General features: G+C 43.4%; 2 protein-coding genes across 3 annotated transcripts; one reads left to right on the top strand and one right to left on the bottom strand.

Moving 5' to 3' along the window:
• Positions 1-6,592: 6,592 nt before the first annotated feature.
• On the top strand, positions 6,593-17,809 carry zgc:85843 (uncharacterized protein LOC405880 homolog). The gene is made up of 8 exons (XM_034183992.1): positions 6,593-6,703; positions 6,829-6,932; positions 7,869-7,951; positions 8,038-8,162; positions 13,403-13,504; positions 16,016-16,108; positions 16,201-16,320; positions 16,402-17,809. Exons 1-8 carry the CDS (start codon positions 6,632-6,634, stop codon positions 16,609-16,611), a joined length of 909 nt encoding a protein of 302 aa, XP_034039883.1. The 5' UTR covers positions 6,593-6,631; the 3' UTR covers positions 16,612-17,809.
• A 2,678-nt stretch (positions 17,810-20,487) lies between these two features.
• LOC117522553 (neurocan core protein-like) lies at positions 20,488-147,342 on the bottom strand. Of its 2 annotated transcripts, none has more exons than XM_034183990.1 (20): positions 146,995-147,342; positions 126,074-126,153; positions 106,941-107,147; positions 103,988-104,170; positions 102,954-103,128; positions 101,272-101,399; positions 100,774-101,058; positions 94,192-94,335; positions 94,001-94,090; positions 93,752-93,909; positions 91,585-91,753; positions 83,935-85,134; positions 71,215-71,331; positions 51,956-52,069; positions 33,094-33,145; positions 32,767-32,873; positions 32,570-32,652; positions 30,514-30,658; positions 24,861-25,043; positions 20,488-20,880 (listed from the first exon to the last, which is right to left on the bottom strand). In XM_034183990.1, the coding sequence occupies exons 2-20, from the start codon at positions 126,144-126,146 to the stop codon at positions 20,762-20,764; spliced, it is 3,732 nt and encodes a 1,243-aa protein (XP_034039881.1). In that variant the 5' UTR covers positions 126,147-126,153; positions 146,995-147,342; the 3' UTR covers positions 20,488-20,761. The 2 variants fall into 2 exon arrangements, with proteins under 2 accessions (XP_034039881.1, XP_034039882.1); XM_034183991.1 differs by having other exon boundaries at positions 91,585-91,741.
• Positions 147,343-232,498: the final 85,156 nt, after the last annotated feature.

Below are 232,498 nucleotides of genomic sequence, written 5' to 3'. Positions count from 1 at the left end.
TATGGGTTTTTTTTTAAGTTAGCAGGTTTATATGATGAAATAAATGGAACATGGAAACTAATTTTGACGGAATATGCAAACAAATGGAGGTTTTGTAGGACAGAGACGGCACGGAGGGTGCCATCTTGGAAGTAATGTTACAATGTCAAAATAAAAGTTTAATATCAAAATAAAGGGTTTGAAAATTAATCCCCCAAATTTTCATAATAAAGGATGCACAAGACATGCGCAAGCCATATCCGGAAGCTGAGTTTGATCAGACAAACAGAGAGATATGCCAGCCACATACCCACAGACAGATGTTTTGTGCATAGATAGTGTGAAAGAACCCTTTCAGTGATTATTCTGAAAGGATAACTTTTCTTTTTACAACCCTCATTATATTAAATTATCTGATCATTTATAACTTATATTATTTGATAACTGCATTGTTTGCCGGAAATTTTTAAAAGTTATGAGAGTGAATGCGACAGGGGCCATAGAGTTACAAAAATCCACATTATGCTCAAAATCTCAATGAAATAACAGTGGCATATTAGTGGTACAATAATGCATTTTTTCCATTACAATTACAATATTTGTAATACACTGGTTTATAACAACCCTGCACCAGTCTGAGTGGCTAGCTCCAGAAACCTTGATTACTGCTGGTGCCTCTCGAGTCCCTTTATAAAATAATCCATCCATCCATCCATCCATTTTCTTCCGCTTTATCCGGATATTATAAATATTATTATTTATATTATAAATATTATAAAATAATATTTTCACTTATACTGAATGCACAGTACAGCAAACAATAGATACAACAGGCAACAGAAATCAGGCAATATAAATAACAGATGTGACATAAATTACATAGTGTTACATACATAAGTGTTTACCTGGTTAGCTAGCTAAGCTGAAAGTAAGACTTGTGTTTACTGTTAGCCAAACCAGCCTGTAACATATATAGCACAACTGGAGACCCATTAGTAGAGAACAACACAAGTACCATGAAAAAAAAAAAAACAGACACAGAGAGATGAGTCCGCATGGACAAAGTGTCCATGAGGGAGGAAACAGAGGAGCATAGGTAAAAACATAGGCAGAGGCTCAGTTCATAAATAATCTTCATACCAAGCAAACGTATTTCAGGATGACAGACAATCCCAGTAATGTGGTAAAGGCAGCAATGGTTGGTAACAGGATAATAATAACAATAATAACAAACTATTACACCAGTTTTCATGAATTTTATCACCACCTTTAAGTAAAAGTGACTTTAAAATACAGCAATAACAGCAACCTGTACTTTGTACATGTACGTTATGCATTTCTTCTTAACGAAACAAGCACAATGTAAACTATTCATTCTTTAAATATGTTCAGTGTTTACAATGAATCATTTTTTATTCTGTCTACCAGAATGCGTCTTGGCTGCTGAAACAGCAGTCTGTCAAGTACGATAAACTAACACCCAAGTTAATTTGTGATATACAGACACAGTCAACACCTGCTAAATCTCACCTGTTTGCATGCTCAACAGGTTCAACGCCCACAATTTTGCGCACTTGGGTAGACACCCCCAAATTGTATATTAATGAAGGCAAATGTGAAATGAACAATGTGCTTTATTTTGTGCATGGGAAAGACACAGTCCTCCATGCTCACCCTTACTAAAACAGCATGCACATTTTTAGGTTGGTGTTACACACACAGACCTTTAGTTAATCAGGCCCATAATCTTAGCTGTGAACTTTGTGCTTTCACTCTCAGATATAATCCAGGATCTAATAAAGATTGTAGACATCAAATGGAGACATTCTTAATCTTTTACCAGTCAGAGCAGGTGGCTTCTTTATGAGCCACAGGGGCCACCAGAGTGGAGCCAACATTTAAATATGTGCTTGTTTTTTTTTTGTTTGTTTGTTTTAACCATGTTGATAGAATCTATATCACACTGAATAAAAATGCCAAGCTATAATTTATCATTCTTCACCTTATCAGATCTCTTAATTTGCTGTTGCATGTGCCACAAAGGAGGTTTTGGATGATATTAAACAGGAGTTGAAATACTTTTACAAACAACTTCAGTGTTTGAAACTGGATTTAACCAGAATTTACTGCCTTTAAATTGCTCTAAACAGTCCAGTGTCTTAAACGTGCTTCAAGATGGATAAATTACCAAATAAATAAATAAATAAAATAATTAAAGTTAACTTTTTAACATGATATTTGAAATATTTTACAACAGCTGTAAACCAAGGATGAAGTGGTTTAAACTGGGGTTAAACTGAATTTAAATTGGCTGTCAAGAAATCTACTGGAAATGTTTAGATTCTGGACTCTGCCAAAAGAAATAATTTGAAGATGTCTCTTTGAATTCTAACAAATTTTGATGCACATTGTGCTAAAAAATAAATAAATAAATAAATAAATAAATAATCAGTTTGTGTCTCATACATTCATACATGTGATCAAGTTTTAATCACTTTAATCACTAAGTGATAAACTCACTTTGGTGTTTGAAGACGTGTTAAAGTGCAAGAAGGACAGCTGGTCTAACGGGTAGTAAAGCTCCTTAAAGACTATTATAGTTGATATAAAACACGCAAACCAACGCTAAACATGGATTAAACAGAATATAAATGTATAAATTTGATAGAAACTAGTTTTGAACTGAATATCAAGAAACCAATTTAATATCTTTAGATTTTGAACTGCTTATAAAATAAATATCTTTAAAGGGGCTCTTTATGTTCTAACAAAATATGTTTATATATATTTATTTGACATTTTTTTAATGTCTTGCATTTACACTGAATTTTACAAATAGCAAATAAGACAGTACCTCTTGTTATCACCAGGTGTCAGTATAAAATCACTTCATAGTTTCTGATTAGTCAGTAAATCATGAAGGGTCATATTTCAGTGTAATTTTAATTAACAGCATTAAATTAATACTTGTGTCTCAAGTATTCAGAAGTGCTCATAATGATCAGTTTAATATGTTCACTAAACTTTACTCTCACTTTAAATTTTCAGCCATTTGGCCTTTGAAATGAACTTTGAACCTTACAGTCAGTACAGGCCACAGGCGCTGAGATGACTGTGGTGTCTGACTGAGACGAGAAGCTTCAGCTGTGATTGTTTGAGAGGTCAGTGTGCACGGTGAAGGATGAGGCCGCCTGCTGAGATCTCTGTGTTTTTTCTGTCACTCCTCACTCCCGGAGTTTTATACATCATCAACAACATCCCCAGGCTTCAGGAGTAAGTTGTTGATTTCACTCTCACGTTGCATTTTATTTATTTATTTAGTAAAGTTGTTAATTGTGTCCTGATGATGGTTTGGGAGGATATCTTGTATTCTGTAAGCAAATTCAAATATTAAATTCCAAAGTTGAAACTGTACTCTCATTACTCTTGACAATAAAATTACATCAGTTTAAGGGCAATATCATAACACTCGTAAAGGTGATACATTTTTGTCAAATGTGTCAAGGACTGATGTATAAATCTTCATCAGTGCCGCACCCAATCTAAACTGAACCTTTGAATGTCACCAAAGAAACCATGACTATCCTGCTTTTACATCTAAATGAGTGTTGGGGACTGACCCAATAGTTGGTGGTCATGAATTAACATCAAACAACAGTTTTTAAAAGAGAGAAACTAGGCTGAGGAAATGTCAGTATTTTAAGGCAACCAGCTACGCAGCCCTTTTGAGTTGATTCAACTTATGCACATTATTTTGCTCAAATTAGGTTAACGAGTTAGCACAAACCAGAATGTTTGGCCAACATAAAATTGGTTATTCAAATAGTCATAATTCAAAGTTCAGTTTTCTTCAAAATAGTAACTTTATTAAACCTGAAATAACATATTTTGTTTGATTAGCAGGTCATGCACAGGCATAATGGAGTCATTGAGTATGTGACTCAGTGAGTCAGTGAGTTAATGAGTGTGTGACCTAGTGAGTCAGTAAGTCAATGAGTGTGTGATTTACTGAGTCAGTAAGTCAATGAGTGAGTGACCCACTGAGTCAATGTCTGTGACCCAGTCAGACAACAAGTGCATGTGACCCAGAGAGTAAGTCAGTGAGTGAGTGACCTAATGAGTCAGTGACCCAGTGAGTCAGTGTGTTAATAACTGTGTAACCTAGTGAGTCAGTAAGTCAATCAATCAGTGTGTGACTCACTGAGTCAGTAAGTCAATGAGTCAGTGACCCAGTGAGTCAGTGAATTTGTGACCCAGTGAGTTAATACGTGTGTGACCTGGAGAGTCAGTAAGTCAATGAGTGTGTGACTTACTGAGTCAGTAAGTCAATGAGTGAGTGACCCACTGAGTCACTGTCTGTGACCCAGTCAGACAACAAGTGCATGTGACCCAGAGAGTAAGTCAGTGAGTGAGTGACCTAATGAGTCAGTGACCCAGTGAGTCAGTGTGTTAATGACTGTGTAACCTAGTGAGTCAGTAAGTCAATCAATCAGTGTGTGACTCACTGAGTCAGTAAGTCAATGAGTCAGTGACCCAGTGAGTCAGTGAATTTGTGACCCAGTGAGTTAATACATGTGTGACCTGGAGAGTCAGTAAGTCAATGAGTGTGTGACCCATTGAGTAAATGTATGTGACCCAGTCTGTCAACGAGTGCATGTGACCCAGCGAGTCAGTAAGTCAGTGAGTGAGTAACCTAATGAGTCAGTGACCCAGTGAGTCAGTGTGTTAATGACTGTGTAACCTAGTGAGTCAGTAAGTTAATCAATCAGTGTGTGACTCACTGAGTCAGTAAGTCAATGAGTCAGTGACCCAGTGAGTCAGTGAATTTGTGACCCAGTGAGTTAATACGTGTGTGACCTGGAGAGTCAGTAAGTCAATGAGTGTGTGACTTACTGAGTCAGTAAGTCAATGAGTGAGTGACCCATTGAGTAAATGTATGTAACCCAGTCAGTCAACGAGTGCATGTGACCCAGCGAGTCAGTAAGTCAGTGAGTGAGTGACCTAATGAGTCAGTGACCCAGTGAGTCAGTGAGTTAATACGTGTGTGACCTAGTGAGTCAGTAAGTCAATGAGTGTGTGAACCATGGAGTCACTGTATGTGACCCAGTCAGACGAGTGCATATGACCTGACCCAGTGAGTCAGTAAGTCAATGAGTGAGTGACCTAATGAGTCAGTGAGTTTGTGACCCAGTGAGTCAGTAAGTCAATGAATGAGTGATGACCCACTGAGTCAGTGAGTGTGCAACCCAGTCAGTGAGTGAGTGTGTGTGACCCAGTCAGTCAGTGAGTGTGTGAGCCCCATCGAATCAGTAAATCAATGAGTGAGTGACCCAGTGAGTCAATGAGTTTGTGGTCCAGTGAGTCAATGAGTGTGTGACACAGTGAGTGAGTTTGTGAGCCCATGAATGAGTCATGGAGTCAGTGAATCAATCAGTGAGTCACCGGGTCAGTGAGTAAGTGAGTGAATCCAAGAATGAGTCAGAATGGTTCAGTGTTTTGCTCAATAGATGAGAATGGAAGTTTATTTTTCAAACAAATGTAATTTGAAGTACAAATGTATTATTTGAAGTATATTCATTTAACAATTTTAAGATAACATATAATTTTGAATGAACTTCTTAATCTAAGAAGACAAAACTAAAGCTTTGACCAGCTGGTTTCCTTACATTTTGAAAATGACTAAACCTTTTCTGCTTTTGCAGTGATGAGCTATTCAGACTCAAGATGTTAGTTTGCAAAGTTAGGATGTGCAGCATGTCATTCCTGGGGTTAATTGCAAGCAAAATACATCCTTTATATTAAAACATAGATGATTTTCTGAAGGAATGAATGTAGTCAATCTCTTTGAGTGGTTGAGCTGATGTGCACACTGATCCTCAGGCCTCTGCCCATGCTGGGAATGGGAATGATCATCCTGGGGTCTGTTCTTCTTCTCCTCACCCTCACTGTGCAGCACAAAACCCGTGCGGACCCCCTATTCTACGGTACACATACAGAAACACAGATCCTATCAGTGAATCAGATTTTTACATATTAACATGATTACTCCAGATCTTTTTAGCCAAACACAGGAAAATCGAACAAAATGATGAATCTTGTCAGGAACAACACTTTAAAGATTTGGTGATCATGACTCAGAGGAGAATTATAGAAAAGTGTTAATTTATTTATTTAATCATGTTAATAGTAAAATAGAAATGTTTAAAACATTTTATCCATTTTTTTTAAAGACAGAAGCTTTTCAGCCAGTTCACTAAGATCCAAATGAAGTGGCGCTGAACAGGACACAGGTGTATTTTCTTCATTATGTTTGTGCTTTTTCTGTCTCTAAATGACAACCTGACATTTTAATCAGTTTTGTTTCTGTAGTTTCTGCATCATTTCTTTCTTTTACATACACAGATTTAAATGAACTCCTCAAAATATAACCCAGTGATCTTGTTGGATGATATCAGCCAAACACATTGAGCTCGACACATTCAGTTTGAGATGAACTTTTCTTCCTGTTTTCATTGTGTGTGTGTGTGTGTGTGTGTGTGTGTGTGTGTGTGTGTGTGTGTGTGTGTGTGTGTGTGTGTGTGTGTGTGTGTGTGTGTGTGTGTGTGTGTGTGTGTGTGCTTGCACAGTGTTTGCAGTGTGTTCCTTCACCAGCATGATGAGTCTAACCAATGCTTTAGAGCAGGATGGCTTCATCTCTGGATACATGGGCTTCTATCTGAAAATGGTATGACGGTGCCCCACAAATCTTACTTACATTATCATTACCCTGGTTTACAGAAATAAATCGTTTTTATTTCTGAAGTTTGTCTGTAAGTCTTGATATTGATTTGTGTGGCGTTGTCTCTTCAGGGTGAACCTCATCTCAGTTCTGCCTACGCTGTGATGATGTGCTACTGGGAAGGTGTTGTTCACGTTGTCCTCTTCCTCTTTATGATCCACAGCATGTTCAAAGGGTAACTAAGCCGTGGCATTAAGACTTAAAGGTGTCATCCTTTTTGAGCTTTTTTTTTCAGTAAAAAAAAAAAGTTAATAAAAAGGTTTTCTTCTGCACCACGATTATTTTGTTCCTTAGTATTGAAAGTGGGGCTAGTGCACTTGTTTCCACAGTAGAAGGGTCCTTGGTCCATGTAATGTGGAGTTGCAGGTCCTGCTGTGGTGACCCTGGGGAGAAACTGAAAGAACTTACAGTATTTAAATAAATAAATGGACTGCATTTATATAGCACTTTTTAATCTGCATCAGGTGCTTAAAGCACTTTGAGGGTGCTGCCATACAAGGTACTCACTACACACTGGGAGCAACTAGGGGATTAAGGACCTTGCCCAAGGGCCCTTAGTGATTTTCCGGTCAAGCTGGGATTTGAACCAAGGATCCTCTGGTCTCAAGCCCAACGCTTTAACAACTAGACCATCACCTCCCCTTAAATGACAGAATCAGTAATATGATCAAAATTCACCTTATCTGGGGAAAACATACATGGGTTAAAATACTCGTACAGTTGCAAGATGCCTTGACAGACTTTCTGTGGTGATATATGATATATGTTCTGTGGTTATAGATGAAGCACACGGGTTTTCCAACTCTTCAGTGGCAATGCTATGCTACATATGCTCATACTGTTACCATCATGGAGCTGAAGAAATTAAGTAGACGTTTCTTCTGCAAGTCATCCACCAATGAATCCTCCCAAAATATATACTTCACGAGCAATAAAATTAGCTCTAACAGAATTAATGGTACTTTATAAGAACTAGATTTCCACAAAAAGTAAATGTCAATTTTGTGGAAAATGAAGGACGACACCTTTAATTATTTTAGGTGGGACTGGCAACATCATTGTGTCTGCTTTATGTTTTCAAAGACCGTTGATATTCTCTTCTGTCCTGCAGAAAGTCATATCGTAGTTTGGGGTTGTTATGGACAGGGTCCTCCATCGCTCACCAAATCGTTCTCATCCCTGGAGTGGTCATTGGTGAGACTGACAGCACAGTACCGATCATGACATCATCTGTATTTGCTCGAGGCTGCTTGCTGTTCATCATCTTCTTATTTGTCCAGGCAAACATGGCTCAAACATTCACTGGGCCTTTTGGAGGAACGTCCCTTTCTTTCTGTTGCCTTTCTGGGTGGCCTCCGGGCTCTTTAAAAGAACCAGACAGGTGCCAATTCTGACAGCAGACAAGGTGATTTTCATCTGTGAAGACATGTGTCTGTGTGTGTGTATTCAAGATGTTATCAAACTAATCTGAGCTCAAACTTGAATGATCACAAATTATAGTGATGGTGCTTGATTTTTTTTAGTGATGGTTTCACTTATTTCCTCATGGGTAGTTGAGGGAAGACTCCTGAGTATCACATAATAAAGACAAGAGCAATCAGAGATTTCTGACATCCGCCAATCCAGACCCGGATCACCTCCAAAGTTTAATGGAGTGTTCCATGCCCTAATATCTATCTGTGGAGCGAATTTGATGAGAAGTAGTTTTAACATAATCATTCTAAGACGATATAAAGTTAAACTTGATCCCGATCACCTCCAAAATTTAATGGTCTTCCATGGCCGAATATGTATATGTGTTGAAAATTTCATCAAAATCCTTGCAGTAGTTTTGAAGTAATCCTGCTAACACACAGACAGACAGACAGACAATAAATGCAGGTGATTTTATTACGTCCTTGGCTGTTAAAGCTAAAGCTGTTAAAACTACTGAAAATTTTATTTTAAAGACATCACATTAACATGTGTCTTAATTTTATTTATTTTCCATTTGTAATCTAAAATAGTACTTGGACACTGAGGAGATGCACTGTAATAATAATGATGATGATAATAATTCATTAATTCATTTTCTACTGCTTATCCGGGTCCAGGTCCGGATCTGGGTCTGGGCCAAGGTTGCAGCAGAACAAGCAGTTGACCTCATACTTCCTTATCCTCTGCCAAGTCCTGTAACTCTTCCCATGGCATCCCAAGGTGTTCCCAAACCAGCTGGGAAATATAATCCCCCCAGCATCTCCTGGTTCTACCCAGGGGCCTCCTCAATGTTGGCCATGCCTGGAAGACCTCCCTAGGGAGATGGCCAGGAGCATTCTTACCAGATGACTGTACCACCTCAGCTGGAACCATTCGATGCGAAGTCACAGCAGCTCTACTCCAAGTCCCTCTTGGACAGTCAAGCTTCTCACCCTGTCCAGGAGTGTAAGCCCAGATATCTGATAGAGGAATCTCATTTCTGCCGCTGGTATCCCTGACCTTATTCTTTCAGTCATTACCCAAAGTTTATGGCCACAGGTGAGGATAGGAGCGTAAATCAGCGGGTAAATTGAGAGTCTCACCTTCTGGCTCAGCTCTTTCTTCACCACAATGGTCCTGTACAACGTCCATAAAACATCAGACACCACTGCAATCCATCTATCGATCTCACGCTCCAACGTACCCCCCCGCTGAACAAAATCCAGATATGCTTAAACTCCTCCACTTGGGGAAATAACTCTCCCCTGACCTAGAGGGGGACAGTCCACCCTTTCTGACACAGAAAGATTATCTCAGATTTGGAGACACTGATTCTCATCCCACTCACTTCACACTCTGCCTCAAACCCGCTCAGTGCGCATTGGAGGTCAATAATAATAATAATAATAATAATAATAATAATAATAATAATAATAATAACGGTGATGATGATAAAAATGACAATTATAGGTCTCTCAAAAATGTGGTTGTGCATGTCAAATTAAATATTCGCACCATTGAAAGAATGTAAAAACACTCATTATTTGTTTTATATAATGGCTAAAATAGACCCTTGTCATTTTATATTATATTAATTTACAAACAACAGAAAAGGGACTTACATTTTGGTACCTCCTCAGTGCAGTGAAAAAAGTAACATCAGAAACGAATCCAGCTTTGGTGCATAACTGCTGCTTTGACATCATCAGTCCAACACGAACTTTAAATAGGAGTCCAAAAATAATGAAGTCGATGAAGTCCGCCATGCCGTGCATCAAACTGTCGTCCATCAGCAAAACAAACTCCGCCATGTTTGTTTTAAAGCTAAGCTCCGCCCAGCTTGTGTGAGCATGTGTACGGGAAGGTGTTTGTGCGCATGTGTACTACCAAAAAAACACTGTATTTCCTACAATGAAAAAAAATCATGTCAGACGGCTCACAGCGCAGTGGACTTGTTTTGTGTGTGCGTGCGCATTGTGTGCGTGTGTGTGTGCGCATGCATGTGTATGTGTGCGTGTGTAAGTGTGTGTGCAGAGTGCAATGGTACCGACACTTTTATTTTTTTTTTAACTATATGGATTTGAATGACATGCGATTACACCAATCATGCTTGAACCCTTGTGCGCATGCGTGAGTTTTTTCACGCGTGTCAGTGACGTCATTTCCCTGTGGGCAGACCTTGAGTGAGATGTGGTTCAGCCCTCTCGGCTGAATTCCTTTGTTTCACACGCTGCTTGAGACGCCGCGCGTTGCTTTATCAAAATTTTTTCTGGACCTGTGAGGAATATCCGAGTGGACACTATTCAAGAAATTAAGCTGGTTTTCGGTGAAAAGTTTAACGGCTGATGAGAGATTATGGGGTGTTTCTGTCGGTGTAAGGACTTCCCACGGAGCGGGACGTCGCATAGCGCTTCCAGGCGCCGTTGTCGGCCTGTTTTGAGCTGAAAACATTCTAATTTAAGGCTTAATTCACCCAGGACGTCGTGAGAGAACAGAGAAGATTCAGAAGAGGCCGGCATGAGGACTTTATGCAGACATTCCACTGTTTAAGGACATTTTTTAATGAAAGATGTGCGCGCAAATTCGCCGAGTCGTTTCCGTGACGACTTGGCGAATGTGTGCGCCGCGACAGGAAAAACACCTCCGTGTTGAAAACCATTTGTAAAATTCAGGTGGCTTTTGATGGCTTTCAACAAGTGAGTAACTGAGAAATTGTTTAACAGCTTGGGCATGTTCCAACTTGCCCGTTAAGGTTTCCAACGGAGGTGTTTTTCCTGTCGCGACCCCCTGCGGTCAGGTCCAGCCCGACATGCGACTCTGTCTGCACGTTCTTTCATTACAAAATGTCCGTTAACAATGGAATGTCCGAATAAACTACTCATGCCGACTTCTTCTGAAAGTTCTCTGTTCTCTGACGACTTACTGCGTCAACAGAGCCTGAAATGTGGAAGTTTTCAACTTGAAACGGCGAGACGCTGCCGCCTCGAAGCGCAGATCGCCGTCAGGCACCGTGGGCCGTCCTTACGGCGACACTACCAGACCAAAATCTCTCATCAGCCGTTAAAATTGTTACCGAAAACCAGCTGAATTTATCGAATGGTGTCCACTCAGTTGTGCCTTACAGTTTTGAAAAAATTTTGATCAAACAAAGCAGCAGTCTCTGAGCCATTCCTAAACAATGAAAAAAATCGACGAGAGGGTGGGCGACTCCTCACTCAAAGACTGCCCACAGGCGAATGACGTAACTGACAGGCGTGAAAAAACTCTCGCATGCCCACGAGGGTTCAAGCATGTCTGATGTAATCACACGTGATTCAAATCCATATGGTTTTTGAAAAAAATAATAAGGTCGGATACTTTTCTAATAGACCTCGTATAAGGGAGAAGCATCTTCCACTTGTACGAACTGTGTGGTTTTCAGGCTGTGTAACATGCAACATGAAACCACTAAAGGTTGTGGTACTTATGCATTATATTATTTTAGTTTTGATATTTCTTTTTACTTTATATCACATTGTAAAGGTTTGTTTCCTGTATGCCTTTAAAGGGATAAATTTAAGAAATTTCATAGTGGAAAAGGCTGAAATCGTTTTTTTTTTTTTTTTTTAACAATTTGATATCATAAAAAATTTATATGTGTAAAAGTCCCATGTGTTTTCATGCCACTGTCCCACTGATAAACTGCTCAATTTGTCATTTCCATTAACCTCTTCATAATTAAGCACAAAACAGTCTTTCCGAATTTTTATTTACAAGTCCATGTGGGCACAATCTGTTTTAAAAAGAAAAGGAATACGAGGGCTGTCAATAAAGTATAGGTCCTTTTTATTTTTTTCAAAAACTATATGGATTTCATTCATATATTTTTACGTCAGACATGCTTGAACCCTCGTGCGCATGCGTGAGTTTTTCCACGCCTGTCGGTGACGTCATTCGCCTGTGAGCACTCCTTGTGGGAGGAGTCGTCCAGCCCCTCGTCGGAATTCTTTTGTCTGAGAAGTTGCTGAGAGACTGGCGCTTTGTTTGATCAAAATTTTTTCTAAACCTGTGAGGCACATCGAAGTGGACATGGTTCGAAAAATTAAGCTGGTTTTCGGTGAAAATTTTAACGGCTGATGAGAGATTTTGAGGTGATACTGTCGCTTTAAGGACTTCCCACGGAGCGAGACGTCGTGCAGCGCTCTCAGGCGCCATCGTCAGCCTGTTTCAAGATGAAAACCTCCACATTTCAGGCTCTATTGATCCAGGACGTCGTGAGAGAACAGAGAAGTTTCAGAAGAAGTTGGTTTCAGCATTTTATCCGGATATTCCACTGTTAAAGGAGATTTTTTTAATGAAAGACGTGTGGACGGATTGCAGCGTCGGCTCGCAGCTGCCGCGATGCTCTGCCACAGGAAAAACACCTCCGTTGGAAGCCTTAAGGACAAGTTGGAACATGTCCAGCTGTTAAACAATTTCTCAGATACTCACTCCACTGAAAGCCATCAAAAGCCGCCTGGATTTTACAAATGGTTATCAACACGGAGGTGTTTTTCCTGTGCCGCCGCACCGCACCGGCTGCGTCCCGACGCGTGGACCCGTCCGCACGTCTTTCATTAAAAAAATCTCCTTTAACAGTGGAATATCCGGATAAAATGCTGAAACCGACTTCTTCTGAAACTTCTCTGTTCTCTCACGACGTCCTGGATCAATAGAGCCTGAAATGTGGAGGTTTTCAGCTTGAAACAGGCTGACGACGGCGCCTGGGAGCGCTGCGCAACGTCTCGCTCCGTGGGAAGTCCTTAAAGCGACAGTATCACCTCAAAATCTCTCATCAGCCGTTAAAATTTTCACCAAAAACCAGCTTAATTTTTCGAACCATGTCCACTTCGATGTGTCTCACAGGTTTAGAAAAAATTTTGATCAAACAAAGCGCCAGTCTCTCAGCAACTTCTCAGACAAAGGAATTCCGACGAGGGGCTGGACGACTCCTCCCACAAGGAGTGCTCACAGGCGGATGACGTCACCGACAGGCGTGGAAAAACTCACGCATGCGCATGAGGGTTCAAGCATGTCTGACGTAAAAACATATGAATGAAATCCATATAGTTTTTGAAAAAAATAAAAAGGACCTATACTTTATTGACAGCCCTCGTATTCCATGAATTCCACTCACAGGGATTACAATGAGAATTTGTCTGTGCTGACCAGATTTCTGCAGAGCAGAGGAGAGGTTTGTTGTCTCGTCCCATCGACCTGCTTTTGTCACTTCTGCTGCTGGCGGCGATGGCCTTCTCCATTTTTAGAGGCTTTGTGAGTAGCACTACCTGCATCACCATGACACTGTTACCGAAACTTTCAAAGGACAGCGTCACTATTTGCAACCTTAGTTATAGTAAAGCAGCAACTCTCACGGTCTCGTAGCTTTTTTTTTATTCTGATGTAGCAGGTAGTAGGATTGTACCAAGACAGATTAAACACATGCTTGTAAATCCAGATAATTGTGTAAATTATGAGTGTAAACTTTATAAACCCTACCTGTACACAAAACAGTGTGCGTTTATGAGAAAAGTGACTTACCATACACTGAAAAAAGAACCAACTTAAAAAGTTGTTTCAGTCGGTAACACCTGAATTAATTAAGTTGTTTGAGCGTATGTTAGTAAGTTAGATCAACTCTAACTTACAAATTTAAATTCAAACAGTTGAATTCATTTAGATGTTACCAATTTAAACAATTAATTTAAGTTGGTTCAACTATTCTCTTTTATAGTGTAAGTAATGCCTGAAAAAATACAAAATAAGGCTACATGTCCCACCCATATGTGTCAGAGATGTCCAATCAGGACATTGGGATTGCCAGCACTGAAGAGGAACTTTTTTAACACAAACTTCAGCAATCAGTTGGCTTTCCGCTATCAGAGGAACAGAATAAAGACTGTAGTTGTTCACAGGGTAAAAATAAAAAAAGAATTTATGGACATGCTAAATGCAGCCCAGTCTCACACTTTTTTCATGCCCTGTCACAAAATGAGTTACATTTTCATGACCAGTTTTTCATTTTTTTAATATAATTTTGCTATTTCTAACCCTCCCCCTTCTCCTAACTCTAACCATAACCATAACATGAGTGTCTCTCTTCCCCTAACCCTAACCCCTAGACCCCCCCAACTTGTTTAATCCGAATTTCGTGCCCCTGTCACAAAATTAATTTGTGCCATCATGAACTAATGTATTAATTTACTTTTCGTGATGCCGCCAGGAATTGCCGTGAGATTGGGTTGGCTAAATGCCTGCTCATGTGTGTGTGTGTGTGTGTGTGTGTGTGTGTGTGTGTGTGTGTGCGCGCGTGTGTGTGTGGGGTCTCAGAATTAATCCATGTGTGAATAAATCGTAACTGAGAAGTGTTAACTTCTAAGACTGATGCAGTTACTATGAACTACTTGCCGACCATAATTCTTTCCATGCTGTTGCACTGCTCACATGCCAGTGGTTATCGGTGACAAGTGCTATTTAACTATTTTTAGCATACAATGAATTCTTGTGACAGCTGTCTTGTTCACGCTTATTTTTCAAAAACTGCTTTATTATCAGCTGTTGAATCGGGCCTCTGAATGTTGGTCGCTAAAAATTGTTTAATATAGCTCAGGTTCAAAAACCAACCCAGTCGTGGTGGCAATGCGAAAAGTACATTAATTTATGGGTTCGTGACGCAAGCATGAAAATGTGAAGCTTTTTGTTATGGGAGCACGATTTCATTTCGTGACGGACTCACGAAATGTGGGGTGATGGTGGGTATGTTGGGGTGATGGTTAGGTTTTAGGGCTAGCGACCGGCAATCACCTTAGTATTTCTTCTGTTTTTCTTGTTCCTTAATGCTGACAAATCATACTTTATTTGTTGTGTTTCTTCCACCTGATTCTGTTTTTTCTGTCTCTCTCTCTGTCCGAGGTGCAGCTCCATCCAGATGTGGGAGTTGGTGTCTTCTTCTGCAAGCCTCCTGTCCTGTACACCAGCATGAACTCCCAAAAATTTCCTTTATATTTGTATTGTCAGCTAAGTCGGTAGCATGTCTAAAATGTAAATAAAGACAGAATACAATGATTTGCAAATCCTCTTCAATCTATAGTCAATTGAATACACCACAAAGACAAGATATTTAATGTTTAAACTGATAAACTTTATTGTTCTTATGCAAATATTTGTTCATTTTGAAATGGATCCCTGCAACATGTTTCAAAAAAGCTGGGACAGTGGTATGTTTACCACTGTGTTACATCACCTTTCCTTCTAACAACACTCAGTAAGTGTTTGGGAACTGAGGACACTAATTACTGAAGCTTTGTAGGTGGAATTCTTTCCCATTCTTGCTTGATGTACGTCTTCAGTTGTTCAACAGTCCGGGGTCTCCGTTATTGTATTTTGTGCTTCATAATGCACCACACATTTTCAATTGGCGACAGGTCTGGACTGCAGGCAGGCCAGTCTAGTACCCGCACTCTTTTACTACGAAGCCACGCTGTTGTAACACGTGCAGAATGTGGCTTGGCATTGTCTTACTGAAATAAGCAGGGATGTCCCTGAAAAAGACGTTGCTTGGATGGCAGCACTTTAAGTGACCTGTCCTGGGTTCCGTAGATTATAAATAGCAAAATTAAAAAAAAATAAATAAATAAAAAACGTGTCACAAAAATGGGCTGCTTTTCGTGACGGGGGAACACAAAAACAAAACAAAAAACATGAGACTGGGCTGCAAAAATAGTGAACTTATCCTTTAAGGCTGAAAACACTAAATTGTTTGCATGAACCACTGATGTGCTCCAGGTGGTGTTGGACTGTCCTTTTGATGTCTGTTTCACCTACACGTATCAGTATGAGCCCTACCTCAAAGACCCAGTGGGCTTTCCCAGGGTGATGGTGAGTCTGCAGGAAAATATGTCATCAGAGTCGACTGAATTACACAGATCAAGTGTCTGACTGACCTTCCTGACTGTGCACCATGACCGCAGATGCTGGTATATTTGTTCTATGCTCTGCCCCTGTTGACCGTCTTTCTCTATGGTCTAACAATGCCTGGATGCAGCTGGATGCTGGACTGGTCCCTCTTCTTTGCTGGGGCTGTTGCCCAGGTAACTACGGTTGTCATGCTGCGAAAGTTATTCCTGATCCTTACAAATACTCTGCACAGTCATTCTCTATTTTCTCCACAGACCCAGTGGTGCCATATGGGGGCATCTCTGCACTCCCGCACTCCCTTCACATATCGAGCCCCGGCAGACAAATGGTGGCCCGTCATCACCCTCAATGTGCTGTTTGCTGCTGTGCCTGCTCTGCTGGCGCTACGCTGCCACATCAGCCCCGCTTATTTTATGAAATCTGTTCCTAAGGGCCAGGCGAACAGTGAGAAGAAGACAAACTAGATCACACACCAGAATGTGGGTTGTCAAGGAATCCATCCATTTGTAACAAAGCAAATATTTTGGGGCACTCTCTGGTGCACAAACTGCATTAAACTCATTTTCAGCTCAGAAATCTAGAGGAAATCTTGAAGTGTTGCTTTCTCAGTTGCACAACACTCCCTGCATGGACTATTGTACCGTGATAAGACGGCTGGTGGTTAAGTTGAGAACTGTGATGAGCTCTTGCAGCTTTCAAAGTGACTCATGCAGATCTTTTCAAACTGAGACTGTCAGGTTGCATCATAAAGATCAGCAATACTCTGCTGTAGAATCCCAGTAGTGATCAGTCTGTAGGAAACACTAAAACTCAGAGTCAATCCCAACATCAGCATGAAGCTGACAGGGTGAGGAAACACTTCCACAGCTTCGACACGATGAATGCCAAAGATTAACAGTCAAGCTGAAATGAATGAATTAGTTGAACCACAGAAACGTAATTGTGTATCATTCTGATAATCTATTAATTATTTAATTACTTTAGCAAAAAAAAATTTAAATGTTCTTTGGCTGCAACATTTCAAATGTGAGACTTTCCGGCTTTTTGGTCTTCTGCATATCACTGCAAATTGAATATTAGGCCGGTTGTGGTTCAGACTAAATGCAGTAGTATTGTAAGAAAGTGAAATGATATTTCAAATGGTAGCACAAGCACCAAATTTGGTTAAAAATATCCTGAAACATTGCGCTTTTGAAAAAGCCCACAAGATGGCATTCTGACCTATTAAAATGCACAGAATCCCACCATGTGGACCAATTTGGATGATCATGGTGTCCAAAAGTCGGTTTTTGACCATAAAGTAGTGCGTCCTGTACAGGCTGTGACTGAGGCCCGTTGGATATGTTGGTGTGAAGCAGATGTGAGTGTTCCCCACAATGAGATGCCAGTATATTATTGGTGACTTTTCCATCCAAGGCTGGTTCCCATTTACAGCTCACTGGACTGCATTGATGCAGATGAAGTGTCTCATCCAAGGACCTAGATTGGTAAAAAGTTGAGATGGGATCACAAATTTAACAGTTTGTTCATTTAATTGGGTATCAAACCTATGTCTACATATTGGTAGTTGTACTCCCATAGACCCATCTACTCTCCTGTCACCTGGTCCCATGTGAAAACATTATTATTATTATTATTATTATTATTATGGCTAAATTTGATGCTGGTTTATTTACTACACTAAAGCATGTGAAGACATCTCAGCCTTTGTGGAAGTTTTTTTTTTTTTGCCATTGTTGCACTATATTTTGACTTATTTTAATTTAATTTTACAATTTTTTGAGTAGCTTTCAAAGTTGATATAAAGAAAATGCTTAAATTTCTGAAATAGAGAATATATTGAAGGGAATACTCAGGTGTTGGCAAACATTTTCATATGTTTTGTATTTTTGTGTTGTTATTTCATTGTCAAGGTGCATGTTACTGTTTTCAATTAAAAAAAAAGACTTGTTGCAGTATCTTCGGGTCTCATACCTGATGGATTTTTTTTTTTTTTTTTCAGCTGTAGAAAAGCTCAGTTGTGATCACCAATATCACAGTTTGTTGCTTTACTTGAACTTTTTCTTTTCTTGTGCTGGTGATGTCATTGTGACCTTTGTCCAGCCTGGTTAACTCTGCTATGGTTGTCACACTGATAAGAAATGAACCCTGGATTTAGATGAGGCGTCATATACATAGCAGCAGCCATGTAAAGTAATATTGGTGTTGCAGAATCAAAAGTGATCTTATCTTAGTTTTTCATACTGATATGCTACATTGTCTTGCACAATGTAGTACTTTAAAACTGCTGTACTGACTTAAATCGTTATAAACGGAGGCTGAAATAGGAAAGTGGGAGGGGGGACTCTTGTGCTATGATTCTGTCTTTGGGCTTTTTGTGTGCTTTACCTTTAATTATTCAAAATTAATTAATTATAAGCATAATTCTAGGTGTATACTTTTGTAAAACTTGCAAGCAGTTAGTAGGTGTTAGTAGGTGCATATGAGAAATAAAACAAGAGCCTTAACAGCAACTTTGCCAAAAATAAATAAATAAATTCTGTCAGACTTTGGCATTATTCATTACAAAAGTAAGGTTCTTGGCAAATTATAGGCGTGTTTCTAATTCATCATTTTTTGTTTTTCAAAGATTCCTGAAAAACAGGTCTGTAAACAACTTCTTGCATATTTGGTAGAGCAAGGTTTCTTTGAGTGCTGTTGAAGTTGGCATTTAGGGCACAGAGAGCGTGAAAGTCAACAATTTGTTACTGGCTATAGACAGATTCCACCCCAGTGTTGATGTTAATGGAGAACTGAAAATTATTTTGACATCTTTGGCCAGGTGTCTTCATGGATAATATCTTACCTGTCAGGTTGATCACAGCGATTTTTATTTGTTTATTTGAAATAACAGCACACCATCTGAATTTTCCACAGAAAAGTATGGAATACCTCAGGCTTCTGTTCTAGGACCACTGTTAATCTCCCTTTTTTGTACATAATTCATATATACTCTTAGATTATAATGTACATAGCCCTTGTATTATCTTTCGCTGTTATGCTGATGACATGCAGATGTACATTCCAGGGCCATCTTTATGATCAGTAAACAGTGTTACTGGGTGACTGTGTGATTCATTACAGTGTAAATAAAATCTGCAGGGGATTTTAGATCCATCATTGTCTTTTGGCCTGCATATTAGAGAGGTGGTTCAACTGCCCTTTAAAAAAAATGTCTAACATTGTAATGATTAGATCTTTTCCATTTATTGCCTATGTATGTTGAAACACTAATTCATGGTTTTGTAACCACAGTATTGAGCATTACACAACAATGATATTTCTTTGTATTACAAACATAATGAATCTATTGCTCATTTGATTGTCAAGAAAGCAGCAAAGCTGAGAAAATCTCACAAAAAATAAACAAAAAGATGTCAAATCTGTAATGTCAAACCTGATGAGTAAGTTCAACTCAAACAGTATTTTTTGTATTTTGTATTCAGTCAGTCATGATGTTTGTGAAGTAATTCAATCATGTTTTGACAGTGTGAACATGTTCATCCTTCACTGGTTTGAAAGATTAAGCTCATGACCAGTGCTCATTTTTAAAAAATTTATTAAGAATGGAATACAACAGCAGGACAAAAAAGTCATAAGAACACCAAAAAAGTGATGACCAATCGAATATCAAAGAGCCCAAAGACAAAAAAGTGACATTCTACCCATCAAGTAAATATAGCCGTGCAAAGATCGAGAGTATTTAGCAGTTCAGATACAATCAAGTAGTTTGTTATCTTGAGAAAAGTACTGTATGGTCCCATCTGCACTGTCAATAAGACATATTCATCAACACTAAACGAGGGTCTGCTTGTATGGACAAAGTCCAGCTACTGATCAACAATCAGCCAATATCAAACACAGCAATATTTACAATACAATGATTAGAGGCAATCAAATGATTAATTTTGTTACTGATTGTTGAAATTGTACAATGGTATAAAAATGATGTTACAATGACTCTGAAATGAGTGAAAAAAAATCAAATAAAAGCATATTCACTAGCAAATAATCAATAATAAATAGTGACATTACAAAAAAACAGAGCAAAAATTAGATAAAAAAAAAAAAGGTGCTCTAAATTAACAGCTACAAGACACGTACGTATGATATCAGTTATGTTGCAGCTGTTGTGCTCTGTAAACAAAATACTAAAATGAATCATTTTCAATGAAGAAGCAAACTTTCAGCAAAAAAACAAACAAACAAAAAAAAAAACAGAAAAAAGAAATAAAAAACACTTGACTACATGCATACACACAGTCACATGTCTGCCAGACCGACAGACTGAAAGGGCCAAAGGTCACAGACAGATGACGGGTTAATACTGAGATTTGTGAGACTGAAGTAGTTTAAAAACCCAAATTAGTGTTTACGTGGGCCTATGCAGGATCAAACTGCAGGTTAGAGCAAAAATAAAAGAGTTTTAGAAATGATTTTGTTTCAGCTGAATAAATTTAAAGTAAACGTGGACAGAAGCAGACATGAAGTTGGGTATGGGTGTGCTGGGGACTACTGTCTTTCTCTGTAGGCCACGGTTAGCACCTAGGCATAGCAGATGTTATATTATTTGGTTCAGTAGTAACTGTGTGCGTCCTCTCTGGCCCTGTGCCCATCTCCGCCGCGTCTCCTGTGGGCGTGGCGCTCACGGCGCTGGTTGTGGTGGTGGCGCCGGTACCGGTGCAATCTCCGAGCTGAGAGCAGAGGATGAAAAAAACAGGGCTTTATTTGTCTTCATGAATAATGATATCAAGTATTCTACAAAGCCGCTGGGTCACCACAATAACTTCGGTGTTAAAAGACTGAGGAGGAGGAATTGGACAGAAAATAAAGCTGTAATCACACAATTATCAAAGGAACATTTGCTTGTTTGTTTCATTCCCACAAATCCAGACAGCTAAAGTTACCACAAAGATCCTATAAGGTCAAAGGTCAACTTCACAGAGACCAGGGTCACACAAGTGCCAATTCAAAGTTTCTGCAGTTTTTTTTTTTTGTATTTTGTCATTTCATTTCCTGTTTGGAATTCTCTCTTCTGCATGTCAGTATTCAGTTTCTCTATTTGTTCCACTGATCTTTTCAAATGACCCTAGACTGACCACTTCATTTGTTTTCTGAAAGGTCAAGGTCACAGTGTGCAAATTCAGCCACAACAGGCCTCTCAACCAGACTGACTAGAACAGAAAACTCTTTTGGATGTAAACAGTTTGTCCGTTCATCCATCCATTTTCTATCCCTGCTTACACCAATCAAGGGTGGTCATAGGACATGACGCGGGGTACACACTGGACAGGACACCAGTCTATCTATTAAGACACCAGTTGTTTGTGAGCAAGATATCCCCCCAAAAATACTTCAAGAAATGTCAGTGAAATTTGGAGGAATTCTGGTGGATTTTTTTTCTCTATTTCTTTTCAGGGTAATTTTTTAAAATACTTTGGTGTTGCAGACCAGGCTAGTCAGTGGTAACAGAAATGGACTGTCACCTCAAAAGTCTGCTAAAGCTGACTGTCTGTGTCCTTAGACATTTGTTCTGCAGTCTGTCCAATCTGTCCAGCTGTAAATGGGGACTGTACGACCCCAATTACAATCCCAGTGGTAGTCACAGACTATCATGTGCTTCATGCTGTGGTATCTGTGGATAAGCACCCGCCAGATGCACCTTGTGGCCTATATCCACTCCTTAAGTGGTGACATCACACTGCCTGTAAATTCACCTTCCAGGACCAAACAAACACACCCGAAATTCGATCACAGCAATGAGTAAGCAGGAATTTTGTTTATTCTCACAGCATTCTTCTCTTCAAACTCCTTTGAGTTGAACAGGGTTTTGTCTCCTGACATCTATCTTAATGAAATCATCAGGGGGACGGTGCGTCCTGAGAAAGTGGCAGGTAACGTGTGGATCAAAGAGCTTCAATCAGGTTTCTGTTTTTTGAGGACCCTTGGTTTAAACGCCCTCACTGAGGGACCTTGGGCAAAGTCCTTAATCCCCCAGTTCCTCCCTGAGTGGAGTTGAGCGCATCACCCTAACAACGGTGCGTGTGAATGTGAGACATCATTGTAGAGCTTTTTGAACTTCTGATTCACATGGAAAAGTGCTACTGTATATAAACGCAGTCTGTTTCCCCATTGAGAAACAGTGAATTTTTTTTTTTCTTTTCAGAGTATAGTGAAATGCTACAGGCAGCAGGGGTGGTGGCCAAGTGGTTAATGCGCTTGGTTTCATTTCGGAAGGTTCTGGGTTCAAATCCCACCCCTGCCACATTTCTCCATGTAATGTGGAGTTGCGTCAGGAAGGGCATCCGGCGTAAAACCTGTGCCAAATCAACATGCAGATCCACCTTGTATTTGCTGTGGCGACCCCGAGTGCAAACAAGGGAGCAGCCGAAGGGACTTACTAGTGAAATGCTACAGGCCTTCTTTTGTCTGTCCTTTTCTAACCTCTTTCCTTTAAAGTTTAGCTGGAACCTACCTGCAGTCATTATGCAAATTTTAGAGTCCCATGATGCCCAGAAAATGAGAAACAGACTAGAAACAGGCTTCAAATTATTATATCAATCTTTGTAACGCCTCTCACTTCTTTCCTTTTTATTTGTACTTTGGTCAAACGGCGCCCCCTACCTGTGCTTTGGAGAAAACAATGCCCTTAGCTGTTCTCCACCTCATTTAAGGACAGCAAAATTGATGACTGTGTCCTCTTAGAGGTGGTGTGTGCTCTCTGAGTGATGCAGACGGCCTCTTGACTATAAAGCTGCAGGTCCAATGCCCTGCCTGGACTAAAAGTGCAGACGAAGAAGAGAATAACAGTATTTTTCTCACCCTCATTACCACCACTGCTCTCGAGCCCCAGGTTGCTCCTGGTGTGCTCTGTCCAGCAGCTCCTGACATGTGGTTGAATGTGAGGAATTGTATTAAAGCACTGAGCATTTGCTCTCAGACAGAAAGCCGAAATGCAGCTTGTTGTCACCTTATTTACAATCCCAATTCCAATGAAGTTGGGACGTTGTGTAAAATGTAAATAAAAGCAGAATACAATGATTTACAAATCCTCTTCAACCTATATTCAATTGAATACACTACAAAGACAAGATATTTAATGTTCAACCTGATAAACTTTATTGTTTTCGTGCAAATATTTGCTCATTTAGAAATGGATGCCTGAAACACATTTCAAAAAAGCTGGGTTACCACTGAGTTACATCACCTTTCCTTCTAACACTCAATAAATGTTTGGGAACTTAGGACACTAATTGTTGAAGCTTTGTAGGTGGAATTCCTTCCCATTCTTGCTTGATGTATGACTTCAGTTGTTCAACAGTCTATTGTTGTATTTTGTGCTTCATAATGTGCCACACATTTTCAATGGGTGACAGGTCTGGACTGCAGGCAGGCCAGTCTAGTACCTGCACTCTTTTATTACAAAGCCACACTGTTGTAACACGTGCAGAATGTGGCTTGGCATTGTCTTGCTGAAATAAGCAGGGACGTCCCTGAAAAAGACATTGGTTGGATGGCAGCATGTGTTGCTCCAAAACCTGGATGTACCTTTCAGCATTGATGGTGCCATCACAATGTGTAAGTTGCCCATGCCATGGGCACTAACACACCCCCCTACCATCACAGATGCTGGCTTTTGAACTTTGCACTGGTAACAACCTGGATGGTCTTTTTCCTCTTTTGTCCAGAGGACACGATGTCCATGATTTCCAAAAACAATTTGAAATGTGGAGTCATCAGACCACAGCACACTTTTCCACTTTGCATCTGTCCATTTCAAATGAGCTCAGGCCCAGAGAAGGCGGCGACGTTTCTGGATGTTGTTGATGTATGGCTTTCGTGTTACGGCTACACCAGACTACCACATTTTCGCTTTGCATGGTAGAGTTTTAACTTGCACTTGTAGATGTAGCAACGAACTGTGTTAACTGCCAATGGTTTTCTGAAGTGTTCCTGAGCCCACGCGTTAAGATCCTTTACACAATAATGTCAGTTTTTAATGCAGTGGCGCCCGAGGGCTCAAAGGCCATGGGCATTCAATGTAGGTTTCTGGCCTTGCCGCTTACATGTAGAAAGTTCTCCAGATTCTCTGAATCTTCTGATTATATTATGGACTGTAGATGATGGAATCCCTAAATTCCTTTCAATTGAACATTGAGAAACATTATTCTTAAACTGTTGGACTATTTTTTCACGAAGTTGTTCACAAAGTGGTGATCCTCGCCTCATCTTTGCTTGTGAATGGCTGAGACTTTTATACCCAATCATGACACTCACAATTAGAGTCCTCAGCTCCCAAATACTTATTGAGTGTGGTGAACATACCACTGTCCCAGCTTTTTTGAAATGTGTTGCAGGTATCCATTTCAAAATGAGCAAATATTTGCACAAAAACAATAAAGTTTATCAGTTTGAACATTAAATATCTTGTCTTTGTGGTGTATTCAATTAAATATAGGTTCAAGAGGATTTGCAAATCATTGTATTCTGTTTTTATTTACATTTTACACAACATCCCAACTTCATTGGAATTGGGGTTGTATGACAGGACGAGTGTGGGAGCATGCACTGGTGTTGCATGTCACCACATCTACTGTACAAAGGGACCAGGTTACAATCCTACTTGAAAATGATATTAAATCAGCAATAAGGGCTTATCGTCATAAACACTTACACTTTGTGCAGATGATTCTGGGTCGCTCCCAGCTTCCATCAGCCCTGCAGCGGGTGGTGGGGATGTGGCGTTGATAGAAGCCTTCAGTGCACTGGTAGCGCACCACTGCATGGATGTCATAGTGTGACCTCCGACGACCTACCAGAAGGGCGTTTTCCACTGCAGGCGGGGTCCCACACAGCACTGCAAAGAACCATTAAAACACTCAAAAGAGCAGCAAATCCAAACTCCGCTACTGAGAAAGATTTACAACAAAAGAGCCAAATAATTGTTGATTTTGGTGGAAAACTGAATTGCTATGTTGCTGTACTCGTGTATGGCCTCTAGATGGCAGTGTTTCTGTAAATGTCAGCTTTGAGAAGAGTTTTAGACAGGAAAGTAATGCAGCTATTCAAAGGGACCACAGCCAAACCACAGAGACAAGAGACAACTTGGCTAAAGAAGTTAAAGTGCTTAATCCTTTCTTCCCTCATTCACTTCCATCTGTCTCCCTCTCTCTGCGCGCCTGATCGTCCTCCGTATCTTCATTTTGACAATGTCTTTGTTTGCAGCCTGCGATGTGCTTTCATACTCAGGTTGCTTGAGTCTGCTCACAGTGTGATGTTGTGGGTGCGTAACATAACCCAGGCAAAACAATTCAGATGAATTTCAGATCATATCTGTGAAAAATGTATTTAACTGGAAACAACTGTGACTAGAGTAGCTTCAAAGTGAGACCAGCGAGAGAGAAATAAGAAAGACGACTGAGATTGATATTGCCTTCTGAAATCAATATTGCTTTGAGAGGGAATCATAATCTTCACTTACTTTGGGTTTGTTGTCCTTCTTTACAGCATCTACTGCGATAGAGAAATCTGAGCACCTCCTGACCAGCTTTGTGTGCAATTACAGGAGTTTTGAAAGCCTTTAAACAGGTATTGATGACTATCACTAGCTGGTCAACGATACTACAAAGAAAAAGTTCTCTGCTCATTAATCATCTTCTTTCGGATGCATTGGTGGTCACCACAGCAGATCATCCGTGTCCATCTCACCTTGTCATCTGCATCTGTGTCTGTCACGTCAAACATGTCCTCATTCATAAACCTCCTCTTTGACAAATCACTCCTGCCACTCTTTGTCACCCGCTCCACCTCACCTTCACCACTCTACCATGTTCTCAATTATTTTGAACAGACAGGTTTTTAAACTCATCTACCACCACTCCTGCTCCTTGAGACCACACCATTTAATTTAACCTTTATTTAACCAGTTAGTCCCATTGAGATTGAGACCTCTTTTGCAAGGACTGTATTTATATAGCGCTTTTCCATCTGCATCAGATGCTTTACACATCAGCCTCACATTCACCCCGATGTCAGGCTGCTATCATGTAAGGCGCCCCCTACACACTGGGAGCAACTAGGGGATTAAGGACCTTGCCCAAGGGCCCTTAGTGATTTTCTGGTCAGGCTGGGATTTGAACAGAGGATCCTATGGTGTCAAGCCCAATGCTTTAACTACTAGACCATCACCTCCCCTGGACAATAATAAAGTTTCCAGTCCACCTAACCTGCATGACGTTAAATGTGGGAGGAAGCCGGAGCACCATCATGTGGAGAACATGAAAGGCCACACAGAAAGGCCACAGGTGGGAATTGAACCCATGACCTTCTTGCTGTGCGACAACAGTGCAAACCACTAATCCACTGTGCTGCCTGCCAATAACTATGAACCTTTATCCATATTCACAAAATCTCAGTCACATGTATTGCCTGTAAACACTGTGCTGCCCAAAACACAACACACCATTCCTCCACCTTCCCTTTCACTCACACACATGAAGTCTGTCTTGCTCAGACTGAATTTCATTCCACTTCTCTTCAGTGCACATCTCCACCTGTCCATGCTCGTCTACCATTTTCCTTAACCTTTATTTAACCAGATAATAAAAACTCATTGAGATCAAGACCTCTTTCACAATGGCGACCTGGCCAAGAAAGGCAGCAGCACAGGATGTACAAGACAAACCAAATAACAAAACAAAACAAAACAACACATCACAAACACCATAACATACAAATACAAGCAGCTGAACAATGAACACGAGTTATTTTTTGCAATAATAATGTAATCTCCAGCAGCAACTCATGGTTTAAGATACACACACTGCTCAAACAATTTTCTTTGTCGATTTTCCAGCAACGAACGAAAAGCTGTCAGTGAAACCAGCCAAGATAGTTTCAGTTGCGGTTCAGTTCGGTAGTGTTCGTTCCTGGCCACATTGCTGCTCAAGATCTTACCTCTCTTTTCAACCCAGCTTCCAGTGCTCGAAAAACTAAATAACCTGATTAAAAGCTCAACTGCAATCTGTACTAAACATCTCTATGCCCACATTTGTATGTCATCTGGACCAACTGCCTTTATACTTATCCTCTTAGAGCTGTCCTCACTTCAACCTTAATAAGTGCACATCCTGATTCACAGTCTCCACATCATCCAGCCTTATCTCCTGCTCATTTTCTTCATTCATCAGCTCCTCAAAGAACTCCCTCCACCTTTTCACCAAACTCACTTCGCTTGTCAGCAGATTTCCATCTGTATCCTCTATCATCCTCATCTGCAGCACATCTTTTCCAACTCAGTTCCCCTGTATGGCCAATCAGTGCAACTTGCAGTCCTTCCAGAAATTTATGATGCCACGAGTTCAACAATCATTTATGCATTCGGTACTTGGTTGGGGCTTTTTTTTTTTGCACAAATGACTGCATCAGTGTGGTGTGGCATGGAGGCAATCAGCCTGTGGCACTGCTGAGGTGTTATCAAAGCCCAGGTTGCTTTGATACCGATCTTCAGCTCATTTGCATTGTTGGGTCTAGTTTTGCATCTTCCTCTTGTCAGTATCCATTAGATTCTCCATGGGGTTCAGTTCAGATAAGTTGGTTGGCCAATCAAGTACAGTAATACCATGGTCAGTAAACACATTATTAGTAGTTTTGGCACTGAGGGTAGGTGCCACATCCTGCTGGAAATCAGCACCTCCATAAAGCTTATCAACATATAAAAGCATAAACTGCTCTAGAATCTCCTGGTAGACAACAGCTGCGGCAATGGACTTGATATCCAGTGGACCAACATGGACCCGGCGCCACGAGGGGGCGTTTGGGGGCGATGCCACCTCACGTCATCAACCTCGCCCCCTCGGATATGAAAGTTATCAAAAATAAAAATAAAAAAGAAAGAAAAAGAAATACTGGAAAATATAGCGCCTCGCAGTTTCGCTGATTTTTTTAGTCCAATTTTGCATTTTTTTTTTTTTTTAAACAGCGCATTGTGCTCTGCGTCCTCATCAAGCAGGCCGGTGTTCTGTCGAGATGACAGGACACCTGTTGCGGCACTTTAAGGGAGAGTACGCGCATTGTGTTCTGTGTGTCTGTTTATAAGAATCTTCTCGCCCAGAAGAAAAAAGAGCGCCAACAACTACCCATAACTGTGTTCTTCACTCGGAAAAAGACACCTGCACCGAGGTGTGAGTGGAAAAAGGCGTGACAGTGGTGCGGCACCAGGACGAAGAAGTGCGATCAGAGGAACTGTGAAATACTGGTCAGTCACTATTAATAATTTCTTACGTGTCCAACCTCGTAGGCTGATCGTTAAAATTAAATTTGTTACTTCTAAAAGCCATCATAATTATTTATAGGAAAACGTTCTATTTTTATTTCTCAAACAAATGTTTGGGCCTGAAAACAGGTTGGTCTTATTTTTCTACTAAGGTTTGAACTTTGAGAGTGTTTACACACGAGAGAAAAGTGAGAAAATGTTAATGCCTGTTTGAGAAAAGTGTATAAAGTGTGTAGTGAGGAGTTTTACAGCTTTAAAATGTCTATAATAATTGTAAAAAAAAATAACGCTGGCTACTTCATGGATTTCACCTATTGCGGGTTATTTTTAGAACGTAACTCTCGCGATAAACAAGGGACCACTGTATATCTACATGAAAGGTTTATGTGGGGTTAATCTACTGTCTCGTGTCATTTCTCAGATCAGTTGTTGGTTTGCTTTTATGGTATGCAGGAGATCACTTGACCGAGGGTCTATACGTTCAAATAATAATTAAAAAATACTGTCATCACTCTTTACTCTTACTCAGTCAGTCTCTTACAACGGTGTAGCCTAAATACACGAGCTTTCCAGGAGCGCACCCAATTCATTACGCACACTCAGAGGCACGTACCCTCCGGTGAGCACTTTTTTTTGTGGGGGAGGGGCGACCCCGCCCCCTGTGATAAACTCATCGCCCCCTTAATATTTTTTTTCTGGCGCCGGGCCTGGACCAACACCAGCAGATGACATGGCACCCCAAATCATCACTGATTGTGGAAACTTCCCACTAAACTTCAAGCAACTTGGATTATGTGCCACTCCACTCTTTCTCCAGAGTCTGGGACCTTGATTTCTAAAATGAAATGCTAAATTTACTTTTATCTGAAAAGAGAATGTTGGATCACTGCACAATGGTCCAGCCCTTAGCCCAGGTAAGATGCTTCTGACATTCTTTCCTGTTCAGGAGTGATGACATGAGTAATGCATCACTTGCATCCCATTCCCTGGACATGTCTGTGCGTGGTGGCTCTTGATGCACTGACTCCAGCCTCAGTCCACTCCTTGTGAAGCTCCCTCAAGTTATTCAATCAGCTTTGATTGACAGTCTTCTCAAGGCTGCAGCCATCCCTGTTGGCTGTGCATCTTTTCCTCACACACATCAACATTCTGTGATGTAGCACCGTGCAAAGCCATCCCTTTCAGCAAAGACCTTCTGTGGCCTATCCTCCTTGTAGAGGGAGTCAATGTGTCAGTGTGTTTTGCTGTAGGCTGAAATTATCAAAAGAATTTTAGTTTATATTTAATGAGCCTAAACTATATTAAAATATCACTTTCTGAAATAAACACCAAAACACAATTTTTTTCAAGATATTCAATTTTTTGGAGATGCACCTGTAAGCACACAGGCTGATGACATCATCGCCTCTTCAATTTCCAGCTTCACAATCATCACTTTCTCAGACACTCGCTTCACCTCCAGCACACTCTTAATATACTCTTCCTTTGAGATCACTCCTACTTCATTTCTCCGATGCTCCTGGCCTTACTTGCCTTTCATGTGTACTTTTGTGACACTTTTCTGTTACACCATATCAGCTACCTCTCTCTCCTTTTACTTGTCATACTGCCAACATTCAAAGTACTGACTCTCACGTCCATATTTCTACTCTTCCTCCTTACCCTCCTCCACTGCCTGTGGACAAACCTTCACCCTCTCCAGCTTCTCCTTTGATCAACAGCAGCATATGTTCCACTGGCACCCTGCTGGCCAACAGGACCATTGGCGGTTGTTGTTAATGAACGTCGGCAAACACTTTGTATTTATGAATATGCTCTGATTATTGTGGTTTAATAACAAAGGAAATCCTCTCACTCACTCATATAATCACCTGCCACATCAATAGCAACAGGACTCAAATTTGTAAAATGTATTAAAAATACATATATTGTCATATATCAAAAAAAAACAAAAACTTGAATTTTGTATTCGCAGGGGAATACAAACCATCAGTGGTTACACCTGTGAATTTTTAGTAAGTAACCACAGATGATTCCAGTTGCGTTCCTGTACCTGTGCCTTTCTTGCAGATATAAGGCAGGTTGTAGTTGCATGGCACATCATTCCACTTGCCATCCTCATGGGCAATGGTCACCACACAGTCCTCACCACCTGCAAAGAAGTTATCCGGCTGGCTCTCCCTCCAGTTCTCATAGATCTGCGTGACAACAAAACAGCAGACCTCATCTATGATTGAACAGTGCAGTCAGGTGAAACTAGAAATCTGAAATTGCACAACCCATGTACTGACTCAACTCACCTACTGACCCTAGAAAACAAACGCTTGCTGGTCTTTCATCTCTTTTTCCATCCAGAAGGGAGGAAAAAGAGATTTGGTTGACAGTCTGCCATTCATGTTTTCGCAATACACAGCAAATACTGGAGTGTTAAACTTTTACAAATCAAACTTTTCAGATTTGATTTTAATTTCTTTGTGTTATTTTAACACCCTTGCCAAAGCCTTCACAGTAAAATCACCAGTGTTAAATTAACACTGACAGTGTACATATGGTCCCACTCTGAGCAGAGTGGGACCATATGTACTCTGGCAGTGTTAATTTAACACTGTCAGTGTTAGTTTTACACTGGTGATCATACTGTGTTGGGTTTTTCAGAGAGGATCATATCCATGTGGCGTAAACTCTCTAAAATTCTTATTTAGCTCCCCTTAGAGAGCTAAATAAGGTGATGGTCTAGTGGTTAAGCGTTGGACTTCAGACCAGAGGATCCTTGGCTCAAAACCCAGCCAGACACGAAAATCACTAAGGGCCCTTGGGCAAGGTCGTTAATCCCCTGGTTGCTCCCGGTGTGTACTGAGTGCCTTGCATGGCAGCACCATGACATCGGTGTGTGAATGTGAGACATAACTGTGAAGCACTTTGAGTTTCTAATGCAGATGGAAAAGGGCTGTATAAATGCAGTCCACTTATCACTTAAAGGTGTAATTTTTACTCCATCCATGAGTTAATTAGAAAAAAAGAGTGTGGGGGAGGATTCCCTGTGGCAAATGCTAGCAACCCTCAATAGCAGTGCTCTTACAGTGCTGCTGACTAGTAAGTAGAAGGTTGATGGTTCAAATCCAACCTGATACATTTGTATGTGATGTTACCATACAATTACTATTTTTATCCAAAGTGTTAAATAATCTCTGTTGTCTTGAAAATTTCACTGCTGGGACTTAAAATAATGAAACTGGCAGAGTGCTGAATGGACTGTGTTAAATTAACTCAGGAAAATGCAGAGTTATGTTAACACTAGTGTGTTGCCCGTGGGGATCCATGGGCTCTAGATGGGGTAGTGTTTATAAAATAGGTAGCTGACATTTTTCAAAAGTGGCAATAAATTAAGCAAAGCTTGTATAATGAGTTGGAATGGTTTGTGATTCCAGAATGTTTTTACAACTTTAGACCTCAACAGTTTTTAGAAGAGGAAGTCAGCCCTTTTATTTCCTGTTAATTATGTAATTTTTTAATGTTAATTTACTATCTTAATGTATTTAGAAATTGTTTAAGTAAATTGCTTAAAATAAAATGTTATCAATACCCATCCGTAAACATGAGACAACTCCCTCATGGTAAGAGCAACACAACACTTAACTAAACCAATTGAACTGCAAAAACATAATAAATCAATAACACTAACAACACTGCTAAACTAACATGAACCACAATAACAGCATTTAAAACCTCAAAACCCCCATGGTGCATTGCAGCACAATGTCCATTGTTTACTGGTTAGCTAAAATGACTAATTGCTCCCAAAATATTTGTTCTATCAACTTTCCGTTTTCGCAGCATTCATCCTTCATCCCAAAATACATAAGCATTCCAAACAGTAAATGCCAGCTGTCCCCAGTTTTTGCATGATCGAAGCCATGGACATGCACACACGCACGCACGCACGCACGCACGCACACACACACACACACACACACACACACACACACACACACACACACTGTGCATGAATGAAGATGCAATTTGTTTTTTTTTTTGTTTTTTTTCCAAGTTGAAAAATGAAACATTAGATGTGGATTTATAGTATGGAATTGTCAAAACTGATCACTAACCAGATCACTGCTGTCAGTCCACTGAAAGTCTTCCTCTACTGTGCGGTCATTCAGACCCATCCAAGCATTGTCGTGACCCAGACCTGGAAAAAAACAAACAGCAGCACCAATTACTCACTGCTGATAGCCATGAAACGTTGTTGTGCTCCAGCTCTATTCTAACGTTTCAAAGCAGACATGTGCATGCTCACACTTACCATTAATGAATTCCTGTTCATTAGTGGAGGTGATGCTACTGAGGTGTGCACTGTGCTCTCTGCAGTCTTTCTCTGCATCCTCCCAGGTGTGTCTGTGAGGGAAATACCTGTGGGATAGCACGAAGAAAGTGCATATGAAAGTGTGTATTTCATTTATGACACAGCAAGACAAGTTCAAATGGTGCAGCGCACTGCAGCAAGTGTGTCATGGGTAATCCAAGGGTATAAAAGAGGCTAATACAGACAGATGAGGTACGTGTGGCTGCTGGTAAATTACATTTTAGCCCCATTTATTTTCAAGTGCACACAATTTTTCATCAGTCCCACCTGTAGCAGTGGCCATGGAACTTCCTCCACCCGTGTTCACAACCTTCAATATCTGCAAATATGAATGCAAAACACCATACAGTGAAAATTATTGCATAAAAAGTAAGACAAATCATAATCACAGTTTAATAAAAGAGAGAGAGAGAGAGAGAAATAAAAAACAAGCTATATAAGATAGAAGAACTTTTCTTTTTTTTTTTCCTTTTTTTTTTTTTAGCTGAGTGTTCCATCCCATTTGGCAGACTTGGAAGATTAGGAAGAATAAAATATACGACTGTAGCATCCTGAGAGGATAAATGCATGAACGCAGTCATTTTCAATTCACAGCACATGTGGCCCACTCTGTGCACGATTAGTATTCATTAATAACACCAAGGTCTGCACAATCATTTATAACGACAAAGGTTAGATATTCATTAATCCTCGTTACTACTAATGCACACATGCACGCATGCGCGCACACACACACACACACACACACACACCTTCAATACCAGATTTGTTGGTTTGTGTGTGTGTGCATGTGTGCACACCCTTGTACTATGGTGTGTATTTTATGAGGTTATTAGCTCTTCAAAACCATTGACATTTTGTGTGCCTATGTGCACGTAAAGGCACGTTATGAGAATCAAGTTTTCAAAGGCAGCTTTGTGAGTTCACTGCCCCAGTTTATGCTCACACAGGGATCAAACTGTCCTTGTGTGTGCAGATTTCCACATCAGTTGAACTTCTGGCATCAAACCCCAGTGCAACCTTATGATCGTTGATGTTTTTAAATACGACCTGTCTGCTTGTGTTTTGTTGCACCAAGTGGTGTATTCCATCCTGTTCCATCATCGGCTGTTTGAAAAGTATTGAGGTAAATCATGAAAAATCATCATTTACATTGACCTTTGCAGAATGTTCCCATTTTGTAAGGAATTACTTTGGAAAAACTGCATCCCATCTCTGTAACGATCTGTTTGAGCTTCTGAAATCAAGCAAATGATTCAGCAGAGTATTGGCTTAAACAAAAAGACTTAAGAGGACTTTCAATGCACAAGCTGTTACAATCCTAAACTTGAGCATGCCATGCCTGTTGCTTACAAATTGTTCAATGTACCCTGCACTTTAAGTGATGTGGCAGACATTTGGCAGCATGGTGGCTTAGTGGTTAACACTGTTGCCTCACAGAAAGAAGGTAATGGGTTCAATTCCCACCTGTGACTTTTCTGTGTGGAGTTTGCATAGGTTTCCTGTGGGTGCTCCAGTTTCCTCCCATCTTTAAAGACATGCAGGTTAGGTGAACTGGAAACTTTATAATTGTCCAGGTCTCCCTTGAAAAAGAGGTCTCAATGGGACTAACTGTTGTGTGGGCCGCCAGAAGAGGAGGTACTGCTGGCCCACCACCAGAGGGCGCCCTGCCTGAAGGCGGGCTTCAGGCACCAGAGGGCGCAGTCGCCCCCCAGGAGCACCAGGAGCCCGGAGCTGACAGCTGTCATCAATCATCCATCATCACCATCTTCCATAAAAGCCTGGCAGTGACATCACATCCCTGCCGAGAAATCAGCTTACCCAACAGGTAACCATTCTCAGCCGTTTTCTGTGCCGTACACACATAATTGCTTCTGAACGTTTTGCAGTCGTAACCTTCTGTCACTTACAGCTTGGAGCTGGTTTGTAGGAATTTGGAGGAGTTGGCGATTCCACTCCTAAATTTCTTAAGTGTTACAGTAGGCACTGCACAAACTGTGTTTTCCTGCTACCTGGCAGTGGAGGACTTTTCCCTCAGGAAGGAACTGTGAGTTTGCTGACTGTTGCTGGGTGTTCACACACCCACATAACCTGTTTGTGCTTCCTGCCAGCAGTACCCTATCCGACAGCTGGAGGCAGTGGCCACCTGGGGACTCAGGACTTGGCGGCTCCAGTGTGTTGCGGGTCTCCGTTGGCAGTGGAAATCATGTGGAGCTCGGCTCTTCTCTGGACAGGCGTCTCCTATCCGCGAGCCTGCCCACACGTCACCTGTTGTTCAATTGACTGTTACCTAAAGTTGTATCTGTATTCCGTTGTGCACATTTTCACAACATTAAATTGTTATCTTTTGGCATTTTCATTGTCCGTTCATTTACGCCCCCTGTTGTGGGTCCATGTCACTACACTTTCCCAACAGGATTTCTTGGCCACACGTCATGGATCCCGAGGGGCATCAACCATCGAGTGAACCACCAATGGAAACGCAAGGTGCACAGGCGCCAGCAGGAGGCGTGTTAGGTGAGCTGCAGCAGATCTTAACCACCTTAACTGCTCGGTTGGATTTAGTAACTGAGCAGAACGTTATACTCAATCGGAGGATGGAGGCTCTCACCGCTCAGGTGGAAGCGCACGCGCAGGGCGCAGCTGCAGCACCTCCTCCTGCTGACCTGGTGCCGAATACAGACATTCCAGTGGTCGTTCAACGAACCCCCCCCCCCCCCCCCCCCCGTCCCCTGAAGCATACATAAGCCCTCCGGAGCCGTACGGAGGTTGTGTCGAGATGTGCGCAGACTTCCTGATGTAGTGTTCCCTCGTCTTTGCACAGCGTCCCGTCATGTACGCGTCAGATGCCAGCCGGGTGGCTTATGTTATAAATTTGCTTCGAGGAGAGGCACGCACCTGGGCTACGGCGCTCTGGGAGCAGAATTCACGGCTCCTAACAACATATGCTGGGTTTGTGCAGGAGTTCAAACAAGTGTTCGATCACCCCAATAGAGGCGAGTCCGCTTCGAATGTGCTGCTGTCAATGAGACAGGGGCGTCAGAGTGCGGCCGAGTATGCAGTCAACTTCCACATAGCAGCAGCGAGAGCCGGCTGGTATACTGTCGCACTCCACGCCGCCTTCATAAACGGACTGTCTCCAGTCCTGAAGGAGCATCTGCTGGCTAAGGACAAGCTGCGGGATTTTGACGGGCTTATCGACCTGGTTATACGGTTAGACAACCGATTAGAAGAACATCGTCGGGAGCGGGGCGAAGGGCGTGGCTGGGCACGAGCCGTCCCTCTTCCTTCTGGGTCCGAAAGGGTGCCGCCGTCCCCACGCTCCACAGCCAGAGAGCTCCGTGTGGCAACAGCTCCCCCTGCTGACGAAGCTATGGACACGAGCAGGGCCAAAGTAAAATCACATAACAGACAACGGAGGCTGGCCTGCGGGGAGTGTTTTTTCTGTGGCTCAAGTGAGCACATACAAAAGAACTGCCCCAAGTGGTTAAACTACAAACGCCCGCCCTTAGAGACTGGGCTAAGGGTGGGCCATAACACTCACGCGGGGAAACCCCGTAAATCCGCACACATCCCAGTCACGATCCTGAGCAGGGATCTAATCCTTCATGCCCCAGCACTGGTGGACACGGGGTCGGAAGGGAATCTGCTGGACAGCAGATGGGCAAAGGAAGTTGGGCTCCCTCTAGTGGCCCTACTTTCACCATTTAAGGTAGGGGCACTAGATGGCACCCTTCTCCCATTAATCACACACCAGACACAGCCCGTGACATTGGTTGTGTCTGGGAATCACAGGGAGGAGATTGTGTTTTATGTAACACCTTCTACCTCCGGAGTGATTTTGGGTTTTCCATGGATGGTAAAGCACAATCCCCGGATAGATTGGCCGTCTGGGGTTGTGACGCAGTGGAGCGAAACCTGCCACCGGGAGTGCTTAGGATCCTCGTTTCCACCCGGCGTGACAGCTAAAGAGGAGGTTCAAATTCCTCCCAATCTGGCGGCGGTGCCAGCCGAGTACCACGACCTCGCTGACGTCTTCAGCAAGGATCTGGCACTCATGCTGCCCCCGCACCGTCCGTACAATTATGTAATTGATTTGATCCCGGGCGTCGAGTACCCGTCCAGCAGGCTGTACAACCTCTCACGTCCGGAGTGCGAATCAATGGAGACCTACATACGGGACTCTTTAGCTGCCGGCTTGATCCGGAACTCCACCTCCCCGATGGGTGCTGGTTTCTTTTTTGTGGGCAAAAAAGACGGCGGACTCCGTCCATGCATTGACTACAGAGGGCTGAACGACATTATGGTTCGCAACAGATACCCGCTGCCTCTGCTAGATTCAGTGTTCACGCCCTTGCATGAAGCCTAAATTTTCACCAAATTGGATCTTAGGAATGCATATCACCTGGTTCGGATCCGGAAGGGAGACGAGTGGAAAACGGCATTTAACACCCCGTTAGGTCACTTTGAGTACCTGGTCATGCCGTTCGGCCTCACCAATGCGCCCGCGACGTTCCAAGCTTTGGTTAATGACATCTTGCGGCACTTCCTGCATTGGTTCGTCTTCGTATACCTAAACGATATTCTCATCTTCTCCCCGGATCCTGAGACTCATGTGAAGCATGTACGTCAGGTCCTGCAGCGGTTGTTGGAGAACCGGTTGTTTGTGAAGGGCGAGAAGTGCGAGTTCCACCGCACTTCTTTGTCCTTCCTGGGGTTCATAATCTCCTCCAACTCCGTCGCCCCTGATCCAGCCAAGGTTGCGGCGGTGAGAGATTGGCCCCAACCGACAAGCCGTAGGAAATTGCAGCAGTTCCTCGGCTTTGCAAATTTCTACCAGAGGTTCATAAAGGGCTATAGCCAGGTTGTTAGCCCCCTGATGGCCATAACCTCCACTAAAGTCCCCTTCACCTGGTCGGATCGGTGCGAAGCCGCGTTTAAGGAGTTGAAACGTCGGTTCTCGACTGCACCAGTTCTGGCGCAGCCCGATCCCAATCGCCAAGTTTATAGTTGAAGTGGATGCCTCTGACTCAGGGATAGGAGCCATGCTGTCCCAGAGTGGGGAGTCCGACAAGGTCCTCCATCCTTGTGCCTATTTTTCCCGCAGGTTGACCCCGGCTGAAAGGAACTATGACGTCGGCAATCGGGAACTTCTGGCGGTGAAAGAGGCCCTTGAGGAGTGGAGACACCTGTTGGAGGGAGCTGCGGTGCCTTTAACGGTTTTCACGGACCATCGGAACCTGGAATACATCCGGACCACTAAGCGTCTGAACCCCAGGCAAGCCGTTGGTCATTGTTCTTCGGTCGGTTTGACTTCCAAATCACATATCGCCCCGGGACCAAGAACCAATGGTCTGATGCACTGTCCCGGGTGCATGAAGAGGAGGTCAAGCCAGAGCTGTCGTATCCACCTGACACCATCATCCCCGAGTCCACTGTCGTCACAACCTTCACCTGGGACGTGGAGAAGATCGTCCGGGAGGCCCTGACATGACACCCGGACCCCGGCGATGGACCTAAGAACAAGCTGTACATCCCACCAGAGGCCAGAGCTGCAGTCTTGGACTTCTGTCACGGTTCCAAGCTCTCCTGCCACCCAGGGGTGCGAAGAACCGTGGCAGTGGTCCGGCAGCGCTTCTGGTGGGCGTCGATGGAAGCCAACGTCCAGGAATACGTCCAGGCCTGCACCACCTGCGCCAGGGGCAAGGCAGTACACAGAAAGGAACAAGGACTCCTCCAGCTGCTGCCCGTGCCTTGTCGCCCCTGGTCCCACATAGGCCTGGACTTTGTCACGGGTCTCCGTGCGTCCCAGGGTAGGACCACCATCTTGACGATAGTGGACCGGTTCTCCAAGGCGGCCCAATTCGTGACCCTCCCGAAGCTCCCGACGGCCCAGGAGACTGCAGACCTCCTGGTCCACCACATCGTGCATCTGCATGGTATCCCGACAAACATTGTATCGGATCGTGGTCCCCAGTTCTCCTCGCAAGTCTGGAGGAGTTTCTGTAGGGAACTGGGGGCCACCGTGAGCCTTTCGTCTGGGTACCACCCACAAACCAATGGACAGGCAGAGCGGGCCAACCAAGAACTGGAACAGGCCCTCCGCTGTGTAACCTCTGCGCACCCGACGGCCTGGAGTAGCCATCTGGCCTGGATCGAGTACGCACACAACAGCCAGATATCATCAGCGACCGGCCTCTCCCCGTTCGAGGTGTGTTTGGGGTACCAGTCCCCATTGTTCCCAGTTGTGGAGGGAGAGGACCACATTTATTTAAATGCAGGTCTACTTTAAGTGTTACAGTAGGCACTGCACGAACTGTGTTTTCCTGCTACCTGGGAGTGGAGGACTTTTCCCTCAGGAAGGAACTGTGAGATTGCTGACTGTTGCTGGGTGTTCACACACCCACATAACCTGTTTGTGTTATATGGCTGGGGGGGCCTGGCTGCCGGTTTGTTTGTCTTTTTGTTTTCCTCCCAGGTGGCGTGCATTTGGGACTGAGTGGCTGTGTTGCTGAGGCTGTCAGGACCTCACCCTGATCACCTGCGACTCGTCAGGACTCACAGCTGAGGTGCATCTGGATGGATTGGAGCATGTTGGCATTTAAGACTGGAGTGCACAGTGTGTATTTGCCAGAGACTCGACCTTGTGACCAGACGGGTGAGATCGTCGTCTTGGGAGCCATCTCATCAGCAGCGGACGCTGAGAATGTCCAGGTTTGATGCACGGTCTGTGAAAGAGGAGGGGGTGAGGTCTCACGCTCGTCAGCACACTTCCTGAGGTACGTTGGATTTTGTGACTAACAGTTATACAGTCAGTAAATGTGGTGTCCCTCACACCTTATTGTATTGAGCTGTATGTTAGTCATGTATCAGCTTCCACTGCGGTGGAGTTTTGTGAACGGGATGTTCCATGCCTGCAGGTTGGGAAGCTGATCAGTAATCAAGCCAGGAAGTGTTTGCTGTTTGTACACCTTTAAGTGTTCTGTGTGTAGAGTGTGGACTCACATAACGGTTCCTTCTTTCACAGACTCGGTTGTTGCGGCCACCTGGGGGGTGTCGGCGGGGTCCTTGGGTCCGAAACAGCTTCTGGCTCTGGACCGTTAGCGCTGCTGGGAGCGCACCACGCCAGGCCGCACCTTTCTGTTATTACATTTCCACTGTTATGTATTAAATTCAGTTAGCCTTTGTACCGTGCTCTGCTTATTTCATACTGGGTCCTTCAAACGCTGGTCGGTTCTCCGAGCTGCGTCCAACACATAACAGTTTGTGCTTGCTGCCAGCAGTACCCGATCCGACAGCTGGAGGCAGTGGCCACCTGGGGACTCAGGACTTGGCGGCTCCGGTGTATTGCGGGTCTCCGTTGGCAGTGGAAATCGTGTGGAGCCCGGCTCTTCTCTGGACAGGTGTCTCCTATCCTCGAGCCTGCCCACACGTCACCTGTTGTTCAAATGACTGTTACCTAAAGTTGTATCTGTATTCTGTTGTGCACATTTTCACAGCATTAAATTGTTATATTTTGGCATTTTCATTGTCCGTTCATTTACGCCCCCTGTTGTGGGTCCGTGTCACTACACTTTCCCAACACTAACCTGGTTAATTAAATGTACCTATTTTTATTTTCTGTACTTTTTGTAGTATAAGGCCTTTTATTTAGCTTTTGTTACACACACACACACACACACACACACACACACACACACACACACACATACATCTATCTATAAAGCTGGAAGCGTCTGTGTGGCACGATGATGTGCATCCTTTATTATGAAAGTTTTGGCAATTAATTTTCAAAACCTTGATTTTGAAACCTTTATTTTTATTACTGTAACATTTGAACATTCGTACTTCCAAGATGGCGTGGCTCGCTAATCATAGACATTATCTACGTAGACTCCTCAGACTGCAGCGTAATCCAGCGTTGCCACCATGTTGGATGGGTCTCTTCACAATAGGCTCACACCAGAGTCAACCAGAGTCAATAGAGAGTGAGCAAATTTATCGGTATTTTGTGCTGCTTACGGTTGCAATAACCGGCGCAGTATAGAAACCAGATCGCGTGGTAAATAATTTTGGTTATTTTACCATTTGTAATATTATGTCATAGTAACAACCGGTACTTACGTGTAATGTTATTACATCAGGAACTGGTCCTCTCTCTCATTAGCTGTGTTTCCATCTAACTCGTTTCGCAACTCAAGCGAATTTTCGTTAATGCGGAAAAAGGAAGAGTGCATTTGTGCGCATTTCCATCCACTTGCTATGCGCTTTTTTCACAATTCTTTGGAATTGAGTGATGTCTGTATTTCACAAAGTAAGGCTGCACCACATCGCAAACTTAACTCCACTGGCGTTACAGAGTGCCAGCACACGCAAGAAGCTGTGCGACACAGTTCTTTTTCAAGGCTTTTAGCTCTCCAGCCCCAATCAAAAGTCTAACAAGGTAGTTTAAGACCCTGGAATGGCCTGGAACTTTCTTTTCCTGGCCTTGAAAAAAATGTTCATTGTAACAAATAAAGTAAAAAATCCACACAGCTCTCATGCAAAAAAACAAACAAACAAACAAAAACCATTATTTTTTTATTATGTTATTAGGGTGTTGTGTGTTGGGGGGTTTGGCTGGATGTTTTTGTGTTGTTTTCTTTTCTTTGCTCTCCAGGTGGTATGCAAACTGGTTTTTGTCTGTGGAGAAGGTGCTGGCAGAAGAGTCCTTCACCCTCATCAGCATTATTAGCTGCACCTGTGGAGGATGTTTCACGTGCAGGCCTACTGACTCGCAGCACCTGTGGATGATGCTCACGTGTAAACTTAAAGATGTTGGGAAAGTGTCAGTACACGGACCCACAACAGGGGGCGCAAATGAACGGACAATGGAGAAAGTCAAATAACAAGGCTTTACTGTTGTGAACGTGCACAACGAATACAACCAATCACGAAATGGACAACAGTCAATTCACAAAAGTGTCGTGTGGGCAGGCTCGAAGATAGGAGATGCCTCTCCAAGGTAAGACCCGAACCACACGGCTTCCTCCGCCACAAGACCCCGGAAATACTGGAGCCGCCAAGTCCCAAACTCCCAGGTGGCCACTGCCTCCGCGTGTCGGACCTGGTACTGCTGGCGAGGAACAAAGAACAGTTAGATGGGGGCGCGTTTGCACCCAAGACTCCGAACAGCAGGGAAGTTACCTCCACCTCTCGTTGGAACAGTAATCCACAAGCTATACACTAATCCAAAAGGATACACTCCGTCAGCTTTGATACGTTACCTCGTAGGTAGAAACGATATCTCGGCAATGAGGTGGAGGTGCCGTCCTGCTGATATACCCCACAGATGATTGCCGTCAGCTGTCTCAGGTGATGGGTGACAGCTGTCACCGTAGCTGCTCACGTGAGGCGGCGGCGCCCTCTGGTGCCTGGAGCCCGCACTCCAGGCAGGGCGCCCTCTGGTGGTGGTGGACCAGCAGTACCTCCTCTTCAGCGGCCCACACAACAAAAGACTTTCAGCTGAAGCAGATAATGAGATGGCATTCTGTATTTAAGCCATGAGTGGTTCAAGTAGAATTGCCGGGAACTCGACCTTGTGATGTTCGTTTGTGAGACGCTGAGGACCGCGCCAGGGTTTGACACATCGTGCCTATGAAGGAGGACGGGTGAGGGACACATGCTGTCAGCACACCTCAGAGGTGATTATTGTCTGAATGATCGTTAATAGTAATTTGGCATTTTGTTACGCAGTATATTTGAACATTGATGAGAATTGTGCAGTTTGCTTCTCACTGCCGTGGCGTACGGACTGATGATCCTCCACCTGTTGTGAGAAGCTGCTCATTTACATAAAGCTTAAATTCAGACCTGAATGTGTTGCTGATAGTGTGTGCCTCTGAAAGATATTTGCTGTAGCTCTGTTGACTTACCTCACCTTTTCCATCCTTCACAGAGTCAGTTTGTCGTGTCCACCTGGGGGGTGTTTGGCGGTGAATCTGAGTCCAGAAGCGCCGAGGCTTCGATCCTTTTGGGCGCTGGAGAGCGCGCCGTCCTTCACTCCGCCAGACAAACTAAATATTTATGTTGTACACTAATTATTGCACTGGAGGGGAAATAAAATCGTTTTGTTTGTGGAACCGCTTTCTGGTTATTTAGCGCTGGGTTCGGTCAGACGTTGGTCCGCTCCTCAACCTGCGTCTGCACATAACATTAGGGGCGTCTAATAAAATTTTTTTTTTTTTTTTTTTGCATGGGAGCACTTAGGCTGTGTGAATTTTTGCTTTAATATTTGTCTCACCTGTTGTGTGTTGGGGGGGGTTTGGCTGGCCAAGATACTGTTTGGGTGTTTTGTGTATACTTCGGGTGGTTTGTGGGGGGCGTGTCTGAGGCTGTGATGATGGATGAAGCATCTCTCACCCTCCACTGTCATCATGCCAACCCCATGCACCTGATGAGCAGTTCATGTGCAGATCTAGAGGACTACCAGCTGAAGAGGATGTACCTGATGAGCAGTTCACGTGTAGAGCTAAAGGACTACCAGCTGAAGTGGATGCACCTGATGAGCAGTTCATGTGCAGATCTAGAGGACTACCAGCTGAAGAGGATGTACCTGATGAGCAGTTCACGTGTAGAGCTAAAGGACTACCAGCTGAAGTGGATGCACCTGATGAGCAGTTCACGTGCAGAGTTAAAGGACTACCAGCTGAAGTGGATATCCTGATCAGCAGTTCACGTGCAGTTCCAAAGGACTTCCAGCTGAAGTAGATATCCTAATGATGTACTACATTTAAGCCATGACTGCTCTGTGTAAGGTGCTGGGGACTCAACCTTGTTGCTGCTGTGTGACGATCGTTTGTCTAACATTGTGACGCTGAGGATCGCTCCAGGTTTGACGCACCGTGCCTGTTAAGGAGATGGGTGAGGGACATGCTCCATCAGCACACTTCAGAGGTAACTAAAGCTGTGAATGACTTTGAGTAATTAACAATAGTAATTTGGCGTTTTGTACGCAGCTATATTTGAGCTACTCTGATAATTGTGTAAAGTCGCTCTTCACAGCCGTGGCGTGCAGATTGATGGTCCTCCACGGGCTGTGAGAGCTGTTTCTGTAATTTGAGTCTGAATTAAAACCTGAATGTGTTTGCTGATGGTGTGAACCCTAAACAGTATTTGTGTGAACAGTGTTGACTTATCTCGCCTCTCATCCTTAACAGGCGCTGTCCGATTCATTAACCACCTGGGGGGTGCCAGCGGGAATTTCTGGGTCCAGAACTGTCGGGCTCCAATCCCTTGGGCGCTAGGAAAAGCACGTCGTCCTCCACCCCACCAGGCTGTTAATTCACTTTTTGTTTATATTTGCACTTGAAACAAATCTGTTATGTTCTTTGGAACCGCTCTCTGTTTCTTTAGCGCTGGGTCCTTGTCAGACGCTGGTTCGCTCCTCTAACCTGCGTCCCAACATAACATCACCTTGATCCAGCACACCGTTTTACACATCTTGGATGTGTTCGCCTTTTTGATTCATCTTTGTAACAAAACCAGGTGAGCAAAGCAGAGGAAATTAAAGTGATGTCCCGTGTGTGTGTGTGAGAGAGAGACAGAGAGAGAGAGACAATCCAATCTAGTTTCTTTACTAAATTATAAAATTAATGTATACATTTATCTATATGCCATACCATATGTCTTTGTTAAAGAGCATAAGACAAAGTCTTTCAGCATGAAAGCACATATTTGTAATGTGTGACAGCATCCTGTATCATAACTGAATCTGAATATAACTGAATCTCTGCTGTTTCTAACAAATCAATCCCCGAGAAAATCGGTTAAATTTTGGGGAGTTACGGATTATTGTAGTTGGGGATACACCTTCCTCAATACAAATAAATGCACATTACCTCCAATAGGCAGTGGCAGTCCATGAGGCGTCTACGTATATAATGTCTATGTCGCTGATGTTACTGGTAGCAAAGTTAAACAACATCAGATAATTCATGTTGCTTGCACCATTTCACAATAAAACATTTAATGCCAGCATCCCAGCAAATACTTTTACTGTGAAATGCATGTTGTCAGTGTTCGTTGCGACTGAGTTTAACTTGACAACACTAAGGAGATGTTAGTTAAAATACGTTTTTTGCTAACACCAATAAATTTCTCACTATTTGTACAACATTTCAGTAAGTACATAAGCTGAATAAAATCTTATATTTGCTGTGAGTTTAAGTTCAAATAAACTTCAGGAGGTGGAGTACTGTGTTTCAAATATTCTTAATGTTCTGTTTAATTTTGTTTGAGTCTCTTCCAATAACCTGTTTATTTCCATATAAGTGATAATAAAACAATTTTTTTAAAACAATATGAAATACTATGTTCAAATCTGAATGGGGCACACGTGTGCGTGCCACTGGACACCTTTGCTGAAAGTTTGCTGGTCGTGGGCCAAGAAGTCACACCATGCGTCAGACGCAGCCTTTCCGGCAAACTTTAATTTCTTTTTCTTTTTTGCTCATTTCAGGAGCACAACGCAACTCTGTACACCATGATGTTGGATGGATTATCACATGGGATTTACAGTATTTTGCTGTGGTTATTTGCAGCACACAGCAGCTGGGTGAGAGGCTTTTCACCACAGGCTGTTGTTTGGATCCTGTGCTATCTGCTCTGTCCTGATTCTGTATTGGAGGTGAGTTTCTTTTTTATTAATGTGGCCATGGCCTGGCATGTCATATCTTCCTTTATATAGCACCCCTTTGGCACATATTGCGGCATTTTGGGATTACCTTTCACTGCTGTGCTGATGATACATGCCGATAACTGCTGGTAATCTCATCCACATTCCACATAAAATCCTTAGAAGATTGCCTTGCATCAGTGAGAATTGTGTGTCATACATCACACTGACAACGTGTGGAACATTGGGGTAATTTTTGAACCTACGTTGTCCTTTGACCTCCACATTAGAGATATTACTTTCTTCTACCTGCGAAATATAGCGAAGATTCATACTATCCTGTCTATGGCTGATGCTGAGACCCTGATCCATGCACTTGTCTCTTATAGATTGGACTACTGCAGTATTCTACTTTCTGGTTTAGTCCAGCATTAGGGCTCTCCAATTAGTTCAAAATACTGCTGCCAGACTTTTGACACAAAGCAGAAAGTTTGACCACATTACACCCATTTTGGCATCTCTTCACTGGCTTCCTGTCCCAGTGAGATCAGATTTTAATGTTCTGCTACTAACCTATAAAACTGTTCACGGACTGGCACCTCCCTACCTAGCTGACCTAATTAAACCCTATGAACCGGCCTGGGCGTTGCGTTCTCAGGTTGCAGGACTACTTTGTGTCCCTAAGGTGAATAAAAAGTCTGTGGGTCACAGAGCTTTCTCTTCCCAAAGCACAACATACAACATAAGTTGCCCCAAGTTGATCTAAATTCTGGGTCTTTTAGTGAAGCTTAGGACTAGTAGCCACCGATCACCTTAGAATTTCTTTTGTTCTTGTTGTTGCTTAATGCTGACAAATTATACTGTATTTGTTGTCTTTCTGATGCCTGATTCTGTTTTTTTTTTTCTCTGTTTGAGGTGCAGCTCCATCCAATGATGGGTGTGGTGTATGTTTCTGAAACCCTCCTGTCCTGTGCACCGGCAACATTTTCTGTATATTCGTTTTGTGAATTGTTTTGTAATTTGAGTCAGTAGCATGGTCCAAGCAGAGGGTCACCACTTTGAGTCTGGTCTGCTTGAGGTTTCTTCCTCAGAGGGAGTTTTTCCTTACCATTGTTGTGTGCTTGCTCTGGGGGTTGGTAAGGTTAGACCTTACTTGTGTGAAGTGCCTTGAGGCAACTTTGTTGTGATTTGGCAGTATATAAATGAAATGAAATGAAATTAAATCTCCTACAGAGTTAGAAGGTGATCAGGTAATAATATGTATATTACAGCGGTGAGATCCATTCAGCTCCGTGTGTGACGTGCACTATGATGCATTACTGCGCATGAGACCACGGAGAGGCGCAGTGGCACACGGTACTTTCAGTTGGATTGTGCGCAGTTCACACCCACTGTACATGATGAATGCATGTCACATACATTTCATTACATATTAACATTTCCTTTGCCCTCCCTGGCCGGGGTCCAGTGGAGGTGGACATCCCACAACATGCCGGCAAGCTTTGCTGTGGCCGATCGATCTCAGAGCTCAATCAACCGTGATCAGATCGTTTCAGATGCTGTTTTGATGCCGTCAGAATATGTAGACTGCAATCAGATGACGCAAAAACTGCACATAGACGGCCGTCAGATGTGCATCCCATCTCGTCAAAAGTAAAAAAAACTCCTACGGGCACTGCTCTAGTTTTTTAAGTAATTTATTACTTGTGTGACAGCATAGTTTTGGAGTGAAGTCAAGAGTATATTTCACTGCATGTTGTAGGAGTGTACCTATGCATGTGACAAACAAAGAATCTTGATCTTGAAGACAACACTACTATACATATATACCACCATAATACATATGGCACTCAAACATATGAATCATCTGAATTGGATTTTCCACTTCAAGTTTTGCCAGGCACTGTATTGGTGGGTAAGACAATTATGGAACTGGTGTGCAGGAACTCAAGGCTCTTCTTTGGACACTGCACAGAAATGTCCCTTTTTTAATGGTAGTATTTAACACAATTATAACATGGTACAAAAGGCCACTCAACCATAGTAACCCTAATGATCCATCTCTTGAACGAGGTTGGTTCTCCAGCTGCACTAAGGCTGACCAGCAGGCTCTCCAGCGAGTGGTGAGGACAGTGGGGAAGATCATCGGGACTACCCTCCTGGAGATCAGGACACTCTACACAAGCCGCTGCCTTAGATGAGTGTACAACATCCTTCAGGACAGTTACCATCCTGCACATGACCTATTCCACCTGTTACCTTCAGGGAGAAGATACAGGTCCACACGTGCTAGAACCTCTAGAATGACCCGCAGTCTGTATTCCCAGGCCGTGAGGCTGCTAAACTTGCAGTCTCTCCCTCCCCTTCCTTCTCTGTCATCGCCCGCCATCACTACACGTCACATCCCACCATTACAATAACTGTGAATTGGTCTTTGCATTGCTGCTGCAGCCACTCGACACTCCCCAACATCCCTGTTTACTGGGACCCCCCCCATTAAGATGCTGCACTGTCTCTCTGTGCCTTACTTAATAATGAAGGTTTATAAACATATTCATACCCACGAATGAGTTATTATGTCATGAATAAGCTACTATGCTGTTGTTTGAGGCTCCATCGAAATTTCGTGTCATTTATAACTGTTGTTATTAGGGCAATGACAATAAAGTATTGAATTGAATTGAAAGTGAATGAAACATAAGCAGTAATTTGTTCCAGGTATATTGCTTTCTGACAATCTGAACCTCTTTTGTCTGTGTCAAGGAGGTCATAGGGCAGATTACAATTCACTGAGTAGAGGGAATTGTCCTCCAGCCAGCAGCCCAGATTTTAGTTTCTTCTGTCTGTGGATGAATGTGTTCTTGAGTAAGACAGTGAGTTCTAATTGGTTCTGTCATTAATTGAATATGGGTCTGGAGGCCATCCAAAGCTTGTAGAAATCTCTCCTTCGGGTTTGTTGCAGGATTAGCACTCCAGTTACTGTCAAAACATTTATTGGTTTGTTTGTCAGCTTGATGTCTCATGAAACATGAATATATATCAATTAAACTGGAAGGGGGAGCCTTCAATTAAAGAAGACCTGATTAAATTTTGAGCAAAATATGAATCCAGGATCATTATGAATAATATTTTAATAATAAATTGTATGTTATTTCTGCCCAGTCCCGCAATTCAGCTTAGTTATGGACAGGTAAACAATGGATGGTTAATGGGTTAATGGGTTCTTTCTTGGCCAAGATCCTGCCTCTGCCACACTGAAAAATGCAGAAGATGAAGTAATTGTGTTTTTTTTGGGGGGGGGGGGGGGGTATTGTATCAACATGGTGGTGCATCATGGCAGCCTCCATGAGGAGGCCTGTTCCCATGTGTGTGTGAAGGACTCATTCAAAGCTTATGAAAACACACTGATTTGTTATTGTAGGTAGTTCTACACTAATGAAAAGATTGTTATGAATGCTGTTTTCCAGTTGTGTGAATAAATGTTTAAATTCTACAAACTGCAGCTTTAAGTGAGCTTTAATAAATAAATTCATTCATTCATTCAAGTGAGTGACAGACCTTTACTGAAATAAGTGGTTCCTTGGAACTTAGTAAAGATGATAAAGTCTTTATGATGGCTTAAGGTGATGATACTTGACTAGGGATGGTGACCAAGTGGTTAGTGCTCTTGGTTTCAGTGCAGAAGGTTCCCAGTTCAAACCCCATGTGGCATTGCGTAAGGAAGAAAACTTGTTCCAAATCAACATGCAGGTCTGCCTTGGATCTGCTGCGGCAACCCCGAGTGAAAACAAGGGAGTAGCCGAAAGGACTTACTAAGGACCCTGTCCCACTGGCGTTTAGGAGGATTTGCGTATGGATTGCACACAAAATTGGCTCATATTCGCTTAACATCCGCAATATGCGTGAAATATGCTTGTATGAGTCGACTGACACCCGCACACGTCCGCAGTTATCCGCAGAGGCACATTTTTCTGTGCCTCTGCGGGCCCTACGGTGATGATACTTGAAGGAATTATTGTCTGGGAAGGGATAACAATGGCAGGTTAAGAAAAAGGGAAAAAAAGATTTGGATTCGCAGAGAAGAAGTTTCAATGTTTAATTAAGATAAAAGATGGTCAATGAAACCGTTGGCCACAGCAATGATGAATCAAATAATCATTTAGACTTTGGACTTGGGGTATGCAGTGTATTTGTTATACTGAATACTAAAACATTACTAAGCAAAGAAGATTGGAATACACTGCCAGCTTTAAGCACAAGCAAAGACAAATCAAGTAAAAGTTTGAACCTTCATGTGGGCAAAAAAAACACTTAATTTCTTAATACCTCTCGACTGAGAGGCGTATGGAGGATATATGACTGTCCTTCTGACTTAAAGCAACAGAACATTTTACAAAGTGGTAAATCCAGCTGGTGACAGATATGCCTATGGGCTATTAGGGTAAAAAAAACGGTTTTCACCAGATGCAACAGAGTTTGTCCTCATTATATGTTCCATTAATTTGGTGAAATACTAAAGGATTATTAACCTCGCTTGCTCGGTCTCTACGGGAAAATATCAGACCGAGCAAGTGAGGTTAATAATTTGTTTATTATATGGTTTTTCAAAGCTGTGTTTTGATCTCGTTGGTCTTCATTTTGCATGTCCACTTCAAGCTTGTTTGCTGTTAATTCTTCCAAATCACAAATCTGATATGCAATCTGGACTGATTGTCATGGTAACGGTCTGATATGGGAAAATATTACACTGGAAATCAGCCAATCAGAGCGCACGTATCGTCGTAGCCATATAATAAAAGATGATAACATTTGCTGTTTTCTGAAATATTGCATAAAAAATTTGGCTGGGCTGGACTAATCCACCCACCCACTCACTGTTTGCTATCTAACGCTGTTACAAATGTGCAGGGAAATAAAGAAAACTGATTACAGTTAGCTTAGGTAGTTTTGCACCCATGAGCAATATTTTAATTCTTTTAATGGATTTCTTGAATCACAAGGAAGAAGGACAACATTTATTTTGTACTTTTTCTTCTAGAAGATGCTCAAAGTGCTTTACAATGACGCCTCACATTTACTTTGCCAACAAAGGCCGGCATCCATTTTTGCAATACAGATGCCCACTCCATGTTCACTGAGCTACAGCTAAGCACAAGCTACTGGCTTAGCCAATTTGATGACATTGCCAAGTAAATTAAAAGCAAATATATGACAAAATATGTGTTTTATGAAAGCCATTATGAAAATGTTACTGTTGACACAAATGACAACACTAATTTTCAGTTTGCCCATGTTCGTAACGTGCCAAACATACATTATAATATAATCTAGCAAACCTTTGAATGAAAAAACATGGTGAACTTGACTATATAGTCCTGCAGACAACCTATGTCGGTCCATCACACAAGGAGGCAGAAAGACCTCACATAAGGTAGTGGTGGGGGGGGGGGGTCCTCATTTTTCTCAATTTTTCGGATCTATTTATAATTTTGCTGATGCTGCACCTCCATCTGAAGTGGAGTGGAAAAACTGCAGTCTGACAGCAGCACATAGATAAACGATCAGCACATAAAACTGGCATAGCTGTCAAAACTGTCACAATTATTTTTTTCGGCAGGGTGCTGGGGAGGGAGGGGGGGTTAGCCTCCTCTTTGTATAGTGTTTCAGAAAGAGCCCATGGGGGATGGAGAAGAAGCAGTTCTATTCACCAAAAGCAACATATTACATGATGAAATGGGAGTCAAATTCAGGATTCTCCTCATCCTTATGATCTAGTTATATTTTTTGCTGACACAACTGACTAATCAGCACATAAAACAGGCACAAAGTTGTGGCAGAGTTACAAATTTTATGAGGTGTATGTACTCCCTAAACAGCATGGAAAGTGAAGGGTTTTATTAGGGGTTTTGTCACAGTTCGAAAGACAGCGCATCTGTCAGTCATTGTATGCAATAACTAGTTACCTTCCAGTTTCTGGTATCATCTCCTGCATCTATTGCTGAGTGTGACTCACAATCTCCACTTTCTGTAAGGTCAGACAGCAGTTATATTCTCTGCCTGTTTCTTACGCAGCCTTTGCCAGTGTGCCTTGTGCAGAGATGACGCTGAAGCCATAACTGATGTTTATTAAATGTGGGAATGTGTTTGTGTGCGCGTAAGAGACTCTGTTGCTGTCTGTCACCTGGCAGCTCCGTGGCACATGCAGATAACACCGTCTGATAGATGTGAAAAGATGTGATCTCGTGATACTGGCTCACAACATATACCTGCTACAACCTCAGCACACTGATCATGATTATTTCCAATAACACAGAAAGCTTTTTACACTGAACCTCAGTTTCACCGCTCAGGCTGCAGATACAGTAAGTAAATGATCAAATCTGCTGGTAGCACACAGTCCATCAATGCATCACGTGAATGAAGAATGCATTATTCTGAGAAATTACATTTTTTATCCATTTGTCTTTGCCTCACCTTTCTCGCACATGTCTCCTCCGTAGCTGGGCAGACAGAGGCAGAGAAATGAATCAATCTTGTCAATGCAAGTGCCTCCGTTTTCGCAGGGTTCAGACTGGCAGTCGTCAATGTCTGCAAGGAAAAAAGCAGCACGAACAGATCTCATTAGGGTTATAATTAAAAGCATGAATTCAGCCTAAGAGGTGCTGTTTGTGCCAGAAAAACTGTGTGGGCTTTCGCTGCCAATCAAGTACTGACAACAGACGAGGCATCAGCTGCAGGTTTAAACAAAGACTGTGTCCTTGTTGGACAATAATTTCAACTGGCTGTGAGGAGAATACTGACACCCTAATATCCTTTACCTTCCTTTGTCTCACACACACACACACACACACACACACACACACACACACACACACACACACACACACACACACACACACACACACACACACACACACACACACACACACACACACACACACAGAGAGAAGACACTCAAAAGCCGTTAAAGTATTATTACCTCTTACTTTAGGCATTTATGGAATGTCAGGTTAAATGAATGCATGCATAATCACTTCTCCACTCCACCACTTCTCTTTTCTTTCAAAGCATTTAAAAGTACTATATATATATATATATATATATATATATATATATATATATATATATATATATATATATATATATAAACATGATTGGGATTGAAAAAGAGATAGGAGCATCTTATTTACAATATGTGAAGTGGAATTTAGATGTGATAAGGTGACATTAGTGCAGGGATTTGTAAAGGAGTTGTTATTGCACATGATTTGTGGACATATTAATATTGCACGTGATTTGTGGACATATTAATATTGCACATGATTTGTGGACATATTATTGCATGTGGTTATTTCACAGTGTTATTGTACAGTCTGACAGCAGCAGGGAGGAATGACCTGCGGTATCGTTCCTTCTTGCACTGAGAGTGCCTCAGCCTGTCACTGAACGAGCTGCTCAGCTCCACTACAGTCCGGTGCAGAGGGTGAGAGGAGTTGTTCATGATGGATTTGAACTTGGTTAACACCCTCCTCTCAGCCACCTCCTCCAGAGACTCCAGAGGACAGCCCAGGACAGAGCTGGACTTCCTGACCAGCTTATTCAGTCTCTTTCTCTCCTGCTTTGTGCTGCCCGGGGCCCAACAGATGACAGCATAGAGGAGAGCAGAGGCTACAAGTCATAGAGGGTCTTAAGCAGAAGCCTGCTCGCTCCAAAGGATCTCAGTCTCCTCAGGAGGTGGAGGCGACTCTGCCCCTTCTTGTACAGCGCGTCAGTGTTGTGAGTCCAGTCCAGTTTGTTGTTGAGGTGAACACCCAGGTATTTGAAACTGTCCACAGTCTCTATGTCCTCCCCCTCGATGTTCACCGGTGGGTGAGGTGGTGGCTTCCTCCTGAAGTCGATCACCATCTCCTTTGTCTTACTAGTGTTGACACACAAGTGGTTGCGCTCACACCAGTCCGTGAAGTCTGTGATGACCGACCGGTACTCCAGCTCGTTCCCCACAGACACACGACCCACAATGGTGGAGTCATCAGAGAACTTAGGAGATGGCAGCTGTCCGTGTAGTAGGTGAAGTCAGAGGTGTAGAGGGTGCATGTACTGCGGGCGGTCAGTGAGGTAGTCGGTGGTCCAGGTGGCGAGATGTCCATCCACACCTGCGTCCTCAAGCTTCCCCCGCAGCAGCGCCAGTCTGATGGTGTTGAAAGCGCTGGAGAAATCAAAGAACATGACTCTCACAGCGCTCCCGCCGGTCTCCAGGTGGGTGAGCACTCGCTGCAGTAGGTAGATGATGGTGTCATCTACCCCAATGTTGGGCCTGTAGGCGAACTGCAGTGGGTCCAGGATGTCGCTCACCACGGTGCAGAGGTGAGACAGGACAAGCCGTTCCATGGTCTTCATGAGGTGGGAGGTCAGGGCAACTGGCCTGTAGTGGGCTGATTCCTTTGTGTGCAGTGTTTTGGGAACCGGGACCACACAGGAGGTCTTCCACAGGGTGGGGACCACCCCCAGGCTGAGGCTCTTGTTGAAGATGTGGCTGAGGACCTCACAGAGCTGATCTGCACAGGTCCTCAGCAGCCTTGGGGAGATCCCATCAGGTCCTGCTGCTTTCCTCTGCTTCAGCTGCAGGAGCTGGCCTCTCACCTCGGACGGAGTTCCAGTGAGGGGGGAGGGAGGGGGGAGCTGAGGTGTGAGCTGAGGTGGGCTGGTGCTAGATACAGTCCGGGGGGAGGAGGGACAAAGTACGGGGTGCAGTGGACATGACCGGGGGGAAGAAGGTGGTGGTGGGGGGGTCAGGGGTACTGGAGGGGTGGCTGCTGGAGATGTGTGGAGAGCTGGGAGCAGGCAGGGGGGCAGGTGTGGAGGAGCCAAAATGGATGAAGTAGCTGTTTAGCTCCTCTGCAAACCAAGAATCTCCATCTGCAGTCCTGCTAGCACCCTGCCCAAATCCGGAGGTGGTCTTGAGGCCTCTCCACACGTCCCTGACGTTGTTCCGGGCCAGCTGCTCCTCCATCTTCCTTCCATACTCCTTCTTGGCTGCACGGATCTTCCACTGGAGTTCCTGTTGGGCTCTACGCTGCTCCTCTCTGTCTCCCGAGTTGAAAGCCCTCTTCTTCTGGTTCATCAGTACCTTCAGCTTGGGGGTCACCCAGGGGTGGTTGTTGGGAAAGCACCGTACCCTCCAGGTGGACACAGTGCTCTCCATACAGAAGTTCATGTAGTCAGTGACACACTGGGTCAGGCCGTTGATGTCATCACCGTGAGAGTTTTGAAACATGCTCCAGTCTGTGGTTCTGAAACAGTCCCTCAGCCTCTCAGCGGCCTCTTCAGTCCAAAGTTTCAATGATTTTTTTTTTGCACCGATTCTCTTCTCACCCTGGGTGTATATTGGGGGAGCAGATAGACGAGATTGTGATCCGAGCGTCCCAGCGGGGGGAGGGGGTGGAGGTGTAAGCGTCCTCCACATTAGCGTAAAAAAGGTCCAGTATTCTATTGTCCCTGGTTTTACACGTGATGTACTGGGTGAACGTGGGCAGGGTGGCGGAGAGGGAGGCGTGGTTAAAGTCCCCTGTGATGAGGAGGAGGGCGCGGGGGTGTTGTGTGTGCAGCCACGTGACTGTACTATGGATCCGCTCGCAGGCTGCGGCGGCGTCTGCAGAGGGAAGAATACATGCGCAGAGCGTAATCACACTTCCAAACTCCCGTGGGAGATGGTACGGCCTCATGCTCACCGCAAGTAGCTCCACATCTGAGGAGCAGATCTGGTCTTTCACATGAACATGAGCTGCGCTGCACCATCTCTTACTCACATAAACGGCAAGCCCCCTTCCTCTTTTTTTTCCGCTCTCTGCCAACGTCCTGTCCACGCAGATGAGTGTAAAGCTGTTCATGTTCATCCAACCACGTCTCCGTGAAGCCTCTGGAAATGGTTTAGCGCTGCTAGCTCCTCGATCTTGTTGCAGAGAAATCTTACATTCCCCATGACCACAGATGAAATATAAGTCCTTCTCCGCTTCGTCCGTTCACCCCTGCAGCCTCTCCGTCTCCTCCGTATGACTGCAGGTATGTCCAGGTGCTCAGCATAGCGGGGACCCGGCTCACTGTACATAGCATCTCTTAGTCCAAACAGCTGATCTCGGCTATAAACAAGGTGATGTCTGGAGCTGGAGACAAAGGGATTTCCCCGCGCTGCCTCAAATAGTGCCGAAAGGAGCATAAAACTAATCACAAGAGTAACAAAAGTGGGTTTCCCATGTGCATACTTGCACAGGGTACCACCCACTGCAAATAAAGACAAATAAGCACTATTAAAAAGTATTAAAAATAGCGAAAGTAGGAAAAGAGGGGGCAGAGCTGAAATAACAGGCAGCTGCATCGGCAGTGACATCTTGAAAAAAAAGAAGAAGCAGAAACCAGAAGAAAATCCATGAACAAAAAATGAAAGGGGAACCGTGAAACATTCCACCTGCTGTCGGACACGTGGTCGGACAGGCGAGTGGCACCGAGCGGCGCACCAGAGGACAGCACGTCATGTGGACCAGAGTTGATGTGGGTGACGTGGCATTCAGATTTTCAGCTGAGTGTACAAATGATCTAGTGGTCCTTTTCATCTGGCACAGCCTGCTGATGTACGTGCTGTGCAGCCGCTCCAGCCCGTGGCAAAGGCAATATATGTTTTTATGTAATTCCATGCCAGGACAACAAGCACGCGCCTCACGGTTGACAGTTGTCAGGTCATGTCCTTCAAAACACGGTACATGTTCTCCAGCTGAGACCTCCAGGTCCAGAGATCTCAACAGCAGCGCTTCGCGCAGACATGCCCAGCTGTTCATTCAGCCCACAAAATAAAGTGCCACTCTCCTTTTCTTTGCTCTGTGATTATTTATTTTTGTTATTTGTTATGTACTTGTCTATGAAGTTATTGTAGTATTTATTTATATACCTGACTTGGCTGTGCTCTCTGTGTTTTTAATTTAACACGTTGTGTGCCCTGAGCCATCCTTTCCAGCTGTCAGTGAGTGGCTGGCCGCCGATCAGCTGAGAGGCGCCATGCCGTGCTGTGTGCGCTCAGACGTGGCTGGCTGGTCCCCATGTGATCTTGTCTGTCCATAATTATCAGCATGCCATGCAAGTGTGTGTCCCCCGTACGCCACGTGTGTTGCGGGGAGGATACACAAGCATGCCACATGTGTTGAGGGGAGAGCCAACACACTGGCAGGCCACATGTGTTGGGGGGGGGGGGGGGGGTGTTCAGCACAGTCTTACCCATGTGTGTTGCTTGGTAACACACATTCGTGTTGCACTTAGACAATTTTCACAGACAGCTCAAATGTGGTCAACTGCGCTCTACTATCATGCCAGGTATGCAAATGGCCACGCCTTTTCTAAGTATCCAATGAGCGGTGTTAGATGTTCATGTGTGGCACCTGGAATTTGGCTGACACCTGTTGAGAGAGGGGTCGAATGGGCACTCGCAGGGCACTAGATGTCTTTCGGCCGCCGATGTGCATGAATGGTTGTGGCGACAGCTGTATGAGGCATTTGAGGCAGCTCCGATTTTTCACGAATGGCATGCAATTCCTCCTTCATGTGCTAGTTTGCTTCAATCGTGTTATGACCCCAATAATTCTGATCCCAATGACTGATTTTTGGGAAATCTAACTACACCAGGGCAACTCCATATAAACAAAAAATTTGACCTTTGACCCCAATGAATGACCTTTGTTTTTCATTTCTTTTTTGTGTATTTGAAAGGGACGGAGCATATAATCAAGATCTGTACAAAATATGCATGTAAATATGCCAGAGTTAGTAGAAATGCTAATTTAAGTTCATAGTCCTTCAGCAATTGACAGACAGTGCAATTCATTCAATCGTTAATATTGCTGTAGTAACATTTTTTCAGCCATTTGCAATAATACTACACATTCTGTGCAATAATACACTCGTGTACAACATCCCTTGAACCGTGTTTTGGCAGTTATTTTCCCTCTACCTTATTTTTGCATACTTGCACTGTTGTTCTGGGACTGTCCCTGTGCTCCTGTAACATCGTAAATTTCCCCATCGTGGGAATATAGATTATCTTATCTTATCCAGTTTATACTTATTAAATACAGACACATAATACTACACAAAGTACATGAAATGCATTGTGCAATGTAAATTTCTTTTTTCAGGGGCATTTCCAGAACCTACCTACATATGTCTGCCAAGTTTGGTGAACATCAGAATGTAGGAATAAATAAATAAAATCTAAAACCCTGTCAGCTTCAGAGCTTGTCCTCCCCAGTGAGCTGAGCTCTGTGACCTCTGTGCAAGGAAAAGGCCAGCAAAAGAAAAATTTATCTGCAGGGATCGATAAAGTACCACTTTATCATTTTAAATGGAGGGCATGTAATGTTATTCCACCACGATGGGATTTTTCTGGGGTGGGATCCAGAATGCCAAATGCACTCCAGGACAGCAGAAATCTATTAAAACTCACAGCGAGAGAGCAAGTAATAAAAGCTACTTTAGATTTCAAAAGTACTTCAAAGTATTTCCTCAGATCTTAACAGTTACTTAGTTTCAGGAAAGAAGCTCAGCACTGAAAAAGATCAGTGGATCAAAAGAGATAAATTTCAATTTATTAAATTTATATAGTGCCAGTAGGGGTGGTGACCAAGTGGTTAATACACTTGGCTTCAGTGTGGAAGGTTCCCGGTTCGAATCACATTTCTCCATTTAATGTGGAGTTGCGTCAGGAAGAGCATCCGGCGTAAAATTTGTGCCAATTCAACATGCAGATCCACCTTGGATTTGCTGTGGCGACCCTGAGTACAAAACAAGGGAGCAGCCGAAGGGACTTACTTTCATTTATACACTCAGCAAAAATATAAACGCAACACTTTTGGTTTTGCTCCCATTTTGTATGAGATGAACTCAAAGATCTAAAACTTTTTCCACATACACAATATCACCATTTCCCTCAAATATTGTCCACAAACCAGTATAAATCTGTGATGGTGAGCACTTCTCCTTTGCTGAGATAATCCATCCCACCTCACAGGTGTGCCATATCAAGATGCTGATTAGACACCATGATTAGTGCACAGGTGTGCCTTAGACTGTCCACAATAAAAGGCCACTCTGAAAGGTGCAGTTTTGTTTTATTGGGGGGGGATACCAGTCAGTATCTGGTGTGACCACCATTTGCCTCATGCAGTGCAACACATCTCTTTCACATAGAGTTGATCAAGTTGTCAATTGTGGCCTGTGGAATGTTGGTCCACTCCTCTTCAATGGCTGTGCAAAGTTGCTGGATATTGGCAGGAACTGGTACACGCTGTCGTATACGCCGGTCCAGAGCATCCCAAACATGCTCAATGGGTGACATGTCCGGTGAGTATGCCGGCCATGCAAGAACTGGGACATTTTCAGCTTCCAAGAATTGTGTACAGATCCTTGCAACATGGGGCCGTGCATTATCCTGCTGCAACATGAGGTGATGTTCTTGGATGTATGGCACAACAATGGGCCTCATCTCGTCACGGTATCTCTGTGCATTCAAAATGACATCAATAAAATGCACCTGTGTTCTTCGTCCATAACAGACGCCTGGCCATACCATAACCCCACCACCACCATGGGCCACTTGATCCACAACACTGACATCAGAAAACCGCTCACCCACACGACGCCACACACGCTGTCTGCCATCTGCCCTGGACAGTGTGAACCGGGATTCATCCGTGAAGAGAACACCTCTCCAACGTGCCAAACGCCAGTGAATGTGAGCATTTGCCGACTCAAGTCGGTTACGACGATGAACTGGAATCAGGTCGAGAACCCGATGAGGACGACGAGCATTCAGATGAGCTTCCCTGAGACGGTTTCTGACAGTTTGTGCAGAAATTCTTTGGTTATGGAAACCAATTGTTTCAGCAGCTGTCCGAGTGGCTGGTCTCAGACGATCTTGGAGGTGAACATGCTGGATGCGGAGGTCCTGGGCTGGTGTGGTTACACGTGGTCTGCGGTTGTGAGGCTGGTTGGATGTACTGCCAAATTCTCTGAAACGCCTTTGGAGATGGCTTGTGGTAGAGAAATGAACATTCAATACACGAGCAACAGCTCTGGTTGACATTCCTGCTGTCAGCATGCCAATTGCACGCTCCCTCAAATCTTGCGACATCTGTGGCATTGTGTTGTGTGATAAAACTGCACCTTTCAGAGTGGCCTTTTATTGTGGGCAGTCTAAGGCACACCTGTGCACTAATCATGGTGTCTAATCAGCATCTTGATATGGCACACCTGTGAGGTGGGATGGATTATCTCAGCAAAGGAGAAGTGCTCACTATCACAGATTTAGACTGGTTTGTGAACAATATTTGAGGGAAATGGTGATATTGTGTATGTGGAGAAAGATTTAGATCTTTGAGTTCATCTCATACAAAATGGGAGCAAAACCAAAAGTGTTACGTTTATATTTTTGCTGAGTGTAAATCACAACAAAGTTGCCTCAAGGCGCTTCATACAAGTAAGGGCTAACCTTACCAACCCCAAATAAATGTGTCACACAGACCAGAATGAGTTCAGACACAAGTCGACCGTGTTTCATATTTCGACTGTGACATTCCAGAGGCTGCTTTCAACAAAAATGAACATGGAATCTTTCACTTTAGCTTTTCCTGTGTTTAATATGTGATGGGGAGCTAATTTTGATCTGACAGCAGAATTTACTATGCCAGGAATAAAAAGCAGCATTTCTGCAGCATTTAAAGAATGCAGCAAGACTTTTGAGTACTGACTCAGTTGCAGCCACGTCACTGCTAGTTTACTTTCGCATCGCTGGTATGAAACTCTGCAGCTGTCGGCGTGTTTTACCATAGAGATGCATTGTGTATGTGGGAGTGGTATTTGCTCTTGAATTCCAGATTTAAGTAATTATTTGTTTGAATTTCATTATATTTCTGTTGTTGGGACCTTAGTGTCACCTTCAACTATTTAGAGGGTTTGGATAATATCGCCCGGGAGCGATATAAAACCAAATTAGCCGCAGCAGGACTGGCATCTCGTCTGTACCAACTGGAAGCTGGACGATGGAAAAATGATTTCACACAATGACCAGATGTTCAATATACTGATATTTATTCCTACCTCAAAGACACACCAGGTATTTTTGTATTTTATATAATTTATGTCGCGTATGCATTGTGAACTGCTGCTCTGCTCCAGGAGGGGCCATGCTGCTGATTACGTTCCCAAAAAGCATGATTGATGTGATGCATAATCATAGAAAGTATAGATGGTTTATCCACATAGATCAAATTGGGAAGCTGCAGGTGTTTATAAGAGCACTGCAGCATCTTTATAAAAGGATCTGTGCATGGAGGCTACTTCTGCCTGCACCCGGTATTATCCTAAAGTAGGGTTAGGGTTAGATCCATACCCTATCCTAACGTATGATAAAAACAATGTGAATTTTGAATTCTAATTTTACAGTAAAGACACCCTGGTGGCTCTTCCTTGATGGCGGGCGCATAACTCGTGGTCCAGATGTTGATATTTCCAAGTACCTATTGCTATCTAGAGGATGCAAAAACAAATGCAAGTGGGTGCTAGGCACAAAGAAGTTTGATTTATCCTCTTCATTAATTATAGATGCGTTTTGGGCCAAACCTAAAATCAACCAATCACAATGCCAACTGTCAACCCCTTTTAACAAGCATGAACCAGGTGCACAGTGGTGTGTTATTAAGAGGATGAAAATTAGTTTTCTGATGAGGAAACAGATCTATGTGAACAAAACATGCACATGGAATCATCTGACAGAAGAGACATAATGTTGGAAGGTGCAGTGACAGCAGAATTAACACATATGAATATGGTGTTCTTTAACAGATGTTTCAGCTGGCCATTGAGATGACCCACACATGCAAATTCCTGAATGACTGGAAGTACAGCGATCCTTTGTCTGGTGTACTTTTTATCCTAGCTGCAAAATGGAAAGAGGATATTATAACAGCCAGGCCTGCCTGTCTGTCTGCAGTAATATCTTCAAAATGCAAAGAACAATTTCTATTAAAGTTGATGGATAAACTCCATGGATGATCCTCTAAGAAGAGAGGTCATGTCACAGCCACAGGTCAAAGGTCAAGGGCCATGGTTAAATCAGACAATCCTCAAAAGTACATTAATGACCATACAATACCATGAGATATTGAAATGTGGTTTCCTGCGTATAGTTCTGCTTTGCTGGACCTATCACTTGCTTCAGACCTCTGAGGTCAATGATGTCATGTGATGACATCAAGCGAAGTCAAACATTAGCTGGTGGCAATGAGGCACCGCAGTTGTCAGGATGCCTTGCTAAGTTCATAACAATTCAGTCTGTCTTTAATTGGAAATTTGCTGTTGTGCACTCTGCCATGCACTCCGTGGTGCGTTTTGGTGCTGACAGAGTGAGTTTTCTTTTTCTGGTTATGGTTGGAGTGTGTGATTAGTGTATTGCAAGGTGATTTTGCATCAAAGCACATACGTAACATACATAAACTTAACTCATCTGCCACTCACACATGGACAATGACTGATATGCGTGCTTCCACCCCCTACCCCTCCTTTATGTTCCTACCCCCCCCACCCCCACCCCACCCCCCATGCGGCTTTAGCTGCAGCAGCGCCCCATTCCCCGCCAAGCTGGCTGTGCGACCAGGTGTTGCTACGCTCCCCGAAACTCAAATTTCCTCAATCGGATGATGGACTGTTTCAAAGTTTAGCGTACATAAACAATCAGATGTATATGCGCGGTTGTTTTAATTCTGGTGTGTGCCATTATTATGTTCAATTAGTAATAATTGTGGATTAATTGCTGTATATTTGTCTGAGGTAATTGGGTGTGAAATTAATTGCCCTTTTAGGGATCAATAAAGTTGTCTGAATCTGAATCTGAAAGCACAGGTTGTTATTCACATTATAGAAGTATTTCCAGCAGTTAACATCTTCACCATTTTAAAGTCTGGACCGCTTGTGAAAGCTGACCCTCCCTTTTTTTTCTTTCTTTTTTTTTTGGATGGTGGCAATCCACTCATCACCATTTGTCTGTTGCTGAAGGGGAAATCAATTAGATTTACTCAATCAAGAAGAAATTGTGTATAACTCATTTCAAACCATTTCTAGTCACCTCTGATTGCCAACAATGCCATTAAAATTGCCATTAATGACACACAATCAGCGAGTAATTACTCATTCAAAAGAAATCTCATAGCTTTTCTCATCACTATGTGCAAAAATTCAACATGTTTGGAAAGTGGCAGACATTTTTAAAATTACAGCTGGAAAAAAAACACATCTTTCTCACCAACAACCTCTCAGCACCCATTAAATTAACGTTTCCAAGAGGTAATATAATTTAGAAACATCTCATCAACATCAGCATCTGTGACCTCTTCATGGGCAAGTTTAGAGAGCAACGCGCTCTTTCCCCATTAAAGTCAGTGCAGCTCTTTGTTGTTCAATATGAAATGTCTGATCCCTTCATCCTTCTCATCCATTATGCAGACAGGAAGCTGCTTTTCACACTGATTATGCTGCAAATTCTGGAAAATCCATAAGAAGCCTCCCTGCATGCCCATGCGTCAGCTGCTAGCTGTCACTTTGACTGTCTGTGTGTCCATTCGTCCGTCAGCATCTAACACTGAAGACAGAAGAATAAAAAAAATCCTGCCATCCGATGAGTAATAAGGTGTTTACAACTTGAGCAGGAGTGTGAATACGGACAAGTGTTAATGTGTACAGTTCATTACAGGAAGGAAAGGGAACATTTTCTCTTTCTATATAATATGTTTTATTCCTAATGAGATGAACATATGTTTGAGAAAAAGAAGGAATGTTGAACCTGATTCATACCTTTGTGTCACAGCAGGTGTTTGTTGTGTTTTGATGCGATCTGCACCAAAGCCTACAAACGCCTCTTCAAAATGTAATAGCACATGGTGTGGAGAACAGTTTGGTTTCAAAAGTGAGTGGGACACACAACAACGTGACTGTGACTATGAAAATACTGGAAGCATTTGACAGTATTTTTTTTTTTTCAAAACACTTATTTATCATTTTTTTTCTCATCAAAAGACAAAACACCTGCACATCACTTACAAAGTGCAAACATAAGGGCCCCTTCACACATAGTACGAATGTGGTCGAATTGTGCATGAATTGCGCATCAAGCAGGAATCGTAAGCAATACGTGTAAAATCGTAGCTGCCTCTAACGTCTCGTACACCTGTTGCTACAACGTTTTGCACACACCAGCGGCTGAAAGACAGAGTGTGCGCTGTGAGAGCCCATTGAACCCTCTTGCGGCAGGTGTCGGCCAAATTCCAGCTGACACACACGAACATCTAACACTGCTCGCTTGGCACTTACAAAATGTGTGGCCATTCACACTATTAGCACAACAACAGTCAACAGCTGATCACTGTTGAACTGGATGTGAAATTTGTCTAAGTGCCCCCACAAGTGTGACTTTGCAAACACGTTGGTGTGTGCGCTGAACTGACAGGGGGTGTGTCTGCCCACAGGAGCAGGTGTGGAGATCTGTGGTTCTGGATGTCACGGCTGGGGAACACTTACTGCGTTTGGACGGACATAAACTAACAACTGCCCACTGTGACGCATGTGCGTCTGTTTGCTGTCCTCACATGGACATGCATAAAAACATATATCAGTGTTGCAATGGGTTGCAGCGCGCACGCGCACAGCGCGCACATTGACAGGCTACCCCAAGTGAAACAGACCGTCAGATCATAGCATGCAATGGCCGATCTGAATGTCACATCACCCATGTGAGCTCTGTTCCACATGATGCAGTGTCTGTCCTGCGGCATGCCGTCCACAAGACATGCGCCTGGAGGGATCCCATGCAAACATGGGGAGACCATGCAAACTCCACACAGGAACGCCACAGGTGGCCATGACCTTCTTATGGTGAGGCAACAGTGCTAGATACTAAGCCACCGTGCTGCCCAAGATTACATATCTGTGATATAAAAACTTTCTAATGGGGCATGAGTTCAAAGAGGTCCTTCCAAGGAAATCTAGGGGGCTGAGAGGGGAACTCCAGAAAAATATTAGATGCACAATGTTTAATTTGGAAAAAGTTAAATAAATTAGATGATGGAATGCCATATAAGGAAGCCATGTACAATTAAAAAAGCTATTATCCCTAAAAAGATCATCGAAACATTTCATGCCCTTCTTACCCCATAGATGAAATGCAGTGTCTAAGAAGGAGGGAGGAAAGGAGGAGGATTATTACATAAAGAGCAAGAGCAGAAGCACAAACACATATGAAGTGAAGTCAAAATTTATATTATATTTTAAGAGAGGCAAGTACAACACGATTATCTGTGTACCAAGACATGGAGATAGGGAGAGACGACAATAAAAAGATAGGGAGAGAGGTAGACAAGCAAGGCTGTGCTTCCAAGTGATACCTAGCTGTATCAGGATCCTTTAACCAATAAATTTAGGTTTGAATATTAACTGCCCAGTAATCACACATCAAATTACATAAAGACAGGCTTCCACTAAGCTGATGATTTTGTAGTAATGATTTATGAACCCTGGGAATTTTACCTCCCCATATAAATGAGGAAATCATTTGATCAATATATTAAAAAAAAAAAACGCTTTTGGGTCAGAACAGAGTAATACACTAAAAAAGGTATAAAAAACCTGGATAAAACTTTAATTTTCACTGTATTAATCCTCCCTAAAAGTGATACTGGTAAATTAGACCATCTTTGAAAAGCTGACCTTATAATGGATGATAAAGGAGTAAAATTTGCAGCCCACAGAGCCAGAGGTGAACCAGTCACATTCACTCCCAAATATCTAAAACCAGAATGAGTCAGATGGAAAGGAAGATCAGTTTGTCTGAGTCACTGTGCAGCTACATTTATAGGGAAGCATTCACTTTTTTGTACGTTAAGGCTATATCCAGAACAAGAGCCAAAATTTTGGAGTACTGCCAGAATAGAAGTTAAATGACTAGTTGGGTTTGTGACATATAAAAGTAAATCATTTGCATACAGTGCAGCTCTATGTTCTGTACTCCCATGAGTCACACCCTGGAACAAGGAAGAGGTTCTGAGATTCATTGATAGTGGCTCTATTGCTAAAGCAAAAAGTAAAAGGCAGAGGGGACAACCTTGACGTGTACCACGTAACAGAGTAAAATAGTCGGATTTTACATTATTAGTACACACAGAAGCTGGGGGGAGAACTATACAAGAGACAAATAAATCTATCACCAAAACTAAATTTCTTCAGGACTACAAAAAGGTACTCCCATTCCACTTTAACAAATGCTTTTTGGCATCCAATGACATTACCACTTCAGGGAAATTACTATGGTGTTTGGAGTGCAGTATATTGAAAAGGGTGCATATATTAAAAAATGAACGCCCTCCTTTGATAAAAGACAGTCTGGTCATTTGATATAATAGAAGTAAGGATTCCATCTATACGGGACACTAACTGCTTGGCCAAAATTTTCACATTTACATTAAGCAGGCTAATAGTCTATAAGAAGCATGGGAAGTTGGATCCTTTCCTTTGTTGAGCAGTATTGAAATGGGGCCTGTCTCAGCGTTGTGGGAAGAGAACCCTGTGCCAATGATTCCTCAAAACTGACAAAAGTAACAGGGCTAAATTCAAATGAAACTTCTTATACAAATTATAAGGGAATCCATCAGGGCCAGGGGATTTGACTAACTGTAACAATTTAACCGAGGATAAAACCTCTTCCAGATTAAGAGGCACATCAACTTCTACACCTTTTAAAGTATCAACTGCAGGGATTTCTAGGTCATCAAGGAATTGCTGCATATTTTCAGAGATGGGAGGAAACTCTGATGTGTAAAGACTGGCATAAAATGATTTAAAAGCAGAGTTAATTTCACTTGGGTAAGATGTCAAAGTATCTGATGTATTTTTTATTTGTGCAGTGTGACGGGTGGCACCATGACACCCGAGCTGGTCGGCCAATAAGCGAATAGCTTTATCACCATATTCATAATAGTGACCACAAGACTGTAGTAACAACTGCTCAGCTTCCCTTGCCGAGATCAAGTCAAACTCAAGTTGCAAATTAAGACATTGCTTATAAAACTCTGCCAAAGGTTTCTGGGCATACTGACTGTCAAGTTTTAAAATGTCTGTAGTAAGGTCTTTTTATTTAGCTCTCCTGGACCTGGACAGGTAAAACGAATAAGAAATAATTTGGCCTCTAAGATAAGCCTTGAGAGTTTTCATAATAAAGTGTGTGGGATGGCATCAGATTTATTAGTAATTAAAAAGTTATCAATAGAAGATAAAATATACTCACAAAAGGTGGAGTCAGAGTGGGTCAATAACGCAATTTAGATCACCACCAAAAATCAGAAGGTGTGCATTTAAATCAGGGATAATCCCCAAAATGTTGTCAGCAAACTGGGCATTATCAAACTTTGGAGCATAGACATTCACCAGAACAACAATGAAATATCTTCCATTTCCGTCTGTGACCATTTTAGAAAGTGAGAAATGTATTTTGTGACTAATTAAAATTGCAACACCTCTCACTCTGGAGTCAAATTTGAATGACAGATCTGGCCTATACACAGCTTTTTAAGACTTATGATTTTTAATATGTAGATGAGTTTCCTGGAGAAAAATCACTTCTGTTTTAAGATGTGTCAAATGGGTGAAAACCCTAGACCTCTTTATAGGACCATTCATGCCCTCACATTCCAGGATAACAATCTAATAGGACTACACATAGTACTACCGCCAGCTATATGTGCACTTTTCCAGCAGTATTACTGTGTGGGTATGGGCCCATATTGACAAAAAAAGGGCGATAAAAACATAACGCAACTCCACGTTACATGAAGAAATGTAAGCACTGGAAATTACAAATATATATATCAACAAAGTAAACGCCAAACAATATTACAAGGGAAAAAAGTAATTATTTATGAAAAGACACTGAACACACAGAAAGTGTCTCATGTCAGTCTGACCCACAAAAAGGCAGCCACTTTACCACTTTACCTGTAACAGTGCATATATCAGTTATTGAAATAAAAAAACACCTTCAGCCTTTGCACAGGTCCTGCACCAACTTGTTGGCATCTGATGTAGATTGCAACCATTTTCTCCCCCCCCATCGCGAGAGTGATACATGGTTTAGCCAGATAAAGCAGCGCAGGCAGGAACATGTAGAGTTCAGACTTGGCGCCCTTAAACTCAGTGTGCAGTTTCACCACTTTGGGACTGTAATCTTCTTAGAACTGAATCTTATGTCCATTGTAGGTCAGGTCACCCTTCTTACGTGCCTTGTGAATCATCAAATCTTTCATTTGGAAGTGATGAAAGTGGAGGATAACTGGTGGGTGATAACTGGGGCTTTCTTCCAGGAGCCAGTTTAGGAGCTAATCTCTGGTGCACCCTGTCCAATTCCGGTGGTGAAGTGAGCACCTCTGTTCCAAAAACATCAATGAGGAGTTGGGAGGAAAAAACAGAAGGGCTTGGACCCTCAATATTGTCAGGTAAATCCACAATACAAACATTCTCGCCTCTGCTGTGTCCCTCCAGGTTTGCCATCTTGGATTTTTTAACCACTCATTGTCTTCAGACTGCAGCGTATTCGGCCTTGAGCTGATCCAAATGTTGATCAAAGTTAGTGTGCGTGGATTCAAGAGTATTAATGCATAAACCACAGTCACGCACTGCCGATTGTACACTGTCCAGCTTAGATGGCAAACTTTCAAAAGAAGGCTTAAAGTCAGCAGAGAGTGCAGCTCTGTGGTCTTCCAGCAGAAGGACAATCTCTGCCATAGTTACAGGTGCCGCAAGCGGTGAAGTTTCTCTGCCTCATTCGGACTTACTCTTTGACTTGGACATTTTACAGGTGGTCAAAAAGCAGTAAATCCGAAAAACAAAAATAAAACTGAGATTCCAAACAAAAAAATGTAAGGTTTGTAAGGCAAAAAAAATTGAACAGTGCAGTGGAGCGAGAGGAACATGTGCCTACTCACTAGACACCACAATGGAAGCTCCCATTTGACAGTCTTAAATGTAGCAACACAATGAAGGTTCCAACTTTATTTCTTTTAACTTGTGACAGATTAAGCTGGGCTGTAGTGGTGACACTTGTACATCACTCAGGTGATAGATATTTTGCAGTTCAGGTAGCTCAATAGGATAGCACTTGGGCTACCAATAAGTAGATCTAGGCTCAATTCCCAGTCATACGTCCTTGTCTGTGTCCTTGGACAAGAATCTTCATCTGCATTGTCCCACTTCACTCAACTGTAAATAGATACCAGCTTTGATTAGAGAAACAGCCTGCAATGGACTGGATTCCCATCCGGGTGAGTAATAGACTCTTATCCACTTCATGCTATGCTACTGGAGATAAGCACCTGCGCCATTGGGCTTCAGGGTTTATATAAGACCTATACTTCTCATGATCTCGTGGGACAATATTCAGGTTGCAACCATTGTTGTGCAGTAATTGCTTGTGTAAGCAGTTATTTTATTTTTTATTATGTGTGTTCTATATGAAGAGTTCAGATGCAAAACCCAGTATCTCCAAAACCATACATTTTTAGTTGAGGCCAACATGTACTTGGCTGCCAAGGGGTCCATCAGTGTGCAAAATATGAAAGAATTTGAACAAACTGTGTTCATTTTATTGATGAAAATCTGTGCATTTCCGCATATGGTGTCCTTTAAATCTCCATTTTTCAACTGCATTTTTCTCCATAAAAAAAAAGTACTTATTGGGTTTGGCATCTGAACTCTTCATATGATGTCATGTAAATGGAATGCATGAGGTGGGTTTCGCATTCATGTAGTGGGAATCATAATCTAGAATGTATGTGGCAACTTTCACTTAATATACACCAAATTCAAATAAATATGACCACTCAGTTAGATGCTAGACAGCAGGGGTGGTGGCCAAGTGGTTAATGCGCTTGGTTTCAGTTCAGAGGGCTCCGGGTTCAAATCCCACCCCTGCCACATTTCTCCATGTAATGTGGAGTTGCATCAGGAAGGGCATCCAGCTTAAAATCTATGTCAATTCAACATGCAGATCCACCTTGGATTTGCTGTGGCGACCCCGAGTGTAAACAAGGGAGCAGCCCAAGGGACTTACTTTTTTCGTTAGATGCTAGACAGTGTTTTTCTGCAGAAAAATGCTGGTCCACTATTGCTCTGCACAGATGGGCACATGCATTATTCCACCCCTGGGAGGGTGCAGAACATAGGTCTCACACTTGGCACAGTTTGGTGTTCAGTCCGCCTGAGCAGGCACATTGTTAGGCGAAAGTCAGAAAAAGTCTTTTTTCTCGAGGAGCTTGGTCAGACTCCGCCCATCTGAGCTTGTGAAAAACCAGGGCACGCTGGTTGATCCAGGTGACATCACCCTCAACTATTGATACAGTATACTATCAGGTTAGCTCTTTGCATGCTTGGGGTGAAAACTAGACTCCCAATTGTATGAACCTCCACTGGGCTCCCTGCGAACCACTGCACTGCAAATTCCTAAAAGATTTTGAATGTGCAAAACTGGAATGACTTTAAGGGACCTTTGTGGACTTTTGGACAGCTCTGCAAGTCATGGACACCTTTCAAAGAATTTGTATCTCTGATTCTTTATCTTGTTTCTTGTTTTTTCGTGGTGAAGAGAGAGCTGAGTTGGGGGGCAAAGCTCTCGATTTACCGATTGATCTACGTTCCGATCCTCACCTATGGTCATGAGATTTGGCTCATGACCGAAAGAACGAGATCGCAAGTACAAGCGGCTGAGATGAGTTTCGTCCGCAGGGTGGCTGGGCGCTCCCTTAGAGATAGGGTGAGGAGCTCGGTCACTCGGGAGGAGCTCGGAGTCGAGCCTCTGCTCCTCCATGTTGAAAGGAGTCCGTTGAGGTGGTTCGGGCATCTTTTCCAGATGCCCCCTGGACGCCTCGCTGGAGAGGTGTTCCGGGCACGTCCCATTGGGAGGAGGCCCCGGGGAAGACCCAGGACATGCTGGAGGGACTACATCTCTCGGCTGCTTGGGAATGCCTTGGGGTTCCCCCGGATCGGGAGGGAGGTCTAGGCGGCTTTGCTTGAGCTGCTGCCCCCGCGACCCGACTCCAGATAAAGCGGAAGAAAATGGATGGATGAATGGTCTACAAACTGTTCAGGCAATGTTTGGTGCTTATCTGTTCTCCTATTTAAAAAAAATGTTTTCTTTGTGATGAACCAAAGCGAAACCTTCAACTGACTGTAGAGTTGGTGGATTTCTGTACAGAATAAACACATTTTCTCTTATAAATTGAAGCGACTGTAATGTTGTCTGTGACTGGAAAACCCAGAAGGTGACTGTTGGGTCACATATTTCAACAAGAAACATGATCCAGAAACGCGGTTTGTGAAAAATACTGATTTAAAGCTACCATGCTTCCATGAAAAGATGACTGTGAATGGACCTTGAGAGACCATTTTGACCATCACCCCACTCAGACAGCCAGAAGCTAACCTTTGACCTCTGTCGGTTTTCATGCACCTGCCTCACTGTGATGCACAGTTTGACCTTCCAGTAGAAATCTGGAAGGATTCACGTCAATATGCCCACACTGGTGCAGACCCAACTTAAGCTGCTCAGAGTGTGCATGAGCGTGCACACCAGTCTAACTAAGAGTGTGCACAGTAGTATCACTCACCAATCTCACAGTTCTCCCCGGCAAATCCTTGCGGGCAGTAACAGCTGTAGCCTGTTCCCTGAGGAAGGCACTTTCCTCCATGCAGACACGGGTTTGTCACGCAGGGCTCCGCTTCAGCTAATACAGACAGACGGATGGGGGTGGGAGTGGGGGGTTATTTAGGATTCAAACTGAGCAGTGTGAGGTAATTAATCAAGAACAGCGCTGCATCTTCATTTAAAACAAGAATAAAGCATGCGCATAAAACCTGACAGGATAAACAGACCAGGAAACGTATTCAATCCACAATCATGTAAAACTAGAATTTTTTTTAAAGTTATTCTAATTTTCCATCATTTCATCTCAGTCAAAACCTAACGAACACGGGCGGATCCATTTCACACTCCTTCTGTTTTCAAAGAGATCAGAAGCCAGCGAGCCTCCACCTCACCATCCACTCACAACCATAGTTGTCATGGTTACCATATGAAAAGCGAGCCCTGGCTCACTCCACAGAGCGTAGTGGGCAGCGTGAGAACGTCAGACATTAGCTGTCCTCCACAGAAATGAGCAGACCTCCCGCCGTGCGCCTCAGCCCCACTATTCAGTGGCTAAATGTGTGCATGTGTGGTCTCCTTCCATAATTACAAATTTCCATATCAATTGACACACCACCATGTGTTTGTCCGCTGAGCCGCTCATTATAGCATCTTAGAGTTGGGTTTTTCTTTTTTTTTTTTTTGGAAAAACCATGACTTGCTCATTCTGGCTGCAAAACTGGGCTGTGGGAGCCTTTGTTCTGCCAGCTTTCTCTGAGGCTGGAGGGGGAGGTGGGCAGCGTGTGTGCAGGATCGTGTGTTTACACTGTACCATGAGCAGAAAATCAATACCTTGGTTATGATTAGGCCTGGAATTGATCCAATCCAATAACATTTTACACTCACATCCTGTTAGCTATCACCTTGACTGCAAAATAAAATGGTCGTTCTGTTAAAAAAAAAAAAAAAAAAAAAAACCTGCAAGTTTTCAATGCCATCAACTCTGTTGGAGATGAAAATTTCTCAATAATCTCAACTCTGTAGATTTATGATAAGTTAGAAGAGGCACTCATTGTTTGAAAACTGCTGAAGCCAGGTGCTAAAACCAGTGATGCGCTTCACTGACTGTAGATCAGTGCAGGCTTGCGCGCCTCTGGATCAGTCAAGGTCATGGCAGGGCGTGACAAACATCAGCTGTTATGACAAGTAGATTTACTACAGTGTGTGTGAGTGCGTGCGCGTGTCTGTGCACATGTGTGCAAGAAATATAAACCTTGCACAGCGGCTCGTTCATTAAAGCGAGAGGTGCAGAAAAATCAATAGTCTAGAGAAGGCGCTGGCAGAATGGACTGATGCCGGTTCTGCACAGAAACAAACAGCAGCACAGACCAGACGGGAAACACAGTTTGTAAATTTGATTTTCAGATACGTACTTCAGATCTTACAACCAGCCTTTCTAATCATAAAAGCAAAGGTTAAAAAAGGGGTTTGTGTTAAAAATGAGTTTTATCGATAATTGACAGGAAGTAGGTCAGTGGGCTAAGGAGTTAGACAATATCCAGAAATGGGTTTGATTCCTGGGCACGCTACCCGTCTCTGTCCAAATACAAGATACTTGATCTGCATTGTCTCAGTCCGCTCAGCTGTAAATGGGTTTTGACCTTGGCTGGGGAAGCAACCCGTGATGGACTGGCATCCCTTCCAGTCAAAGTCATAGAATATTCACTTCAGGCCATGCTGTGTTATAATTAAACAACACAGAGGCTTTTTGATGCGCTGTTGGTGATTCTTGCCAACAGCGCATCATTGAAGATGCTACGTTGAGTTAACAGGCTGAAAAAAATACCTGTTTCTTCTGTTGGGTTTCTTCTATGATTACAGATACTATATACAACACTGCCTCCAGTGGTGAATCAAAAATGGAGCACACATGCAACGGTCTTGTGCAAGAATTTAACATTTTACATGTAACACTAAAACTTTGAGTACTGGAATTCAGTGAAATGAGGCTAATATTGAGGTAAAAGTAAGTTCTTTTGGATTCTCCTTTTTGCTCAGGTCACCAAAGCAGATCCGACATGGATCTGTGTGTTGACTCAAGTTTTATGTTGAATACCCTTCCTGATGTAACTTCACATTACATGGAGAATGGGCACCGATGGACTTGAACCAAGAATCTTCTGAGATTCATATTAAGGCGATGTGAATAAATATTCTACTCCTGGTTAGTAGCCCTATTTTGAACCATTTGAAGACTTCTTCTTCTGGTGAGTGGTAGGCCAGAAAACACAACATTCCAGCCACCCATCCAATTACCTGAGATCTTACCAGGACTCACAGTCCTGGTAAGATCTCAGGTAGTTGGATCCTACCGGATAGTTAGCTCTTACCAGGACTGGGCCTTGTGGGTTCTACAGGAGCTAGGGTACCATCATGTGGATGAAAACTGGGGAATATCCTCTTTAACGACACACACTGACTCACCAGTTGCAGTTCATGTTACTGGAACTCTGCTCTTCACTTATCCGATGTCTTTTGAGCGATTAGTCTTTTTGAACACTGGACTCTAATATGGCTGTTTAGATGCAACAATTCTGTCTCTGCATGTTTGAAAATTCTTTGTTGTGTTTTTGTTTTATTTTGTCATTTTGTTATTGTTGGCAGGGTCGAAGCAGATGGTCACTCAATGAGTCTGGTTTGCTTGAGGTTTCTTCCTGTGATGAAAAAACCTCAGAGGGAGTTCTTTTCTTTCCACTGTTGCCATTGTGCTTGCTGAAAGGTTTAAACCTTACTTGTGTGTAGGGCCTTGAAGTGACTTATGTTATGTTTTTATGTGTTTAATGTGTTTTTAATGTGTTTAATTGAATAAAAAATTTTAATCAAGAAGAAACAAATACATAATCAGAGTCTCACCATCAGCCATTAAAATCTAAAAAGGCTCCTTTTTAATCTTACAGGTCAAATGTCTTTTGTGGTCTGAAAAAGCAACAGGATGCATCAGCTCAGTGATTTGGAAAACAATTGAAATCTGACTTCTATCTTGTTGAAAAGATATCTAACACAACCCCTATAATGCTCTGGGATCTGTATAAAAAAGGAAATTTATGCCACTGAAGCCCTGTGCATCAAGCATCCACATGCAATAACCTTTTATGGAATGTGATAAAAATGTGTTTTGCTGTCCTAGAAACCACCACGGTGCTCTGATTTGCTATTCCCTTAATTGACTGGAGTGAGTGGTGAACTGTTCTGTGATCCAGTCAGGATGACCACAGTAAAAGCTGACAAGAGGGCGAGAGAGAGGTATAGGTTGAGGATCGTTACTGCTGCAAGACTGTGCAGCTACAAGGCATCACTCTCCAATCATGTGTTTGTCCTGTCTAAACAACTGCAGGGTCTCTAAATCCATCAATCATCTCTTGGACTGTACACCAGATGTCCAGATGTTTGCTCTCAGCTTCCCATCGATGTGGTTTACAGTTGTTTTTCTTCTGCAGACTCCTCACACAGTTCAGCTGAGCCTGCTGCAGGCATGAGCTGTTTTCAAAGAGAGTAAAATAAATCATCATACTGATAGCGTGATGCCCAGGGGGCTTTCAACTGCTTGGTGATGGGATGTTTTCTGCGTGCATGCTCATTATCAAGCAAAAAATGAGTACTAAACCAGGTGGCCAGCCGGGAAATTCACAGAGATGTGATGTGCTGCAGACTTAATCAACAGATTGTGCACACGGGAAGGAAAGTGATCTCCAGTCTTTAGAGCTGACACTAATATACACTGGTTTTCTTTACTGGTGGTAAGAAAAAGACAAGAAATTTTTAAGATTAAGTGTTTTAAAATATTTTTCTTTTTTGATGATTAAAAGAATTATTATGCTTAATCTCTGGCTACATGACCATAGGGCTGAATCATACAATTCAGTTGTTAAAGAGGTCATATTGTGCAAAATCACTTTTTATTTGCTGTTAGACATTGTTGGAGTTACAGGCTAAAATCCCCAAAGTCAATTCTATTCTATTCTATACAATTCTAAAACTGTGTATGTAGAAACTTTTATGCAATAGACAAAATTTATGCCTGAAATGGCTCAATTTAGGCTTTTGTGACATATGTAATATAAATCCATATCGGACTGGAGTGTGGAGAGCAGCAGCTCCTTTCTAGTTAAAGCAACAGGCACAGAAAGAGACCATTTCTTAGACACACAAAGATATTTATGTTGGGAAAGTGTAAGTACACGGACCCACAACAGGGGGCGCAAATGAACGGACAATAGAATAGGTCAAATAACAACACTTTACTGTTGCGAACGTGCACAACAAACACAACAGATTCCACAATAGATCAAAGGTCAAATTACAAGGTGTCGTGTGGGCAGGCTCGAAGATAGGAGACGCCTGTCCAAAGCAGAACCGGAACCACACGATTTCCTCCGCCACCAGACCCCGGGAATACTGGAGCCGCCAAGTCCAGAACTCCCAGGTGGCCACTGCCTCCGCGTGTCGGACCTGGTACTGCTGGCGAGGAACAAAAACACAATTAAACGTGGGTGCGTCTGCACCCAGCAATCTGCACGGCAGGGAAGCTACCTCCACCTCTCGTTGGAGAAAAAGTCTGTTATCACTCACAAAAATCACAACAAAAAGGCTTTCTATCAAGCAGTCAGGCTGAGGATATTACCTTTCAGGTAGAACGATATCTCGGCAAAGAGGTGGAGATGACGTCTTGCTGATATACCGATGCAGATCAGATGAGTGGTGACAGCTGTCACAGGTGATGAGTGTCAGCTGTCACCCCGGCTGCTCCTGTGAGGCGGCAGCGCCCTCTGGTGCCTGGAGCCCGCACTCCAGGCAGGGTGCCCTCTGGTGGTGGTGGGCCAGCAGTACCTCCTCTTCAGCAGCCCACACAACAGGACCCCCCCCTCAACGGGTGCCTCCTGGCGCCCGACCAGGCTTGTCCGGGTGGCGGCGGTAGAAATCGGCCAGGAGGGCCGGGTCCAGAATGAAGCTCCTCTTCACCCAGGAGTGTTCTTCAGGTCCGTACCCCTCCCAGTCCACCAAATACTGGAAACCCCGGCCCATCCTACGGACATCCAAAAGCCGGCGCACAGTCCAAGCCGGCTCGCCATCGATGATCCGGGCAGGAGGCGGTGCCGGACCCGGAGTACAGAGGGGTGAGGTGTGATGTGGTTTGATTCGGGACACGTGAAATACAGGATGGATCCGCAGTGAGGCCGGCAGCTGAAGCCTCACTGCGGCTGGACTGATGACCTTCTGGATTTTGAAGGGACCGATGTAACGGTCCTGTAACTTGGGGGAGTCCACTTTGAGGGGGATGTCCTTTGTCGACAACCACACCTCCTGCCCTGGCCGATACGCAGGGGCCGGGGTCCGCCGACGGTCTGCATGGGCCTTTGACCTCATCCGGGCCCTCAGCAAGGCAGAACGGGCGGCACGCCACACCCGATGGCACTTCCGTAGGTGGGCCTGGACCGAGGGCACACCGACCTCTCCCTCAACCACTGGAAACAAAGGCGGTTGGTACCCCAGACATACCTCGAAAGGGGAGAGGCCGGTGGCTGACGACACCTGGCTGTTATGGGCATACTCGATCCAGGCCAGATGGTTACTCCAGGCCGCTGGGTGCGCGGCTGTCACGCAACGCAGGGCCTGCTCCATCTCCTGGTTGGCCCGTTCTGCTTGCCCGTTGGTCTGGGGATGGTACCCGGATGAGAGACTCACCGTGGCCCCCAGTTCCTGGCAGAAGCTCCTCCAGACGTGCGAGGAGAACTGGGGACCGCGATCTGAGACAATGTCTGTTGGGATCCCATGCAGCCGGACGACGTGGTGAACCAGGAGGTCCGCTGTCTCCTGGGCCGTCGGGAGCTTCGGGAGGGCCACGAAGTGGGCCGCCTTGGAGAATCGGTCCACTATCGTGAGGATGGTGGTGTTGCCCTGGGACGGCGGGAGACCCGTGACAAAATCCAGGCCGATGTGGGACCAGGGGCGATGGGGCACGGGCAGCGGCTGGAGCAGACCCGAAGCCCTACGATGGTCAGCCTTGCCCCTGGCGCAGGTGGTGCAGGCCTGGATATAATCCCGGACGTCGGCCTCTAGGGACGCCCACCAGAAGCGCTGCCGGACAACTGCCACGGTTCTTCGCACCCCTGGATGACAGGAGAGCTTAGAGCCGTGACAGAAGTCCAGGACTGCAGCCCTAGCTTCTGGTGGGACGTAAAGTCTGTTCTTCGGCCCAGTTCCGGGGTCCGGGCTTCGTGCCAGGGCCTCCCGGACGGTTCTCTCAATGTCCCAGGTGAGGGTGGCCACGATAGTGGACTCCGGGATGATGGGTTCCGGTGGATCCGACAACTCCGTTTTGACTTCATCTTCATGTACCCGGGACAAGGCATCCGATCTCTGGTTCTTGGTCCCGGGACGGTAGGTGATCCGGAAGTCAAAACGGCCGAAGAACAGTGACCAGCGGGCTTGCCTGGGATTCAGCCGCTTGGCGGTCCTGATATACTCCAGGTTCCGGTGGTCAGTGAAAACCGTGAATGGCACGGACGTTCCCTCCAACAGATGTCTCCACTCTTCAAGAGCCTCTTTCACCGCAAGGAGTTCTCGATTGCCGACGTCATAGTTCCGTTCGGCCGGGGTCAACCTGCGGGAAAAATAGGCACACGGGTGAAGGACCTTATCGGTCTTCCCGCTCTGGGAAAGCACAGCTCCTATCCCTGAGTCCGAGGCATCCACTTCAACCACTAACTGGCGACTAGGATCGGGCTGCACCAGAACGGGTGCAGACGAGAAGCGCCGTTTCAACTCCTTGAACGCGGCATCGCAACGATCCAACCAGGTGAAGGGAACTTTTGGTGAGGTCAGGGCTGTCAGGGGGCTAACTACCTGACTGTAGCCCTTAATGAACCTCCTGTAGAAATTAGCAAAGCCGAGGAACTGTTGCAGCTTCCTACGGCTAGTGGGTTGGGGCCAGTCTCTCACCGCCGCAACCTTGGCCAGATCAGGAGCGACGGAGTTGGGGGAGATGATAAACCCCAGGAAGGACAAAGAGGTGCGGTGGAACTCACACTTCTCGCCCTTCACAAACAGCCGGTTCTCCAACAACCGCTGCAGGACCTGACGTACATGCCGGACATGAGTCTCAGGATCCGGAGAAAAGATGAGTATATCGTCTAGATATACGAAGATGAATCGGTGCAGGAAATCCCGCAAGACATCATTAACTAATGCTTGGAACGTCGCGGGGGCGTTGGTGAGGCCGAACGGCATGACCAGGTACTCAAAGTGACCTAATGGGGTGTTGAATGCCGTCTTCCATTCGTCTCCCTTCCGGATCCGAACCAGGTGATACGCATTTCTAAGATCCACTTTAGTAAAGATTTTGGCTCCATGCAGGGGGGTGAACACGGAATCTAATAATGGCAACGGGTATCGGTTGCGAACCGAAATCTCATTCAGCCCCCTGTAATCAATACATGGACGAAGTCCGCCATCTTTCTTGCCCACAAAAAAGAAACCTGCCCCCATCGGGGAGGTGGAGTTCCGGATCAGCCCGGCAGCTAATGAGTCCCGGATGTAGGTCTCCACTGATTCGCGCTCAGGTCGTGAGAGGTTGTACAGCCTGCTGGACGGGAACTCAGCGCCCGGAACCAAATCAATGGCACAATCGTACGGACGGTGCGGGAGAAGGGTGAGTGCCAGGTCCTTGCTGAAGACGTCAGCAAGATCGTGGTACTCAACCGGCACCGCCGTCAGATTGGGCGGGACTTTGACCTCCTCCTTAGCCTGGGAACCGGGAGGAACTGAGGATCCTAAACACACCCGATGGCAGGTTTCGCTCCACTGAACCACCACCCCAGACGGCCAATCGATCCGGGAATTGTGCTTTAACATCCATGGGATGCCCAAAATCACGCGGGAGGTGGCAGGAGTTACAAAAAACTCAATCTCCTCCCGGTGGTTTCCAGACACCACCAGAGTTACTGGTGGTGTCTTGTGTGTGAGTAAAGGGAGGAGGGTGCCATCTAGTGCCCGCACCTGCAATGGCGTAGGAAGCGCCACCAGAGGGAGCCCTACCTCCTTTGCCCATCTGCTGTCTAGCAGATTCCCTTCTGACCCCGTGTCCACCAGTGCTCGGGCTTGAAGGGTTAAATCCCCGCTCAGGATTGTGACTGGGAGTCGTGTGGCAATTTGTGTGTGTCTCACTTGAATGTCTTGACCCCCCCTTAGCCCAGTCTCTAAGGGCGAGTGTTGACGTTTTGGCCGTTTGGGGCAGTCTCTCTGTGTGTGCTCTGTTGAGCTGCAGAGAAAACACTCTCCACGGATCAGCCTCCCCATTTTGGCCCTGTGCGTTTCCCTAACAACGTCAGCAGGGGGAGCTGTTGCCCCACAAAGCGCTGCGGCTGTGGAGCGTGGGGAGGGCGGCCCCTTTTCGAACCCGGAAGGGAGAGGGGCGGCGCGTATCCGGTCACGTCCTTCGCCTCGCTCCCGACGGCGTTCCTCTAACCGATTGTCTAATCGTATAACGAGATTAAGAAGCCCGTCTAAATCCCGCGGTTCGTCCTTAGCCACCAGGAGCTCCTTCAGGACCAACGACAGTCCGTTTACGAAGGCGGCGCGGAGGGCAGTGTTATTCCAGCCGGACCTCGCAGCCGCGATGCGGAAGTCGACTGCATAAGCAGCTGCGCTCCGGCGCCCCTGTCTCATTGACAGCAGTACGGCTGAAGCGGTCTCTCCTCTATTTGGATGATCGAACACTGTTCTGAACTCCCTCACAAACCCATCATATGTCAGAAGGAGCCGTGAATTTTGCTCCCAAAGCGCTGTAGCCCAAGCGCGTGCCTTGCCGCGAAGCAGATTAATTACATAAGCTATCTTACTAGAATCAGTCGCGTACATGACGGGACGTTGTGCGAAGACGAGCGAACACTGCATAAGGAAGTCCGCGCACGTCTCCACACAACCTCCGTACGGCTCTGGAGGGCTTATGTATGCTTCAGGGGAAGGTGGGAGGGGTCGTTGAACGACCAGTGGAACGTCACTGTTACGCACAGGGTCGACAGGAGGGAGAGCCGCAGCAGCGCCCTGAGGGCGCGCCTCCACCTGCGCGGCGAGAGCCTCCACCCTGCGGTTAAGGAGGACGTTCTGCTCGGTCATTAAATCCAACCGAGCCGTGAAAACGGTGAGGATCCGCTGCAACTCACCGATCATTCCTCCTGCGGGCGCCTGTGCGCCCTGTTCTTCCATTGGCCGTTCAACAGCCGGTTGACGCCCCTCGGGATCCGTCACGGTGGCCGAGATATCCTGTTGGGAAAGTGTAAGTACACGGACCCACAACAGGGGGCGCAAATGAACGGACAATAGAATAGGTCAAATAACAACACTTTACTGTTGCGAACGTGCACAACAAACACAATAGATTCCACAATAGATCAAAGGTCAAATTACAAGGTGTCGTGTGGGCAGGCTCGAAGATAGGAGACGCCTGTCCAAAGCAGAACCGGAACCACACGATTTCCTCCGCCACCAGACCCCGGGAATACTGGAGCCGCCAAGTCCAGAACTCCCAGGTGGCCACTGCCTCCGCGTGTCGGACCTGGTACTGCTGGCGAGGAACAAAAACACAATTAAACGTGGGTGCGTCTGCACCCAGCAATCTGCACGGCAGGGAAGCTACCTCCACCTCTCGTTGGAGAAAAAGTCTGTTATCACTCACAAAAATCACAACAAAAAGGCTTTCTATCAAGCAGTCAGGCTGAGGATATTACCTTTCAGGTAGAACGATATCTCGGCAAAGAGGTGGAGATGACGTCTTGCTGATATACCGATGCAGATCAGATGAGTGGTGACAGCTGTCACAGGTGATGAGTGTCAGCTGTCACCCCGGCTGCTCCTGTGAGGCGACAGCGCCCTCTGGTGCCTGGAGCCCGCACTCCAGGCAGGGTGCTCTCTGGTGGTGGTGGGCCAGCAGTACCTCCTCTTCAGCAGCCCACACAACAATTTATTTATTTATTTATACTTGAGAACTGTTTTTATATGTCTTTTAATCAAAATTAATGTGGTGAAACATTGTATAATATGAGCCCTTTAAGTGTACAATTTCCAATCCAACTTGTTCCACAGCTCAGTGCTTCACTTTTACACCAACACACCACAAAACACATGCATACGTGCACACAGTCAACTTACCTTTTAATTTATTTTTTTTTAAAGGGTTTTTTTGTATGATTGATTGTCTTTATTCCATTTCAGTAGGATGCTGTGGAATTTGGTAGTTGTGTAATGCTTTATTGTTATAAATGTTTTACTTATGCTGCTGGTTTTGTCCCTGAAGGGCATAATTCTTTAGTGCTGCATGTGGAATCACAATAACTGCCTGAGTTTGATTCTGAGTCAGCTGTCTCTTCCATACAGATCGATTTAGTGCTCAAATGAGGCCAAAACTGAATTATAAATGATTTTGATAATCAATTCTCATCACTCATCTTCAACCGCTTTTCCGGGTTCGGGTCACGGGGGCAACAGCTCCAGCATGGGACCCCAGACTTCCCTTTCCCGTGCCACATTGACCACCTCTGACTGGGGGATCCCGAGGCATTCCCAGGCCAGTGTGGAGATATAATCTCTCCACCTAGTCCTGGGTCTTCCCTGGGGTCTCCTCCCAGCTGGATGTGCCTGGAACACCTCCCTAGGGAGGTGTCCAGGGAGCATCCTTACCAGATGCCCGAACCACCTCATATGGCTCCTTGCAAAGGAACAGCGGCTCAACTCTGAGCTCCCCACAGATGACCGAACTTCTCACCCTGTCTCTAAGGGAGACACCAGCCACCCTCCTAAGGAAGCCCATTTTGGCCGCTTGTACCCGCAATCTAGTTCTTTTGGTCGTGACCCAGCCCTCATGACCACAGGTGAGAGCAGGAACGAAGATTGACCAGTAGATCGAGAGCTTCACCTTTTGGCTCAGCTCCCTTTTCATCAATCAATCAATTCATCAATTGCCATATATCAAGAAAAACACTTAACTTTGATTACAGCTTTGATGACATTTTCTGTATCATATCACATTTTATTGAATACTTTTGGATTTTGGTGAGAAAAATAACTAGGATTGTGGAAATAAATGTGATCAAAATACAAAATTTACATTACATTGTTACCACTGTGCTAACATGTAGTGCCAGAAACATTCAACTAACATTGTTTGTAACAACTGCCACCAGCCAATAGAATCATTTTTTGATAATTAACACTAATTTTAATGAACTGACAAAAATAGCTAATTAATATTTTGCCAGCTGACTGATTCATTTCCTCTGTGTGTTACTACAAGAACAAACTCCCAAATGCAACACACTCACACCTAAACAAATCTATTTGAATAATAAATACTTAATACACAAAAATATGGAGAAAGGAAAGTGCTCCATTCATATTTCCCCCCCTTAGATTTATGTAACTGATGTTTTGGGCGCTTCTTCAGCGTGCAAACATCTTTCTTGCAATTATTCACAGGTGTGTTTAATAGACTCAGCCAGAGAAGGTGCAACGATACACTGCAATCACTCAAAGCTGTGTAAATTCTCAAATGCAGAGTCTGTAGTGGTTATTCATTTTTAATGTTTTAAAATGGTCTTTTAGGTAGCTCCTATTTTCATATTAGACATATTTCCTAAATTGCTGAGCCTGTGGATCCCCACTAGCACGTTGCCCGTGAGGATCCACAGGCTCTAGATTGACCCAAAATACATAAGCATACCAAACAATAAATGTCAGCTCTTCCCAATTTGTCCGTGATCAAAGTTACACAAACTCACATGTACACAGAGGCCGTGGTGTGCAGGTTATCGAACTGTCAAGGCAGTACAACTGCAGCACATCGACGATTTGCACCATCCTGAAGCAAAAAGATGCAGTTAAGAGTTCAACACCGGCCAAAGGAACTACAATTCTTTTGAAACTAAGCATCTACAGCTTAAGTTTAGGTTATAAGTTTGCAGCATTAGTCTGTTTCCAAGGACACTTAATAAAACTTTTTTCTTTTCTTTTATATAGTATGCACTATACTGTATTTTATTATGCATAGGTAAAGTACTGTATACATGTGTATTTGTTAATTAAAAACTGTCTTTTTTATCATTTAGTGTGGTTTGGGGATATTTTACAAGGCTGGAATGGATCAAAGTTATTTTAGTTATTTTAAATGGGGAAAATTCATTTGAAATAAGAGCAGTTTGACTTAAGAGCTCGGTCACAGAATGAATTAAACTCGTATGTCAAGGTTCCACTGCATAGATGATTTACCGCCCCCTGCTGGAATGATGTGTGACTCCAGAATGTAATTATCAACATCCATTGTTCACTGATGTTACCTAATATTGCTAATTGCTCCAAAAATAATAGTGCTATCAACCTTCCGTTTTCACAGCGTTCATCCATGACCCAAAATACATAAGCATACAAAGCGGCAAACATCAGCTCTCCCCAGTTTCTCTGTGATTGAAGCCATACACGTACACAGAGGCCACTTGGCTTTTACTATATAGATATATGAAAAGCTATTCAGAGTGTGAGCTCTCATCCTGAAATTCCAAACTAGCCTACCAAAAAGGAAATATAAATGTGGCAAAGACATAATGTCTTTGGTGTAGGCAAAATAAATAAATAAAAACCAAAATATGGTGTTCACCTGCTGGACTCAGTGTTGTAGTGCTGACATTGAATCCTCCTCTGCTGGGCTCTTCTTCTATGTTGCCAGGTAACAGAGTGCCTGATCCCACTGTATGAGCCCAAGAAGGCTCGTCCTCATCTGGGGGCCCTGACACTGATGGAGGATAATCCACAGAGTCCTTTGCTTTCTCATCAGCTCCACTTACAACTGCTCGCTCCACTGGGACCCAAGGAAGTGAGGTTACGAAATCAGTGGACGTCTCCTGGTGACTGGACTGAGGTGATGTGGATGCATCCTCTGATCCCACTGTTGGATTCTCTGATGGTGAATGGGATGAGGGCGATGATGGTGGGAATATGAGGAATGTGGTTTTGGGCTGCGAGGGAGGCAGTGAAGTGGAAGGAGGAGAAGAAGAAAGGGGTATGGAAGAAGATGAGACTTCTAGCTTTAACTCAGATAGTGATGACTGAGAAGAGGAGATAGATGGTGAAAATGGCAGATGTGAAGAAGGTGGTATGGAAGTGGAGAAAGATGGAGATGGTGAGGTGGAAAGTGTTGGGGATGCAGGTGAAGGTGGGGATGGGGTTTGTGATAGCGATTCAGAGGTAGATAAGTCAATACTTTTTGACTCGGTTAACACTGTGGTGGGCTCTGGAGGAGTAGCAGAGGTGGTTGTTGTGGCCATTGTGGTTGTTGTGGTGGTCTGCCCTTTCCGATGGCCTCTCTCTCGACCTCTTTCTCTTGATCTTTCTCTTGGTTTACTTGTTCCAACCAGCCGACGTGAGACCTGTATCTCTCCTTTTGCTTCCACACCGGTGAGTTCTCCACTTCCCTCCTCATCTCCTTTTCCCTTCTCCTCTCCTCTGCTTCTGTCCTCTCCTCTGTTCTTCTTCCCCCTTCCTCTGCTTCCTCTACCACTGGCTTTAGAGGTCACCGTCTCCTCCCTCTTGTCCACAGGCTGGGTTGTAGTCTCCATTTGTGGAGAAACTTCATAGATCCGGGATTCGCCTCTGGATGACATGATTTCTGGTGCAGGGCTGGAAACGGTAGATGTGTGTAGCTCTGAATTCTGCCAGCTCTCTTTACTTTCTGTAGACAAAGAGTGGGAAGTGGAGGTGGAGAGTGTAGATGCCAGACCCATGGGTGATTCTTCACTGGCTGATGTAGACAGCTCCCTCAAGGGGCTGCTGAACCATGAACTTCCCCATGAAAACAAACCTGGCAGTAGTTGTAAAAGTAAAGGAAAAGAAGAGAAGAAGTCAAGAATGCATTTACTGTAGACAGCAAGGACAACGCATAAGAGAAAATTAACTTACAAATTCTGTCTGCATTACCTTGAAAGGAAAAAACTAGGATGACTTTCAACAGTCTTTCTCCATCACTCTACTATACCGTCTAAGTATTATCAACACAAAGATACAAAGCTCTTTAGAAACACTGTAAACTAAAGAAACAAAAAATGGTCACATTTTCCCCTCTCTTTTACCCATTGTGATGAAAAAAGAAAAAAGGTATTTGAATGTAACTGAATAAGTAGAATGCAATGCTAAAATACCCTTGGCCGTATGAGCATTGTGGTCTTTATCATTTTCATTTTAATTAATTATTAAGATCCTATCCTATATGTACAGTTTTTACATGTTCAATAAAGCCCCTCTATTAATCAATCAATCAAAAACAATATTTCCGTTTTAACAGCGTCTGCAAGAGGCATTGTGTGTGTGTGTGAGTACATGAGCTTTTGACAAGAGCAGAAGTTGTGCAAATCAAGGAATATTTGTAGATCTCCCTCTGTGCATATGTAGGTATTAATGAGACATATTAACTCCATAGGAAGGTAGCTTTGAGTTAGCAGAAGTTAGCATGCACCATAACATCCGTGAATTGTGTTGTAAATCACTTCAGAGGTGTTATTAGGTTCCAAAAATAGCGTTTTCAGTTTTAGAAGTGTTTATTTGTTGCTAGCTAGGGAAAGGTGTCATTTCTAGCCAAAAACAAAGTGACGTTAGTAGCTTTGCGAAACCAGGAAGTGACATCACTACCCTAAAGCCCACTAAATGTTTTCTAAATCCTTCCAGAGGTGTTATCAGTTTACAAAAACAGTGTTTTCAGTTTTAGAAGTGACAAAGGTGTTATTTCTAGCCAAAAACTAAGCAGAGTTAGCAGCTAGCGACACCAGAAACTGACGTCACCATGCTCATGTCCACGAGATCATACCATATGGTACAGAATGTGACTTTTTTACCTCTTAAAATAAGCCAAGGTTAGCCATCTTTGAACTTGTCCAAGGTCTGTGTCCCAAGAATGTTCCCTGGTAATTTCAAGACCCTTGCAGTACAATCACTTGCCCAGTTCCGGATCATTGCCAGTTCTGGATCACTGCTGTAGTTTTTGTGCCGCTGTTTCTCGTAATCAGCACGAATAAGCTAATACTTGGTACCAATGGAAAGATTGATGTTTTGTCTACAAACGACCACAAGCTCGACTGGATCCAGCCATCCTTGTGATCAGCAGAGGAATCAAAACATCCCAGTGTCTGCGGTGTGCGTGTTTTTCGGACTCGCTCATTCCTGCAAGTTTGAAAGTAGCGATCTATAAAACGTAGCAAAGGTGAGTTATCCATTTGGTGTTTTTGGTTGTAGAGTGGGAAAATACTTACTTACTTGGGTAGAAAATGTCAGTGTGTTATGTCTTGCTGTTTAATTGCTGCGCGCATTTATCCCCGACGTGAAAATTTGCCGGTTGCGGATCACTGAAGCAGCAGCCTCGTGTCTGTAGTTGTGATCCATGTGGACTTTGGCGGTCATCTCAACATCACGAATGGACATGAATGTGGGGGCTTTTACTTTTTAATTCGGGAGAAATCTCACCTCCTCTCTTCATTTTTTGCTCGTAAAACGTATAAAGGCGCCTTTCGAAACTAAGTAAATTCTCATTTAATAAGTAATAATTTCTATCATTTTGTGTTCAAAACACATTCTCGGGCACAGTGTGTATCATTCTGCATTAGAAGGGCTCCAGCCAGATGCCAGGAATGAACCCAAAGTGAGGCAGAGTGTCGTGATCCGGAACTGGCAAAAGTGATCCATTTCTGGCAAATGTTTGCGCCACACATAATGCGGCTTCACACTTTAAGTAGAAGCGCTACTCCACCCAGACTTTTTCAGCTAAATAACATCCAAATGTCCAATACAACAATACACAATAAAGGACATTCAGTTGCATTATGGCTCCGTATAGCGGGACTTTAAAAAAGGTGATCCGGAACTGGGCAACCGTCTGTAATAGGGGTGGACTTATGCTGAGCACAGACAGATGGACAAAAAGCCTTCGCAATACCTGATGGCTATATTTGATGGCCTTGGGTAAAAACTACAAGGCCCACTCATCAAGTGAGGAACTTGCAACTTTGCCAATTAGCTATAGAAGTAGCGGAGCCACAACACCAGCATTTTTACTAAACACAGAACACATTTGGGTTTGAGCTCAAAAGATGAATTTGAGAAGATAGTTTCGAATTTCAGCTTTCACTTCCTGCATAGCCGTGTTTTGTCCCAATTTTGGGACATGCAAAAATATTGGAACAAACAAGAGTGATTACAGTAATGTAGACAAATAATATAGAGATGAAATTCCACCACTTCTGTGGAAAAATGGTATCAGGAACACAATCATCTGAAGCTACTACACAAAATAACCAGACTCTAGCCTCACAAACAGATTTTAGACTTTAGAACCAAACCAGTTATCATACGTTTGACATCAAGAATAGTGAAAATAAATAAATAATAAATAAATAAAACATAATAAAATATAATAAAATGTTTCAAACTCAAACAGCTAAACTGGAAATCTGGACCTCAGACAAAATGATAAATTATAAAGAAACCAAACGGTTGCACTCTATCAAGCACAGTTTCTCAAAATGTCATTGTAATAAACGTTTGACAGCTCTGTTAATTAAAGCTGATAGATGTTGGATGCGCTGTGCAAATGCTAAGAACAGAAGAATACTATTTTCTTTTCTTTTCGCCTTGAAAACACAAAATCATTTTTCAATAATACAATGTATAATCACTGTGATACTGGATATGGCACATTTCACAAACTTTGTAAATATGTATATGAACAATGTCTCCATTACATTCTTCAATCTAATGAACAGATCTTAAACAAAATTATAAAATGACTATCTGGAGAACTTGAGATGATGATGTTTTCAGGTAACACAAGTTTTGGTCACATTTTTCATTAAAACACTTCCTGTATGATGAATATAAGGAGGTGGTGATCTGGAGGTTAGAAATCCTCGGTTTGATTCCCTGTTGGACAAGGTGTAACAGTAAGGTGTCAAGATCAAGGTCCTTAATCCAAAAGTTGGTCCAGGTGTGCAGTTGAATGGAATGGCAAATGGACTGCATTTATATAGCGCTTTTCCATCTGCATCAAATGCTCAAAGCCTTTACAGTTATGCCTCACTCACCCATTCACCCATTCACACAAACACATTCACACACTGATGTCAGGGTGCTGCCATACAAGGCGCTCACTACACAGCGGGAGCAATTTGGGGGTTAAGGACCTTGTCCAAGGGCCCTTAGTGATTTTCCAGCCAGGCCGGGGTTTGAACCGAGGATTCTCTGGTCTCAAGCCCAACGCTTAACCACAAGACCATCACCTCACCAGATGACCATTTTATCTGCTCTCAGGTTGTCAACATTAGAAGTGTACATGTTACATATAGTCATAACTCATTTACTGGGGCATGGGCTCAACCTTTCAAAGATACAAATGAAAGCCTCGAAGTAAACCACTGATTTAGGAGATATGTAGATTCTGTTTGTTGTGAACAGTATTGTCAAAGTAACTTTGAAAAGGTACTTTTTAGTTACTTTTTTAGTTACTTTATATAGTTACTTTATGCATTTACTTCATTAGCAGCTTTATGCAATTACTTTATTAGAATCTGCCGAAAACTTGCAACTAATAAGTAATGTAACTAATAAGGTAACTAGTAATCTAACTTGGTTACTCTTAAGATTGAACAATCAGCAAAGTAACTAATCAGCAAAGTAACTAATAGTTACTTTTCTGAGTACTACATCTTAAAAATAACCAAGTTAGATCTGACAGAGTGACCAGTGGATTCTCAGTCACCTCCCTTGACCTCCCTGATTGCTCAGTTTAGACGGGTGGCCAGCTCTAGGAAGCATCCTGGTGGATCCGAATGTCTTCCATTTATGGATGATGGAGGCCACTTTGTTCATTGGGACCTTCAAAGCAGCAGAAATATTTCTGTACCCTTCTCCAGATTTATGCCTTGACAATCCTGTCTTGGAGGGCTACAGACAATTCCTTTGACTTCATGCTTGGTTTGTGGTCTGACATACACTGTCAACTGCGGGACCTTATATGTAGACAGGTGTGTGGCTTTCCAAATCATGTACATTCAACTGAATTTACCCGAGGTGGACTTCAGTTAAGCTGTGGAAACATTTCAAGGATGATCAGTGGAAACAGGATGCACCTGAGCTCAATTCTGAGCTTCATGGCAAAGGCTGTGAATACTTATGTACATGTGATTTCTTTTTTTAAATTACCTCCGCCAAGGAGGTTATGTTTTCGGTCGCGTTTGTTTGTTTGTCTGTCTGTCTGTTTGTCATCAGGATAACTCAAAAAGTTTTGAACGGATTTTGATGAAATTTTGTGGAGTGGTTGGAAATGACGAGGAACAAGTGATTAAATTTTAGTGGTGATCCGGATCACGATCTGGATCCAGGAATTTTTTAAAGGATTCTTCACCACTGCGGGATAGGGGGAATTTTGACTTTCTAGTTTCTAACTCCACAAAAACAAGGCAGAAAGGCTTGAAAAATGTCAAATGTTCTATCAAACAACAAAGTTTGGTGATGATCGGATCCGGATTCCGGATCTGGTGATCCAGAATACGCAAAAATATAGGAAAAATAGAAAATGTGTCAGTGTGAGGTGACAAATGAAGCTAGAGATGCACAACTAACACCAAATTGTAGCTGAATCTGTACTGATTCAGTAAGGGGTCATCAGATTTGATGTAGCTTCAAATGTTATGGAGCTCGATCCAGAAGAAAACCGCCATTACCAAAAAATAATTTTTATACAATAACTTTTGAACTAATAAAGACATAAAAGTGATTCCAAGTTCTAGTGGTATGTTTTCATGGTCAAGGATGTCAAATATAAAGGAAAGAAAACTGTATGTATCATAGTTTTGGTTGTAACACTGAACTGTTGAATAGATCACTGTGCCAAGGAGGGAATCTCTTTAGGGTCAGTGACCCTATGGCCTTGTTTAGAGAAGTGTTTCATAAATGTTAAAAAAAAATCAGATATTTGCAGTTTAGTTGAATAATAAATTGAATTTTGTCTCATTTGTTTTTGTCTATAAGCACATGCAATATCAATATCAGTGCTCAGATGACAGTAGCTTCTGGGAAAGGTGCAAGTTGCAATAAACTGTGATGCCAAGCGCTAAGGATACATGCTATCCAGTCACAGCAGATTAAACTTTTTTTTACTACTGAGCAAACATCATTGTTAGACTTTTTTAGGTTCAATGATTCCACGGCGTGTAGATGTTATTGGCGTCAGTGACCCCATGGCCTTGGCAGAGGTTTGCACTCTCTGAGTGCTTCTAGTTTTTTATACATTTCCAAAAAAAATCTCGTAAAAACCTGTTTTCACATTGTCATTATGGGGTATTGTGTGTAGAATTTTGAGGGAAAAAAATGAATTTCATCCATTTTGGAATAAGGTTGTAACATAACAAAATGTGGAAAAAAGTGAAGCGCTGTGAATACTTCTGGATGCACTGTATGTTTTGATAGCCAACATTCCCTCAATAATGTAGACACAAAACTGCATGAATGGTTCTGATTTCAAAGAAGCACATTCATATCAAACACTAATTCAAAGCTAATACAAAAAGAACCATTTAAATGAAATTGGCCGTTCAATATGCCTCCTTTAGTGTATCTTGACCAGTGCTTTCCAAATATTTGTATTCTTGTCCTCAACTTTTTTTCTCTCTATATATAATGTTACTTTCCTCCAATGTTAGGCACAACATTGTGAAACATTGTGAAAGCTGCAGCTGTGTAACTGTCACACCTAGTGTCAATCAAAGTTCATTATTTGGCCTGACAGAGTGGCAGACGGAGCCACCAGGAAAAGTCTCTGTGGCTTTCATTTGTCTGCAGACTTCATGCTTGCTTTTGCTGAGAAAAGAGCTGACTGGCCTGTCTTGAATGCACCCTTTTAAACATCAGGTTATTGCCTCCATCTTTGTGCTTTTCTAATTAACCCAGTGTTCTTTTATCTGGCCATTACTTTCTGGGACCAAATCGCAATCAATATTCCACATTAGTTTACTAATTTAAGGAAAATGACCACAAATATAATGAAAGCTGTCAGACTTCATGACCTCATCATGACACCACTTACACCAATCAATCACAAATATTTTGCTGATCAATATAAACTTCAGATCATCTTTCTAGCACCATTAGTGGTGGAGATCCAGCATATAATATGTTTTTTGCATCATGTTTTTGTTGAGCTTGAGCTTTGTTCGATCATCTCCAATTGGTAATATTCCTACCAAGTTTGGTGAAAATTTTTCCAATTTACCTGGTGGTGCTGTACTAAGTGGTTTTAACCCTTCATCACTTTGGGTCACTTTAGTGGGTATCATCCCTTCTTCTGCTATTCCACTTGGTGCTTGGGTTCCTCTCTCCTCATCAGTACCTGATAGATAACTCCAAGGCTTCCAAATGGATTTGACCGTCTTTACCATAATCTAAAAACATGTGGAAAAACGATCACAATTAGACATAGTTGCATTATTGACAGGAAAATAAAATAATTTTCATTCTGTTTCAAATTCACTCTCTTCAAATCAAAGGTTGCAAATATAAAGCAGATAGCAGACACCCCTTTCTTGAACAATAACAATGTATAAACTAATTTAAAGGGACTATGAAAAATTTAGACATTGTTCTCGTAAGCAGCATCTCAGATCAAAACACAGGCTTCTCTTCAGCCACTCGTACCCAACCCTCCCCTGAATTGAGGAGAAAGAGTGCCATTTGGAACCCTTTACCAACTCAAAGGACTCATCCATCTGGAAAAAGCAAGACCTTTACTGATTGTAACCAAACCGCGTTCTTCCTCTTGGTCAACCTCTTAGACTCTGAACCTCCCATTCTTGGGAGTGTGTTTTTTGTTTTTTTTTGTTTTTGGAAAGTCACTGCTATCCCCCATCTTGATCTATGAGAGTAGACACTGCTGACTCTTTGTAAACATGGAGAGAGACAAAAGTTTTAAAGGGTCAGTTTTACAGCAAAGATCAGATTTTATATAACGACTGTGTAATATCTCAAAATGTTTCTAGCACCATAATCTGATTTTGCACTATCAACTACGTCTACATTACCTTTTGTGCTTTATTACATGCACAACTGTGCAATTCATCCTGTGCAATAATTTTACCATATCTATACATACTTATACTACTATATTCTATTTTTCACGTTATCTGTTCACATCAGTATTTATGCACCCACCAGCAAATATCGCAGTATACTTTAGTCACCTTTCTTTAATGTAAATATTTTTCTTTTTCTTTACTACTGTACGACTCTTGCTGCTGCAACAAGTGATTTTCCCCACTATGGGATAAATAAAGGTAATCTTATCTTATCTTATCTTATCTGAATAGATCCTTGTCATTTGATTGGTGGTTTGTATGTCACGTGATATCAATCATTTGTCCCATTTGCCATTGTGCTTCATTTAGCATGCAAATTTGGTTCCATGTGATGATATTCCATATGCAATATTCGCTGGGACGTATCTAGCTAAAGTAGAACCGCTGTTGGATGAGGAGATCAACAAATTTCTGTCGCAAATTTTCACTGGACTGAGAAAAGCAGAAGAAGTACATGAAGACATCAGTGCAAGGTATCAGCTACAGGGTACATCGTCGGGATTGTTTTTGAACTATCTGACTGTTTTTGCAAGTTGTCTGAGAACAATTTTGGATTGGATTGGACTGCTATTTGAAATTTGTGTTGGAGTGTTTGGAAATGACATCAAATGGCCAGTGACACACACCAAAATGTAAGTCCCTTTTCTCTTGTTTATAAATTAATAAAATATCAAATTTTTAGGCGTTATATAAAACAAATAATGAGTTCATTTGTTCAGTGGTACGAATATGGAATATTCCATCTTTTACCTCATTAAATATTCATACCATTTCACTCAGAAACATTCATTATTTGTATAACACTACACACAGAGGATGCACAAGATGACATTACTCTACCACATCTTTATGTAAACAGAAAATAGTTGTTGGCTGTTGTATAACTGTTTAAAATGCCATTTAAAGTTCCTTTAACCCACAAAGGAACAATTAAACACTGTTCTCACAGTCATTCTGCACTTCAGGACCCAATGTGTTGGTTCTTTTTCTAGCTTCTTGCATTTTATTTTTCATTTTGTTCATGGTCACAGCTGTAGCCTAGCATCTTAAAGAGGTACATCTAGATGAAGTGAGGCAATTTCGGCTTCTGATGTATCAGATAAACTCCATGGTGTTTTTGCTGTCACAGTGGCACTGTCACAGATGGATTACGTGAACACAACTGCATTTGCATCATTTATAAATCATGTCAAAGACTGCATGGAAGTAGAAAATAGTGTGATTGATTTGACACCAGAAGCAGATGCACCAGAGGCTGACGGAGCCAGTTTTGGGTAAAAGCACTAAAACTAATAATAGCAGACTAACCTTCTTCATAACAGTAGTAGGGGACACAGGTGGCCGGAGAAACTCCTCTGACTCAGGACCAGGTTCTAGTGGGTCTCCCCATTTGAAGGAGCTCTGTTCTGAGCTTATCTGGAGAGTCACATACATCCCTGAAGACTCTGAAGACCAAGGATCTGAAGCTGGAGATGCAATGCATTTAAGTGATTCGTGTTCTGCTCTCGTGCATCTATAACAAAACAGATTGTTGCCTCAAGCATCATTAAGCCTTACAAGCATCAGCAATGTGCTGGGTGACATCTTCGTCCAAGTCAACCAATCCTGTCCAGTTAGAAGGTGAAAGATCACTGCTAACTAAAGAACCTGCAAAGATGTGTGTGCAAAGAACATCATATTTATGCTCATTATCGTATTATTGTTCCCTGAATGAATGATTGATGGATGAATGTTCTCAAATATATAACCTCTGGTAGTGGTGCTTTGCTCTGTGGTGAGGTCAGAACTCTCTGTCTTTGCAGGGTAGACATCAGTTGCACCTGTGAGGTAGCTCCAGGGCTTCCACAGGGAAGTGTAGATCTGAGAGATGGAGCCTGGGTTCTTCACTTTACCTAGAGTCCAGTAACAGACATTTGCTGTTAGCATAGTATAGTCCCTTTAGGTTTACAATCAGTCAATTTTGGTCTCGGTCACAACAGAACATAAAATCCTTAAAGTGAGCATCCAAGCCCAAGCGATCTTGTTATTTTATACTTAAATCCATCTCCACTTCTTTGCCTTGCTGCTTCAGTCACATGTTACAGACACATGACAGAAGAATAGATCAGAAATAAGTGTTTCCATAGCTACTAACATGGTCAAAGAATCTACCTTCATATGTCTACTTTAATAGCAGTAAGGGATCCACGACAACAGCAGCACTTATTTTATGAGTCACATTTTTTTCCTAATTTTTTTTAATAATGAGAAATGTGTTCACATTGACCCTGAAGGGCGATTTTACTGATTGTCAGTAGATATTTAAAATAATTAAGTTCATGTTGTGAGCTCTGAGTCATATTGGGATGAGGAAAGCTTACATATAAACATTTACAAAATGACTGTAAGCCTGATCCCATCAGATCTCAGAAGCTAAGCAGTGTGGCATCTGTTTAGTACTTGGATGGGAGCCCTCTTTGGAACACCAGCGGCTGTGTGTGTTTCTTCGGGTAAAACTGGAGTTGCATCAGGAAGGGCATCCGGCGTAAAACTTGTGCCAAATACCTATGCGGATCTGCTGTATCCGCTGTGGCGACTCCGACCCACATCGGGAGCAGCTGAAATGACAACACACACACTTAAATGATTCTGTGAACAATTTAGAGGTCAGGAAGAACATAATTCTGAAACCATTGTTTTGCTTTTTGTCTCTCAGTAAGCTGAGTCATTTATAGGTGAACAGTTATGTGAAAGGAATATATTTGTTTTATATCCAGTATTGTCGCGCAAGTAACTGAAATTATAATTTATATTGAGAATAGTTTATGGTGGAGCACAGTTTCACAAAATGTGATGACTTATCATTACCTTAAGTGTTGTTTACTTAAAATAGCATGGAGACTTTGATAGAAGTACTGTAGCAATTGAGTAGACGAACATTTTCAAAATTACTGTGAAGCTGTGACCCATCATGATTCACAAAAGTGAATAATTAGATTGTAATCCAATATGCGTCCATTACTTTCAGTTTACAGAAAGATTTGGTTTTTATTTTGTTACTATATCTTGAAATTAATCATTTCTGCTTGAATGCGTATTTACAGGCTGAAATTAAAATATAACGCATGTTGTTTTCTGTTTTGGGGTTAAACTCTGATAAGACTGAAATGATGGTTCTTGGTCCAGCGAGACATTGGCATCAGTTTGACCAGCTGGTGCTCGGCCTGGGTTTGTGTGCCATACAGTACATCATACGGACAAAGTGAGGACCCTTGGGGTAATTTTTGATCCCACGTTGTCTTTTGACCTCCACATTAGGGATGTTACTAGGACTGTTTTTTCCCATCTGCTAAATATAGCGAGGATCCGCCCCATCCTGTCTATGGCTGATGCTGAGACCCTGATTCATGCTTTTGTTTCTTCTAGACTAGATTATTGTAATGTTCTATTTTCAGGATTACCGCAGTCCAGCATTAGGGGTCTTCAGCTGGTTCAGAACGCTGCTGCCAGACTTTTGACACATAGCAGAAGGTCTGAACATATCGCACCCATTTTGGCATCTTTACACTGGCTCCCTGTCTCTGTGAGAGCAGATTTTAAGGTTTTGTTATTGACTTATAAAGTTGTTCATGGACTGGCACCGTCTCATCTGGCTGATCTGGTGGAACCTTACGTGCCGGCCCAGGCTTTGCAGTCATAGGATGCAGGACTTCTCTGTGTTCCCAGGGTGAAGAATAAGTCAGCAGGTCAAAGAGTTTTTTCTTATCATGCACCCACGCTGTGGAACGGTCTTCCTGCGACTGTGAGGCAGTCGGAGTCCGTGGACATTTTTAAGTCAAGACTTAAAACCTATTTTTATTCTCTTTCTTATGAATATTTTTATTTTTTATCTGTTTTATTCTTTTACTTCTGTTTTTAATTATGTATTTGAATTTTGTATTCATTTTTAATTATTTATTTAATTTTTATATTGAATTGTTCTGTGTGAGGTGCCTTGAGATGGCTTTTGTTGTGATTTGGCGCATTATAAGATGATTAAATTGAAAGTGACTTGTGAAGTGATTACATTGTCCTGAGCAGGCAGTGACTGAGAGCAGCTATGCGTAGTAATTGAGCGGTGGAAGATATGCAAAGCACCATGCCGAGGCACACAGCTCTGCTCATTGCTCTGGCCAAAACACCACGGAGGTTTGCGCTGTATGTATGGTTATATATGAGTATGTATATGTGTATCTGTTGCATACTGTTACCAGACTTATTATTGTTATTATTTTATTATTTTATTATTATTATCAATCAATCAATCAATTTTATTTATATAGCGCCAAATCACAACAAACAGTTGCCCCAAGGCGCTTTATATTGTAAGGCAAGGCCATACAATAATTACGTAAAAACGCCAACGGTCAAAACGACCCCCTGTGAGCAAGCACTTGGCGACAGTGGGAAGGAAAAACTCCCTTTTAACAGGAAGAAACCTCCAGCAGAGGTTTATGTTATTGTTACTATGTCCTTAGTGTATCTTGAAATAAATACTGTCCATCTGAGTGTGGATTGGGAGGTTCAATTATTGTGATGATGCCACGCTACAATGTAAACTAAAATTAAAATACAATGCAGACTGTGTTATTAGTGAAGTGAGCACAGGGTCAGTGTGTGCTCACTGTTAGCTGACCTCTTTACATCTTCTATACATCCATATTCCCATGGAAAGCATGCCGCACAAATTTTTTCAGATGTTCACGGATTATATTTCAGATGTGTAATGTGTTGTTATAACCACAGACATTACTACATATGCACACAGTACTGTTGTGAGTCACTTAGTGCTGTATTCAATACCACTTGTAAGCAGCACTGATCTGGTGATAATTGTGTGACGTGCAACTTTACACTGCTGTTGTGGACAATCTGACCCGATTACCTTATATGTGGAATGTGGACATCAGTTGGGGCCAAAAATTGGCAATGGGAAAGATGCTTAAGTGGAAAAAAATGTTTTACTGGAATATATTTATTAGTTGGGTTTTACTGAAATATGTTAAAAGCCAGGTTCATACAACCCCTGGCAATAATTATGGAATCACCGGCCTCGGAAGATGTTCATTCAGTTGTTTAATTTTGTAGAAAAAAAGCAGATCATAGACATGACACAAAACTAAAGTCATTTCAAATGGCAACTTTCTGGCTTTAAGAAACACTATAAGAAATCAGGAAAAAAATTGTGGCAGTCAATCAATCAATCAATCAATTTTTTTATATAGCGCCAAATCACAACAAACAGTTGCCCCAAGGCGCTTTATATTGTAAGGCAAGGCCATACAATAATTACGTAAAACCCCAACGGTCAAAACGACCCCCTGTGAGCAAGCACTTGGCTACAGTGGGAAGGAAAAACTCCCTTTTAACAGGAAGAAACCTCCAGCAGAACCAGATGTCCTAGCTTTACGGAGGGCTTTTTTATAGAGCAACAGACTCTTTTTCCAGGCTAAGTGAAGATCTTCTAAATTAGTGAGACGCCATTTCCTCTCCAACTTACGGGTTATCTGCTTTAAGCTGCGAGTTTGTGAGTTATACCACGGAGTCAGGCACTTCTGATTTAAGGCTCTCTTTTTCAGAGGAGCTACAGCATCCAAAGTTGTCCTCAATGAGGATATAAAACTACTGATGAGATAATCTATCTCACTCACAGAGTTTAGGTAGCTACTCTGCCCTGTGTTGGTATATGGCATTGGAGAACATAAAGAAGGAATCATATCCTTAAACCTAGTTACAGTGCTTTCTGAAAGACTTCTACTGTAATGAAACTTATTCCCCACTGCTGGGTAGTCCATCAGAGTAAATGTAAATGTTATTAAGAAATGATCAGACAGAAGGGGGTTTTCAGGGAATACTGTTAAGTCTTCAATTTCCATACCATAAGTCAGAACAAGATCTAAGATATGATTAAAGTGGTGGGTGGACTCATTTACATTTTGAGGAAAGCCAATCGAGTCTAACAATAGATTAAATGCAGTGTTGAGGCTGTCATTCTCAGCATCTGTGTGGATGTTAAAATCGCCCACTATAATTATCTTATCTGAGCTAAGCACTAAGTCAGACAAAAGGTCCGAAAATTCACAGAGAAACTCACAGTAACGACCAGGAGGACGATAGATAACGACAAATAAAACTGGTTTTTGGGACTTCCAATTTGGATGGACAAGACTAAGAGTCAAGCTTTCAAATGAATTAAAGCTCTGTCTGGGTTTTTGATTAATTAATAAGCTGGAGTGGAAGATTGCTGCTAATCCTCCGCCTCGGCCCGTGCTACGAGCGTTCTGGCAGTTAGTGTGACTCGGGGGTGTTGACTCATTTAAACTAACATATTCATCCTGCTGTAACCAGGTTTCTGTAAGGCAGAATAAATCAATATGTTGATCAATTATTATATCATTTACTAACAGGGACTTAGAAGAGAGAGATCTAATGTTTAATAGACCACATTTAACTGTTTTAGTCTGTGGTGCTGGCTGTGGCTGTTTATGCTTAAATAGATTTTTGCTGGTTATTCATGGTCTGGGAGTAGGCACCGTCTCTACGGGGATGGGGTAATGAGGGGATGGCAGGGGGAGAGAAGCTGCAGAGATGTGTGTAAGACTACAACTCTGCAAATTATGGAATCACCCTGTAAATTTTCATCCCCAAAACTAACACCTGCATCAAATCAGATCTGCTCGTTAGTCTGCATCTAAAAAGGAGTGATAACACCTTGGAGAGCTGTTGCACCAAGTGGACTGACATGAATCATGGCTCCAACATGAGAGATGTCAATTGAAACAAAGGAGAGGATTATCAAACTCCTAAAAGAGGGTAAATCATCACACAATGTTGCAAAAGATGTTGGTTGTTCACAGTCAGCTGTGTCTAAACTCTGGACCAAATACAAACAACATGGGAATGTTGTTAAAGGCAAACATACTGGTAAACCAAGGAAGACATCAAAGCGTCAAGACAGAAAACTTAAAGCAATATGTCTCAAAAATCGAAAATGCACAACAAAACAAATGAATGGGAGTCAACGTCTGTGACCAAACTGTAAGAAACCGCCTAAAGGAAATGGGATTTACATACAGAAAAGCTAAACGAAAGCCATCATTAACATCTAAACAGAAAAAAAAAACAAGGTTACAATGGGCTAAGGAAAAGCAATCGTGGACTGTGGATGACTGGATGAAAGTCATATTCAGTGATGAATCTCGAATCTGCACTGGGCAAGGTGATGATGCTGGAACTTTTGTTTGGTGCCGTTCCAATGAGATTTATAAAGATGACTGCCTGAAGAGAACATGTAAATTTCCACAGTCATTGATGATATCGGGCTGCATGTCAGGTAAAGGCACTGGGGAGATGGCTGTCATTACATCATCAATAAATGCACAAGTTTACGTTGATATTTTGGACACTTTTCTTATCCCATCAATTGAAAGGATGTTTGGGGATGATGAAATCATTTTTCAAGATGATAATGCATCTTGCCATAGAGCAAAAACTGTGAAAACATTCCTTGCAAAAAGACACATAGGGTCAATGTCATGGCCTGCAAATCTTAATCCAATTAAAAATCTTTGGTGGAAGTTGAAGAAAATGGTCCATGACAAGGCTCCAACCTGCAAAGCTGATCTGGCAACAGCAATCAGAGAAAGTTGGAGCCAGATTGATGAAGAGTACTGTTTGTCACTCATTAAGTCCATGCCTGAGAGACTGCAATCTGTTATAAAAGCCAGAGGTGGTGCAACAAAATACTAGTGATGTGTTGGAGCGTTCTTTTGTTTTTCATGATTCCATAATTTTTTCCTCAGAATTGAGTGATTCCATATTTTTTTCCCCTCTGCTTGGTCTAAAAAGTAACCGTTACTGACTGCCACAATTTTGTTTCCTGATTTCTTATAGTGTTTCTTAAAGCCAGAAAGTTGCCATTTGAAATTACTTTAGTTTTGTGTCATGTCTGTGATCTGCTTTTTTTCTACAAAATTAAACAACTGAATGAACATCCTCCGAGGCCGGTGATTCCATAATTTTTGCCAGGGGTTGTACACCTTCAGAGTTATTGGAAATTTTCTATGCGAGCCAGAACTGAACTTGGGACACCTTAAACATTAGTCAAATACTTTGCCACTGCTACATTTTGGTTGTCAATAGGCAGAAATGGTTCAGAACTACATGAATATGTTTGGTCAACATTATAACAGCATTGCTGGGAGTCCACTGAATGACACTGTGGCAATGTTAAACCTCAACCAAATTACAATGTGACATTTATATAGTGTGGAGTTGTTATCCAACATAATTAAATTGCAGTCTGGTCATACCTCTGTAGCAGTAAGCATCATAAAGGGTAGTGATATTATCAGCCGTGCTGTTGGGTGTTATTGTATGGACTCCCGACTGCGTCTTGCCACAGTCTGGGTGAGGCTGTGTCACAGGGTAACGAACACTGCCGTCAGACAACCAGCCTGGGGCACAGCTGTCCAGGCCAGCCCTCCATGCCAAATAAAGCTGCCCTACAGTGGCCAGCTGGCCCCCGAGGGACACACAGCGGTCCGAGGCTGAGGACAGTGACAGCCTGCCTGGAACAGAGGAGTGGAACACCTCACCTGGAAAAAGCAGACATGGAAAAAGGTTCATCAGGACAGAACCTGATTTCAGGTAGCTATGTGTGATCACTACATATTAAGGCTTTGAAACTGCACAAAATGGGGTGTAATTATAGCAGCGCTTAATGTGGTAGCAGGATATGATGCAATCATCAGAGTAAAAGAGAAAAGTGGTGGGACTTTTAGTGCGTGTGCATGTGCGTGAGTGTATACCATCCAGTTCGCCTGCAAAACAGTACACATCAAACAGCTCATTTGGGTCCATCTTCCCATAATTCCTCACTCCAGGGGCATATTCCTTGTGTCCATGGCAACCAATCTCTGGCAACTGGACAGAATAGCTGTGGAGGTAATCATGAGGATTCATAAATGGAATTCCTATGGATATCTTATAAAACAGATCTGCACCAAACGGACATATAAACTATATTTTATTAAGGCATTCTATTTCTTATGTGCTTTTCACTGATTTCTAAGACCAAGTGACTTAAATAAAATATAAAATTAGCATTGGCTAGAGTGCATAACCTACAGTGGCCCAGTCAGGTCAACACGAATGCAAAAGCCACAATGTGCTGTGGGTTAATTTGCATTTGTTCTGTGAGTTTTGCATTCATGTGGCTTTTGCATTTGAGTTGTGACTTTTATTCGTGCTGCAGGTTTTGAATTTGTGTTGTGGCTTTTGCACTTGCATTGTGGCTTTTGTATTCATGTTATGAGTTTTGGATTCGCATTTGTTTGTATTCATGTTGATCTGTCTGGACAACTGTACATATCTCTGCCAAGTACCATCTATGTCTCCGTACAAAACAAACCGAACTTCTCTGCATTAGGCAGGATTCTGTTTAAAAAAAATTGTGTCAGTGTTTAAATTTTTGATGGAAAAATGAAACATCTCTGGATCTAAAATCTAATGGACATTCTCTCTGAGGAGAACTGATATTTTCTACCAAGTTTTATGAAAATCATTTTATTTAATATCCAGTAATCCTGCAGCAGACAGATGAACAGACGGATGCACAAACATAACCTCTGTCACACGGGCAGCAGCAACACAATCCTGAAGTAGATTAGTTGACAAAACAGAATTGAATGTTCACTGAAAGAGAAGATCCAAACAAAGAGAGGAGAAGCAGCAAATAGACAATAACTAAATGGCTTTGTATTAAAGAATTAGCAGAACAGTCTATTTTCATGAAACATTTGGAGTAAATATACAAAAAAAGCAAAGCACAAAAATGTGTACTTTCAGCCAACTTTGTACAACTTCGGGGAGGTGATGGTCTAGTGGTTAATGTGTTGGGCTTGAGTCCAGAAGATCATGGGTTCAAATCCCCGCCTGACTGGAAAATCACTAAGGGCCCTTGGGCAAGGCCTTTAATCCCCTATTGCTCCCGGTGTGTAGTGAGCACCTTGTATGGCAGCACCCTGACATCGGGGTGAATGTGAGGCATGATTGTAAAGCGCTTTGAGCGTCTGATGCAGATGGAAAAGCGCTATATAAATGCAGTCCATTTACCATTTTACCATTTACATAGTATCCCATGTATTTCTCCACTGGGAGGCGGTGATGACATGACAAATGACAACATGGTGGATCATCTGATCAAGAAAAAAATGCAGTAAGTAATGTTTTATTTATTACTATTATTATTATTATTATTATTATTATAACCCAAATGTAACTCTAACCTCAACCAAAATGCAAACATGCATTTCTGAATGTTAAATGTGAAATGTGCATTATGGAGACATGCAGAAATTCGTAGGCATAAGCATGAAATATGATGCTTAACGTTTCATATATCATATGAAAAGTGTCCTGAGAATATGTGTGATAGTACAGCAATTGTGGCAGCACAGGAGGACTAACTGCAGCTAGTGAGTCATCTCACCGGACAGTCTGGTCCTCCAGCCAGCCGGCTGCACAGCTGCCAAAGCCGTCATAGTACGCCGCCCACAGCTGTGCGGCGGTGGCGATCTGAGCCGAGTTCTCCTCGCAGACCCTCTTAGCATCCATAAATGAGAGTGCATATCGGATGCTGGGAGACTGGTAGTGGAATACCACACCTACAAACACAGGAACAGGTGAAGAACGGTTTGACTTTCAAAATCAATAGATCAGTGGACTATACAGTGGAACAGGTAACTGTAACAACTGCTCATTTCTGGAAACAAGCACCAAAATTGGCACACATACTCCTTGGACATTACACTTTTGATAAAAACCAACTGGCCACTTGAATTTTCAATAGGTGACCAAGTAGGGGACAATTGAAGAATTACACAGGAGTCAAAATTTTAAAAGGATCCAGTCATATTGAAAACTACACCACATTATTTGTTTGATCATAAAGATTCCAAAAAGGTATAGTTTGGACTGTCTGTGACTGTATGTTCTGGAGTTATGGGGTAAAAACAGCAAAAATGGTGATAAAGGTCAGTTTCAATTTGTACAGGGGTCAAAAGTTAAAGTTGCTCCAATTTCGATAAAAAAAAAGTGATGCAAATTATTAGGTGAGCTAATAGGATTAATGGAATAGTTTTGACTGTTGAAGGCTGGGCCTTCAAAGTAAAGGTAAAAAAATGTCGACGCCCTCTGGATTGTATGACATGTGACATATGTGAATGAATGAATGAATGAATTTATTCATCTCACTCACAGACTCAACAAAAAAACTCATTAAAAACAGTTTCACAGCTTTGTGCGGACAAAAGGGTGTAGGGAGAAGCAAAAGCTTATAAACACCCACCCCTTTTTATATGTTGCCCCGTAACATGATAACTAAGCATGAAACATGGTGCAAACTATTCCTTTTTAAAAACCCCATAACTCAACCAATTTTGTGAAATTCATACTGTTTTGTGCAGCATTTTAGCTTCCATAATGTGGTGCTACAAAATCTCCCTCAGTCGTTGCCGCACTTACCAGAGACCACCAGGAGCACCGTGTCTCTCTCGTGGTCATTATTCATGACAACCTGACAGTGGTAAGTGCCCGAGTCGTTGGTACGGAGACCGGAGATCTCCATGGTGGCATTCAGGGAATTGGCAGCATATCCTGGCAGACTGACGCGGCCGCTGAAAGCCTTATTCACCTTGATTACATCACCTTTGGCAGACAAAGAGAGGTTTTTTCTTCAGCCAACTGTCAATTGACATCACACTTTAGAAACAGAGAACAAACTTTACACAAGTCCAACACAGGGAGGTTTGAATAAAATCTATTAAACACCTGTAATATATAAAGAAAACTGCTCGACTGGCTATGATTAAGCTTACTGGCCTGCACCTGCATGCACAAATTGCTCAAATGGTTTCACTGAGGCAGATTTGGAGAGTTCTAAAGGCACTTCAGTGCAAATCTTCCACTAAAGAGGTTTTACTCTTTAAACTGTAGCAGGTGGTGCTGTAAAATAAGTTGGGATCTTTGTAACTATTTTTATTGTGCCAGCTTCACAGTCATTCAAGCATTCGTCTATTTTCTGAACCGTTTATTCCAGTCAAGGATCACAGGCATCCCAGCAGTCACTGGGTGAGAGGCAGGGTACATGCTAGAGAAGCCGCCAGTCAATTGCAGGGCTGATACATTGGAATCAGAATCGAATTTATTGCCAAGTAAGTTCTCACATACAAGGAATTTGATCTGGTGTCATTGTTGCATAAACAACAATAAAAAGAATAGCAAAAAATACTTCTGTAAGAAGTAAAGGAGTCAAATAGACAAATTGGCAAAACTATGTTCACTGTCAAATAAAGAAAGTGGAATGGGGCTGTGCAAAAGCATGCAGATGTACAGTACCTTTCAGTGCAGAGATGATCGATCTGTACTTTGTGGGAGTTGCGGGGGTGCAGGGTAAATGGGGATCTCTGACATTATTTATAAGTTTAGCTGCAGATGGAAAGAAGCTGTTTTCGTCTGCCAGAGGGGAAGGTGACAAACAACATGCTCACTCACACCTACAATCCATTTAGAGTCACCAATTCACCTGCATGTTTTTGGAAGTGAGAGGGCGCTGAAGCACCTTGAGGAAACCCACATAAACATCTCTGCACAGAAAGGATCCGGTTGATAGCAAACCTGGGACTTTCTAGCTGCAGAGCAACCGTACTAACTTCTAATCCAAACTGCTGCCTGCTTCTCTTCATGATTGATGTACATTAAGTCCAGGACATATTTAGTGACTTGCAAATGTTCATGTATCCATCCCCTAACTTGTCCAAAAGAAAATTGGCTGTAAACATGATGATTTGTATTAATAGTCTTCATATTTAGTTTGTCCAATTGTTTGGGATCTGAAAATGGAGCATGAAAACGCATAAAAACTGCTATTCCCAAATGATTAAAGCAACATTTTTGTTAAACCTCTTGATTTAAATGTGAAAGTCTACACTGTGATGTTTAATTTCAATTCCATTGCAGTGGTATACAGAAGCAAAATGACAAATAAACAAACAAACACAAACAAACCCTCTCCCACTCCAAAAAAGCCACTGTCAAAATACTCATGGAAACATTACTTAACAGCCACTGCATCAAGGGCAGAGTTAAGTGCACATAGGCCCCTGTGCAGCACTTATCTGTGGGCTTTTACAATCCCATGATAATCACAGAAGCAAACAACACTACCTACTACTTTAAACACTTTTTTCTTTTACAAATATGTGAAACTGTTTTAATAAAATATGTTTTCAGGGTGTACCCTGTAGCATTGTATATGATGTATAGTTTTGATTGAATATACATGAAAATATAGCGTTCTCGGGTGTGTCGGGTGTGATTGCTATTAGCAATCAATGGTATGTGTTATTGGATGTTATAACACCTGAATAGATTCTTGTCATTTGATTGGTGGTTTGTATGCCACGTGACATGGATTATTCGTACCATTTGCCATTGTGGTCCATTTACTGCTATTTAGCTTCAATTTTGGCACTATACATTTTGTGCGATTACACACCGTGACCATCGGGCGCACACATTAGTGGCAATAACAGCAAACATGGTGGGGTTTGTTTTGGTGACAGATGACAATTTGAACAAGCTTATTATTATTATTACTATTATTATCAGTATGCCATAATCTTTCTGAAGGTATTTGCAGTATTCGTTGGGACATCTGTAGCTGAAGTAAAAGAGCTGTCGGATGAAGAACTCGGCCAGTTGCTGTCCCAACTTTTTGTTGGACTGAGGAAAGCAGATGGCAGTCTGTACATGAAGAAGTCAGTGCACAGCATCAGATACGGACTACATCGTCAGGATTGTTTTTGAACTATCTGACTGTTTTTGCAAGTTGACAGAACAAGTTTGGATTGGTATTTAAAGTTTGTATTGGACTATTTGGAGCCTCTTGACCTCACAGTACCAGCAACGCACACCAAAATTTAAGTCTCTTTTCTCTTGTTTATAAATTAATTAAATATTATATGAGAAGGATCTATTTTAGATGTTATATAAAACAAATAATGATTGTTTTTTCATTTGTGTAGTGGAAAGAGTATTTCATTGGGTGAAAGGTGGAACATTCCATCTTTCAACAAATGAAATATTTTTACCATTGCACTCGTAAACATCCATTTATTTGTATGCTAGTGCTAGAGTTTCATCTCATATGTATTATTCATGCTACTGCAACTGTATGAACTTGTTTTGTTTTTTTTTGTTGGTTTTTTTTTGCATTTCCAAAATGTAGCCGTTCTCGCAAATCAGAGCTTTATTAATCAACAGAATTTTTTTCCAGAAACATTTGAGGCCCTGTGCTAGTTGGGGCCCCTGGTGTGTGTATATATATATATATATATATCCTAAACAAACAAAGCCTCTGCCTGCACACTGTAAAGCACATTTAAAAAAAATTGAAAAATTGAAAAAACAGCTCAACCTTTAGCAGAAAGTACAATCTGCTCCACAGGTCCGCCCTGTCCGCCTGGTGCTGGTTGAATGATGTGAGTCCACATGACGCGGGGAGGTTGGTCAGTAGAACTGGACTGGAGGGTGAACGCACATGGAAGGATGGCTTTGCCTGCAAGAGATTCTTTTACTGCTGGATGAGTGACCTTACGCATGTTCACTATGGAGGAGGCAGCACCTGAATAAGAACAGACAAAGCAGTGGAATCAATATATACACAGTGAACATATTTATCTGCAGTGGTTAAAGATTATTAGTACAAGTATTACTGGGAGAAGAGTATTCATTATCATTGTTGACAGACTTGAGTAAACTTACTTGGCAATTTTGATTGCCTTATTCTGTACAAAACAGCAAAGATGGTACTGCAATGTAAAGTATAAGATTTATCACCTGCTAACAAAACCTCAGGGATTCATTAAGACATTCATTCTCATATTTCCACACAAGGGCAATGAACTCATTTTATTGTTCGGAACACAACACACACAATAAATAAACAAAATAAACACAACATTGTCCCATTAAAAGCCTCTATGATACAAACACACATTCATTCGGACACAAAATGCAAAACACACACTGCACTGACCCCTGTGTGGCACACTGTGTTGAAAGAATATAACTAAAATTTTGCATATACAACATTCATTTCAAGTCTCAAAATGTAAAAAAAAAATCAAAAATCTCCACCACTGTGACTTTATACACGATTCTCGTCATCATATCAAGCTTCAAAAATTCATTATTTATTACATTTTCATGAAACATTGGATTTTTTTCATACCATTAAGGGTTCTTTTGAATTAATGTGCCCACAACTATAATAATGATTTCATCTGTTGTGAAAGTGTAGGTACACGGACCCACAACAGGGGGCGCAATGAACGGACAATGGAGAAAGGTGAATAACAAGTTTTACTGTTGTGAAAAGAGCACAACCAATACAACAATTAATAATTTGGAGTTTGAAGCCGAAATCTGCTGGTGTCGTGTGGGCAGGCTCGAAGGTAGGAGGCGTCCGTCCTAGTCGAACCGGAACCACCCAGATTTCCTCTGCCACCGAACCCCAGAAGTACTGGAACCGCCAAGTCCCGAATTCCCAGGTGGCCACTGCCTCCGCTCGTCGGATCCGGTACTGCTGGCGGGAAAGAGCACAAACACACAGGTATGGGTGCGACAGCACCCAGTAGACAGAGAGGGGAGAAACCGCCTCCACCTCTTGTTACAATGAAGCAGGAAAGGTGAGTACTTATCCAAGCAAGTAGCTTTCTGTAGTCAGCTGTCCTGAAAAGGTTTACCAAGGTTTATCAGAGTCTTCAATATGAGCTTGCAGAGAAGGTTACCTTAATCTCAAGGCGATATCTCGGCACTGAGGTGGAGACGCTGTCCTGCTGATATACCTCCGTCCTGAGTGCAGTCAGCTGTGTCCAGTAATGGGTGACAGCTGTCACCCTGGCAGCCTTCGTCGGCGGCAGCGCCCTCTGGTGCCTGGAGCCCGCACTCCAGGCAGGGCGCCCTCTGGTGGTGGTGGGCCAGCAGTACCTCCTCTTCAGCGGCCCACACAACAGGACCCCCCCCTCAACGGGCGCCTCCTGGCGCACGACCGGGCTTGTCCGGATGGCGTCGGTAGAAGTCGGCCAGGAGGGCCGGGTCCAGGATGAAGCCCTTCTTCACCCAGGAGCGCTCCTCGGGGCCGTACCCCTCCCAGTCCACCAGGTACTGAAAACCCCGGCCCATTCGACGGACATCGAGGAGCCGGCGCACGGTCCAAGCCGGTTCCCCGTCGATGATCCGGGCAGGAGGTGGTGCCGGACCCGGGGTGCAGAGGGGTGAGGTGTGATGGGGTTTTATCCGGGAGACGTGAAACACTGGGTGAATCCGCAGTGAGGCCGGAAGCTGAAGCCTCACTGCGGCGGGATTGATGACTTTGAGGACCTTGAAGGGACCGATGTATCGTTCTTGGAGCTTGGGGGAGTCCACTTGAAGGGGAATGTCCTTGGTGGACAACCACACTTCCTGCCCAGGACGATACGTGGGGGCCGGGGCCCGCCGCCGGTCTGCATGTTTCTTCGCCCTCGTCCGGGCCTTCAACAAAGCAGAGCGGGCAGCACGCCACACCCGACGGCACTTCCGTAGGTGGGCCTGGACCGAGGGCACACCGACCTCTCCCTCGACCACCGGAAACAAGGGGGGCTGATACCCCAAGCACACCTCAAACGGGGAGAGGCCGGTGGCTGATGACACTTGGCTGTTGTGGGCGTACTCGATCCAGGCCAGGTGGGTACTCCAGGCCGTCGGGTGCGCGGCTGTCACACAGCGTAGTGTCTGCTCCAATTCTTGGTTGGCCCGCTCTGCTTGCCCGTTGGTCTGGGGGTGGTACCCGGACGAAAGGCTGACCGAGGCCCCCAGTTCCCGGCAGAAGCTCCTCCAGACATGTGAGGTGAACTGGGGACCGCGATCGGAGACGATGTCTGATGGTATGCCATGCAGACGGACGACGTGGTGGACCAGGAGGTCCGCTGTCTCCTGGGCCGTAGGGAGCTTCGGGAGGGCCACGAAGTGGGCCGCCTTGGAGAAACGGTCCACTATCGTGAAGACGACGGTGTTTCCCTGGGACGGCGGGAGACCCGTGACGAAGTCCAGGCCGATGTGGGACCAGGGGCGATGAGGCACGGGCAGTGGCTGTAGCTGCCCTGAGGTCTTCTGGTGATTGGCCTTGCCCCTGGCGCAGGTGGTACAAGCCTGGACGTAGTCCCGGACGTCGGTCTCCAGGGATGCCCACCAGAAGCGTTGCCGGACGACTGCCACGGTCCTTCGCACCCCTGGGTGACAGGAGAGCTTAGAACCGTGACAGAAGTCTAGGACTGCGGCCCTGGCCTCTGGTGGGACGTATAGTTTGTTCTTTGGTCCGTTTCCGGGGTCCGGGACACGGGTCAGGGCCTCCCGGACGGTCTTCTCCACGTCCCAGGTGAGGGCGGCCACGATAGCGGACTCCGGGATGATGGGATCCGGGGGATCCGACGGTTCCGTTTTGACCTCATCTTCGTGCACCCGGGACAATGCATCCGATCTCTGGTTCTTGGTCCCGGGGCGGTAGGTAATCCGGAAGTCAAAACGGCCAAAGAACAATGACCAGCGGGCTTGCCTGGGGTTCAGACGCTTAGCGGTCCTGATGTACTCCAGGTTCCGATGGTCAGTGAAAACCGTGAATGGCACGGCTGTTCCCTCCAACAGATGTCTCCACTCTTCGAGGGCCTCTTTCACAGCAAGGAGTTCCCGATTGCCGACGTCATAGTTCCGTTCAGCGGGGGTCAACCTGCGGGAAAAATAGGCACACGGGTGAAGGACCTTATCGGTCTTCCCGCTCTGGGAGAGCACCGCTCCTATCCCTGAGTCCGAGGCATCCACTTCAACCACTAACTGGCGGCTAGGATCGGGCTGCACCAGAACTGGTGCAGACGAGAAGCGCCGTTTCAACTCCTTGAACGCGGCCTCGCACCGGTCCGACCAGGTGAAGGGAACTTTTGGAGAGGTCAGGGCTGTCAGGGGGCTAACTACCTGACTGTAGCCCTTGATGAACCTCCTGTAGAAATTAGCAAAGCCGAGGAACTGTTGCAGCTTCCTGCGGCTTGTGGGTTGGGGCCAGTCTCTCACCGCCGCAACCTTGGCCGGGTCCGGGGCGACGGAGTTAGAGGAGATGATAAACCCCAGGAAGGACAAAGAAGTGCGGTGGAACTCACACTTCTCGCCCTTCACAAACAGACGGTTCTCCAACAACCGCTGTAGGACCTGACGTACATGCTTGACATGGGTCTCAGGATCCGGAGAAAAGATGAGTATATCGTCTAGATATACGAAGACGAACCGGTGCAGGAAGTCCCGCAAGACATCGTTTACCAACGCTTGGAAGGTCGCGGGAGCATTAGTGAGACCGAACGGCATGACCAGGTACTCAAAATGACCTAAGGGGGTGTTAAATGCCGTCTTCCATTCGTCTCCCTTCCGAATCCGAACCAAATGGTACGCGTTCCTAAGATCCAGCTTGGTGAAGATTCTGGCTCCATGCAAGGGGGTGAACACTGAATCCAACAAGGGCAACGGGTATCGGTTGCGAACCGTGATCTCATTCAACCCCCTGTAATCAATGCATGGACGAAGTCCGCCATCTTTTTTACCCACAAAAAAGAAACCAGCGCCCATCGGTGAGGTGGAATTCCGGATCAACCCGGCGGCTAATGAGTCCCGGATGTAGGTCTCCATTGACTCACGCTCCGGCCGTGAGAGGTTGTACAGCCTACTGGACGGGAACTCACTGCCTGGAACCAAATCAATGGCACAATCGTACGGGCGGTGGGGAGGAAGCGTGAGAGCCAGATCCTTGCTGAACACGTCCGCAAGGTCATGGTACTCCGCTGGCACCGCCTTCAGATTGGGCGGGACTCGGACCTCCTCCTTAGCTTGGGAGCCGGGAGGAACCGAGGAACCGAGACACTCCCGATGGCAGGTTTCGCTCCACTGAACCACCACCCCGGACGGCCAATCAATCCGGGGATTGTGCTTAAGCATCCATGGAAATCCTAAAACCACACGGGAGGTGGCCTGAGTCACGAAGAACTCGATCACCTCCCGGTGGTTGCCTGACACCACCAGAGTTACTGGAGGTGTCTTGTGTGTGATTGGTGGGAGTAGGGAGCCATCTAGTGCTCGAACCTGCACAGGCGAGGTAAGAGCCACCAGAGGGAGCCCTATCTCCCTGGCCCATCTACTGTCTAGCAGATTCCCCTCAGAGCCCGTGTCCACCAGTGCTGGGGCCTTCAGGGTTGAATCCTCAAACAGGATCGTGACTGGGAGTCGTGTAGCAATGTGGGTATGTCCCACGTGAATGTTTTGGCCCACCCCTGGCCCAGTCTCTAAGGGCGGGCGTTTGGCGTTTGACCGCTCGGGGCAGTCTCTCACATGGTGCTCTATTGAACCACAAACAAGACACGCTCCGTGGGTCCATCTCCTTTGTGCATCTGGTGCCCTAAATGTTGCCCTACTCGTGTCCCTAGCTTCGTCAGTAGGGGGAGCTGTGACCCCACGGAGCGCAGGAACAGAGGAGCGTGGGGAGGGCGGAGCTCGATCGGACCCGGAAGGGAGAGGGACGACGCGTGCCTGGCCACGCCCTTCGCCTCGTTCCCGGCGGCGTTCTTCTAACCGGTTGTCAAGCCGTATGACCAGATCAATGAGCCCATCTAAATCCCGCGGTTCGTCTTTAGCCACCAGGTGCTCTTTTAGGACCAGAGACAATCCATTTACAAAGGCAGCGCGGAGGGCAGTGCTATTCCAGCCGGATCTCGCTGCCGCGATGCGGAAGGCGACTGCATAGGCAGCTGCGCTCCGACGTCCCTGTCGTATGGACAGTAATGCGGTTGAAGCGGACTCTCCTCTGTTGGGATGATCGAACACCGTTCTGAGCTCCCGTACAAACCCGGCGTATGACTGAAGGAGCCGTGAGTTCTGCTCCCAGAGCGCTGTAGCCCAAGCGCGTGCCTCCCCGCGAAGCAGATTTATCACATAAGCTACCCTGCTAGCATCAGCTGCGTACATCACGGGACGCTGAGCGAAGACGAGCGAAACATTGCATAAGGAAGTCCGCGCACGTCTCCACACAGCCGTCGTACGGTTCTGGAGGGCTTATGTATGCTTCTGGGGACGGAGGAAGGGACCGTTGAACGACCAGTGGAACGTTACTTTCACGCGCAGGGTCCTCGGGAGGGAGAGCCGCAGCGGCGCCCGGAGGGCGCGCCTCCACTTGTGCGGCGAGAGCCTCTACCCTGCGGTTTAGGAGAACGTGTTGCTCGGTCATTAAATCGATCCGAGAGGTGAAAGCGGTGAGGATCCGCTGCAACTCACCGATTACCCCTCCCGAAGCCTCCGCCGCGCCTTGGTCTTCCATTGGCCGTTCAACAGCCGGTTGACGCCCCTCGGGGTCCATGACGCTGGCCGAGATATCCTGTTGTGAAAGTGTAGGTACACGGACCCACAACAGGGGGCGCAATGAACGGACAATGGAGAAAGGTGAATAACAAGTTTTACTGTTGTGAAAAGAGCACAACCAATACAACAATTAATAATTTGGAGTTTGAAGCCGAAATCTGCTGGTGTCGTGTGGGCAGGCTCGAAGGTAGGAGGCGTCCGTCCTAGTCGAACCGGAACCACCCAGATTTCCTCTGCCACCGAACCCCAGAAGTACTGGAACCGCCAAGTCCCGAATTCCCAGGTGGCCACTGCCTCCGCTCGTCGGATCCGGTACTGCTGGCGGGAAAGAGCACAAACACACAGGTATGGGTGCGACAGCACCCAGTAGACAGAGAGGGGAGAAACCGCCTCCACCTCTTGTTACAATGAAGCAGGAAAGGTGAGTACTTATCCAAGCAAGTAGCTTTCTGTAGTCAGCTGTCCTGAAAAGGTTTACCAAGGTTTATCAGAGTCTTCAATATGAGCTTGCAGAGAAGGTTACCTTAATCTCAAGGCGATATCTCGGCACTGAGGTGGAGACGCTGTCCTGCTGATATACCTCCGTCCTGAGTGCAGTCAGCTGTGTCCAGTAATGGGTGACAGCTGTCACCCTGGCAGCCTTCGTCGGCGGCAGCGCCCTCTGGTGCCTGGAGCCCGCACTCCAGGCAGGGCGCCCTCTGGTGGTGGTGGGCCAGCAGTACCTCCTCTTCAGCGGCCCACACAACAGGACCCCCCCCTCAACGGGCGCCTCCTGGCGCACGACCGGGCTTGTCCGGATGGCGTCGGTAGAAGTCGGCCAGGAGGGCCGGGTCCAGGATGAAGCCCTTCTTCACCCAGGAGCGCTCCTCGGGGCCGTACCCCTCCCAGTCCACCAGGTACTGAAAACCCCGGCCCATTCGACGGACATCGAGGAGCCGGCGCACGGTCCAAGCCGGTTCCCCGTCGATGATCCGGGCAGGAGGTGGTGCCGGACCCGGGGTGCAGAGGGGTGAGGTGTGATGGGGTTTTATCCGGGAGACGTGAAACACTGGGTGAATCCGCAGTGAGGCCGGAAGCTGAAGCCTCACTGCGGCGGGATTGATGACTTTGAGGACCTTGAAGGGACCGATGTATCGTTCTTGGAGCTTGGGGGAGTCCACTTGAAGGGGAATGTCCTTGGTGGACAACCACACTTCCTGCCCAGGACGATACGTGGGGGCCGGGGCCCGCCGCCGGTCTGCATGTTTCTTCGCCCTCGTCCGGGCCTTCAACAAAGCAGAGCGGGCAGCACGCCACACCCGACGGCACTTCCGTAGGTGGGCCTGGACCGAGGGCACACCGACCTCTCCCTCGACCACCGGAAACAAGGGGGGCTGATACCCCAAGCACACCTCAAACGGGGAGAGGCCGGTGGCTGATGACACTTGGCTGTTGTGGGCGTACTCGATCCAGGCCAGGTGGGTACTCCAGGCCGTCGGGTGCGCGGCTGTCACACAGCGTAGTGTCTGCTCCAATTCTTGGTTGGCCCGCTCTGCTTGCCCGTTGGTCTGGGGGTGGTACCCGGACGAAAGGCTGACCGAGGCCCCCAGTTCCCGGCAGAAGCTCCTCCAGACATGTGAGGTGAACTGGGGACCGCGATCGGAGACGATGTCTGATGGTATGCCATGCAGACGGACGACGTGGTGGACCAGGAGGTCCGCTGTCTCCTGGGCCGTAGGGAGCTTCGGGAGGGCCACGAAGTGGGCCGCCTTGGAGAAACGGTCCACTATCGTGAAGACGACGGTGTTTCCCTGGGACGGCGGGAGACCCGTGACGAAGTCCAGGCCGATGTGGGACCAGGGGCGATGAGGCACGGGCAGTGGCTGTAGCTGCCCTGAGGTCTTCTGGTGATTGGCCTTGCCCCTGGCGCAGGTGGTACAAGCCTGGACGTAGTCCCGGACGTCGGTCTCCAGGGATGCCCACCAGAAGCGTTGCCGGACGACTGCCACGGTCCTTCGCACCCCTGGGTGACAGGAGAGCTTAGAACCGTGACAGAAGTCTAGGACTGCGGCCCTGGCCTCTGGTGGGACGTATAGTTTGTTCTTTGGTCCGTTTCCGGGGTCCGGGACACGGGTCAGGGCCTCCCGGACGGTCTTCTCCACGTCCCAGGTGAGGGCGGCCACGATAGCGGACTCCGGGATGATGGGATCCGGGGGATCCGACGGTTCCGTTTTGACCTCATCTTCGTGCACCCGGGACAATGCATCCGATCTCTGGTTCTTGGTCCCGGGGCGGTAGGTAATCCGGAAGTCAAAACGGCCAAAGAACAATGACCAGCGGGCTTGCCTGGGGTTCAGACGCTTAGCGGTCCTGATGTACTCCAGGTTCCGATGGTCAGTGAAAACCGTGAATGGCACGGCTGTTCCCTCCAACAGATGTCTCCACTCTTCGAGGGCCTCTTTCACAGCAAGGAGTTCCCGATTGCCGACGTCATAGTTCCGTTCAGCGGGGGTCAACCTGCGGGAAAAATAGGCACACGGGTGAAGGACCTTATCGGTCTTCCCGCTCTGGGAGAGCACCGCTCCTATCCCTGAGTCCGAGGCATCCACTTCAACCACTAACTGGCGGCTAGGATCGGGCTGCACCAGAACTGGTGCAGACGAGAAGCGCCGTTTCAACTCCTTGAACGCGGCCTCGCACCGGTCCGACCAGGTGAAGGGAACTTTTGGAGAGGTCAGGGCTGTCAGGGGGCTAACTACCTGACTGTAGCCCTTGATGAACCTCCTGTAGAAATTAGCAAAGCCGAGGAACTGTTGCAGCTTCCTACGGCTTGTGGGTTGGGGCCAGTCTCTCACCGCCGCAACCTTGGCCGGGTCCGGGGCGACGGAGTTAGAGGAGATGATAAACCCCAGGAAGGACAAAGAAGTGCGGTGGAACTCACACTTCTCGCCCTTCACAAACAGACGGTTCTCCAACAACCGCTGTAGGACCTGACGTACATGCTTGACATGGGTCTCAGGATCCGGAGAAAAGATGAGTATATCGTCTAGATATACGAAGACGAACCGGTGCAGGAAGTCCCGCAAGACATCGTTTACCAACGCTTGGAAGGTCGCGGGAGCATTAGTGAGACCGAACGGCATGACCAGGTACTCAAAATGACCTAAGGGGGTGTTAAATGCCGTCTTCCATTCGTCTCCCTTCCGAATCCGAACCAAATGGTACGCGTTCCTAAGATCCAGCTTGGTGAAGATTCTGGCTCCATGCAAGGGGGTGAACACTGAATCCAACAAGGGCAACGGGTATCGGTTGCGAACCGTGATCTCATTCAACCCCCTGTAATCAATGCATGGACGAAGTCCGCCATCTTTTTTACCCACAAAAAAGAAACCAGCGCCCATCGGTGAGGTGGAATTCCGGATCAACCCGGCGGCTAATGAGTCCCGGATGTAGGTCTCCATTGACTCACGCTCCGGCCGTGAGAGGTTGTACAGCCTACTGGACGGGAACTCACTGCCTGGAACCAAATCAATGGCACAATCGTACGGGCGGTGGGGAGGAAGCGTGAGAGCCAGATCCTTGCTGAACACGTCCGCAAGGTCATGGTACTCCGCTGGCACCGCCTTCAGATTGGGCGGGACTCGGACCTCCTCCTTAGCTTGGGAGCCGGGAGGAACCGAGGAACCGAGACACTCCCGATGGCAGGTTTCGCTCCACTGAACCACCACCCCGGACGGCCAATCAATCCGGGGATTGTGCTTAAGCATCCATGGAAATCCTAAAACCACACGGGAGGTGGCCTGAGTCACGAAGAACTCGATCACCTCCCGGTGGTTGCCTGACACCACCAGAGTTACTGGAGGTGTCTTGTGTGTGATTGGTGGGAGTAGGGAGCCATCTAGTGCTCGAACCTGCACAGGCGAGGTAAGAGCCACCAGAGGGAGCCCTATCTCCCTGGCCCATCTACTGTCTAGCAGATTCCCCTCAGAGCCCGTGTCCACCAGTGCTGGGGCCTTCAGGGTTGAATCCTCAAACAGGATCGTGACTGGGAGTCGTGTAGCAATGTGGGTATGTCCCACGTGAATGTTTTGGCCCACCCCTGGCCCAGTCTCTAAGGGCGGGCGTTTGGCGTTTGACCGCTCGGGGCAGTCTCTCACATGGTGCTCTATTGAACCACAAACAAGACACGCTCCGTGGGTCCATCTCCTTTGTGCATCTGGTGCCCTAAATGTTGCCCTACTCGTGTCCCTAGCTTCGTCAGTAGGGGGAGCTGTGACCCCACGGAGCGCAGGAACAGAGGAGCGTGGGGAGGGCGGAGCTCGATCGGACCCGGAAGGGAGAGGGACGACGCGTGCCTGGCCACGCCCTTCGCCTCGTTCCCGGCGGCGTTCTTCTAACCGGTTGTCAAGCCGTATGACCAGATCAATGAGCCCATCTAAATCCCGCGGTTCGTCTTTAGCCACCAGGTGCTCTTTTAGGACCAGAGACAATCCATTTACAAAGGCAGCGCGGAGGGCAGTGCTATTCCAGCCGGATCTCGCTGCCGCGATGCGGAAGGCGACTGCATAGGCAGCTGCGCTCCGACGTCCCTGTCGTATGGACAGTAATGCGGTTGAAGCGGACTCTCCTCTGTTGGGATGATCGAACACCGTTCTGAGCTCCCGTACAAACCCGGCGTATGACTGAAGGAGCCGTGAGTTCTGCTCCCAGAGCGCTGTAGCCCAAGCGCGTGCCTCCCCGCGAAGCAGATTTATCACATAAGCTACCCTGCTAGCATCAGCTGCGTACATCACGGGACGCTGAGCGAAGACGAGCGAACATTGCATAAGGAAGTCCGCGCACGTCTCCACACAGCCGTCGTACGGTTCTGGAGGGCTTATGTATGCTTCTGGGGACGGAGGAAGGGACCGTTGAACGACCAGTGGAACGTTACTTTCACGCGCAGGGTCCTCGGGAGGGAGAGCCGCAGCGGCGCCCGGAGGGCGCGCCTCCACTTGTGCGGCGAGAGCCTCTACCCTGCGGTTTAGGAGAACGTGTTGCTCGGTCATTAAATCGATCCGAGAGGTGAAAGCGGTGAGGATCCGCTGCAACTCACCGATTACCCCTCCCGAAGCCTCCGCCGCGCCTTGGTCTTCCATTGGCCGTTCAACAGCCGGTTGACGCCCCTCGGGGTCCATGACGCTGGCCGAGATATCCTGTTGTGAAAGTGTAGGTACACGGACCCACAACAGGGGGCGCAATGAACGGACAATGGAGAAAGGTGAATAACAAGTTTTACTGTTGTGAAAAGAGCACAACCAATACAACAATTAATAATTTGGAGTTTGAAGCCGAAATCTGCTGGTGTCGTGTGGGCAGGCTCGAAGGTAGGAGGCGTCCGTCCTAGTCGAACCGGAACCACCCAGATTTCCTCTGCCACCGAACCCCAGAAGTACTGGAACCGCCAAGTCCCGAATTCCCAGGTGGCCACTGCCTCCGCTCGTCGGATCCGGTACTGCTGGCGGGAAAGAGCACAAACACACAGGTATGGGTGCGACAGCACCCAGTAGACAGAGAGGGGAGAAACCGCCTCCACCTCTTGTTACAATGAAGCAGGAAAGGTGAGTACTTATCCAAGCAAGTAGCTTTCTGTAGTCAGCTGTCCTGAAAAGGTTTACCAAGGTTTATCAGAGTCTTCAATATGAGCTTGCAGAGAAGGTTACCTTAATCTCAAGGCGATATCTCGGCACTGAGGTGGAGACGCTGTCCTGCTGATATACCTCCGTCCTGAGTGCAGTCAGCTGTGTCCAGTAATGGGTGACAGCTGTCACCCTGGCAGCCTTCGTCGGCGGCAGCGCCCTCTGGTGCCTGGAGCCCGCACTCCAGGCAGGGCGCCCTCTGGTGGTGGTGGGCCAGCAGTACCTCCTCTTCAGCGGCCCACACAACATCATCCTCGACATGGTGCATTTTGCTTATAGCACTCTTAAGTAATATTACTGCACAGTGCAAATATCGCTGAGAACACACCAACCTCAGGTCAAGAAACACATGACTGTATTTAAATAATCATTTGAGTTAGTTTGTAATTGCTCCATTCAATTTTTTTACTGTGCCTATTCGTTCCCCAAAGCACATATTTAGGCTTCCTGATTTGCCCTCACCCCAACTAAAGCAGTGGTTCTCAGTTTGTTTCTCCAAGCACCCCCCACCCCCCATTGCAGATAAGAACTGACCTTTGTTTTAAATTACTTTAAATTATTTTAAACATTGTATTTGATTTTTTTAAAAAACCCTGCAACTTACTGAACAAAATAAAAAAGTGACAAATCACCTTTACAGTTGAATTATTAAAAGTGATGTGCATGATACATGTTAAATAAAAAATGGTTCCATACGTTTGGTACCACTGTACCCTGCACACGCACGTATATCCTCGTGCATGCGCGCTCACGTGATCGCGCACGCGTACCCACACGTGCTCATGCATGCACATGTATGTGCGCCCACGCGCACGCACACACAAAACAAAACCACTGTGCTGCCTGGAGGCTGTTAGCAAGAAGACAGAAGAAAAGCTGGAGAAATTTCTGACGTGATTTTTTTTTTGCTGCACTGAGGATATACACAGTCGACTGCGTCAGTTGTGTGTGTGCGCGGGCGTGGGGGACAACGACACAATGATTTGATTGAGCTAACTGATGCTGCTACACACACACTCAAAATCCACTCCGCTGTAAGCTGTCTGGATGCATGAAGACCTGTTCACATGAAACGGTGATGTGATTTTTGGCTGGACTGAGGAACTACACAAAGTCTTTTTTTTTATGGAAGTCTGAAGTCAGTGCAGAGCATCACTGGACTACACGTTACAGTGGAACATCAAAATGTAAGTCCCTTTTCTGTTGTTTATAAATTAATAAAGTATAAAATGACAAGGATCTATTTTAGCCGTTATATAAAACAAATCGCCTCGTTGAATGGTATGTTCCAGCTTTCACCTCATGAAATATCCATACCATTGAACTCATAAACATTCATTATTTGTATAATGTCGATTAAATTTTGTCAGTGGTCCTCATGTGCATGATGGTGCAAAAATGTTCTCTTATGTCTGTTAATTTTTTTACAGGTGGTGCAAGATGTTGCTAACCTGCAAGATGGAGAAGATTGAGGCTCTGAGTGTGATTAAGTTCCTGCATTTGAAGGGTTACAATTCCCGGCAAATCAATGATGAAATGAAGGCTGTCTATGGTGATGATTGTCCGTCATATGACACTGTTGTGAGATGGGAAAGGAATTTCCAAACTGGCCACATGTCCCTCACAGACGAGCCAAGAACTGTACGACCATCACTCAACGGACAGTGCAGCCACAGTGAAGAAAGTGGAGGATCTTATCCTGGAAGACCGTCGAGTAATCATCCACGTGATCATGCATGAGACTGGTCTTAGTTACAGCAGTGTGTGGAAGATTATTCATGACAAACTGCACATGTCTAAGGTGTCAGCACCCACTCACTCATCTCAAGCTGCGGTTGTGGAAACAATGCGAAGTGGCTATGAAATCTTGCCGCATCCACCCTATTCTCCCGGTCTCGCCCCAAGTGACTTTTTCTTGTTCCCAGAGATGAAAAATCCACTGCGGGGTCAGCAATTTGATGACACAGATGACATCATTCAAGAGGTGAAGCAGTGATTTTCAACGCAATCTGAGGACTTCTACAACGGCGGTCTGCAGAAGGTCAAGAAACGATGGGAGAAATGTGTGACTCTGGACGGTGACTATGTAGAGAAGTCTTAAGGACCACAAATAAAAAGGAAGTTTCTGACTTGTTTACTTCATGGCCATAATTAAAACTTTACGATACCCCCTCATATAAATAAAAATTTTAACTGTCCCTGTTTCTTAGTGTATCAGTAAAAAGCAAATGTTATATAAATTTAAATTAATATAAATTAAATAGAACTATAAACTGGGCAATAAATGCTGTTTTCTGCCAGGGTTGTGTGTGTGTGGGGGGGATTTAGAGAAGAGCATTCTGTTTGTATGTGTGTTATATGTGTAAACCATTAAAAATTCAAATAAAAACTCAGTGGCGGTCTGAACTCTGTGGCATATGTCATATTTTCTGAGAGTAAGCCAGGTTATGCAGTGAATGCATCATTTCTACAAAAAAAAAAAAAAGAAAAAATGGGGGGTGGTTAAAATTCTTTCAATGTAATATATTTTTTGTAGATAATAAACATGGACTGTATAAGCTTGATGAGACAAACTTACTTAAAAAATGTATTTTGAACAAAGCACAAAGTCAATCAATCAAGCAATCAATTTTATTTATATAGCGCCAAATCACAACAAACAGTTGCCCCAAGGCACTTTATATTGTAAGGCAATAGTCCAGCCTAGAGGAAATAAATGCATGAATTAGTTTTTCAGCATCACTCTGAGACAAGACTTTTCTAATTTTAGAGATATTGCGTAAATGCAAAAAAGAAGTCCTACATATTTGTTTAATATGCACTTTGAATGACATATCCTGATCAAAAATGACTCCAAGATTTCTCACAGTATTACTAGAGGTCAGGGTAATGCCATCCAGAGTAAGGATCTGGTTAGACACCATGTTTCTAAGATTTGTGGGGCCAAGTACAATAACTTCAGTTTTATCTGAGTTTAAAAGCAGGAAATTAGAGGTCATCCATGTCTTTATGTCTGTAAGACAATCCTGCAGTTTAACTAATTGGTGTGTGTCCTCTGGCTTCATGGATAGATAAAGCTGGGTATCATCTGCGTAACAATGAAAATTTAAGCAATGCCATCTAATAATACTGCCTAAGGGAAGCATGTATAAAGTGAATAAAATTGGTCCTAGCACAGAACCTTGTGGAACTCCATAATGAACCTTAGTCTGTGAAGAAGATTCCCCATTTACATGAACAAATTGTAATCTATTAGATAAATATGATTCAAACCACTGCAGCGCAGTGCCTTTAATACCTTTGGCATGCTCTAATCTCTGTAATAAAATTTTATGGTCAACCGTATCAAAAGCAGCACTGAGGTCTAACAGAACAAGCACAGAGATGAGTCCACTGTCTGAGGCCATAAGAAGATCATTTGTAACCTTCACTAATGCTGTTTCTGTACTATGATGAATTCTAAAACCTGACTGAAACTCTTCAAATAGACCATTCCTCTGCATATGATCAATTAGCTGTTTTACAACTACCCTTTCAAGAATTTTTGAGAGAAAAGGAAGGTTGGAGATTGGCCTATAATTAGCTAAGATAGCTGGGTCAAGTGATGGCTTTTTAAGTAATGGTTTAATTACTGCCACCTTAAAAGCCTGTGGTACATAGCCAACTAATAAAGACAGATTGATCATATTTAAGATCGAAGCATAAATAATGGTAGGGCTTCCTTGAGCAGCCTGGTAGGAATGGGGTCTAATAGACATGTTGATGGTTTGGATGAAGTAACTAATGAAAATAACTCAGACAGAACAATCGGAGAGAAAGAGTCTAACCAAATACCGGCATCACTGAAAGCAGCCAAAGATAACGATACGTCTTTGGGATGGTTATGAGTAATTTTTTCTCTAATAGTTAAAATTTTATTAGCAAAGAAAGTCATGAAGTCATTACTAGTTAAAGTTAAAGGAATACTCGGCTCAATAGAGCTCTGACTCTTTGTCAGCCTGGCTACAGTGCTGAAAAGAAACCTGGGGTTGTTCTTATTTTCTTCAATTAGTGATGAGTAGTAAGGTGTCCTAGCTTTACGGAGGGCTTTTTTATAGAGCAACAGACTCTTTTTCCAGGCTAAGTGAAGATCTTCTAAATTAGTGAGACGCCATTTCCTCTCCAGCTTACGGGTTATCTGCTTTAAGCTGCGAGTTTGTGAGTTATACCACGGAGTCAGGCACTTCTGATTTAAAGCTCTCTTTTTCAGAGGAGCTATGGGCTACAGCTAAAGTGGAAGTGAATTGCAAGAAGATATTTCCATCAGCATTTAGAGTGGACCACTTTCACAGGCTGAGCCCCCCTGAGAAGATCTGTCGTGTGTTGACGAACACCCCTGCTGCCTTCTCCCCAAATCAGAGGTAATCGCAGAATCACAAAAAAAAAAAAAACATGAGAAACATGAGCTAGAACAAGGCAGGGTGGATGGAATGGGAGTCTGATGGAGGGGGGAGAGAAGGAAAAGCAGAGGTGAATGTGGAGACTCCAGGAAATTGAATGTTTCAAACAGAAAGTCTTTGGATGACAAGTGCACCCTGAAGCCTGTTGCTGACAGAAGGGAGAAAAGAAAAACGGCTTAAAAGAAGAACAGAGTGCTGCAAGTGACACAAAAGACGCTTGCTGTCATTAACAGGCAACATCTTTTATTCCTGTCAGTCCTCCAGAGTCAACTTGATGTTTGGATAACAGATGAGGGGAAATTCAGTCCAACATTTCCACAACTGAAACGGCCAACTGTGGAGTGTTGCTTTTATAATTCAGTATTATTTACAGTTTTACACTCCTCTCTCTCTCTCTCTCTCTCTCTCTCTCTCTCTCTCTCTCTCTCTCTCTCTCTCTCTCTCTCTCTCTCTCTCTATATATATATATATATATATACACACACACACAGTGTGTGCACAAATATTAGCCAAGTGAGTGTTTTGATCTTCGATCATATCATCATGTTTAAGCTTATATATATATATATATATATATATATATATATATATATATATATATATATATATATATATATATATATATATATATATGATATATATATATGATATATATATATGATATATATATCAGATGAAACTGGAATTGCGTCAGGAAGGATATCCAGCGTAAAACCTGTGCCAAATACCAATGCAGATCTGGCTGTGTCCACTGTGGGGACCCCGAACAAAACGGGAGCAGCTGAATGGACAACAACAACAATATACAGTAGTGTTCAGAATAATAGTAGTGCTATGTGACTAAAAAGATTAATCCAGGTTTTGAGTATATTTCTTATTGTTACATGGGAAACAAGGTACCAGTAGATTCAGTAGATTCTCACAAATCCAACAAGACCAAGCATTCGTGATATGCACACTCTTAAGGCTATGAAATTGGGCTATTAGTAAAAAAAACAGTAGAAAAGGGGGTGTTCACAATAATAGTAGCATCTGCTGTTGATGCTTCAAACTCAAACCTATTATGTTCAAACTGCTTTTTTAGCAATCCTATGAATCACTAAACTAGTATTTAGTTGTATAACCACAGTTTTTCATGATTTCTTCACATCTGTGAGGCATTAATTTTGTTGGTTTGGAACCAAGATTTTGCTCATTTACTAGTGTGCTTGGGGTCATTGTCTTGTTCAAACACCCATTTCAAGGGCATGTCCTCTTCAGCATAAGGCAACATGACCTCTTCAAGTATTTTGACATATCCAAACTGATCCATGATACCTGGTATGCGATATATAGGCCCAACACCATAGTAGGAGAAACATGCCCATATCATGATGCTTGCACCACCATGCTTCACTGTCTTCACTGTGAACTGTGGCTTGAATTCAGAGTTTGGGAGTCGTCTCACAAACTGTCTGCAGCCCTTGGACCCAAAAAGAACATTTTTACTCTCATCAGTCCACAAAATATCCCTCCATTTCTCTTTAGGCCAGTTGATGTGTTCTTTGGCAAATTGTAACCTCTTCTGCACATGTCTTTTATTTAACAGAGGGACTTTGTGGGGGATTATTGCTAATAAATTAGCTTCACACAGGCATCTTCTAACCGTCACAGCACTTACAGGTAACTCCAGACTGTCTTTGATCATCCTGGAGCTGATCAATGGGTGAGCCTTTGCCATTCTGGTTATTCTTCTATCCATTTTGATGGTTGTTTTCCATTTTCTTCCATGCGTCTCTGGTTTTTTGTCCATTTTAAAGCATTGGAGATCATTGTAGATGAACAGCCTATAATTTTTTGCACCTGTGTGTAAGTTTTCCCCTCTCCAATCAACTTTTTAATCAAACTATGCTGTTCTTCTGAACAATGTCCTGAACATCCCATTTTCCTCAGGCTTTCAAACAGAAAAGCATGTTCAACAGGTGCTGGCTTCATCCTCACATAGCACTACTATTATTCTGAACACTACTGTATTTGCAAAAATCTCATAAAAACATTTTTTCACATTGCCATTACGGGGTATTGTGTGTAGAATTTTGAGGAAAAAATTAATTTCATCCATTTTGGAATAAGGCTGTAAAAAATGTGGAAAAAGTGCACAGATGTGAGTACTTTCTGGATGCACTGTATACAAAACATATGCAATTCATATGTGAGTAACGTTGTGAAATCATAAGGGAAGAAAGTGCTAAAAATTAAAAAAACAGACACAGAACAATATCACCAGCAATATTTAATCCCATCTTGTCTGATCCAAGATGCATGTCTTCACACAATTTCATTATGTGTTATATTTTCAGCATGAAATGCTACACAGATCAACAAACAAACATAACGACTGACTACCACTGTTGGTTCATGGAGGAAATAAATCTGGACCAACCCCCAGCCGTCATGTATGTAAATTGGGAAAAAAAACAAAAAATTAAGACTTCTTGTTATCACATCCTGAATGTTGGGCTGCAAACTTGCAATCCTATCCACTCATGTCTTAGATGTTTTGTCTTGATGTTCCAAAACTGTCAATTTCATGCATAGTTGTAATGAAACAGATGGTTGACTAAACTTGCATAAATGGTTTTGGAGGCATTCCGGTTCAGTCCCACTGAGCATGTCTGCAAACATCCTCAGTATGTCATGTCTCACTTGTGATATTCATTTTAGTACAGAACTGTCAAATATGATTATTTTTATGAATAAATAACATGGGAACTTTTGTACTCGTATCAGGTGTGTGTGTGTGTGTGTTTGTGTGTGTGTGTAATATCCTGGGCCAGCCGCCGCCTCCTCCTTTGTTTTTTCCTTCCTTTCATCAGTCTTCAGGTCCTTCTTTCTTTAGTCTGTCATTTGTTCTTTGTCCTCCCTTATTGATCTCTCTTATTTGTTACCACTAGTAATTGCTTCTTTAGATCAGAAGCTGCCTCATGACTTCAGCATCACCAGGAGATGCAGCAGATGAAACAGAATAAGCAGCGGACAGAACTCACCAACAGCAAAATAAAGCAGCAGCATCATTGTGAAGTTGATGTGCCACCCAGCTGCACACAGAGTTAGAACCATCCTGGACCTGCAGACAAACACACCAGAGACATAAGAGCCAGAAAAAAAAGAATGTGTTATGGAAGAAGAAAAAATTAGAATATTTTCTGCACGTTGTGTAAAATAATCATGTAAATGTGTAGACTTTTTCAAAAACGACATGTGACAGGCAATTTGTCAATACAGGAACGTTCACTTAATGCACTCTAAAAAATAATGCACTGCTCGGCTTAAAAATAAAAAAATAAGGCAACACTTTCCATGGATCTTTTTAGTGGTCTAATACATTTGATTTGCTTTGTCCGCAACAAGGTTCATTAATTTGAAAGAGTTTAATTAAAAGGCTTTGGTTTTTTTTTTGTAGCCCAATAATTTCATTTCAGTCATTCTAATTTATTTTACCTCCATTCTACTCAGAAACATATTATCAAATTGTAACCTTAAGTTCACAAAGTTTTAAAACATTTTAATGTATTCCACTTGTCAGAATAAATTACATCTCAATTCCAGTTTTACAAACCAACTTTTTATTTTTAAATCATTGTTAACCTATGTTCAACTCTTTCTTTAAACTGTGAACTTTTTCTTTAACCAACATCTATCAACTTACTAAAATGTGATTATGCAAAAACCTTGAACATGAAAATATGGTTCAAATTAACTTAAACAAACTAACCTCATGAAGCAATTTTAGAGTGTCTTATGGTAATTGATGTCATCAGAATTAGGAAATATGGTTATGAATGCAAATTGAATTGCATAAAAAGTAATTTAATTATTTATTAAACTGTTGAGTAGTTTTAATAATGCATTCATCAAAATGACACACAACAGAGAGAAGTACCCCAAATGTCCACAAAATGTCCATTGGTAACTACTGCATATCTGGAATATTTGGTTCCAACAGATAGAAGTGAGGACCTGCAGTGGCGGTCCTAGAGTGATTTACTCCCCGGGCGAAACCCCCTGCGTGCGCCCCCCCCCCCCCCCCGCCCCGTGCACACTAACGTGGCCACCACCTCCGCCCCACCACCCATGAAAACACTAACTTCGTCCTGAACATCCACAATCCCACAAATTAACTCACAACAGCTATTTTCAAGAACAAATTTCCAGTTTTAATGACTACTGCAATAACAAACATAAAGAAATTGGCACAGTCTAATGTGTCATCATCCATGGACTTATCTGCAATGATTATCTCAAAAGTTAGCAGGAGGGCATCATAATTGTTTGCCACAGTGCTCACTAGCCGTGACGTGAAATTCCATCGAGTAGGAGCATTTCTGGGCAACCTTGAGCAGTCTGCAGACTCAAGAAAAGACATCCTCTTTGTGGATTTTGAGAAAAATATGGCAAACCCAGAGAGTGATGCAAAAAATATTCTGCACTCAGATAAGCATTTAGCCCCCTGAAACAGAACCAGATTCAGTCTGTGTACATAGCAATGCACAAACATTGCACTGGGGGCTATTGCTTTAACTTTGGCCTGCAAACCATTGAGAGCTGAAGCCATGACAGCAGCCATGGCTTCTTCATAAGGAAGACTATCAAATGGCTTCGCCAAAATCCGGTCCACAACATTCAAATTGTCTGCCATTATGTGCAGCTTGCTACCTAGCTAGCTCGCTAGCTGGGACTGGCGCGAGGCTAGTGTGAAGTGTGTCCGCCTGTGAGTGCTTTGTGACGGTGGAGGGTGGAGGGTCTCAGCAGCACCCGCTGCTCGGTAGGGACAGAAACTGTGATAGAAGTCAGAAAGAGTGACAGAAGTCAGTCTCCAAACACAAGCAGCTACAAAAAACCCCCACCAGAAATAGAAGCTCGATTTGTCGCTAGTCGTTTTTAACAAAGAAAATGCTGCTAAGAGGATTAGGAAACTCTCCGGTTCAACTCAGAACAGAATGAAAATTAAAAAATGCTTCCACGGATGTTTACACCAAAAGATCGCTGATTCGCTCATTTCGCTGTCAATCAAAAAGGGATTCAGCCTCAGACAGATCATCCAATCATCATGCAGAAGCTGAGCGTCCGGGCCGGCCGAGGCCAGCCCACTGCCCCATAGACCCCCAGACACGCTGAGCGTCCGATAGGTGGGACAAAGCCCAGCATTTATTCAATGACTCGTCTCGTTTCGCTGCAGTCTTTGCTTCGCTATTGAACTCTGTGGAAGCTCAGCGTCCACACTGTTTAAAGCACTGTGAAGCTGCGGGAATGAGTGAGAGAGGAAAGCCACCATGGAACGGGGGGGAGGGGGAAGGTGGGAGCGCCCCTCTGCCGTAACGTAACCACGAACCCCCACACCCCGTTTTTATTTTTTTTGACCGTTTTTTTTTTTCTGCACGGTTGTGCCGCCCCCCCTGCGATGTTGGTTAACATGATAATTCGTATTTATTCTTTTGTATATTTGTTTAAATGGGAATATTGGGAGGGTTGGATGTGTCTAGACTTGTCCAGGCAGGCACATGTAAATAAGGACCTTTGTTTGTATGCACTTTATGAAGCCTTGTTGCTAATTGTAGGTTGTGGTCATTCACTCTTGTTAATTTTCACAACATATTATCTTAAGACAAGTTGAACGTTCAGCAGGAAGAAACCTCAAGCAAAATCAGACTCTATGGAGGGGCCTTACAAAAAGGATTAAAGTCAATAAAAAACATTTTAAATCAAATAAAACAGAAAATTATCAAATCCTCACTTTAAAAAGCCAAAATATCTTGTTTGACTCAAATAATTATCAAAACAGATGACATTTTCTGTAGACGGATGAATCAGTTAATTAATCACTTGAGCTCTGCAAATGACAGCTGTAGTTATTTTCATGTTTTTTTTTTCATATTTGAAAACATGAAGATCTTCATGCACCTGCACAGCACTTTCACTGCAAATTACACCAGATGCAAATGATGAGGCATGAAGTGTATCATTAGCAGCACTCGTCTCTTCCCATGTTGGTCATGTTCATCGTCCCTTCAAAATCCATTTTCTTTAATGCTGATTAACTGTGTACTGTGGCTTATATGCAGATTACTCTCCTCTGTGAAACTACCAGAGGTAATAAAACTCAGGTATGCAGGGAGACGGACTTATATATATATATATATATATATATATATATATATATATATATATATATATATATATATATATATACGAGGGCTGTCAATAAAGTATAGGTCCTTTTTATTTTTTTCAAAAACTATATGGATTTCATTCATATATTTTTACGTCAGACATGCTTGAACCCTCGTGCGCATGCGTGAGTTTTTCCACGCCTGTCGGTGACGTCATTCGCCTGTGAGCACTCCTTGTGGGAGGAGTCGTCCAGCCCCTCGTCAGAATTCCTTTGTCTGAGAAGTTGCTGAGAGACTGGCGCTTTGTTTGATCAAAATTTTTTCTAAACCTGTGAGACACATCGAAGTGGACACAGTTCAAAAAATTAAGCTGGTTTTCGGTGAAAATTTTAACGGCTGATGAGAGATTTTGAGGTGATACTGTCGCTTTAAGGACTTCCCACGGAGCGAGACGTCGCGCAGCGCTCTCAGGCGCCGTCGTCAGCCTGTTTCAAGCTGAAAACCTCCACATTTCAGGCTCTATTGATCCACGACATCGTGAGAGAACAGAGAAGTTTCAGAAGAAGTTGGTTTCAGCATTTTATCCGGATATTCCACTGTTAAAGGAGATTTTTTTAATGAAAGACGTGCGGACGGATTGCAGCGTCGGCTCGCATATATATATATATATATATATATATATATATATATATATATATATATATATATATATATATAATATATATATATATATATATATATATAAATGCTGACATTCACAATTTTTTTAAATGGGCATACTTAGTGCATTTTGCTTTGTCTTAATGATTTCATTAAATTGTAGCCCATGGGCTCCTTTACAGCAATGCCAATAACGATACATCCACTGCATATGAAATAAACCCTAAACTGGTCCTCAACACCAAGCTGCTGAAATGAACGCCTCGTAAAAACAAGGATTTAACAGCATAAACAAGCAAAGTGCTACAAAGTGACAGAAATACAGTAATAATAATGATAATATATCTTGGATCAAACCTAGATGCTGGTGTATTAGCATAATAATCACTATGGTTTTGCACCTTGAAGGTGCGACATGCACTGAACTCCTTGCAGACATGAAAACCATCCTCTATATGGTAATATATTTTACATTTGGCAATAATTTTGAAAAGACAGGCAGTAAACCGTTTCAAGCAGAATGAAACAAAGCCCTTTGAAGCTGTCTGTTGAAGATGCCACTTTTCCAGCATGAGCATCAAACATTCCATCCATATCAACTTGGGGTGTTGAATTGAAAATCAATTTTAAGGAAATATATATATATATATGCTATATAAATGCTATATAACTCACACAAAGGTTCAAATGATGCAGCATATGTGGACCCTTTCTTTTTTGTCACTGATACATACATACATGCATTGATTGATACATACATATGAGGGGAGGATGATAGCAAAATGACTCATATTGTAATGCTTAATACTCAGGAACCATAATACACACCTTTTGCAATCCCACATCTAAAAGATAATCTTTTACTATGTGTAGCGGGGTGGAAACTTTGCCGGGTGCTATATATAGACCAATCAATGTTAAATGCAAGATACATACATTGATACATTTATAACAGGGGAGATGATAGCAAAATGATACTGTAATGCTTAATACTCAGAAACCATAATACATACAGCCTTTTGCAACCCCACATCTCAAAGATAATCATTGACTATGTGTAGTAGGGTAATTGAGAAAGGTCCCTAAGCCCTTTATGACATCATTAATTGTAGGCCCTGGTCCAGTTAAAAAAATCAAGAAATCAATTTAGTTAATCAGTTAAAAACCTAACACCAGCAAAGTGTTGTATTAGTATTACTATTGGGGGGTGTAAATTGGATATTGACTTGAGTCTTTTGAGTTCCTATCAAATTTCATAATCCTTAATGAATAAGTTTTATTTGCACAAAGCTAAACAAGTAAGTACTTTCAAGTTCAACTCAATTTCTCTGAAAAGATTAAGAAGTCAGGTGGTAAAAATGAAAGGGAGAATGACAATTAAAACTGAATTAAGATTGAACATTTCATACCGAAAACATGAAAGCAAAAAGTGAATAAACATGTATTTTTATTGTGACCCTGACAGATAATACAACCTAAAATGTCTGAAAATGTTAGGCTGTGTAATGGATAAATGCACCTGTTAACTTTATGTTCAGTTCACATACCAGATCAGAACGTGAAAGTTATGCTATGTGATTTATATTAGTGCTCTCAACAAGTAGCTTCTTCTGGGTTTCTTCTATGCTGCACTTTTGTCTTCTGTATGCTTTGCTGCCCCCAATGGTCAACAAAAGGTGTGCAGAGGCAGTGCCAACATGTTGCAGCAAAGTAGAAAAACTGAATAAAGTCCCTGTTTTTTCAAGAAAAATGTATTTGATGGTAAACAATGCCACTTTTGTCTTATTCTAATGTATCATGGAAAAATGTCTACATTAAACAACTACACCCCAAATGAACAAATGATCAATGCAATTAATAAAACAACACTGCTTTGTATTTTGGCTGATGATCCTGTCCCAATGATCTTACTCATCACTGCCACCATGACTAAGAATTTGGATTACTGCTCCACATCTACAGTGAGAAGTGGGATTGGTGCAAAATTAAACTGCCACAAAATCAGAAATGCGCTGGTGACTTTGCCGGAGGATTTGGCTCAAACCCCAAAGCTCCTCGGCTCAATGGAGAGGTGTCTGACACACCGTCCTGATACTGAAGAGGAGAGCATGTGGTAGAAAGATAACAGAGCTTTGTTCCATATTCCATTTTGCATCATTTAAGGAAGAATTATTTTTATCAATTTATTCTTTTAATAGATGGCACATCAAAAAATAAGCTGTTTTAGCTTTCTTGTAACAAAAGCGTTTTCAAAGTCAAAGAAATTAGTTCAGCATGTTATGTAAAGTAAATAATCAAGCCAGGAAAGCAAACTGACTCTTTGCATTCACCGAGGTAACAGCAACTCATTCAACTCAGGCATCCCTGATGCTCAATGAGAAGATTACGCCAAACTAGTTGCAGGAATAATCATTGCCCTCATTTCAGCCCATCCAAAAGCTAATAAAATTCTCAACAGTACAAAACTTGAGTGAGTGAGACAAAGAAAAATCCACTCAGACACTAAAACACTTTATGATACCTGACAAACTATTCAATTCTTAAACAATCTGGGTGTTTTTTTCAAAGTTGGTAACCAAGTTGTTCTTTGAACTGGTCTCTGAGTGCGGGTGAGACCCCCGGCTGTGCCACATCCCGTCTCTAAAGGTAGGTTAGGACCCGGTGATGGGCTGTGACAGATTGGGGTTGAGCAGTTGGGCTCTCTGCATGCTGAAGGCTTGAGCTTTTGGTTGAGCTTCCTGGGTGGGTGACAAGAGCTTTCTAGCAGGTTGGAGAGGCTCAGAACAACAGAGAGATTTGTCCAGTCTTGCTGTAAAGCAGAGAGGGTTTGAGAGTGTTGTATCTGAGGGCCTGGAACTGGCAGGAGGCCACCAGCCACAGCCCACACTGTCTGAATACAGAGTTCAGATTAAGGACATCTCTGAGGATGCTGTGTGCCTACAGGCGTCACCCTTTCAAAATTTTACTCCAGGGGATTTACGTCTCATACAGTACACTGACCTTCCAAAGACAACAGCTGCATACTAACTAGTACCAACGTTCGTTACGGATGAGACATCAGATGTTGTGCACGCCTCCCTGTAAATCGCCCCTCTTCACTTTCACATGCATAGTTGATTTCATGAGAACAAGAGAGTGAGAAGTCTCTAAAATGCTTCAACGGGCTTCAATGTGGACGTCCTTTCAAGACATTTTCACGATGCTGTCTGAATAGGACGCATTCTCAGCTTGCTGCAGGAGCCGGCCAGTGATCTGACAGATACCCAAAGAGTGCTAACAGACGAGGCTGGCAGACGCGTGTTATGGTTCACTGCAATCTGCCAGTGTTTTGAAGCAGGAGACCAACTGGCCCCATGATGATCATAACACAGACAAGATAGGCACCTCCTTCCAAATCTCCTTCAGCCCTGCTGTGGATGAGGAAATGTTTTTGAAAAGCCATGAAAATTATTGAGCACATCATGTCATGAATGTTGTAGTTGTGTAATTCTATTTGGGAGAAAGGAATGGCAACTCACAGAAGACCATAAAAGTCAATGAATGATTGATTGAATTTATTTAGTAAAATAATGCATAAAATACAAACATAATTGCCCATTAAACTACATGGATAGCACAAGAAAGTGAAAAACACTTGTTTCCATTGTGGTCCAGCAAAAGTAAAAAAATACAATAAGACAACAGAACAAAGGTAATACTAAATTAATAATTATGGCAAATTATACAAAATTAAAAAAAAAGCAAAGTAATGTATAACATAAAGTAACAAAAAAAACAATATTTAACCTAAATAACAATGATACTAAGTGGTTACTGTAATTGGTTTCAGTGTGGAAGGTTCCCGGTGCAAATCCCACCCCTGCCACATTTTCCATGTAATGTGGAGTTGCGTCAGGAAGGGCATCCAGCGTAAAATCTGTGTCAGTTCCACATACAGATCCACCTTGGATTTGCTGTGGCGACCCTGAGTGCAAACAAGCGAGCAGTCGAAGGGACTTACTTTAATAAAAATATTGATAGAATAAATAATACTAATTAACAATACTGTTACCTAAGTAATAAAAATAACAACAAAAGTGTTGACAAAATTAAGAAGAAATAGTAAAACAATAAAATAAAGATAAATACAATAAAATAGAATAAAAGGGTTACATGACTGTTGATAAAACTGATCATATAAAAAACCTTTCACCCCTTTTTAAAAAGCATATTTGGACTTAATCTACAGGATTCAAATGTTAGAAACACTTTGACACACTCAGACCTCAGTGGACAATATCAAGATTTGAGTATTATCATGTACGAGGTCTGTTAGAAGACTATCCGACCTTTTTATTTTTTTAAAAAACTATATGGATTTGAATCATGTGCGCTTGCATCAGCCAAGCTTGAACCTTCGTGCGCATGCGTGAGTTTTTTCACGCCTGTGGGTTGCGTCATTCGCCTGTGGGCAGGCTTTGAGTGAGCACTGGTCCACCCCTCTTGTCGGATTTTCATTGTCAGGGAAATGGCTGAGTGATTGGAGCAGCGCTGAATCAAATTTTTCCAGAAACTGTGAGAGACAGCCAGGTGGAAACCATTCGGAAGATTCAGATGGCTTTCAGTGAGGATACTCTGGGCGTCACAGAGATTAAGGAGCATTACAACCGGATTAAAGACGGCCCACAGCAGCAGAGGGCGCCGCGCTCCGAGTGGCCATCGACAGGCTAAAACGACCAGATCTGTTGGGAAGGTGTCGTAGCACGGACCCACAACAGGGGCGCAAATGAACGGACAATGAGTAAGCCAAAAGGTAACAATTTAATGTTGTGATAATACACAACGAAACGTGTCGTAATTTTCACAGTCAATAAACACCAGGTGACGTGTGGGCAGGCTCGAAGATAGAAGACGCCCGACGAGAGAGAAGCCGCGTCCCACACGGCTTCCACCACCAACGGTCTGAAGAACACCGGAGCCGCCAAGTCCCGAGTCCCCAGGTGGCCTCTGTCTTCTGCTGTCGACCCTGGTACTGCTGGCAGAAAGCAGAGATAAGATGTGTGAGTGTGAGTCCGCACACTCAGTAGTTCACAGTCCAGACACCGTTAGGAGGGAGCACCTCCACCTCCAAATCATACACACTCGTGCAGCTCCTGTTTGTCCCTCTTCTGGGTCTTCACAGGAATGCGACTGCACACAGAACAATGTTAGACAACGTATTAGTCAGCAGAGAGATTACCTTGGTACTGGTAGTCGATTTCTCGGCGGGGAGGTGGAGTTGCAGTCCGGCTTATATAGTGGTGTAGATGAGTGACAGCTGGAGTGATGAGTGACAGCTGTCACTTCCTCTGGGTCTGGCGCCCTCTCGTGCTTGGAGCCCGCACTCCAAGCAGGGCGCCCTCTGGTGGTAGTGGGCCAGCAGTACCTCCTCTTCAGCGGCCCACACAACAAGATCATTTCCAAAGTGAACGCTCTGGTGATGTGGGACCGTTGTCTGACTACCAGAGAAATAAAGAAGAGGTGGACATCAGCACTTTTGCGGCACATTCCACTGTTACAGGAGATTTTGTAATGAAAGACGTGCGGAGGAATTCGCGCGTCGGGATGGAGCCGCAATGGTGCACAACAAAAAGCACGTCCGTGTTGGAAGTCTCACAGGACAAGCTGTGGCATGCCCAGCTGTTACACAATTTCTCGGATACTCACTCGACTGAAAAGCCACCGAAAGCCGTCTGAATTTTCTGAATGGATTCCAACACGGAGGTGCTTTTTAATGCACGCTGCGGCTCCGTCCCGACGCACGAATTCCTCCGCACGTCTTTCATTACAAAATCTCCTGTAACAGTGGAATGTGCCACAAAAGTGCTGATGTCTACCTCTTCTGCAATTTCTCTGGTAGTCAGACGACGTCCCGGATCAACACAGCGTTCACTTTGAAAATGATCTGGTCGTTTCAGCCTGTCGATGGCCGCTCGGAGCGCAGCACCCCCTCCAGAGCTGTGGGCCGTCTTTAAAAAGGTTGTAATGCTCCTTAATCTGTGTGACGCCCAGAGTATCCTCACCGAAAGCTGTCTGAATCTTCCGAATGGTTTCCACCTGGCTGTCTCTCACAGTTTCTGGAAAAAATTGATTCAGTGCTGCTCCAATCGCTCAGCTTCACCCCCGACGAGGGGGGTGAACCAGTGCTCACTCAAAGACCTCGTACATTGCAATACAAACCGGACACAGATACATAAACGCACAAACACGAGCACAGATAGGAGAATCAACCCAGAATGCATTGCATCATCAACATGCCCTGTTTCCTCTCAAACAGCAGAACATCTGGTCACATTCACATAGTGAATAGTTTCACTTTGGAGCACCTGGAAACTATGTTTTATTTCTTCAAGTGTCCAGGTGAATACAGAGGAAGGTTCTGGTCACAATCTCAACAAGACATCTGTGGTGTGAACACAGGACTTTGAAACAGTTATCACTGCTTCATGTTAGCAATGTCTATGCTTGCCTGCTTATTGACTGAGATTGGACAAATAAAAGAATGAAACAACCCAAATATAATGTCCTATCTGATGTTTACTGACGAACATGTGGAACTTGTCAAAGTTTACGAAGCAGCTGCTAGCCCAAAGCAGTGTCGGACAGCAGGTCAATGCTCTACATGCTTGTTGTGTGTCATTTCACAAGTAAAATGAGTGGGATGTAGTTGTGTTGTAAGGTACGTGTTTATTACTTAGTTTGTCTAAACTGGTTATATTCTATATTCTATATATATTCTATAGTAGCCAAAAAATTGTAAGTAACAATCAGTAGGATATCCAATTACTCAGTAGCCAATTAGTACCCAGATGATCTACTACCTTCATAGTGTGAAAACAAACTACATTATGCTATCCCATGAGGCAGCTGGAGCCTAGAAGAAGAACGTCCTTGGAAAATTCAAAAAGATAGCAGGCATACATGAAAATGGTAGCAGCGTCCAAAGGGCTTTGGAATTATACAAATATACATCATGAACTGTTTAAAAAAAAGTCTGTCATTGGAAGATATAAATGTTAGTAGCACAGGTGGGTATATATATATGCATCATGTGCTAACATCGAGGTCAACAGACAAGTAAAATGATGGTGTCATAGTACATCTGAATTGTGTCCATACTACATGCTCACTTACTTCTGGTATATCCTACAGTAAGTGCTGGATACTATGTACTAATGTCATTTAGTATATCGTAAGTATTCAAATGCAGGGAGAGCGACTACACTCAAAAGACTGATGCACTCGATAAACTCACTTCAATTATGAGCAGAATTATCATCTAATAAATATATGTAGCCCCGACTCAAATAAAGCACATCCAGGCAAGATAATTTAATTTAATTTAGTTGGGACTACATATATTTATTATATGGAAACCCTGCCCATAATTGAATTGAGTTCATCCAATGAGTCATTTGTTTGTGTGATGCACTCAAAATACTGACTCGCTGGATTGGATTCCATCTAATAAATGTAGTTCCAACTCAGTTAAATTACATTATCTTCTGTTTGTGTGACACTCAAAATACTGACTCACTGGATTGGATTCCATCTAATATATGTAGTCCCAACTCAGTTAAATTACATTATATTGCATGGATGTGTTTTATTGAGTTGGGGCTATATATATTTATTAGATGGAAATCCTGTACATAATTGAATTGAGTACATCCAACGAGCTGTGATTGTCCTCAATCCAGATTAAGATCAAGGCTTTGAATGACTTCCTGCATCCTGCCATCTGAAGTGTATCTGTATGTCGTGAAACTGCTGAACTTGTAGAGACATTCACTTATCTCAGCAGTGACATATCTCTGGGTCCTTGTCCTTTGAAATTGAGAGACTCCTGGGAAGAGCGCATCGAGTCATGAGGTCCCTGGACAGAGATGCATGGTGATGTTGATTTTGCAGACAGGTTCAAATCTTCAGGGTCCTGGTTCTTCCTTTTTTTTTTTTTTTTTTTACTGTATATTGTGAATCTTGATATATTTGGTACTCTGTGTCTTTGAAGGACCCTTGGGTACTGCTGGAATGACTTTGTGTCAAACATATGGTTACTTAAAAAGACACAGATGACGCACACACCTGCAGGTGCCCCCGTGCTGAGGACCCCAGCACATGAAAAAGGCAAAAGGGGCATCCACATATCACCTGGGTATGACACGGCAATCCGTGCACTGCCGCAGGAACATGAAGTGAGTTTATTCAGGTATTCCCTTTCTTCCCATGCATGGTGTCACATTCATACAGACAGATGGATATTCTTTATGTTCTGTTTGCCTCTGCGATGACTAATCACATTCAAAGTGACTAATGACTCATGCAGTTCTGGCCTCAGCTTCAGATAGTGAAAGAAATGCTGCAAAGCTGCAGGTCCCTCAGATTCAAGATTACACATTCCCACACTGACACCATTGATCTGGCTAAGCACAGGGACAGGGGGTTATTTAAACCTGCTCACTTATCAGCGGCCAAGCTAAGATTTGGCTCAATGCATGTGCAATAAAGCAAGAAGAAGAGGCAATTTAGATCACTCTGAGGTATTACTGACAAATATGTCCAGTGAGAAAGAGAGGGAGGGTTTGAGTCATAACCGGTCTTTGCAGTGAGGACAAGTAGGTTACAGGTACTTATCACTTTCCTATTCCTTTCATCCATTATTCAGTATTCAACCGAGGTATAAAGAAATATAATGATGTGATGCTTAATGCATGGATCACTGATGCGTGTACAACATCTGTCTATTTCAGGTCTTCCTGTACTGATCTCAGTGCAGCACATGGTCTCAGTCTGTCCTTTTTTGTTCATGTCCCACATATAATATGCATTTGTTGTGTGCAAAAGTGTGATGTGAGTCGATGTATGTTACTTAACTGTGAGTTTAAAAGAAAATTTCTAATGGGTTATATAAGCCCATCATTTTAACTGCAGTTTACAGAGAAATGCAATTGTGATTTCATGTTAAAAAATCAGGGCTGCGTACGAAGAAATGGTCCAAGTACACGTTCGTACATATCTCACGTATTTTCCAGCAAGCGGCAGCGATGACGTCACCGACAAAAACTATTGTTGTTATTGTAAACCTACAAATAAACCTAGCCTTAACTGAAATGCAAATGCAGTTTCTGAACATTAAATGCAAAATGTGCATTGTGCATTCGTAAAGGAATTCATCGGAATATATATGAAATGTAGGGTCCTCAAAATGTCCTCTGTATCTTCCTCTGTCACACGAACCACCTGCATGTCCTCCCTCAGCACATCCATAAACCTCCTCTTTGGTCTCCCTCTTCTCCTCCTGCCTGGTGGCTCCGTCCTCAGCATCTTTCTCCCTATATACCCTGGGTCCCTCCTCTGCACATGTCCAAACCATCTCAATCTCACCTCTCTGACTTTGTCTCCAAACCATCCCACCTGAGCTGTCCCTCTGATATGTTCATTCCTAATCCTGTCCATTCTTGTCACTCCCAAAGAGAATCGCAACATCTTCAGCTCTGCCACTTCCAGCTCTGCCTCCTGTCTTTTTGTTAGTGCCACCATCTCTAAGCTGTACAACATAGCTGGTCTCACTACTGTCTTGTAAACTTTCCCCTTCACTCTTGCAGATATTATTCAGTCACAAATCACTCCTGCCACCTTTCTCCCCACACTCCACCCTGCCTGCACTCTCTTCTTCACCTCTCTACCACACTCTCTATTATTTTGGACAGCTGACCCCAAGAATTTAAACTCATGTACTTTCACCACTTCTACTCCTTGTAACCATACTATTCCACTGGGCTCCCTCTCATATACTCAGTCTTGGTCTGACTGACTTTCATTCCCCTTCTCTCCAGAGCATATCTCCACCTTTCCAGGCTAGACTCAATCTGCTCTCTCCTCTCACTGCAAATCACGTCATCTGCAAACATCATAGTCCATTGAAACTCCTGTCTGATCTCATCAGTCATCCTGTCCATCACCATTGCAAACAAGAAAGAACTCAGAGGTGATCCTTGGTGTAATCCCACCTCCACCTTGAATGAGTTTGCAGGCCTACTGTGCATCTCACCACTGTCGCACAGTCCTTGTACATGTCCTGCATTACCCTCACATCCTTCTCCAGACTTCCTCATGCAATACTACAACTCTTCTATTGGCAACCCTGTAATAAGCTTTCTCTAAATCCACAAACACACAAAGTAACTCCTTCTGGCCTTCTCTATACTTCTCCATCAGTATTCTCCGAGCAAACACTGTATCTGTAATGCTCTTTCTTGGCATGAAACCATATTAGTTTCAGGAACCAGCACACTTTGTCTCTACTCCTCAGGCATCCTCTCACTTTCCAAGATTTTATGAAACAATCTGGGTAGAAACTCCACTGCCATGTCTCCAAGACATTTCCACACCTCCACCGGAATGTCATCTGGACCAACAGCCTTTCCACTCTTCATCTTCTTCATGGCTGCCCTCACTTCATCCTTGCTTATTCCTTGTACTTCCTGATTTACTCTCTTCACATCACCAGCCTTTTCTCTCTTTAATTTTGGCGCGTTTTACACTGGATACCCTTCCTGACACAACCCTCCTCATTTAGCTGGACTTGGGACCAGTGTTGCCAACCAAAGTCTGTCAGCTGTGATCCACAGATTATCACCTTGTTTCTGCTTTAAACGGCCTAGTTTTTGTTTAAGACTGACTTTAGAATGATTTAAGAGGTTAATAATCACATTATTCCCTTTGATCGCTTTGGGTGTAGAGAGTCAGTCTCATTCATGCTGTTGTGGTCCCAAATGACACATGCACAGTGCAGGCAGGGTGGACCAGTTTTTAGGGGGGATCGTTTGGTCTGTGACACCAGCACACAGATTGAGTCCACAGATATATATACGAGGTCTATTAGAAAAGTATCCGACCTTATTATTTTTTTCAAAAACCATATGGATTTGAATCACGTGTGATTACATCAGACATGCTTGAACCCTCGTGGGCATGCGAGCGTTTTTTTCACGCCTGTCGGTTACGTCATTCGCCTGTGGGCAGTCTTTGAGTGAGGAGTGGCCCATCCTCTCGTCGATTTTTTCATTGTTTAGGAATGGCTCAGAGACTGCTGCTTTGTTTGATCAAAATTTTTTCAAAAATGTAAGGCACAACTGAGTGGACACCATTCGATAAATTCAGCTGGTTTTCAGTAAAAATTTTAACGGCTGATGAGAGATTTTGGTCTGGTAGTGTCGCCGTAAGGACGGCCCACGGTGCCTGACGGTGATCTGTGCTTCAAGGCGGCAGTGTCTCACCGTTTCAAGTTGAAAACTTCCACATTTCAGGCTCTGTTGACCCAGTAAGTCGTCAGAGAACAGAGAACTTTCAGAAGAAGTCGGCATGAGGAGTTTATTCGGGCAGAGTCGCATGTCAGGCTGGACCCGACCGCGGGGGTTCGCGACAGGAAAAACACCTCAGTTGGAAACCTTAACGGGCAAGTTGGAACATGCCCAAGCTGTTAAACAATTTCTCAGTTACTCACTTGTTGAAAGCCATCAAAAGCCGCCTGAATTTTACAAATGGTTTTCAACACGGAGGTGTCTTTCCTGTCGTGGTGCACACAGATTCGCCGAGTCGTCACGGAAATGACTCGGTGAATTTGCGTGCACGTCTTTCATTAAAAAATGTCCTTAAACAGTGGAATGTCCGCATAAAGTCCTCATGCCGGCCTCTTCTGAATCTTCTCTGTTCTCTCATGACGTCCTGGGTGAATTAAGCCTTAATTAGGATGTTTTCAGCTCGAAACAGGCCGACGACGGCGCCTGGAAGCGCTGCACGACGTCCCGCTCCGTGGGAGTCCTTACACCGACAGAAACACCCATAATCTCTCATCAGCCGTTAAACTTTTCACCGAAAACCAGCTTAATTTCTCGAATAGTGTCCACTCGGATATTCCTCACAGGTCCAGAAAAAATTTTGATAAAGCAACACGTGCCATCTCGAGCAGCGTGTGAAAACAAAGGAATTCAGCCAAGAGGGCTGGACCACATCTCACTCAAGGCCTGCCCACAGGGAAATGACATCACCGACACGCGTGAAAAAAACTCACGCATGCGCACGAGGGTTCAAGCATGATTGGGTGTAATCGCACGTCATTCAAATCCATATAGTTAAAAAAAAATAAAAGTGTCAGTTTCTTATCTAATAGACCTCGTATATATATATATATATATATATATATATATATATATATATATATATCGTTATAACGCGGTTCACCTTTCGTGGCCTCGCAGTTTCGTGGATTTTTTTTTAGTGCAATTTTGCATGCTTCTTTTTTTATCAGTGCATTGTGTTCTGCATCCTTATCAGGTGGGCCGGTCACGGCACCGGTCGACATCACCGTGATTGCTCTCATTGCCTCCGATGCGCTTACTGAGTCTGCGGGCTCACTAAACGCCGCAACGGGCCACTCACAGCGCCCCCCTGTCTGCTGTGTGGAGCTGCGGCCAAAATCTGGCCGCAGCTCGCTGTTTTGATGCGCAGTGCTCCAGCAGCCAGCAAGGATAGACTTCTTGTGGAAAAATCTGCAGCGCCAATTGAGGGAGTGTGCAATTGGTATGCTGACTGCAGGAATGTCCACCAGAGCTGTTGCCCATGAATTAAATGTTCATTTCTCTCCCATAAGCTGTCTCCAAAGGCCTTTCAGAGAATTTGGCAGTACATCCAACCGGCCTCACAACCAAAGACGATGTGTAACTACACAGGCCAGGACCTCCACATCCAGCATGTTCACCTCCAAAATCATCTGAGAAGAGCCACCTGGACAGCTGCTGCAACGATCGGTTTGCAGAACCAAAGAATTTCTGCACAAACTGTCAGATACCGTTTCAGGGAAGTTCATCCGCATGCTCGTCTTCCTCACTGGGGTCTTAACCTGACTGCAGTCTGTCGTTGTAACCAACCTGTGTGGGCAAATGCTCACAGTTGATGGCGTCTGGCTGCTTATCAATTCTATGGGAAGGAGATGTGTTGCACTGCATGAGGTAAATTGTGGTCAAACTAGATACTGACTGGTTTTCTGCCCCCCCCACCCCCCCCCCAAAAGCAAAACTGCACATTTCAGAGTGGCCTTTTATTGTAGCCAACCTAAGGCACACCTGCGCAATAATCATGCTGCCTAATCAGCATCTTGATATGCCACACCTGTGAAGTAAGATGGATTATCTCAGCAAAGGAGAAGTGCTCATTAACACAGATTTAGACGGATCTGTGGACAATATTTGAGAGAACGGCCTTTTGTGAATATAGAAAATGTTTTGGATCTTTGCGTTCAGCTAATGAAAAATGTGAGAAAAAACAAAAGGGCTGTGTTTATATTTTTGCTCAGTGTATATATTGTTAGACTAACCTAAAAAGTTCTTCAACAGGCAGCACTCAGTTGAATGTAACAAGTAATATTTACACCAACTTTTTAACTTAATTTGGACAAACTCCATTTGAGTGAATCATTTAAGTGTTACGAACTGAAGCAATCAAATCAGATTTTTTGTTTTAGTGCAGGGAAAGTGACACAGGAAACTTTTTTCAGGCACACCATGTTCACCTTGAAGCTTTCCCTCTGCATCAGCTCTGATCTGTTGAATAGCTCCAATGGAGCGGTCAGGGATTGGCAGCTTTTCTCAACAGCACTTTGATGACAGTCGGACAACTTGTGTTCATTTGTCTTTCTCATCCAGCTATGTTTAGAGACTGAACTTACAACCAAGTAGTTAAATCTTTGCTCATCTAAATTTTAGGAAACCACGTTACACTGAAAAAAGTGAAACACAGTGCACTTCATTCAAAGTACTTATTTACATTGGTCTAATGGAAAATTGTGGTTTCTGCTGGAATCAGTTTACAAAATCAAAAAGATACATTGTGAGAAACTAAAAAAATTAGCTGTAACAAATTACATCAATTTTTTTAAGTTGATCCAAAGTAGCATTTTTTTCAGTGCATGTCTGAAAGACATGAAATACACTGCTCAGATACCTCAATTAAAGCAAGAATTTAAAATGAACTTAATCAAAAATATTTCTCTAATGAGATTTGAATTACACATTTGGTTAAATAGATGCACTAATGAGATGCGTAATAGTTTTTGAATCAGTGGTCAAATATAAGTAGGAGAGGCTGTTAGCAACACTACATCAGCTGTGTCCAAAAGACATGCAGAGGTCAAAGGTGAAGGATCAGAGGTTATGTCTGAGTGCCAAAGCCAACAGTGGATCAGTTGCATGTATCAGAGTTATCATGATGAGTTTTTTACAATTCTTGTTGTTTGTTCTGTGTTGGACTGTCAGACAAAGATTTAATGTGCCAAGAAATGGGAACACAGAGCCAAACTTAGACGTGCGAGGAGATACCGTCCAAGAATTCCTTGTGTTTAATGATGTGCTTAGTCTGTGGAATATCAACTAAGTAAGGAAAGGGAGGGGGGGAAAAGAGAACTCTGTCCTTCAAGTTTTTATCACCAGTGCAGAAAGAGGTAAACATTACTCTTCGTTCTCACATCAGCAGCTCACAGAGAGAAATGAACACAGTGACGTATAGAAACATGATTTCTAAAAGCAACACAGCTACAAAAAGAAAGTGGCACAATTGTTCCGACATGTCTTAAGACACTGAATATGACTTTGGCGCTGCCTTAAAGGACTCCTTCTTAATCAAGTGTGCAGCCAAACATTTGTCTTCACTAGTCGCAACCTTGGAGAAGAGCTCCTGGCCAAAGACAAAGAGAGGGACCTTTCTCTTTGTGTGGCTGAGCTGTTCAGCTGTGGTCTCATCTACGCTTCTAATGATTGGCCTGGTGGTCTGCATTAGTCCCTCCCCGGGCTAAAGAGTGCAGTTGATTGATGGATTGCTTTGCCCAATCCCTTTTGGGGTTTTGGTAGTTGGGGAGTCACTCAGCCAGAGAGCTTCAGTATTCCAGTCCTCCATCCAGCAGCTCGAAGCAGAATTGTTTTTTGCTCTTTTTCTCTCTGATGAATGTATCTGGTTGGATTTTGGGAGCTGTCCAGTGCTGAAAACACAGCCAGGTTTACCTCTACAACTTACTGTCTATTCACCTTCCAGTAGTAAAAGCAGCACAAAGTTGAAAAGGATCATAAAATTCAACCTTTGGCTAATTTAAATGAAGGCACAATGCTGACCAGCATGTTCTAATCCAACCAAAATCAACACAGCTTCAGTGCAACATTGCAACATGATCACACAGAGGCCACTATGAGACAATGAGGGCACTAATTTGCATTTATATAGTGCAATTCCTTTAGCTATTAGTGCTGTATTAAGGGAATGATCCCATAATTACCACAGTGACATATTACAGTAGGCACTTTCATAGGACAGAGAATAATATCAAACCATGACTTTGGATTTACTGCAAAATACACAGTCAGCATTTCTCAGGAATTATCAACAATGTTTCACAATCTCTGCAGATCTTGCTAAATGCAGATCTCACTCTCCATCACACATGCAAACTGGTGATGAATCGCATTCACACACAAACATGCAAACACACACACAGACACCTGTCCGAGCAGAATGAAAAATGCATGCTGTAAACTTTCGGCTGAGTGGCTCACTCCTCACGATTCTCATCTTTCTCCTCACACTGTTATCTCTCTGGCATATACATTTCCTCAGCTGGAGCTTGTCTGTTGTGAGCCTTAACCTCGCTGTGCTTTATGGGACCGACACACAGCTAGTGGTAGGCGCACTAACAAGGCCAAACAAGAAAAGGCTCGGACCCCTTCGGTCTCGAGCAGTGAATAGAAACAGAACAGGCTTTATTGGCCTGCAAGGGTTCTCATAATCTCAGACAATGCAGCTCATTTGTCAAGGTGACGTAAACTGGTCTGCTCCTACATACAAGTGTGTTTGTTTACACAGCAGCCGTCACGACGGTAGAAGTGCAAAGATTTTTGAATCAACTGTTCTCACATTACTTGGAATCATCTTTGGGTTATTTTATATATTTTCATTGTGAGACAAAATCGGATTTAGTGTTAACAAACACGCTGCATAAGACAGCGTATGACGTGTAACAGCAGAGTGAACACTGACTATCAAATCTCTTTATAGTGCTGTAGTAGTGTGCAAAAGCTTTAGGCACCTTTAGGTGGAATGCATTGTTTGATTCTTCTTATCCCTAGGCCAACAGAAAGAAAATATGATTTGAACATTTTCAAGCATCTCAATTCCAACAATAATTTTAAAAACCTATGTAATTTTAGATGAAATTAAAATAGCTTTATTCATTTTTTTAAAGTGTACTGCCCAGTAGATGGCAACACAGACAGTCACTGATGATCATTCAACAATAAAACAATTGTATGTAAAATGTAAAAAAATCACCAAAACAAATGACATTATTTGAAACAAAATGCATTTTTAAAAGTGAGAAGTGATCACGCATTTTACAACTTTTATACTGATTCATAAATGTGAGGTATTTAGCACCTGTCCGCTATTTGACAAAGTTTTCACGCATTAATATGCACGTAAACTTTTGCACAGTACTACATGACATCATAAAGATGTACAGTAAAGCATGATGTTCAAAGGTTTAAAAACACCTGCTCAAGTGTTCTGATACACTTTCACAATTTTGCAGCTCTGAGCAACTGTATCCTCATCATTCTTCATTAAAATTAATTAATCAATTCATCTGAAATGTTTTAAAGGGCGGTTTGCTGCAAAGTTCCACAAATGCAAGGCAGTAAAAAAAAGGACACACTAACAACGTTACTCTGTGGACTTTATGATTTATGCATGCTCCATCATGGTTGTAAATATAGACCAATATTAAATGCTGTGGCTTGTAAATAATTAAAGACATCCCACTCAGGTGCGATTTGTCAAGCTTGTAGTTGTACAGACAGTAAACTAGAAGAAATATTACTTAATGCAAAAACAAAACAAAACAAAAAAAAAAACATTACAGGATATAATGTTATTAGTGTGATGGCAAAATGATTCCAAAGAATAGATATCCTTAAAATTCTCCTAAAAATAGGAAGTACTTTTGAAATTCTCTTCCAGCAGCTAATGGCTTCGGATGTGACTCGCGGTTCAACGTTGCGCTGCACATACTGTGTTCTTACCTTGTGTGACGCGATGCGTCTGAATGGTGCAATCCTCTGGAATGTGTTTGAAGTCTTTGCGCCTCAGTGCAGGTGCTCTCCGACGGCTCCGAGGGTGCAGAGAGTGCCGGGGGATGAATAAGGAGGAGGGAGGGTGAAACAGCACTTTGCCGAGGGAAGAGAAACCAGGATGCGCGAGTGCGCACAGAGTGCGCCGCGTCTTGGACTTTTCACTCCTTCACGTATCGTGCTCTCTCACGGAGCAGCCTCTGCGCGGCGCATCTCCAGACGGAACGCTGGCATCTGACAAATCGGAATAGATGCACACTGCAAGGTGCTCTGCGCCTCCTCCTCCTCCTCCTCGCCAGCAGCTACGCTGAAGGAGAGAAGCAAAATCAGTTTGAACAAAGAGGCGAGCAGTGACAGGCAGACGGTTCCAGCACCCCCACCCCCGGTGGGTAGGTGGGTTAGGTGGGAGGAAGAGGGTGGTGGTTGTGTGGTGGTGGTGGTTGTGGTAAAAAGACGAGAAGGGGGTGGACTTCCTTTGACCATAATCCGATTCCTACATAACCCTCAAAGGTTAATCCTGCGTGTGTCTGTGAATTAAATTACATTTTAACCACAGTCTGACAGTGACACAATCTGACCCTCACTGAAGAGGAGGCTTGAATGAAAATTTTGAGACAAGTGAAGGCTTCTAACCACGTTTCAGTTGGGCACATATTGGCGTTTGATGCAATTTTCATTTTTCATTTGTCATTTTTTATACAGCGCCAAATCACAACAAAGTTGCCTCAAGGCACTTCACACAAGTAAGGTCTAACCTTATCAACCCCTAGAGCAAGCACACAGGCAACAGTGGTAAGGAAAAACTCCCTCTGATGATTTGAGGAAGAAACCTTAAGCAGACCTGACAGAGAGGGAGTTGGGTCCACAGATCCCGTATATTTCATGACCATTGCAGAACAACACACACACTCCCACTTCGGAATAACAATTTTGAAAGTTGAATGTTGACAGTGGCCAAAATAAAGGTCACTGTAAGGTCCACTGCAAACCCCAATAAATGGTCAAAATGGGGATAATATTGAGGCAACTGGTTATTTAATTTGTTTAATCTTATGTACTCAAAAATAAGGTATGAAAATTTTAACATTTTAAGTTAGAGTAGGGGGAAACCGGGGCACAGTGGATCAGAAATGTTGTTTTGTGGCAGCATAAACACATTATGCATAGGTTTAGGTCATTCTATTGTGGATTTAATACAGCAAGTTGTTTATAAGCTGTGTTATTTATGTCTCCCAAGTGTAATTTACAGGTGTTTAAAATCGATTTTAAAATTTTGATTCACTGTGCCCTGGGCACTAATTCTTGGGCACAGTGAATCAACTTAGAATGTAATGAAAAAAAAATGCACTATAAAGGTGTCTTCAAAATTATTAAATATATGCTGATGCATATACAAACTATAATCCTGCAAACCAGCTATGTAATGTGTGAGTGTCTTATATGGTGATATAACTGTCATAATTTCTGTTCAAATGTGAAAACAGTTGTTTATATATACAAATTATATAAATAATTCATGGAAAAATAAATGTATAATGTATCCACTTGATACTGGGGCTTAGTAAATCACTTTCTAGACTGATTCACTGTGCCCCGGGTGCATGTGACACACGAGTCAAGTTATCAAATAGCTGATAGTCTGGAGAAGATATAACACATGCTCATCAGTTGGATGGGGGTAGTCTTCTAATAGCAATTTTTGGGCCACCTTTCCTCTGTTGTGAGAAATAAATACAAAGACACTGACATCCACAAAATTTAATTTTGATAGGAAAAAAACTGACTTCACTTGCCACTTAGTTTAACCCTTAATGTTTCCAAAAACAAAACACTAATTTATAACGAGGTGTCTTTATGCATAAAAATATGGCATAACTGCTGCAAATATATATGTAGTTTTGCAGATATAACTACTGATTCACTGTGCCTCGTGATTCACCGTGCCCCAGTTTTCCCTACATATACGCTCGGCCAGTTTATTAGGTACACCTGTTCAATTGCTTGTTAACACAAATAGCTAATCAGTCATTCACATGACAGCAACTCGATGCATTTAGGCATCTAGACATGATGAATATGACTTTGTGAAGTTCAAACTGAGCATCAGAAAGCAGAGGAAAGGGGATTTAATTGACTTTGAATGTGGCATGGTTGTTGGTGCCAGACAGGCTGGTCTGAGTATTTCACAAACTGTAGATCTACTGGGATTTTCACACACAACCATCTCTAGGGTTTACAGAGAATGGCCTAAAAAAGAGAAGATATCCAGTGAGAGACAGTTATGTGGATGAAAATGGTTGAATGCATGATGACATTGTGCCAACATCATCTCTTTCCAACACCTTCTTGAATTCAAAGAATTAAGGCAGTTCTGAAGGCAAAGGGGGTCCAACCCAGTACAAGCAAATAAAGTGGCCAGTGAGTGTATATTTTAATTGCAGCCAAGTTACAACTTAAATTAACTAATCTTTTCAGTTGTTTCAACTTGCAGTACTCAAGTCAATAGAACTGAACTACTTTAAGTGTGAAAAAACAATATGCAATATTTGAGATAGAAATTCATATAACTTTGCCACTGTGTGTGCCTGATCTCATCAGATCTCAGAAGTGAAGCAAAGGTCCTCATTAGTACTTAGCTGGGAGTGCACTTGGGAACATCAAGAGCTGTGTGTGTTTGCTCATGCAGAGGTGGAGTTTCACCAGGAAGGGCATCTGGCATAAAACATCTGCCAAATTCCAATGTGGATCTATATTAATCCACTGTGGAGACGCCTAGCATCTGAGGGCAAGGAAAAGACAAACAACAACCTGAGGCAGAAATGCAGCACAGCAAAGACCATTCAGTATCTCTCATAATCAGCCAGTTCGCAACAACCATGTACACAATCCTAAACACATGCCACCATTAACAATCACAATAAACCATTCAGATTCAGGCATGTCCTTTAAAAGCATCAATGCCTCACTCAACTTTCATGTCTTTGAGTTCCCCGCCTGATGCTCCCTCTCATGCCCCACTGACCACCAGGTGGTCCCTGTCCACCGCAGGGATGGGCCCAGCCCCTCTTTATTCTGTCTTTCTTGTTGCTTAATGCTGACAAATTACACTGTATTGTCTTTCTGATGCTTGATTGTTTTTTCCTTTTCTCTCTGTTTGAGGTGTGGCTCCATCTAGAGACTGGTGTGGTATCTGTTCCAGAAACCATCCTGTGCACCAGCAACATTTTCTGTATGTTCGTTTTGTGAATTGTTTTGTAATTTGTGTCTGTAGCATGGCCCAAGCAGAGGGTCACCCTTTGAGTCTGGTCTGCTTGAGGCTTCTTCCTCAGAGGGAGTTTTCTCTTACCACTGTTGCTCTTGGGGTTGGTAATGTTAGATTTTACTTGTGTGATGCGCCTTGAGGGAACCTTGTTGTGATTTGGCACTATATAAATGAAAATAAATCAAAAAACTGAAATTGCCTCCTCCATCGCAGGATTCAGATCACCTTAGCTCATCCCACTTCCACGATGGGGACTGAGGCCAAACCAAATTTATAACTCTGTACTCACTTATGTAATAAATAATTTTTCATTAACATGTTGAGTCTTCTGGTGGAATTGTAGATTCACAAGAGAGTACACTGTTTCTCAATAGATTCAGAACTTGAGCACATTGAGGTTTAGTGTAATGCCAAAACTGAAACCCCCTGAGCAGAGAGAGAATGGTTGTGTGAAGTAAAAACCATGTTTATTCAGCTAAATAAGTATTAATATATACAGCACAAGGAATCCTTGCACATAAACTGATCCAGAAGGGAACTGATGAGGAGAATGGTTGAGATTACAGACAAGTGCCCAGGACATGAGAAGGCACTCCTTACTTAATTTACTTTATTCATTCATGAACACAAATTTCCATGAACAAGGAACAAAAGAAGATAAATCTTGTAAACATTGTTCCTTATATCATAAATTCTTTCACTCCTTCAGACGGCAGCATCCATAAGGGGAGCAGCAAGAGAGTAAAGTAATGAAATAAGTGAAGGGTCAAAAGAAGCAACACAGTAAAATCACCAGTGTAAAACTAACACTGATAGTGTTAAATTAACACTACCAGTGTTAATTTAAGACTGGTGATTTTACTGTGAAACAAACCAGTGTGACAGAACAGGAAACTTGAGGAACACGTAGAAGAATTTTTGGTCGGCAACTGTGAACCAAACATAAGAACACAGCGCAAGACAAGAGGTATCAAAGTGATACAATCTGGTACTGTGTTGAGAGAGTAAAACAATTAATCAGGAAACCATAGCACACAGGAACCTGAAAATCCTGGTGACACGAAGTAAAGCCACACACACACTGAATGATTGTCACATGACCACTTAGTTATAATACGATGCAAAAACTGTTATTTATATATATATATATATATATATATATATATATATATATATATATATATAATATATATATATATATATATATATATATATATCTATGAGATATATGCGACACCTCTCTGTCGTGCTGTGTGTTTCATGGCAGTTGTTTTGTAACCTGGAGAAATGTACCACTGACTGAGAGAGACTTGGATTAATATTGCTGAAAGGCTTGTAATTAAGTAAAAAATTTATCTTGAAAAGGCACACCCCTGTCAACAGAGATGCACAAGATTCCAATAGAGAGTACTGACCCTATCCCTTACTGTCACTGCAGTAGTTTACAGACATTCTGACATGGTTTCCAAAATGGACTTTAGGCCTCATTTCCACATACCGTTTGTATAATGTCTGTAATATATGCAGTATACTCTCTGGTGTTCCATGCAAGAAATCTATTTCTTTATTGAGACTACAGCAGCCATGAGATAGCTCATTTTATACTACAGAGTCAAAATCAAGAGGCAACGAAGTTGTGATATATCTGCATAAAAAGCATAAACTCACTACTTTCTTTTCACTTCAACTTTGATGTGACTATCACCAGTCGAGCAACAAATACTTGCACTAGCTTTTTAGCTTTCAAAAATCTGCTGCAGTGCACTTGGAAAGTCTTCACAGCAATCCGTCTTTCTTTTCCAACTTTTTTCTTTCCACATTTTGTTCAAGAGTGCTCTGGAGCAGGTATTCATCCTGTACATTGCTGCATTCATCTTTCCCTCAATCCTGACTAGTCTCCCATCCTTTTTTTTCAACCATTCATCCAACTGAGATTTCAAATGTTGTGCAAATCTCACAAAATCTCAGAGAGGTGACTGCACTGTAAGAAGTCACAACATGTTGAACTGCTATAAGGCAATACAATACACAGTATTAAGAACAGTGGTATGTAAGTTTTGATCAGGGTAATTTGGGTAGTTTCTGTTGTCATTATGATTTAAAAAGAAGTAAACAGTTGTTTGACAATAAATGCCATCACCCAACCATGGGCGCAATTAGGTGGGGGATAGGGGAGATATGCCCCCCACCTTTTCAACTGGGGGGACAGAATATGGTATGTCCCCCCCACCTTCTGACATATACATGTGTACTTGAAACATGCTATGCCAGTCTTATGTGCAAACCATGTCAGTCTTATGTGCAAAACCATGTCAGAATAGTATCTTTGTTTCTGCAAGTTTGTATTTTAGCAGCATTGACTTGTTTACAACACCAGTTTCTTGTTTGTCACATTCAGAATTTTCTGGGACTGCATTTGCCCAGATTTGAAAACCAAAAATAGTTGCCTCTAGGGACTAGGGTCTACACATAAGTATCAATGGACCATATGCTAATTTACTAAATTCTGAAAGAATTCTTGGAAAAAAAAAATACAGTATAGCGATAGTTAATAATTATTAAGAGCCTGTTCTTTCATATTTATGAATACATTTTACACATTGCAGTTGTTTTTAATGAAAACTCAACCTAGCATTCTTTTTGAGTGATACCTTATTTACAACCAGGATGTTAATAAAATCAATGCTGGCTATTCTTAGAACAAATTACTTATATCCACAGTTTCAAATTGTATAAGTCAATGGTGTCCACGTTATGGTCTTCTCAAAACATTACATTACTGTTCTGGATGCTCAGAATGCATCTGAGCTTATCTAGACACCGTTGACTTCTGGGGGCCTAAAGTGGCCCCAGACCCCCCGGCCTATGGGTTTCAGCCCTGCGGGTCTCGTGTTATCAATCATATTCTCTGGAAAATGGCCAAAAAAAACAAAAAATTCTGCCAGAGTATGTAAACTTTTGAGCACAAATGTATATTGTGCCTAAAACCCTTGTGAATATACTGTCTCGGTTTTTAGGTGTTGTTATTGTGTTTGTATGATGTAAACGTGAGAATCTCGAGTGATTCCTCTGTTATTTTCAATGGGAGTTGCTGTGAGCCACGATCGCATCCTGTTCTTGTCATTGTTGGGGAAAGTGAAGTTTGCTCTCTTAACTCCCTGCTTATTGTCTTTTACAACACTGTTTATGCTGTTTGTTCCAGAGTAATATATATAACATGTCTGAAATTCGGTTTAGGTTTAATGAAGTTCCACACAGGTTAAAGGTAGCACACATGATATATTTGGAATACTGGCTTAAGCAAGTGTTCAGGGGTCTCATGCAGTCTCTTATAAATGTTATGAAAGGCATAAAAATGTACATTTTGGTAGAATAATGTTCATTTGCAATTGTTGTCTTGTGATTTGTCCATGTTGTTTTTATTGCAGCACCTCTCTGGCACGCCAGGGATTATGGGATATCTCAGTAGGGTGAATGTGTCACTGTAGGGATGGTGCCTGGTTTCCTCCAAACGTGACTCTTAGCGTTCACACCAAAGAGTTCAATCTTTGTCTCATAAGACCAGATAATTTTGTTTCTCATGATCTAAGAGTCCTTCATGTGCCTTTTGGCAAACTCCAGGAGGGCTGCCATGTGCCTCTTACTAAGGAGTGGTTTCTGTCCGGCCACTCTAGCATACAGGCCTGATTGGTGGATTGTTGCAGAAATGGTTGTCCTTCTGGGACATACTCCTCTCTCCACTTAGGAATGGTGGAGGTCTGACAGAGTGACCATTGGATTCTCAGTCACTTCCCCGACTAAGGTCCTTCTCTCCAACTGCTCAGTTTAGACGGGCAGCCACCTCTAGGAAGAGTCCTGGTGGATCCAAACTTCTTCCATTTACAGGTGATGGAGGCCACTGTGCTCATTGGGACCTTCAAAGCAGCAGAAATGTTTCTATACCCTTCCCCAGATTTGTGCCTCGAGACATCCTGTCTCAGAGGTCTACAGACAATCCCTGATCCATCCGTGATCTGTTTGTCCTCTGACATGCACTGTCAACTGTGGGACCAAGCTTGTATGTAGATGGGGTGTGTCTTTCCAAATCATCTCCAGTCAACTGATTTACCCCAGTTGGGGTCCAATTAAGCTGTGGAAAGAACATGGTGCTGTTTCTACATCTCCGCTATGAATATCAACGTTATGAAATCTCTCAATTGAGTAGAATTTTCCCTCTATATGTATCTAAATTTATAATCATTTTAAATATAATACACTAATACACTATAAGACATACTTATGGTATTGAAGCTCCTGGGTTTTAGGCAAAATTACTTTATTCTTATATATACAAATAGTAAGCCAACAATAATAATAATAATAATATAATAACAACAACAATAATAATAGTAAATATTATTATTATTAGTATTATTATTATCATGTGTGAAAAAATGTCTTTAAAATGGCTACAAAAGTGGACCTTTAAAACTGCAGAGTGTGTGTGCAGCTGCAGAGAAAAGAGTTCGCTATCTATTCTTACAGACTCTGTGCTCTCAAACAGAGAGACAAATGATCTTAAATAGACTTACTGTATATTTAAGTAAAGCTGTCCGGGTTGAATTCTGTTTCGGTTATCTGATTTTATTTCTAGTCTGTTTTATTTTTTCTGTTTCTTTGGTTTTCTCTGTGTTTATTCTCTTGTGGGGTTTTTCTGCTTGGGTCTTTGCTGTCTCTATCTCTCTTGTCTGTCTTTTGGTTCTTGGTGATGGGTGTTTCTCTCTCCCTGGCCATGCCCTTGTTGTGGTGTCTTCCATGCACACCTGTTTCTGATTTACTGCTCGTCACCTGGGGTATATAAACTCACTGGTATGCTGTCCCTCGCCAGATTGTTGTGCCTTGTGCCACTTTCCAGCTGTGTTTCTGCGTTCCATAGTCCTGCCTGCCTGTAGTGATCCTGACCTCCTGCCTGTTGCTTCGACCACGCCTCAGGCCTGATGATTATTGCACTGCTGCTTTTCCTTGACTGCCTTCTTTTGTACCGACCATTGCTATCCACCCGAGTAAAGCCTTTTTACAACCACAGCTGTCTGTTCAAGCAGTGCATTTGTGTCCAGATGTTTCTGACCATCCAGCCTGATAGAAGCAGTGTGTTTGTACACACGACGCTATGTGTCGACCGGCTGGAGCGAAAGGATGCTCACTTTTCTAAGTGAATCAACTGACTAATCAAAAAACACCTTTATCAGGCAGATTATTATTGGATTTCATCTAGTTTCATCTGGTCATAAACACGTGGTGATTTATCAATGCACCTTTTGCTGAAAAGCTGCACTCCACAGACTCACAACATGCACTTGCTGTCGGGGAAGCTCCAAAGCTCACAACAACACATACAAAAAAAAAAAAAAAAAAAAGATTTCACCACTTTAGAAAGAAAAATTAGACTTGTCCAATTTGGGCAAGGTTATAAAAGAACGGTGCTCTCCGATCCTTGTTTTTTTGTTTGTTTGTTTTCTTAGGGCTTGAAGCAGCATCCCTCCAGCTCCAGTGGGGCCCTAGGCAACCGTCTATATGGCCTATGCCAAAAGCCGGCTCTGCACAGAGGTATGTGGAAACGAGGTGGTACAACTGCAGTATTAACATAACTGTGAGGTAGCAAAAATGTGATTTTCATTGCTGTTATTGCATAAATCTCCAACAGTGTGGGTGCAGATCATTCAGTCATTCAAACACATAATACCGCTCTCTTAAAGCTGATGTGAAAGTCTTTCTTTGGCAGCAACAGTGCAAAATTAACAATTTCCATTTCAAATCCAGATTAAACAAAGCTGCTTGATATCACACACAACATATTTCAGTCATATTTAATCATATTTAGTGTGTATAGCAGGGTTTCATTTAGACCTGTCACTAATCCCTGTGCGAACATCAGGGTTTGTTTACATGCAAACACAACAGTGAGGTTTTTTTTAATACTTTTACAGGACAATGACAGAAACTAAATGCACACTGCTGCCACAGGTTTGCACAGTTAACAGTAGTTAAGAATGTGTGCCCCAGTTGAGGTGGTACTGATTCTACAACCAGACACAGACCTGTTTGCTGATGGGATCCTCATCGGTGAGAGTGGTGAGGAAAAAGGAGACAAACAGCAGTATGTGATTCATGTGATGCCTGTCGCGCCTACCTTCCCCAGAAGACAACAGGAGGAGGATGCCAGTGGGTTTACTGCAAAAGTCTGTGGGAACTGCTCTAGGGAGCTGATCTGAAGGCATCCCACAATAAAAGCAGCATTAGACAGTGATCCTGCATGCAGAATAAAATTATTTTATATACTATTTTTGCCCCAAAGCTGTAGCAGAGCAGATGATGTGTCTACAAAGGTGAAAATGATAAAAAACTTGTGGAAATGTGCAAAATTAAATGCTGCTAGGAAACCAAGGGCGTCAAGAGGCATTTTCAATAGATTAATTTACTTTTTCTCTCCATGCTATAATGAAATGTGTGATACATTACAGCTGCTTTAACCTCCTCCTTGTTCAACATCGGTTAGCTTTTATGAAGATGTTCTTAGTGTGAAGGTTTCAAACAGACCAGTAACCAAAACCCATAAAAGCAGTCAGACCTCACGTGTGGAAACGTTCCTGTGGAGAAATGTCTGACCTGAAGTTTAAAAAGCTCCTGTTGCTGTGCTGATGGAGCAGTTGTTACCATTCAGGTTTAGACACCATGCTGCTTTCAAGTGTTTTCCATCAAAGAGGCCCCATCCGGGAGGAAACACAGCAGTTAAGGAGGAAGTCATGGAGGCACCCGTCTTAACAACTTCAGAAAAACTTCCAGGCCGCAGGCCGCAGCTGAATGGTGGCACAGAGATGGGAGGTGATAAAGTATCTTCATATCCTACAGGCCAGTGGGAGTCATAATGAGGAAGTTAGGACAGTCACAGCCAAGAACCTCCAGAGAAAAAACAAATCCTAACAGTGGTGGGCACAGTCCTGCTAATCTGCTAACCGCTAATTAGTGAAGCTAATGTTTTCAGGAGGCGAATTAGCTTCCGCTAAATCTAGGCCCGCTAACTTTCAGTCCGCTAACTTTTTTTTTTTTTTGCTGGTAAAGTGAGAAAATTTAACGGTCTCTAATGTGATACATGTTCATTCATGTTTATGAATGCAGAAAGCTAGCTAACACTTCCGGTTCACAGGTCAAAACACAATTGCTGGTAAGAAAACAAGAAGTTACACTGTGGACAAAGCGGTATCTAAGCAGCTCAAAAGTTAGTATTTTTTATTATTATACTTACCGAGGCGTTGCTAGGCTGGTAGTGTAGATTTACATCGACGCTACCTGGCTATACCCGCCCACAGTAGCAAACGAGCATCGGCATACCCGCCAGCTGTGTGTAAACAAATGACGTCAAATGCACATGCAGCCCAAGAACTGTCCGCAGAGGAAAAGATGAAAAGGCGAGAAGTGTGTGTTGTCCCAATATGGATATTCCGGATGAAGTTAAAGTGAGCCAACTTTTTATGTACGCGTTTGCTGGGTGTCGTGCATTTTGAAATTACATTAAATATTGTTAATGTGATTCCACGTGTTGTGTATCTCAGTAAGTGATAATAATGCAAATAACATGCTCGTCTAACTCGGGCAAATATCTGTCATTTGAGCGACTGGGCATGGACGTCGGGCCTCTGAAAATGCATACTGCCCTCCAAAAGCATGCTATTGTATTATTATTATTACACTTTACCGAGGCGTTGCTAGGCCGGTAAAAAAAAGCAAATCACAGACATGACACAAAACTAAAGTCATTTCAAATGGCAACTTTCTGGCTTTAAGAAACACTATAAGAAATCAAGAAAAAAAGATTGTGGCAGTCAGTAACGGTTACTTTTTTAGACCAAGCAGAGGAATAAAATATGGAATCACTCAATTCTGAGGAAAAAATTATGGAATCACCCTGTAAATTTTCATCCCCAAAACTAACACCTGCATCATATCAGATCTGCTCATTAGTCTGCATCTAAAAAGGAGTGAACACACCTTGGAGAGCTGTTGCACCAAGTGGACTGACATGAATCATGGCTCCAACATGAGAGATGTCAATTGAAACAAAGGAGAGGATTATCAAACTCTTAAAAGAGAGTAAATCATCACGCAATGTTGCAAAAGATGTTGGTTGTTCACAGTCAGCTGTGTCTAAACTCTGGACCAAATACAAACAACATGGGAAGGCTGTTAAAGGCAAACATACTGGTAGACCTAGGAAGACAAAGCTTCAAGACAGAAAACTTAAAGCAATATGTCTCAAAAATCGAAAAATGTACAACAAAACAAATGAGGAATGAATGGGAGGAAACTGGAGTCAACGTCTGTGACCGAACTGTAAGAAACCGCCTAAAGGAAATGGGATTTACATACAGAAAAGCTAAACGAAAGGCATCATTAACACCTAAACAGAAAAAAAAAGGTTACAATGGGCTAAGGAAAAGCTATTGTGGACTGTGGATGACTGGATGAAAGTCATATTCAGTGATGAATCTCGAATCTGCATTGGGCAAGGTGATGATGCTGGAACTTTTGTTTGGTGCCGTTCCAATGAGATTTATAAGATGACTGCCTGAAGAGAACATGTAAATTTCCACAGTCATTGATGATATGGGGCTGCATGTCAGGTAAAGGCACTTGGGGAGATGGCTGTCATTACATCATCAATAAATGCACAAGTTTATGTTGATATTTTGGACAATTGAAAGGATGTTTGGGGATGATGAAATCATTTTTCAAGATGATAATGCATCTTGCCATAGAGCAAAAACTGCAAAAACATTCCTTGCAAAAAGACACATAGGGTCAATGTCATGGCATAGGGTCAATGTCAATGAGCAGATCTGATTTGATGCAGGTGTTAATTTGGGGGATGAAAATTTACAGGGTGATTCCATAATTTTTTTCTCAGAATTGAGTGATTCCATATTTTTTTCCTCTGCTTGGTCTAAAAAAGTAACCGTTACTGACTGCCACAATCTTTTTTTCTTGATTTCTTATAGTGTTTCTTAAAGCCAGAAAGTTGCCATTTGAAATGACTTTAGTTTTGTGTCATGTCTGTGATCTGCTTTTTTCTACAAAATTAAACAACTGAATGAACATCCTCCGAGGCCGGTGATTCCATAATTTTTGCCAGGGGTTGTAATATTAAAAATAGTAATTCACAAATTGGGCTGTCTGGTGGGCTGGGTTAAAATTTGCAATGCCCTTTTTTGACGAATTTAGCACAAAGTTTTGGCTTAATCTACTAAAAACATTGTGGTCAGTTCATTTCACCAGGGACAATGTTTCTAATTGAAAGTATATTTTTATTTTTCACTTATAGTCTCTGTTCCACGATTCAATGTCAGTGCTGTTACCAAATCACATTTTCTAGAGAGGCTGAACAGACTGACTATTAATTTAGTTTTTTCAGTGGCCAAAAGGTGTCTCCCTTGTACTTAATTTTGGAGGTGATTCAAAATGGCAGAAGTGGTGGCTTGCGTCTTCTAAATTTGGTAACTACCCGATTTTTGGCCCAGTATGTTAATTCACTGTCAGTGATGTTGCTGTAATTTGCACTTATTATGTGCTCCAGAGAAAGGAGCAACAATTAGGGACATAAGAGAGATGCAACCAGGGGGCGACGTATCAGCACAGTAAGCTTGTGGTTCATAAATGAAAGTGTATTTTGTCATTTTTTTGTCAGTGCTGTTACCATCAGTGCTGTTAAGTTGCATGTGGCAACATCACTGATACAGAGTAACAGCAATGACAGTTCAGGTGTTGGGAAAGTGTAGTGACACGGACCCACAACAGGGGGCGTAAATGAACGGACAATGAAAGAGTCGAATATGAACACTTTACTGTTGTGAATGAGCACAACCACAATACAGAGGAATGTGAAATTTTGTAAACAGTCAATCACAAGGGTGACATGTGGGCAGGCTCGAGGATAGAAGACGTCTGTCCTGAGAAGAACCGGAACCACACAATTTCCTCCGCCACCGAACCCGGGAATACTGGAGCCGCCAAGTCCCGAGTCCCCAGGTGGTCACCGTCTCCGAATGTCAGATCTGGTACTGCTGGCAAGAAGCAGAAACAACAAGATGTGGGTGTGTGCACACCCAGTAACAGCAATGGTGAAGATTCCAGCTCCCCTCATCCACACTCGTGCAGCTCCTGTCACACAGCACTTATTGGTGGGGTGTAAAGCGAAGCTGTCGCCGGTCACGCCAAGCTTCAGATAGTGCACTCCACAGGAAAAAACAGCTGCAAAAAATGAGTTTACTAGACACAGTTATTTATACGGCTGAGATTGTTACCTTCACAGGTCAATGATATCTCGGCAATGAGTGGAGATGACGTCCGGGTTTTATGGAGTAGCATGATGAAGTTGATGGGTGACAGCTGTCATGAGATGATGAGTGACAGCTGTCACCCCCGGCTGTGTCTGTGGCGGCAGCGCCCTCTCGTGCCTGAAGCCCGCACTCCAGGCAGGGCGCCATCTGGTGGTGGTGGGCCAGCAGTACCTCCTCTTCAGGTGGCCTACACAACAGGACCCCCCCCAACGGGCGCCTCCTGGCGCCCGACCAGGTTTATCGGGGTGTCGGCGGTAGAAATCGGCCAGGAGGGCTGGATCCAGGATGAAGCTCCTCTTCACCCAGGAGCGTTCTTCAGGTCCATACCCCTCCCAGTCCACCAAATACTGGAACCCCCGGCCCATTCGACGAACGTCCAGGCCGGCTCCTCGTCAATGATCCGGGCAGGAGGCGGCACCGGACCGGGAGCACAGAGGGGTGAGGTGTGGTGAGGCTTGATTCTCGAAACATGAAAAACCGGGTGGATCCGCAGTGAAGCTAGGAGTTGGAGCTTCACTGCGGCAGGGCTAAGGATCTTGAGGATTTTGAATGGTCCGATGAACCTGTCCATCAGCTTAGGGGAGGCCACTTGGAGGGGAATGTCCTTCGTCGACAACCACACCTCCTGCCCGGCCTGGTATGCAGGGGCCAGGGACCGCCGGCGGTCTGCATGGGCCTTAGCCCTCGTCCGGGCCTTCAACAAGGCAGAAAGGGTGGTGCGCCACACCCGACGGCACCGCCAAAGGTGGGCCCGGACCGAGGGCACACCGACCTCTCTCCCCACCACGGGAAACAAAGGGGGCTGGTACCCCAGACACACCTCAAACGGGGAGAGGCCGGTGGCAGAAGACACCTGGCTGTTATGTGCATACTCGATCCAGGCCAGGTGGTCACTCCAGGCCGTCGGGTGCGCGGATGTCACACAGTGGAGGGTCTGTTCCAACTCTTGGTTGGCCCGTTCTGCCTGTCCATTCGTCTGTGTGTGGTACCCGGACGAGAGGCTCACGGTGGGCCCCAGTTCTCTGCAGAAACTCCTCCAGACCTGAGGAAAACTGGGGACCACGATCCGAGACTACGTCAGCTGGTATCCCATGCAGACGGACGATGTGGTGGACCAGGAGGTCCGCTGTCTCCTGGGCCATAGGGAGCTTTGGGAGGGCCACGAAGTGGGCCGCCTTGGAGAATCGGTCCACTATCGTGAGGATGGTGGTGTTGACAGTGGACTCCGGAACGATGGACTCCGGTGTATCCGACAGCACAGTTTTGACTTCGTCTCGTGTACCCGGGACAAGGCATCCCATCTCTGGTTCTTTGGTCCCGGGGCGATAGGTAATCCGGAAGTCAAAACATCCGAAGAACAGTGACCAGCGGGCTTGCCTGGGGTTCAGCCGCTTGGCGGTCCTGATATACTCCAGGTTCCGATGGTCAGTGAAAACCACGAACGGCACAGATGCTCCCTCCAACAGGTGTCTCCACTCCTCAAAAGCCTCTTTCACCGCAAGTAGTTCTCGGTTGCCGACGTCGTAGTTCCGTTCAGACGGGGTCAACCTGCGAGAAAAGTAGGCACACGGGTGAAGAACCTTATCGGTCTCTCCGCTCTGGGATAGCATGGCTCCTATCCCTGAGTCAGAGGCATCCACTTCAACCACAAACTGGCGGCTAGGGTCGGGCTGCACCAGAACTGGTGCAGTAGAGAACCATCGTTTCAACTCCTTGAACGCGGCTTCGCACCGATCCGACCAGGTGAAGGGGACTTTTGGAGAGGTCAGGGCTGTCAGGGGGCTGACTACCTGACTGTAGCCCTTAATGAACCTCCTGTAGAAATTTGCAAAGCCGAGGAACTGTTGCAGCTTCCTACGGCTTGTTGGTTGGGGCCAATCTCTCACTGCCGCAACCTTGGCCGGATCAGGGGCGACGGAGTTGGAGGAGATGATAAACCCCAGGAAGGACAAGAAGCGCGGTGGAACTCGCACTTCTCGCCCTTCACAATAGCCAGTTCTCCAACAACCGCTGCAGGACCTGACGTACATGCTGGACATGAGTCTCAGGGTCCGGAGAAAAAAATGAGTATATCGTCCAGATATACGAAGATGAATCTGTTATGTGTCGGACGCGGTCGGAGCACCGACCCAGCGTTTGACAGGACCCAGCACGAAATAAGCAGAGCACGGTTCAAAGGATAACAGAATTTAATAATCATAGTGAGTGCAGTGATAAACAACCAAAAATGTCCGCGGTCTGGTGAGGTGAAAACACGGCGCGCTCTCAGCAGCGCAAACGGTCCAGAGCCACAGCAGTTTGGACCCAGGGACCCTGCCGACACCCCCAGGTGGCCGCGACCAACCGTATCTGTGAAGAAAGAAAACATGAGGTGAGTCCAACACTCTCCACCCAGAGAGACACAGCTCAAAAGGTGCACCCAATCAGCAAACACTTCCTGGCTTAAATATATATCAGCTTCTCACCCTGCAGGCACGGAACAACTCAGTTGAAATCTCCACTGCAGCAGAAGCTGATTAGACAATTAGCATAAGTGACAGCTCAATACAACAAGGTGAGGGACACCAAATCCACTGTCATTACTTCATAAAAGTCACCAAAACCAAATTACCTCAGGAAGTGTGCTGAAGAGCGTGAGACTTCACCCAATCCTCCTTCACAGACTGTGGCGTCAAACCTGGAGCGGTCTCTGCGTCCATAATGGTGAGATTGTTCTCCTGACGTCGATCTCACACGTCTGCTCACAAGGTCGAGTCTCTGGCAATCACACTGTGCATTCAAGGTTTAAATGCAGCAATCTCTGATCAAGACAGAATACACCACAGCTGTGAGTCCTGATGACTTGCACGTGAAAACAAGCCTCAGGTGTTCAGGGTGAGGTCCTAATGCTCAGCCACTCAGTCCTGAATGCATACCACCTGGTGGGAGAAACAGAAAACAAAAAGCCAGCCAAACACCCCAGCACATAACAGTACCCCACCCTCACGGGAAGCCTCCTGGCGACCATACGAACCTGGGCCAGAAAAAACACCCCCCTCCAAGGACCATAGCTGGAATGTTGGCTGGGAGCAAAAACATCCTGCAGCTTCAGTCTCAGCTCTGTGTGCTGACGATCCAGCTGGAAAAGCCTGTCTCCAAGAGCCGAGCATTACTGCGCTCTGAAGACACTCCGTCGTCAGCTGCTCAACCTACAATGTTAATTTCATCATGCGGTCATTGACCCTCTCAATGTTGAGCCTCTCTTCTAGTTTTTCCTTCAGCTGGATAATGCAAGCTTCCAGCCACCTCCTTCCTCTGCCAACAGGGAACTTCGTGTTGAGACTATCAATCCCATCTTGGAGCTTATCTTTTCTCACCCTGAGCCTGTCTGTGGCAGATGCTCCTCCTGGGTGTGTAGCATGTCTCCCTCCATGGCTTTAAGCTTCTTATCACTGTCTCTAGCATCATTAACTGCTTCATCCCTGAACATTCACAGCTCTTCCAGTCCTCTCATCTGGTCTTTCATTCGGGCCTGCAGTTTCTTCAGCTGCTATAAGACATTATCGCAATTTTCATTAGCATCTTCAAGAAGGCCTTCAAGCCCTCCCAGATCCAGCTCCCATGTCTTCTTGGCAGAGTGGGCCTGGGAATATTGCCTATATACATCCTCCAGCTGAATCTTCATCTCCTCCAGTCGCTGCTCCATGGCACGGTTGGACCTCTTCAAACTATGAACTCTTTCCGAAGTCATCCGTCTCGGTCTTGAGCACTTTATTAAATCGGTCAAGTTCATCTTTCAGGTCTGTAAGAGTCTTTAACTCTCTTGCCAGGGTCAACACTTTTGTCTCCTCCCTGGCCTCCACTTCGGCACGATCATACTCCTCTGCATGTAGAGTAGCAATACGTTCTCTTTGGCCCACATCTGGTCAGACTCTTTTATTTTTTTGCTTCCTCTCCAGATTGGAGATGATCTGCCAAAGGTGGTCCTGGTCCACCAAGAGGTCATCCATTCTCTTGCTGCAAACGGATCTCTATCTTATCCAGTTTGTCCATAGGCTGAACTTTTCTACTCCAGCTGCCGCTGAACACCGTCCAAATTCCACTGGACTCGTTTGAGGCCCTCTTCAGCCCCTCTACTGACAAGGCGTTCTATCCTGCCTTTGTCTTTCTTTCAGCCAGCTGAGTCTAGAGAGTAGAAACTGGCTTCTCCACAGTCTTCTTGCTCCTCTCTTTTTAGCATCTCCTGCAAAATATTCCCCTCATCCCCATCTGCCCTAGGCGGATGGAGAAGGAAGGTGTCCCATGGATTTCCTCTTGGAGCAGCTCCTGAGTATCCTGCAGCTGACACTCTAGTGCCGAGATGTCTCTTGTTGAATTTGATGATCCTGCCTTCTGCTTCATTTAGCAGATCTATTAGAGTCTCCACTCTGACTGCATCTTTGCATTCGTTTCTGTCAACTCTTGCTTCTGTCGTTCACTTTGCTCAATTTTGGCCAGGAGTTCTTGAACTGTGCATTCAGCCATCTTTCGACTATGTTTTAGAGTCTGCTTAGTCATAAAAAAAAGAAAAAAAAAACCCCAATAACCCCCCCCCCCCCCCAGGGAACACCACAACCAAACCCCAGGGGTGCAAACTGGGAGGAAATAAAAAAAGACAAACAACCATACCAACCCCCCCTCCCCCTCCCCAGAGGACCGACCCATCAAACCCCGGGAAGAGGAGAAAAGAAAAAAACAAAACGACCCAAACTTAAGCTTGCAAAAAAAAGAAAAATCTAACACCCCCCCCCCCCCCCGGACGACATGTAGGGACCAACACGCCCCAGAGGACATCCTGCCATTTCCAGGAGTAATAACCACAGCCGAGGTCCCTCTGGGATCCAAAGTCACCACGGGGGCTCCCAGTGCCTCCCAGAGGACCGTTCCATCAAACCCCAGGAGACACCCCCCCCCCCCATGACTAACAACAGACCCAGCCCCGGCTGTCTACGGCTAGATGGACCCACAGTCATTTCCCCCCCAGAGGACACCACAGTCACACCCTGAGGGTGGAAAACTGGGGAAAAAAAAAAAACAACCCCAACCCCACCCCCTCAGCGCAGGGAAAACTGGAAGTACGCCCAGTGTCACCAACCATGACTATACCCCAAAAGTCAACCGGGAGGAGTGGAACAGCGGTAATGGCGTACGGCACAAGACGGCACCACCCCTCTGACTTTTAAACCAGCCACCACCTGGGGTATATTCCACTGCCCCAAACCTCAGCTACACCAATGGCGTACGGCTCAAAGGCGCGCTGAAGCCGGAGGTGGAACAGGGAAGTAACAGAAAACACCCCTAAACCCCCCACCCGGGTGCAGAGGTTACCTGGGAAACGCCCAGCATAACCGAACTGCACCACCCCAGCAACGCCAATGGCAAACGGCACAGAGGCGCGCCAAGGGGAGGTTGTAAAGGGAATTAAAAAAAAATAAATACCCCAAACCCCCCTCCCCTCCCGGGTGCAGAGGTTCCCTGGGAAACGCCCAGCATAACCGAACTGCACCACCCCAGCAACGCCGACAACGTACGGCTCAAACTGCTGGGGCCGGAGGAGAAGACAGGGAATAAAAAAAATAAAAAAAAAAAAAAAAGAAAAGAAAAAAAACAACCCAATTACCCCCCCATCACCCCCAGAGGACCGTCCCATCAAACCCTGGGGGGTGAAACCAAAAGAAATAAAAAAAGAAAGACCAACAGACAAACATAAAGTCACCTGGGTCAAACTATGCTCCAGACAGCCTGCATTTTCAACTCCACCAGACCACAGACAGTGCTTTAAAACCCACAAAATCTACAAATTAACCCCTGATAAAAACACCACATACTAAAACAAGAAACAGATAATAGACCAATAAAAAAAACTAACATTGGCCTACATCGTCAAGTGCAAAGAATGGAAAAACATTGTGTTTTCCATCCTTTGAACCTGAACGGTAATGTGACTCTGTCACCAACAGAGGGAGCCAAAGTGCCAAATAAGAAAATCCCCGTGGTAACAGAGTAAAAACCCATTCACACTGCTGTAAATGACAGCAGGTTATAACAAACAGCTTAAAGTGCAAACTAAATACCACCGGGGCTGCTACAACAGGCGTCGAAGCCAGCTGCACGGGAGGAGACGGGGCTACAACCATAACAGCGGGGTGCGACGCGACCCAAGCTGTGAACTCCGCCATGCGCACCAACGCGCACAACCTGGGCGGAGAGCACCGCAACTGATCCCTGATCAACTCCAACATCTGCTGCAGCCTTCCCGGCAAAAATACCGTCTCTGCTTCCGCTGGTCCATTGTTAAATGGCCAGAGACTACTGTTATGTGTCGGACGCGGTCGGAGCACCGACCCAGCGTTTGACAGGACCCAGCACAAAATAAGCAGAGCACGGTTCAAAGGATAACAGAATTTAATAATCATAGTGAGTGCAGTGATAAACAACCAAAAATGTCCGCGGTCTGGTGAGGTGAAAACACGGCGCGCTCTCAGCAGCGCAAACGGTCCAGAGCCACAGCAGTTCGGACCCAGGGACCCCGCCGACACCCCCAGGTGGCCTCGACAAACCGAGTCTGTGAAGAAAGAAAACATGAGGTGAGTCCAACACTCTCCACACAGAGAGACACAGCTCAAAAGGTGCACCCAATCAGCAAACACTTCCTGGCTTAAATATATATCAGCTTCTCACCCTGCAGGCACGGAACAACTCAGTTGAAATCTCCACTGCAGCAGAAGCTGATTAAACAATTAGCATAACGTGACAGCTCAATACAACAAGGTGTGAGGGACACCAAATCCACTGTCATTACTTCATAAAAGTCACCAAAACCAAATTACCTCAGGAAGTGTGCTGAAGAGCGTGAGACCTCACCCAATCCTCCTTCACAGACTGTGGCGTCAAACCTAGAGCGGTCTCTGCGTCCGTAATGGTGAGATTGTTCTCCTGACGTCGATCTCACACGTCTGCTCACAAGGTCGAGCCTCTGGCAATCACACACTGCGCATTCAAGGTTTAAATGCAGCAATCTCTGATCAGACAGAATACACCACAGCTGTGAGTCCTGATGACCTGCACGTGAAAACAAGCCTCAGGTGTTCAGGGTGAGGTCCTAATGCTCAGCCACTCAGTCCTGAATGCATACCACCTGGTGGGAGATCGGTCTCGAGCAGTGAATAGAAACAGAACAGGCTTTATTGGCCTGCAAGGGTTCTCATAATCTCAGACAATGCAGCTCATTTGTCAAGGTGACGTCAACTGGTCTGCTCCTACATACAAGTGTGTTTGTTTACACAGCAGCCGTCACGACGTAGAAGTGCAAAGATTTTTGAATCAACTGTTCTCACATTACTTGGAATCATCTTTGGGTTATTTTATATATTTTCATTGTGAGACAAAATCGGATTTAGTGTTAACAAACACGCTGCATAAGACAGCGTATGACGTGTAACAGCAGAGTGAACACTGACTATCAAATCTCTTTATAGTGCTGTAGTAGTGTGCAAAAGCTTTAGGCACCTTTAGGTGGAATGCATTGTTGATTCTTCTTATCCCTAGGCCAACAGAAAGAAAATATGATTTGAACATTTTCAAGCATCTCAATTCCAACAATAATTTTAAAAACCTATGTAATTTTAGATGAAATTAAAATAGCTTTATTCATTTTTTTAAAGTGTACTGCCCAGTAGATGGCAACACAGACAGTCACTGATGATCATTCAACAATAAAACAATTGTATGTAAAATGTAAAAAAATCACCAAAACAAATGACATTATTTGAAACAAAATGCATTTTTAAAAGTGAGAAGTGATCACGCATTTTACAACTTTTATACTGATTCATAAATGTGAGGTATTTAGCACCTGTCCGCTATTTGACAAAGTTTTCACGCATTAATATGCACGTAAACTTTTGCACAGTACTACATGACATCATAAAGATGTACAGTAAAGCATGATGTTCAAAGGTTTAAAAACACCTGCTCAAGTGTTCTGATACACTTTCACAATTTTGCAGCTCTGAGCAACTGTAATCCTCATCATTCTTCATTAAAATTAATTAATCAATTCATCTGAAATGTTTTAAAGGGCGGTTTGCTGCAAAGTTCCACAAATGCAAGGCAGTAAAAAAAAGGACACACTAACAACGTTACTCTGTGGACTTTATGATTTATGCATGCTCCATCATGGTTGTAAATATAGACCAATATTAAATGCTGTGGCTTGTAAATAATTAAAGACATCCCACTCAGGTGCGATTTGTCAAGCTTGTAGTTGTACAGACAGTAAACTAGAAGAAATATTACTTAATGCAAAAACAAAACAAAACAAAAAAAAAACATTACAGGATATAATGTTATTAGTGTGATGGCAAAATGATTCCAAAGAATAGATATCCTTAAAATTCTCCTAAAAATAGGAAGTACTTTTGAAATTCTCTTCCAGCAGCTAATGGCTTCGGATGTGACTCGCGGTTCAACGTTGCGCTGCACATACTGTGTTCTTACCTTGTGTGACGCGATGCGTCTGAATGGTGCAATCCTCTGGAATGTGTTTGAAGTCTTTGCGCCTCAGTGCAGGTGCTCTCCGACGGCTCCGAGGGTGCAGAGAGTGCCGGGGGATGAATAAGGAGGAGGGAGGGTGAAACAGCACTTTGCCGAGGGAAGAGAAACCAGGATGCGCGAGTGCGCACGAGTGCGCCGCGTCTTGGACTTTTCACTCCTTCACGTATCGTGCTCTCTCACGGAGCAGCCTCTGCGCGGCGCATCTCCAGACGGAACGCTGGCATCTGACAAATCGGAATAGATGCACACTGCAAGGTGCTCTGCGCCTCCTCCTCCTCCTCCTCGCCAGCAGCTACGCTGAAGGAGAGAAGCAAAATCAGTTTGAACAAAGAGGCGAGCAGTGACAGGCAGACGGTTCCAGCACCCCCCCCCCGGTGGGTAGGTGGGTTAGGTGGGAGGAAGAGGGTGGTGGTTGTGTGGTGGTGGTGGTTGTGGTAAAAAGACGAGAAGGGGGTGGACTTCCTTTGACCATAATCCGATTCCTACATAACCCTCAAAGGTTAATCCTGCGTGTGTCTGTGAATTAAATTACATTTTAACCACAGTCTGACAGTGACACAATCTGACCCTCAACTGAAGAGGAGGCTTGAATGAAAATTTTTGAGACAAGTGAAGGCTTCTAACCACGTTTTCAGTTTGGCACAATATTTGGCGTTTGATGCAATTTTCATTTTTCATTTGTCATTTTTTATACAGCGCCAAATCACAACAAAGTTGCCTCAAGGCACTTCACACAAGTAAGGTCTAACCTTATCAACCCCTAGAGCAAGCACACAGGCAACAGTGGTAAGGAAAAACTCCCTCTGATGATTTGAGGAAGAAACCTTAAGCAGACCTGACAGAGAGGGAGTTGGGTCCACAGATCCCGTATATTTCATGACCATTGCAGAACAACACACACACTCCCACTTCGGAATAACAATTTTGAAAGTTGAATGTTGACAGTGGCCAAAATAAAGGTCACTGTAAGGTCCACTGCAAACCCCAATAAATGGTCAAAATGGGGATAATATTGAGGCAACTGGTTATTTAATTTGTTTAATCTTATGTACTCAAAAATAAGGTATGAAAATTTTAACATTTTAAGTTAGAGTAGGGGAAACCGGGGCACAGTGGATCAGAAATGTTGTTTTGTGGCAGCATAAACACATTATGCATAGGTTTAGGTCATTCTATTGTGGATTTAATACAGCAAGTTGTTTATAAGCTGTGTTATTTATGTCTCCCCAAGTGTAATTTACAGGTGTTTAAAATCGATTTTAAAATTTTTGATTCACTGTGCCCTGGGCACTAATTCTTGGGGCACAGTGAATCAACTTAGAATGTAATGAAAAAAAATGCACTATAAAGGTGTCTTCAAAATTATTAAATATATGCTGATGCATATACAAACTATAATCCTGCAAACCAGCTATGTAATGTGTGAGTGTCTTATATGGTGATATAACTGTCATAATTTCTGTTCAAATGTGAAAACAGTTGTTTATATATACAAATTATATAAATAATTCATGGAAAAATAAATGTATAATGTATCCACTTGATACTGGGGCTTAGTAAATCACTTTCTAGACTGATTCACTGTGCCCCGGGTGCATGTGACACACGAGTCAAGTTATCAAATAGCTGATAGTCTGGAGAAGATATAACACATGCTCATCAGTTGGATGGGGGTAGTCTTCTAATAGCAATTTTTGGGCCACCTTTCCTCTGTTGTGAGAAATAAATACAAAGACACTGACATCCACAAAATTTAATTTTGATAGGAAAAAAACTGACTTCACTTGCCACTTAGTTTAACCCTTAATGTTTCCAAAAACAAAACACTAATTTATAACGAGGTGTCTTTATGCATAAAAATATGGCATAACTGCTGCAAATATATATGTAGTTTTGCAGATATAACTACTGATTCACTGTGCCTCGTGATTCACCGTGCCCCAGTTTTCCCTACATATACGCTCGGCCAGTTTATTAGGTACACCTGTTCAATTGCTTGTTAACACAAATAGCTAATCAGTCATTCACATGACAGCAACTCGATGCATTTAGGCATCTAGACATGATGAATATGACTTTGTGAAGTTCAAACTGAGCATCAGAAAGCAGAGGAAAGGGGATTTAATTGACTTTGAATGTGGCATGGTTGTTGGTGCCAGACAGGCTGGTCTGAGTATTTCACAAACTGTAGATCTACTGGGATTTTCACACACAACCATCTCTAGGGTTTACAGAGAATGGCCTAAAAAGAGAGATATCCAGTGAGAGACAGTTATGTGGATGAAAATGGTTGAATGCATGATGACATTGTGCCAACATCATCTCTTTCCAACACCTTCTTGAATTCAAAGAATTAAGGCAGTTCTGAAGGCAAAAGGGGGTCCAACCCAGTACAAGCAAATAAAGTGGCCAGTGAGTGTATATTTTAATTGCAGCCAAGTTACAACTTAAATTAACTAATCTTTTCAGTTGTTTCAACTTGCAGTACTCAAGTCAATAGAACTGAACTACTTTAAGTGTGAAAAACAATATGCAATATTTGAGATAGAAATTCATATAACTTTGCCACTGTGTGTGCCTGATCTCATCAGATCTCAGAAGTGAAGCAAAGGTCCTCATTAGTACTTAGCTGGGAGTGCACTTGGGAACATCAAGAGCTGTGTGTGTTTGCTCATGCAGAGGTGGAGTTTCACCAGGAAGGGCATCTGGCATAAAACATCTGCCAAATTCCAATGTGGATCTATATTAATCCACTGTGGAGACGCCTAGCATCTGAGGGCAAGGAAAAGACAAACAACAACCTGAGGCAGAAATGCAGCACAGCAAAGACCATTCAGTATCTCTCATAATCAGCCAGTTCGCAACAACCATGTACACAATCCTAAACACATGCCACCATAACAATCACAATAACCATTCAGATTCAGGCATGTCCTTTAAAAGCATCAATGCCTCACTCAACTTTCATGTCTTTGAGTTCCCCGCCTGATGCTCCCTCTCATGCCCCACTGACCACCAGGTGGTCCCTGTCCACCGCAAGGGATGGGCCCAGCCCCTCTTTATTCTGTCTTTCTTGTTGCTTAATGCTGACAAATTACACTGTATTTGTCTTTCTGATGCTTGATTGTTTTTTTCCTTTTCTCTCTGTTTGAGGTGTGGCTCCATCTAGAGACTGGTGTGGTATCTGTTCCAGAAACCATCCTGTGCACCAGCAACATTTCTGTATGTTCGTTTGTGAATTGTTTTGTAATTTGTGTCTGTAGCATGGCCCAAGCAGAGGGTCACCCTTTGAGTCTGGTCTGCTTGAGGCTTCTTCCTCAGAGGGAGTTTTCTCTTACCACTGTTGCTCTTGGGGTTGGTAATGTTAGATTTTACTTGTGTGATGCGCCTTGAGGGAACCTTGTTGTGATTTGGCACTATATAAATGAAAATAAATCAAAAAACTGAAATTGCCTCCTCCATCGGCAGGATTCAGGATCACCTTAGCTCATCCCACTTCCACGATGGGGACTGAGGCCAAACCAAATTTATAACTCTGTACTCACTTATGTAATAAATAATTTTTCATTAACATGTTGAGTCTTCTGGTGGAATTGTAGATTCACAAGAGAGTACACTGTTTCTCAATAGATTCAGAACTTGAGCACATTGAGGTTTAGTGTAATGCCAAAACTGAAACCCCCTGAGCAGAGAGAGAATGGTTGTGTGAAGTAAAAACCATGTTTATTCAGCTAAATAAGTATTAATATATACAGCACAAGGAATCCTTGCACATAAACTGATCCAGAAGGGAACTGATGAGGAGAATGGTTGAGATTACAGAACAGTGCCCAGGACATGAGAAGGCACTCCTTACTTAATTTACTTTATTCATTCATGAACACAAATTTCCATGAACAAGGACAAAAGAAGATAAATCTTGTAAACATTGTTCCTTATATCATAAATTCTTTCACTCCTTCAGACGGCAGCATCCATAAGGGGAGCAGCAAGAGAGTAAAGTAATGAAATAAGTGAAGGGGTCAAAAGAAGCAACACAGTAAAATCACCAGTGTAAAACTAACACTGATAGTGTTAAATTAACACTACCAGTGTTAATTTAAGACTGGTGATTTTACTGTGAAACAAACCAGTGTGACAGAACAGGAAACTTGAGGAACACGTAGAAGAATTTTGGTCGGCAACTGTGAACCAACATAAGAACACAGCGCAAGACAAGAGGTATCAAAGTGATACAATCTGGTACTGTGTTGAGAGAGTAAAACAATTAATCAGGAAACCATAGCACACAGGAACCTGAAAATCCTGGTGACACGAAGTAAAGCCACACACACACTGAATGATTGTCACATGACCACTTAGTTATAATACGATGCAAAAACTGTTATTTATATATATATATATATATATATATATATATATATATATATATATATATATATATATATATATATATATATATATATATATATATATGAGATATATGCGACACCTCTCTGTCGTGCTGTGTGTTTCATGGCAGTTGTTTTTGTAACCTGGAGAAATGTACCACTGACTGAGAGAGACTTGGATTAAATATTGCTGAAAGGCTTGTAATTAAGTAAAAAATTTATCTTGAAAAGGCACACCTCCTGTCAACAGAGATGCACAAGATTCCAATAGAGAGTACTGACCCTATCCCTTACTGTCACTGCAGTAGTTTACAGACATTCTGACATGGTTTCCAAAATGGACTTTTAGGCCTCATTTCCACATACCGTTTGTATAATGTCTGTAATATATGCAGTATACTCTCTGGTGTTCCATGCAAAGAAATCTATTTCTTTATTGAGACTACAGCAGCCATGAGATAGCTCATTTTATACTACAGAGTCAAAATCAAGAGGCAACGAAGTTGTGATATATCTGCATAAAAGCATAAACTCACTACTTTCTTTTCACTTCAACTTTGATGTGACTATCACCAGTCGAGCAACAAATACTTGCACTAGCTTTTTAGCTTTCAAAAATCTGCTGCAGTGCACTTGGAAAGTCTTCACAGCAATCCGTCTTTCTTTTTCCAACTTTTTTTCTTTCCACATTTTGTTCAAGAGTGCTCTGGAGCAGGTATTCATCCTGTACATTGCTGCATTCATCTTTCCCTCAATCCTGACTAGTCTCCCATCCTTTTTTTTCACCATTCATCCAACTGAGATTTCAAATGTTGTGCAAATCTCACAAAATCTCAGAGAGGTGACTGCACTGTAAGAAGTCAACAACATGTTGAACTGCTATAAGGCAATACAATACACAGTATTAAGAACAGTGGTATGTAAAGTTTTGATCAGGGTAATTTGGGTAGTTTCTGTTGTCATTATGATTTAAAAAGAAGTAAACAGTTGTTTGACAATAAATGCCATCACCCAACCATGGGCGCAATTAGGTGGGGGATAGGGGAGATATGCCCCCCACCTTTTCAACTGGGGGGACAGAATATGGTATGTCCCCCCCACCTTCTGACATATACATGTGTACTTGAAACATGCTATGCCAGTCTTATGTGCAAACCATGTCAGTCTTATGTGCAAAACCATGTCAGAATAGTATCTTTGTTTCTGCAAGTTTGTATTTTTAGCAGCATTGACTTGTTTACAACACCAGTTTCTTGTTTGTCACATTCAGAATTTTCTGGGACTGCATTTGCCCAGATTTGAAACCAAAAATAGTTGCCTCTAGGGACTAGGGTCTACACATAAGTATCAATGGACCATATGCTAATTTACTAAATTCTGAAAGAATTCTTGGAAAAAAAAATACAGTATGCGATAGTTAATAATTATTAAGAGCCTGTTCTTTCATATTTATGAATACATTTTACCACATTGCAGTTGTTTTTAATGAAAACTCAACCTAGCATTCTTTTTGAGTGATACCTTATTTACACCAGGATGTTAATAAAATCAATGCTGGCTATTCTTAGAACAAATTACTTATATCCACAGTTTCAAATTGTATAAGTCAAATGGTGTCCACTTTATGGTCTTCTCAAAACATTACAATTACTGTTCTGGATGCTCAGAATGCATCTGAGCTTATCTAGAAACCGTTGACTTCTGGGGGCCTAAAGTGGCCCCCAGACCCCCGGCCTATGGGTTTCAGCCCTGCGGGTCTCGTGTTATCAATCATATTCTCTGGAAAATGGCCAAAAAAACAAAAAATTCTGCCAGAGTATGTAAACTTTTGAGCACAAATGTATATTGTGCCTAAAACCCTTGTGAATATACTGTCTCGGTTTTTAGGTGTTGTTATTGTGTTTGTATGATGTAAACGTGAGAATCTCGAGTGATTCCTCTGTTATTTTCAATGGGAGTTGCTGTGAGCCACGATCGCATCCTGTTCTTGTCATTGTTGGGGAAAGTGAAGTTTGCTCTCTTAACTCCCTGCTTATTGTCTTTTACAACACTGTTTATGCTGTTTGTTCCAGAGTAATATATATAACATGTCTGAAATTCGGTTTAGGTTTAATGAAGTTCCACACAGGTTAAAGGTAGCACACATGATATATTTGGAATACTGGCTTAAGCAAGTGTTCAGGGGTCTCATGCAGTCTCTTATAAATGTTATGAAAGGCATAAAAATGTACATTTTGGTAGAATAATGTTCATTTGCAATTGTTGTCTTGTGATTTGTCCATGTTGTTTTATTGCAGCACCTCTCTGGCACGCCAGGGATTATGGGATATCTCAGTAGGGTGAATGTGTCACTGTAGGGATGGTGCCTGGTTTCCTCCAAACGTGACTCTTAGCGTTCACACCAAAGAGTTCAATCTTTGTCTCATAAGACCAGATAATTTTGTTTCTCATGATCTAAGAGTCCTTCATGTGCCTTTTGGCAAACTCCAGGAGGGCTGCCATGTGCCTCTTACTAAGGAGTGGTTTCTGTCCGGCCACTCTAGCATACAGGCCTGATTGGTGGATTGTTGCAGAAATGGTTGTCCTTCTGGGACATACTCCTCTCTCCACTTAGGAATGGTGGAGGTCTGACAGAGTGACCATTGGATTCTCAGTCACTTCCCCGACTAAGGTCCTTCTCTCCAACTGCTCAGTTTAGACGGGCAGCCACCTCTAGGAAGAGTCCTGGTGGATCCAAACTTCTTCCATTTACAGGTGATGGAGGCCACTGTGCTCATTGGGACCTTCAAAGCAGCAGAAATGTTTCTATACCCTTCCCCAGATTTGTGCCTCGAGACAATCCTGTCTCAGAGGTCTACAGACAATCCCTGATCCCATCCGTGATCTGTTTGTCCTCTGACATGCACTGTCAACTGTGGGACCAAGCTTGTATGTAGATGGGTGTGTGTCTTTCCAAATCATCTCCAGTCAACTGATTTACCCCAGTTGGGGTCCAATTAAGCTGTGGAAAGAACATGGTGCTGTTTCTACATCTCCGCTATGAATAGTCAACGTTATGAAATCTCTCAATTTGAGTAGAATTTTCCCTCTATATGTATCTTAAATTTATAATCATTTTAAATATAATACACTAATACACTATAATACATACTTATGGTATTGAAGCTCCTGGGTTTTAGGCAAAATTACTTTATTCTTATATATTACAAATAGTAAGCCAACAATAATAATAATAATAATAATAATAACAACAACAATAATAATAGTAAATTATTATTATTATTATTATTATTATTATCATGTGGAAAAAATGTCTTTAAAATGGCTACAAAAGTGGACCTTTAACTGCAGAGTGTGTGTGCAGCTGCAGAGAAAAGAGTTCGCTATCTATTCTTACAGACTCTGTGCTCTCAAACAGAGAGACAAATGATCTTAAATAGACTTACTGTATATTTTAAGTAAAGCTGTCCGGGTTTGAATTCTGTTTCGGTTATCTGATTTTATTTTCTAGTCTGTTTTATTTTTTCTGTTTCTTTGGTTTTCTCTGTGTTTATTCTCTTGTGGGGTTTTTCTGCTTGGGTCTTGCTGTCTCTATCTCTCTTGTCTGTCTTTTGGTTCTTGGTGATGGGTGTTTCTCTCTCCCTGGCCATGCCCTTGTTGTGGTGTCTTCCATGCACACCTGTTTCTGATTTACTGCTCGTCACCTGGGGTTATATAAACTCACTGGGTATGCTGTCCCTCGCCAGATTGTTGTGCCTTGTGCCACTTTCCAGCTGTGTTTCTGCGTTCCATAGTCCTGCCTGCCTGTAGTGATCCTGACCTCCTGCCTGTTGCTTCGACCACGCCTCAGGCCTGATGATTATTGCACTGCTGCTTTTCCTTGACTGCCTTCTTTTGTACCGACCATTGCTATCCACCCGAGTAAAGCCTTTTTACAACCACAGCTGTCTGTTCAAGCAGTGCATTTGTGTCCAGATGTTTCTGACCATCCAGCCTGATAGAAGCAGTGTGTTTGTACACACGACGCTATGTGTCGACCGGCTGGAGCGAAAGGATGCTCACTTTTCTAAGTGAATCAACTGACTAATCAAAAAACACCTTTATCAGGCAGATTATTATTGGATTTCATCTAGTTTCATCTGGTCATAAACACGTGGTGATTTATCAATGCACCTTTTGCTGAAAAGCTGCACTCCACAGACTCACAACATGCACTTGCTGTCGGGGAAGCTCCAAAGCTCACAACAACACATACAAAAAAAAAAAAAAAAAAAAAAGATTTCACCACTTTAGAAAGAAAAATTAGACTTGTCCAATTTGGGCAAGGTTATAAAAGAACGGTGCTCTCCGATCCTTGTTTTTTTGTTTGTTTGTTTTCTTAGGGCTTGAAGCAGCATCCCTCCAGCTCCAGTGGGGCCCTAGGCAACCGTCTATATGGCCTATGCCAAAAGCCGGCTCTGCACAGAGGTATGTGGAAACGAGGTGGTACAACTGCAGTATTAACATAACTGTGAGGTAGCAAAATGTGATTTTCATTGCTGTTATTGCATAAATCTCCAACAGTGTGGGTGCAGATCATTCAGTCATTCAAACACATAATACCGCTCTCTTAAAGCTGATGTGAAAGTCTTTCTTTGGCAGCAACAGTGCAAAATTAACAATTTCCATTTCAAATCCAGATTAAACAAAGCTGCTTGATATCACACACAACATATTTCAGTCATATTTAATCATATTTAGTGTGTATAGCAGGGTTTCATTTAGACCTGTCACTAATCCCTGTGCGAACATCAGGGTTTGTTTACATGCAAACACAACAGTGAGGTTTTTTTTAATACTTTTACAGGACAATGACAGAAACTAAATGCACACTGCTGCCACAGGTTTGCACAGTTAACAGTAGTTAAGAATGTGTGCCCCAGTTGAGGTGGTACTGATTCTACAACCAGACACAGACCTGTTTGCTGATGGGATCCTCATCGGTGAGAGTGGTGAGGAAAAAGGAGACAAACAGCAGTATGTGATTCATGTGATGCCTGTCGCGCCTACCTTCCCCAGAAGACAACAGGAGGAGGATGCCAGTGGGTTTACTGCAAAAGTCTGTGGGAACTGCTCTAGGGAGCTGATCTGAAGGCATCCCACAATAAAAGCAGCATTAGACAGTGATCCTGCATGCAGAATAAAATTATTTTATATACTATTTTTGCCCCAAAGCTGTAGCAGAGCAGATGATGTGTCTACAAAGGTGAAAATGATAAAAAAACTTGTGGAAATGTGCAAAATATAAATGCTGCTAGGAAACCAAGGGCGTCAAGAGGCATTTTCAATAGATTAATTTACTTTTTCTCCATGCTATAATGAAATGTGTGATACATTACAGCTGCTTTAACCTCCTCCTTGTTCAACATCGGTTAGCTTTTATGAAGATGTTCTTAGTGTGAAGGTTTCAAACAGACCAGTAACCAAAACCCATAAAAAGCAGTCAGACCTCACGTGTGGAAACGTTCCTGTGGAGAAATGTCTGACCTGAAGTTTAAAAAGCTCCTGTTGCTGTGCTGATGGAGCAGTTGTTACCATTCAGGTTTAGACACCATGCTGCTTTCAAGTGTTTTCCATCAAAGAGGCCCCATCCGGGAGGAAACACAGCAGTTAAGGAGGAAGTCATGGAGGCACCCGTCTTAACAACTTCAGAAAAACTTCCAGGCCGCAGGCCGCAGCTGAATGGTGGCACAGAGATGGGAGGTGATAAAGTATCTTCATATCCTACAGGCCAGTGGGAGTCATAATGAGGAAGTTAGGACAGTCACAGCCAAGAACCTCCAGAGAAGAAAACAAATCCTAACAGTGGTGGGCACAGTCCTGCTAATCTGCTAACCGCTAATTAGTGAAGCTAATGTTTTCAGGAGGCGAATTAGCTTCCGCTAAATCTAGGCCCGCTAACTTTCAGTCCGCTAACTTTTTTTTTTTTTTTGCTGGTAAAGTGAGAAAATTTAACGGTCTCTAATGTGATACATGTTCATTCATGTTTATGAATGCAGAAAGCTAGCTAACACTTCCGGTTCACAGGTCAAAACACACAATTGCTGGTAAGAAAACAAGAAGTTACACTGTGGACAAAGCGGTATCTAAGCAGCTCAAAAGTTAGTATTTTTATTTATTATCACTTTACCGAGGCGTTGCTAGGCTGGTAGTGTAGATTTACATCGACGCTACCTGGCTATACCCGCCCACAGTAGCAAACGAGCATCGGCATACCCGCCAGCTGTGTGTAAACAAATGACGTCAAATGCACATGCAGCCCAAGAACTGTCCGCAGAGGAAAAGATGAAAAGGCGAGAAGTGTGTGTTGTCCCAATATGGATATTCCGGATGAAGTTAAAGTGAGCCAACTTTTTATGTACGCGTTTGCTGGGTGTCGTGCATTTTGAAATTACATTAAATATTGTTAATGTGATTCCACGTGTTGTGTATCTCAGTAAGTGATAATAATGCAAATAACATGCTCGTCTAACTCGGGCAAATATCTGTCATTTGAGCGACTGGGCATGGACGTCGGGCCTCTGAAAATGCATACTGCCCTCCAAAAGCATGCTATTGTATTATTATTATTATCACTTTACCGAGGCGTTGCTAGGCCGGTAAAAAAAAGCAAATCACAGACATGACACAAAACTAAAGTCATTTCAAATGGCAACTTTCTGGCTTTAAGAAACACTATAAGAAATCAAGAAAAAAAAGATTGTGGCAGTCAGTAACGGTTACTTTTTTAGACCAAGCAGAGGAATAAAATATGGAATCACTCAATTCTGAGGAAAAAATTATGGAATCACCCTGTAAATTTCATCCCCAAAACTAACACCTGCATCATATCAGATCTGCTCATTAGTCTGCATCTAAAAAGGAGTGAACACACCTTGGAGAGCTGTTGCACCAAGTGGACTGACATGAATCATGGCTCCAACATGAGAGATGTCAATTGAAACAAAGGAGAGGATTATCAAACTCTTAAAAGAGAGTAAATCATCACGCAATGTTGCAAAAGATGTTGGTTGTTCACAGTCAGCTGTGTCTAAACTCTGGACCAAATACAAACAACATGGGAAGGCTGTTAAAGGCAAACATACTGGTAGACCTAGGAAGACAAAGCTTCAAGACAGAAAACTTAAAGCAATATGTCTCAAAAATCGAAAAATGTACAACAAAACAAATGAGGAATGAATGGGAGGAAACTGGAGTCAACGTCTGTGACCGAACTGTAAGAAACCGCCTAAAGGAAATGGGATTTACATACAGAAAAGCTAAACGAAAGGCATCATTAACACCTAAACAGAAAAAAAACAAGGTTACAATGGGCTAAGGAAAAGCTATTGTGGACTGTGGATGACTGGATGAAAGTCATATTCAGTGATGAATCTCGAATCTGCATTGGGCAAGGTGATGATGCTGGAACTTTTGTTTGGTGCCGTTCCAATGAGATTTATAAAGATGACTGCCTGAAGAGAACATGTAAATTTCCACAGTCATTGATGATATGGGGCTGCATGTCAGGTAAAGGCACTTGGGGAGATGGCTGTCATTACATCATCAATAAATGCACAAGTTTATGTTGATATTTTGGACAATTGAAAGGATGTTTGGGGATGATGAAATCATTTTTCAAGATGATAATGCATCTTGCCATAGAGCAAAAACTGCAAAAACATTCCTTGCAAAAAGACACATAGGGTCAATGTCATGGCATAGGGTCAATGTCAATGAGCAGATCTGATTTGATGCAGGTGTTAATTTGGGGGATGAAAATTTACAGGGTGATTCCATAATTTTTTTCTCAGAATTGAGTGATTCCATATTTTTTTCCTCTGCTTGGTCTAAAAAAGTAACCGTTACTGACTGCCACAATCTTTTTTTCTTGATTTCTTATAGTGTTTCTTAAAGCCAGAAAGTTGCCATTTGAAATGACTTTAGTTTTGTGTCATGTCTGTGATCTGCTTTTTTCTACAAAATTAAACAACTGAATGAACATCCTCCGAGGCCGGTGATTCCATAATTTTTGCCAGGGGTTGTAATAAATATAAAAATAGTAATTCACAAAATTGGGCTGTCTGGTGGGCTGGGTTAAAATTTGCAATGCCCTTTTTTGACGAATTTAGCACAAAGTTTTGGCTTAATCTACTAAAAACATTGTGGTCAGTTCATTTCACCAGGGACAATGTTTCTAATTGACAAAGTATATTTTTATTTTTCACTTATAGTCTCTGTTCCACGATTCAATGTCAGTGCTGTTACCAAATCACATTTTCTAGAGAGGCTGAACAGACTGACTATTAATTTAGTTTTTTCAGTGGCCAAAAGGTGTCTCCCTTGTACTTAATTTTGGAGGTGATTCAAAATGGCAGAAGTGGTGGCTTGCGTCTTCTAAATTTGGTAACTACCCGATTTTTGGCCCAGTATGTTAATTCACTGTCAGTGATGTTGCTGTAATTTGCACTTATTATGTGCTCCAGAGAAAGGAGCAACAATTAGGGACATAAGAGAGATGCAACCAGGGCGAACGTATCAGCACAGTAAGCTTGTGGTTCATAAATGAAAGTGTATTTTGTCATTTTTTTGTCAGTGCTGTTACCATCAGTGCTGTTAAGTTGCATGTGGCAACATCACTGATACAGAGTAACAGCAATGACAGTTCAGGTGTTGGGAAAGTGTAGTGACACGGACCCACAACAGGGGGCGTAAATGAACGGACAATGAAAGAGTCGAATATGAACACTTTACTGTTGTGAATGAGCACAACCACAATACAGAGGAATGTGAAATTTTGTAAACAGTCAATCACAAGGGTGACATGTGGGCAGGCTCGAGGATAGAAGACGTCTGTCCTGAGAAGAACCGGAACCACACAATTTCCTCCGCCACCGAACCCGGAGAATACTGGAGCCGCCAAGTCCCGAGTCCCCAGGTGGTCACCGTCTCCGAATGTCAGATCTGGTACTGCTGGCAAGAAGCAGAAACAACAAGATGTGGGTGTGTGCACACCCAGTAACAGCAATGGTGGAGATTCCAGCTCCACCTCTCATCCACACTCGTGCAGCTCCTGTCACACAGCACTTATCTGGTGGGGTGTAAAGCGAAGCTGTCGCCGGTCACGCCAAGCTTCAGATAGTGCACTCCACAGGAAAAAACAGCTGCAAAAAATGAGTTTACTAGACACAGTTATTTATACGGCTGAGATTGTTACCTTCACAGGTCAATGATATCTCGGCAATGAGGTGGAGATGACGTCCGGGTTTTATGGAGTAGCATGATGAAGTGTTGATGGGTGACAGCTGTCATGAGATGATGAGTGACAGCTGTCACCCCCGGCTGTGTCTGTGGCGGCAGCGCCCTCTCGTGCCTGAAGCCCGCACTCCAGGCAGGGCGCCATCTGGTGGTGGTGGGCCAGCAGTACCTCCTCTTCAGGTGGCCTACACAACAGGACCCCCCCCCAACGGGCGCCTCCTGGCGCCCGACCAGGTTTATCGGGGTGTCGGCGGTAGAAATCGGCCAGGAGGGCTGGATCCAGGATGAAGCTCCTCTTCACCCAGGAGCGTTCTTCAGGTCCATACCCCTCCCAGTCCACCAAATACTGGAACCCCCGGCCCATTCGACGAACGTCCAGGCCGGCTCCTCGTCAATGATCCGGGCAGGAGGCGGCACCGGACCGGGAGCACAGAGGGGTGAGGTGTGGTGAGGCTTGATTCTCGAAACATGAAAAACCGGGTGGATCCGCAGTGAAGCTAGGAGTTGGAGCTTCACTGCGGCAGGGCTAAGGATCTTGAGGATTTTGAATGGTCCGATGAACCTGTCCATCAGCTTAGGGGAGGCCACTTGGAGGGGAATGTCCTTCGTCGACAACCACACCTCCTGCCCGGCCTGGTATGCAGGGGCCAGGGACCGCCGGCGGTCTGCATGGGCCTTAGCCCTCGTCCGGGCCTTCAACAAGGCAGAAAGGGTGGTGCGCCACACCCGACGGCACCGCCAAAGGTGGGCCCGGACCGAGGGCACACCGACCTCTCCCTCCACCACGGGAAACAAAGGGGGCTGGTACCCCAGACACACCTCAAACGGGGAGAGGCCGGTGGCAGAAGACACCTGGCTGTTATGTGCATACTCGATCCAGGCCAGGTGGTCACTCCAGGCCGTCGGGTGCGCGGATGTCACACAGTGGAGGGTCTGTTCCAACTCTTGGTTGGCCCGTTCTGCCTGTCCATTCGTCTGTGTGTGGTACCCGGACGAGAGGCTCACGGTGGGCCCCAGTTCTCTGCAGAAACTCCTCCAGACCTGAGAGGAAAACTGGGGACCACGATCCGAGACTACGTCAGCTGGTATCCCATGCAGACGGACGATGTGGTGGACCAGGAGGTCCGCTGTCTCCTGGGCCATAGGGAGCTTTGGGAGGGCCACGAAGTGGGCCGCCTTGGAGAATCGGTCCACTATCGTGAGGATGGTGGTGTTGACAGTGGACTCCGGAACGATGGACTCCGGTGTATCCGACAGCACAGTTTTGACTTCGTCTTCGTGTACCCGGGACAAGGCATCCCATCTCTGGTTCTTGGTCCCGGGGCGATAGGTAATCCGGAAGTCAAAACATCCGAAGAACAGTGACCAGCGGGCTTGCCTGGGGTTCAGCCGCTTGGCGGTCCTGATATACTCCAGGTTCCGATGGTCAGTGAAAACCACGAACGGCACAGATGCTCCCTCCAACAGGTGTCTCCACTCCTCAAAAGCCTCTTTCACCGCAAGTAGTTCTCGGTTGCCGACGTCGTAGTTCCGTTCAGACGGGGTCAACCTGCGAGAAAAGTAGGCACACGGGTGAAGAACCTTATCGGTCTCTCCGCTCTGGGATAGCATGGCTCCTATCCCTGAGTCAGAGGCATCCACTTCAACCACAAACTGGCGGCTAGGGTCGGGCTGCACCAGAACTGGTGCAGTAGAGAACCATCGTTTCAACTCCTTGAACGCGGCTTCGCACCGATCCGACCAGGTGAAGGGGACTTTTGGAGAGGTCAGGGCTGTCAGGGGGCTGACTACCTGACTGTAGCCCTTAATGAACCTCCTGTAGAAATTTGCAAAGCCGAGGAACTGTTGCAGCTTCCTACGGCTTGTTGGTTGGGGCCAATCTCTCACTGCCGCAACCTTGGCCGGATCAGGGGCGACGGAGTTGGAGGAGATGATAAACCCCAGGAAGGACAAAGAAGCGCGGTGGAACTCGCACTTCTCGCCCTTCACAAATAGCCAGTTCTCCAACAACCGCTGCAGGACCTGACGTACATGCTGGACATGAGTCTCAGGGTCCGGAGAAAAAAATGAGTATATCGTCCAGATATACGAAGATGAATCTGTTATGTGTCGGACGCGGTCGGAGCACCGACCCAGCGTTTGACAGGACCCAGCACGAAATAAGCAGAGCACGGTTCAAAGGATAACAGAATTTAATAATCATAGTGAGTGCAGTGATAAACAACCAAAAATGTCCGCGGTCTGGTGAGGTGAAAACACGGCGCGCTCTCAGCAGCGCAAACGGTCCAGAGCCACAGCAGTTTGGACCCAGGGACCCTGCCGACACCCCCCAGGTGGCCGCGACCAACCGTATCTGTGAAGAAAGAAAACATGAGGTGAGTCCAACACTCTCCACCCAGAGAGACACAGCTCAAAAGGTGCACCCAATCAGCAAACACTTCCTGGCTTAAATATATATCAGCTTCTCACCCTGCAGGCACGGAACAACTCAGTTGAAATCTCCACTGCAGCAGAAGCTGATTAGACAATTAGCATAACGTGACAGCTCAATACAACAAGGTGTGAGGGACACCAAATCCACTGTCATTACTTCATAAAAGTCACCAAAACCAAATTACCTCAGGAAGTGTGCTGAAGAGCGTGAGACTTCACCCAATCCTCCTTCACAGACTGTGGCGTCAAACCTGGAGCGGTCTCTGCGTCCATAATGGTGAGATTGTTCTCCTGACGTCGATCTCACACGTCTGCTCACAAGGTCGAGTCTCTGGCAATCACACACTGTGCATTCAAGGTTTAAATGCAGCAATCTCTGATCAAGACAGAATACACCACAGCTGTGAGTCCTGATGACTTGCACGTGAAAACAAGCCTCAGGTGTTCAGGGTGAGGTCCTAATGCTCAGCCACTCAGTCCTGAATGCATACCACCTGGTGGGAGAAACAGAAAACAAAAAGCCAGCCAAACACCCCAGCACATAACAGTACCCCACCCTCACGGGAAGCCTCCTGGCGACCATACGAACCTGGGCCAGAAAAAACACCCCCCTCCAAGGACCATAGCTGGAATGTTGGCTGGGAGCAAAAAACATCTCCTGCAGCTTCAGTCTCAGCTCTGTGTGCTGACGATCCAGCTGGAAAAGCCTGTCTCCAAGAGCCGAGCATTACTGCGCTCTGAAGACAACTCCGTCGTCAGCTGCTCAACCTACAATGTTAATTTCATCATGCGGTCATTGACCCTCTCAATGTTGAGCCTCTCTTCTAGTTTTTCCTTCAGCTGGATAATGCAAGCTTCCAGCCACCTCCTCTCCTCTGCCAACAGGGAACTTCGTGTTGAGACTATCAATCCCATCTTGGAGCTTATCTTTTCTCACCCTGAGCCTGTCTGTGGCAGACTGCTCCTCCTGGGTGTGTAGCATGTCTCCCTCCATGGCTTTAAGCTTCTTATCACTGTCTCTAGCATCATTAACTGCTTCATCCCTGAACATTCACAGCTCTTCCAGTCCTCTCATCTGGTCTTTCATTCGGGCCTGCAGTTTCTTCAGCTGCTATAAGACATTATCGCAATTTTCATTAGCATCTTCAAGAAGGCCTTCAAGCCCTCCCAGATCCAGCTCCCATGTCTTCTTGGCAGAGTGGGCCTGGGAATATTGCCTATATACATCCTCCAGCTGAATCTTCATCTCCTCCAGTCGCTGCTCCATGGCACGGTTGGACCTCTTCAAACTATGAACTCTTTCCGAAGTCATCCGTCTCGGTCTTGAGCACTTTATTAAATCGGTCAAGTTCATCTTTCAGGTCTGTAAGAGTCTTTAACTCTCTTGCCAGGGTCAACACTTTTGTCTCCTCCCTGGCCTCCACTTCGGCACGATCATACTCCTCTGCATGTAGAGTAGCAATACGTTTCTCTTTGGCCCACATCTGGTCAGACTCTTTTTATTTTTTTGCTTCCTCTCCAGATTGGAGATGATCTGCCAAAGGTGGTCCTGGTCCACCAAGAGGTCATCCATTTCTCTTGCTGCAAACGGATCTCTATCTTATCCAGTTTGTCCATAGGCTGAACTTTTCTACTCCAGCTGCCGCTGAACACCGTCCAAATTCCCACTGGACTCGTTTGAGGCCCTCTTCAGCCCCCTCTACTGACAAGGCGTTCTATCCTGCCTTTGTCTTTCTTTCAGCCAGCTGAGTCTAGAGAGTAGAAACTGGCTTCTCCACAGTCTTCTTGCTCTCTTCCTCTTCTTTTAGCATCTCCTGCAAAATATTCCCCTCATCCTCCATCTGCCCTAGGCGGATGGAGAAGGAAGGTGTCCCATGGATTTCCTCTTGGAGCAGCTCCTGAGTATCCTGCAGCTGACACTCTAGTGCCGAGATGTCTCTTGTTGAATTTGATGATCCTGCCTTCTGCTTCATTTAGCAGATCTATTAGAGTCTCCACCTCTGACTGCATCTTTGCATTCGTTTCTGTCAACTCTTGCTTCTGTCGTTCACTTTGCTCAATTTTGGCCAGGAGTTCTTGAACCTGTGCATTCAGCCATCTTTCGACTATGTTTTAGAGTCTGCTTAGTCATAAAAAAAAAAGAAAAAACCCCAATAACCCCCCCCCCCCCCCCAGGGAACACCACAACCAAACCCCAGGGGTGCAAACTGGGAGGAAATAAAAAAAGACAAACAACCATACCAACCCCCCCTCCCCCCTCCCCAGAGGACCGACCCATCAAACCCCGGGAAGAGGAGAAAAGAAAAAAACACGACCCAAACTTAAGCTTGCAAAAAAAAGAAAAATCTAACACCCCCCCCCCCCTCCCCCGGACGACATGTAGGGACCAACACGCCCCAGAGGACATCCTGCCATTTCCAGGAGTAATAACCACAGCCGAGGTCCCTCTGGGATCCAAAGTCACCCACGGGGGCTCCCAGTGCCTCCCAGAGGACCGTTCCATCAAACCCCAGGAGACACCCCCCCCCCCCCCATGACTAACAACAGACCCAGCCCCGGCTGTCTACGGCTAGATGGACCCACAGTCATTTCCCCCCCAGAGGACACCACAGTCACACCCTGAGGGTGGAAAACTGGGGAAAAAAAAAACAACCCCAACCCCACCCCCTCAGCGCAGGAGAAACTGGAAGTACGCCCAGTGTCACCAACCATGACTATACCCCAAAAGTCAACCGGGAGGAGTGGAACAGCGGTAATGGCGTACGGCACAAGATGGCACCACCCCTCTGACTTTTAAACCAGCCACCACCTGCGGGTATATTCCACTGCCCCAAACCTCAGCTACACCAATGGCGTACGGCTCAAAGGCGCGCTGAAGCCGGAGGTGGAACAGGGAAGTAACAGAAAACACCCCTAAACCCCCCCCACCCGGGTGCAGAGGTTACCTGGGAAACGCCCAGCATAACCGAACTGCACCACCCCAGCAACGCCAATGGCAAACGGCACAGAGGCGCGCCAAGGCTGGAGGTTGTAAAGGGAATTAAAAAAAAATAAATACCCCAAACCCCCCCTCCCCTCCCGGGTGCAGAGGTTCCCTGGGAAACGCCCAGCATAACCGAACTGCACCACCCCAGCAACGCCGACAACGTACGGCTCAAACTGCTGGGGCCGGAGGAGAAGACAGGGAATAAAAAAAATAAAAACAAAAAAAAAAGAGAAAAAGAAAAAACAACCCAATTACCCCCCCATCACCCCCCAGAGGACCGTCCCATCAAACCCTGGGAGGTGAAACCAAAAGAAATAAAAAAAGAAAGACCAACAGACAAACATAAAGTCACCTGGGTCAAACTATGCTCCAGACAGCCTGCATTTTCAACTCCACCAGACCACAGACAGTGCTTTAAAACCCACAAAAACTACAAATTAACCCCTGATAAAAACACCACATACTAAAACAAGAAACAGATAATAGACCAATAAAAAAAAACTAACATTGGCCTACATCGTCAAGTGCAAAGAATGGAAAAACATTGTGTTTTCCATCCTTTGAACCTGAACGGTAATGTGACTCTGTCACCAACAGAGGGAGCCAAAGTGCCAAATAAGAAAATCCCCGTGGTAACAGAGTAAAAACCCATTCACACTGCTGTAAATGACAGCAGGTTATAACAAACAGCTTAAAGTGCAAACTAAATACCACCGGGGCTGCTACAACAGGCGTCGAAGCCAGCTGCACGGGAGGAGACGGGGCTACAACCATAACAGCGGGGTGCGACGCGACCCAAGCTGTGAACTCCGCCATGCGCACCAACGCGCACAACCTGGGCGGAGAGCACCCGCAACTGATCCCTGATCAACTCCAACATCTGCTGCAGCCTTCCCGGCAAAAATACCGTCTCTGCTTCCGCTGGTCCATTGTTAAATGGCCAGAGACTACTGTTATGTGTCGGACGCGGTCGGAGCACCGACCCAGCGTTTGACAGGACCCAGCACAAAATAAGCAGAGCACGGTTCAAAGGATAACAGAATTTAATAATCATAGTGAGTGCAGTGATAAACAACCAAAAATGTCCGCGGTCTGGTGAGGTGAAAACACGGCGCGCTCTCAGCAGCGCAAACGGTCCAGAGCCACAGCAGTTCGGACCCAGGGACCCCGCCGACACCCCCCAGGTGGCCTCGACAAACCGAGTCTGTGAAGAAAGAAAACATGAGGTGAGTCCAACACTCTCCACACAGAGAGACACAGCTCAAAAGGTGCACCCAATCAGCAAACACTTCCTGGCTTAAATATATATCAGCTTCTCACCCTGCAGGCACGGAACAACTCAGTTGAAATCTCCACTGCAGCAGAAGCTGATTAAACAATTAGCATAACGTGACAGCTCAATACAACAAGGTGTGAGGGACACCAAATCCACTGTCATTACTTCATAAAAGTCACCAAAACCAAATTACCTCAGGAAGTGTGCTGAAGAGCGTGAGACCTCACCCAATCCTCCTTCACAGACTGTGGCGTCAAACCTAGAGCGGTCTCTGCGTCCGTAATGGTGAGATTGTTCTCCTGACGTCGATCTCACACGTCTGCTCACAAGGTCGAGCCTCTGGCAATCACACACTGCGCATTCAAGGTTTAAATGCAGCAATCTCTGATCAAGACAGAATACACCACAGCTGTGAGTCCTGATGACCTGCACGTGAAAACAAGCCTCAGGTGTTCAGGGTGAGGTCCTAATGCTCAGCCACTCAGTCCTGAATGCATACCACCTGGTGGGAGAAACAGAAAACAAAAAGCCAGCCAAACACCCCAGCATATAACAGAATCGGTGCAGGAAGTCCCGCAAGACGTCATTAACCAAAGCTTGGAACATCGCGGGGGCATTAGTGAGGCCAAACGGCATGACCAGGTACTCAAAATGACCTAATGGGGTGTTAAATGCCGTCTTCCACTCGTCTCCCTTCCGGACCCGAACCAGGTGATACGCATTCCTAAGATCCAACTTTGTAAAGATTTTGGCTCCATGCAGGGGGGTGAACACGGAATCTAACAACGGCAACGGGTATCGGTTGCGAACCGTAATTTCATTCAGCCCCCTGTAATCAATGCATGGACGGAGTCTGCCATCTTTCTTGCCCTCAAAAAAGAAACCTGCACCCATCGGGGAGGTGGAATTCCAGATCAGCCCGGCAGCTAATGAGTCCCGAATGTAGGTCTCCATTGATTCGCGTTCAGGACGTGAGAGATTGTACAGCCTGCTGGACGGGAACTCCGCGCCCGGAATCAAATCAATGGCACAATCGTATGGACGGTGAGGGGGAAGGGTGAGTGCCAGATCCTTGCTGAAGACGTCAGCAAGATCGTGGTATTCAACTGGCACCGCCGTCAGATTGGGAGGGACTTTGACCTCCTCTTTAGCCTGTGAACCGGGAGGAACCGAGGAACCTAAACACATCCAATGGCAGGTTTCGCTCCACTGAACCACCACCCCAGACGGCCAATCAATCCGGGGATTGTGTTTCAACATCCACGGGAAACCCAAAATCACGCGGGAGGTAGAAGGAGTCACAAAAAACTCGATCTCCTCCCGATGATTTCCAGACACCACCAGAGTTACTGGTTGTGTCTTGTGCGTGATTAAAGGGAGAAGGGTGCCATCTAGTGCCCGCACCTGCAATGGCGAAGGAAGCGCCACCAGAGGGAGCCCTACCTCCCTTGCCCATCTGCTGTCCAGCAGATCCCCTTCTGACCCCGTGTCCACCAGTGCTGGGGCTTGAAGGGTTAAATCCCCGCTCAGGATTGTAAGTGGGAGTCAGTGTGGCAATATGTGTGTGTCCCACGTGAATGTTATGACCCCCCCTTAGCCCAGTCTCTAAGGGCGGGTGTTGTCGTTTTTGCCGTTTGGGGCAGTTTTTCTGTATGTGCTCTTTTGAGCTGCAGAGAAAACACTCCCCGTGGACCAGCCTCCTCATTCTGTCATCTGTTCTCATTTTGGCCCTATGCATTTCCCTAGCAACGTCAGCAGGGGGAGCTGTTGCCCCATGGAGCGCTGCGGCTGTGGAGCGTGGGGAGGGCGGAATCCTTTCGGACCCAGAAGGGAGAGGGACGGCACGTGCCACGTCCTTCGTCTCGCTCCCGACGGCGTTCCTCCAACCGATTGTCTACCCGTATAACTAGATCGATAAGCCCATCTAAAACCCACGGTTCTTCCTTCGCTACCAGGTGCTCCTTCAGGACCGACGACAGTCCATTTATGAAGGCGGCGCGGAGCGCAACGTTATTCCAGCTGGACCTCGATGCGGAAGTCGACTGCATATTTGGCTGTGCTCCGGCGCCCCTGTCTCAGTGACAGCAGCACTGTTGAAGCAGTCTCTCCTCTGTTAGGGTGATCAAACACTGTTCTAAACTCCCTCACAAACCCAGTATAAGTGGTAAGGAGCCGTGAATCTTGCTCCCAAAGTGCTGTAGCCCAAGCGCGTGCCTCACCACGAAGCAAGTTAATTACATAAGCCACCTTGCTGGCGTCAGACGCGTACATTACGGAACGTTGTGCAAAGACGAGCGAACACTGCATAAGAAAGTCCGCGCACATCTCCACACAACCCCCGTACGACTCTGGGGGACTTATGTATGCTTCAGGGGATGGTGGGGGTGGTTTGTTGAACGACCAGTGGAACTTTTATATCCTGCACCGGGTCAGCAGGAAGAGGAGCCGCAGCAGCGCCCTGAGCGCGCACTTCCACCTGTGCGGTGAGAGCCTCCATCCTGCGATTAAGGATGACGTTTTGCTCGGTCATCAGATCCAGCCGAGCAGTAAAGGCGGTGAGGATTTGCTGCAACTCACCGATCACGCCTCCTGCAGACGCCTGTGCACCCTGCTCTTCCATTGGCTGTTCAACAGATGGGTGACGCCCCTCGGGATCCATGACGTTGGCCGAGATATCCTGTTGGGAAAGTGTTGTGACACGGACCCACAACAGGGGGCGTAAATGAACGGACAATGAAAGAGTCGAATATGAACACTTTACTGTTGTGAATGAGCACAACCACAATACAGAGGAATGTGAAATTTTGCAAACAGTCAATCACAAGGGTGACGTGTGGGCAGGCTCGAGGATAGAAGATGTCTGTCCTGAGAAGAACCGGAACCACACGATTTCCTCTGCCACCGAACCCGGAGAATACTGGAGCCGCCAAGTCCCGAGTCCCCAGGTGGTCACCGTCTCCGAATGTCGGATCTGGTACTGCTGGCAAGAAGCAGAAACAACAAGATGTGGGTGTGTGCACACCCAGTAACAGCAATGGTGGAGATTCCACCTCCACCTCTCATCCACACTCGTGCAGCTCCTGTCACACAGCACTTATCTGGTGGGGTGTAAAGCGAAGCTGTCGCCGGTCACGCCAATCTCCAGATAGTGCACTCCACAGGAAAAAACAGCTGCAAAAAATGAGTTTACTAGACACAGTTATTTATACGGCTGAGATTGTTACCTTCACAGGTCGATGATATCTCGGCAACGAGGTGGAGATGACGTCCGGGTTTTATGGAGTAGCATGATGAAGTGTTGATGGGTGACAGCTGTCATGAGATGATGAGTGACAGCTGTCACCCCGGCTGTGTCCGTGGCGGCAGCGCCCTCTCGTGCCTGAAGCCCGCACTCCAGGCAGGGCGCCATCTGGTGGTGGTGGGCCAGCAGTACCTCCTCTTCAGGCGGCCCACACAACATCAGGGATATGTTCTAAAATTAACCCTTATATTTTCCAGATATTTTATTGAAAACAGTGCTTTTTTTTATAGCCGAGGCTTGTGGAGGACTTTGTGCATGATATGGAGTATAACCCCAATTCCAATGAAGTTGGGACGTTGTGTAAAATGTAAATAAAAACAGAATACAATGATTTGGAAATCCTCTTCAACCTATATTCAGTTGAATACACCACAAAGACAAGATATTTAATGTTCAAACTGATAAACTTTATTGGTTTTGTGCAAATATTTGCTCATTTTGAAATGGATGCCTGAAACATGTTTCAAAAAAGCTGGGACAGTGGTATGTTTACCACTATGTTACATCACCTTTCCTTCTAACAACACACAATAAGCGTTTGGGAACTGAGGAGACTAATTGTTGAAGCTTTGTAGGTGGAATTCTTTCCCATTCTTGCTTGATGTATGACTTCAGTTGTTCAACAGTCCGAGGTCTCTGTTGTTGTATTTTACGCTTCATAATGCGCCACACATTTTCAATGGGTGACAGGTCTGGACTGTTGTGTGGGCCGCTGAAGAGGAGGTACTGCTGGCCCACCACCACCAGAGGACACCCTGCCTGGAGTGTGGGCTCCAGGCACAAGAGGGCGCTGCCGCCTCACAGGAGCAGCCGGGGTGACAGCTGTCACTTATCACCTACGACAGCTGTCACCAATCATCTGATCTTCAGTAGTATATCAGCAAGACGACATCTCCACCTCGTTGCTGAGATATCGCTCTACCTAGGAGGTAAAGTGCTCAGCCGATTGTGTTGTCTTCCCGACAATAATACTTTGTTGCTTTGTGTGTTTAATAGCAGACAGTGAGTATTTACAGCTGGAGACTGTGTTGGACTTTTTCCCTACCTCTTTGATAAGTACTCACACTCCTGCACTTACCAGTTTCTGATGAGAGGTGGAGGTGGTTTTCCCACCATACGTGTTGCTGGGTGCAAACGCATCCACATCTAACTGTTTTTTGTTCCTCGCCAGCAGTACCAGATCCGACAAGCGGAGGCAGTGGCCACCTGGGAGTTCGGGACTTGGCGGCTCCAGTATTCCCGGGGTTCGGTGGCGGAGGAAATCGTGTGGTTCCGGTTCTGCTTTGGACGGACGTCTCTTATCTTCGAGCCTGCCCACGTGACACATTTTTGTGAATTGACTTCATTGCTTACTATTGTGATCTGCCGTGTTTGTTGTGCTTATTCACAACAGTAAAGCGTTGTTATTTGACTTCCTCCATTGTCCGTTCATTTGCGCCCCCTGTTGTGGGTCCGTGTTCCTACACTTTCACAACATGGACTGCAGGCAGGCCAGTCTAGTACCCGCACTCTTTTACTACGAAGCCACGCTGTTGTAACACGTGCAGAATGTGGCTTGGCATTGTCTTGCTGAAATAAACAGGCACGTCCCTGAAAAAGACATTACTTGGATGGCAGCATGTGTTGCTCCAAAACCTGGATGTACCTTTCAGCATTGATGGTGCCATCACACATGTGTAAGTTGCACATGCCATGGGTACTAACACACCCCCATACCATCACAGATGCTGGCTTTTGAACTTAGTGCTGATAACAATCTGAATGGTCTTTTTCCTCTTTTGTCCGTAGGACACGACATCCATGATTTCCAAAAACAATTTGAAATGTGGACTAATCAGACCACAGCACACTTTTCCACTTTGCGTCTGTCCATTTCAAATGAGCTCGGGCCCAGAGAAGGCGGCGGCGTTTCTGGATGTTGTTGATGTATGACTTTCACTTTGCATGGTAGAGTTTTAACTTGCACTTGTAGATGTAGCAACGAACTGTGTTAACTAGCAATGGTTTTCTGAAGTGTTCCTGAGCCCACGTGGTGAGATCCTTTACACAATGATGCCGGTTTTTAATGCAGCATCGCCTGAGGGATCGAAGGTCACGGGCATTCAGTGTTGGTTTTCGGCTTTGCTGCTTACGTGTAGAAAGTTCTCCAGATTCTCTGAATCTTCTGATTATATTATGGACTGTTGATGAAGGAATCCCTAAATTCCTTGCAATTGAACATTGAGAAACATTGTTGTTAAACTGTTGGACTATTTTTTCACGCAGTTGTTCACAAAGTGTTGATCCTCCCCACATCATAGCTTGTGAATGGCTGAGACTTTTGGGGATGCTCCTTTTATACCCAATCATGACACTCACAATTAGTGTCCTCAGTTCCCAAATGCTTATTAAGTGTTGTTAGAACGAAAGGTGATGTAACACAGTGGTAAACATACCACTGTCCCAGCTTTTTTGAAACGTGTTGCAGGCATCCATTTCAAAATGATCAAATATTTGCACAAAACAATAAAGTTTATCAGTTTGAACATAAAATATCTTGTCTTTGTGGTGTATTCAATTAAATATAGGTTGAAGAGGATTTGCAAATCATTGTATTCTGTTTTTATTTACATTTCACACAACATCCCAAACTTCAGTGGAATTGGGGTTGTAATTTTGTCAAACTTTTTGATGGTGACGTTTGAACATAAGCTAACTCGTTGAAGCCCTCATGCTTCGGTACTTGTTGCAATGTTTGAGTTAAAGTTTGAACAAAATCATTGAAATAAGTAGCTGATAACTGCATTTCAAAGGTACAAATTGCCTAGGAGGAGAGGCACATTGTGATGGTCATTGTTCAGTGTGCAGATCTATGGACAAGAAGTAAAAATCTCAGGATATAAATAAATGTTGATAGGGTGTGTGGTACCTTATTCTATGAATAAAAGTTGTTTCTGTTTAGGTGTTGTTGAGGTGTTAGGTCAGTACTGTTACTAGGTTTTCATACCTGTTACCCTTTGTTTTGGTTAAACTTCTTTATCTAAAATGGGCTGACAGAAGTGTTATGACATGTTTCATTTTCTACCATTAGTATTCATCATTGTATGACTGCTGAATTTATTATTATGTTATTGGATTCTTGTCATTTTGTTATTTGGACGTTGTTATTCCAAGGAAATAAAGTCTGTGTTTACATGAATTTCATGTTTTCAATGAAATACATGTTTCATATCGTTTCTTTCACATGGCAGTGTGTGAAAGGGACACACTGTGTGCATGTTAACCACAGAAATCTCACAAAAGAAAGTTTGCTTCATAGTGCATTGTCTTCCATGACATCCGGTAACAGCACTGACAGTTCAGCTAGGTGCGAGCATATAAAATATCTAAAAAAAAAAAAAAAAGGAAAGTTGTGTAAAAGTGCACTGTCATGCTTTGGAACATGATACATCTATTCCCTACACTTACTCAAGCTGATTTTTATATGCATACATGACAGCTACCCATCCCATTCTTAGTGACTGGAAAATGCTCAGTTACTGTGAAATGACCCAGCTCTACTCTGATTGGCTTTCATGCCAGCCACTGAAAAACAAAACTGAACAGACTGAAACAGAATGTGACCTTTTAACCTCGAAAAATACCTCTTAAAATGGGTCAAGCTTAGCCATCTTTGAACTTGTCCAAGGTCTGTGTCCCAAGAATGTTCCATGTAAATTTGAAGACTCTGGGAGTCTTAGGACTGGATTTATGCTGAGCACAGACAGACAGACAGACAGACACAAAGCCTTCGCAATACCCGATGGCCATATTTGTTGGCCTCGGGTAAAAATAGTCATTACTAGCTGAGTTACCTGTTCTGCACACAGGTAATAGAGAACATGGGCGCAATGTTGGGAAGGTGTCGTGACACGGACCCACAACAGGGGGCGTTAATGAACGGACAATGGATAAGCCAAAAAGTAACAATTTAATGTTGTGAAGCGCACAACGAAGTACAGACAATAACAATAGTGCGGAATGTCAATCATACACAAGGTGGCGTGTGGCAGGCTCGAAGATAGAAGACGTCTGGTGATAGAAGAGCCGGAACCCACACAGCTTCCACCACCAACGGATCTGAAGAACACCGGAGCCGCCAAGCCCTGCACCCCAGGTGGCCACTGTCTTCAGCAGTCAGACCCGGTACTGCTGGCAGAGAACAGAAACAGTTTGATGAGTGCGAGTACGCACACTCAGTAATCCCACAGTCTGTGTTCAGTTAGGAGGGAGCACCTCCACCTCCAATCACACACTCGTACAGCTCCTGTGAAACCACTTATCTGGTTTGGGGTGTGAGGCGAAGCCGTCGCAGTCCACACCAAACGCCAATACCGCAGATAAGGACACCGTCACAGGAAAACGGCTGCAAATGAGATCAGACTATTACACAGGGTCTTTAGATTCAGCAGAGAAGTTACCTGTATGGTAGATGATTTCTCGGCGGGGAGGTGGAGTTGCAGTCTGGCTTTTATGGTGGTTGACGTAGATGAGTGACAGCTGGTGGTGATGATGTGACAGCTGTCACTCCACTGGTTCCGGCGCCCTCTCGTGCTTGAAGCCCGCACTCCAAGCAGGGCGCCATCTGGTGGTGGTGGGCCAGCAGTACCTCCTCTTCAGCAGCCCACACAACACGCAATTTGGTGGGGGATGGGGGGACATGTCCCCCTCACCTTTTCAACAGGGGGGACAGAATATGGTATGTCCCCCCCACCTTCTGACATATATATGTGTGTACTTGAAACATGCTATGCCAGTCTTATGTGCAAACCATGTCAGTCTTATGTGCAAAACCATGTCAGAATAGTATCTTTCTTTCTGCAAGTTTGTATTTTTAGCAGCATTGACTGGTTTACACCTGTTTCTTGTTTGTCACATTAGGAATTTTCTGGGACTGCATTTGCCCAGATTTGAAACCAAAAATAGTTGCCTCTAGGGACTAGTGTCAATGGACCATATGCTAATTTACTAAATTCTGAAAGTTAGAAAAGGAAATCAGAAAAGCTATCTGGGACCTCAGAAAGCCCATCTGCAATTATTGTTTGATCTCCAAAATCAATCTAAGCAAGCGAAATTATGTTCAGTATGAGTGTTGTCATTAGTGCCACTTCGAAAATTAAATTCATGATAAGTAATTTATCTTAAACTTATGATCTGTTGTTTTGTCAAACTTATGCAAAAACAAATCTTGAGAAAAAAAATACAGTATGCGATAGTTAATAATTATTAAGAGCCTGTTCTTTCATATTTATGAATACATTTTACCACTTTGCAGTTGTTTTTTTTAATGAAAACTCAACCTATCATTCTTTTTGAGTTCTACACATGTGGTGATACCTTATTTACACCAGGATGTTAATAAAATCAATGCTGGCTATTCTCAGAATAAAGTACTTATATCCACAGTTTCAAACTGCATAAGTCAAATGGTGTCCACTTTATGGTCTTCTCAAAACATTAAAATTACTGTTCTGGATGGTCAGAATGCATCTGAGCTTATCTAGAAACCGTTGGCTTCTGGGGGCCTAAAGCGGCCCCCCCGGCCTATGGGCTTCGGCCCTGCGTGCGTCGCACTTTGTCTCCCCCCAATTTCTAGATCTAAATTGCGCCCTTGATAGAGAAGAATTTTAGCCATGTCATTGTATATTTCATGTGACTTTAGTTAATGTGTAGTAAGTTGCACTGCATTGTGTGTATGTTGTCATCATTAATTTTAATAGAGCTATTTGTGACCAGTGATGCCAGTAACGCGTTACTTAGTAACGCGTTACTCTAATCTGACCACTTTTTTTAGTAACGAGTAATCTAACGCGTTAATCTTTCCAAATCAGTAATCAGATTAAAGTTACTTCTCCATGTCACTGTGCGTTACTATTATTTTTCATTGTGGGTCAACAGCAGCATTAAACTTGGTCTGTGGGCAGGAGGTCGGGGTTCGACTGAACTGCACACTTTCAGTGAGCTGTGAGCTTTCCATCCACGGTTTTTTGCTCGACTCGTCCTCACCTCTTAAAGCGCGGTGATCAGCACACCTGCACTGAGCTTTACAAAGACATTTTTATACTTTTTCCCCTCCTTTATTTAGAATTCTGAGCTGAGCCGCTCCGTATCGTCTCGTTAAAAACAGCTGATCCTCCGCGACGCGTCAACAACTAACACTATTTTCCACTCAAATGCACCTAAACTCTTTCTGAGGACCACATGATGTGAAAATGCAATAAAACTTTCTTACCTATAAATCTGGTCCTGTTTTCTGCATAAATAAATGTTATCCATTCTTTGTGCTGAAACGCCAAAGCAGGGGCGAATCCAGATGGAATGGGGGCGTGGGGCAAGGATGTGCCCCCCTCCCCCACAACACCCCTAGATTAAAGGTCCAGTTTTGAAGCCGTTTTTTACTACAACTACTAATATTGCTTAAAATAATAATAATGTTGTGAAAGTGTAGGAACACGGACCCACAACAGGGGGCGCAAATGAACGGACAATGGAGTAAGTCAAAATAACAACGCTTTACTGTTGTGAATGTGCACAACGAATACAACCAATCACGGAAATGAACAACAGTCAATTCACAAAAGTGTCGTGTGGGCAGGCTCGAAGATAGGAGACGCCTCTCCAAGGTAAGACCGGAACCACACGGCTTCCTCCGCCACAGGACCCCGGGAATACTGGAGCCGCCAAGTCCCGAACTCCCAGGTGGCCACTGCCTCCGCGTGTCGGACCTGGTACTGCTGGCGAGGAACAAAGGACAGTTAGATGGGGGCGCGTTTGCACCCAGGACTCCGAACAGCAGGGAAGTTACCTCCACCTCTCGTTGGAACAGTAATCCACAAACTAGCACGATCCAAAAAGATACACTCCGTTAGCTTCGATACGTTACCTCTCCGGTAGAAACGATATCTCGGCAATGAGGTGGAGGTGCCGTCCTGCTGATATACCCCACTGATGATTGCCGTCAGCTGTCTCAGGTGATGGGTGACAGCTGTCACCGTAGCTGCTCCCGTGAGGCGGCGGCGCCCTCTGGTGCCTGGAGCCCGCACTCCAGGCAGGGCGCCCTCTGGTGGTGGTGGGCCAGCAGTACCTCCTCTTCAGCGGCCCACACAACAAATAATTTCGACAAGTAAAATGTTTAGAGAGAATTTAAATGTTAGAATTTAATAGTTACATTTATAAACAATGTAGGTTTGAAATTGCAAGTTTTACTGTTACAGTGCTGTCAACAGTTAAATATGAGGTCAAGAAAGAGGTCTTTATTTTACTTTTTATAAAACAACTATTTATTTTCATTGAAGTCAAGAAAGGGTGACTATAAAGTGAGTTTTGGCAAAACAGGTATCATTGTCATGTTGACGTGGGTTGTTGTCGGCAGCTGGGGAAAGTAACTAAAAAAGTAACTAGTAATCTAACTTAGTTACTTTTACAATTGAGTAATCAGTAAAGTAACTAAGTTACTTTTTCAAGGAGTAATCAGTAATCAGTAATTGGATTACTTTTGCAAAGTAACTGTGGCAACACTGTGACATTCATGAGACTCAAGTGAATGATGATAAAAGGTGATAGCATGTCATATCACTGCAATGCTCTGGCATGCTGTACACAGCAGGTACATTTTAATTGAAAAAACGCACGCATAAACCACACACGGTGCATGCTGGCCCATTTGGATTGCAATTAAAGTGCAGCCTAGCCAGCTGTTACTACGTAGTAAGTATAGTATGATGCTTGCTACCTGACCTGAGTACCACATGAACTGCATAAATCATTTTAATACGAGGTCTGTTAATAAAGCAACGGTCCTTTTTATTTTTTTCAAAAACTATATGGATTTCATTCATATGTTTTTACGTCAGACATGCTTGAACCCTCGTGCGCATGCGTGAGTTTTTCTACGCCTGTCGGTGACGTCATTCGCCTGTGAGCACTCCTTGTGGGAGGAGTCATCCAGCCCCTCGTCGGAATTCCTTTGTCTGAGAAGTTGCTGAGAGACTGGCGCGTTGTTTGATCAAAATTTTTTCTAAACCTGTGAGACACATCGAAGTGGACACGGTTCGAAAAATTAAGCTGGCTTTCAGTGAAAATTTTAACGGCTGATGAGAGATTTTGAGGTGATTCTGTCGCTTTAAGGACTTCCCACGGTGCGAGACGTCGCTCAGCGCTCTCAGCCGTCATCGTCAGCCTGTTCAAGCTGAAAACCTCCACATTTCAGGCTCTATTGATCCAGGACGTCGTGAGAGAACAGAGAAGTTTCAGAAGAAGTCAGTTTCAGCATTTTATCCGGATATTCCACTGTTAAAGGAGATTTTTTTTAATGAAAGACGTGCGGACGGCGCGTCGGGACGCAGCCGACGCGGTGCGGCGGCACAGGAAAAACACCTCCGTGTTGATAACCATTTGTAAAATCCAGGCGGCTTTTGATGGCTTTCAGTGGAGTGAGTATATGAGAAATTGTTTAACAGCAGGACATGTTCCAACTTGTCCTTAAGGCTTTCAACAGAGGTGTTTTTCCTGTGGCGGAGCGTCGCGTCGGCTGCGAGCTGACTTTCATTAAAAAAATCTCCTTTAACAGTGGAATATCCGGATAAAATGCTGAAACCGACTTCTTCTGAAACTTCTCTATTCTCTCACGACGTCCTGGATCAATAGAGCCTGAAATGTGGAGGTTTTCAGCTTGAACAGGCTGACGACGGCGGCTGAGAGCGCTGAGCGACGTCTCGCACCGTGGGAAGTCCTTAAAACGACAGAATCACCTCAAAATCTCTCATCAGCCGTTAAAAATTTCACTGAAAACCAGCTTAATTTTTCGAACCATGTCCACTGCGATGTGTCTCACAGGTTTAGAAAAAATTTTGATCAAACAACGCGCCAGTCTCTCAGCAACTTCTCAGACAAAGGAATTCCGATGAGGGGCTGGACGACTCCTCCCACAAGGAGTGCTCACAGGTGAATGACGTCACCGACAGGCGTGGAAAAACTCACGCATGCGCACGAGGGTTCAAGCATGTCTGACGTAAAAACATATGAATGAAATCCATATAGTTTTTGAAAAAAACAAAAAGGACCGTTACTTTATTGACAGCCCTCGTATATAACACTGACCATGTGTGTGTGTGGGGGGGACATGCCTATCTCGGCTTTCAGTGCTTACCAGTCGAGTGAGTATAAGAGAAATTGTGGAGAGCTGGGCTTGTCCCAACTTGTCCTCTAACACTCCGAAACGGAGGTGTTCCTTTGTCTCGCTTCATCAGCGAATCGGTCGTGACGCGCGAAGCCTCCGCGCGGCTTTCCATGACAAAATCTCTTGTTAAAAGTGAAATTTCTCAGAAAATGGCTGATGTCCAGCTCTTGTGATAACCAGAGAAATTGCACACGACGGTCCCGGCTCCACACAGCCATCCGTTTAGAAATGATGTGGTGGTTTCTGCCTCTCGATGGCGGCTCGGAGCGCGGCGCGCCGCATGCCATCGTGGGCCATCCTTAAAGCTGTAGTAACACTCCTTATTCTCTGTGAAGCCCGTAAAATTTTCACCGAAAGCCAGATAAATTTTTTGAATGGTTTCCAGCTGCTTGTCTCTAACAGTTTCTGAAAAAATTCTGATGGAAAAAACCCCCAAATCATTTCGCCATTTCCTCGCAATGAAACAACAACGAGAGGGGTGGACCAGTGCTCACTCAAAGCCTGCCCACAGGCGAATGACACAACCGACAGGCGTGGAAAAACTAATGCATGCGCACGAAGGTTCAAGCTTGGCTGACGTAAAAACATATGAATCAAATCCATATATTTTTTGCATAAAATAAAAAGGTCGGATACTTTTCTCACAGACCTCGTATATCAAAAATGATGATGATGATGATGATACCACACCATGCTCCTGACACAGATTAAGTCTTTGATCACCACCCCCCATCGTTGACAGTTTTTTTAACTGGTTACACACAAAATTACTCAAGCACACAAAGACCAAACCACACAACATGTCATAAAAACATAATTATCAGCCTTTGACTCAGTTTTCAATACATTGAAACACTTTTTGGAAAACACCACACACAATTTTCTATAACATACAAAAGTCCAAATACAGCCAATCAAAATGCCACACTTACTCACCGGTGCCACACACTCACTCCTCACATGCACATCAAACACTCATTACTTTAATGAACACCAGCCAATCATTGCTTTTGTATTGACCCATGAATGGCCCAAATGCTTGCTTTTGAGATGTGTTTATAATATTTTGAAAGCAGTTGTTTCATTTTGCAGACAATATAAGGCATTGTGCTGTTTGTGTCAACAATCACTGAATTTGTGTGAAGAGTTTGAAAAAGTAACAGAGCTTTGAAAATGTGTGTAAGCACTTGTAAAGAACTGTAAATCACTGTAACTCTTCTTGTGTGCACGTGCGCGTCTGTGCTTGTCGTACAGTTTTCTGTGACATAAAAGTCACGCAGGAATTCACACTGTCTGGAAATCAAGCAGCAAATGCACAAACAGATAAACAAACAAACAAACAAAAAACATTTTACATGCTCACTTAAGCGCCAGTCTTCACTGGAAATTAAAATTCAGGTCATGTGTGCAGCAGCTGTGTGTATGTGTGTGTGTGTGTGTGTGTATGTGTGTGTGTGGGTGGTTGGGGAGGAGGAAGATTCTCTAGTGAGCAGCATCTGAGGCCTGTGTCACACTCAGCCTTCCTCGTCCTCCTCCTTTCATCCAGCGTGTGTGGCGTTCGCTCTCTTCAGATAACTGAGCTGAAAAAACACACAGCTCTGAAAACAACAAGCCTTAGTGTCAAAGCCTTCAGCTACAGTGTACATAGAGACACGGCCGCATCATTTTGCTCAACACTACTGTACATCTGCTCTGTTGTCACTCCGCTCCCGAGGCTCTCAAAGTGGCCGTGGAGGATAGAACAACTGGAGTGCAACAAAATACAGATTTTTGACAGGGAAGACAAGACAAATAGGATTATTCCCATCTTGGTTTTATCCTCTCTGCGTTGGGAGAAAGTTATTGTCTTTGGTCCAAAGCATACAACCTCAATTGATGGCAAAAGAAAACTTGAGAAACAAAAGTTAGGAACGGGGGGGTGCTACATGTCTTCATTATTGCAGTTAACTTTATCTCTACCTGTCACTGTAGGTGCACACGGTACTACAGTGGCTACGTTTACATGCCGTTAATATTCGGGATAAGGTCAATATTCCGATTTCTGAATCATTAGGAATAACTCGTTTACATGCTTAAGCAGACAGAGTTACTCCTGTATACATGGTCACTGGTATCATTTGGAATATCCCCATCTAAACAGCGACGCACGTCTTCCACCGGTGCTTGATTTGGTTTGGCGTTCGTGCAAATCCTGCTTCACGTAACTTTTCGGCCACCTTCTTGTAAATTTCGATATCTCTGTACTTTCTACCATCAATAAAAGACATTATATTCATGTCTTTCACGATACTAATGAAGTACTCTGTTTCCTCCTTGCTCCAAAAGTATGGTGCTGTGCTGCCGCGTCGTGATTTCCCCATGCTTGTTTACCTCTGCTTCTATGGTGTCCGGTGGGTTGCGCGCACCGCATACAAGTAGTTGCCGTACTCAAAAGACCAAGATTCCTTGCGGATAGGACATGCGCAGAACACAAAATAATGTTCCTTTCTTTGGGGATATTCCAATACGCGTTTATATGACCTGATATTCGGGTTAGAAAAGGAGTAACCCAGGCGTCATATTCGGGTTTTTAAAAACCATAATATGAGCAGATTCAGGTTTTTGCGGGTGTTTACATGGCCGTGCACAACCGGGTTATTGCTAATATTCCAGTTATGAAAGGGTTATGAAAGGGTTAGTGGCTGCATGTAAACGTAGTCAGTGTGAGAGCACCTGGTCCAAACTCAGACAAATAAGGAAGGCAGAGGCAGTTCTAGCTTGTATGACGCCCCTTCAGCACCCTCTTCCCCCCCACCCCCAATCCCAACACACACACATGCACATACATATACACGTGTCTTCATCACCACCACCAACCACACCCAAGAGAAAAAAAAACACACCATTCTGCACAAATGAACTTTTACATCGCAAACACAGCAAACAACTACATATAGCAAACAACACAGCAAGAGGCTAACAAACGCAAGATTTGTACATTAGCCCCTCTTATTACTGTGGTATGTGGAAAGTTCTGAGAGTGCAGTAACTGTGGTTACCTGCAGGGGCGCTGAACACCTCTATAAAAGGATGAGTCTGCCTTGAGCAGAAGCGCAGAAGTAGGTGGAAAATAGAAATCGATGGTGGAAATGCAAGTGGAGACCAGTCGGTTGTTTAAAACATTATTGAATGGTCGCTGTGTTCAAGTGCAACTTGTCGTCTTCCTGGGTAATATTCGAGCAAAAATTCTGTAACACAACAGAATTTGGCGACAAGGATGGGATATTGCCTTTTAAAGTTTCACTGTACAAGATAGAGAACAGCTCATGAAAAATTTGGAGGACTTTCTGAAAAGGCTGCAAAATCATAATCTTCGAGTAAACAAAGATGAATGTGTCTTTTTCCATCACAGTGTGTCTTATTTAGGACATATGATTCATGCAGAGGGAATTCATCCCACGCAGGAAAAATGTGAGGCTATTGCGAAAGCCATGATCCCAAGTAATGTGACTGAGTTAAGGTCTTTCTTCTCTCTCTTGAGCTACTATGGGAAGTTCATATCAAATTTGTCTACACTGATAGCACCAATGACTGGGTTGCTACTTTAAGATGTCAAGTAGGAGTGGACAGAATCATGTAAAAAGGCTTTTGGGGAAGCCAAGAAACAGTTGAATTCAAACAAAGTCTTAGTACATTTCAACCCAGATCTGCCACTAATACTGGCTTGTGATGCTTCACCAGTAGATGTCAGTGCAGTGATATCTCACCAAATGCCAGATGGAAGTGAGAAACCAAAGGCTTTACCCTAGATTTTTGGAGTAATGAAGTTTAATGAGTAATTGCTTGGATGCAAGTTCATTCTGATCACTGGGTCCAAAAACAGGAGCACCGCCATTAGCAGCAGCCAGAATGCGGAGATGGTCCTTGATTCTAGCAGCAAACTCCTATGAGATCAGGTACAAACCTTCAAAACAACATGGGAATACAGATGCATTATCCAGACTGCCAATAGCAAATGAAAATTTTTCATGGTCAAATCCAGTATTTTGAGTTTCTTAAGGCTCGGTCATATGGCACATGGCGAACACTGAATGAAGGAAAAAAGCCCCAAAGTCACAAATCATAGAGAAAAAGTGGACGAATGATCCTGCACTTCTCCCATCACCGAAAAGCCTGTGAGTCCAGAACACATAAAAGAGCAAAACAAAAACAAAACAAACAAAAGAAAAATGAAGCAAACGGCGACCTTGACATTTTACACAAAATCAAAACGAAACATTCATGATGACGTGACTTGACAGCGGGTATCAGACCGAACGCCAGCCTGTGATCAAGTTTGCAGCAATCTGTGCTTTCCACAGCAGCTGCAAGAACTGGTTGTCTTGACAACATGTTTGTCTTCACAGCTGCAACGTGCGTGTGTAAATAGTTAAAGTAGTTGATAAAACGTTTTTGCTGCTATTGTTTCAAAACGTTGCTTTTCGTCCCACACATGGACGAGTCACGTTCAGCTCGTAGGATCTTTAGTTATTAATCTGTTCAGATATCGTCAACGTTTGTGCAAGACGTCGGACTTGGAAGGTTGGACGGAGTTGGACGACAATCAAACAAAATGCTGACGATATGGGAAGTACGCAAATGATGAGGAACCGTCAAGACAGAAAGCAAAACGGAATACGAATGAATTGAAGTTGTCATCAGGATTCGTTCACATTTTTTAACAGTTTGAAAGCTCTGATGAGCTGCCAGCTACAGGAACGAAGCTGGACGACGGTTAAGAGCCCCTTCACACATAGTGTGAATTTGGTCGATTTGTGTATAAAGTGCGCATGAAGCAGGAATCATGTGCAAAATGTGTAAAAACGTAGCTGCCTTGTACACCTGTTGCTACAACTATTTGCACACACCAGTGTGTGCTGTGCTAGCCCATTGATCCCTCTCGCGGCAGGTTTTGGCCAAATTCCAAGTGACACGCACAAACATCTAACATTGCTTGTTTGGCACTTAGAAAATGTGTGGCCATTCACAATATTAACACAACAACAGTCAGCAGACAATCATTGTCGAGCTGGATGTGAAATTTGTCTAAATGCCCCCATGACTGTGAAGTTGTCAAGTGCACATGTGGCATGCCAGAGTGTCGGCTCCCCCCCAACAACACGTGTGTGTACGTTTCACGCACTCTTCTCCCCCCTTCCCCCAGCTCTCCCCAACATATGTGTACATGTGGTTCATGCTTTCAATCATGTATCAGCAGAAATATGTACCGAACACCGTTTGGTCAGTTATCACAGCGCTTTTTTTCTTTTTTTAGAAAATACGTTTATCTCTTTGTTGATTTTAGCCATTTCATGCTCCTGTTACAAGTCAGTGATTGTAGTGCAGTGGTAAAGTTTCTGTCTGGTAATCAGAGTGTGCAGGTTCAAATCCTGTCAGTGGCACTTTTTATTATTTAACCAGGGTTATTTAACAGCCGGGTTCTGTATTGCGACCCCTTTTATGTGTTAATTATATCAACCCAGTGATATTCACTAACTATACAGCTGGTTTTATTGGGTTTATTTTCCTTCACATCAGCAGCGTGATGTGGTGCATCTCATAGAAAATTATCAGGGGTGCCCAAACTTTTGCATACAACTGTAGATGCATATGCCTGATGGCCTGAAATTATTCATATGCAGACTACTACCACGTGCAAAACAATCAAAGTCTTGAGAAACCTGTTTTCTGCTTATAAGCTGTGGTGATGGTCTAGTCTAGTGGTTAAGTGTTGGGCTTGAAACTAAGGGCCTTTGGGCAAGGTCCTTAATCCCCTAGGTGCTCCCGGTATGTAGTGGGCGCCTTGCATGGCAGCATCCTGATATCAGGGTGAATGTGAGGCATTGATGTGTATAGTGCTTTGAGCGCCTGATGCAGAAGGAAAAGCGCTATATAAATGCAGTCCATTTACCATATCCAGGATCGAATGTTCAGAAACTGTCCAATGCAAAAGGTAGACTGATCTGTTTCTTTGTGGGACAAACAGTGCTTGTGAGAAACTACAGGGAAGGAGAGAAATGAGTGAATGGTGAAATTACCCATATTTTGGGTCCTGTTACATATTTGGTGTTTGTAAATGGAACTTGTATCAAAAGACGTGAATCAATTGTTGGATGAAAAGAAAAAGAATGTAAACCTTGAAAACACTCTCACTGATGATGATTATTTTGCTTATGATTTTGACAATGAACTGAATTATTTAGAAAATTAGTCAAAACACACAGATAACCATTTTTCCTCAGAATGATGTTCCGGAGGAAACTGACCAAGCTGTGGAAAATCCTGTGGGTACATGAAGAGTGGAGCGCCCTCAAAGAAATGTGCATCCTCCACAATGCCTGGACTTGTAAAGGAATGTTAAAAGAGAAATGGAAATGGAAATGTGTAACTTGTGTTATGCAAAGTAAAGTGCACATGTATATAAAAAAAGGGGGACAAGTGCAGTTAAAGTCTACAGGGGAGGACTGTGGTATCTGGAAAGTTCTAAGGGTCCAGTAACTGTGGTTACCTGCAGGTGCAAGGATGCGTCTGCCTTGAGCAGAAGCGCAGAAGTACGTAGGTGGAAATGTGGACCTGTCCACATCTCCACTGAAAAGTGGAGACCTGTCGGTTATTTAACGCCGTTATTAAACGTTCGCTGTGTTCAAGTGCAACTTGTCTTCCTGGGTTATGTTCTGTGACACAACAATTGCATACATAACATTTCAAGGTACCTCACAATTCAGTTCAATTCAGTTGGGATTCAGAGGGATTATCAATGCATCTTGATGCATCTTTTTTCTATACAAGATTTATTTATTCCTCCCACTGTGTGACTACGTGGTACTTTTTAAAAAAACAAACTCTGTGTAATGATCCACAATGACTTTATTTCCAATACATTCTTTAACAGCTCAGCTAGATGTGTACCTCTGTGGCTCTCATTTCACTGCTTCGAAATTCTAAAAACCATGGGAGTTGCTGCCCCCCTTCTGAAACCACCTGTGTCAGTGTGGACTGACTCCGCTTTATACAATAACTCTACTCCAGCTAATTAAAAGATAAAACATTTATGTGCACCTCATTGTGATGCACGGTAGCATGCACATGGGCTATGCTGCACTAATGTCCTTTGCACTTGTGTCAGAATACTAAAAACCGGAATGTGTGTTGAGATAATGGTGAAATGTTGCACTGTTGATTTGTTCACACTCTTAAAACTGCAGATATCATGGCACATCACATCTGTTGTCATGCAAGTCACAAATTTCTCTCCTTTGAGATGGGGCTGTTTGTGCAGGCGCTTCCTCAGTGGGTGTCCCACCATGACAGAGGTGCCTGCATGAAATAGATGATGCCCACTCCCCACACCTTGACGTGATACGGAATGACTTGATGTGCAAATGAAGGATGTAAACCCTTCTTGCCAAAATGAAAGCCTCTTTTATTTTTGCAAACTCTCATGCCATCCCCTCCAAGTTGCTGCCCTTGGCGGGTGACCCTATTGCCGATATCAGTATCCAGATGTGGAGGAAGGGCATCCAGCCACTGGACAATCAGCACAAATTTTGCCAAACTAAACATGGAGGTCACAAATCAAATTTCCATGCCACATTATTTGATGCCCAGATTAACAGCAACCATCATCGGTACTGTTGTTCAGCAGGCTGCCGATGGAAGCTGTGTTATTGTTGGGCAAAGAAGAAGGAGAGGAGGAGATCATGTCCAGAGGGAGCAGGAAAGGAGGAAGAGTAGACATGCGGTGGTGAAATTCAAAACTTTGAATGTTGGCAGCATGACTCCGAGGTGAGAGCACTAACTAATGATGAAGAGGAGAAAGGGAGACATAACGTCTGTACAGGACACCAGAGGTGGGCACAGCTAACTTAAAAGTTAGCTTCTGCCCTTTCTGATGCAGCTCCACATTACATGGAGAAATGTGGTGGGATTTGAACCGGGAACCTTCCGCATTGAAGCCAAGCGCACTAACCACTTGGCCACCACCCCCGCACAGAGAAAGAATTACATGAACAAATTAAACAGAAGTTTCCATTCAACACTTTATTCACAGTATAGAAAGTATTAAACAAATAAGAAGTACTAAGAAATGAAAATATTCATGGCAAAGTCATTTTCATAATCAAATTAATTTGCTCTGGCTTTTTGCCTTGATTTTCGGGTTCACATGTTTTTAACCATTAAACTTTCTTTTTAAAAATGTTAGCTGTGTGAAAGCTAATTGGTCCGCTAATGGTTTCGAAAGGTAGCTGATAAGCCAGTCTCATAATGAAAAAGTTAACTTTGTTAATTAGCTGTTTGCTGATTAATTGAACAGTGCCCATCGCTGCAGGAGCCTGAGTGGAAAAGAAGGAAGACCAGGAGTACTAGCGATGGATTCAAACTGAGAAATGGTTTAGAGGTAAATCTAGAGGTGTAGTCACACTGTGACGAATTGAGTAAGTGATTATAACAGATTAAAATAATTTTCTCTGTGGAAAAAAATCACTTAATCTGTCAGTCTTCATGGACTTCATGTTCTGATGGAATGAGTGGACAACCAGTGAATGCATGTACACAGCACTTCTGGACATGAACAGAAGATGAAAAGATAACGCACAGATAAAACTAACGCTGCTAGATGTCCACTGGGAGAGCTCTCCGTCTGGTGTCCACTCAAAGTTTTGAGCATGCACAAAACTTTCCGATGCAAAAAAGATTTGTACAGTACAAAACGGACCCAAAGGATATCAAAATTTTCGCTTCTCTTAACCATACAGTGAGGAAAATAAGTATTTGACCCCATGTCAGTTTTGCAGGTTTTCCCACCTACAAAGAATGGAGAGGTCTGTAATTTTTATCGTAGGTACACTTCAACTGTGAGAGACAGAATCTAAAAAACAAATCCAGAAAATCACATTGTATGATTTTTAAATAATTAATTTGCATTTTGTTGCATGAAATAAGTATTTGACCCCCTAGAAAAACAGAGCTTAACAATTGGTACAGAAACATTTGTCTGCTATTACAGAGGTCAGACGTTTCCTGTAGTTCTTGACCAAGTTTTCACACACTGCAACAGGGATTTTGGTCCACCTCCTCCATACAGATCTTCTCCAGATCTTTCAGGTTTGGAGTTTCAGCTCGCTCCAAAGATTTTCTATTGAGTTCAGGTCTGGAGACTGGCCAGGCCACTCCAGGACCTTGAAATGCTTCTTACGGAGCCCCTCCTTAGTTGCCCTGGCTGTGTGTTTGGGGTCATTGTCATGCTGGAAGACCCAGCCATGACCCATCTTCAATGAGGAAGGAGGTTGTTTGCCCAAATCTTGCAATACATGACCCCATCCATCCTTCCTTCAATACGGTGCAGTCGTCCTGTCCCCATTGCAGAAGAGCACCCCCAGAGTATGATGTTTCCACCCCAATGATTCACAGTTGGGATGGTTTTCTTGGGGTTGTTCTCATCCTCTAAACATGGTAAGTGGAGTTGATTCCAAAAAGCTCTATTCTGGTCTCATCTGACCACATGACCTTCTCCCATGCCTCCTCTGGATCATCCAGATGGTCACTGGTGAACTTCAAACCTGGACATGTGCTGGCTTGAGCAGGGGGACCTTGCTGCCCTGCAGGATTTTAAACCACAACAGCATCATGTATTACTAATGTAATCTTTGTGACTGTGGTCCCAGCTCTCTTCAGGTCATTGACCAGGTCCTCCTGCGTAGTTCTGAGCTTTCTCAGAATCATCCTTACCCCACAAAGTGAGATCTTGCATGGAATCCCAGACCGAGGGAGACTGACAGTCGTCTTGTGTTTCTTCCACTTTCTAATAAATAATCATAACAATCATAACAATTGACTTCTACCAAGCTGCTTGCCTGTTGTCCTGTAGTCCATCCCAGCCTTGTGCAGGTCTACAGTTTTGTCTCTGGTGTCCTTAGACAGCTCTTTGGTCTTGGGTATGGTGGACAGGTTGGAGTGTGATTGATTGAGTGTGTGAACAGGTGTCTTTTATACAGGTAACAAGTTCAAACAGGTATAGAGGGCTTCTTAAAGAAAAATTAACAGGTCTGTGAGAGACAGAATTCTTGCTGGTTGGTAGGGGGTCAAATACTTATTTCATGCAATAAAATGCACATTAATTAATTAAAAATCATACAATGTGATTTTCTGGATTTTTTTTTAGATTCTGTCTCTCACAGTTGAAGTGTATCTACGATAAAAATTACAGACCTCTCCATTCTTTGTAGGTGGGAAAACCCGCAAAACTGACAGGGGGTCAAATACTTATTTTCCCCACTGTATGTTTCCTCAATCCACCACAGAGTGACAGCTGCTTAAAGGAAGAGTATATTTACGGGTGTGCTGGTGAAGCAAGCATCTGACAGTGTGATGAGTGTAAAGATGGAAATTAAAGGGGTGATGAGGAAATGAATGTTCTTAGAGCATGTGCCCAGTAAGCGGGTGTGAGATAGAGGATAAAGCAGATTTCTGGAGCGAGTCAGATGAGGTGGTAGAGGGTTTATACAAAAAAGAAAGAGCGTTGATTGGAGTAGACGTCATGGCATGTTGGTGAAGGGAACAGAAGTGATGAGGCCGTGATCGATACAGTGTCGAGGAAGGAATGTGTAAGGGCAGATGGTGGATTTTGCAAAAGGGATGGAAATGGCTTTGGTGAATGCAAATTTTAAGAAGGAGGAGCACAGGGGAACATAGAAGAGTGCAGAAAGGTGCACACAAGTGGGTTATATTCTGTGCAGGAGATGCAACCTGAAAGGGACTGGAAACTGTAAAGTGGTGGCTGGAGAGAGCATACTGTAGCAAGAAGGTGGTTGGTGTGGCACCAGCAGATGCTGCTGTACATGTGTCATGTGTGCAGCTACGTTAGACTGTTGCCTGGAGACATATGCCCTTTTAAAACCCTGTTAGTGTCTAATTAGTGTCATAAATATATCAGAAACACATAAATAAACTATATATTGAGAACTCTAAACTATCATCTACCCTGTACACTACCCACTACTCTTCCTTTTACTCTTTACCATACTTGGTAGTGTATTTAAATGAACAAAATATTAAATTAAATCTTAAATTTAATTAAATATAAATCTTAAATAAATACCACCAAAAGGGCACCATCCAGCGAGAAAAGCAGGAAAATAATATTAAGATCGATATTGATTAGTCTTAAAACTGAAAGTCATAAGCTCTGATTATGATCTGTCTTCAGCTGGACACAAGACAAACAACTGGTGTAATTTTTTAACATTTATTTACATATTTACAGACAATACATGTGACTGAGATTTTGTGAATATGGATAAAGATTCATAGTTATTGGCAGGCAGCACAGTGGATTAGTGGTTAGCACTGTTGTCTCACAGCAAGAAGGTCATGGATTTGATTCCCACCTGTGGCCTTTCTGTGTGGAGTTTGCATGTTCTCCTGTGTTTGCGTAGGTTCCCTCCGAGTGCTTCAGCTTCCACCCACATCCAAAGGCATGCAGGTTAGGTGAATTGGGAACTTTAAATTGTAGGTGTGCGTGCAGGTGTAAATGTGTTGTCTATTTGTGGCCCTGCAACAGACTGGTGTCCTGTCCAGGGTGTACCCTGCCTTACGCCCTATGACTGCTACGTATGTCCCCCATGACCCTTAAGTGGAGTAAGAAGGTATAGAGAATGGATGGATGGATGGATGGATGGATGGATGGATGGATGGATGGATGGATGGGATGGATGGATGGATGGATGGATGGATGGATGGATGGATGGATGGATGGATGGATGGATGGATGGATGGATGGAACTAAGTTACTTTCCATCACTGACAGCAAAGACCATCAGAACACTTATCTGAACCTGAATTGTCAGACGTCAGACGTTTGACGAGGTTCAGTCAGTTCCGTTTGGTAGATGCTGGGGATTCAGCCTTAGATGATTTCCTTGTGCCCCTGGGACCCCGAATTCTTGTGTAACTCAGCGTTTTGGCTCTCTTTTCTGTTACCAGAAGAATGGAACCTGCGGGGTTTGGTGATTCACCACCCTGCTCAGCATGCTGCTCTCGTTGGAGCGACATCTCTGCTATTTTGGCATTATGGGATAGCTCGCCATACTACTTTCACCTGGCCCAGTGCTGAATTTGCCAGCATGAGAAGATGCTGCTGGATGAGTGTGAGTATATTGACTTACGATCATTAGGCGTTAAAAACACACAAGATACACAAGTTCTTGTGCCAAATATACTCATGTTTTTTGCTACCCCGGAAAACGCGCTGTCATTTGCAAATACAGCACTGTTTGGGAACTACTTTTTGCAAGCACGTCAGCCACGGGCACGTACTAACACAGAATATACAAAAACTGCACAGTTGTTTGTCCAAAACAAGAGCGTCCACTTTTAGCTCGCCATAAGCTAAGCTAGTGGCGCTTGTGAGAGTATGGTGATTCACGCCACAGTTAGATAATCACCCAGTTGGAAGGCTTCTACCGGTGTTTGTTGTCAGAATAATGCTCCGACAGCTTCTCAAACCTGTGAAAAATCAATTTAATGTCTTTGTAAAAAAAAAAAAATCTAAAAAGGCTGAAGACTTGGCAAAGGAAATCATAGAGGAAAGATTTAAGTTAACTTAAAGCTTTTGGCATTGAGCGAAGAAGAAGAATTTGGAAGTGCTCAAATTCACTCTTAATTTGAAAAACTCAGCTAGGAAACTGTCCTCAAAGCTCAGAAGACTTGACTTATGCATTCAATGTTTCTTGGAAAAATTAGTATTTGGCTGTTTGTGGTTCAGGGTGCAGGTAACATTTCTCCCTGGAGAGACTCTTTGAAAGATATCCATACACCTTCCACTCTACTTTCTACCCTCTAAAATGCCTTCCACTCTAAACACTACCCTTCTCTTCTTTCTACCCTATATCATATCTTCTCCCCCACACTTCTACCCTCTAAACCAGAGATCTCAAACTGATTCCAGAACGGGTCAAGAGGGTGCAGGATTTCTTTGCAACCACCCACTCCACCAGGTGATTTCAGTGATGACACTGACACTGCTCTCTGATGAAAGCTAATTGAAAGTTTTGGCGTCTGTTCACTGGCTTCCTGTCCCTGTGAGATCAGATTTTAAGGTTCTGTTATTTACCTATAAAATTATTCACAGACTAGCACCTCCCTACTTAGCTGACCTAATTAACCCTACGTACCGGCCTGGGCTCTGCGTTCTCAGGGTGCAGGACTACTTTGTGTCCCTAGGGTGAATAAAAGTCTGCAGGTCATAGGAGCTTTCTCTTACTGTGCCCCTGTTCTGTGGAATGATCTCCCTGCATCAATAAAACAGTCAGATTCTGTAGAGACTTTCAAGTCCAGACTTAAGATGCACTTATTTTCCCTTTTGTATTTCTAGCATACTAGCATAGTATGGTACTATGCTTTCTACCCTTTTAAATTAATTTCATTAGTAGTAGAGCAGGCCGCAGCCTCACTTATCTAAAGTCTGGTTCTTTTAGTGAAGCTTAGGGTTAGTGGCTGGCGATCACCTTAGTATTTCTTTTGTTTTTCTTGTTGCTAATGCTGACAATTATACCTTATTTGTTGCCTTTCTGCCTCCTGATTCTGTTTTTTCTCTCTGTTTGAGGGTGTGGCTCCATCCATCCAGAGATGGGTGTGGTGTCTTCTCTTGCAGGCCTCCCATCCTGTGCACCAGCATGGACTCCCAAAATTTCCTGTATATTTGTTTTGTAAATTGTTTTGTCAATTGTATCAGTAGCATGGCCCAAGCAGTGGGTCACCTCTTTGAGTCTGGTCTTGCTTGAGGTTTCTTCCTCAAATCAGGCAAGAGGGAGTTTTTCCTTACCACTGTCACTTGTTGTGCTTGTTCTAGGGTTTGGTAAGGTAGACCTTACTTGTGTGAAGCGCCTTGAGGAAACTTTGTGTGATTTGGCTAGTATATAAATGAAATAAATGAAACTGAATTGAATTGAAATGAAGCAATGCTCATAAGAGTCAGAATCGGCTCTGCAAACAAAGCAAAATGAAGCAATGCTTCTAAGAGTCAGGCTCGGACCATAGAGTCATATTATAGAAATATAATATAAAGAGTTATATCTATAATATAACTCTATGGCTCGGCCATAGAGTTATGGGCTTGGATCTGTAAACAAAGCGAAATGAAGCCATGGTTCATAAGAGTTGGACTCTGGCTAATATACATGCCTCCTATACCAAGCTGCAAATCAGTTTGTAACAGACAAACGTGATGGAAGCAATTACAAACTGATGAAAATCTCCTGCGTGTAGGCTTATTATGTTACATGGACAAGGTCCATCACTGTCAATGCATGTAGGTGTGTGTTAAGTAATTATGCTCAAGCATTTAACACATGGTTCTTTGCTTATTCAGTTTTCACGATAAGGATTTAAATTATTTCCAGACATCATCTTCCAAAACAAGGGTGTCTTACGTGGACAACAGTTCCTTCATGATGTGATGATTAATCCCCCTGAAAGGATGCAACAGGTCAAAAGACTTTATTTTACTCTGTGTGCTGCTTCACATGATGCAAACGTATATGTCACAGATGGCCAACGCGAATGTAAATACACTTTAAGCTGTCAATTTAACTTGAAATTGATCTAAATCATCATAATCCATATGTTTTCTGCTATTTTTAGCTGTTGTGTTGTAACCGAGATCCCACAATGCAGCGGGCAAGTCAAGATGTGCAAATCACTCTATATAGCCGAGTTTCTTCATACAATTTAATTCTTCCTGGGAGTTTTTCCTCACCACTGTTGCCAATATGCTTGCTCGGGAGGTGGGTACAGTTAGACCCTTAATCTTATGAAGTGCCCTGGGGCGACTTATCTTGTGATTTGGCAGTATATAAATAAATTGAGTTGATTGAGTTGAGTTAAATAATTTTTAATTCCGATTGTAATGGTGATACTTGGAAAGCCAAATATTTCTAGGTGAAACTTAAAGTAAAAAGATTGAGAACCACTGCTCTAAAACACAACTGTCCTGAAAATATTAAATTAAGTTTATTAAGTTTATTGATTTTGTAGTTTTAACTTTGGATTGTGCATTGTGTGATATTATTTATTTTATTGTGATGACAACTTATTAATTCACTTATTAATTTCAAATGTCTGTGTTTTGCTCTTCTGTTTTTTGTTTTTTGTGTTTGTTTTGTTTTGTTTTTGTATTTGTTGTCATCGGTATATTTTCTTATGGTAAAAGGGGTAGGTGTACCTTCTCTTTCCTTCCCTACAATATTCTTGCTGTCTTTTATACCATTTAACTTTGGTCTAATTGTTTTTAAATCTATTTTCAGGGTCCTATAAGAAAAAAAAAAAACTGAAGCACTCCATTTAAAAGTTGCTATAGATTATAATGTTATTTAATCACTTTTTAAAAAAGACATATAATAATCTACTGATCTCTCCTGCATTGGAAGTGTCACACTTTTATTAAACTTGATCAACTGTACCACAGGCTAAATGTGAAATTGTACATGTTGAATGTTTTTTTGACTCAGTGTTGAGGTGAAAAGCTGACGGACTGAAGAATTACTCTCCAACCCACTTCTCTCCTCCTGGTGATTTGAAAATGGTAATTTAATGAAAGTAGGTGATCTTGATATTTCGTTATTGCTGTAGGAAAGATGTGCCCTAGTTGGTGTAATAAGAGGGTTTTAGTCCTCTTTCCTCATTCATCCCCTCTTAAACAAAGAGAAATCAGATTTAATGATCTAGTAGATCTATGAACTGTCTCCTTAAGCTATTTTACTCTAGTTTTATTCAGCTATCTTTGTTAAAAGCATGTTACTAAAAACCTGCCCCATTTTGTTCCTGTGCCTGCAGTGACACTGCCACACTGTTCCATAGCACAGAGCACAGAAGCACAAGAGAGCTAGAGCATCTTGGCCTTTTATAATGTCCTGTCTCTGTCTCTAACAGCTAGACCAGACCTCTTTGTGAACACACAATGTTTTGCACAGAATGTAATTTACTGTTAAGAAACCAAGAAAGTGAACACACAAATCAGATCATGTCATAACGGTGAAGGTCGTGACAGCGGAGTAATACTGAAATAAACAGGTGAAAACATCATTCTGTGCGTAATAAGCCAAACTGTGAAAATATAATGGAATTAAAAACATTCTTTTTGCACCATCTTTTACTAACTGTGTTGATGAGGGTGTCAATGAGATGTCGAAAGCAGTATATTCACTCTGAAACTTAAATGATCTCACAAGTACACCCAAACACGTGTTTTAACGCCTCGACAGAAAAACAGCCATCTGTTTGTTTTTCCTAATTACAACACATTTGGATTGTTTGAACATTACTGCAGCTTGAATCCAACATATTCCATACAACACTCTGGAAATATTAGACTGCAAGCACAACATATGTAAAAATAAAATAAAACAAAAGACATAGGAAGGTGATAGGTCAAATTTGTGTATCAATACCTTTCACCATACTTACATTTCAGAATAATCTCTGCAGGCCTCATTGTCATTCTGACAACCTGGCCGTCCTCCATCTCTCTCCCTCTCTCTCTCTCTCTCCTCTCTCTCTCTCTCTCTCTCTCTCTCTCTCCTCTCAGTAAGATTACACTGACATGGCTGCAAATCCTTCACCAGAAGAAATATCTGCATGCTTGTACACAGTACTACAAATCACAACACCATCATCTTGTCCGTGAAGGTTCACGCCCCCTTACAAGCGCTGGAATAGTTTATGCATATTTATTTTGTCTCCTTCATTTATATTTCCTTTAAAAAAATGTTGTAAGTCTAATATGCATGTATGTATATAAACACTCTTACATCGCTGCCTAACAAGGTCACTGATCACTGTACAGGGAATTTTTTTAACCTCATGGGTGGGGAAAATCACATCTAATTGAAACCTCTGCCGCCTCGGGATAGCTGAACTGTGCCATTTGCATCTGATCACCTCCATTGGTCTTCTCCCTCAGCAGAGTACAGTGCGTTAAATGTGTGTCATAATGCACTCACTACGTCTCCTGTCTACATCTTCCATCTTGGTCCTGTTAGTGTGAGTAACTAACGTTTTTATGGAAGGACCACCAAATTGCTGCTTGTCCTTGGTTTTACAGTAAATTCCGACACAGAGACGTTGTCTGATGCCATTAGAACAGGATGGGTAAAGAATGACAAGGCCAAACAACCCTGACATACTGTAGTAGTATTATTGCACGTCTGAATGTATAGTAGGGGAACCGGGGAACAGTGTATCAAAAATGTTGTTTTGTGGCAGCATAAACACATTATGCATAGGTTTAGGTCATTCTATTGTGGATTTAATACAGCAAGTTATTGTTTCTTAGGCTGTTATTTATTTCTCCCCAAGTGTAATTTACAGGTGTTTAAAATCGATTTTAAAATTTTTGATTCACTGTACCCCGGACACAAATTTTCGGGGCACAGTGAATCAACTTAGAATATAGGGAATGAAAAAACACATGACTATAAAGATTTCTTCAAAATTCTTAAATATATACTGCTGCATATACAAACTATAATCCAGCAAACCAGCTATGTGTGAGTGTGTTATAGGGTGATATAAGTCCTTTAGTAACTATTATAAATACAACTGTTATAATTTCTGTTCAAAACGTGAAAACAGTTGTTTATATACAAAAATTATAGAAATAATTCACAGAAAAATAAATGTATAAGCCTCACAAGTAATATTTGTCATCCACTTGATACTGGGGCTTAGTAAATCACTTTTTAGACTGATTCACTGTGTCCCGATTCACTGTGCCCCGGTTGCATGTGACACACATGAGTCATGTTGTCAAATAGCTGATAGTCTGGAGAAGACATAACACATGCTCATCAGTTGGACTGGGTAGTCTTCTAACTAATAACAATTTTGGGCCACCTTTCATCTGTTGTGAGAAATAAATACAAAGACACTGACATCCACAAAATTTACTTTGATAGGAAAAAACTGACTTCACTTGCCAATTAGTTTTAACCTTAATGTCTCCAAAAACAAAACACTAATTTATAAGGGGGGGGTGTCTTTATGTATAAAAATATGACATAACTTGCTGCCAATATATATGTATTTTTGCAGATATAGCTATTGATTCCACCGTGCCCCGGTTTCTCCTCTACCTCACTGTACAAATCAAATCATTCTTGGGATCTGCACAAATATTTTTGGGCATATGAAGAAAAAGGCCCATAGAGTTTTTACAAAAATAAAATCACATCAAAGTCCTGATCATCAAGAAAACTTAATGGGGTCTTCCTCTTAATACTACATTCTGTAGCAACTGGATGAAAACCTTTACAGAAAATAAGCAAACATCACAAAAATGGAACAATTCATTATTTAAAAGAAAGCAAACAAAAGCACCCACAATCACATGTGGATCCTGTCATTGTAATATTTTTTCACCTTGATTATTGAAGATTGATTATTTGCAGTGTTTCACAGAAACTGGCAGGCTGATTTATGGAGAATGAATTATGTCAAATACCTGCATTTCTTATGTGAGAGAAAGTAAAATATTAAGAAAGAAAAGACAGAAAGAAAGAAAATAAAACAGGCTATTGCGGCTCCAATACAGATAACAATGTTTTGGGGCCATCTAGTGGAAATATCCAGTAACACAGAACATGTCGGGCTTTGTTCTGTCATTTAACACATGGACATGCAAATACTAGTTAAAGCTTGGCAGAAGGGACATAGGAGACTTTAACCAAATTTATTAGTTCTCTGTTCCACTCTACCATGAAGATGTGATTGATGAAACATCAGACAAAGTTGCTCATTGCAGTTTTCCCAATCACAGCCAAACTTGCAACTTCTTCAGAGTTGTTATGGCTGTCTTGATGTCTTATCTCACTTGTTTTTTCTCACTGTATTGTCTACTTAATGGTCATCAGCTTGGATAGATTCCTGGATGCAGTTTTAGTGATTATATCACTAACAGTTCCAGAGGAGAGGAGCCTGAAAGCTGAAGGCTCTGCCTCCCATTCTACTCTTTAAAACCCTAGGAACTACAAGTAAGCCTGCAGTCTGAGAGCGATAGTGCTCTATTGGGGTGATATGGTACTATGAAGTCCCTAAGATAAGATGGGACCTGATTATTCAAAACCTTATAAGTAAGAAGAAGAATTTTAAATTCTATTCTAGGAATTAACAGGAAGCCAATGAAGAGAAGCCAATATGGGTGAGATATGCTCTCTGCTCTAGTCCCCGTCAGTACTCTAGCTGCAGCATTTTGAATTAACTGAAGGCTTTCAGGGAACTTTTAGGACAACCTGATAATAATGAATTACAATAGTCCAGCCTACAGGAAATAAATGCATGAATTAGTTTTTCAGCATCACTCTGAGACAAGACCTTTCTGATTTTAGAGATATTGCGTAAATGCCAAAAAAGCAGTCCTACATATTTGTTTAATATGTGCATTGAATGACATATCCTGATCAAAAATGACTCCAAGATTTCTCACAGTATTACTAGAGGTCAGGGTAATACCATCCAGAGTAAGGATCTGGTTAGACACCATGTTTCTAAGATTTGTGGGGCCAAGTACAATAACTTCAGTTTTATCTGAGTTTAAATGCAGGAAATTAGAGGTCATCCATGTCTTTATGTCTGTAAGACAATCCTGCAGTTTAGCTAATTGGGTGTGTCCTCTGGCTTCATGGATAGAGAAAGTGGGGTATCATCTGCGTAACAATGAAAATTTAAGCAATGCTGTCTAATAATACTGCCTAAGGGAAGCATGTATAAAGTGAATAAAATTGGTCCTAGCACAGAACCTTGTGGAACTCCATAATTAACCTTAGTCTGTGAAAGAAGATTCCCCATTTACATGAACAAATTGTAATCTATTAGATAAATATGATTCAAACCACTGCAGCGCAGTGCCTTTAATACCTATGGCATGCTCTAATCTCTGTAATAAAATTTTATGGTCAACAGTATCAAAAGCAGCACTGAGGTCTAACAGAACAAGCACAGAGATGAGTCCACTGTCTGAGGCCATAAGAAGGTCATTTGTAACCTTCACTAATGCTGTTTCTGTACTATGATGAATTCTAAACCCTGACTGAAACTCTTCAATAGACCATTCCTCTGCAGATGATCAGTTAGCTGTTTACAACTACCCTTTCAAGAATTTTGAGAGAAAAGTAAGGTTGGAGATTGGCCTATAATTAGCTAAGATAGCTGGTCAAGTGATGGCTTTTTAAGTAATGGTTTAATTACTGCCACCTTGAAAGCCTGTGGTACATAGCCAACTAATAAAGACAGATTGATCATATTTAAGATCGAAGCATTAATTATGGTAGGGCTTCCTTGAGCAGCCTGGTAGGAATGGGGTCTAATAGACATGTTGATGGTTTGGAGGAAGTAACTAACGAAAATAACTCAGACAGAACAATCTGAGAGAAAGAGTCTAACCAAATACCGGCATCACTGAAAGCAGCCAAAGAGAACGATATGTCTTTGGGATGGTTATGAGTAATTTTTTCTCTAATAGTTAAATTTTATTAGCAAAGAAAGTCATGAAGTCATTACTAGTTAAAGTTAAAGGAATACTCGGCTCAATAGAGCCCTGACTCTTTGTCAGCCTGGCTACAGTGCTGAAAAGAAACCTGGGGTTGTTCTTATTTCTTCAGTTAGTGATGAGTAGTAAGATGTCCTCGCTTTACGGAGGGCTTTTTTATAGAGGAACAGACTCTTTTCCAGGCTAAGTGAAGATCTTCTAAATTAGTGAGACGCCATTTCCTCTCCAACTTACGGGTTATCTGCTTAAGCTGCAAGTTTGTGAGTTACACCACGGAGTCAGGCACTTCTGATTTAAGGCTCTCTTGTTCAGAGGAGCTGCAGCATCCAAAGTTGTCCTCAATGAGGATATAAAACTATTGACGACATAATCTATCTCACTCACAGAGTTTAGGTTGCTACTCTGCCCTGTGTTGGTATATGGCATTGGAGAACATAGAGAAGGAATCATATCCTTAAACCTATTACAGCGCTTTCTGAAAGACTTCTACTGTAATGAAACTTATTCCCCACTGCTGGGTAGTCCATCAGAGTAAATGTAAATGTTATTAAGAAATGATCAGACAGAAGGGAGTTTTCAGGGAATACTGTTAGTCTTCAATTTCCATACCATAAGTCAGAACAAGATCTAAGGTATGATTAAAGTGGTGGGTGGACTCATTTACATTTTGAGCAAAGCCAATTGAGTGGACAAGACTAGAGTCAAGCTTTCAAATGAATTAAATCTCTGTCTGGGTTTTTGATTAATTAATAAGCTGGAGTGGAAGATTGCTGCTAATCCTCCGCCTCGGCCCGTGCTACGAGCGTTCTGGCAGTTAGTGTGACTCGGTGGTGTTGACTCATTTAAACTAACATATTCAGCAGAATAAATCAATATGTTGATCAATTATTATATCATTTACTAACAGGGACTTAGAAGAGAGAGATCTAATGTTAATAGACCACATTAACTGTTTTAGTCTGTGGTAAAAAGATGATACCCAGCTTTATCTATCCATGAAGCCAGAGGACACACACCAATTAGTTAAACTGCAGGAATGTCTTACAGACATAAACAACATGGATGACCTCTAATTTCCTGCTTTTAAACTCAGATAAACTGAAGTTATTGTACTTGGCCCCACAAATCTTAGAAACATGGTGTCTAACCAGATCCTTACTCTGGATGGCATTACCCTGACCTCTAGTAATACTGTGAGAAATCTTGGAGTCATTTTTGATCAGGATATGTCATTCAATGCGCATATTAAGCCAATATGTAGGACTGCTTTTTTGCATTTGCGCAATATCTCTAAATTAGAAAGGTCTTGTCTCAGAGTGATGCTGAAAAACTAATTCATACATTTATTTCCTCTAGGCTGGACTATTGTAATTCTTATTATCAGGTTGTCCTAAAAGTTCCCTGAAAAGCCTTCAGTTAATTCAAAATGCTGCAGCTAGAGTACTGACGGGGACTAGAAGGAGAGAGCATATCTCACCCTATTGGCCTCTATTCTTGGCCTTCCTGTAATTCTAGAATAGAATTGAAAAATTCTTCTTCTTACTTATAAGGTTTTGCGAATAATCAGGTCCCATCTTATCTTATGACCTCATAGTACCACTATGCACCCCAATAGAGCGCTTCGCTCTCAGACTGCAGGCTTACTTGTAGTTCCTAGGGTTTTAAGAGTAGAATGGGAGGCAGAGCCTTCAGCTTTCAGGCTCCTCTCCTGTGGAACCAGCTCCCAATTTGGATCAGGGAGACAGACACCCTCTCTACTTTTAAGATTAGGCTTAAAACGTTCCTTTTGGCTAAAGCTTATAGTTAGGGCTGGATCAGGTGACCCTGAACCATCCCTTAGTTATGCTGCTATAGACTTAGACTGCTGGGGGTTTCCCATGATGCACTGACTGTTTCTTTCTCTGTTTGCTCTGTATGCACCACTCTGCATTTAATCATTAGTGATTGATCTCTGCTCTCTTCCACAGCATGTCTTTTTCCTGATTCTCTCCCCTCAGCCCCAACCAGTCCCAGCAGAAGACTGCCCCTCCCTGAGCCTGGTTCTGCTGGAGGTTTCTTCCTGTTAATAGAGAGTTTTTCCTTCCCACTGTAGCCAAGTGCTTGCTCACAGGGGGTCGTTTTGACCGTTGGGGTTTTGCTGTAATTATTGCATGGCTTTTGCCTTACAATATAAAGCGCCTTGGGGCAACTGTTTGTTGTGATTTGGCGCTATATAAATAAAACTGATTTGATTTGATTTGACTTTCAGCTTTAATTAAAGGGGTTTAACAAAATAGCACATTAACCATGTAACAAATTAAGGACATTTGTATCCACAGGCTCTCTATTTTCTGAGCCCATAAGTATTTGAAAAAACATAATATATGGGGGATTGCTGTAAATACAAATCATCACTTTACAGTCGGCTTTCTTTTAAAAAAAAGTCAGGAGATTGGATACATAAACAGTTCCAAGTCAATGAATATGGTATTAGACTTCATCTACATCCATCATTAAGAAATGTAAACATTATGGTATTGCATGGTAAATCTGTCTGAGTAGCAGTTCTTGAAAATAGGGTGGCCGTGGAAGAAGCAGATTAGTGAGGGAAGCCACCAAGAACTCCAGGTAATTCTGAAGGAGTTGTGACGGAGAAGACTGTGGAGAATACACATTTGTCTGTTGATTCATCAGTCACTCTTCACGGCTGGAGTGTGCCACAGAGAAGATTTCCACAACGAAAAGACAATCAACTTGAGGCTTGAGCCTCACATGGTCCCTGAAATTTTGCATGTTCTTTTGAGAAAATCCTTTTCGGTGGCCACTCCACAATGAAAGCGCACACTTGGTGGTGAAGTAACCAAGAAAAACTTGAGTCTTTATTTCAATTAAATAGGGGCATTATTTAAAGCACTAAATCTTCCAGTTACCGTAAAGAACTCTCACTTCAGTTAGACGTGCTCTTGACATGACAGTACATTTTATTGTGAAAAAGTTAGATTACGCATTATTCTCGATCACAAGATTAATAAACCTTTAACATTGGGGAGGGGATGGTCTCGTGGTTAAGAGTTTGGCTTAAGACCAGAGATCCTCGGTTCAAATCCCAGCCTGACCGAACAATCACTAAGGGCCCTTGGGCAAGGTCCTTAATCTCCAAGTTGCTCCCAGTGTGTAGTGAGTACCTTGTATGGCAGCACCCTCACATCGAGGTGAATGTGAGGCATTATTGTAAAGCACTTGAGCATTGGATGCAGATGGGAAAAACATTATATAATGCAGCCCATTTAAGAGCCCCTTCACACATAGTACGAATGTGGTCGAAGTGCGCATGAGTCATATGCAATACGTGTAAAATCGAAGCTGCCTCCAAACGCTTCATACACCTGTTGCTACAACTATTTGCGCACACCAGCAGCTGAAAGACAGAGGTGTGCTCTGTGAGAGCCCATTCGATCTCTCACAGCAGGTGTCATCCAAATTCCAGGTAACACACACAACATCTACACAGTTCACTTGGCACTTAGAAAAAGTGTGGGCATGAAAACAGTCAGTAGACAATCACTGTCCGAGCTGGATGTAAAATTTGAGTAGTGCCCCCACGACTGTGGAGGTGCAAAAGAGCAGCACACATGTGGTGCATATGTTTCCGCACGTGTGGTGCGTGTGCCCCCCCCTCCACCCCTGCTCTCCCCCACCCACATATGGCGTGCCGGGGGGATCACACTTGCATAAAATGCTTATATGCATGTACAGATCTGATCAAGATGGGGGCCGGACAGCCAGGTCTGATCGCACACAGCACGCAGCATGGGGAGGGCCTGTCAGCTGATCACAGCAACATGACAGCTGGATGACAGCTCAGTGCACACATTACAAATACAGAAAACCACCACCAGACAGTTATATAAATAATTACAACAATACTTACATACGCAATACATAGCAAATATGCAAATGAATGACCACATAACACAGAGGTCATGACACATGGGTCTGGGCGCTGAAGGGAGAAGGGAGCGTGTCGGCTCACAAGCGGCTGCTGTTGTGATCTGTGCTCCTGGATGTCCCAGCTGGAGACATGTACCATGTTTTAAAGGACATAAATTTAACAACATTCCTCTGTGAAGGCGCATGTCTCTGCCTGCTGTCCTCATGTGTAAATGCATAAAACATCTTTCGCCTTTGCGCCAAGCTGCAGCAACCATACACAGCACACCTCGTCCTTGTCCTTATTGATTTTCAGGCATTTTCACACACACCTTTTACAGGACAGTGATGGTAGCTCAGTGGTAAAGTTTCTGGCTGGCTATCAGAGCTTTTGGAAATTGCCGGTTCGAATCCCACAGGTGCCATATATTTTTTTTATTTATTTATTTTCACATTGTGCAGCTGCTCGCACTGTGTTCCCGTGTGCACAAAACCAATGCAACGGCACCGTTCACGCCTGCCCGTTGGCTGTATGTTTGCATGGTTCACTCATACGAGCTGTTCCGCTGTGATTTGCCCTGATTTGTAGTTATTTGTACTATGTGTGAAGGGGCCCTAACGTTTGAGCTTTATTGATAAATATCACAAATTGATTATATTCTTTTGTCAGTTCAATCTTTGAGAGAGAAGCTTGTGAAGAGCTCATGGAGTCAAGAGCTCACTGGATGGCGGTATTTTGTGATGCCAGTATTTTGCATGGAAACTAAGGGAATGACTGGATGTATTTGGTATTGGTCTCTTCAGAGGATCTTTGTGTACCACTGGAATGACTTTGTATCAAACGAGGGGTTACTTAGGGATACTAAGATGAGGAGTATCACTTGCATTTTGAGGGAGAATAGGTTGCCCCCCCCCCCCACATTGCCTGGTTTTAAAACTCACTCAAAAATGCCTTTTTACTGCTTGGCTTTGAACTTGGAATGAAAGTGATGTGTTCTTATGCAGTGTCTTAAGTGTATGCTGCAGTGTTACCAGAATTGCCCAATTTGAAATTGATTCTGCCATTACCTTTGGAGATTTTACAGTTTGTGATAACTGATAGTAGATGCCCTTTTTGGGGGAATTGCTGGTTTTCTGTTTGTTGTCATGTTTTCTTTTCTTGTTTCTCCAGTTGCTGTGGTTGATTGCAAAGTGTATTTCTTGTTCATGTTTCCTTGTTGTATCTACATAATAAAGCACAAACTGACCTCGAAGTGCATATCAAATCGTTGTCAGTGATGAGATTCGCATGACTACCGTGCATCAAACAGAGAAAGGGAGAGCAAAAAGGTTTAATAAAGAAATCCTTTGCCTATCTGGTTATAATCAGCTATTGATAATGAAAGTTTTTGAAGCAGTGCCATCTGAGAGATCTGAGATTACAGGCATTCATTTAAGGCTTGCCCTTTGACCTTTATATATTAAATGAACTGCAGGAATGCCTGTAGAACAACGTAAATGAAGTTAACCACACAAAACATGAAATATCTTGGGTTCATACTGTCACAGCCAGTTTGTTCCAGTTCAGTGTGTTCCTGTCTTGTTTCCCAGTGTGCTTTGGTTGTTGCTCAGCACAATCTGCATGTTGAAAATAAATCAGCTATCACCTGCAAGAAACCTGTGTCTGTTTACTGCAGTTGAGTTCATGTGCTGACCCCATACTGACAGTTCCTTTATAACCGCCATCTTCTATTAAAAAAGCAAGATTTTGGTCCACACTTTCTCCAGTAGGGGTCACTCACTGCTGCTATATCTGCCACCATTATGGAGGTCCTGCAGCCCAGCTCCAATTCCTTCTTTTTATTTGCTGTGACAAAAGAGATGTCAAATAGAAAGAGTGTGTTTTCCTTGCCAAAGTCTCTCTTGTAAGATTTTTTTTAATCTCAAAAGAAAGTTTACGCGATTAAATAAGGGATGTGTGTGTGTGTGTGTGTGCGCGCGCGTGTGCACGTGCATGTGTGTAAAAAACAAAACCATGGCAGTTCAGAACTCAGGTAACTGCTAATACACTAAAGTGGAAATGAAGCAAATTCTGACACCGTGTATGTGCAGTGTATATAAATTGGAAGTTTTTTATTTTGATTTCCATCCTTCAATCTGTGTAATTGTGCCTCTAATGAAACTTATGTAATTTTTAAATGTTTTGGTAGTCTTATGAAATAGGGCTTAGCAGTTAAGTTGATGATCATTTCCTGTGCTCCAAAAATGTTTTGATATTTCATCTCATCTGCATCCAACAGACAGCAAAATGAATCCAAAATGATCTGTCTCCGTCCTCGCTGGCTGCTCCGTTCCACTTGAATCAAAAGGGGTGAGACATGGGGGGTCTTGTCTGGCCACCCCTCAGGAGAATAACATGTCTCTGTCTGGGCCCCGACCCACCAATGGTCCCTATGGCAACAGCCAAGGACCCTGGAAGGCCCCAGACTGGGGCGTCCGAGCAGATGCCCATAATTAACATAGTATTACAGAGGTGTCACTCCTGCCAGTCTGCGGTACACAGAGGCAGACCGTCTCCCAGCCCTGTCAGGGGCCCACATGGCTGGGTGACAAATGACTGCCCTGTGGTGTGTGTGTGTGTGGTTATATGATCTGGCCACTGGTGTCTGCCCAGTTCTGCCTAAAACTGACCATCAAGCAGTGGCAGATTTAAAATAAGCCACTGTTTTAAAAGCCAGTAAATAAATAAAATCCCAGTGAAATCAAACTACAACATTTTGCACGTGAACAAATCCCTACTGTGTATTCTTTACTGTCAATGCTGTCACGTTGTCAAGTCGTGATGGGACACCAGCTGAGTGGGTGTCTGGTTTACACGGGTGACTGAGGATGAAATTGAGCCCATTTTCCCAATCAGATCATAGCTGTGTATATTATATTTTTATTCTACTTTATTACACATAGATAGATAGATAGATAGATAGATAGATAGATAGATAGATAGATAGATAGATAGATAGATAGATAGATAGATAGATAGATAGATAGAACTACAATCCATATGCTATTTATTTATTTATTTGACAGTGAACATAGTTTTGCCTGTTTTGTTTGACTCCTTCACTCAGAGAAGCATTTTTCCTGTTATTTTTTTGTTGTTTACGCACCAATTGCTTCTTACAGAAGTATTTTTTCCTTTTCTTTTTATTATTGTTTATGCACCATTGACACCGGATCAAATTCCTTGTATGTGAGAACTTACTTACTTAATAAATTTGAATCTGATTCTGATATGATGTGATAGTTTTGTTTTTGTTTTTATATCCTTTTATGACTTCCATGTGACTTCATCATGGCACCACTTATACTAATTAATATTTATTGATCAATATAGGCTTTGGATCATCTCTCTCTTGGCCTATTGGTGGAAGAGACAGAAGAACATAATTTTTCACACCATGTGTTTGTTGGCCTCGTTCATAACCTTTGGCCAATCCTATCCAAACATTAATCATCTTGATATATCGGCCCCATTCGTATTCCCACTAAGTTTTGTGAAAATACTGTACATTCAGCTGTTTTTTAGTTATCGTGCTCACAGACAGACACCACGACTGATTACAATACCCAGCTGATTACCCATGTCGCCGAAGCGCAGGGTAGTCAGCTGGTTTCCCCAGCATGCATTCGGTCAGACACAGCAGTCACATCCTGGTTGTGTTCCTTTGACCCGGTCAACTGATCAGTGCTGACTGAGTTAAAGATGCATCCATCTGCTGTCCAGCAGGTGACCCCCAAAGGTCACCAAACACGCTGTCCATGAGTCGATCAACAGCCTGTGGTCACTGGCACACTCCAGGACTCAGGAGGGATCAGGAGTTCATCTGACCTTTGACCCTGGCCAGCCCATTTTGTTGTTATGACATAACAAAATGTTTCCCTCCTCACTGATGAATCTGCTCCATTTAACAGTAACATCTTTATGGGTTGTTCACTCCAACTGAAGGGGCCTGTAAAACTGAAAGCAGTGAAAGTATATGAGCTTGTAAATGGTGAACACACAGATTCAGTCTTTCACTTTGCTTTATTTCTGTCATTTAACCATCAGATTTAATATTACTTGAAGATTTATTTTTCTTTTTCTGAAAACATTCTCAGTCCACAAATAAAATATGCCAGTACCATAAAAGAAGATCACTATACGTATATCTACACTACAACTGTACATATCTGAAGTACTGAGAGAGGAAATAAGGATAATTGTGCAATAAGTTCCTAAAGAGGATCACAGATGTCCAAATCATCGGTGAGTACGTCTATTCCCTCTGGGGTCGTGGGATCAGCGAACCAGACTCTGGTTCATGAGACCTTGAATGCAGCAGCACGGGGAGGTGTGACGGGGCTGTCTGGGACAGATCCAGAACATTATAGTCTGACTAGACACACCAGCGTTCTGCTGCTTTGACAGAGTTAAACTGAACTCCTCAGCCTCTACACACACACACACACACACACTCACAGTCTGTGCCACGACACAACGTGCAAGGAAGCCGAACACGACTCACAATAAATTTGCTTTAAAATGTGCAAAATTATATTTCATATGACAGAAAGCAGCACTAAGTTTCACGAATATTCTGCTGCTGGTTTCAGTTTGAGTTTTACGTAATCCTTCAAAGCCTATATAAAGACAAATCTTAATCCAGAATCCAGATCCGGTCCGGATCACCTCCAAAATTTATTGGAGTCTTCTATGGCCTAATATCTATCTGTGGTGAAAATTTTGTCAAAATCTGTGCAGTAATTTTGACGTAATCCTGCTAACAGGTAGACAAACAAATAAATAAATGCCAATGATTTTTTTGCGTCCTTGGCGGACGGAATAACTCTGACCTTTCTGAAATATCTTGAAATTTTGTTGGTGTCCAGCTAAATTATGCACGTTTTTCAGTTTGGATAGCATTACAAAAACTAAATGAATCTATGGTTTGTGATACATCACGAAAAGCCCCCATTTTTGTGATGGGGGTACAAATTCATGTCATGATGGGGGCATGCAATGATGGGGATACACAGGGGGAGGTCCTGTCGGCGGGGGGCTCTGGTTAGGTTATGGGAAGGGGAGATACTTACGTTACGGTTATGTTAGAGTTAGGAGAAGGAGTAGGATAAAAATAGTAAAAATTTTTTAAAAATGCATCACGGAAAGGTGACTCAAAGGTGTTTGTATGTACATAACAAGAGAGGGCATGAAAAAAAACTGAGATTGGTCCCTCAGATTTGGTTGATTTACTTGATTTACTACCTGTTCATGCTGTCTGTTCGTAGGATACAGGTTTGTTGTGCGTTCCAAGGTTGAAGAAGTCAGCTGGTTACAGAGGCTTTGTTATTGGGCACCATATGGAACAGTTAACCTACTGTAGTAAGGCATAAAATTTAAATGCTAGACTGAATCTGTTTGTTGTGGTTGCCAGAATCCCTGCCTGAGGGTGCAGTCTGTCGGAGGAAGATCTTTGGATAAATGCTGAATGACTATACACAAGTGTAACCTAAGGACTATAACCTTTCTGTTCTACCAGGAGACTCAGACAGATGGAGAAGAAAAAGTTTATTTGATAGGTAGCTGCAGAGTAAAATTATTTTGGTCTCAGTCCCCATCAGCACAGTGGGGATGAGCAAAGAATTATCTTGATCCTGCTGATGGCAGAAGCGGGGGCAGAGAAGGCCCCAGAAACAGACAGTACCAACTGTCAGTGGGGCGGCGGAGGGAGCATCAAGCGGCACACTGCAAAACACAAGAGGTTAGTGAGACAATGAACCTTTAAAGGACAAGCCTGAATGTAATGGTGATAATAACTGGTAACATCTTTTTAGGATTAACGTCCACAGCTGGATTGAGTTTGCTGAATCTGAAAGCCACTGCATTCCTGACAGAACATCACACAT

The sequence above is a fragment of the Thalassophryne amazonica genome, chromosome 12 (genome assembly GCF_902500255.1).
Source record: "Thalassophryne amazonica chromosome 12, fThaAma1.1, whole genome shotgun sequence".
In the NCBI taxonomy this organism is placed as follows: domain Eukaryota; kingdom Metazoa; phylum Chordata; class Actinopteri; order Batrachoidiformes; family Batrachoididae; genus Thalassophryne; species Thalassophryne amazonica.
Note: the sequence above shows the minus strand (reverse complement) of the source record. Positions and strands in the feature narration are given on the sequence as shown.

Coding starts and splice junctions, on each gene's coding strand:
- zgc:85843 (XM_034183992.1), top strand. CDS start 6,632: ATGATGAGTCTAACCAATGCTTTAGAGCAGGATGGCTTCATCTCTGGA. Junction 6,704..6,828: donor TGGGCTTCTATCTGAAAATG/GTATGACGGTGC, acceptor TTGTCTCTTCAG/GGTGAACCTCATCTCAGTTC. Junction 7,952..8,037: donor CATCCCTGGAGTGGTCATTG/GTGAGACTGACA, acceptor TTATTTGTCCAG/GCAAACATGGCTCAAACATT.
- LOC117522553 (XM_034183990.1), bottom strand. CDS start 126,146: ATGGTTCTAACTCTGTGTGCAGCTGGGTGGCACATCAACTTCACAATG. Junction 52,070..71,214: donor CGGGGAGAACTGTGAGATTG/GTGAGTGATACT, acceptor TTTTCCTTGCAG/ACATTGACGACTGCCAGTCT. Junction 30,659..32,569: donor GGACTGACAGCAGTGATCTG/GTTAGTGATCAG, acceptor GTTGTCACGCAG/ATCTATGAGAACTGGAGGGA.